The 281,283-nt window shown below is 43.1% G+C and overlaps 3 protein-coding genes and 1 pseudogene across 3 annotated transcripts; 1 reads left to right on the top strand and 3 right to left on the bottom strand.

Annotated features, from left to right (window-relative positions):
• Positions 1-77,099: 77,099 nt before the first annotated feature.
• On the bottom strand, positions 77,100-86,229 carry LOC139412599 (uncharacterized; the record flags this gene model as incomplete). The annotated part of the gene is made up of 3 exons (XM_071159302.1): positions 86,031-86,229; positions 78,682-78,793; positions 77,100-77,709 (listed from the first exon to the last, which is right to left on the bottom strand). Coding segments are annotated over exons 1-3 (921 nt in total), but the record flags the coding sequence as incomplete, so codon positions are not given.
• A 38,895-nt stretch (positions 86,230-125,124) lies between these two features.
• On the bottom strand, positions 125,125-129,156 carry LOC139413353 (class E basic helix-loop-helix protein 40-like). Its single transcript, XM_071160612.1, has 5 exons — positions 128,751-129,156; positions 128,558-128,621; positions 128,309-128,416; positions 127,434-127,557; positions 125,125-127,269 (listed from the first exon to the last, which is right to left on the bottom strand). Exons 1-5 carry the CDS (start codon positions 128,825-128,827, stop codon positions 126,413-126,415), a joined length of 1,230 nt encoding a protein of 409 aa, XP_071016713.1. The 5' UTR covers positions 128,828-129,156; the 3' UTR covers positions 125,125-126,412.
• Positions 129,157-135,716: 6,560 nt separating this feature from the next.
• On the bottom strand, positions 135,717-279,033 carry LOC139413352 (inositol 1,4,5-trisphosphate-gated calcium channel ITPR1-like). Its single transcript, XM_071160611.1, has 62 exons — positions 278,925-279,033; positions 274,018-274,131; positions 268,328-268,398; positions 248,665-248,780; positions 248,050-248,136; positions 243,550-243,708; positions 238,028-238,126; positions 236,909-236,992; positions 236,652-236,798; positions 235,331-235,426; positions 235,017-235,061; positions 234,864-234,893; positions 233,534-233,688; positions 227,483-227,582; positions 227,230-227,390; positions 226,801-226,942; positions 226,496-226,654; positions 226,185-226,357; positions 224,450-224,569; positions 224,052-224,246; positions 223,620-223,871; positions 223,361-223,502; positions 223,111-223,264; positions 222,710-222,900; positions 222,371-222,503; positions 222,083-222,137; positions 221,828-221,993; positions 221,444-221,608; positions 221,264-221,335; positions 220,985-221,122; positions 220,661-220,786; positions 220,347-220,547; positions 219,929-220,180; positions 219,605-219,730; positions 219,158-219,286; positions 217,637-217,757; positions 217,256-217,440; positions 211,806-211,954; positions 210,618-210,729; positions 209,835-209,870; positions 204,584-204,625; positions 201,960-202,007; positions 201,260-201,389; positions 198,390-198,577; positions 182,580-182,769; positions 182,008-182,282; positions 181,043-181,243; positions 180,594-180,704; positions 178,775-178,870; positions 178,529-178,666; positions 176,339-176,437; positions 175,521-175,713; positions 167,443-167,565; positions 162,530-162,705; positions 161,863-162,027; positions 161,588-161,777; positions 161,269-161,361; positions 159,455-159,603; positions 158,633-158,798; positions 149,827-149,987; positions 139,900-140,061; positions 135,717-138,132 (listed from the first exon to the last, which is right to left on the bottom strand). The coding sequence occupies exons 2-62, from the start codon at positions 274,107-274,109 to the stop codon at positions 138,043-138,045; spliced, it is 8,322 nt and encodes a 2,773-aa protein (XP_071016712.1). The 5' UTR covers positions 274,110-274,131; positions 278,925-279,033; the 3' UTR covers positions 135,717-138,042.
• LOC139413967 (uncharacterized) lies at positions 244,606-245,275 on the top strand (annotated as a pseudogene).
• Positions 279,034-281,283: the final 2,250 nt, after the last annotated feature.

Here is a 281,283-nt window from a genome sequence, read left to right as displayed (position 1 = left end):
GTGACACCCCCAATGATCAAGTAGACTAGAGATTAGACATGGGAGATAGCCTACAGTACACAGCAGTGGTGTCTACTGTGTTCTACCACCCCCAAATGAAACACCACACTGTCAATGAGGTGTGTTGAGACTTTGGTTGCTCTGTCTGCTGTCTTTGGATGCTGGTTGGAGAATACATTAGACCTATGAGAGGAAGGTATCAACAGTCCCCCTTCCTATTCATGTACTACAACACCGGTGGGTGAGTATCAATGATGTTCATAACCTTCATAAACACATTACAATGGGGATTTGTACAGGTCATGTGTGAGTGGCAGACAGCGCAAGTGGCTGAGTTTAACCATGAGGATTTTCAGGAAAAAGGGCATGCCGTCTGACAGTCATTCAGGACAGTGGCACACTCCTCATCACGTCATTCCATAATAAAGGAAACATTCTCCCATGTAGTTGCTGTTTCCCTTCCTTGCTGATGTTTGCTTATTTTCCCTGTGCCAGCCCACAGGAAGCCAGGCAAAGCCCACGGTTCCAATGTGCCATGGTGTGCTCTCCAGACGTCACTCTAGGACATAACTCATAACTCCCACATGCACACCACCCAGAAGTCATGGAAACTCACTCTCATATCGTTCACAAGAAAGATGAGTAGTCGAGATATCGCAACTTGAAACCACCTGTTTGCTTCCGACCAATTGGAGCCAAGAGAATTGACTCATACTGTTTCTAACCCTAACCTGGAGTCATGATGTATGACGCAGGTCCTTCAAGAGGATAATTGACAAAAGCTGTCTGAAAAGGGACTGTCAGAACAAGTGTTTGTACACTTCAGCTAATCTCAGGATGAGTGTCCACCACCTCACAGTAAGCTTTTTCACAATATCAATATCGCAATACTTTGATACACATTTTTCCATGGCAAAAAAGAAAACATGAAGCAGACTGAACTCTATGGTCCTTTGTAAGGTTCTGTATTCATTTTCTTAGTCAACCTTGTGTTCTGTTTCGTTGTGTTCTTGAACATAGCCCTGTTTCGTTGTGTTATTGAACGTAGCCCTGTCTCTCATTTTTGTTCATTGATTTCACCTGTGTTAGTTACACACCTGGTCTCATCAGCTCCTTATTTAGTTCAGTTCATTCTGTTTGTGCCTTTGTGAGGTATTGTTTGTTTTGACTCTACTAAGCCCTTTCCTAGCTCGTTTGTGAGAACCAGTTATAGCCTTCAGTCCTAGTTTTGATTCACCTGCCTGTTTGCCTACTTGTGTTTGACCATTGCCTGCCTGTGACCACGATTCCTGCCTTCTGCGAAATAAACACCTGCTACACTCCGCTTGTGAATCTACACCTTTTACACCTTTCATGCCACCTTCCATTAAAAACCTGCTTTATGTAAAATAGGGTGTCAACCAACATAAATTGTCCCCCCAACATAAGGATTTTTTCCCTCAATAAATAAAATCTGGTTAATGTTTTGTTTCCTTGCCGCAACACTCACGATACTCGCAATACTGGTATCGTGACAGCCCTACTCCCAGTACAAACGACCAAATAATGAGAATCTAATCCTTCCGGAAAACATCCCTTAGAACAACTCACCAGCATTTGTTTGCTTGGTGAATCAGCCTTTGATGTCGGGAGGGGAGTATGACTGGGTGGTGAGAGCTGCTTCAGGATAATTAACACCTCAGCACCAGAAGCTACAGTAGTTGGACAGGAGACAACATACATAGCTACGCGAGCACGCTCACACACACACACACACACACACACACACACACACACACACACACACACACACACACACACACACACACACACACACACACACACACACACACACACACACACAGTACCTGCCTGAGCGTTGTCTAGGTGACAGACAGCCAGAGACTTAGTGAAATTGTGTTGAGGAAGGGGAGAAGCCTTGGCTGCTATTAGAGGCCATTGTCTTGTCTGCCACAGTGCTGGAGGGACTATGGGACCTGCATGTCTGGGCTCCTCTGCGTAGACTACACCAACCCCTTAGAATGTCTCGAACACTTTTTCTTCTGCCTGTCACTGACATGCTGTTTCTAAAACACTGTGCGCCATCAGTTGTTACATGTAACTTAACTGCCTCGCCAACAGTTCTCTTAGTTTCTAAATCTTCACTGACACCAGAAATTCGATTCTTGAATGCTTTTGTTCTTTTTTTTTGCCAGGCCTGGTTCAAGTTTGGGGAGTGAATGATGTCATAGGAGATGTTCCTAGCAGAAAGTTCATTTCTAGGGCTGAGCGCTGAGAGACCCCTGGATGTTTTCAATAACTCCCTCATTCCCTGCAATAAACACACATGGCTGCTGCGCAATGCCAGGACTTAGCAAATGTAAACCCTCTGTTTGTGGTGCTATTAGGAGCGCTTAATGTATCTGCTGACCTGGTGATGAATTACCATCTCTCCCTGAGGAGGATTCAGTAATGAGATTGCTGAATCCTTTATGTGGTTTAAACACTAATTCCAGTGAAATCAAGAACATGTCTGACGCAATAAATGATTCACTTACCTACAGTACTCAGCATCGAATAGACATGATGGGCGACTAGAGATGACCAGACCCCACTGCCTTCCCCTATATGCCACTGGCTCCTGTGTATTGTTACACTGCAAGTGAGGGTGGATTTGACAGAAACAGCCAGCGGAGCATGTTCTCTTCCACAGGATGAAATCTGTGAGTAAAGACTCTCCTCAGTAAATTACAGGCATGGCACACCTCTTGATCAGGTTGAGAGGTCATCCTGTGATCTTCTGTAGGGGACATAGCTGATAAAGGATGGCTTGGAACTGTGGTCCCTCTAAACCCCACTGGTGGAAAACACATCCAGCTCAAATGTCATCCCACACAGACAGACAGAGATCCCAAGAGGGTCTGGATCCCAGGGGGGGTCTTCCAAGCCCAGCTCACCCAGTAGAGGTGTTAAACCACAGGTTCTATCTAGGGTTCCTGGGCTATAGGCTCCAGGTGAAAAACGAGTTAACCTACTAATGACTGACAGTGCTGTGTGCCATAGCCAACACCCTTTGAACGCAGTTGAGTTATGAACTGTTTAATAAAGTATAGATGCTTCCCAATGGGACTACCTACAATTCCCCTGAGACTGTCACTTAAGTTCATTGACATGTTTGAAGTAAGTATCAATTCAGCTACCACCCAGTTATTAAGACATACATCACAGCTTGATTTCAGATCCAGATGGATTTCTGGTCTACCCTGAACCCCCATGCTTTCTCCCTATATGCCCTATTGGCATTGTTATATATTTATTTAATGTATTTATTTCACCTTTATTTAACCAGGTAGGCAAGTTAAGAACGAGTTCTCATTTACAATTGCGACCTGGCCAAGATAAAGCAAAGCAGTTCGACACATACAACGACACAGAGTTACACATGGAGTAAAACAAACATACAGTCAATAATACAGTATAAACAAGTCTACATACGATGTGAGCAAATGAGGTGAGATAAGGGAGGTAAAGGCAAAAAAAAGGCCATGGTGGCAAAGTAAGTACAACATAGCAAGTAAAACACTGGAATGGTAGATTTGCAGTGGAAGAATGTGCAAAGTAGAAATAAAAAATATATATACAGTACAAGAGGTTTTACAAGGCAGTTCTGCCCTCAGCATCAAACATGCCTAATGCACCAGAATTACTACATCTTCGGACAAATGAACATGAATCACGCTCCACGTACAAAAGCCGTGTTCATCCACAATTATAAAAATACTTTCCTCGTAACATCAATGTGCCCTCATTTGTTTTGAACGAGGAAAACATTTTCCAACTATTGTCTTTGGAAAAAACTATGCAACCACAGTATAGTGTGAGGTAGTTCTGAGGACAATGTAGGTACTGTATATATCACAGTTGTGCACATGTCAAATCATTAAATAGGCCACAGACGGAATGCACCCAGAAACACGACTCACTTACTTCCAAGGGCGGATCCATTTCTATCTGTTCTCCTCGGGTCTATATTTACAGTGGATGGAGCAACTCTGCATGACAGGAGAAAAACGCCTCTCATTGGAAAAAACATAGCCTTTTCTCTAGAGAGAGATGTGTCCTCCTCCCAGGCTTGAGTAATTGTGTCTGATGTAGAGTAGGCCTATCCAGTGCTGACCGGAGCCAGTAGTTAAGCATTCTGGCCTGGTTTTCATAAGTAGAGGTTCAGATTTTGTTTTCTGCTTTGTGCTCCATGGCTGAAGGATTGGTCGTTCCTCAGAGAGCACCTCTCCCAGAACTCGACTCATGGTATCATCCCAGGACTGTGATGTCACTGGGACACCATCATAGTTTAACTCATTGGCCAATCAATGGTCGCCAAACACAGACATTAGAGCACTCTGTGTTGGTTTTCTGGTCTAATTAAAATAAACAGGAGCTGATTCTCTGGGGTTTAAACTTCCCACATGCTTTATCTTTCTACAGCTTAGAGGAATCACACACAAGTGTCCAACCAACACAGACAGGTCATTTGGATGTGATTTATGCTGGAGTTCATCATTTTGTTCTGGCAAGCACTGGCTATGCCTCTGCCAGAGAGCCCAGTGTGACAATAACTAAACTATGTAGTAAACTGAAACCTTTGTATAATTCACACGATCTTGTTATTTCATCCCCCTGTGATTTATTTAAAATGTTTTATTTGGCAGTGGTGTGGACATATTGCACGTCGCTTGACTTCACCAGTGAGACTCCAGTGAAACAGGGGACTCCACCACTGTGAGTGTCCTACAGCAACAGTAACTACAGTCACCTGAACTTACTACTCTCTGCATAGAACCCACCTGAGTTTATTGGTTGGCTTGTAAACATGCGGCGATAGGAAAATGACTCGGTGTGTGTGGGAGTAGGTAAGCACCAGCACACCAAGTAGAAAAGATGAAAGGGACATTTGCCATAATTATTGAAGGGGGTAAACATATGTAACAAATCTGATTGTCTAGTTACTCTTTAGCCCTGCTAAATTAGTTATACAAAGTCTTTCCGCAGAACTGTCCTCCATAAAAACAAAGCACTTAAAGGGACTAGTACAATGTTGAAGTCTTAATTAATATTGACTATCACGCTTCAGGTAAGACCCAGATGCAGACAACGTCGAAGTAACAACAGTTTAATAATTGAGCGGGGGCAGGAAAAAGACAGGTGAAGGGCAGGCAGAGGTCGGTAATCCAGATAGGTGTGGCAACGGTACAGGACGGCAGGCAGGCTTAGGGTCAGGGCAGGTAGAATGGTCAACGCCGGGAAAACTAGGAAACAGGAACAATCGAGGGGACAAGGGGCTGTGAGACACGGGTTTAACTCTGGACACATGAAAGGTAGGATATATACGAAGGGTCCGGGACAACAGAATATGAACAGCAGAGGGGCTAATGACTTTGGAGATGGGAAATGGGCCGATAAACTGAGGGATCTACCCAGAGGGGCAGATCGCGGGAGGACAAACATCTGGGCAGAACATATGCCGACCTCTTCTTCCTGCTTAGGGAAGAGCGGGGAACACTCAAAAGGTGATAGGCCCGTAGCAGAGCAGAGAAGGGTGTTGCGGGTGTATTCGATAGACACAAGCTGCTGGCTCCAGGAAGTGGGTTTGGCGGAGACCAGGCAAAGCGGAGTAGTCTCTATGGCCTGCTTGACTCATTCCGACTGGCTGTTGGTGTCAGATCTCCCCAAGGAGATGTGGGTGTGGAGTCAGGCGCAGGAGAAACAAGAAAAGGGCATTATATTCAACCAGCTCAAAAAATAACAGGACACCTCGACTACAGCAGTAGCCACGAAACCCCACTCAGACACAGTCCAGAGAAAAACACCTGCTAAACATGAACTAATGAAAAGGAAACCCAAACTCACTGACAGTCAAACGAAAACAATCCCGCACAAAACCCCAAAGGAAATGTCAAGATAATACCTCCCCTAATTAACCAAAATGAAACCAAGTGAAAAACAAAGCATACATAACCAAAAGAAAAGGAAAAAGGATCGGTGCCATCAGACGGGGGAAGACCCATGACAAAGTCCAGGGAGATGTGAAACCAGGGATGGTGAGGGACAGGCAGAGGTTGAAGGAGACCAGCCGGAGCTTGACATGGATGGCCTCAGGTTGCGGGGTAGTAGTCGTGGGGCTATAGCAGCGTGACAGCGCATCCGGCTTGATATTCTTGGATTAGAAGTTGAACCATGTGAACAGCAGGGTCCATCTAGCTTTCCTGGAATTGAGGCGCTTGGCGGTGCGGAGATACTCCAGGTTCTTGTGGTCGGTCCACATGATGAACGGGATGTTCCACCCCCTTCAGTGCCTCCATTCCTCCAACGCCATCTTCACTGCGAGAAGCTCACAATTCCTCACGTCGTAGTTCTTCTTCTTGGCGTTGAGGCGATGGGAGAAGAAGGCACAGAGATGTAGCTTGAGGTTCAGGGCAGAACCCTGGGACAGGACAGTCCCCACTCCGACATCCGAAGCATCGGCCTCCACCACGAACTGACGGGATGGGTCAGGATGAACCAAGCTGGGAGCTATGGTGAAGTGATGTTTGAGGTCCCGGAAAGCCCGGTCAGCAGCTGGAGACCACGTGAACGGAACCTTGGGCGAGGTGAGTGCCGACAGGGTAATGGGGAAGATGGGCGACACCTGGAGGGGGGTGGAGACAATCACAAAGACAGGTGAAACAGATCAGGGTGTGACAATTGAATAACACTGGAACCAAATTACCTTCAACAGCCTGGGAATTGGGGGTGACATCTCAATTAGGAGGTGAGAAATAATTATTTTATTTCACACAGCAGCCTTACAGCCAAGGGCCCAGCACTCAGGCATTAGAAGACAGAGGTCTGGATAGTGACACAGAGCCCAATACTCAGGTTTTGAAGATGGAGGTCAGGATACTGACACAGAGCCCAGTACTCAGGTTTAGAAGACGGAGGTCTGGATAGTGACACAGAGCCCAGGACTCAGGTTTAGAAGACAGAGGTCTGGATAGTTACACAGAGCCCAGTACTCAGGTTTAGAAGACGGAGAGCCCAGTACTGAGGCATTAGAAGACAGAGGTCAGGATAGTGACACAGAGTCCACTCAGGGCAGATAAGGGAGCTGGCGATAACACAGAGAGAAACGATAATATCTCATAACAAAAGACTAAGAGAGAGATGGCCTTAGTTTGTTAAGCATGCTTAGTATGTTAAGCATGCTTTGCATTGTTATTCTCCACATTGGTACTGTGAAAGGGAGAGGCATGGTAACTGGATTATTTGGTATTTGGCAGACCCCCCCCAACAGTGGCGGTCGGTGCCGTTTAAGATGAGGGAGGACAATATATTTTTTTTCATGAGCATGGCCTTATTTCTATTACAGCATATTGGATAACTGATATTTCTATTTTTTTTCACCCAGCTCAATGTATCAATAGGTTTAGCCCACTACATGATACTCAAATTTGCCCAATACCCATCATGAAGTTGTTACAACCTAACATATGAATGAAAACATAGAAGCACAAATGTTGAGTGAAAATGTTTAGGTGACCTACAGTGACACATGGACAAACAGTGACACATTCTTTCCTGCATCTAGTTGATCTAGGGTGTAATCATTAGTCCAGCAATTGCAAACGAGAGTAGGTTTATCCCCACTTCGTTCTGTTTGCTTCCGTTTCAGAAATATTTTTCAACAGAATCGGCGGAATGAATACTCCCTGATCACACATAAACACAGTTCACTTCATAGCAGCCACATTGTATTCCTACTCGCATCTATGCACTCTCCTCCTCTCACCTTTTCCCATCACTTGTGGACAATGCAAAACACATCAGCTGTATGTGACCAGGTGACAAAAAAACATATCATAACCGCTGCACACAGCCTAAATCGTTGTCACCATATTAGCTAAAGTAACGTCACATTCAATATAGTTAATATAACTAACGCGTTAGTAAATCTGTTGCAATCATGAAGTACAGTGTACAGTCAGTAAGCAGTTTAGCAGTTACACCGGTGTGCCCCGGCAATACATTTGTAAAACCAAATGCTTACCTTCACTTGGAAGAGTTTCAGTGTTGTGTTGGATAGTCATTGCCAGCTAGCTAACATAGCATCCCTCTGTTTGAGCTGGGTGTTTGAGTAGGCTAAACTAGTTAGCTGCATGTGCTAGCTAAGTAAGTGAAAGTGAAAGTAAAATATGTATTTATATATATATATATATACAGTGGGGCAAAAATGTATTTAGTCAGCCACCAATTGTGCAAGTTCTCCCACTTAAAAAGATGAGAGAGGCCTGTAATTTTCATCATATGTACACTTCAACTATGACAGACAAAATGAGAGAAAAAAATCCAGAAAATCACATTGTAGGATTTTTTATGAATTTATTTGCTAATTATGGTGGAAAATAAGAATTTGGTCACCTACAAACAAGCAAGATATCTGGCTCTCAAAGACCTGTAACTTCTTCTTTAAGAGACTCCTCTGTCCTCCACTTGTTATCAGTATAAAAGACACCTGTCCACAACCTCAAACAGTCACACTCCAAACTCCACTATGGCCAAGACCAAAGAGCTGTCAAAGGACACCAGAAACAAAATTGTAGACCTGCACCAGGCTGGGAAGACTGCATCTGCAATAGGTAAGCAGCTTGGTTTGAAGAAATCAACTGTGGGAGCAATTATTAGGAAATGGAAGACATACAAGACCACTGATAATCTCCCTCGATCTGGGGCTCCACGCAAGATCTCACCCCGTGGGGTCAAAATGATCACAAGAACGGTGAGCAAAAATCCCAGAACCACACGGGGAAACCTAGTGAATGACCTGCAGGGAGCTGGGACCAAAGTAACAAAGCCTACCATCAGTAACACACTACGCCGCCAGGGACTCAAATCCTGCAGTGCCAGACGTGTCCCCCTGCTTAAGCCAGTACATGTCCAGGCCCGTCTGAAGTTTGCTAGAGAGCATTTGGATGATCCAGAAGAAGATTGGGAGAATGTCACATGGTCAGATGAAAACAAAATATAACTTTTTGGTAAAAACTCAACTCGTCGTGTTTGGAGGACAAAGAATGCTGAGTTGCATCCAAAGAACACCATACCTACTGTGAAGCATGGGGGTGGAAAAATCATGCTTTGGGGCTGTTTTTCTGCAAAGGGACCAGGACTGATTGATCCGTGTAAAGGACAGAATGAATGGGGCCATGTATCGTGAGATTTTGAGTGAAAACCTCCTTCCATCAGCAAGGGTATTGAAGATGAAACGTGGCTGGGTCTTTCAGCATGACAATGATCCCAAACACACCGCCCGGGCAACGAAGGAGTGGCTTCGTAAGAAGCATTTCAAGGTCCTGGAGTGGCCTAGCCAGTCTCCAGATCTCGACCCCATATAAAATCTTTGGAGGGAGTTGAAAGTCCGTGTTGTCCAGCAACAGCCCCAAAACGTCACTGCTCTAGAAGAGATCTGCATGGAGGAATGAGCTGAAATACCAGCAACAGTGTATGAAAACCTTGTGAAGACTTACAGAAAACGTTTGACCTCTGTCATTGCCACCAAAGGGTATATAACAAAGTATTAAGATAAACTTTTGTTATTGACCAAATACTTATTTTCCACCATAATTTGCAAATAAATTCATAAAAAATCCTACAATGTGATTTTCTGGATTTATTTTTCTCATTTTGTCTGTCATAGTTGAAGTGTACCTATGATGAAAATTACAGGCCTCTCTCATCTTTTTAAATTGGAGAACTTGCACAATTGGTGGCTGACTAATTCCTTTTTTTGCCCCACTGTATATCTTGCTTTTCCTTGATTTTTGAAGAAATTAATTTGTTCAAAAATGTTTTGCCTTGTCAAAAACTTTTGCCTTTCTCTCGCTTTGAGTCAACTACTCACCACATGTTAGCTTCTAGTACTGAAAGCTTATGCTTTCAGTACTAGATTCATTCTCTGATCCTTTGATTGGGTTGAAAACATGTCAGTTCATGCTGCAAGAGCTCTGATAGGTTGGAGGACATCCTCTGGAGTGGGTGAGAACCATGAACCTCCTAGGTTTTGTACTGAGGTCAATATAACTAGAGGAGGATGGAATCTAGCTGTCCTCTGGCTACACCATGGTGCTACCCTACAGAGTGCTGTTGAGGCTACTGTAGACCTTCATTGCAAAACAGTGTGTTTTAATAAATTATTTTGTGATGTGAATATAGTTATAATAGTTTTATTTAAAACTGATAACTTTTTAAATGTTTCACAATTTACATTTTTATAGAACTCACTAAGGATGGTCCTTATCAGAGGAACATCCACTGCACCACAACCATGAGAAACTAACTAGGCTGGTGTATCAGTCTCTCCTCCCCATCCCTACCCACAAACACTAGCATACCATCATCAGGCCTGCATCTATTATTGCGTGCTTCTTGGTATGATGCCAGAAAAACAAACTGCCGGTACAGCTTACAGTTAGTTATGTGCAGTGAAGTAGGATAAGCAACATCAATACATTTATAGGAATCCTTCTATAAGGTGATATAAAAAAAAAACATATTTTGATACAGTGCAGTGCTGCCAAACCCTATCTTGTAAAACATATAATCACCCCAGTAACCACGACTACAATCCCTCTGCCTTCCTGTCTGGAGGCACATTTAAACCTTCACTCAAACTGACCCATCAGTCAGCGTTCAACATTACCACAACAACATCCATTCTCAATCAGTGCCATAGGAGTGGACATGACAACTCTGACCTCGAGTGACGTGAGTAGCATGACCCACCAACTGAATGATTGGCGTGACTTCTGTTTTCACTGTTGTCCTTCTCTCTTCCACACTCACATACTAACTCACTGATTGACTCACAAACTCTCTTGGACACCTGTGCGTACACGCACGCACGCACGCACGCACGCACGCACGCACGCACGCACGCACACACACACACACACACACACACACACACACACACACACACACACACACACACACACACACACACAGCTTAGTCATCACACACACAGTCATGCTTAGCATAAAAGAGTGGGCGACTATAGGCCCATTAGAGAGTAAAAGGTATATATTCCTGTGGTTTCCTGCTGTTGGTATTTGCATCACAAGCACCTTGACAACACAGGTGGTCTATTGACTGGGAAATGTAGGTAACACAAGACATCAGGAGATTATGTATAACTGACACCTTCACACAGAGATCTTTTCAAGTTTCTCTATGAGGAGATGCTAAGTGTAGCATTATATACTTCAGTCAGCCTGCCCTGAGGGCATGTCATCCAGGAGAGCTCTGGGGATCTGACCGCTTACACTAAGAATGGAATGTAGTGTTTCTCCACATCTAATCTATTGTGTTGTCTACAGTGACCCTGCGACCTACTGACAAAGGGACTGCCCCTCTGTGCTGCCATCACTCTGGGCCAACTACTCTACTTACCCTTATGGAACATCATAGAGAGTCCACTTCTCCTTTGCCCTCGTGACACAGCGTTTTCGTTTTGGAAAGAAATTGTGTTTATGAGTAGGGTAATGAAAATAGTGTTGGCTATTTGTACAGATTAGCTCAATTGTCAAGTATTATTTGCATACATATGTCAGTTTGATCCCTGAATCTGAATGTAAACACCTGACATATCTTCAAAGTCCAAGATAGAATCTTACTTCCCATACTTTCTAAAAGGAATTACGAACTTCTTGAAGTACTTGAAAACTTTGGACATGCCAGGCTTTGAGAGTGTGAGTTGAGGAGAAGCCATCGTTTGATCCAAACTGACAAGGAGCTTGGGGGGAAAAAATGAATAAAGCACAATAAGATTCTCAAGTCTTTCCCTGTCTCTCTCTTGAGAATGGGATAGCAAAAGGAATATCTAATAAAATGTTAAAACGGAGAGAAACAGATTGAACTTTAGATTGTAAATTATTAAGGCATCAGTGTAATTTGAGTCTGTATCGGCTTGTGCGTATGGTGTCTGTATGTCTGTGTGCGTGCGTGTGTGTTAAATGTGAATCTTGAATGCTGCTTCTCTCCAAAATGCTAGTACACATGAAAGAGCTCCTAGAGTGTTGTGAAAACGAACACACCACTGATGATCCCTTCAACTTCCGAACGCCGCCGGTCAAAATATCACTCCTGCTAACAACACACGGTAAGAAGAAACAAAACCCAGTGGAAGATCAAACCAGTAAAAGACCTCATCTTGGTTTAACAGTACTACTGGGAATGGAGAACTGGCTAGTGGACTCTCATAAGGCATGACAGACAAAATTATGGGGAAAGGCAGGGCGTAGGGGTGTGTCTCAATGGAGACCATACCATGTGGGTGAGAGGGGACCCCAGTGAGAATTGTTTGTCTAGAATAAGTAAGTAAGCATCTACAGTAGTTCTGGGTGAAGCCGAAGGCAAGGCAGGGGGGTGTCCATTTCATGTGCTTGCTAACATTTCTTATACCTTGTATTAGCACTGCTGAGCTTAGCCCAGCTCTAACTCTGAATTGTCCATAGCAACCGGTGATACTGCACAACCACTGTTGGCTATCTACCACGACAACAGAGAATGGTGCCGCATGGAGCAGAGCCATAAACCTGCTTACGTTTTCATTTTTCATTTTAGAAGGACCATAATTACAGAAGCAAATTAGGGAATGATTGATTTGGAATGCTTGCTCTGCGTGGCCAAACTATTAGACTACTGAGCTCTATTAGAAAGCAAATTTGAATTATTACCTGCCACCAAAATGGGAGACATGCTGTCCCTAAGGACCTTGGGATGCCGAGTCACTACAGAAGCCACTACATTCAGAGCCCAGAGTCCATCACATGATGCCAGAACGCACAGCAGTAAAATGTCTGGAGAGTCAATGCAATGATTGACATGGGAATTGCATTCCTATTTTGGAACCTCTGGACTGACAAGCTACAATACACATGTAATCATAGCTGGCATCTCTCACTGAAGGTTAAGGGCTACTGTTAGAGAGAGTATTCATATTGTATGAATAAATCTGTTCATTGCAGATGCTCTCAAATAAATCATCTACACACAATTGAACTTTAAATTAAAAGGTTAATGGTTTGTTGTTAACATTACATGATATGTTCACTTACTGAATTATGTTTTACTAGTCCAAAAAGAGCAATAACAAAAAACTACAAATTCACAGCAGAGGTAACCAATACAAAAAGAAAATCACACTTTTAGCACCTCAGCACAGCTCAGTGGAACTGTGGCTATACTCACTTCCTAATGGGAGATAATTCACGGTCCCTTGAGTTAAAGAGGTGATCTTTCTCTGCCTCAAACTGCCATTATTCATGGGCTGTCATCTTAGGAGCTGCCTAATATTCCCCTGACCATGAGCAGACATGTCTCAAAGGAGCCTGACTTTGTGTGTGTCTGTGTGTGTGTGTGTGTGTGTGTGTGTGTGTGTGTGTGTGTGTGTGTGTGTGTGTGTGTGTGTGTGTGTGTGTGTGTGTGTGTGTGTGTGTGTGTGTGTGTGTGAGATCAGGCACCTTAGATGGGTGCTGACTTGGATTCCGTTACAGCAGAGAAAACCTGTTGATATTAGAATGTACATAGTGCTGAACGTACTGTATGTGAAGTCCATTGAGTGTGGAGTACAGTTCATACCAGTTGGGCCATTTTAAATGTGTTTGCCCTGAGTCACATCATTACATAAGAATGAATTACATAACGTTTGTTTTGGTGAATCATTAGCTCGGAAGACATTTTAAAATGCTAAGAAAGAGCTGAATGGATAATGGACATTCTTTCCTGAACCCAAGTGCAAGTTTGGCATTAAAGATGAACAATGTTGTCTGGAAGAAAGGATACAAATTTGCGAACGTCAAAGCGAGTATCTACAGATCTACAGAATCGGAAACATCAGTAGACTATATAAAGGACGAGGCGCAGGGACCTCTGGCCACTCATTAGAATGTAGCACCTGTTCCCCAGAGCCATCGAGAATGGCAGTAGATGAGGGGTCAATCAACAACACAGCATTTGGCAGCATTAGAGGGTGACAGATAATCCCATCATTGTCCTGTACCAATGACCTGGCCACTGATCCACGACAGAAAATCACAGAGAGCTAGAGCCTGGGGATAGACCTGGTTGAGGTACTGTATTTCTGTGTCCCTTAGCGGCTTTTAATCTACTCTGATATGACATCTCATTAGCTATCTGGTTAGAAGGTATTCAGGGCAGTTACAGGTGGGCAGGCTTGTTGGGTACGCTGAGTGACGTCCCCTTTCATCTCAGGCCAGACCTGCAGCCGTTCCCTTTTATGTGACCAGTTTACTGGCGAAAAGGGGCTCCCATTCTGGGGGATTGAACAGCAAGGCTCCAGTGACAACATATATTGTATTTCTGTCTTGCCTGCCTCACCCAGTCTGAGATTATAGGTGTTCTTCTACCACAGGGTATCATTGGCGAGGCTGTGCGAGACAGATATGGAATTGATGTAGATTCCTAGTGTGTTTGCAATGCTTTCTGATGATATCAGTTATCTGAGCTGTGTGGCAACCTGGATTAAAAAGTATCAGTCACCTTTTCACTTTTCTTAAGTAATTTTTTGTTGATAGGCACGATATCACCTCCGCTTGTCCCTGAAGGGACACAGCTGTGAAATCAGTGCGAAAGGTAATCTATGCTAATTAATCTAATCATCTGATGGGTGACGACTCCATTAATCCCTGCCAGGAATAGTCCCTGCCAGGAATATGTCTCTATTAATAATAGGCTGTTTTTCCATATTGGTAAAATAAGTCCCCACAGAATATTTCCCACCTCTCAGTGTCCAGTATCACATTTCTTCTCTTACCTGGCAGAGATGCAGTACATTAAACCAGAGCTACGAGTTCCAAGACAGCTGTGGAAGGCTAAAAAAGATAAACCCTTTGTTTCCTCACATGCCTTGTGGCTTTGCCCAAAACAGAGGCATGGCCTCCAGCTCTATTGTGCTGCTCTATGGAAAGTAGCAGCACGCGGGCCCTGCCCACCTGAGGATCTCTCCTTTTGATCCATCTATTCCCTGTGTTTGAGGGGGGAAAAATCCACTTATTACTTAAAACCTTGCTGGATTGATTGCTTTCATTTTACTATGGCGACTCTTGCGGCATTCGTTTTTTCCCCGTTAACGTTACGACCACGGAAATATTTGTAATGGCCTGTCAATCACACTCTGGCATTGGCTGAAATGGGCTTGATGGAATACAATGGCTTTCCATCGCCCCTATAAGAACGCCAACGCTTGGTTGCAGATCACACTTACATCACATGAAAGAGAGGAAAAATAACTTTATTTTGGTAGGTGTTGAAATTTTGTGCAATTAAAAAAACAAAAAATTTTATGCAGTTGAAATGTTTACAAAATAGAAATGAAAGCAATTTCCGAAAAGGGAACACTCGGATTATTATGTCTGATCTTGCAAACAATATAAATTATGTATAGATAGGTGTAATCTCGAGCCCAACATTTTGATTTTAAATCGCATAGGTATCCTTCTCTTGACACACTTGTTGAAGTATGCAAGAGATGGTGAAAACAACAGTTATGAATAATTAATGAGGCAGTCTAGACAGCCGCCAATAGGATTGGAGGTTTTTGGTGGTTGCAGCTCTGTTCCACCCCTTTATATTAATTTATTAATTTATGCAAATACACATATACGCAAATGAGGTACATATACAGTCATTTTATTTATTTTATCACAAAGTATTAAAACAATAGCTGATATAGAAATATACACTACCGTTCAAATGTTTGTGGTCACTTAAAAATGTCCTTGTTTTCCATGAAAACATACATGAAATTAGTTGCAAAATGAATAGGAAATATAGTCAAGACGTTGACAAGTTTATAAATAATGATTTGTAAATGAAAAAATTGAATTGTGTCCTTCAAACTTTGCTTTCGTCAAAGAATCCTTCATTGCAGCAATTACAGCCTTGCTGACCTTTGGCATTCTAGTTGTCAATTTGTTGAGGTAATCTGAAGAGATTTCACCCCGTGCTTCCTGAAGCACCTCCCACAAGTTGCATTGGCCTGATGGGTACTTTTTATGTACCATACGGTCAAGCTGCTCCCACAACAGCTCAATAGGGTTGAGATCCGGTGACTATGATGGAGTGACAAGCACAGACATAATACCAGCTGACTGCTTCTTCCCTAAATAGTTCTTGCATAGTTTAGAGCTGTGCTTTGGGTCATTGTCCTGTTGTAGGAGGAAATTGGCTCCAATAAGCTCCGTCCACAGGGTATGGCATGGCGTTGCAAAATGGAGTGACAGCCTTCCTTCTTCAATATCCCTTTACCCTGTATAAATCTCCCACTTTACCACCCACCAAGGGACCCCCAGACCATCCCAAGAGACCCCCAGAACATCACATTGCCTTCACCATGCTTGACAGATGACGTCAAGCACTTCTCCAGCATCTTTTCATTTTTTCTGCTTCTCACAAATGTTCTTCTTTGTGATCCGAACATCTTGTCCATAACACTTTTTTCCAATCTTCCTCTGTCCAGTGTCTGTGTTATTTTGTCCATCTTAATCTATTATTTTTATTGGCCAGTCTGAGATATGGCTTTTTCTTTGCAACCCTGCCTAGAAGGCCAGCATCCCAAAGTCGCCGCTTCACTGTTGACTTTGAGACTGGTGTTTTGCGGGTACTATTTAATGAAGCTGCCAGTTGAGGACTTGTGAGGCATCTGTTTCTCAAACTAGACACTCTAATGTACTTTTCCTCTTGCTCTGTTGTGCACCGGGGCCTTTCACGTCTCTTTCTATTCTGGTTAGGGCCAGTTTGTGCTGTTCCATGAAGAGAGTAGTAGTACACAGCATTGTACAAGATCTTCAGTTTCTTGCCAATTTCTCTCATGGAATAGCCTTCATTTCTCAGAACAAGAATAGACTGACGAGTTTCAGAAGAAAGGTCTTTGTTTCTGGCCATTTTGAGCCTGTAATTGAACCCAGAAATGCTGACGCTCCAGATACTCAACTAGCTTAAAGAAGGACTGTTTTATTACTTCTTTAATCAGAACAACACATTCACACACACACACACACACACACACATATATACCCTCACACCCACTGTGACATGCTTTCCCACGCCCTGGGACCACACTGGGCAGGCTCATTACAGTGCTTTGTCAGTCACTTAAAGCCAGAGGACAGCTGTGGGCCAGCAGCTCAGTCACACTCATGGCCGAGCCCTATCCCAGCTACATGACTAATCACCAGGCCCCACACACCAACGAGGTGGCTATAAATAATGCCAGGGCCAGGCGTAAATTAAGTTACACCTCCACCTGTCAATTGGATGTGCAGATATTGATTGCTGTGCTTGTGTTTCCCCCTGTCAGCCACTGGATCCAAGGTCCCTGAGCCCAAACACTCTGGCCAGGCAGGCAGGCATTATTAGTGGAGCATCAGTCTGGCTCTGTCAGTCAGGGGCGTCAAACCAAACCACCAGAGAAGATGTGACCTCGCCACCCCTAGCTGTCTTGAGTGCTCCACATTAATGAACTGCTCTCAACAACGGCCTTGAGCTGTCCGTTGACCTGAGTGCCATCTTTTCAACCTCGAGAGTGATTCTAGCATTGACTAGATGACATTGATCAATGCAAATATGGGATATTCATTCAAACATTCATAAACACAGTAATACGCCTGTGGGCACCAAATCATTATCATGCATAACATGCACTGATAAACAAAGTATATTACATCTGGTGCTTTTTAAAGAGGTATACCTCCTCATGACCCATTTTCAAGTTGACATTGACCCAGATGTGTCCCATTCTGAATGACTGACTCTGACAATGTGATACAAAAAGGCAAAATACTTCACACATCCTTGTCACGCATCACCCAAGGGGCAGCAAGATTTTCAAAACAGTCTAAATGGAAACTCATTATTTGAATCATGTTATCACTAGCTGGCTTGCTTGGGCCTCCAGATATTGTAGCCCTTATTTGACATTGAAACGTTCCTGATTATTTTGCATACCTGAAGGATACGTTTTCCTGGAGCGCAGGACAACTTGTCTATTTTGGTTACTGTAGGACATTCTAAATAATAATGGACATCTTATATTAATAATGTCAGAGCCTTGGAAAGTTATGTGGAAGAGTCTATTCAACTGTAGAGGTCAACTCAAAGTGTGTCGCAAGTGTACACAATCCTTTGGACCATGGTTTGAGAATATTCCTCAATGTCTTGAAGACACACAGCTCGCCCCTCCCTGCTCCATCCCCTCTGGCCTTGTAATTACTTAGTCCTCCACAGATTGATTGACTGGCCCTGCCCTTCAGACTTCAAAGGAGCGCATCTTTCACAAGTTACAACAATTATCCTAACAAGAAAGTGAAGTACAGCTGTTGCAATATCATTTGAACTAAATCCCTCGAAAAAAGGTCAACTTCCTGAAGGACCGAAGGTTCACGGGGTTGTAACCTGTTTCTCCCGTTTTTTTTCTTTTGATATATCCAGTTGTTCACTTTTGACATGAGACCTATTGGAGGATAAAGGGACAGTTTAACAGCCATTTAATCAAAGGATCATCATCCTAATGTCTCTTTTTTGAAAGCAGTAATGATATACCACTAAACAGTGCTTTTCAAGTGGCTCCCCTGTAGCAGTGGAGCGAATAGCTGAATCCACATTCTAAGTTGTAAGCCCTCTGGTGAATGTGCCCTAGTCAAATCAAATCACATTTATTTGTCACATACACATGATTAGCAGATGTTAATGCGAGTGTAGCGAAATGCTTGTGCTTCTAGTTCCGACAATGCAGTAATAACCAACGAGTAATCTAATCTAACAATTCCAAAACTACTACCTTATACACACAAGTGTAAAGGGATAAAGAATATGTACATAAAGATATGAATGAGTGTTGGTACAGAACGGCATAGGCAAGATGCAGTAGATGGTATTGAGTACAGTATGAGTATGAGATGAGTAATGTAGGGTATGTAAACAAAGTGGCATAGTTTAAAGTGGCTAGTGATACATGTATTACATAAAGATGCAGTAGATGATATAGAGTACAGTATATACATGTGAGATGAATGTAGGGTATGTAAACATTATAATAAGTAGCATTGTTTAAAGTGGCTAGTGATATATTTTCCATCAATTTCCATCAATTCCCATTATTAAAGTGGCTGGAGTTGAGTCAGTGTGCTGGCAGCAGCTACTCAATGTTAGTGGTGGCTGTTTAACAGTCTGATGGCCTTGAGATAGAAGCTGTTTTTCAGTCTCTCGGTCCCTGCTTTGATGCACCTGTACCGACCTCGCCTTCTGGATGGTAGAAGGGTGAACAGGCAGTGGCTCGGGTGGTTGTTGTCCTTGATGATCTTTATGGCCTTCCTGTGACATCGGGTGGTGTAGGTGTCCTGGAGGGCAGGTAGTTTGCCCCCGGTGATGCATTGTGCAGACGTCACTACCCTCTGGAGAGCCTTACGGTTGTGGGCGGAGCAGTTGCCGTACCAGGCGGTGATACAGCCCGACAGGATGCTCTCGATTGTGCATCTGTAGAAGTTTGGGAGTGCTTTTGATGACAAGCCGAATTTCTTCAGCCTCCTGAGGTTGAAGAGGCACTGCTGCGCCTTCTTCACGATGCTGTCTGTGTGGGTGGACCAATTCAGTTGAGATCCATTTCTGTTTTCAGACAGCACTATGGCCAATGCAGTTTAGAGTACAGAGGTGTTGTGACTGGTCAAAATATTCCTCACAGATTTTACTATGGGGACAGATTGGATAATGGGAAAGTGGAGTTTTTAAATAGTAGAGGGTTCATACATACAGTGCATGGTGGTAAGTGTAGGCCCATTGGCATGTTGACTATATATGGTCTTTATCCAATAATATTATACCCCTGCATGTTTATGTTAGTGAAAATTAAATGTGTCAGGCCCCATGCCCCACTGGAAACTGTTGTCACTACAAGGCCCTATAAATTCTCCTTTATTAAAGTTGCATTACCACCACCGTAACCGATATGGTCACACTAAGATATACTTCCATCGTCAGCCTCTCACACACAACTGTAGTAAAATGGTACTACAGCACAATGAATGTGAGGGAGTAAAACACGACTTGTGATATATTTGAGGAGGAAACGTTCTGAGTGCACGCAGAGTGGAGGTCATGCCCTGTGACATCGCTCCAAAAACTCTCATCCAGAATTAGGCACTATGTGTTGAAAAGGACAGGAAACCACTTACTGCTTTCCCCAAATAGTTCAGAAATATTTAGCAATTCATCAGATCGTTGTTTATCTAAAACAATCCTAAACCTACTGTGCTTTAACTTATGACAGGCACATTACAGCACGGCTTAGTGAGGAGCTCATTCAAGTAGGTATGGTTACAGGATAATTAAAGGGACATTTCACTGCTGCTCCATTTCCCTATATACTGTACTCTATGTCCATTAATGTGTTATGAACATATCATAGGTGTCGTAAAAATGTTGAATTTCCTCACTACACGCAATTATGAGCGTTTCTGCATCTCTCCTTTAGAAACGGGCCAACAGAATGTTCTGGTTGTAAGCAAACCACAATATTCAGAATCCAGTGATTTCAGGACGTGGAGGACTTCCCCGTGGAGGTATATTCAACAGATGTGAGAAATATCAAAATGTCTGTGTTTGTAGCCAGCACATTCAGCCAGAGGATTTCGAAATGGAAATTAAGTCTCAACTGATGGGGTTGCCATGTCATCGAATGTTGAAAAGTGATGCTATTCCATACATTTTTTTCCCCTTCACTTCAAAGAGAAAGGCATCCAATCACTGCAGCAGAAAAGAGGACAAGCTGAGGTAAGGTAGCTAACATTTCCTAGCTAACAAGCTAGACAAAGGTCCCCCATGGAATGTTTCCTTGGGAACATCACGCAACATTTCTTAGAACGTTCTCAGAACGCAAGTGGGGTAACATCGCACCGGAACCCTTAAGGGACCTAATGGGAACATCACCGAATGTCCCCAGGACGTCCCCTGTTTGCTGGGTATGTTGGTCATAAGTAGCAAAAAATCTTTCAAAGTCTTGGTTGTAATTCACCTCCAAGGCTTGTATTAGTGTCAAGCCCAATTCACACAGCATCATATAAAAACATAGGGAATAGCATCTGTGGTAAAAACTCTGCCCTCGACAGAGCCAACTTAGGTGAAAGTCAGAGTATACTCACGCATTTAGCTCAAAGCTGGATTGATTTGTGAGTGTGTATTTGGGGGAATTTGTGGTTGTTCCTATAATCAAGTAGTTTCACAATTGCTGCCATGATGTTCTCATGCATGTAATTGATGTCGCTGATGTGTTGACAAAGGGAATTTACATCTTGGAAGATGTGAAATATGTTTATGGGTAGACTTATAGGGACAGTATGCTGTCCCACTGAAATCCCAATCATCAAGCACAGAAATTGCAAAATAGATATGATCCAAAGCGAGACACTCAAGTATCAACACTACATTTATTGAGGAGAGGAGGAAAACATCAAACAGTGCAGGAATGTATTTCTGCCTTAGCTTAGCACTCAGTGCTGTGTTTATTCTGCTTCTCTGTGTGACAGCATTCAGCATCAGTTTAGATGATGCAGAGCAGTGTCCACTGGCGCTCTCTTTAAAGCCAGCTTTAAGCAGAGTGAGAAGCTCCGTTATGTTTCACATTATCAGTGTATAATTTGACAAGGCTTTTAGTGGAGACATATGGTATCGGCCTATGCTGACAAAATAAATATATTGTCAGCTGACAATGATATGCTCTTACGATAAATGTAGTTATTAACAAAATTGAATGAGTTAAATAAAGATTACTATGAGTTGGAATGACAGGACTTATCCACTAAAAGCCCTAGTAGCATATGGTCTTGAGGAGGACAGGGCGATAAATAATGAGACAGTAGATTACAGACAAAAAGAATGATGGTAGATAGTGAGATAATTACAGGAAAGAGGCCACTGAATCAAAATGATACATAGGCGAGGAGACTTGATAACCCCTTGTTTCCCCAGAGGGCAGAGGAGAGAAGTGGAGTTACTTGGAATCGGGAGCACTATTATGTGCCTGTGTCTTCTCTTTTCTGTTTCAAGTAGAATACATTTTCTTTTACATTGTTTTACAAGAGTAATTTGATGCTTGTAGTAAAACTCAGAATCGCAATTTCACTTCCCGTCTAAATCCGGTTGATAGGAACGCATTTTATCCCTGCTTCCTAGAGGAATCAGAAACAGATGTACTGTATGAAAGTAGTCCTGTGGCGAACAAAAAAAACAGGGATGAGTGACGATATAATGCCTAAAACCCATAAATAAATACTTTGCGTTCAGATTCACCGAGGGTTGAACTGAAGAGGTACGGGACACTCAACAGGACAGGACTGACAACATTGTGTGATCAAGTGCAGAGGCCCAATCCCTCCAAGGCAACAGAAACTCAAAGGACCTTTATACAGTGAACTGCCAGGTCACGACGAGAGTTTAATGGAAAAACAAGCCAGCGATACAACGGGTCTTGGGTCTGTATCCACAAAACATCAGAACATTTGTTGTGAGTGAATAGAGACACTTCACTTCTTCTCTGAGTCAAAATAAAAACGATACATCTTTTTAGGCATTAGAGTCCCTGCTAGTCAGATATTTAGAAGACCTCATGAGCTGTCCTAACCAGGTGCCTTGATAACCGAAAAATGCAGTGAATCAGTGGTTCCTGCGCCACGTGCAATTGCTTTGGAGTTTTTCAAATACTGTTTTGATATATATGATCAATGCAACAGACCCATGCAACAGTAGGCTCTCTTGTGCTTTTGACAAGGATTTCACATGATACCTATTTCACATGATATGCCTAAATACTAGGCTAATAAATGAACACGTTCTTCTTTCGATTGTTAAATTACCTACATCATGTTATTTCAAGTTATCCCTTTGTGCGCAACATCACTTTGTTAAACAATGTGCCTACATTCGCATGCCTATAAGTTGGGCAATGGAAGGCATCTAGGACTTATGTTAACTTTGATTGTGTTAGATGAAAATGATAGACCTTTTAATCGTTGCATGCAAAGTTGTGTGCAACATTATTGGCAAGTTACTTAATGCCAACTGTGCCAAAGCGATTTAGAGTTGTTAAATGGGAGTGACAAGAGTGTAGATAAAACAGTAACGTTATAAAAAGTCCGCTTTTAAAAACCGTCAGAATTGGTTAATTTGGCATTCCTAAAATGACACAAGGCAAGATCCAGATGCAGACACAGGAGGCAGATGGTTTGAGCTCTGGTATTAATGATAATCCAAGAGATAGACAAAAGACAGGTCAGGGACAGGCAAGTGTTCATAGCCAGGGCAGAGTCCAAAACAGTACAGAGCAGGCAGAGTGGTCAGGGCTCAGAGTCAGGTCAGGCAAGGGTCAAAACCAGGAGGACTGGAGAAAAGAGAGACTGGGGAAAAACAAGAGCCGAGAGAAAACCGCTGGGTGACTTGGCAAACAAGACGAACTGGCACAGACAGACAGAAAACATAGGTATAAATACCCAGGGGATAAGTGGGGAAGATGGGACAGGTAAAGGACAGGTGAAACAGATCAGGGTGTGACAATTCCAACATATCAGGCAATAGTTAAAAGTAGGCAATGTGATCGTGTCAGGTGAAAATGACATCAAATGTTTTACTATTGCAAGATTTGATAAAGTCACATTCACCGTGGTGGTCTGAAACGTGCTATAGAGTTCACAGCTGGGTGATGCCTCATCGCGATTGGTTATTCCCCATAATTTGCAACAATTCCTTTGAGATACCTCAAACTGCCGTGATTACCAGATGAGATTAACTTTTATAAATTGATTTTACTCCTGGCCAGAGTTTGTATGGGCATTGTCTTAACATAATCCTAAAACCTACTCTGAGCTGGGAGTTTTGTTATTTTATTTTTTAAACAGGGTTTAACAGGATTCCTTTGAACTTTTCTGAGAAGCTTTGTGGTTACGGGCCCCGATCTGGCATTTAGATGAGAGTGTTTTTGTCAACCTAGTTTCACTGGGGAATAACCATACATTCAGCACAGCAGGAGTTGAAAGGCCAGCATTTAACACTAGAGGCTGTTTCTGGTTTACATTCCCTCAAAATGGGGCGGCATATACTGGATATCACCATTTAAAACCCATTGACCTTTGACTCCAGTCCTTAGTGTTAACCCCGTAGACCAGAGCTTGGCTGCTGTTAGTGTAAGCCATGGGAGTCAGAATGCACCATGACAGGGATTGGTCTCTGTTCCCCCGCCCCTCTAGTCCTGCTGCCTGCCTCCACTGGAGAGCTGTCATGCCCTAGGGTCTGGTTAATGCACACGCACACAGCCTGGTCTGCAAGCACCACACGGCACCTGCTCTTCACTTAAGTCTAAAGCAGGTTAATCAGACACATTCACATTAATTTCCTCAGAAAAACATCAGAGAGAGAGGGAGAGAGGGAGAGAGAGAGACCTACTGTAATGGTCCGGGCCTAAAACACACAAAAACAACCTTAGAACACAAAGCTTTTACTATCTCATCCTGGAATATACAACGTCTGAGGTCATCTGCCGTTGCTCTAAAGAACAGGAACCCAGACTTCATGACATAAATTGGAAATACAGACATTGTCATCCTGCAAGAAACATGATATAGAGCAGACCTTACCCACGCTATTAAATTTGTCAAAACAGGAACATTTTTACATCTGCTTAGAAATTAATAAGGAAATTATCTCAACAGAGAAATATGTCCTCGTGTGTGCTACCTAAATCCCCCCAATAGAATCCCCATACTTTTCTCTCCCAAATATGCCCACCTAGACACAACTATGACAAAAGAACCAACAGAAAAGGGTCACAACTCCTGCAGCTTTGTCGCACGCTGGGTCCGTACGTAGTCAATGGTAGGCTTCGAGGGGACTCCTATAGGAGGTACACCTACAGCTCATCCCTTGGCAGTAGTACTGTAGATTACTTTATCACTGACCTCAACCCAGAGTCTCTCAGAGCGTTCACAGTCATCCCACTAACACCCCTATCAAATCACAGGAAAATCACAGTCTACCTGAACAGAGCAATACTCAATGAGTGGCTTTTTACCAAATTAGCGTACAACAGACCATGTAGTCACCCTGTACACCCTAATTGACAAACAAACACACCAAAACAAAGGCAAAGTCTTCTCATGCTTTGTTGACTTCAAAACATTTTTGGAATCAATTTGGCATGAGGGTCTGCTTTACAAATGAATGGAAAGTGTTGTCTGGGAAAAACACAAGACATCATAAAATCCATGCACACAAACAAAAAGTATGAGGTTTAAATTAGCAAAAAACACACTAATTTCATTCCACAGGCCATGGGGCGAGACAGGGATGCAGCTTAAGCCCCAATCTCTTCAACAGATATAGCAACGATTTGGCGAGGGCACCCGGCCTCACCCTACTAGAATCTAAAGTCAAAAATCTACTGATTGCTGATGATCTGGTGCTTCTGTCCCAAACCAAGGAGGGCCTCCAGCAACACCTAGATCTTCTGCACAGATTCTGTTTGACCTGGGCCTTGACAGTAAATCTCAGTAAGACAAAAAAATTATGTTTTTCCAAAAAAGGTCCAGTTGCCAGGATTACAAATATAAATTCCATCTAGACACAGTTTCCCTAGAGCACACAAAAACCAATACATACCTCGGCCTAAACATCAGTGCCACATGTAACTTCCACAAAGCTGTGAACGATCTGAGAGACAAACCAAGAAGGGCCTTCTATGCCTTCAAAAGGAACATCAAATGTAACATACCAATTAGGATCTTGCAAAAATACTTGAATCAGTTATAGAGCCCATTGCCCTTTATGGTTGTGAGGTCTGGGGTCTGCTCACCAAACAAGAATTCACAAAAAGGGAAAACACCAAATTGAGACTCTGCATGCAGAATTCTGCAAAAAATATCCTCTGTGTACAATGTAAAACACCAAATAATGCATGCAGAGCTAATTATCAAAATCCAGAAAGAGCTGTTAAATTCTACAGTACAACCACCTAAAAGGGAACGATTCCCAAACCTTCCATAACAAACCAATCACCTACAGAGAGATGAACCTGTAGAATAGTGCCCTAGGCAAGCTGGTCCTGGGGCTCTGTTCACAAACACAAAAAGACCCCACAGAGCCCCAGGACAGCAACACAATTAGAGCCAACCAAATCACGAGAAAACAAAAAGATAATTAACAAAAAAACTGAGCAAACTACGATGCTATGTGGCCCTAAACAGAGAGTACACAGTGGCAGAATACCTGACCACTGTGACTGACCCAAAATTAAAGAAAGCTTTGACTATGTACAGACTCAGTGAGCATAGCCTTGCTACTGATAAAGGTTGCCGTAGGCAGACCAGGCTCTCAAGAGAAGACTGGCTATATACACACTTCCCATAAAATGAGGTGGGAACTGAGCTGCACTTCCTAACCTTCTGCCCCATGTATGACCATATTAGAGACACATATTTCCCTCAGATTACACAGACACACAAATTATTTGAAAACAAATCAAATTTTGATAAACTCCCATGTATATTGGGTGAAATACCACAGTGTGCAAACACAGCAGCAAAATGTGTGACCTGTTTTGTTTATCCATTTCACTTGCTTTCACAATGTAAACAATGTTTCCCATGCCAATAAAGCCCCTTGAATTGAACTGAATTGAATTAAGAGAGAGAGAGAGAGAGAGAGAGAGAGAGAGAGAGAGAGAGAGAGAGAGAGAGAGAGAGAGAGAGAATTGAATGACAGCGAGAAGGAAAGAGAGGGACAGTGTGATGAAAGTTATGCCCTCATTTTGCCCTCAGATATAAATACATAGGATTTCGTATGAGCCACCACTAAATAATAGATATTGCAATTATATAAGAATAAATCAATTGCAGTTCTCAAACAAATGGCAAAACTGGTGTGAAAAGCATGATGTCCTCTCTCGTTATTTGACCAAAGCGAGTGAGAAACTGGGAGGTCTAAGCGTTACCACTCAAACACTCAACAGGTTTCGTTGTGGTGGCCGTCTTAGCCCAACTCTACTGGCTTGTTAAATGGTGACTAACAGATCACCAGTCAGAGAGATGCTTGTGTTCTTTTTTTTCCACTTCTATGGGATTTCCCATGGTCCTTCCCTTCCTTTGGAGTCAGTCTGCCATGTAGAAATGTGAGCGGTGGGCGTGTTGGGGTACAGTCTCTTTAGAAGTGTCTTGATAACTGAGCTAAACTGTAGTCGCTCATCTTTAAACTGAAAAGACGGGAGATCCTATCTGAACCCAAACCTCCCTGCTTATCTCACAGGCGTGCACAGAAGGAAAAACAACAGCAAGCTTCAGCCAAGGCATGCAAGATCAACATATTTGTGAACTCTCCGCGTGCAATGTTCCGCTTCACACACTGTATGCTGTGGATAGGGGTTATGGTTCAAAATGCAGATGGTGGAGTTCACTAACACTTTCCCCATGCTTCCCTGGCTTGGCTGTAATTCAACACAATCCTAGTCTTTTATCGCAATGCTTTCAGTTCCATTTGACAAATAAGATAAATATGTTATAAACGGGACCTGCATTGGAGGACCAACAAGATTTCCAGCCCAATACAGAGTCTGGCAACAGCAGGTCCCTCTGCCTCTAATGCAATTCCTCTATGTTCTTTACGTGCTCTGAAGTCACATGGCCAGCAACGACTAGTCTATTTATTGGTTGTGATTTTTTTTTAAATGATTGAGTGTTCAGAATTATGTCCCCATGTGTGGCCACGAGAGAAGCCAACGGTACCGCAGGCCAAGCTGCGTTCTCCCTCAGAACCTCAGAATGACACTCAAATGAAACATAGGGGAAAGATGACAGGTTGACTTGGCCAGTGTTGAGTCCAAAAACCTCACCACCCCTGACATCAAACATTAACCATATACCAACCTCAGTAGAATAACAGAGTCGGTACTGCAATGCTGACAATCAAATTGGAGAGATAGATTAGCTTTAATGTCTTGTTACATACTGTAATTACTAATATCATTATTAAAACTACAAAAACGTATTTATGTTTTATAAGGATTTATAGTATATTAATAATGTTTTGTTAATTTGGACATACATTCATTGTGACATTGCATTCTAGGCAATAAGTTAAGTTTCATGATTTGATGTATTGGTACTGTTTGGCAAAGCAAAAAGCACAGGAAGCAATGCCAACAGTAAAACATTTATAACATTCTCTACTTTAAAAAATATATAAATATCTACACATGACTGACACGTTAGTAATAATTTTAGATTTGTATGTATGCCAACTTCTATTTTTCAAACAAATCAATCACTTATTGATATTGGCAGCTAGAAGGGTCTTTATGGTAAGACTTAATCAAAACATGCCCGTTACATGCCAGTTACAATTTTACTATGAAGTAGAGATGAAACAACTAGCCAAAGGTTAGTCATGACTATGTAGAATGCCAACAGACTGATACTTATGCAAAGGCACACTGAGTAACACAGACAGTTCTCTGATATACGTAAATTCAAGTTGAGGAACGGGTCTTTGCTATGTCCAACACAAGTAACTATACTGAATCCACACTGAATGTCTTTGCTCTGTATCCCCGTTTATGAGCTAACTTCTCTGAAGGGCCTTCTTAGGATAGCACAGAGTGAGGCAATGTCATAATAAAACAAGCCGACTGTGGTCGACCTCAGTAACTGCTCAACATTATGAGCCAATGTAAAGTCATTTTGAATGTGTCTAATTGGCTAGGTCACACACAGTTATTCGGAAAGTATTCAGACCCCTTCACTTTTACCACATGTTATTACTTTACAGCCTTATTCTAAAACATATTAAATCATCCCCCCCCACCCCCCCGCTCAACAATCTACACACAATACCCCATAATGACGAAGCAAAAATAGGTTTTTAGACATTTTTGCAAATGTATTACTTTTTTTTTTTTTAAATATCACATTTACATAAGTATTCAGACCCTTTACTCAGTAGTTTTTTGAAGCACCTCTGGCAGCGATTACAGCCACAAATCTTCTTGGGTATGACACTACAAGCTTGGCACACATGTATTTGGGGAGTTCATCCCATTCCTCTCTGCAGATCCTCTCAAGCTCTGTCAGGTTGGATGGGGAGCATTGCTGCACAGCTATTTTCAGGTCTCTCCAGAGATGTTTGATCAGGTTCAAGTCAGGGCTCTGACTGGGCCACTCAATGATATTCAGAGACTTGTCCTGTTGGAAGGTGAACCTTCGCCCCCAGTGTGAGGTCTTGAGTGCTCTGGAGCAGGTTTTCATCAAGGATCTATTTGTACTTTGCTATGTTAATATTTCCCTTGATCCTGACTAGTCTCCCAGTTCCTGCCGCTGAAAAACATCCCCACAGCATTATGCTGCCACCACCATGCTTCACTCTAAGGGAATGTGCCAGGTTTCCTCCAGACATGATGCTTGGCATTCAGGCCACATAGTTCAGTCTTGGTTTCATCAGACCAGAGAATATTGTTTCTCAACTCTAAGCGGGAATTCATGTGCCTTTTACTGAGGAGAGGCTTCCGTCTGGCCAATCTACCATAAAGGCCTGATTGGTGGAGTTCTGCAGAGATGGTTGTCCTTCTGGAAGGTTCTCCCATCTCCACCGAGGAACTGGAGCTCTGTCATAGTGACCATTGGGTTCTTGGTCACCTCTCGTACCAAGGCCCTTCTCCCCTGATTGCTCAAGTTGGCCTAGCGGCAGGCACTAGGAAGAGTCTTGGTGGTTCCAAACTTTTACCATTTAAGAATGATGGAGGCCACTGTGTTCTTGGGAAACTTGAATGATGCAGTCATTTGTTGGTACCCTTCCCCAGATCTGTGCCTTGACACAATCCTGTCTAGGAGCTCTTCAGACAATTCCTTTGATCTCATGGCTTGGTTTTTGCTCTGACATGCACTGTCAACTGTGGGACCTTATATAGACAGGTGTGTGCCTTTCCAAATCATGTCCAATCAATTGAATTTACCACAGGTGGAATCCAATCAAGTTGTAGAAACATCTTAAGGATGATCAACGGAAACTGGATGCACCTGAGCTCAATTTCAAGTCTCATAGCAAAAGGTCTGAATACTTACGTAACTAAGAATTTCTGTTTTCTACTTTTAATAGATTTGCAAAAATGTCTAAAAACCTGTTTTTGCATTGTCATCATGGGGTTTTGTGTGTAGATTAGTGAGGGGAAAAATTATGTAATCAATTTTAGAATAAGGCTGTAACGTAACAAAATGTGGAAAGTCAAGGGGTAAGAATACTTTCCAAATGCACTGCACAAACACCTGGATCCATGGAGACACTGAGGTGTATGGGTAGGAGCAGTGGTAGACGTCCCTACAGTGAGTGATTATACAATGTGTCTGGAGCTGACCACCCCCAATCCTGGCTGGTGTCACACAGCTGTACATGGACCCAGGAGGATTGAGGCAGGAGCAGCAGTGCTGTATTTGGAGTGCTGTACTAACACAATGACCAGCTGTGTTGCGTCCCACTGCACATTGACTACCAGACATGCCGTGTCTGAGTTCCCAGCCCTTTCATGACCTCATAGGGAATCCGTCTTATATTTATCTTCCTTAATGTGTCATTACATACCCCTCGTCTCACAAGAATGATGCTATGTCCGGGCCGAGGTGCTGAACTAGCTCAATGTACGGTGTGGGATCATTCGTAATATGACAGCTATTACATGGATTTGGATTCATGTGCATAATAAAACAACTTTGAATGTAACCTAGCAAAAACGTTCAGATCGTATGCTGTTAGTGTACTTGTGTGAGTGTCAAATCAAATCCAATCAAAGTTTATTTGTCACGGGCGCCGAATACAACAGGCGTAGGTAGACCTTTCAGTGAAATGCTTACGTACAGGCTCTAACTAATAGTGCAAAAAGGTGTTAGGTGAACAATAGCTAAGTAAAGAAATAAAACAACAGTAAAAATACAGGCTGTGTGTGTGTGTGTGTGTGTGTGTGTGTGTGTGTGTGTGTGTGTGTGTGTGTGTGACAACGCTGCTCAGCTCCAGGATGCATCCCTTTGGTCTGTATTGCTCCTCCTATAAGTCTGTGTTGTAAGATAGCAGGGAAGGGCTCATCCCCAGTGGGTTGCGTGTCCCCAGGGTGGGAGGTATTTACACCTATCATGCCCTGCTTATTACCTGCATGTCTACTCTGTGGAGGGCTCTCAGACAGCCTCTTCATCCCTGCTGATAGCCTGCATTAGAAAGCGGCAGCACTTCCATCATTTAAGCTTATCGCAATCATGCTACTAATTTTATAGTTGTCTCTCTTTGAGGGTAACCCGGCTCTTCCTTTGTAAAGCCTTATCTCTCCATTTCAAAACAAAAGCTAGACATTTGTAAAACAATGCCTGGCAGAAGCAGGGAGAGGCTGCCCGTGGCTGTGGGTCGAGCTATCAGTTCTCTGCTCAAGTTCTCTGCACGGAATACCAAGTGGCTGTTGGGAAAGTCTGTTGTCCCATGGAGGGGAATAGGGGTATTTGAGTTAGATCTGCTTGATTGCTTGTGGGCTATGTCTACACATCTTATGGCGTTTTGGTCCAAGGGGCTTTGATGACTCTATGACGTTCTTCTGAAACTATTTGTTATGCATGGACTCGTCTCACTATATATTGGCATGTCAATAAGCAATAAGACTGAAATGTATGATGTCTCACGTATTAGGTAACCAAAGATCCTGGAAATATACATTTCCTCTATTTTCAAAAGGTGATTGAAAACAGTGACATGTTCAGGGCTGGGATAATCTCTGGTTGTCCTCTGGAAAAATAAACCTGCTTAGGCAGGGATCCATGTATGATCCTGCAACTATAAATGTCCTCTATTTTATTACCATGGAAATACCAAATTATATTTTCTAGATTATTCCTGGGTTCTCATTTTCTCTGCGATAGTGGACCAGTGAAGCGTGTAGTCCGTGTGGACCCCAGGCCTGTACATCCAGATCCAGGCAGACAGCAACACCCTGCATGTGTCTGGTGAGGGGACTGGAGCTTATCACCACTGTGGGAAAGCTGGGAGTCGGAGTCCTCAAAGAGATCCCATCTCATCTGCCTTTTGTTTAAATGGCTTTACAGCTTTATCGGTGCATGGGTTGGGTGGAGTGCCCCAACCACACAGACCTTCTGTCCAGATGGGTCACGCACAAGGTTTAGGCTTCACATGACCTTAGATGGAAGTCCTGAATGTATAGCCGTCTTGTCCTTTGTGTCCCAGTGATTCTAACCACATTGCTGACCAGGACTGACAGGAGGTATGCCCAGACTTCAGCCTGGTTGCTAAAATGCAAACGTTTTTTGCTCATATAGAGGAGCCCTCGGACTTGATTTGATCAACTGAGGATTGACTTAAGTCATATGCTTTTCTATAGACAGTATTTAAATCACCGGGTTCATAAAATCACACTTAACATGACTAATACATTTCCAACATGACTGTTAACTTTCTATCTGTTCTAATCTGGGCATCCTAGATGACTGTTGTTTCTCCACACTCAAAAGGATGTACATTATCTGTTAAAAGCCTGAATTGGATCAGGTATCCATGCTAAATATGTGGGTTGTTTGACTGTAACTGGACCATGAGGTGAAAATAGAACCAGTAAAGGTGATATAAGCTCTATAATGCGTTGTGGAGACATCACTCCTCAAAGTAAGATTACTGATGAGGCAAAGGTTCTCTGCAGGGGAATATCACAGTGCTGACATGACTCTATGACCAAGTTTGCTAGCTGGGTGGCTATCAGCCTCTTGAGTTGCTGAAAAGAAACTGAAGCTTGATCCTGGAGATTACAACATAGCATAGCAACACATTTGTAGTTTTAAAAGCCGTAGATCTACAAACACACAAAAGGGAATGAAAAAAACATAGACTAATAAAGCAATGCAAATAAGTCAGTTTGGATGAACGTATCCACATTAATTCTTGCTAATTAAGTTATGGTTTATGTATCTGGAAGGGAGGTACTGTAGGAGGCCCTTCTTTAACCTCCCACATCAATAAAGCAAGTGTGTCTCACACTCATGACCCTGTCATAGAGCACACCCTACCCGGACACACCGTCTTAGAACAACAGGTCACATACACTGTTCTTCTGGGTCAATCCGTTTCATTTCTAAAGTCCAGTTGGGCAAAAACACTTGGGTCCACTTCATTGATCATTTGACTTACGACGGGCAGCTGCGATAACCCTGACCTGATAAATCTGGTTGTTCTCTGGAAAAAGCAACCCAGGGAAATTGTTTAGCTGTCTGTTCCCATCATTAATCAATGTGCTTAGGCAGGTCTCTGTGTATGATCTGACATGACATACCAAACACTCTCCCAGAGTTTACCCTCCCTATACTCGGCAGATCATTTCTAATCAATGTCAGTTTCCTAATAGACTGTCTCAGCACACTCCAGATGTGGGCACTGTCCTTTCTCCAACTGACAGCTAGCCAAGCTAACACCAGCTTTGTGGTAACCACTTCCTGGTTCGCAAAATAATCACAAAGTCAATGAGTTTAAAGGTATGACCTGTCACTGTGCATAATATAGGAGGTTTTTGTATGTTTCTCCCTCTTTGGTTCAATGAGAGATATTAACAGGTCATATGAAAGGTTCAAGAAAGCATTCCATGAACAGCCACAGAAAAATAGACTGACCTAGATCAGTTTCTGTTTTTAATTGCTAAACTATGCTTTGCCAGCCTCCCCCAGTTTGGCTCCAGTCAGTGCCACCCCAGTTATGTGCACAGTTATGAAACAGATTCCAAAGATCAGAAGTCAAGCTCTCAGTCACTTGTTTTAGTCTCCCATCCAATAAGGAGTAAAGAGGACAGACTTACGCGTATGTATTTTCTTAATCAACTTACTGGTGTGCAACTCGGATGCTCCTCCTGTATCTGGTTGCGCTAGATGTAATATATCCCTTATATCCCCATTTTCAACCCGCCATACTGAGAAAGAAACCGATGATCCCTTTACAACTTAACGCAGTGCTCCGCATCTGCCCGTAGGCCGTTATTGACAGGGTACCGCTTGTCCGGTGTACTGTAATGTGAGAGCTGGCGACTTGGCTCTGCTTGAAGTGCATCAGTGGCTGGCTATAACGGGCACTATCGCATCACTCCACAGAGGAGTACGTACAGGGAGAGACTGGGGAGACGCCGTGGAGGCCAGGGCGGCCGTGTGTGAAGGAGCAGCGGCCCACTGTCTGAAAGGCGATCAGGTTTCCCTACAACTTGTTGCCTGGTGCGAAATAAACGCTGGCATGTTGTGTGGAGACACCCGACACTCTGGCTGAAAGGGTCGCTCACCCAGAGTTCACTCTTAACCCTCCCTCTGAACCATAACTCCCCCCACCTTCAGAAGCTAGGCTTGTCCTGTGTGACCAGTCACTAGGGTACCGCATGCCCTCGTCAGCAGCCTCCATCAGTAGAAAGACACATGGGGATGGTGGTACATCACTGCCCTGCTAACAAGTTTGTGAGAGCAGCATGGAAAAAAGGAATCACTATCTGAAGCACAGTTGGAAGCGAAAGCAGTCAAAAAGCGAAGCAGTCAAAGAATATTCAACAAGTCCGTAAACAATTTCTTCCTGCAGACGGTGAACACTAGTCAAACTATTGACTCTGCCCCCCTACAGTGCAGCTCAAGGCCTAAGCCAGACTGCACGCGGAGGGCCCCTATTCTGTCTTCATTCATAATCCCAAGGTTACTGGTTCCCCAATGTTTGCCTCCGCTTGATCAATACAGTCTCAGGGAGATCCCTGCACAGCGCAGCCAGCAACAACCTTAGAAACTGCCTGCTGAACAGCACAAAGGGAATTTATCAATAAAGAAGCACAACCGCAATCAATATCTCCAACCCCCTGCATGGTAAAGCAAAGGCAAGGCCTCGTAGTGAAGGCTATCATTGGGCACGCAGAGGGAAGAGTGGTACCAGCGGAGCTAATTAGAGAGATTCGTCGGCCATCTTGTTAGCCCACATCCAGCTGTGGGAATAGCACTAATGAGACATACCGTACCAACAAAGACAGGGTTTTACTGCAACAAAGAGGAGCACTACTACTCGCCCACATTTTATGTGTTCATATAATCATTCTCAGATGCATAATTAACATCATTATTCCCCTCTGGTGCTGCGTATCGAACTACAAAAGCTGAAGCTGATCTGCTAGTGAGACTCAACATGCAAACACATGTTAAACATGAAGGCGCCAAAACATTGCAGAGAGGAGAGACTTTATGTACCATAAATCTAGTTCTGATATAGTGCTCACTGAGGAACGGCTTGGAATAGTTCAGTCCTTTACTATGTAAGAGGTAATAGTGTTCGATATTTTAAAAAAAACTCCCCTGGAGTAGCTAGCTCCCTATAACTTCTCTCCCTTCCGTATTAGCTTCAGTAATGACGGTCGTCAGGGCAGATGGCGCTCATAGCATGTCTGTTTTATCTTCATTAGAGGCAAAGGGCTGCAAGCTCCAAGGCACACTTTGACCCTTCTCTCTAGGGGCACATCGCTCGACAGCGGGGCAGACCTAATGTCAAGCTGAGAGTTATTCCTCCTTTCATGCCTTTTTATGCCCCCTCTTCTTTCTCTCTGTCCGTTTGCTTTGCTCTGTTCATGCCCACTTGAGTGAAGTGCGATTCATTGAATTTTTTTGTCAATGTTATTCCAGTCATATTGATTTAAAATACCATACATTTTATTCCTTGGATCAAATTGAATGAAGTCTGAGGAAGTTGTGTTTCCTGTAAAGACACAGAACTCAGTGTAGTAAAAAGGGAGAACTCAGATGATAAAACATGACAGTATAAAACTGTCAGCTAGAGCCCGAAGCTTACAAGCACTCTCTACAAATCCTGAGGTAGTGGACACGCATTTTCTAACCACAAACCTTTTACTATTTTGTTCTAAGACTTGAACTATACGACCACCTTCTTCAGTGCTCTCTAAGCCACCTCCTCTAGTCCTCGCTTGTAGATTAAGATCGCCATGACTGTGCTTTCTAACTGAGGCCTCTGCGATTGAAAACACCAGCCTCTCTGGGTTTCATAGGCTCAGCCGGGTAAACATTTACAAATGTGCACTCAATAACATCTGCTGGGGTTGGTGCTCCGCAGCAATCTGTTCAGCGGGGAGATAAAGCACATCATGAACTCCTGGGGACATGTAAAGCGCTCAGGTTCCACTGACTCAGTGGGAGGCTTGGAGTGCCATGAGCAACTCGTCCCAGGTGTAAGCTCTCGATGACGTAATGTAGCTGAATAAAACTCTGCAGAGCTCTTAAATTGTTTTGTTTAACAGAGAGATTAGTGGCGATAGACACTCAAATCCAAGCATAATACAGCACAACCGCAGGAACTCACATGGTTTCCTATAGGGGAAATGGAGACGTGAATACTGTATATTCCCGGACTCACACAGTACAGCATATTGTTCACAAAGTACATGGGCGGTTACATTTAAGGAACTACACCAAATCTCTGGCTGTACCAATATCTCAATCCCTTGGGAGGAAATGGGATTAACCAGGAAACTCATTGTGTAACAAAAGTGTTTTTATTGTACCACTGCTGATTTCTTAAAGGTGAAGAGACATGCAAATGGGAATCTGTCAAACCTGTCGAAATGATGGATGACCAATAGAAATATGTGGGCAGTAAATTCAGAGGAAATGGGGCATCTGTCAAACTTGACAAATCAAATTCTAGTCAAATTGATCAAATCAAATGTTATTGGTCGCAGACACATATTTGGCAGACGTTTTTGCGGGTGTCGCAAAATACTTGTAATTGTGGGTGTAGTAAAATGCTTGTTTAAATGATGTGTGACCAATAGAAAATATCTGGGCCTATTTGGGCAGTAAGGTAAGAGCACTGGGCTTGGTTTGGACAGAAAAGGCAGGTTGACGTTTATTGTCACGAGTAGTGTCCTGGAAAGATTTTCTCTTAGATAGGCCAGCTGCAAAGTCAAAATTGGCTATATTGTAAAAATTAATGAAAACAAAAAATGTGCTTCTTGGTCATAATTTAAGGTTAGGGTTAGGCATTCGTGTTAGCACTGTGGTTAAGGTTTAAGGACTTTGTGGCTGTGCCAGCTAGGGATCACTCTGCAGAGCTGCTTCCAGAACAAAATCCATCACAAAAAACACTAACCTGCGCAGAAAAGGCTTCCACTCTCCACTGTGAGATATTTCGGTACAAGTAATCTACGCTTTTAATCATTGGATAATATGCCTTTAATAGATGTAAATATGTAAATGTAATGAAGTACATGAAGAAGAAACAGTTATTTAATAACTATTTCACCACATGGTGATGCCACTGTATTCATGATACCGATAAATGCTGCCAAGGAGTCTCTAATCATACACAACTGCACGCAACTCAACATTTATTCCAGACATTTAAAAAAAGATAGAATCTTCTATTTTGGCATGAACACGAGACAGGTGCACACTTCTCAAACGTAGGTTGCTGTTAGACTTGTTATACAAAGGCGAGGGACCAGAACAGGTGTTACAATGTTCATATCCAGAACCAAATGTCTCAGAACATCAGTGTTCTCAACGAGTAGTAAGAGATCCATGCACATCTGCCGTTCAGCATATCACTGTGCACGGCCCGGACCCCCGACAGGTGTCAGTGCATGAATGGGAACGCCAACCCCTGCTAAACTTTCACACTAAAACCTCTTTCATACGCTTCCCTGGGAATCGCACTGTGTCCGTGTAAGGACTTATGTGAGCACAGCAGTGTCTGGTCCCTTGTTTTGCCTTGATGGAGTGAACATATGGAAATGTTGAGAGGAAGAGAAGCAGTTAATCCTGACAACAGCCAGCCAAGACACCTGCCAGGACATAAGATGTGCCCGCCTTAACCGCCTTAACTCCTGCATGACCAGTCCCTTCCCAGTAGAATCTCTGGCTTGCGTGAGAGGACGTCAAAAAGCAACAAGCAGCTGTGCTATCCTCTTCTAAAGATCACATCCTCTCTTGGAACAAGCTTGATATCAGTCAATCAATCAATCAATAAATCAAACGTGTTTCTACTAAAACGTTTTACATCAATAGTTGTCACAAAGTGCTTTACGGTAACCCGGCTTAGACCCTTCCACCTCAGACACATGCCTTCTACACATACTTTCGAGGATGCCGTCAGTTCTTTTGATTTATTTATCATTCTCATTTCCCCCCATAATCAAATTGGTTACGTTACATGTAAGGACACATGGCCTCTATATACTTAGGTTCCAATACCCACCCTGTCCCAGAGGCCTGCAGTGGAATCGCCATGTCCGTAACAATGTTTGACAATCTGCCAGTGTGTTAAACTGAAACGGCCAAGGAGCTGTGCTGGAGTCAAGGAGTGTTACTGTGAGGACAATGGGTTATGTCATTATGTTACACCAAAACCCCAAAGCTGCGTGAACAACACACAGCAGAGACTGAGTCATTACTGATCCCTAGCTGTGTGAGAGACAGGAAGAGAGAGACAGATTCATCTGGGAGTTCGGAGACTTCTCTCTGGGGGAGAGGAGAGATTCAGAGGGTAAACATCCCAGATGTTGCTGTCACTACATCCCACCCCCAAGTGGCCCCACCACTACCAAAATACACCATTGATTTGGTAATATAATATTATGGTGACTTGATTGGAAACGTAGATTTGTTGGTAAAAGGGAAAGGCTGTGCCTGAAAGAAAATGTGACGTACCTCAACTTAACATGTTAATAAGACAATACTAACATTTATAGTGCTCAGTTTCCCCTTTCTTCATCATTAGCATCATCATCATTGCGAAGCAACGAGAAAGTTCCTCCTAGTCCAAACAACAAGGAGAGTGGATAGTAAGGAATGGTGAACAGGACTGATGGGATCAGTGCACAACCACACACTACAAGACATCATTATCATCTCGACTGACTCATAGGTCACATCAGGGAACCACACACATCCTGCCCCTGGTTCTGTGTAATATCCAGGAGAGTGATGAGCAACACAGGACCCACAAGGAGGAAACCCTACCACTTCAAATACTAATTTCCCCTGGGTTGCACATAACAGGGGGGAGACAAGGGGAGAATAGGGGCAACTAATTCCAAGGTCTCCAACCCACCTCTACTCCTGGACAATGCACAGTAAAAACCTCCACACGACCTGATGGTTGAGCTCCTTTCCCACGGTGTAGAATCGGGGGGCCCTGCCCCAAAACCAAATAAAACAATGTGCAGGCCGGAGGTGTCCAGTGCGTTGCCCTCCATAAATAATGCCACTGTAAGTGAGCTGTGTGCCCTCCTGCAGCTGCTGCAGCCAGGGTTTATGAGATGTGGTGTGACATTGTACCCCAATTGAGCCATAATGAGCGCTCCCCCCTCTCTTTTTTAATGGATCAGGTAAGGGTGGGAACACTTTGTCTTTATCGGGAAGCGATAAAGTGTTAAGTTACAGTGCCATTAAACTGATAGATGGGGATACCAACGTGGACCACACCACTGCTGCCCAGCAAAAGAGTTTCAGTCAACCAACCTAAACTTGGACATAGGGGAAAATATGATCATCAATACAGATGGTTCAGATTGAAGGGTTTGTACACTGGCTGGGGTAGGAAGGGCCTTCCAAGGAGATTCGCCATCTCAGAAGGCCTCCACACAAAGTAGATGCAAGTGAACAGAAAATGATATAGTGTACATATATATATATATAAATATATATTTATACTTTTTAAAATGTTTTATTGTCACACACACTGGACAGGTGCAATGAAATGTGTTGTTTTACAGGGTCAGCCATAGTAGTACGGTTTACTGACCACAATGTTTACAGTACTGTATTAAACATCAGCTTGCATAAGACTAGAAAGACTCACAAGCATTACGCATATGATAGAACTGAGTAGACGTAATTCTAAAAAGAATGAATTGCTCAAACAGTGAGTAATCTATAAAAGTCATTGTTAGCGGAGACTCAGGGGTAATGCTTGGGCGTGTGTGAGAGGTGGGGAAATGGTTGTACGGCCTTGTAAGCCAGCACACATTTTTATCAGGACTGTGAGGTGGAACTTACACTGTCCCTTGGTTCCATAAAATTCACACAAGCAGTCTCCAACTGGTGGTATTGCATTACAGGGAACCCCATGAAAACAGGCTGGCTGTGCATTAACCAATGTCATATGTTTACTGAGCAATGGTCTGCACAGCACAGAGACGTGTTAAAACGCACTTCATGAGCCTGGCCCAGTGTTTTCTGGGTTATAGGGAGGCATAGAGGACAGATCCTGATGTGGTTCCGAAAAACCCTGTCTTGTCCCATTCAAAAGATAAAGGAGGCCTGTCAACAAAACGTCTTAATGATGTATTGGCATACTGTTGCTACTTGCAAACATGTTTTTCACAAGTGTTCAGTGTTGCCATGAGCAACCATGTCATTGTAGCATTGCTCATAACATTTATGAGATTCAAGTGCACATGGTGGAGGAGGAGGAGGAGGAGGAGGAGGAGGAGGAGGAGGAAATGCCTAATGACTTGCTGTTGACTCTAACAGCCATAGCTTTGGGGGGCAAAAGGCCACTGATCTGAATCACCCTCTGCTTTCTGTAGGACACAATGTAGAAATGTCACAGAATGGAAACCGTCCACTAATCATGCCCAAGATACACGATAGCTTTTCAAAAGAAACTGTTCGGCGTCTCGTCAAAGAACAGTAATTATGATGTCATTAAATGTTTTACAAATGGGCATGTCAGCAGCATATGGTATACAGGCACGTGTTTATGTGTTTAGAAATTATTGTTAGACCAATACCAGCTTGAATGCTTCACGAACAGTCCTAGATGTTAATGTTGGCTTGCAACGCTGAGGAATTTGTCAACAGAGAAGTGCATGCAGAACATATCCGAAAGGGTCTGTTCTGAATCAAAATTACTTTACAGTGTTGTGTCCAACTGAAAGAGGAAATCTTCACATTGACGGACAACAGACAAACCTTTGCTTTGATTAAGATAATGACATAGCTAAGATTGATTGACACAGTGCATGTTAATGTTGTGGTTTTAAACAGTCAAAGCTATTGGTATGCTATGGTTGCGTTTGGAAAATGCAAAAGGGAGGTTTTTCGATGGTCAGAATAAATTGCCATGTTGGAATATGCTTTGTTGATTATAGAGGTGGGCGGGAGGTGATTCTGCTCACTTCACCTCTGGACCTTGAGCTCTTTCATTTACTCCTCAGCCCTGTTCCACTCATGCCTCCTCCTCTCAGGCCTGGAGCAGCCTGATGAGACCCAGATAGGAGCCAGTGCGACATCTCAGACAGGGGAACCTCACAACCATGCAGGCCTCTATTCGTCCATCAGCAACTCTGCTCTCTCTCCCCTCCATCAGGTACAGCCTATTTGTGATTCTATAACAAGAAAGTATGAGAGAGAGAGAGAGAGAGAGAGAGAGAGAGAGAGAGAGAGAGAGAGAGAGAGAGAGAGAGAGAGAGAAAAAATATAGCCTTGCTATTGAGAGAGGCCGCCGTAGGCAGACCTGGCTCTCAAGTGAAGACAGGCTATATGCACACTGCCCATAAAATGAGGTGTAAACTGAGCTGCACTTCCTAACCTCCTGCAAAATGTATGATCATATGAGAGACACATATTTCCCTCAGATTACACAGTCCCACAAAGAATTCGAAAACAAATCCAGTTTTGATAAACTCCCATGTCTATTGGGTGAAATACCACAGTGTCCCATCACAGCAGCAATATGTGTGACCTGTAGCCACACGAAAAGGGCAACCAGTGAAGAACAAACACCATTGTAAATACAACCCATTTTTATGTTCATTTATTTTCCCTTTGGTACTTTAACTATTTGCACAGAGTTACAACACTGTACACCACATTTGGAAAGTATTCTCAGACCCCTTTACTTTCTCCAAATTTTGCTGTTACAGCCTTATTCTAAAATTGATTCAATTGTTTTTTCCCTCATCAATCTACACACAATACCCTATAATGACAAAGCAAAAACAGGTTTTCAATTTGCACATTTAGTACAAATAAAAACGGAAGTAATACATTTACATACAGTAAGTATTCAGACCCTTTACTCAGTACTTTGTTGAAGCACCTTTGACAGCGATCTTACGTATGATGGTACAAGCTTGGCACAACTGTATCTGGAGAGTTTCTCCCATTCTAATCTGCATATCCACTCAAGCTCTGTCAGGTTGAATGGGAAGCGTTGCTGCACAGCTATTTTCAGGTCTCTCCAGAGATGTTCGATCAGGTTCAAGTCTGGGCTCTGGCTGGGCCACTCAAGGACATTAAGAAACGTGTCCCCAAGCCACTCCTACATTGTCTTGGCTGTGTGCTTAGGGTCGTTGTCCTGTTGGAAGCTCTGGATCAGGTTTTCATCAAGAATCTCTCTGTACTTTGCTCCATTCATCTTTCCCTGGATCCTGACTAGTCTCCCAGTCTCTGCCTCTGAAAAACATCCCCACAGTATGATGCTGCCAACACCATGCTTCACCATAGGTATGGTGCCAGGTTTCCTCCAGACGTGAAGCTTGGCATTCAGGCCAAAGAGTTCAATCTTGGCTTCATCAGACCGGAGAATCTTGTTTCTCATGGTCTGAGAGTCTTTAGGTGACTTCAAGAGGGCTGTCATGTGCTTTTTTATTGAGGAACGACTTCCGTCAGGCCAGTCTGCCATAAAGGCCTGATGTTCATCTGGAAGGTTCTCCCATCTCCACAGAGGAACTATGGAGCTCTGTCAGAGTGACCATCAGGTTCTTGGTCACATCCCTGACCAAGGCCATTCTCCCCCGATTGCTCAGTTTGGCCAGGTCAGCCAGCTCTAGGAAGAGTCTTGGTGGTTCCAAACTTCTTCCATTTAAGAATGATGGAGGTCACTGTGTTCTTGGGACCTTCAATGATGCAGAAACGTTTTGATACCTTTCCCCAGATCTGTGTCTCGACACAATCCTGTCTCGGAGCTCTACGGACAATTCCTTCAACCTCGTGGCTTGGTTTTTGCTCTGACATGCACTGTCAACTATGGGACCTAATATAGACAGGTGTGTGCCTTTCCAAATAATGTCCAATCAATTGAATTTACCACAGGTGGACTCCAATCAAGTTGTAGAAACATCTCAAGGATAATGGATGGAAATAGGATGCACCTGAGCTTAATTTCGAGTCTCATAGCAAAGGGTCCGAATACCTATGTAAATAAGGTATTTCTGTTTTTATTTTTAATACATTTGCAAAAATTTCTAAAAAACCTTTTGTCGCTTGTCATTATGGGGTAGTGTGTGTAGATTGAGGAGGATTTTTTATTTATTTAATACATTTTAGAATAAGGCTGTAATGTAACAAAACGTGGAACAAGTCAAGGGGTCTGAAGACTTTCTGAATGAAGTGTATGCTTCTACACCTGCATTGCTTCCTGTTTGGGGTTTCTGAACAGCCCTTTGAGATATCAGCTGATGTACGAAGGGCAATATAAATACATTTGATTTTGATTTGATTTGAGGTAGCCATGATATGACATTTGAAATGTCACTATTCCTTTGGATCTGTGTAACGTTTACTGTTCATTTTGTATTGTTTATTTAATTTTTGTTTATTATCTATTTCACTTGCTTTGGCAACGTAAACATACAGTATGTTTCCTATGCCAATAATCGCTTTGAATTGAATTGAATTGAGAGAGAGACAGAGAGACAGAGAGACAGAGAGACAGTGAGACAGAGAGACAGACAGACAGACAGACAGACAGACAGACAGACAGAAAAAAAAGTATATAGTCAGCATATTTAATAAATGGATTCCATTCTCTAGTCACTGGAAGTTACCTGTCCTTTCACTGTGACTTCTCTATACTCTGTATGCATAGTTTGCGCATCCAGTTTGGCAGGAACTGTGCTGCTTAGGTCAGGACTAGAGCGGGACAGCTTTGAAAGCTCCAACATGTAAATGTCCACAGTGACAGGTTGGTAATCAAACACAAATTCCTCTCACCAAGTAGACCTCACACTTTGTTTCTTTCCCCTATAAGCATCGTTCTAGAGCAGTATCTGTTCCAGGTCAACCTTCCAGAATGTTCTGCTGTGGAATTCTGCTCTTCTATTGGACTCTTCTTCCTGTAATGACAGAATGTTTTGTGATGTTTATCATTGTCAGCAATGACCATTTTGTTCTCCAGCGGAAAATGTCTCTCCCTCTTCAATTTCCCTCTCCTCTGCTGCGCCTCAGAGTGACGGATAAGTGGGCAGATGAATAAAGGGGTTTGTTCAGGGCAGGTGGTGTCATAAAGAGAGTCTATTTGTGTACCTGGTGGAGTGTGAGTGTGACGAAGTCAGACAGCTGAGAGGCATACAGGTGGGGCTGAGGAGATGAAGTGTTCTGAGAACACGTCCTGGTATTCCCAGCGGCCTTACAAGTGTTAACCTGTTTAAAAGTCTTACTCACATCGGCCACAGAGAGCGAGATCACAAAGTCATCCGGAACAGCACTGGCTCTCATACTCAGTTTTGTTTGCCTTGAAGCGAGCATAGAAGGCATTCAGCTCATCTAGAAGATTTGCATCACTGGGCAACTCACGGCTGGGTTTCCCTTAGTAATCTGTAATACTCTGCAAACTGCCAAATTCATCGATCGACAGAGCTGGTGTAGTAGGATTTTCTCTTAGTCCTATATTAACCTTTTCCATGTTTGATGGCTTGTCTGCATTAGTAGCAGGCTTACTTGTAAGTGTCTATGTCCGTGCCCCGTTCCTTGAAAGCGATAGCACTAGCCTTTAGCCTGGCACGGATACTGCCTGTAATCCATGGCTTTTGGTCAGGGTATGTACATACGGTCACTGGTATGATTGATGACGACGTCCTCAATGCAGTTATTGATGAATCCCCTGACTGTTGTAGTAAACTCCTCAATGTTACCGGATGAATCCCTGGAAATGTTCCAGTCTGTGCTAGCGAAGCAGTTTTGTAGCTTAGAATCCACTCTGTTGGACCACTTCCATATTGAGTGCATCACTGGTACATCCTATTTGAATTTTTGCTTGAAAACAAGAAGATGTAGTCATGGTGATACGCTCGTCGATGTAATGATCATTACATCATAAACACCAAAAAAACAAGAAAGATAAACGGCACGTAAAGTTTTGTAGCGCTAACACAGCAACTGTACAAAAAACAAGATCCCACAAACTAAGATGGAAAAAAGGCTGCCTAAGTATGATCCCCAATCAGAGACAACGATAGACAGCTGCCTCTGATTGGGAACCATACCCGGCCAACAAAGAAATAGACAACATAGATTGCCCACCCTAGTCACACCCTGACCTAACCAAATAGAGAATTAAAAGGATCTCTAAGGTAGGGCGTGACACATGGTCCGATTAGCCGAAGGGAGGGCAAGGGAGGGTCTTGTATGCGTTTCTGTAGGCAGATTAAAAGTGGTCCATAGTGTTAGAGCCTCTTGTGGCGCAGGAGACGTGTTGGAAAAAGTGGGGTAAGAAGAGAAGCCTCTAGGTTTGGGTTTTCTTGTTGTTTATGGTCCTGTACAGCTCATTGTGTGCCTGCATAGTGCCATTCTTGTTTTGTGGCGGGATGTAGACAGCAGTGATGATTACTGATGAAAACTCTCTTGGTAGATAAAAAGGTCTGCAATTTACCATGAGATATTCTAGTTCAGGTGAGCAAAAGCTCACCAGTTGTCGTTTACAAAGAGGCACATACCTCCTAGGTCACGACGAAGCATGGAGAAACCCTTGAGTTTTACATCCATATCCCCCGTCAGCCAAGTTTCTGAAAATAATATTACAGCTTTTCACATCCCGTTGTTAGGAAAATCTCAAACGGAGCTCATCCATCTTGTTCTCAAGTGACTGGACATTTGCCAATGTAACTGAGGGGAGTGCTGGGCGATTTTCTATGCGTCTGAGTCTAACAAGGACTCCAGCCCTCCTTCCACTCCTTCCACCCTACTCCACTTGAACAGTGGACAGCTGAGTCGGAGTTGAAGTAGGAGCCAAAATCTAGGTCAAATTCGAAGTTAGCAGCTGTCGTAGTTCAAAGGTACTTGGTGGTCTTAGGTGAAAATGGTGTGAGCTTCCTGTATAAAAACGTAAGGATAAACTTGAAAAGTCACAGAAAATAGCAAAGTTGGGTTGGATCATGTAAGATGTCGACAATCCCGTCAGCGGCATCTTTTCAAAGCATGTGAGTGGTTACTGACTGAGATGTACAGTCGTGGCCAAAAGTTTGAGAATTACACAAATATACATTTCACAAAGTCTGCTGCCTCAGTTTGTATGATGGCAATTTGCATATACTCCAGAATGTTATGAAGAGTGATCAGATGAATTGCAAAGTCCCTCTTTGCCATGCAAATGAACTGAATACCAAAAAAACACTGCATTTCAGCCTTGCCACATAAGGCCCAGCTGACATCATGTCAGTGATTCTCTCGTTAACACAGGTGTGAGTGTTGACGAGGACAAGGCTGGAGATCACTCTGTCATGCTGATTGAGTTCAAATAACAGACTGGAAGCTTCAAAAGGAGGGTGGTGCTTGGAATCATTGTTCTTCCTCTGTCAACCATGGTTACCTGCAAGGAAACACATGCGGTCATCAATGCTTTGCACAAAAAGGGCTTCACAGGCAAGGATATTGCAGCCAGTAAGATTGCACCTAAATCAACCATTTATCAAGAACTTCAAGGAGAGCGGTTCAATTGTTGTGAAGAAGGCTTCAGGTGCCCAAGAAAGTCCAGCAAGTGTCAGGACTGTCTCCTAAAGTTGATTCAGCTGCGGGATCGGGGCATCACCAGTACAGAGCTTGCTCAGGAATGGCGCAGGCAGGTGTGAGTGCATCTGCACGCACAGTGATGCGAAGACTTTTGGAGGATGGCCTGGTGTCAAGAAGGGCAGCAAAGAAGCCACTTCTCTCCAGGAAAAACATCAGGGACAGACTAATACTCTGCAAAAGGTTCAGGGATTGGGGTAAAGTAATTTTCTCTGATGAATCCCCTTTCCGATTTTTTGGGGCATCCGGAAAAAAGCTTGTCCGGAGAAGACAAGGTGAGCGCTACCATCAGTCCTGTGTCATGCCAACAGTAAAGCATCCTGAGACCATTCATGTGTGGGGTTGCTTCTCAGCCAAGGGAGTGGGCTCACTCACACTTCTGCCTAAGAACACAGCCATGAATAAAGAATGGTACCAACACATCCTCCGAGAGTAACTTCTCCCAACCATCCAGGAACAGTTTGGTGACAAACAATGCCTTTTCCAGCATGATAGAGCACCTTGCCATAAGGCCAAAGTGATAACTAAGTGGCTCAGGGAACAAAACATCAATATTTTGGGTCCATGGCCAGGAAACTCCCCAGACCTTAATCCCATTGAGAACTTGTGGTCAATCCTCAACAGGCGGGTGAACAAACAAAAACCCACATATTCTGACAAACTCCAAGCATTGATTATGCAAGAATGGGCTGCCATCAGTCAGGATGTGGCCCAGAAGTTAACTGACAGCATGCCAGGGCGGAATGCAGAGGTCTTGAAAAAGAAGGGTCAACACTGCAAATATTGACTCTTTGCATCAACTTCATGTAATTGTCAATAAAAGCCTTTGACACTTGTGAAATGCTTGCAATTATACTTCAGTATTCCATAGTAACTTCTGACAAAAATATCTAAAGACACTGAAGCAGCAAACTTCGTGGAAATTAATATTTGTGTCATTCTCAAAACTTTTGGCCATGACTGTAGACTGGCCAGCAGCTCATCCCATCCTACTGATTCAAACCACCTCCCAGAACAGAAAGTTAGTACACCATTTTGGAGGAGCAGGCTTGCCAATCTGCTTGTTGGGAGCCATCCATCTATCACCTATTCAGAACCAGGAAAGGCAGAAAGAGCCTTACTCTCAGCCTCAAGTGAGATGGTCAAACTGAGCATAATAAGTATATTTGTATCGTTACATGCTATCAGACATTGCATTACATACTCACACGTATTGATACCCTCCTGGCTCAATCTCTGTGGTTCAGAGAAGAAGGCAAAGGGACCCTGGTTTGGGCCCCCCTTAGAACCAGTAGGTAGATGTAACACATTGACTTGTCCAGGGAGGACTTAAGTGTCTGGGGTCAGGCTTCCCAGGAGCTCCAGCCTACCCATGCTGTACCTCAAGACTGTCAGAAACCCTTTGTTCTCCCTTTGTTCTCCCTGATGTCCCCAATGTGCATTGTCCTGCCAGGCAGACACCAACTACTCTGCTCTTCACAAAGTTACTTCTCTCTGGGAAGAGGCAGAAAAACAACAACCTCTGCTTCGTCTGCTGCTCTTTTTTTTCTCACCACATGAAGACACAGCAGCCCATCATGCCATATTGATGAAAGGTTCCATCCAGACGGCATATAGATTTTCTCTGGCTCCTTTGAAGACTATCAGAATCTCTTGTTTTTTCAGAGACCTAGCTATCAGTAATAGAGAAAGATGAAAACATATTTCCCCCCGTGAGATTTCCATAGAGATCAGAGATATGTGCACTATTTTTCTCTGACTGAGTTGTGCTTTATAACCCTGATATGCTTTCACATGGTGAGGATGTCTCTCGGTCTTGCAGAGGAATACTGCATAAAATGATCAAACAGTGCTGTTTCAACTCTGATAGGAGTCTTGCAGTGAGCTGTCCAGTTGTCCAAACTCTGAAGTCTGAGGGAAAGGAAAGAATCGTAATTGTTTTATATTCTCCTACCGAGACTGACTGACAGCATAGTTCTCTCTGTCTCATCCTTCATCTTTGGCCAAGAAGAATATGTCTCAGGTCTCAGACTGGGTTAGAAACACAGAAAGGAATGTGTTGGGAGATGTTATGGAGCAGTGCAGATTCTGTAAAAGTTCTTCAGCTTGCAAACACATTTAACTGTAAAATGTAATAGGCATAGCAACCTTTCCACCGCTTTACAACCTCAACTTCTCTCCTCTTCTCCTCTCCTCTCTCCCTACTTCTCTCTCGCTCCCTACTTCTCTCTCTCCATTATTCATCTTCTATCCCTTCTATTCTAAACATAAGATGAGGCAGTCACTCTCCAGCTTATAAACCTCACTCTCTGGTTAAGCATCTCTCGCGGCAGACCACATGTTTATACCCTCACAACAGTCCATACTTATCCAATTCAGAGGATTGGTCTCTGGAGTCAATAACTTATCTGCGATCCCCATAGCGGGCTGAGTAAGGAGTGTGGATACTCCCCTCCCTCTTCCCTCTGTGACCACCAGACTTCCAGGTCACTTAACCCCAACCACAGCTCCACAAGCACTGGTCCACGCACGCAGGCACACACACACACACACACACACACACACACACACACACACACACACACACACACATACACACACACACACACACACACAGAGAGACTGAGAGGCAGTGCCTCACCAGCAACTTTACCCCATCTGTGAGAGACTAAATGCATCAAGCGGAAAATGGTATTGTAGCCAAATTATTATGCAGGTAAATAAATAGCAAGGAGACATTTTCACTCTTTCACCAGTACTCTTTTGTGCGTATTTTGTGTACGTCAAGAGGGACTAGAAAGATATTTAGCTTTTTCACTACATTTTTCATATTGAGGACAACCACAGGGAGGTCAGGGACAAGCCAGAGCTGAACGTATGAATGCATGGCACTTTACCAAATGATTATACAGTAAGAAGGCATATCAAAACAACAAAAATGTCCCAATTCCCACTTGCGTGTAAAGGCACAGAGTTATCAATCATTTATACTTTGCTGTCACTCTGGTGACAAGATCACTTGTGCTCCCTGCAGCTTCTGTCCCGGAGCACAGCGATCATAGACAGACACTCAGATATAATACTGCTCATAGTGAGCTCTTTCACAGAACAGTCCCATTAGGGACATACCGTACCGGGCAGGGAAGATGACTGTGTACTTGTCAGGAGTCCCCCCTTAGCATCTATGGTGAAAGCTGAAAGGTTCCTTCACATTGACGTGCCAGACCTCCTCCACCCTGAGGGCTCTCATCTGGCCTCCACATGGGCTCTTGGTTCATCACTCTCTGCATGCTTGAATCCTGTTGTGATGCAACAGTACGGGCCAAGTTAGGCGTCACCCTACTTCGCCCCGTTGTGTGAAAGCTACTATATAAAATATGTGAGTCTTTTATATGATGCCAGTAATTGCTGACCATGCTGCCAAAGTCTGAGAATCCATATGAAACTCCCTATTTAGACAGACAAAGACAATATTCTGTGACCATCTCTGTTTAGTCTAGAACAGTGGTGTACTAAAAAGACATATGAAGGGGTTTGGCGAGGGCACTGTTAGAGTCACCGACATGCATATTATAGATTTTTGGGGGGGTGGAACATGGTGCTCAGTCTTGAATGGGTTTGTTGGCGGACCTGAAAAGCTTTTTGCAGCTAGAAGCTTGTTCTCCTAGGGACTGGGGACTTTTATTGCAGATTCTTGTCAGCAGGTAAAGGTCAATACCCTGAACCCCCTGTTGCTGCAGTCTGGAGGCAAGAGACGGAAAGGCAATGAAACAGAGGGGTTTGTGGGTAGGAGACAGAGCACAGGCACGCAACTGTGACACAACACAGACACAGGGGAGAATCAGTGATCAACGAGAGGTATTTTCTCAAAATAAAGTCATACTTCCATCCACATGGCCAGCAAAACACTTCCACAACTGCATAGAGTAGGTGGGGCAAAATAACAAAAACATCTGATATAATCACCAAATGAAACAGTTTGACAAAGTCATAGATTTTATTTTGTATTGTTAATTTGTTAATTTGAAAAGTATTTCACTGGTCTTCATTGACTGCTTGTGCTTTCAACCATCTGTGTGTGTGTGTGTGTGTGTGTGTGTGTGTGTGTGTGTGTGTGTGTGTGTGTGTGTGTGTGTGTGTGTGTGTGTGTGTGTGTGTGTGTGTGCGTGCGTGCGTGCGTGCGCGTGTGTGTCCTCCACACTATGGGATCTTTTTTTAACGGGCCCAACTTAATCATGCTTGGCACCAGTTCCTCAGTATGAGAGAAATCCAATATTTTCTCTGCTCTGAGTTTAAGGCTTAATAAAGTAAAATTGCACTGCATGGCCCTCCAGACTAAAAAAAGCCTTACTGAAAACAGTTCCTGTTCAATGCTCCGCCCCAGAGTGTAATCACAGGTTACAGGGGACAAATAAAGCCATATTTCATACACCAATAGCTACAACTACATCCATATGCTTGGTTCACAGCGGTGCAGTGCTTTCAGAGTTTATATGCTCATCGGGCTCACTCCATGGTCCGTGAAAAAAGACTGTCTTCCCATAACAATCATTTAATAACATCATGAAATAGCATGCAAGATGATGAGAAAACTATATACATAAAACCAAGCCGAGCAGAGTAAGATTTCAATGATAATTGCCTGGCATGGAAATCAGCTCTTACAATCAGTTCATCTCTGTTCCAGGCTAACTTCAGATGTTGCTAAGATGTTGTTTGGTGCCGAGTAGATATAATTCTCTAAGCTGATCAAGTAAGAAAATAAGATTGATGTTTGGTCAATAATGTAAACAAATGATAAAATACTAACACATGGAAACAGCTGGTGTGATTGTCTGCAGAACATGGGTCCTTGACCTTTGGTGGCCATGTGACACATACTGAGTAAACAAAGGGAAGAGTCAGACAGACACGCATGCATAATTCAGTCAGAAGACACTGTCTTAATAGATCAGGCTCCTCTATCAACCCCACTCTGTAACAGAGTAGACTCCCATAAACCATAACCAAAATCAATACCATGGTTTCAGCGAATCTGGAAGGACGTCAACTCCAGGGAGAACTGACAAAAAAAAGAGGGAAATTCAATTAGATGTTTTAAGGTCATGGGAAGTGCATGCTGATTCATGGCATATCTTGTTCTAGTAAATACACCTTGGGAAATGTAGGCTATACTCCTTGGGAAATGTAGGCTATACTCCTTTGGAAATGTAGGCTATACTCCTTGGGAAATGTAGGCTTCAGCCATCCTGACGATGCTGGCGTCAGGAAGGAACCCATGGCTAAACCCACCAGGAGTTAGCTGAGAAATACAGATCAAACTTCAAAACACCCACACATGGAATCAAGGAATTGGGTGAAACCTCAAAAATGGGTCTGAAACCTTGAGTTTCCTGAGTTCCCATGTTATCAAGGAGTCCAGAGCACAGAGAGGTGACCAACAGTGCCAGGCTTCCATGAACTCAGGCGGCAGGATATGAGTGAGCATCACTGAGGAGAGGAAAGCCTGCTCCAGTTACTCCTCATGATTTATTTATACCTCGGCAGCTGTCCTGGTGCCTTATAGGGCCTACATGAACCCAGTCACAAACAAAGAGCCAACTACCTCTGTTCTGTAACATTACTCTGTGGTAATGAAAACACCCCATGCATTACCTCCAGATGAACAGGACAAGATGGGAGGGGCAGGTGGGTATCCAACCGGATCACATACTGGAACAGGAACAGGATACAGTATGGTGTATGTGCCCCAAGGTCAGATCACCCACGTTCCAACCACCAAGGTTGAAAACCTGATACAACTCTTATTGTATTTATTTATTGGCCCATCTTCTTCGGAGGAGGACAAATATAACTTTTTTTTTACAGATTTTTCTCTACATTCTACACACATTTCACATACATGGCAAATAAAATGTACACAGTAGTTACATAGCAAGAATATAGCTATTTGATATACTGTACATTACATCTGGATAGATAGTACTTAAACACATTATAGATCATGAGCTTTTAAACCCACCCCTCATCTATTCTCAGTCTATCCCACCTATCTTGATAACTGTCCTCTTATGATTTCCCTATACCATATATTTTTCACAACTGTGCTGTGATTTTTCACATACATTCTGAACCTTGCTAATCACATAGTATCTACATATTGTAAGTTAAAGACGAATATGAGTTTATTTTTTCAGGGATTTAGCATTATTATAGTGTTGATTGATTGACTATGGCTTTCCAAATCAAATCTTGCTTAGGGCCCAACCAAATCTTGCTTAGGTCCCCCAAAAGGTTAGGTCCTGTTCTGTTATAAATTCATACTGACCCTCACGACTTAGCTGAGAGTGCAGGTCCCTCATCTCCCTCATGGAGATGAGCCTCCCCTCTAACCCCCTACATACATAGGCAGGCACACACAGGAAAACACGCGCAGGCGCACACGCACACATTACAGAGCCTCACAGCAAAGGGACAAACCGTAAAGGGCAGGCAGCTCTAGTACTCAGCATTATGGATACGCTAGCTGGTCAGGCCCTAGGGTCTACTTACTCTCCATGCTACCATGTTCTGGTTACATCTCTCCCCATAATGGCCTGTGGAGACAATAGGCTATTGTTGTCAATGTGCCTCTTGCTGGACCCTCAGCAGTCTCACAGCACCCCCCCCCCCCCCCCACACGTCTATTACTCATCTCCCTGACAACCCAGCTTCACTCCCAGGGCTGACAGGGCTGACAGGGCTGAGGCCCTGAGATCAACCCCTGGGGAATTTATGGTTAGCTGTATTGTGAGGGCACGTGCCTGTCCGAGTTGTTTATGTGGAAACTTTAGACAAGGGGCTGAAGGTGGATCAACACGCAACCGTGTCACAACACCAGCCTTCTGTGAAACAGAAGTTGTTTTTCTGATTCGACAGGACAAAAAAAATTGCTGAAAAACTGACATTTATTCAGAGATCAGGCTGAGATGTGAAGGGTGCTACATAAAGAGATCATTGACAGGGGGAGGTGATGCTATTGACACTAATTAGTTAGGGAAGCTGCAGGATCAGGAGGGGTGGAGTGAAAGTCTGCAGGATTTCAAAGGCGTACCTCTGAAAGTGGAGGCAAGGAGGACTGAGGGAAAGCACTGCTCCATTATAACTACTGAAGAGGGGTATTTTTGGAACTAATTCCTTTACTGTCCCACGTATCTCTGTTTTATGTACAATGTGACTTATGGGCCTTTCTCTCTCTCTTTCTCTCTGAAATTGGCTTCCATGGCTACTTAACCCTGATAGATAATTTAGAAAAATGCTTCTGTTCTGACACAATTACCTTGATACAGAGAGTAACTCCGAGCCACTTACAGATTCCCTTCCTCTCTCTCCTCTAGTGAGCGGCAGGCTGTGGAGGTTTATGGGATATGCTCCAGTACAGTGAAAATAAAATGAGAGTGAGGTCAACCTTCAATGAAGGATGTCTGGTGGGAGCATGTGAATTTCAGCAGTGGAAAAAAAAGATGGCTGACTGAACATGCACCTTTGGACTAATTAGACAAGTCCAAACCTTCAAATTTACTCATTTCCCTGTTTTGCAATGATGGTTTTCTTTCTCATGCAATCATTAGTCTGCTGACATGTTTTCGACTGCAAAGGCCTATCGACACGCTCAATATAGCTCATCGGAGCTCGGCCCTTATGCGAATGCATAAACAGCACTGATATTTTCATAACCCAGCCTCTGTGAGGTAAGAGTCTATAACGGACAGCCTGGGCGGCTTGGCTCAACGGTTCACAGTGATAGCACTCTCGACAGCTGCTGCCAGTACAGTATGACATCGGCCCCAGACCCTGGTATCGTGGCAGAAGGACAGAGCCAAAAATGGACTGAAATACTCTCTTTACTTTCCCCCCTCTAGCCCACCCTAGCTCCACCCTTAAGTGGTTGAGGAGTGCCAACTTGCGAGCATTATGGTAGTGCCAACCTGTGACCTTTGAACACTTTAGGTTGTCTGACCCTTGAACCGCTGCCAAAGACATGCTGACGGGAGACACAATTGATTGAGAGAGAGAGAGAGAGAGAGAGAGAGAGAGAGAGAGAGAGAGAGAGAGAGAGAGAAGGAAGGAAGGAAGGAAGGAAGGAAGGAAGGAAGGAAGGAAGGAAGGAAGGAAGGAAGGAAGGAAGGAAGGAAGGAAGGAAGGAAGGAAGGAAGGAAGGAAGGAAGGAAGGAAAATAGAGGGAGAAAGTACAAATAGAAAGAGAGAGGGCGACACACAGAGTATCTCCGTGAGCCCTGAGGCTGTGTAGTAGAATCATAGAGACGCGGCGTGAGTCATCATTCCTGTCATCTTCATCACCACATCTAATGACATCCAGTCTGAATGAGAGGATGAGGGTGATTCTAACGATGATATGAACAAGATCGTCTAGTAGGCTAACGGTTTGAATGATATACTGCTCATTACAGAGCAACATGCCTCAGAATGAACATGCTTCTGTTGCGGGAGAGCGAGACTATAGAGAGAGATTTGCCTTCAATTCAAGCTCTCATTTCTTCCACAAAACAAATTCCGGTAACACCCATACAAAAAAAAAACACATGATGACAGAAAGATTAAATGCTCCTCTTTCAGCAGAAAGTGCAATCAGATGAATTGCTTATTAAAGAGGAGAATCCCTTTGAACTACGGAGGAAAAATAAAAATATAAATAATCAAAACTGACATGCAGTTTAATGATGCAGTCAATTGCCTCATTGATAATAAATAACACACACTATCCAGGTATCCTCCTATGGCCTCTAGTTAAGAGAAAAATCACTTTTGTAAACATACATTACTCACTAATATAGTTATAATTAGCTGTTGTACAACATGAGAACAAGAGTTCATGAACTAAAAAAACAACAGCATTTATGAAATCATTTAGCTTTGAAAACCCCTGCCTGTACATTCTCCCAACCTGACTTCCTGGTGTGCATGTGGAGGCCTATTCATCACGCAACTGCACATCTTCCAAGGCGAAGGTGCCTGTCCGTCATTCTGCTTGGCTGTGACAGTTATCAGGCTGTCATTGTTGAATGTAAAGTGGATCACCTGTTGTCTCCTGGCCTGGCCTCCCAGTATGGTAATCCCACCCTGTTGCCACTAAAATGACTGAGAGTCCTGGAGGATGGGGCTGCAGAGCCACGGTGGTAGCTAGGGACAAACCGTGAGTGATAGGCCATAGGAACAGGTGGTGGTGACAGTAATCAGGCCCCATGCAGCACACTGTCAGTGTGTCCAGTGGGCATAGTGTTAACACATTTACAGCTTCCCTGGGCAACATTTGGCCCATTTGAGAACCTGTGTAAAAGCTTGTGGTGACAGGTCACCTTGGCAGAGGGTGGCAGTGGCAGTGCATTCTGTCAGGTTACATGAGACAGTTTGTGGACAGACACATGAAGACACGGCCTCAGTCTCAAGATGCTGTCGGGGAGAGAATGGTGACAGGTGGTTTGGTTTGTATTGGTGATGGTAATTATTTCTGCCCTTTGGCAGTGGACACTGTCATCATGGAGGTGTTCCATTATCACAAAACTAATTGTTGGGGAGTGGGGGTATTGGCAATGAAGTACATTCGATAAATACAGAGCATTCAAATCAAAATCAAATCAAATATTTGTTACATGCGGCGAATACAACAGGTGTAGTAGACCTTAACGTGAAATGCTTAAAAAAAAAAAAAAAACATTATTTAACTAGGGGAGTCAGTTAAGGACAAATTCTTATTTACAATGACGGCCTACCCCGGCCAAACCCTAAACCGGCCGACGCTGGGCCAATTGTGCGCCGCCCTATGGCGCTTCCAATCATGGCTGGTAGTGATATAGCTTGGAATCTAACCAAGGTCTGTAGTGATGCCTCTAGCACTGAGATGCACTGCCTTAGACAGCTGTGCCACTCGGGAGCTCAAAATGCTTACTTATACTAAATATGTGACACTGAAACGCTACTGGTTTGAGACCAACTTTGTTCATTATGATCATGGCACAATGCTTTGAAAAATCTTTTAATATATGCATAAAACATAAAAGGTTCATTGACAACGAGACAAATGAAAACAGACACCTTCAAGCTCAAACACATAAAAGAGCCTCAGGCAAATGAACGAACCCTTTGATCTATTTAGGCAACGTCTTAATAAAGCAAATATTTGGGCTGCTTAAAGGGATACCTCCCCAGAGTCAGATGAACACGTGGATGCCATTGTTATGTCTCTGCATCCAGTATGAAGGAAGTTAGAGGTAGTTTTGCGTGCCAATGCTAACTAGCGTTAGCACAATGACTGGAAGTCGATGGTATGTGCTAAACTTCCATTATTGCACCAACGCTAGTTAGAAATTGCCCTATTGCTAGTTAGCAACTTCCTTCAAGCTACATGCAGAGACATAACAATGGTATCCATGAGTTCATCTGACTCTGGGGAAGTAGATAAAGGGCCTCATTGCCAAAATCCTGAAGTATCGCTTTAAACGTTGTTTCCCCTGGCAAAACTGTATCTTAGAATAGATCTGTATATGTAACCTATAGTCCTTTCAAAATCTCCAGTATCTATAAACATCTGAGTTTCTAAGATCACTCATTGAAACTCTCACATTACTGAATTCGATTGAGTACTAACACACATAATTCCATCCAGTTGAATTTATCCAGGAAAAATCTGCTAATTCAGGCAAAATAAACTCGTCACATTAACATGACACATGATAATTATTTGTGAAGCGTACATAAGACAAGGCAGCAAAGGCAAAACCACCTTATAAAAGCTTCCTCTGCCACGGAAGTTCAAATTGATTCATCATCATTATCATCATCATCATCATCATCAGGAGGACTTGAGTTTCCATAGACAAAGCTATCCAGATGATTTATTATTCTGTTGTGTCACTGGGGAGCCTCCAGCTCTTCGACATAGGAAAAACGACATTTGTGAGGTACAAAGAGCTAATGTATAAAAGCTACAGCACTCACCCTGCTAAAACTACACTGTTCTTTATTGTGCAAGTTCTCTCTGGGGCAGAGTGGAGACATTTCTCTGCTGTCAACTCAAAATGGAGGTAATAGCTTTCTGAGCTTAATGGACTGGAGGGAGGGGAAGGTTTGCATTTTGCCCCCTGCCAGACTCCCACCACTGTCATACTACTGAGTGAAGTGATCCTTTCTGAAAGCAAAGAGGCAAATTAACTTTGAATGTCTTTGTAAGAAGTCAAGTACATAGGGCCTCCCGGTTGGCGCTGTACTGCAGCGCAAGCTGTGCCACCAGAGACTCTGGGTTCGCGCCCAGGCTCTGTCGTAACCGGAGGTCTGTGGGGCGACCCGCAATTGGCCTAGTGTTGTCCGGGTTAGGGAGGGTTTGGCCGATAGGGCAGGCGGCTCTAGTACTCAGCATTATGGATACATTTGACAAGCGCCTCATCAACATAGCCCCCTTTTTCAATACTAAACTCACACAAGCAACACTGAGATATTAATAATAATGTATACGATGAGAAAAATAAAGTGATTATCATACCACTAAAGTAATATTCGTCCCTTTTCATTGTGACTGGGTTTGGTTTGGTCCTCAACTAACTCTCAGACTTGATATCCATCTACCCCTGGGGCAATTCTCCTCTAATGACAGTGCCGCTTGTCCAGTATATCAAAATTATGTGCAAAATATTGAACTGCCGAAGAGCGATATCATACATCAACAGGAGACATTAGTCTTCATAAGTTCAATTACGGAAACAATTACATGGTCACCCATGGCGCTATACTGCTATTGAAGATGGTTATATAACCAGCAGGCCCATGACCAAGTGTCCACATCTGTTACGGGTTTTCGCCTGTACAAAGATACAATGGACTAAACCAGAGCACACAATCACTATTAGCCCAGCAAACAATTCAGACTTCCATACACAGCACAGCCAGAAATTAGAGCATAATAGATGCATTAACTGTGTATTAACTGTGTATTATAGTGGGTCTATATTATAATGGGTTTAGCAACTGTCGTAAGGACATCAAGTCCCGGATCAGCTCAAAATCTATCAGTAGGAGCAGCAAGCACCGGAGCACAGGGACCCTACGGTCCAGCAGGCATCACTCAACTCTCAGCGAAATTAAAACAGCTATTCTGTTGTTGTTTTGTACCAAGGACCCAATGAACCTAAAAAAAGACAGTGTCATTCTTCACACTGTAATAACTCAGAAATAATCTACTCTGCCTGGAAAACAAAGCATCTTTCAAATATGAGCTGCACAGTCTCCCCCAGGGTACATACCTCTGCCCCACATACTTACACTTTCCCACTCTCAATCATCCTAGCTTCACCTCTAGCTTCACCTCTAGCTTCACCTCTACCCTGACATACATTCTCTGCCAAAGCAGAGCAGGAAGTTACAGTGCCGGTATATGGAACAGTTTAATTCCCTATGATGTTTTGTGTGACATCTCCACTTTCCCCTTGAGATGATATCAGGATGTGGATAATTCCTTCTCTCTAGATCTTTCAGTGGCCCCAGGACCAGAGAGAGCCCTCATAAATCTCTCCTCTTCAGAGATGACACACTATTGAAAGCATACTGTCTGAATCAGGTTAGATGGAGAACATTTCCAAAGAGGAGGCAATGGTGCAGACGCAAACTCTGTCCTGGACTCAATCTCTCTCACAAATATAGTACATTGACATCCTGACTAACATATCAGTCCGACTGTATGTGAGATAGGGTTTTTGAACATTTACCAGGGTCTGCTTTGTGATGTGTCACAGGGGTACTGTACTGTATCCTCACCAAACTGGGCTGTATCTGGCAGAAGCTTCGTACAAACAACTGGCAGAGACCAGACAGCAATCTGAATCGGACTAATATAAGGAAGTGGGACTAACTCAAGTGTAACCATTCTGCCATAATGATTTAGGTGCCTTCGATGGGAGATGCTATTGCTGGAAAGCAATAACGAAGCATCTAAGAGGTCCACTTCGCAGCACCTGATTTAACGATGCTCATGCATAATGGATATGTACTGTATGCACTACACAAGCCTTTTGAAGTCACCTGGCACAATGATTAACTGCACAGTGGATGTGTTTAAATGCAGGGATCCTTATGTTTATCTCTGCCAAGCCTGACTCATCCTCATTTACATGCGAGCAAAATTGCCACTTGAGCATGATGATCTTAAAGGGATACTTCGGTATTTTGGCAATGAGGCCCTTTATTTACTTCCCCAGAGTCAGATGACCTTGTGTATACCATTTTTATGTCTCTGTGGCCAGTATGAAGGAAGTAAGAGGTACCGCAATGTCTGGAAGTCTATGGGTATCTGCTAGCATGCTAATCCCCATAGACTTCCAGTCATTACTCCAATGCTAGTTAGCATTAGCTTCCAAACTACCTTTATTAACTACCTTCATACTGGAAACAGAGACATAAAAATGGTACCCACTAAGTAGATAAAGGGCCTCATTGACAAAATACCGAAGTATCCCTTCAAGGCTAAGGTCATCATGGAACCTTCGTAAGAGCATCTTTAAATTTCCGACCCATTTCCCAAAACCGTCTTTATTAAAGTTGCACTTCATAACCTAAACGCCTGCCTCAGACCACTCATTGAACAGCTAAGTGCGGTGCTAGATCACGTTTGCCCTCCCATGTCACTTTACACACAGGAAATCTGTGTGTAAAGCATAAGTCCACCAAATAAATAAACAAGTGAAGCAAGGATACCTTTCTTTTAAATGAAAACTAGAGATAACCAAATGATATAACAGCTAGATTATTAGGCTAAATATTGACATCACTTTCATGTTTCTACCATCTAGAAGGCGGAAACAGTACGGCTTTGTCACAACTTCCGCCGAAGTTGGATCCTCTCCTTGTTCAGGCGGCGTTCGGCGGTAGACGTCGCCGGTCTTCTAGCCATCATTGATCCACTTTTTATTTTCCATTTGTTTTGTCTTGTCTTCCCACACACCTGGTTTCAATCCCAGCATTACATGTTGTGTATTTAACCCTCTGTTCCCCCTATGTCCTTGTCCGGAATTGTTTATTGTAAGTGCTTGTGCACATTATGTCTGGTGTGCGACGGGTTTTGTACCCATTGTATTGATTGTTTTGTTTACGGTGATTTTTATTATTAAACTGCGCCGTTGTAACACAGTTTTTGCTCTCCTGCGCCTGACTTCTCTGCCGCCAGTACGCACCCCCTTACAGGCTTCATAATGTCTGTACACTCACCATCGTATACTGTACATGTACAGTATATTTATATTCCAGATTCTGACATTGCTCGTTGTAATATTTATATATTTATTTTTTCCTTTATTTTATTTGTTTGGATTTGCGTTAAAATACTTAAAAGTACTACTTAAGTAGTTTTTTTGAGTACCTGTACTCAAAAAAACTACTTAAGTAGTACTTTGAAGTATGTACTTTACTATTGATATTTTTAACTACTTTTACTTTTATTCACTACATTCCTAAAGACAATAATGCACTTTTTACTCCATACATTTTCCCTGGCACCCAAAAGTACTTGTTATATTTTGAATGCTTAGCAGGACAGGAAAATGGTCAAATTGACACACTTATCAAGAGAACATCTCTGGTCTTTCCTACTGCCTCTGATCTGGCGGACTCACTAAACACACCTTTTGTTTGTAAATTATGTCTGAGGGTTGGAGTGTGCCCCTGGCTATCCATAAATATATCAAAAACAAAACAATTGTGCCATCTGATTGGCTTAATATAAGTCATTTGAAATGACTCATACTTTTACTTTTTATACTTGAGTATATTTTTGCGATTGCATTTACTTTTGATGGTTAAGTATATTTCAGTTCACTTTTACACAAGTAGTATTTTACTGAGTGACTCTCATTGTAGTGTCTTAGCTCATAATACTTATTTATATAATAAGAAAGACTCTGAATACAAGGAATTGAACTGGAGCTTCACATTTACTAAAACGGGTTAGTACCAGAATAACATAGAACAACCTGCGCATGACCAAGGGTGCTCCATTCTTAAAGGGGACATCAGTAATTAACAGAACATAACACTCACTTTCTATTAAGGTATCTTTACTTTTACTCAAGTATGAAATTAGAGTACTTTTTCCACTACTGTTACTCACAAGATAATTCCTTTTGTGTGCTGCAAATTAAATGGAATAACAAATATATTAGCAATTATGTTTTGTGTATCGCTTGTAACGACACCCTCAAAATAGAAGAGATCGTTTACTCTGGTCCAGTGAACTTTATCCAGTCTACCCCATGCATACCCACTGGGCACAGATGTCAATTCAACGTCTATTCCACATTGGTTCAACGTAATTTCATTAAAATGAGACAACATATAGTCAACCAGTGTTTGCACAGTGGGTACGGACTAGGAAACTGAACAGAAAGTGAGACGACTACAGTTGATAGATCCTTACATTCCAGAGAACAGGATGTTTATTAGTTATTCTGATTGGCAGCAGAACCCGTGGTGAGATCCACCGGTGATTATCTATCCTTATCTGATCCTCCTAAACCTGAATCAGAGACTGAGAGAAAGAGCTGTCCAATCACTTACCTCACTCACATTATTCTGAATACCACATCAAACAAGCAAGGCATTCAGAGCATAATATCTTCCCTTCTCATTCACACACACACACACACACACACACACACACACAGTTTTTTTCTCTCTCTCTCTAATTCAGTAGAAATGAGGGAAGAGTACATTAGACCATGCAGTCAGTGTCAGTGTAAAAACAGTGCAACTATTTGTGAACATTAACACAGTTAAATGCAATAGGCAAAATAAACATGTGCTGACTGTCTGTGGTTACAAAGAAGACAAAACACTTTCAATGTCAATGTCCCTGTCAGACAGTCGCACAAAAGCAAAACACAACAATGTGAAAGACAGAGTCCTCCAGTGGTCAATCATCAAAGTCTGAACAAGAAATTAACTCTGCCGGGGATTCATGGCAAGCTGTTACACGGCTCAGCCTTGGGGGAGACAACTGCCACCCTCTTCTTCATCCATGAAGGTCTTGGCTCTCTGAAAATCAATAAAAGTTATTACAAGGTGGTCTGAATAATATGCATGATCTCTGCTGTCATTGTAGCAGTGACTTTTAACTGGCATTTTCCTCTGCAAACACCTACAGTCGTGGCCAAATATTTTGAGAATGAGACAAATATTAATTTCCACAAAATTTGCTGCTTCAGTGTCTTTAGATATTTTTGTCAGATTTAATATGGAATTCTGAAGTATAATTACAAGCTTTTCGTAAGTGTCAAAGGCTTTTATTGACAATTACATGAAGTTCATGCAAAGAGTCAATATTTGCAGTCTCTCGGTCCCAGCTTTGATGCACCTGTACTGACCTCGCCTTCTGGATGGTAGCAGAGTGAACAGGCAGTGGCTTGGGTGATTGTTGACCTTGATGATCTTGTTGGCCTCACTCACATTATTGTGAGTGCTACGGGGCGATAGTCATTCAGAACAGTTACCTTTACCTTCTTAGGTACATGAACAATGGTGGCCATATTGAAGCATGTGGGGACAGCAGACTGAGATAGGGAGCGATTGAATATGTCCGTAAACACACCAGCCAGCTGGTCTGCGCATGCTATGAGGACGAAGCTAGGGATGCCATCTGGGCCGGCAGCCTTGCGAGGGTTAACACGTTTAAATGTCTTACTCACGTCGGACAAGGAGAAGGAGATGGGTGGGGGGCGTAGTCCTTGGTAGCGGGCAGCGTCCTCAAAGCGGGCAAAGAAGGTGCTTATTTTGTCTGGAAGCAAGACGTCGGTGTCCGTGACGTGGCTGGTTTTCTTTTTGCAGTCGTGGCTGCCTGTAAGACCCTGCCACATACACTTGAATTCGGAACTTTACATACACCTTCGCCAAATACATTTAAACACAATTCCTGACATTTAATCCTAGTAAAAATTCTCTGTTTTAGGTCAGTTAGGATCACCCCTTTATTTTAAGAATGCGAAATCTTAGAATAATGGCGGACAGAATGATTTATTTCAGCTTTTATTTCTTTCATCACATGCCCAGAGTGTCAGAAGTTTACATACACTCAATTAGTATTTGGTAGCAATGCCTTTAAATGGTTTAACTTGGGTCAAATATTCCTGGTAGCCTTCCACAAGCTTCCCACAATAAGTTGGGTGAAATTTGGCCGATTCTCCTGGTGAAGCTGAATCCGGTTTGTAGGCCTCCTTGCTCGCACAGGCTTTTTCAGTTCTTCCCACAAATTTTCTATGGGATTGAGGTCAGGACTTTGTGTTGACCACTCCAATACCTTGACTTTGTTGTCCTTAATTAAGCCATTTTGCCACAACTTTGGAAGTATGCTTGGGGTCATTGTCCATTTGGAAGACCCATTTGCGACCAAGCTTTAACTTCCTGCCTGATGTCGCCTCAATATATCCACATAATTTTCCGACCTCATGATGCCATCTATTTTGTGAAGTGCACCAGTCCCTCCTGCATCAAATCACCCCCATGAACATAACCCCTGTGCTTCACGGTTGGGAAGGTGTTCTTCGGCTTGCAAGCCTTCCCCTTTTTCCTCCAAACATAACGATGGTCATTATGGCCAAACAGTTCCATTTTTGTTTCATCAGACCAGAGGACATTTCTCCAAAAAGTACGATCTTTGTCCCCATGTGCAGTTGCAAACCGTAGTCTGTCTTTTTTTATGGCGGTTTTGGAGCAGTGGCTTCTTCCTTGCTGAGCTGGCTTTCAGGTTATGTCGATATAGGACTTGTTTTACTGTGGACATAGATACTTTTGAACCTGTTTCCTCCAGCACATTCACAAGGTCCTTTGCTGATGTTCTGGGATTGATTTGTACTTTTGCACCAAAGTACGTTCATCTATAGGAGACGGAACGTGTCTCCTTCCTGAGCGGTAAGACAGCTGCGTAGTCCCATGGTGTTCATACTTGCGTACTATTGTTTGTACAGATTGACGTAGTACCTTCAGGCATTTGAAAACTGCTCCCAAGGATGAACCAGTCTTGTGGAGGTCTACAATTGTTTTCTGAGGTCTTGGCTGATTTATTTTGATTTTCCCATGATGTCAAGCAAAGAGGCACTGAGTTTGAAGGTAGGCCTTGAAATACATCCACAGGTAGACCTACAATTGACTCAAATTATATCAATTAGCCTATCCGAAGCTTTTAAAGCCATTTCATAATTTTCTGGAATTTTCCAAGTTGTTTAAAGGCACAGTCAACTTAGTGTATGTAACTTCTGATCTACTGGAATTGTGACACAGTGAATTATATGTGAAATAATATGTCTGTAAATGTTTGCTGGAAATATTACTTGTGTCATGCACAAAGTAGATGTCCTAACTGACTTGCCAAAACTATAGTTTGCTAACTTCTTGGTGACTGGGGGGCAGTATTGAGTAGCTTGGATTAATAAGTTGCCCAGAGTAAACTGCCTGCTACTCAGCCATAAAAGCTAGAATATGCATATAATTAGTATATCTGGATAGAAAACACTCCGAAGTTTCTAAAACTGTTTGAATGATGTCTGGGAGTATAATATAACTCAAATGGCAGGCGAAAACCTGAGAAAAAATCCAACCAGGAAGTGGGAAATGTGAGGTTGGTGTTTTTCAACTCATTCCCTATTGACGATACAGTGAGATATTGGTCATGTTGCACTTCCTAAGGCTTCCACTAGATGTCAACAGTCTTTAGAACCTTGTTTGATGCTTCTACTGTGAAGTGGGGCGAATGAGAGGGGATTGAGCCAGGTGTCTGGCAGATTGACACGAGCTTGTGATGCGCCATCATGTGAAAGTTAGCTTGCGTTCCATTGCTTTTCTACAGACAAAGGAATTCTCCGGTTGGAACAGTATTGAAGATTTATGATAAAAACATCCTAAAGATTGATTCTATACTTAGTTTGACATGTTTCTACGACCTGCACTATAACCTTTTGGACTTTTCGTCCGACCTTTTGGCTGGACTTGCACGCGCGTTTGGATTTGTTTACCAACCGCCCTAACAAAGGAAGGTATTTGCACATAAATGATTAACTTTATCGAACAAATCAAACATTTATTGTGGAACTGGAATTCCTGGGAGTGCATTCTGATGAAGATCATCAAAGGTAAGTGAATATTTATAATGCTATTTCTGACTAATGTTGGCTACACAACATGGCGGATATCTCTTTGGCTGTTTTGGTCTCTGAGCGCCGTACTCAGATTATTGCATGGTGTGCTTTTTCCTTAAAGTTTTTTTGAAATCTGACACAGCGGTTGCAGTGAAGAAGTTTATCTAAAATTCCATGTATAATAGTTGTATTTTTTATCAATGTTTATTACGAGTATTTCTGTCAATTGATGTGGCTCTCTGCAAAATCACTGCATGTTTGGAACTACTGAACATAACACGCCAATGTAAAATGAGATTTTTGGATATAAATATCCACTTTATCGAACAAAACATACATGTATTGTGTAACATGAAGTCCTATGAGTGTCATCTGATGAAGATCATCAAAGGTTAGTGATTAATTTGATCTATATTTTTGCTTTTTGTGACTCCTCTCTTTGGCTGGAAAAATGGCTGTGTTTTTCTATGACTTGGTGGTGACCTAACATAATCATTTTTGAAATTAGACACTGTGGCTGGATTAACGAGAATTGTATCTTTAAAATGGTGTAAAATACTTGTAAGCTTGAGGAATTTTAATTATGAGATTTTTGTTGTTTTGAATTTGGGGCCCTGCACTTTCACTGGCTGTTGGCGGGGTGGGACGCTACCGTCCCGAATATCCCAGAGAGGCTAACAAGAAATTTGTGGAGTGGTTGAAAAATGTGTTTTAATGCCTCCAACCCAAGTGTATGTTAACTTCCCGACTTCAACTGTATTTCTTGTGTCTGAGCCATTGAATTGCGACTCTACTGTGTCCCTATACTGACGTTTAGCTTGTTTGATTGCCTAACTCCACTGTTTGTGTTCGGCCATATTCCCGGTCATCTTGCCGTGGTTAAATGCAGTGGTTCACACTTTCAGTTTTGCGCGAATGCCGCCATCCATCCACGGTTTCTAGTTAGGGTAGGTTTTAATAGTCAGAGTGGGAACAACATCTCCTATGCACTTCCTTATAAACTCACTCACTGAATCAGCATATAAATCTAGATTATTCTCTGAGGCTACCCTGAACATGTCCCACTCAGCGTGATCAAAACAATCTTGAAGCGGGGATTCCGATTGGTCAGACCAGCACTGAATGGTCCTAGTCACGGGTACATCCTGCTTTGAGTTTCTGCCTATTGTAGGGGAGTTGCAAAATGTAGTCATGGTCAGATTTGCCGAAGGGAGAGCGGTGGATGGCCTTGTATGCGTCGCGGAAGATAGATTAGCAGCAATTCAGAGTTTTGCCAGCTCGGGTACTACAATCAATACGCTGATAGTATTTAGTTAGCCTTGTTCTCAAATTTGCTTTGTTTAAATTACCAGCTACAATAAATGCAGCCTCCGGATATATGGTTTCCAGTTTACATAGAATTCAGTGGTGTTCCTTGTTATAATTACACCATGAGTCGTTAATCATGAAACATACACCCCCGCCTTTCTTCTTCCCTGAGAGATGTTTATTCCTGTCAGTGCGACACACAAAGAATCCCGATGGCTGGACCGACTCAGAGAGCCATGTTTCCGTGAAGCAGAGTATGTTACAATCCTGGATGTCTCTCTGGAAGGCAACCCTAGCCCTAATTTTGTCTTCCTTGTTTTCTAGAGACTGGACATTAGCGAGTAAAATCCTTTTAAGCGGTGGGTGGTGTGCACACCTCCGTCTACCTCTCCTGCGACTACGTTGTTTTGGGGCAGCTTCTGGATACAGTTTGAATGCCTTGGGTGGTTCGAACAAAGGATCCGCTTCGGGAAAGTTGTATTCCTGGTCGTAGTGCTGGTAGGTTGACATCGCTCTGATATCGAATAGTTCTTCCCAGCTGTATGTAATGACACTTAAGATTTTCTGGACTAACAATGTTTAAAAAAAAAAAAAATACTGCATAGTTTCCAAAGGACTAGAAGTGAGGCGACCATCTCTGTTGGCGCCATCTTACAGTATGTTTCAAGCAGACCCCAATAGTCCTTGTACCAAAGAACACCAAGGTAACCTGTATAAATGACTATTGCCCCGTAGCACTCCCATCCGTAACTCACATCAACACCATCATCCCAGACACCCTGGACTAGAGGTCGATCGATTAATCGGAATGGTCAATTAATTAGGTTTAATTAGGTTTAATTTCAAGTTTTCATAACAATCGGAAATCGGTATTTTTGGGCGTCGATTTGCCGAAATGATTATTATTATTTTTTTACACCTTTATTTAATCTTTATTTAACTAGGCAAGTCAGTTAAGAACACATTCTTATGTTCAATGACGGCCTAGGAACGATGGGTTACCTGCCTCGTTCAGGGGCGGAAGACAGATTTTCACCTTATCAGCTCGGGGGATCCAATCTTGCTACCTTACAGTTAACTAGTCCAACACAATAATGACCTGCCTCTCTCTCGTTGCACTCCACAAGGAAACTGCCTGTTACGCAAATGCAGTAAGCCAAGGTAAGTTGCTAGCTAGAATTAAACTTATCTTATAAAAAACAATCAATCATAATCACTAGTTAACTACACATGGTTGATGATATTACTAGATATTATCTAACTTGTCCTGTGTTGCATATAATCTGACTGAGCATACAAGCATACAAGTATCTAAGTATCTGACTGAGCGGTGGTAGGCAGAAGCAAGCGCGTAAACATTCATTCAAACAGCACTTTAGTGCGTTTTGCCAGCAGCTCTTCGTTGTGCGTCAAGCATTGCGCTGTTTAGGACTTCAAACCTATCAACTCCCGAGATGAGGCTGGTGTGACCGAAGTGAAATGGCTGGCTAGTTAGCGCGCGCTAATAGCGTTTCAAACGTCACTTGCTCTGAGCCTTGTGGGGTGGTTTTCCCTTGCTCTGCATGGGTAACGCTTCGATGTGGTGGCTGTTGTCGTTGGGTTGCTGGTTCGAGCCCAGGGAGGAGCGAGGAGAGGGACGGAAGCTATACTGTTACACTGGCAATACTAAAGTGCCTATAAGAACATCCAATAGTCAAAGATTAATGAAATACAAATAGTATAGAAGGAAATAGTCCTATAATAACTACAACCTAAAACGTCTTACCTGGGAATATTGAAGACTCATGTTAAAAGGAACCAGCAGCTTTCATTTGTTCTCATGTTCTGAGCAAGGAACTGAAATGTTAGCTTTCTTACATAGCACATATTGCACTTTTACGTTCTTCTCTAACACTTTGTTTTTACATTATTTAAACCAAATTGAACATGTTTCATTATCTACTTGAGGCTAAATTGATTTTATTGATGTATTATATTAAGTTAAAATAAGTGTTAATTCAGTATTGTTGTAATTGTCATTATTACAATTAAAACTTTTTTTATTTATTAAATCGGCCTATTAATCGGTATTGGCTTTTTGGTCCTCCAATAATCGGTATCGGTATCGGCGTTGAAAAATCATAATCGGTCGACCTCTACCCTGGACCCACTCCAATTCGCATGCCCCAACAGATCTACAGATGATGTAGTCTCTATGGCACTCCACACATTCCCATTTGGACAAAAGGAACACCCACGTGAGAATGTTGTTCATTGACTACAGCTCAGCATTCAAAGCCATAGGGTCTTCCAAGCGCATCACTAAGCTAAGGACCCTCCCTCTGCAACTGGATCCTGGACTTCCTGACGGGACACCCCCATATGGTGAGGGTAGAAAACAACACATCCTCCACGCTGACCCTCAACACATGGGCCCCTCAGAGGTGCGTGCTTAGTCACCACCTGTACTCCCTGTATACCCACGACTGCATGGCCGCGCAGAACACAAATACCATCATTAAGTTTGCCAGTGACACAACGGTGGTAGGCCTAATCCCAGACAACGATTAGACAGCCTATTGGGAGGAGGTCAGAGACCTGGCAGTGTTGTGCCAGGACAACAACCTCTCCCTCAACATCAGCAAGACAAAGGAGCAGACCATGAACTACAGGAAACGGAGGGCCAAGCATGCTCCCATTCAAGTCGACGGGGAGCGGATTGAGAGCTTAAAGTTCCTTGGTGTCCACATATCTAAGGATCTATCATGGTCCAAACATACCAACATAGTCGTGAAGAGGGCATTATAACACCTCTTCCACATTAGGAGGCTGAAAAGATTTTGCATGGGCCCTCAGATCCTCAAAAAGTTGCACCAGTTGCATCATCAAATGTAACTTGACTGGTTGCATCACAGCCTGGTATGGCAGCTGCTTGGCATTTGAACGCAAGGCTCTTCAGAAGGCAGTGAGGACGGCCCAGTACATCACTGGGGCTGAGCTCCCTGCCATCCAGGACCTCTATACCAGGCGGTGTCAGAGGAAGGCCCTAAATAGTTCCCCAAAAAACATTGACTCCAGCCACCCAAGTCACAGACTTTTCTCTCTGTTACCGCACGGCAAGAGGTACCGAGTCTGGAACCAACAGAACCCTGACCAGATTTTGCCCCCAATAGTTAACCAAAAAGCTGCCTGAACGATCTGCTTTGACCCTTTTTGCACAACATTTTCTTGACTCTTCATTGCTACTGTTTACTATCTGTCACGTCATTTCTAGTTATATGTACATATATACCTCATATATACCTTATTGTACCCCTGCACATCGACTCGGGACTGACACCCCAAGTTATTATTACTCATTGTGTATCTGTTCTGACCTTTATTTCCTTTGTTTTGTCATTATTTAGTATGGTCAGGGCGTGAGTTGGGGTGGGCAGTCTATGTTTGTTTTTCTTTGATTTGGGTATTTCTATGTTTCGGCCTAGTATGGTTCTCAATCAGAGGCAGGTGTCATTAGTTGTCTCTGATTGAGAATCATACTTAGGTAGCCTGGGTTTCACTGTGTGTGTAACGGTTTTCTTGGTGAGAAGGAGAGTCGGACCAAAATGCAGCGTGTAGATTGCGATCCATGTTTATTCAATAAATGAAACACGCATCTAAATACAAACACTACAAAACAATAAACGTAACGAAAACCGAAACAGCCTATACTAGTGTAAACTAACACAGAATAAGGACATCAAGACACTAAGGACAATCACCCACGACAAACTCAAAGAATATGGCTGCCTAAATATGGTTCCCAATCAGAGACAACGATAAACACCTGCCTCTGATTGAGAACCACTCCAGACAGCCATAGACTTTTCTAGATAACCCCACTAGCTACAATCCCAATACATACACACCAAAACCCCAGGACAAAACACACCACAATACAAAAAACCCGATGCCACACCCTGGCCTGACCCAATACATGAAGAAAAACACAAAATACCTCGACCAGGGCGTGACAGAACCCCCCCCCTAAGGTGCAGATTCCCGAACGCACCTCCAAACAATAGGGAGGGTCCGGGTGGGCGTCTGTCCATGGTGGCGGCTCCGGCGCGGGACGTGGAACCCACTCAGTCAATGTCTTAGTCCCCTCTCCTCGCGTCCCTGGATAGTCCACCCTCGCCGCCGACCATGGCCTTGTAGTCCTCACCCAGAAACCCACTGGACTGAGGAGCAGATCGGGACTGAAAGACAGCTCGGGACTGAGGCAGCTCGGGACTGAGGGGAAGCTCGGGAGTGAGAGAAAGCTCGGGAGTGAGAGAAAGCTCGGGAGTGAGAGAAAGCTCGGGAGTGAGAGAAAGCTCGGGAGTGAGAGAAAGCTCAGGCAGGTAGGTAGATCTACCAGATCCTGGCTGGCTGGTGGTTTTAGCAGATCCTGGCTGACTGGCAGATCCTGGCTGACTGGCGGATCTGGCGGATCCTGGCCGACTGGCAGATCCTGGCCGACTGGCAGATCCTGGCCGACTGGCAGATCCCGGCTGACTGGCGGATCCGGAAAAGTCTGGTTGACTGGCAGATCCGGAAGAGCCTGGTTGACTGGCAGATCCGGAAGAGTCTGGTTGACTGGCAGATCCCGAAGAGTCTGGTTGACTGGCAGATCCGGAAGAGTCTGGTTGACTGGCAGATCCGGAAGAGTCTGGTTGACTGGCAGATCCGGAAGAGTCTGGTTGACTGGCAGATCCGGAAGAGTCTGGTTGACTGGCAGATCTGGAAGAGTCTGGCTGACTGGCAGATCTGGAAGAGTCTGGCTGACTGGCGGATCTGGAAGAGTCTGGCTGACTGGCGGATCTGGAAGAGTCTGGCTGACTGGCGGATCTGGAAGAGTCTGGCTGACTGGCGGATCTGGAAGAGTCTGGCTGACTGGCGGATCTGGAAGAGTCTGGCTGACTGGCGGATCTGGAAGAGTCTGGCTGACTGGCGGATCTGGAAGAGTCTGGCTGACTGGCGGATCTGGAAGAGTCTGACTGACTGGCGGATCTGGAAGAGTCTGGCTGACTGGCAGATCTGGAAGAGTCTGGCTGACTGGCGGATCCTGGCAGACTGAAAGATCTGGCTGCTCCATACTGTCTGGCGGCTCTGGCTGCTCCATGCTGACTGGCGGCTCTGGCTGCTCCATGTAGGCTGACAGCTCTGGCGGCTTCTTACAGACTGGCAGCTCTGGCGGCTCCGTGCAGAATGGCAGCTCCTTGCAGACTGACAGCTCTGTGCAGACTGGCAGCTCCTTGCAGACTGGCAGCTCCTTGCAGACTGGCAGCTCCTTGCAGACTGGCAGCTCCTTGCAGACTGGCAGCTCCGTGCAGACTGGCAGCTCATTGCAGACTGGCAGCTCGGGCTGCTTCATGCAGACTGACAGCTCAGGCTGCTCCATGCAGACTGACAGCTCTGGCTGCTCCATGCAGACTGACATCTCTGGCTGCTCCATGCAGACTGACAGCTCTGGCTGCTCCATGCAGACTGACAGCTCTGGCTGCTCCATGCAGACTGACAGCTCTGGCTGCTCCATGCAGACTGACAGCTCTGGCTGCTCCATGCAAGACTGACAGCTCTGGCTGCTTCATGCAGACTGACATCTCTGGCTGCTTCATGCAGACTGACAGCTCTGTCTGCTCCATGCAGACTGACAGCTCTGGCTGCTCCATGCAGGCTGGCAGCTCTGGCTTCTCCATGCAGGCTGACAGCTCTGGCTTCTCCATGCAGGCTGGCAGCTCTGGCTTCTCCATGCAGGCTGGCAGCTCTGGCTTCTCCATGCAGGCTGGCAGCTCTGGCTGCTTTATGCAGGCTGGCAGCTCTGGCTGCGCTGAACAGGCGGGAGACTCCAGCAGCGCAGGAGAGGAGAAAGGCTCTGGCTGCGCTAAACAAGCGGGAGACTCCGGCAGCGCAGGAGACGAGAAAGGCTCTGGCTGCGCTAAACAGGCGGGAGACTCCAGCAGCGCAGGAGAGGAGAAAGGCTCTGGCTGCGCTAAACAGGCGAGGCGCACTGAAGGCCTGGTGCGTGGTGCTGGAACTGGTGGTACTGAATCGAGGACACGCACAGGAAGCCTGGTGCGGGAGCTGCTTCCGGAGGACTGGAGCGTGGAGGTGGCACAGGATGGGCTAGACCGTGAAGGCGTACTGGAGATCTTGAGAGCAGTGTTGGCACAGGACGTGCAAGGCTAGGGATGTGCACAGGAGGCCTGGTGCGTGAGGCTGGCACCGACTTCACCAGCCGACTAACACGCACCTCAGGACGAGTATGGAGCGCTAACCCAGGTGCCATCAAATCCCCAACACGTTCCGTCGGGCGAATTCCATGCAAAAAGCACCAACACAGCAACTCCCTCATTTCTCTCTCCTCCAATTTCTCCATTAACTCCTTCACAGTCTCTGTTTCGCTCACCTCCAACACCGGCTCTGGTTCTGGTCTCCTCCTTGGCTCCTCACGATAAACAGGGAGAGTTGGCTCAGGTCTGACTCCTGACTCTGCCACACTCTCCCTGAGCCCCCCCCACAATACATTTTTGGGGCTGATCCTCAGGCTTCCATCCGCTACGCCGTGCTGCCTCCTCATATCTGCGCCTCTCAGCTTTCGCCGCCTCCAGTTCTTCCTTGGGGCGACGATATTCTCCAGGCTGAGCCCAGGGTCCTTTACCGTCCAGTTCTTCCTCCCATGTCCATTTCTCCAGGTGGTGCAGCCTCTCCAAATCAAATCAAATTTATTTATATAGCCCTTCGTACATCAGCTGATATCTCAAAGTGCTGTACAGAAACCCAGCCTAAAACCCCAAACAGCAAGCAATGCAGGTGTAGAAGCACGGTGGCTAGGAAAAACTCCCTAGAAAGGCCAAAACCTAGGAAGAAACCTAGAGAGGAACCAGGCTATGTGGGGTGGCCAGTCCTCTTCTGGCTGTGCCGGGTGAAGATTATAACAAAACATGGTCAAGATGTTCAAATGTTCATAAATGACCAGCATGGTCGAATAATAATAAGGCAGAACAGTTGAAACTGGAGCAGCAGCACAGTCAGGTGGACTGGGGACAGCAAGGAGTCATCATGTCAGGTATTCCTGGGGCATGGTCCTAGGGCTCAGGTCCTCCGAGAGAGAGAAAGAAAGAGAGAATTAGAGAGAGCATATGTGGGATGGCCAGTCCTCTTCTGGCTGTGCCGGGTGGAGATTATAACAGAACATGGCCAAGATGTTCAAATGTTCATAAATGACCAGCATGGTCGAATAATATTAAGGCAGAACAGTTGAAACTGGAGCAGCAGCACAGCCAGGTGGACTGGGGACAGCAAGGATTCATCATGTCAGGTAGTCCTGGGACATGGTCCTAGGGCTCAGGTCCTCCGAGAGAGAGAAAGAGAGAAGGAGAGAATTAGAGAACGCACACCTAGATTCACACAGGACACCGAATAGGACAGGAGAAGTACTCCAGATATAACAAACTGACCCTAGCCCCCCGACACATAAACTACTACTGCAGCATAAATACTGGAGGCTGAGACAGGAGGGGTCAGGAGACACTGTGGCCCATTCCGAGGACACCCCAATACAGGGCCAAACAGGAAGGATATAACCCCACCCACTTTGCCAAAGCACAGCCCCCACACCACTAGAGGGATATCTTCAACCACCAACTTACCATCCTGAGACAAGGCTGAGTATAGCACACAAAGACCCCTGCCACGGCACAACCCAAGGGGGGGGGGCGCCAACCCAGACAGGATGACCACATCAGTGACTCAACCCACTCAGGTGACGCACCCCCTCCAGGGACGGCATGAGAGAGCCCCAGTAAGCCAGTGACTCAGCCCCTGTAATAGGGTTAGAGGCAGAGAATCCCAGTGGAAAGAGGGGAACCGGCCAGGCAGAGACAGCAAGGTCGGTTCGTTGCTCCAGAGCCTTTCCGTTCACCCTCCCACTCCTGGGCCAGACTACACTCAATCATATGACCCACTGAAGAGATGAGTCTTCAGTAGAGACTTAAAGGTTGAGACCGAGTTTGCGTCTCTGACATGGGTAGGCAGACCGTTCCATAAAAATGGAGCTCTATAGGAGAAAGCCCTGCCTCCAGCTGTTTGCTTAGAAATTCTAGGGACAATTAGGAGGCCTGCGTCTTGTGACCGTAGCGTACGTGTAGGTATGTACGGCAGGACCAAATCAGAGAGATAGGTAGGAGCAAGCCCATGTAATGCTTTGTAGGTTAGCAGTAAAACCTTGAAATCAGCCCTTGCTTTGACAGGAAGCCAGTGTAGAGAGGCTAGCACTGGAGTAATATGATCAAATTTTTTGGTTCTAGTCAGGATTCTAGCAGCCGTATTTAGCACTAACTGAAGTTTATTTAGTGCTTTATCCGGGTAGCCGGAAAGTAGAACATTGCAGTAGTCTAACCTAGAAGTGACAAAGGCATGGATTAATTTTTCTGCATCATTTTTGGACAGAAAGTTTCTGATTTTTGCAATGTTACGTAGATGGAAAAAGCTGTCCTTGAAATGGTCTTGATATGTTCTTCAAAAGAGAGATCAGGGTCCAGAGTAACGCCGAGGTCCTTCACAGTTTTATTTGAGACGACTGTACAACCATTAAGATTAATTGTCAGATTCAACAGAAGATCTCTTTGTTTCTTGGGACCTAGAACAAGCATCTCTGTTTTGTCCGAGTTTAAAAGTAGAAAGTTTGCAGCCATCCACTTCCTTATGTCTGAAACACATTCTTCTAGCAAGGGCAATTTTGGGGCTTCACCATGTTTAATTGAAATGTACAGCTGTGTGTCATCCGCATAGCAGTGAAAGTTAACATTATGTTTTCGAATAACATCCCCAAGAGGTAAAATATATAGTGAAAACAATAGTGGTCCTAAAACGGAACCTTGAGGAACACCGAAATTTACAGTTGATTTGTCAGAGGACAAACTATTCACAGAGACAAACTGATATCTTTCCGACAGATAAGATCTAAACCAGGCCAGAACTTGTCCGTGTAGACCAATTTGGGTTTCCAATCTCTCCAAAAGAATGTGGTGATCGATGGTATCAAAAGCAGCACTAAGGTCTAGGAGCACGAGGACAGATGCAGAGCCTCGGTCCGATGCCATTAAAATGTAATTTACCACCTTCACAAGTGCCGTCTCAGTGCTATGATGGGGTCTAAAACCAGACTGAAGCATTTCGTATACATTGTTTGTCTTCAGGAAGGCAGTGAGTTGTTGCGCAACAGCCTTTTCTAAAATTTTTGAAAGGAATGGAAGATTCGATATAGGCCGATAGTTTTTTATATTTTCTGGGTCAAGGTTTGGCTTTTTCAAGAGAGGCTTTATTACTGCCACTTTTAGTGAGTTTGGTACACATCCGGTGGATAGAGAGCCGTTTATTATGTTCAACATAGGAGGGCCAAGCACAGGAAGCAGCTCTTTCAGTAGTTTAGTTGGAATAGGGTCCAGTATGCAGCTTGAAGGTTTAGAGGCCATGATTATTTTCATCATTGTGTCAAGAGATATAGTACTAAAACACTTGAGCGTCTCTCTTGATCCTAGGTCCTGGCAGAGTTGTGTAGACTCAGGACAACTGAGCTTTGAAGGAATATGCAGATTTAAGGAAGAGTCCGTAATTTGCTTTCTAATAATCATAATCTTTTCCTCAAAGAAGTTCATGAATTTATCACTGCTAAAGTGAAAGTCATCCTCTCTTGGGGAATGCTGCTTTTTAGTTAATAAAATGGTGGTCCGATAGTCCAGGATTATGAGGAAAAACATTAAGATCCACAACATTTATTCCATGGGACAAAACTAGGTCCAGCGTATGACTGTGACAGTGAGTGGGTCCAGAGACATGTTGGACAAAACCCACTGAGTCGATGATGGCTCCGAAAGCCTTTTGGAGTGGGTCTGTGGACTTTTCCATGTGAATATTAAAATCACCAAAGATTAGAATATTATCCGCTATGACTACAAGGTCCGATAGGAATTCAGGGAACTCAGTGAGGAACGCTGTATATGGCCCAGGAGGCCTGTAAACAGTAGCTATAAAAAGTGATTGAGTAGGCTGCATAGATTTCATGACTAGAAGCTCAAAAGACGAAAACGTCATTTTTTTTTTTGTAAATTGAAATTTGCTATCGTAAATGTTAGCAACACCTCCGCCTTTGCGGGATGCACGGGGGATATGGTCACTAGTGTAGCCAGGAGGTGAGGCCTCATTTAACACAGTAAATTCATCAGGCTTAAGCCATGTTTCAGTCAGGCCAATCACATCAAGATTATGATCAGTGATTAGTTCATTGACTATAATTGCCTTTGAAGTAAGGGATCTAACATTAAGTAGCCCTATTTTGAGATGTGAGGTATCATGATCTCTTTCAATAATGACAGGAATGGAGGTGGTCTTCATCCTAGTGAGATTGCTAAGGCGAACACCGCCATGTTAAGTTTTGCCCAACCTAGGTCGAGGCACAGACACGGTCTCAATGGTGATAGCTGAGCTGACTACACTGACTGTGCTAGTGGCAGACTCCACTATGCTGGCAGGCTGGCTAACAGCCTGCTGCCTGGCCTGCACCCTATTTCATTGCGGAGCTAGAGGAGTTAGAGCCCTGTCTATGTTGGTAGATAAAATGAGAGCACCCCTCCAGCTAGGATGGAGTCCGTCACTCCTCAGCAGGTCAGGCTTGGTCCTGTTTGTGGGTGAGTCCCAGAAAGAGGGCCAATTATCTACAAATTCTATCTTTTGGGAGGGGCAGAAAACAGTTTTCAACCAGCGATTGAGTTGTGAGACTCTGCTGTAGAGCTCATCACTCCCCCTAACTGGGAGGGGGCCAGAGACAATTACTCGATGCCGACACATCTTTCTAGCTGATTTACACGCAGAAGCTATGTTGCGCTTGGTGATCTCTGACTGTTTCATCCTAACATCGTTAGTGCCGTGGATAACAATATCTCTATACTCTCTACACTCGCCAGTTTTAGCTTTAGCCAGCACCATCTTCAGATTAGCCTTAACGTCGGTAGCCCTGCCCCCCGGTAAACAGTGTATGATCGCTGGATGATTCGTTTTAAGTCTAATACTGCGGGTAATGGAGTCGCCAATGACTAGAGTTTTCAATTTGTCAGAGCTAATGGTGGGAAGCTTCGGCGTCTCAGACCCCGTAACGGGAGGAGTAGAGACCAGAGAAGACTCGGCCTCTGACTCCGACCCGCTGCTTAACGGGGAAAACCGGTTGAAAGTTTCTGTCGGCTGAATGAGCGACACCGGTTGAGCGTTCCTACAGCATTTCCTTCCAGAAACCGTGAGAAAGTTGTCCGGCTCCCACTGCAGCTGCTGCTGCTGCTCCTGCTGCTGCTGCCTCTGTTGCCTCTCCTGTGGCTCCTGCCTGTTAACACGCTGCTTGGTCCGTTGGTGGTGGGTGATTCTGTAACGGTTTTCTTGGTGAGAAGGAGAGTCGGACCAAAATGCAGCGTGTAGATTGCGATCCATGTTTATTCAATAAATGAAACACGAATCTAAATACAAACACTACAAAACAATAAACGTAACGAAAACCGAAACAGCCTATACTAGTGTAAACTAACACAGAATAAGGACATCAAGACACTAAGGACAATCACCCACGACAAACTCAAAGAATATGGCTGCCTAAATATGGTTCCCAATCAGAGACAACGATAAACACCTGCCTCTGATTGAGAACCACTCCAGACAGCCATAGACTTTGCTAGATAACCCCACTAGCTACAATCCCAATACATACACACCAAAACCCCAGGACAAAACACACCACAATACAAAAAACCCGATGCCACACCCTGGCCTGACCCAATACATGAAGAAAAACACAAAATACCTTGACCAGGGCGTGACAGTGTGTTTGTGGGTGATTGTTCCTGTCTCTGTGTTTGTTGTCACCAGATAGGCTGTTTAGGTTTTCTCACGTTTATTGTTTTGTTAGTATATTCATGTATAGTTTCTTTATTAAAGAACCATGAATAATAACCACGCTATATTTTGGTCCGCCTCTCCTTCAACTCAAGAAAACCGTTACAGTGTATCTATAATTTCTCCTATTATTATGTTTTACTTTTCTATTATTCTATATTTTCTTTCTCTCTACATCGTTGGTAAGGGCCTGTAATTAAGCATTTCACTGTTCGCCCACACCTGTTATTTACGAAGCATGTGACAAATAAAACATGTGATTTTGATTGATTAATAAGAAAGACAATTAATCTACAGTCAAAGCTTGTCTGCTGTACCTACATCCACCATGTGTACCCCCACACATAGTCTGGAGCTGGTTACTAACACAACATGGCAACAGAGAGCTCCTAACAACAGGGAATCTAACTCCCCAGAGGTGAAGTAGTTTGAGATAGACAATAAGGGTTCCCCAGGACGACAGGCAGGCAGGCCAAGGCCGTGGGCGGATGGTGTGGTGGAGTGACAGAACAGGACAGGACAGGGGGTGGACGAGGTGCCTGGGAACTCTGCTCTGAGAGGATGACAGCTCTATAAGTAGGCTCCTGATAAACTACTCAGGAGTGACAATCTCCGGGCACCAGCCAGCGCACCGTCCGTCCTGCTCAGATAAACCCAGACAGGCCATCCATCAGCCCAGATGAGAGCTGGACCCAATGGCCTGAATGGACAGCCTCAATGGCCAACCACTGGAGGAATGCATGGAACCTCTCACTCTCAAGAGGCAGTAGCAGGGGGAACAAAAATGGCAGCGCACTCTTAGGAGAATCACCCATGCAGATTAGTGGAGAGTGGGGGTGTGAGATGAACCCTGTTATGTTAAGAGGACAAAGAGGAGGAATGCTGTGTCTCCGGGTGAAGGCTGAGGATGAGGATTGACAATGGCAGAGCCACAACAGGTCTCCTGTGAAAGAGACCACCACCAGCGCAGACAGCAGACAAACCACATGTCGTAATGAGAACGTGATAAGCCCTGATAAAACCGTTATGGTCACACTAAACATTCCACAGGTCAAGCCTACGAAACGACAACAGGCAAAACCAATTTCACACATTTGCCCTGTGTTCATAAACGTATGATACCATGCAACAGTGCTCATTCTGTAAATACCGTATCTCTGCTGTTGAAATGGGAAAGGCAGTAGGAACTGGTCTTAGGGAAGGGAAATACAACTTCTCTAAACAAATAATAGCTTCCTTCTCTAGGTTTACTCAACATTTGCCCATTGGAGGGGCACTAATTTTTCAATAATAATTTTTGATGCTATCCCCCTCTGGTTAGTTGGAGAATGAGGTTCAGAGTAGAGGAGTGAATTATTTCCCTCTGTCAGATGGAGCAGTCGGATTATATCATTTATTTTTCTAAGGGGGTAATTAAAATAGTTCCTTGGTAAAAATATCTCTATGCTTTGCATATTATCTATTGAATAATAGGCCTTCAATATGCAATGTAAACTATGTACAATCGGAAATGAATTCATTTGTTGACTTTACGTTGTAGTCATATTGATATGTTTACAGTGCTTGGTTAATGTTTCTGATACTGTACAATGCGGTGTGTTGGGGAGCTGCTGGTGCGTACAGTAACACTGTCCATCAGAGGTCCTGTAGCTGGCTTCTGCTCTGTGTCAATAGAGGACAGCACTTTGTTTACCCATTTATCCCCGGGGCTGAGGATAGAGAGCTGGGCCCTGTGTGGCCTGGCACTAGGTTCACACTCCTCCACAGAAATACATGTGTTGCCCTAAGGCTGTGTGTGCTTAATACCTAGACAATGGAATTCCTGTCATGCTCCATCACGGTTACTGTAGCCATTCTATTGAAAGACACTTAGACCGTGCACACACACACACCCCATAAACACTGACATCACCCTTGCTATGACAACCACTGGACAGGTCACATGTCTACAGTACACAGTTCAGTGCATTCAGAAACTATTCAGACCCCTTGACTTTTCCACATCTTGTTAAGTTACAGCCTAATTCTAAAATTAAAAGTTTTCCCTCATCAATCTACACACAATACCCCATAATGAAAAAGCAAAAACAGGTTTTTAAGTAGTATATATTTTTTCTTTTTCTGAGATCTCTTATATCAGCTCATGAAACATGGGACCGTCACTTTACATGTTGCATTTTTATTTTTGTTCAAAGAAACCACTACTAAAGGACATCAAAAAGAAGAAGAGACTTGCTTTGGCCAAGAAACACGAACAATGGACATTAGACCAGTGGAAATCTATCTTTTGGCCTGATGTGCAAGCAACTGTTGAAAAAGCATTCATCATGAAGCTGGTTGAGAGAATGTCAAGAGTGTGCAAAGCTGTCATCAAGGCAAAGGGTGGCTACTTTTAAGAGTCAAAATGTAAAACATATTTTGATTTGTTTAACACTTTTGTGGTTACTACATGATTCCATGTGTGTTATTAAATAGTTTTGATGAATGTCTTCACTATTATTCTACAAAGTAGAAAATTGTAAAAATAAAGAAAAACCTTAGAATGAGTAGTGTCCAAACTTCAGATATATATATATACACACACACATTTATATTTGATTAGATTTGTGTGCATTGTTGTGCACTGTTAGGAAGACAAGAATTTAGCTACAACCTCAATAACACCTGCTAAATGTGTGCATGCGACCAATATTGTTCTATTTTCTTTTATTCTATTTGATGTCAATCGTTACAGGTACAGTTACACAGCAAGACACACGTAACCCTTTGGGATGTAAGTAATCTACAAAAATTACTTTTGTGTGTACAGCACACACTTTCAGGTAGTAGAACATAATTTATCCTACATTTCAATTTATCCTACATTTCAATCTTGTTGAGGTAGTACTCTAATTATGCATTAACTGATGGAGGCAGTTGAATAGGCAATCCTTCACACAACACTATGACCACAGAATTAATGACTGGAAAGTGTGCTTTGGAAAAGTCTCAACTTAAACATGCCAAAGAAAAATTGCAGCTTGGAAACCTCTGCCATCACTTAAACGAATGGACCATTTAACCCACCCAAAACACGATGGAAAGCATGAATGTAAGTGTGAGGTGAGGGGAAAAGAACACACTCCAGGAAACTCAATATCGGTATGTTTAGAAAAGCTATGAGTTCACTGTCACTGAACACACCTCTCTTCCTTTGGTCAGAGCCAGACACAATATGACAGATTAAACGACCAGTGTGTGTACTCAGCGGGAGACAGGTGCTTGAGACTGTCGCCAAAGTAGTATTTTCCTATGCCGCTGTGGTCTGAGAAATGGAGGACAAAGACATGAAAAACAGCTGTTTCCCATCTGAAAACCTACAACTACTCGTTATTGAAATTCACAGAAAGCACCCCTTGGAGAAAGTGTAGCTCATAGGAGCATCACTACAACAGGTTGGCTGATGCCATTTCATTGATAGTGTTGCTGAGAATGTATTTTCTCCACTGGGAAATACAGTTTCAATGTCTAATTGCAATCATGCAACTGCAGGTATCTGTGGTAACAACGACTACATATGTAGTCAGCAAAGAGAAACATCTCTCTCTCAACATGAGAACACACATGCCTCATGATCGATTAATAAATCACTTTTATCTGGACTTGTAATGATTATCTTGGCTAGACACACAATGTGACTTGTGGCTAAGTGGAATATACAGTACAGTATGTGTGTAATTCATGTCTCTTTGGGGGGATTCAGACCTGAGTTATGTGCGCATAAAATTGAATTTTATGCACTTTTCTCTCTACCTGTATTCTGACCTTGAATTTAAGCATGGGGAAAATGCATGGCGTCAAGCCAGGTATTTGTTTGGGGTGGAGATCACAGAAATGGAAGCATGGCAGATGTGTCTTTTTTTATTTTTTATTTAACTAGGCAAGTCAGTTAAGAACAAATTCTTATTTACAAATTATTATCTACCCCTGCCAAACCCTAACCCGGGCGATGCTGGGCCAATTGTGCAACCGCCCTATGAAAATTCAAATCACGGCTGGTTGTGATACAGCCTGGAATCAAACCAGGGTCTGTAGTGATGCCTCTAGCACTGAGATGCAGTGCCTTAGACTGCTGCGCCACTCTTGGTCACTACAGTGTCTACAGATACGCTGCATTCTGACCTTAACTTAAGTCCCTCATAATTCCACCACCTTTACGCACGAGGAAACCATGAAAAAGCTTGAGCAACCTGTCGGTTCCGAGTGGAAAAACATCTCCTTTCTTGTTTCCCCCAAGTAACAACACCATTCTCCATGCACTGTCATTTATAAATTGATAAAAGCTAGGGAGGGAGTAAATCTATTCAGATAAGGGGATTGTAAATATAAATTACAATTACTTTAGATCTATTTTACCTTATGATCGCTGGACACAAGTGTGAAATCAGTCATATGGCACAAAACTGTAAAGCATATCAGCATGACAGGTATTACGCCCCTTTCCCACAGTGAAGTAGGAAATTATATTCAAAATGCAAGGCAAAGCTTATGTTAAATATAATTAGCCACTATCGTAGCTAACCAATGCTTAATTTAAGCTGCATCCTGCTGGAACAGGATCCGGCACCTCTCCGTTTTGGACTGTTTTGTTCTGGAACCTATTTGGCAAGATCCGGTAACTCTTGTGGCATGAAAATAAAAGCAATCAAAGTTCATTTTAGTTGCCTCTTTGTAAATTTTCCTGCCCCTACAAAAAAAAAATTCAGCCTGGGCCAAATATGTTTACTGTATCTCTCTCCCTCTCTGCTCTAATGGACATGAGCCTGCAACTCTCATCTCTCTAACGGTGCACTTCATCATTTATTCCCTTATAGAATCATAGCTGCTGCTGATAAAGTTAAATACATTTACCAAAGTTATAGAATTACTGCAGTCTGTTTAAAAATACATTAAATGATCCAGAATAGCCTACTACACCATGAGAAGACCCCCTATAAATTAACCTCAGAGGATCAAAAGCTTCATTAAAAAAATGCCTAGCTGTGGAATAGCCTACAGTCGGGAACGCGTGGCAAATCTGTCAGGTGAAAAAACAGCACCCAGACAAAACAGGCCTTTCGCAATATTTCAAATACAATCGAGGGAAAACACAGGTTGGAAAGCAATGACTTGAGAAGAAAATAGAAGACTATTCTGTAAGCTACCAAAATATTTGATCAACTTCCAAATATTGTTTTACAAAAGAGAGAGTGATAGGCTTTTGGCACGAGCGCATCGAAGATCACCTGCGAATGAGTGAGTCAGTTAAAAAAGCTTTTTTTGAACTATAATTTCCTCCTCATATTGCAGCCTACAAGATGTGTCTCCTCACACCTAGGCCTAGGCTATTGATGGATTCAAGACAAGGTCATTTTTATTGATCTCAGATTCTCAGTTTGTCAATGTCAAAGTAGCATACCATTTCAATCATTTGTGCGGCATTTAAAAAGATTCTGCCAAAGTCTCCAGAAAAATGACGTAGAATTGCATGAAATGCATTTTTAAAAGGCCAACATTATCCCGGACCCTAGCCTACTAAAAATGTTCCCCATGTGTGCAACCTCTGTAAGTACCTCTACTCTACTGTTGTATGCCACTACAAATATGTGATGATATGCATGCAATGCTTTATTATATACACGATTGTTCAAAAATTTGGGGTCACTTAGAAATGTCCTTTTTAGTCCATTAAAATAGCATCAAAATGATCAGAAAATCAGTGTAGACAATGTTAATGTTGTAAATGACTATTGTAGCTGGAAACGGCTGACTTTTAATGGAATATCTACATAGGCGTACAGAGGTCCATTATCAGCAACCATCACTCCTGTGTTCCAATGGCACATTTTGTTAGCTAGTCCAAGTTAATTTGTTTAAAAGCCTAATTGATCATTAGAAAACCCTTTTGCAATTATGTTGGCACAGCTGAAAACTGTGTGCTGATTAAAGAAGCAATAAAACTGGCCTTCTTTAGACTAGTTGAGTATCTGGAGCATCAGCATTTGTGGGTTTGATTACAGGCTCAAAATGGCCAGAAACAAAGATCTTTCTTCTGAAACTCATCAGTCTATTATTGTTCTGAGAAATTAAGGCTATTCCATGCGAGAAATTGCCAAGAAACTGAAGGTCTCGTACAACGCTGTGTACTACTCCCTTCACAGAACAGCGCAAACTGGCTCTAACCAGAATAGAAAGAGGAGTGGGAGGCTCCAGTACACAACTGAGCAAGAGGACATTAGAGTGTCTAGTTTGAGAAACAGACGCCTCACAAGTCCTCAGCTGGCAGCTTCATTAAATATTACCCGTAACCACCAGTCTCAACGTTAACAGTGAAGAGGCGGCTCCGGGATGCTGGCCTTCTAGGCAAAGTTCCTCTGTCCAGTGTCTGTGTTCTTTTGCCCATCTTACTCTTTTCTTTTTATTGGCCAGTCTGAGATATGGATTTTTCTTTGAAACTCTGCCTAGAAGTGACTATGCATAGATAATAACAGAGTAGCAACAGCATTGAAGAGGGGGAGGGGGGGGGGGGCAATGCAAATAGTCCTGGTAGCCATTTGATTAGATGTTCAGGAGTCTTATGGCTTGGGGGTAGAAGCTGTTTAGAAGACTCTTGGACCTAGACTTGGTGCTCCAGTACCGTTTGCCGTGTGGTAGCAGAGAGAACAGTCTATGACTAGGGTGGCTGGAGTCTTTGACAATTTTTAGGGCCTTCCTCTGACACCGCCTGGTATAGGTGGTCCTGGATGGCAGGTGACTTGTCCACGGTGATGTACTGGGCTGTACGCACTACCCTCTGTAGTGCCTTGCAGTCAGAGACCGAGCAGTTGCTATACCAGGCAGTGATGCAATCCGTCAGGATGCTCTCGATGGCACAGCTGTAGATCCTTTTGAGGATCTGAGGACCCATGCCAAATCTTTTCAGTCTCCTGAGGGGGAATAGGTTTTGTCGTACCCTCTTCACGACTGTCTTGGTGTGTTTGGACTATGTTAGTTTGTTGGTGATGTGGGTGACAAGGAACTTGAAGCTCTCAACCTGCTCCACTACAGCCCCGTTGATGAGAATGGGGCGTGTTCGGTCCTCCTTTTCCTGTAGTCCACAATAACCTCCTTTGTGTTGATCACGTTGAGGGAGAGGTTGGTGTCCTTGCACCACATGGTCAGGTCTCTGACCTCCCTAATGATGGTGTTGGAGTTGTGCCTGGCCGTGCAGTCATGAGTGAACAGGGAGTACAGGAGGGACTGAGCACGCACCCCTGAGGGGCCCCCCGTGTTGAGTGGATGTGTTGTTACCTACGCTTACCACCTGGGAGCGGCCCATCAGGAAGTCCAGGATCCAGTTGCAGAGGGAGGTGTTTAGTCCCAGGGTCCTTAGCTTAGTGATGAGCTTTGAGGGCACTATGGTGTTGAACGCTGCGCAGTAGTCAATTAATAGCATTCTCACATAGGTGGTCCTTTTGTCCAGGTGTGAAAGGGCAGTGTGGATTGCAGTACAGATCGCATCATCTGTGGATCTGTTGGGGAGGTATCCATATTGGAGTGGGTCTTGGGTTCCTGGGATAATGGTGTTGATGTGATCCATGACCAGCCTTTCAAACATTTCATGGCTACAGACATGAGTGCTACGGGTCGGTAGTCATTTAGGCAGGTTACCTTAGTGTTCTTGGGCACAGGGACTATGGTGGTCTGCTTGAAACATGTTGGTATTACAGACTCAGACAGGGAGAGGTTGAAAATGTCTGTGAAGGCATTTGCCAGTTAATCAAATCAAATCAAATCAAATTTTATTTGTCACATACACATGGTTAGCAGATGTTAATGCGAGTGTAGCGAAATGCTTGTGCTTCTAGTTCCGACAATGCAGTAATAACAAGTAATCTAACTAACAATTCCAAAACTACTGTCTTGTACACAGTGTAAGGGGATAAAGAATATGTACATAAGGATATATGAATGAGTGATGGTACAGAGCAGCATAGGCAAGATACAGTAGATGGTATCGAGTACAGTATGTACAAATGAGATGAGTATGTAAACAAAGTGGCATAGTTTAAAGTGGCTAGTGATACATGTATTACATAAGGATACAGTCGATGATATAGAGTACAGTATATACGTATGCATATGAGATGAATAATGTAGGGTAAGTAACATTATATAAGGTAGCATTGTTTAAAGTGGCTAGTGATATATTTACATCATTTCCCATCAATTCCCATTATTTAAGTGGCTGGAGTTGAGTCAGTGTCAGTGTGTTGGCAGCAGCCACTCAGTGTTAGTGGTGGCTGTTTAACAGTCTGATGGCCTTGAGATAGAAGCTGTTTTTCAGTCTCTCGGTCCCAGCTTTGATGCACCTGTACTGACCTCGCCTTCTGGATGATAGCGGGGTGAACAGGCAGTGGCTCGGGTGGTTGATGTCCTTGATGATCTTTATGGCCTTCCTGTGACATCGGGTGGTGTAGGTGTCCTGGAGGGCAGGTAGTTTGCCCCCGGTGATGCGTTGTGCAGACCTCACTACCCTCTGGAGAGCCTTACGGTTGAGGGCGGTGCAGTTGCCATACCAGGCGGTGATACAGCCCGCCAGGATGCTCTCGATTGTGCATCTGTAGAAGTTAGTGAGTGCTTTTGGTGACAAGCCGAATTTCTTCAGCCTCCTGAGGTTGAAGAGGCGCTGCTGCGCCTTCTTCACGATGCTGTCTGTGTGAGTGGACCAATTCAGTTTGTCTGTGATGTGTATGCCGAGGAACTTAAAACTTGCTACCCTCTCCACTACTGTTCCATCGATGTGGATAGGGGGGTGTTCCCTCTGCTGGTCAGCACATGCTCGGAGTACAGATCCTGGTAATCCGTCTGATCCTGCAGCCTTGTGAATGTTGACCTCTTTAAGGGTCTTTGGCAGTTGAATTACATTGATTCAGTGTGCATATGGGAGCCACACCAAGAGTTTGTTGCACACCTGCGTATGGTAAAATCTTTATACCAAATACTAAGAAGTGCTTAAATCGAAACAATTAAAAAAGGCATAGATTTCCTAAGTCTGAATCGGACCCTTATAGCAGAGAGCAAGCTCTACAATAGCCAAAGGATGCGACCTGGCATGGAAGGCCATTGAAATAATTGGAATATAAGGTGATTTGGTTGGAGCTCACTAATGTTTACAACCACCTGACTGATGAGGCTTTGGAAAAATCAAAGACTGGACCTGAACGGCTTGGCTCTGCAACCATATCAAGTTTTCCAGATCTTCCTGACCGGGGGGGAACAAGCCTCTCTGCCCTCGAGGGAACATTTGTCAGTTTAATTGAGGTGATTCCAGGCCTAAATCAAGAAGTCTCTCACAGGGAGATGAAGAGACTCAGAGTTTGGGGCCTCCCGAGTGGTGCCGCGGTTTAATGCACTGCGATGGGCTGGGCTGTGTCACAACCGGCCGTAATCGGGACAATTGTCCAGGTTAAGGGAGGGTTTTGCCGGGGGGGGCTTTACTTGACTTATCGTGCTATAGTGACTCCTTGTGGCGGGCCGGACGCCTGCATGCTGACCTCGGTCGTCAGTTGAACGATGTTTCCTCCGACACACTGGTGTGGCTGGCTTCCGGGTTAAGCAGTGGGGTGATAAGAAGCACGGTTTGGCAGGTCATGTTTCGGAGGATGCATGACCTGACCTGCTCCTCTCCCGTTGGGAGTTGCAGCGATGAGATAAGATCATAATATCACAAAATTGTGGAGAAAATGGGGGTAAAATTGCAACAACAACAAAAATGTTCATTTGAGAATTAGGCCTAATGAAACATTTACCACAAATGTTGGATTCTTCTGCTAATTGTGTCTAACAAAACAAGGCTTAGACCTAACTGTTTCTGAATGAGACAATAGGCTCGAAAATAATTTTGTGCTAGAGGGATGCATCATTGTTTGCACTACATTATTTTGGCACATCTTCCCACAGGCCTCCCTCTATTGTTAATTATTTTTCAACATTCCAGCCTCATCCCCACCATTTCTCCTGTCAGCTTATCTATTCACCAGCCCATTGTCACCCTGTAGCCACGGCGACTGGCAAAGAAAGAACGCATATGGCCATTTCAGATTCTTCTCACACGCTTACCTGATACAGCACCAAAACAATGACAGAGATTCCACAGCTTCTACAAGGAATGCTCAGAGCAGCAACTACTCTTATTGTAGTGGTCTACAGAAATTTTTTGGGAATGTCTTGTCCACTTCAAAGTGGACTCCTAAGAGCCCAATATCAGTAAGAGTGGAAGTGGGAATGGGTCTGAGTGGTCAACTCAGCCAAGACAGAGAGAGATGGTGTGGGAAGGAAGGAGGGTGGAGAGAGCATCCCCAGTAAAGAATGTGGCTGCATTGCCAATGTGTGAATGGAAGATGACCTGAGCTGGGATGACTGACCTAATGGATACTGATTTGACTAGCTGCATGCAAGCGCGTGCTCACACACACACACACACACACACACACACACACACACACACACACACACACACACACACACACACACACACACACACACACACACACACACACACACACACACACGATGACTGACTCATTATGTCATCAACATTCTTTATAGCAGGATAATGGAGCCAGTGGTTTATTTCCCCCTTCGGGGTTTCGTTGGATGATCTCCATCAGAAACACATACATCAAACATCTAGGGAAATTGGACGGTGAAATCAGAGCACTGAAGGTGCCTTGGCAGCCAACATAGGAGGAGATAGCAGCTAGGACCTGTAATTCAGGAGGTGTATTATAAAGCAAAACACTTTAAACATGAATTTACTGTGTGTGACTCATGATTTCCTCTGATCAAGAGATGGTCTCCAAGGAGCTCTAGTCAGAGGTGGACAACCTGATATTTGCATTTTTATTCGATAACTCTCTGGGTGGTTAGTTTGTGTTTATTTTCGTTTTCTATATGTGTAGGATGCAGAAAACGGATAACAAAAAAATAAGATTAACTCTCTTGGAATTAAGATTTTTTTTTAAATCAAATCAGCTATTCCAGAAAGGACACGAAAGTAAGTGTGGCAAACATCCAAGATTGACCACATCAGACTCAGCAGACGACCACTCAGATTTCAGCAGTTGAGACATCCATGACCCTGCATTATTATTCGGTCCAACACACCATGTATACACCAATGTTCAAAGAAGTACACTCCCCACATCAACTTTTCGTTAAATATACATAAATCCATGGTCCAATAAAATGGACTACAGTGAATCTGCTTTAAACGTAGACTCGCTGAGAAATACTCAATCTATATGTAAATATGAGGTACATTGAAGCTATGAAAAAGCAGGAAAATGCATTACCTTTCCCAGAGCCCCTGGAGCTAAAGTTATGAGTTTTAATGGAATTTGAGGGGCAGAGAGTCTCAGAAGCAGAGGAAGTGGAAGAGTAAATGCATGCACATAGGGAGATATCTGAAATAACTCTGGATAACAAAATGGCACTGAAAAGATTACACTTTTCTAAGTCCAAATGGAAGTATTGCATTTGGACATCTCAGCAGCTTTCTCACCATAATTGGTAAAAACAAAAAAGGAAAATGTCATTCCAATGAAGAAATTCAGAGTCAGCTCTTTTGAATCTCAAACTATGTTTTCAGTTAGTCACTAATAATACATATCCCCGCCATGTAAAACTAATGTAAGTCATGTATTAATTAGCCCATGCACTAGTCAGCACAATGTTTCAAATAGGAACCACATTAGGCCTGTCTGTTGCATGGTGAATGTGCATGCAACCCTATGCCTTTTATGGGGTGTAGAGCAGTAAAGAGGATGTGTGTGTGCCATGCGGCTCCATGTTAATCATGTGGCATTCCTCACATAGCAATTAGCCCCAAATTACGGTCCATGTCGGGACATGAATGAGGTGTTTGCAGATGCCTGTCAGGGTTGGGATTTGAAACATCTATTACCCCCAAAACTATAATTTAACAACTCTGGAACACATTATTTGCTACTCGTAAAACAGAGGCAATCCCTGCCTTTTGAATCCTGGCACAGATTACCTCATAATTAGAGCAGCCCCAAACAGAGATACAGTGCTTTTGAAAAGTATTCAGACCCCTTTACCTTTTCAAAATTTTGTTACGTTACAGCCTTATTCTAAAATGGATTGAATACATTTTTTCCCTCATCAATTTGCACACAATACCCCATAATGACAAGCTCAGGTGAATCATATTTCCATGGATCATCCTTAAGATGTTTACACAACTTGATTGGAGTCCACCTGTGGTAAATTCAATTGATTGGACATGATTTGGAAAGGCACACACCTGCCTATATAAGGTCCCACAGTTGACAGTGCATGTCAGAGCAAAAAACCAAGCCATGAGATCGGAGGAATTGTCCATAGAGCACAGAGACAGGATTGTGTCGAAGCACAGATCTGGGGTAGGGTACCAAAAAATGTTTGCAGCATTGAAGGTCCCCAAGAACACAGTGGCCTCCATCATTCTTAAATGGGAGAAGTTTGGAACCACCAAAACTCTTCCTAGAGATGGCTGCCAGACCAAACAGAGCAATCGGGGGAGACGGGTCTTGGTCAGGGAGGTGGTCAAGAACCCGATGGTCACTCTGACAGAGCTCCAGAGTTCCTCTGTGGAGATGAGAGAACCTTCCAGAAGGACAACCATCTCTGCAGCACTCAACCAATCAGGCCTTTTTGGTAGAGTGGCCAGACGGAGGCCACTCCGCAGTAAAAGGCACATGACAGCCCGCTTGGAGTTTGCCAAAAGGCTACTAAAGACTCTCAGACCATGAGAAACAATATTCTCTGGTCTGATGAAACCAAGTTTGAACTCTTTGGCCTGAATGCCAAGCATCACACCTGGAGGAAACCTGGCACCATCTCTACGGTGAAGCATGGTGGTGGCAGCATCATGCTGTGGTGATGTTTTTCAGCGGCAGGGACTGGGAGACTAGTCAGCATTGAGGGAAAGAGGAACAAAACAAAGTACAGAGAGATCCTTGATGAAAAGCTGCTCCAGAGCACGCAGGACCTTAGACTGGGGTGAAGGTTCACCTTCCAACAGGACAACAACCCTAAGCACACAGCCAAGACAACGCAGGACTGGCTTCGGAACATGTCTCTGAATGTTCTTGAGTGGCCCAGCCAAAGCCCGGACTTGTACCCGATCAAACATCTTTGGAGAGACCTGAAAATAGTTGTGCAGCAACGCTCCCTATCCAACCTGACAGAGCTTGAGAGGATCTGCAGAGAAGAATGAGAGAAAATCCTACAAATACAGGTGTTCCAAGCTTCTAGTGTCATACCCAAGAAGACTTGAAGCTTTAATCGCTGCCAAAGGTGCTTCAACACAGTACTGAATAAAGGTCTGAATACTGATGTAAATGTGATGTTTTTTAAATATATTTTTTTACACATTTGCATAAATCTCTAAAAACCTGTTATTGCTTTGTCATTATGGGTGTATTGTGTGTAGATTGATGAGGGGGAAATGATTTAATCCATTCTAGAATAAGGCTGTAACGTAACAAAATGTTGAAAAAGTCAACGGGCCTGAATACTTTCCGAATGCACTGTGGACTGATAACATTTCTGTCAAATGTAGCAAAGGTACGTACAGTGAGTAGCTAGCTGCCAACAAAGCAGTAACATTAACAGTGACTGTAAACAAACAAATATCTGGATCCACATGAAAAACAGTACCTTCACCAGTAATTGCTGTCTATAGTATTGTATGTGGTGGGATAAGTCAATAAAACCCTAAACATGAACTAGTTTCCCTTTCACAAAAGGAATTGTAGGAAAGAGCCAGCAAAATGTCTGGCCTATACGCTGCAGGGGCGTAGGCACCCAATCAGATTGAGCAAATTATTATTATTATTTCAGTTTTCATGCCCTACTTTTCAGTGTTACAAATGGGACATTTTTTGTCTTTTTACCTAAACACAGTAGTTGACTTGGGCAGGAGTAACGGCACCTAAAATGTTCTTCGGCTTGATTTCCTGCACCTCCTATAGAACAACTCAAAAGTATTGAGGAGTTCCTGCACCTAAATATAAACGGTACCAGCACCTAAAATGAGTACTGGGCACTGGCCTAAACATACATACACCATCAGATAGAATTCATAGCAAGCAGTAGGCAGGGGGTGGGAAAATGAAAAGGATATACTGTATGTTGACAATAATAATATATTTTATTTGGCAGATGCCTTTCAGGAAACTCAAGGACATCTTACATCAAATCTAAATTAATTTAGGCCTATGTGATAAATTTGAATTATGCTTGATTATTTACCAGGAAATAAAAATACAAATAAAAAATTAAATCAGCTTATCAATTTCTAAATAATGGGGTGTTCTGGCATGTGTCACTTCACACTGAGACCATGTGCAGTAAACAGTTGCTTTCACTGTGTAGGCTAGACTACACAGTGTAAGCTACTCACCGTTAGCTCGCTAGCTAAGACTCACTAGACAATTTGGCTAGCAAAAACAATTAAAATGGACAAACAAAGCTCAGTTACATTTTTTTAAGAGACCGTGTATAAAATAGGATGTTGGAGCATTTTGCAAGTTATTTGATATCAGTGAATTCACCATGGGCCTCCAGTCCCCTTCTGTATCAATCACTGATTGCATTGATCTAATGGAGGGCCTTAAAGACAGTTTCAGTACATTCAGAGACAACGATCAGCACTGTAATGCTGTTTTTAGTCAACACTTTTAGAACTTATGAAACCCGTTTCTCCACTTGGACTCAGACTCTTTCCCTCCCTCCGCTGAGACATGACCATCAGTCCAGTGAAATAACAAAACAAGTCATTTCAGTTTATGCTCCGATGTGCCTCGCAAGAAATAGGTTACAACTACTGACCTATCACCAGTTGTATCATATAGCCTAGCTTGAGACTTGAGTTTTAAAATATTAAGGACTCAATGTTATAACAAAGGGAAAGCCTACATGGATACAAATCTGACCTCTCTTATTATATGTAAGAATAGGCACATGCATTAAACAATATTTATTTCAGTCAATGTAAATAGCCTATAATTTTTGGAATTTCATTTAATTGGAAATATGACTTTTGACTGTTCTTCTACGCTCATGTACTATAGTTAGGCCCTATAGGCTATTGATTATTTAATTGATATCACACAATACATGGTAGGCAAACTTGATTTCTGACGCCCATTAGAGAATTGTACTCGGCTTGCATTTTGACTTGAAGTGATCTTGACTAAAAGGTTGGTGACCACCATTCTAGTCTATGTAGTCTGTGGCCTATTTTTATGTGTATAAGCATACTGTTAGCCTATAATTTAAGTTTCCTTTGATGTTCTTTAATATGCATCGTGTAACCTAATGCAAACCTGATCTACTTTGAATGGCATCCGAGCCAGTGATTAAAGGATCAGAACCTTTTTTATTTCAATTTCCGCCTAAAATGACATACCCAAATCTAACTGCCTGTAGCTCAGGACCTGAAGCAAGGATATGCATATTCTTGATACCATTTGAAAGGAAACACTTTGAACTTTGTGGAAATTTAAAATGAATGTAGTAGAATATAACACATTCGATCTGGTAAAAGATAATTCAAACAAAAAAACATGATTTTTTTTCATCATCTTTGAAATGCAAGAGAAAGGCCATAGTGTATTATTGCAGTGTAGGCGCAATTTAGATTTTGGCCACTAGATGGCAGAAGTGTCTGTACAAAGTTTCATATTGATCAAGCGAAGCGTTTCAATACTGGACAATATTTTGTATCAAGTCTGCCCAAAACTTCCGAATTGGTGAATTGATACATTTTCAAGTACATAACTACAGAGAACATACAAAAATTATATTGTAATACAACATTTAAGTTTACACACTCCCAGGAATGTCATGCATGATGGATTCTTAGCGTATACACTAACTTTCACACATCTAGATGGCCGGGCTGGGTTAAGGGCAGGTCTTTCATTCATATATTTAAGAAAATGCATTTCAAAAGAACAGAATGGCATATTTTGAATGTAAATATATTACTGTATTTTGAGTGTTTTGCAAGTGCACACGTTGGGGGGGGGGGGGGGGGCATGTAATTATAAGAGTTGCTTGGCAAGGATAGATGATTTGGAAACTGCAGGATATGCTCTTTCTGATTCTATATAGACATCAAAACGTCTTACCTGCTTGTGATTGTAGAAGAAATTGTTTTTAGGTTAACTTTCATTATATGTGTGACATTTTTTTCGATGTAGTTTAGGTGTAGTTTCGTTGGGTTGTCATCAGCTGCACAAGCCTGACAGGCATGGGGGGAAAAAGCACATTTCCTCTTTAAAAAAACTGCTTATAACACATATTCTGTTTGTGATATTAAGTGTGTTAGATAGATTTTTTTAGGAAAAGTCAAGGACTGGGGTGGTATAACTTCAAAAATGGCAGAGTAATTAAAAAAGTGAATTAGTTTTGAGTAAATATGAAGCCCTCGGCTCTCCTAGTGTTAAATACAATAGTTACGTTTGTGGTCGCCTAGCCAACTATCTCCTGGTCCCTGAGCCAGTGAGAGGTTGCCAAGTCTATTGTAATTAATAATGGTATACCAGGGCATTATGTTCTAGTCTAGTAGTCCTATGTTTTATTATGTGTAGGTCTACAATACTATTTTGTCAGTAAAATCAAATCAAATTGTATTTGTCACTTACACGTGTTTAGCAATGTTATTGTGGGTGTCACAAAATGCTTGAGTTTCTAGCTCCAATAGTGCAGTAATACCTAACAAGTAATATCTAACAATACATACAATCTAATGTAAAGGAATGCAATTAAGAATATATAAATATTTGGATGAGCAATGTCTGAGCGGCATAGACTAAGATACAGTAGAATAGGATGGAATACAGTATATACATGCTATATGAGTAATGCAAAATATGTAAGCATTATTAAAGTGACTAGTGTTCCAATTATTAAAGTGGCCAATGATTTCAAGTCTATGTATATAGGGCAGCAGCCTCTAATGTGCTAGTGATGGCTATTTAACAGTCTGATGGCCTTGAGATAGAAGCTGTTTTTCACTCTCTCGGTCCCAGCTTTGATGCACCTGTACTGACCTCGCCTTCTGGATGATAGCGGGGTGGAACAGGCAGTGGCTTGGGTGGTTGTTGTCCTTGATGATCTTTCTGGCCTTCCTGTGACAGCGGGTATTGTAGGTGTCCTGGAGGGCAGGTAGTTAGCACCCGGGGATGCATTGGGCAGACCGCACCACTCTCTGGAGAGCCCTGCGTTTGCGGGTGGTGCAGTTACCATACCAGGCGGCGATTCATCCCAACAGCATGCTCCCAATTGTGCATTTGTAAAAGTTTGTGAGGGTTTTAGGTGCCACGCCAAATTTCTTCAGTCTCCTGAGATTGAAGAGGCACGGTTGTGCCTTCTTCACCACACTGTCTGTGTGGGTGGACCATTTCAGTTTTTACGCCGAGGAACTTGAAGCTTTCCACCTTCTCCACTGCGGTCCCGTCGATGTAGATAATCCGAAATGCGAAATCACATGTCATGTGATTTGTTGTATGAGATCGATTACTGTAGTGTATAGGACAGGTAATGTTTTTATAATAATATTATGCCACTGATACACTTTTTTCACAAAAACAACTATGAATCCTCCAGTCAACACCCCCCCCCATAAAATACTATGTCTGCAGAGAAAAACTGAGGTTTTTCACACTGCACATCACTTCTTCCAAAATGTCACATTCTAAGAATTTTGAAGATTGATCAATCTTGATCAGTAGTTCATTAGAGGAAAGGTTAACTAATTTTCTTGTTCATTGAACCACCCTCCTCAATTTGTTTTCCTTTTAAGAAGTGACCTAAAAATGAACTTGTCATCAATTGTGAAGGTTGTAATGTTCCCCTCCCTAGGGAGGATTCCCTGCTGTCTCAGTGTGGTTTGGCTGTGTCAAACATGAGTCTGATGAAACATCCCACCTCCACTATTTGTCCAAATGAATTAAAAACATGACGAGTAGAGTCACACTGTTTCCATTACAGTGTGACACTGTTTCCATTTCCATTCCAGGTGACAGTGACAGTGAACGTAAACCCTCAAACATAGTGTGGGGCCTCAAACTTGTCATTTCATAGAGATTCGATGGACTGCACTATGTAATGTGAGCGTTGTGCAATTTATAGTGAGCTAGATATTTGCAAGTGAGTACCCACAAAAACAGAGAGAGAGAGAGAGAGAGTAATATGTGTTCATGACAGATAAAGGGAAAGTGATAGATGGATACTGTTGCTGTGGGAAGAAGAGACCGAGAGGGGGAATTGTCTGATGGTTTGTCCTCACAGTGGAGAATTCAGGTCCATGTGTTATCAAATTGAGACACCGTGTCTGTCTTGGTAAAATGAAATAAAAGCTTTTCTCACTAAAAAAGACGAAGAGACGATTCACAGGGAATTTGAGCACTTAGGTTCGATTTGTGAGACTGACCTCTCCTTTTCACAGCGTTGCACAGACTTGGAGTGAAATTAATCACAAGGCAAAATAAAAAGCTGTCTCATATAAGTGTCAAATTATATTGTACAGGGTACTTTGGGGAGAGGGAACTAAACTATGTCATGAGCCAGCAGACTTAGGCAATAACAATTATTTCTACTGAAAAAGCTGACAATTTACAGACAGTATGTCACACCCTGATCTGTTTCACCTGTCTTTATGCTTGTCTCCACCCCCCACCAAGTGTCTCCCATCTCCCCTCATTATCCCATGGGTATTTATACCTGTGTTCTCTGTTTGTCTGTTGCCAATTTGTTTTGTTCGTCAAGCCTACCAGCGTTTTCCCCTTGCGCCTGTCTTTCTATAGTTCCTGTGTTCTATTTTTCCCGGTTTTGACCATTCTGCCTGCCCTGACCCTGAGCCTGCCTGCCGTCCTGTACCTTGCCCCACCACACTAGATTATTGAACCCTGCCTGCCCTGACCCTGACTGCCTGCCTGCCTTTCTGTACCTTTTGGACTCTGATCTGGATTACTGACCTCTGCCTGCCTTGACCTGTCGTTTTGCCTTCCCCCTGATCTAGTAATACACTTTAGTTACATCAACACTGTCTGCATCTGGGTCTTCCCTAAAACGAGATACAGTAGACTTAACCCTGACATTCACTGGTGTATGAATTGACCAAAGCATTAAAAAAAAAATGTAACCTTTATTTAACCATTGACCAGAGCATACATTTTTTTTTAACCAGGCAAGTCAGTTAAGAAAAAATTATTATTTTCAATGACTGCCTAGGAACAGTGGGTTAACTGCCTGTTCAGGGGCAGAATGACAGATTTGTACCTTGTCAGCTCAGGGGTTTGAACTTGCAACCTTCTGGTTACTAGTCCAATGCTCCAATGCACTAACCACTAGGCTACCCTGCCGCCCTCATCTCCTGGTCATGTTCTAAGCTTTTAGGCCAAGTTTACAATTCATAAAGGACAGGAGGTGTGACTCACTTCCCTCTTATCCAAAACATGATTCACAGAAACCTGTGTAGTTAAACAAATATTCGCCTGTCTTATATAGATGAGGTTAAGTGAAAAAGCCTCTTAACCCTGCGTGTCTTCTCATTCAGAAGCATTGCATGATGAATTGCTCATGTTTTCTCATTATGTGGGGACATGAGAGCCATGGCAGGCAGCCCAATGCAGAGCTGATTTATACCAGGTCTGTTCTCTCGTTATAACAGAAGCCATCCGTCAGAGTTCTGCCCAATAACTACTATCTCTCCACTGGAACACATCGCCTGTGATAAAGTACCTGTAAACTCTGCCTGGTTCAGCCCACTTCTTGTCCTTCTAACCTAGAGACTTTTATCAATGGTTCCTTGCAGTTCAGGCGGTTTGTGGGCCTTTGCTGAGGAAAAGGAACGCATCATTTTCAACTGAACTTACCAATGGACGTCATTCACTGTGTTTGTTATAATCGTAAAGTTCATACACACATGTACCGTCGCAGGCAGTCACACACACACACACACACACACACACACACACACACACACACACACACACACACACACGGACCTCGTCACCAAACACCTGAATCCATCCACACATTAAGTACTGCTCACACGTCCAATAAAACCCAGCAGCTGTTCATTAAAAAGCAGTATTTAAGAAATGAGATTAATTAAGGGAGGTCTGTTAACAGACTGGACTACTCTAGGCTTCTCTCTAAGGGGTCTGTATTTTACAGCTGTGAGAACAGGACTCACTTTATTACCTCCTAGTTTGCCCTGCAACCCATTGCACTTGTCCTCTTATCCCCATTATTAGCTCTGGCAGTTTATGTCATTAATCTACCAGTCAAAAGTGTTGATACACCTACTCATTCAAGGGTTTTTCTTTAATTTGACTATTTTCTACATTGTATAATAATAGTGAAGAGATCAAAACTATGAAATAACACATTTGGACTAATGTAGTTATCAAAAAAGTGTTGAACAAATCAAAATATATTTTATGTTTGAGATTCTTCAAAGTACTGTAGCAACCCTTCGCCTTGATGACAGCTTTGCACAATCTTGGCATTCTGTCAACCAGCTTCATGACGTAGTCACCTGGAATACATTTCAATTAACAGGTGTGCCTTGTTAAAAGTTAATTTGTTGTAACTCTGGAAGACCCATAGTTTTTTATTTAAACTCCATTTAACTAGGCAAGTTCTTAATAGCAATTACGGCCTACCCCGGACAACGCTGGCCCATTGTGCGATGACCTACGGGACTCCCAATCACGGCCGGATGTAATACAGCCTGGAAAAAAAACAGGGACTGTAAGTGATGCCTCTTGCACTGAGATGCAGTGCCTTAGACCACTGCACCACTCGGGAGCCAGAGCCAGGAAATCCAGACAAATTACTCACCCACTGTATGAGTTACCTCTGCTGCAGAGGATACGTTCATTAGATTTAGCAGCCTCATAAATTGCAGCCCAAATAAATGCTTCACAGAGTTCAAGTAACAGACACATCTCAACATCAACTGTTCATTAGACCGGTAGAAATCTGTCCTTTGGTCTGATGAGTACAAATTAGAGATTTTTGGCTCCAACCGCCATGTCTTTGTGAGACACAGAGTAGGTGAACGGATGATCTCTGCATGTGTGGATCCCACCATGAAACATGAAGGAGGTGTGATGGTGTGGGGTGGTTTGCTGGTGACACTGTCGGTGATAAATTTAGAAAGCACACTTAACCAGCATGGTTACCACAGCATTCTGAAGCAATACGCCATCCCATGTGATTTGCGCTTAGTGGGACCATTATTTGTTTTTCAACAAGACAATGACCCAAAACACACCTCCAGGCTGTGTAGTGCTATTTGACCAAGAAGGAGAGTGATGGAGTGATGCATCAGATGACCTGGCCTTCACAATCCCCCGACCTCAACCCAATTGAGATGGTTAGGGGATGAGTTGGTCTGCAGAGTGAAGGAAAAGCAGCCAACAAGTGATCAGCATATGTGGGAACTCCTTCAAGACTGTTGGAAAAGCATTCCTCATGAAGCTGGTTGAGAGAATGCCAAGCGTGTGTAATAATGTCATCACGGCAACTGTGGCTACTTCGAAGAATCTGAAATACACTTTTTGGTTACTACATGATTCCATATGTTATATCATAGTTTTGATGTCTTCACTATTATTCTACAATGTAGAAAATAGTAAAAAAAAATAAAGAAAAATCCTTGAATGAGTAGGTTTGTCCAAACTTTTGACTGGTACTATATGACAGTGATTTTCTGCCATGAAAAGCTGAAAGATGTTAACAGTACATTATGAACTCCACAGGTTACTGTAGCCTTTCATTGAAATATGCAGCCACGTAACTGTCAGCTGAGACATGATGTTTAGGTTGTGTAGAGCCAATATGTGAGATTGCTTCACTTTTCTGGGAGATCCTGATTTCAGCTTGTACTCCAAGGATGACTTTTCCACGAAAATTAACTAGGAATGGAGATATTGTACACCAGATATTATAAGCTTGGTGTGACGAGAGGGTCAGATGTTGGAGACATCTTGCCTGCTGTGGTAAGAAGCCACAGCTGGAATGCATTAAAACACTGAACACAACCTCTGCTTAAGGCCTATGGAATTCAAGGTAAAACACGTTTTAGTAAGAAACACTTAACCTAAGACACCCAAGCTTCACTCATTGTGAGGTGAAAGCCCATGACTTTTATTTTTTACTTAACTAGGCAAGTCTGTTAAGAACACGTTCTTATTTACCATGACAACCTACACAACGGTATGCAAATTGTGCACCGCCCAATCACAGCTGGTTGTGATACATCCTGGAATCGAACCACGGTCTGTAGTGACATCTCTAGTACTGAGATGCAGTGCCATCTCTAGTACTGAGATGCAGTGCCTTAGACCGCTGTGCCACTCAGGAGCTCTTAAGGCTCACCTTAAAATCTAAATGTGTCTGCTGTACCTACATGAATAAATTGACCACAGACCACCTGTACGGTCTGTCTGACCAACAAATAAACATTTGGATCTTTAAGAGATGGAGTGTTGAAAATGTAGGGATCATGCTGATAGCCATTAAAGGAATCAGGTTGTGTCGATTATCCAGTGTGATCCAGAGACCACAATACCAAGGTTTTCAACTAAATGTCCACTGTGGGATGAGTGATCATAGCCTAGTGGTTAGAGTGTTGTGCCAGTACCCAAAAGGTTGCTGGATCAAATCCCTGAGCTGACAAGGTAAAAAAAAAAAAAAAAGTTGTTCTGCCCCTGAGCAAGGCAGTTAACCCAATGTTCCTGGGTGCTGTGGATGTTGATTAAGGCAGCCCCCCGTACCTCTCTGATTCAGAGGGTATGGGTTAAATGCGGAAGACACATTTCAGTTGTACAATGGACTAGGTTTCCCCCTGTCATGTCAATCAAGATGGCCCACAGAAAGCATGAGATTCATCCAACAGGCTACTCCAAAACATTGTGCTGGGGGGAAAAAAAACTCCAAAATGTGTTGTGTGTAAAGAAGTTGAGGACTAAAAATGTTTCTTAGGCTTAAGAAAAGTTCCAGAGGAGGAGGAGAAAGTAGGCTACGGTGCCATGACTTGTTCCCTCTCCTGTCAGCGTCCACAGCACTTTGCTTCCATCGTGTGGACAGAAATGAAATGACCATCAACATCAGCAGAGCCTTCTATCTGCTAATGCTTCCACTGTGCAGAGAAGTAAATATAATTTGTATTTTTTTATTCAACAGTGACCGAAAAAACTGCTTTACAAGTCATAACTTCTTATTAACACAAATTATTAACACAAATGAAAAATTCACATGGTTGGCAAAGGGCAAAGTCCTTCATTCCATATGGTGTCACTCGTCAAATGTCTGGGACAGCAAACAGATGAACAAAGAATGTGAGGTACTGAGGACACCCTCAAGCAAACTAGACGAGGTGCAGAGGACCTAGTACTGTACAAGCAGAAAAGCAGTGGTTGTTTGGTATTAAAAGCTCTTCGCATTGATTTGGGTGCAGTGAATCATCTATTCATGTCTATTCAAGGGACAGAATCAAATCTATAGTTTGTCATATGGTCATGATTTGAGAACATTTCCAGAAATTGTTGTCTTTTCGCAGTTAGTAACTGATGATGACTCCTTAATATATCAGCATGTCAAACTAAGAGAGGTGACATCTTGAGGCTTGCAGCATTTTCCTTGGATCAATAAGGCTTCATGAAATACATCATTATTCAAGCTAAAGCTTGGAGATGATAAGGCATCCATATTAAACATTCAGTCTCAGACTACAGATGAGGGAGGCTGATAGTGTTACTCCTCACAATGTCTATCTGCCATAATCTCCTCAACGAGTAACACTGGCTGGCTTTCTGATTAAATTAGATGACGCTCTGTGTGCTTGATATTCAAGATTAGGCTAACCCATGAGAGTGAGGCCCTCAAAAAAAAAACACTGAGAATATGTTCCTCCCGAAGAAAATGTTGAGGACTACTGTGTTTCTGGTTACCCTTTAAACCTCCTATTTACATCACAGACTAACACTTTCTCTTTCGCAATTTTCAAAATGTAAGCATATTTACAAAAGTGCATTAAATAACATGTGATTCTACAGAGTTCCATGGTGTCCCAAGACTAACACAAGTAAGTACATGACTTGGGTAAAAATCGATGTTTAGCATATATGTATGTGTGACTATCATCCTCTGGCATGGAAAGCTATTATTCTTCAGAAATTAAGAGATTTTGCAGAAGGCAATTACATCTCTACAGCCCCTCTTAAGATTGAGCTCATAGACTACAGCATTCCTCCACCGTCTTACTTTCCATTTGTCATGTAAACTGCAAGCATCTTTATGAAATGCATTATCATTTCCATTGACCAGCAAAACAATTAACTTACATTATAGCTTGTCATATAAGGGCATTCACACAAACAATGTGTTTTGGCAAAACCCATAAATGTACAATCAAACCGTATTAAGTTGACATACAATGGGGACAATGAACTGGACTAGATCCTGAATGAAGAGACAGGATTCCAATGCCTACAGGGTCAAACTGATATGATGGACTGTGAGGTCATGAGATTCCCTGAACCCTGTTTGTAGCTTTAAAACCAAAGGATGGACACAAACACGAAGAACGTCTCCACCGGAACAACAGGCATGATTAGCTAGTAGGGACTCCACTGTCCACCCTTACATCAAAGTATTGTGACAACTGAAAGACTAAGGAGTGGTTGGTGTTGTGGTAGTGGTGAACTGAAGACTACTGAAAACAGTGCTCAGGGTGCAGAAGGTTTATGCAAGTAATGGTCCTTCTAAACCATGCTAAGATGAAAAGGCATTTAAAGGTCCAATGCAGCCATTTTTATCTCAATATCAAATCATTTTTTGGGTAGCAATTAAGTACCTTAGTGATTGTTTTTAATTGAAATGGTCAAAAAGAGAAAAAAAATAGCTTCTTAGAGAAGAGCAATTTCTCATGCAAGAATTTTGCCAGGACTGTCTGGGAGTGGCGAGGGGAAAACTGAAAACTAGCTGTTTTTTTTGTCTCTTTTCTTATTGGTCTATTAACAAATGTTCCACAAGGTGATGTCACCAGGCAGGCCAAAACTCCCTCCAAAACAGACAAAAATTTCAATTTCAGACTTTTTCAAACAGCGCTTATACTAAAAGGGCATTTTTATTATTTTCACAATTTCACAGTATTGTTCCAAACCTCATAGTGTGTTTTTGACTACACTGGGCATTTAAGGACCTGGCAGAGCATTTCTCTCTTCAACCCCACATCAACCAGCCATCCCTAAAAGAAGCCCAAGATAAATGGTTAGCAAGTAATAGGCTAAACAAGTTCATTCCTGCAGACTTTATGGCCATTTCTTTTAATCTAGGGAAGATTTTAATTACACTGTTAAGATCACCATTATCCAGTTAGTTTAGAGAATATTCTATGTGCAATAAACCTCTCTGCAACATACAAATTAAGGATATATACACTGAGCATACAAAACATTAAGAACACCTGCAACTCAATATTAGGAAGGTGATCCTAGTGTTTGGTATACTCAGTGTAGGTTAACATGTCTGTTCTCATCATTATGACCCATATCCCAAATTTCTCCTGAACTGAGGGAAACGGAGCATCTTACAACTTTTCGCTAAGTTGCTGATTGTCAAGCACACTGGGAAGGTCCCTCTTGTTGCCAAGCACTAGAACCTGAGGAGAGAGAAGAGAAGAGGGGTCAGTGTGTGGAGACTGAAAGCAGGCTTTATGACGATCTCTCTCCGTAACTCAGATTTCTCAGCAGATCCAATCCCACTAGGCTGCATTTCCCTGGTACTGCAGATGCATCACACCTTATGGACAGATAATCTATAATATCGCTATTACATAACCTTCTTTGTTGGGGGAAAAAGACAACCCCTATTTGGCATTCTATCAGAGATGGCAATGGAGTCGGCTTGTCCAAACATTGTCTTGTAAATTAGCAAGCTGCTGGTCTGTGAACTGAAACGTAATAAAACATCTTGGCTGGGGTACAAATGAGCACTTAGTTCAATGCCACTCAGCCTGAGTCACTTAAACCATTAGTGGTTGTGATTGCTAATTAGGAGCGATGATTGAGGCGTCTGATTGGAGTAATTGGACCCTCCTGGGGGGGATGTAATGGCATGGTTTAAGTTCAACCACGATGGGCTGAACGTCAGGTCTGAAGAACTCAAAGAAGATTATAAAAGAGTGACAGTGACTGTCCACAGATTGGGATTGATATACCATATACCAAAAGAATTGGCTTACAGTGATGCCTTATAGCCAAGGTTTGTCCAACAGATTGTGTAGCTCATTCCTGGAGGCTTCTACCTTCTCGCGGCCTGTGGCGTCCACCATATAATTGGAGAAACAAGACAATGCTCAGACGCTGCTTTTTTCAAAATACTAAATCTAGATCCAACTGGACACAAACAATGTACAGAACTATGCAAATCATTAAAGAAGAAAAGGCATTCAATACAATTGCATTTTCTCGATGATCATCAAAGTCATAGGGAATGTATCCTAAAAATAAAACAATATCTCCTGAACCCAGTGTGATTGCTCAAGTAGGTCATGAGGAGATTTACGGAAGGCTCCTTGAAGTGATATAGTTCACTTGCCCATTCACCCTCAATGGCACAATCCATGTCTCAAATGTCTAGAGGCGTAAAAATCCTTCTTTAGCCTGTCTCCTCACGTTCATCTATAGTAAATGAAGTGGATTTAACATGTTACATCAATAAGGGATCAGAGTTTTCAACTGGAATCACCTGGTCAGCCTATGTCGTGGAAAGAGTAGGTGTTCTTAATGTTTTGTAGACTCAGTGTACTCATATTTAAAATGAAATCATAGTGCTCATGAGTGAGGTTGTCACTGAGGATATAGTTAAAGAAATCAGATGATCATGGTACACACTGAAGGTCGACGGTACCAAGGATCCTACTGGAAGTGAAAAATATATCCATTGTCACTTGTTACATGGATGAAAACAGTAACGTGCACCAATGGCAACTACAAAATATTATGATCACTTACAAACCTTGTATTTATCGAGTGAACAAAGGTTTGGCCTTGGCACAGAAAATATACTTAGTCAATGTTATGACGGCACTGATGTCATGTCAGGTAAAAAGGGGGGCATGCAGAAAATATTGCAGGACAAAGTAAACAGAGAAGTGCCATTTGTTATTCTTTAATGTCTGTGACTACCTACAAGTTCTTAAAGAGACCAACAGTGGCTACACTGTACACTGAAGAAACCTACTGTATCAAGGGTGGACCAGGCACCTGGCTACTGTGCCAGTGGTTGTTAAAAGTTATGACAGCATTGGCAAGTTCTTCTCTGGCATCGAATGCACACGTTCCTACAACACAGAAGTGAGACTAGAGGCTACATAGCTGCTGAAGGTCACCATGGTGCACAGTCTTCTCCATCTCCAAACAAATTACTCCAGGCAAAAATAGGCAACAGAAGGCCAGCAGGACGGAAGAGAAGAGATAAGAGTGTAAAAAACTGTTCTTCAGCATGTTGGATGCTGTCATTGGTGAAATGTCAGAAGGATTCAGCGAATGCAACACCCAACAAGTGGAGACCCTCTGTGCGTTAACCCAGACAGCCTTGGCTTTCTAAATGGAAAAATACTGAAACCACTGCTGGGTCTAAGCAAAACTTTTTGGTGGAACCTGAGTTTAGTGTCGCTCATCAATGTTTGCAGACTGAAATCGCTCGCTCTGACTCCAATGAGGACATCCACAGCCACATGCAAGAACTCATTTTCCATTTTGACAAATGTGTTCAGTCAGCACAGAAGAAGCATCAAGGAAGCTGCAACGGTAAGATTGAAACAATCTAGATGGTTGTTTTTTGTATCTTGCTTTACTGTGTAGGGTTCTGTCCATGGTGCTGATAGAGCGCAGCAGAGATTTCGTGCCATTGAACCTGTCACTTCTTGGTCAAAAGGATTTGACCTTTTATGTTTATTGTGGTATAGTGAGTGAAATGTAGACTTAAATATAATTTCAATGCAAGAACCCATAGAACGCCCCTAGGTACAGTATAGCTACATATCAGTATGTTTCATCATAGAAATAGATACATTCTATTATGGTTTTCTTGGTAGCCTCCTGGGAACGGTACATATTGGAAACATGTTTATGGTAGGCTGGCATTGCTTAATTGATTGCGTGGGTCGAATTTCATTCACAGAAATGTCATGTATTGTATAGGCGTATTTGTTTGGCAAGACAGCTGTGGCTGGCAGCATCTCACTGTAGTATGCTGTAGGCCATGTTTTGGGTATTTGGGCCTCCGTTCCCCTTTAATTTACTGCGTTAGTTTACTGTTAATGTAACTAGCCAAATATATAGTGCACAAAAATATAATCGCATCACGCAACCATTTCAAAGATTTTACAGAGTACCAGTTCATATAAGGAAATCAGTACATTTAAATAAATTAATTAGGCCCTAATCTATGGATTTCACATGTCTGTTGGTCACAGACACCTTCAAAAAAAGGTAGGGGCGTGGATAAGGAAACCAGTCTATAAAAACTATTGGTCGCAAATCCGGAGAAATTATGGACAATGTAAAAAAACAGTTTGTCACTGAATCCTGAGAAGTTACAGACCATGTAAAAAAAACTGCTGGTCACTAAATCCAGCTAGAAAGATCATGTAAAAATGGTTGGCTGGTATGCTCTCACCCATCTGAGCGGTGGGCTGTGAATGCCCTCACCCGCTGTATACTTCTAACTGATTGGTTTGGTTCTCTATAGTGCTGTCTGGTTAGAACATGATGTTGAGGCCCACCACTGTACTCTTGATTGTCACCACCACACACACACACACACACACACACACACACACGCACTACAATATACAGACAATACCAGTCAAAGTTTGGGACACACCATACTCACTTATTTTCTTTTTACCATTTTCTACATTGTAGTATAATAGTGAAGACATCAAAACTATGAAATAACACATTTAGAATCATGTAGTAAGGAAATAAATGTTAACCAAATCAAAATCTATTTTATATTTCAGATTCTTCGAAGTAGCCACCCTTTGCCTTGATGACATCTTTGCACACGCTTGACATTCTCTCAACCAGCTTCACCTGGAATGCTTTTCCAACAGTCTTGAAGGAGTTCCTACATATGCGGAGCACTTGTTGGCTGCTTTTCCTTCACTCTGCGGTCCAACTCATCCCAAACCATCCCAATTGGGTTGAGGTTGGGTGATTGTGGAGGCCAGGTCATCTGATGCAGCACTCCATCACTCTCCTTCTTGGTCAAATAGCTCTTACACAGCCTGGAGGTGTGTTGGGTCATTGTCCTGTTGAAAAACAAATGATATTCCCACTAAGCACAAACCAGATGGGATGGCATATCGCTGCAGAATGCTGTGGTAGTCATACCAGTTGTGTGCCTTGAATTATAAATAAATCACAGACAGTGTCACCAGCAAAGCACACCCACCTCCATGCTTCACGGTGGGAACCACACATGCGGAAAGATCATCTACTCACCTACTCTGCGTCTCACAAAGACATGGTGCTTAGAACCAAAAATCGTGTTTATGCATTCATAAATCAAGTCCTTCCTTGAGTTGGGCTCTGGTAGGTAACAACTGTTGAGCATCTGAGCTTATGGTTGATTATGGTGGAAAGGGGTTGAGTGTGTGTGTGTGTGTGTGTGTGTGTGTGTGTGTGTGTGTGTGTGTGTGTGTGTGTGTGTGTGTGTGTGTGTGTGTGTGTGTGTGTGTGTGTATCCCACATCTGCTACTAGGGGGTAAGGATGTAAAGGACAATATAAGATTAATCACAATAATTGTTTGCTAAAATAATTATTGCTTGACAAAAATGTAATGCAATGGCAATCCTGGTTATAGGTAACAATCCTTTGCATGAACTGTCAACATTATTACACATATTAATTGTTAATGATGGAATTTAAGATACGTGAGAATTTTGAATATATATAGTTTTTGAATATCTATATGTAAAGAAAATTGATTGGAAATGTTTTTCGTTGTTGATCTGCTTCTGTTCTTCTTTTCGAAGGATGTGTCCTGGCCTCTCAGGGGGCCTAGGGATCCGATGGAACAGGGGTGGCCTGCCGGTCACTGGGATGACAACCCAACTTGGGATAGGGAGGGGCTTTAGTGGGTGGAATAGTGGAGAACAATTGGAGGGTCACTTAGTAGCAATGCAAATATCATGGTATATCTAAACTTAGCAAAAAAAGAAACGTCCTCTCACTGTCTGTCATGAGAATTTTCAGCTTTGACCAATCCCCGAGGTTTGTAAGACCCTGGGTTTAATAATAATTAGGCAAAGACTCAGTTTTTGCAAAAGGTTGGCTCTTTATTCACGAGAACGTTCTAAAATCAAAAAATGCAAAGACATGTAATTTTGTAACTCTCCCTCCCCCTTTCTACTACTACGAAACTACTGACACACAAACAGTAGGGGGATTACACACACACAGACACACAAACAGTAGGTGGGATGTATCCTTCCCCACAGTTCTCATTCCTGTTTATCACTACCAAGCTGGCAGTTTCATCCCCCTGAGATTAGGGGAACCTTGACAGGACTCCCTTTCCTGTTGTAATAGTTTAATTGTTCTCTGTGTTTTCTTAGTCATACACACACTAATTTCTACTTGTCTCGACCAAACCTTATTAGACTGAAGTTTATCTTTCTAATTCATTATACATGTTACATAATCTAATAATTACTAATAGTTCCGTTTATCTAATTATTCATTATATATGTTATATAATCTAATAATTATGTTTCAGGGTGGAATTCTTTAGTCATTACCTTAAACATGTAAATTACCTTATCACTGTCAACTGTGTTTATTTTCAGCAAACTTAACATGTGTGTAAATATTCAACAACTGAGACATAAACTGAACAAGTTCCACAGACACGTGACCAACAGAAATGGAATAATGTGTCCGTGAACAAAGGGGGGTCAAAATCAAAAGTAACAGTCAGCATCTGGTGTGGCCACCAGCTAAATTAAGTACTGCAGTGCATCTCCTCCTCATGGACTGCACCAGATTTGCCAGTTCTTGCTGTGAGATGTTACCCCACTATTCCACCAAGGCACCTGCAAGTTCCCAGACATTTCTTGGGGAAATGGCCCTAGCCCTCACCCTCCGATCCAACAGGTCCCAGACGTGCTCAATAAGATTGAGATCCGGGTTCTTCGCTCAAACATAGAACGAGCAGTATGGCTGGTGGCATTGTCATGTTGGAGGGTCATGTCAGGATGAGCATGCAGGGAGGGTACCACATGAGGGAGTAGGATGTCTTCCCTGTAATGCACAGCATTGAGATTGCCTGCAATGACAACAAGCTCAGTCCGATAATGCTGTGACACCGCCGCAGACCATGACGGACCCTCCACCTCCAAATCGATCTCACTCCAGAGTACAGGCCTCTGTGTAACGCTCATTCCTTCGATGATAAACGTGTATCCAACCATCACCCCTGGTGAGACAAAACCCCACCTTGTCAGTGAAGAGCACTTTTTGCCATTCCTGTCTGGTTCAGCAATGGTGGGTTTGTGCCCATAGGCGACGTTGTTGCCCGTGATGTCTGGTGAGGACCTGCCTTTCAACAGGCCTACAAGCCCTCAGTCCAGCCTCTCTCAGCCTATTGCGGACAGTCTAAGCACTGATGGAGGGATTGAGCGTTCCTGGTGTAACCGCAGGTGCGATGTTCGGATGTACCAATCCTGTGCAGGTGTTGTTACACGTGGTCTGCCACTGCGATGACAATCAGCTGTCCATCCTGTCTCCCTGTAGTCCTGTCTTAGGCGTCTCACGGTACGGACATTGCAATTTATTGCCCTGGCCACATCTGTAGTCCTCATGCCTCCTTGAAGCATGCCTAAGGCATGTTCACGCAGATGAGCAGGGACCCTGGGCATCTTTCTTTTGGTGTTTTTCAGAGTCAGTCTTTTTAGTATCCTAAGTTTTCATAACTGTGACCTTAATTGCCTACCGTCTGTAAACTGTTAGTGTCTTAAAACCTCTTCAGTCTACCCCCTCCTTTTTCGAACATTCTGTTAAAAATCGTGCAACTTTTCAGCGTCCTGCTACTCATGCCAGGAATATAGTATATGCATATGATTAGTATGTGTGGATAGAAAACACTCTGAAGTTTCTAAAACTGGTTAAATTACAGCTGTGACTATAACAGATCGTTTGTTTCCTCAAAAAACGCAAGAAAAACTGCTCTCTGAAAGCTAAAAATAATTTCCATGCGTCACTTTCATGGGTTGTTAAAAGGGCACAAAGTTAATTATGGATCTGCATGCAATTCCTACAGATTCCACACGATGTCGCCATTGTCGTCATTTTCAAGGGACTTTTTTCTTGGTAAATCCAACTAACTGGATTCCATTTCTTCCGGTCTCCACCAGGATGTTTTGAACGTGCACATTGGCAGCCATTGATTTGAAAACGAGGAGCTATTGAATATACATCGCCCTGTAATCATTTTGATAGATTATAAACGTTTACTAATACCTAAAGTTGGATTACAAAAGTATTTCGAAGTGTTTTGTGAAAGTTTATCGTCGACTTTTTTAATTTTAAAAAATGACGCAGCGTTTAAAAACAATGTTTTTTTCTGAATGACACAGCTTCCATAGAAAGCTATTTTGGGTATATATGGACCGATTTAAACGAAAAAAAGACCCAATAGTGATGTTTATGGGGCATATAGGAGTGCCAAGAAAGAAGCTCGTCAAAGGTAATGAATGTTTTATATTTTATTTCTGCGTTTTGTGTAGCGCCGGCTAAGCTATATCTTTGTTTACATCGCATTCAGGCATTTTGGGGTGTTGCATGCTATCAGATAATAGCTTCTCATGCTTTCGCCGAAAAGCATTTTAAAAATCTGACTTGTTGGCTAGGTTCACAACGAGTGTAGCTTTAATTCAATACCCTGCATGTGAATTTTGATGAACGTTTGAGTTTTAACGAGTACATTTAGCATTTAGCGTAGCGCATTTGCATTTCCAGGTGTCTACTTGAGACATCTGCGTCTCAAGTAGGAGCAAGAAGTTAATGACCGTTCCACAGGTGCATGTTCGTTCATTGTTTATGGTTCATTGAACAAGCATGGGAAACAGTGTTTAAACCCTTTACAATGAAGATCTGTGAAGTTATTTGGATTTTTACGAATTATCTTTGAAAGACAGGATCCTGAAAAAGGGACGTTTTATTTTTGTTGAGTTTATATGAACACTCAATCACTATCGTACTTTTTAATCTAACATTTACAAATATACAGTATATACTGTATATGCAGTTAAAGTCAGAAGTTGACATACACCTTAGCCAAATACATTTAAACTCAGTTTTTTAAAATTCCTGACATTTAATCCTAGTAAAGATTCCCTGTCTTAGGTGAATTAGGATCACCACTTTATTTTAAGAACGCGAAATATCAGAATAATATTGATAAATTAGTTAATTAAACTCTCTAATTGGAGTAAACTAGTGTACAGCAGTCTGATGGCCTAGAGATAGAAGCTGTTTTTCAGTCTCTCGGTCAAAGCTTTGATGCACCTGTACTAAACTCACCCTCTGGATGGTAGCGGTGTGAACAGGCAGTGGCTCGGGTGGTTGTTGTCCTTGATTATATTTTTGGCCTTCCTGTGACATCGGGTGCTGTAGGTGTCATGGAGGGCAGGTAGCTTTCCCCTGGTGATGCGTGGTGTTGCGTTGCGATGTGTTCTCAATTGTGCATCTGTAAAAGTTTGTCAGGGTTTTGGGTGACAAGCCAAATTTCTTCAGCCTCCTGAGGTTGAAGAGTCGCTGTTGCACCTTCTTCACCACACTGTCTGTTTGGGTGGACCATTTCAGTTTGTCTGTGATGTGTACGCCGAGGAACATAGAACTTTCCACCTTCTCCACTGCTGTCCCTTTGATGTGGATAGTTGGGTGCTCCTTCTGCTGTTTCCTGGTCCACAATCATCTCTTTTGTTTTGTTGATGTTGAGTGAGAGGTTCTTTTCCTGACACCACACTCCGAGTGCCCTCACCTCCTCACTGTAAGCTGTCTCGTCATTGTTGGTAATCAAGCCTACTACTGTTGTGTCATTTGCAAACTTGATGATCGAGTTGGAGGCGTGCATGGCCCAGCAGTCATGGGTGAACAGGGGGTATAGGAGGGGGCTGAGCACGCACCCTTGTGGGGTTCCAGTGTTGAGGTCAGCGAAGTGGAGATATTGTTTGCTACCTTCACCACCTGGGGGCGGCCCATCAGAAATTCCAGGACCCAGAGTGGTGTTGAGACCCAGGGCCTCCAACTTGATAATGAGCTTGGAGGGTACTGTGGTGTTGAATGCTGAGCAGTAGTCAATGAACAGCATTCTTACATAGGCATTCCTCTTGTCCAGATGGGATAGGAAAGTGTGCAGTGTGATGGTGATTGCATCGTCTGTGGACCTGTTGGGGCGGTATGCAAACTGAAGTGGGTCAAGGGTGACCGGCAAGGTGGAGGTGATATGATCATTGAGTAGTCTCTCAAAGCACTTCATGATGACAGAAGTGAGTGCTCAGTTATCTTTGCCTTCTTGGGTACAGGAACAATGGTGGCCATCATGAAGCATGTGGGGACAGCAGACTGGGATAGGGGGCAATTGAATATGTCCATAAACACACCAGCCTTGCGAGGATTAACACGTTTAAATGTTTCACTCATGTCAGCCACAGAAAAGGAGAGCGGGGTGGGGGGCACAGTCCTTGTTAGTGGGCCATGACAGTGGCACTGTATTATCCTCAAAACGGGCAAAGAAGGTTTTTAGTTTGTCTGGAAGCAATGACCGTGACGTGGCTGGTTTTCTTTTTGTAGTCCTTGATTTCCTGTAGATACTGCCACATACGTCTCGTGTTTGAGCCGTTGAATTGTGACACTTTGCCCCTGTACGGGCACTTCGCTTGTTTGATTGCTTTGCGGAGGGAATAACTACACTGTTAATATTCAGCCATATTCCCAGACATCTTTCCATGATTGAATGCGGTGGTTCGCGCTTTCAGTTTTGTGTGAATTCTGCCATCCATCCACAGTTTCTGGTTAGGGTAGGTTTTAATAGTCACAGTGGGTACAACATTTCCAATGCACTTCCTTATAAGCTCACTCACTGAGTCAGCGTGTAGATCGATGTTGTTCTCTGAGGCTGACCGGAACATATCCTAGTCCGCGTGATCAAAACAATCTTGAAGCTTGGATTCCGATTGGTCAGACCAGCGTTGAACGGTTCTATTCACTCGTACATCCTGTTTGAGTTTTTGCCTATAAGACGGTAGGAGCAAGATGGTGTCATGGTCGGATTTGCCAAAGGGAGGGCAGGGGAGGGCTTTGTATGCATCGCGGAAGTTAGAGTAGCAGTGATCGAGTGTTGGACTGGACATTGGTGAGTATTATACTTGGGAGCAGTGGGCGATGTGCACGTCTATGTAGCCTGACCAGGAAGCCGCTCCGTCTGCCCCTTCTGCTGCGCCTTTGTTTTGGGTCGGCTTCTGGGATTAGTTCCATTGTCCTTGGTGATGGTCCAAACAGAGGATCTGCTTCGGGAAAGTCGTAATCCTGGTGGTAATGTTGGTAAATTGACGTCGCTGTTATATCCAATAGTTCTTCCCGGCTGTATGTAATAAGACTTAAGATTTCCTGGGGTAACAATGTAAGAAATAATACATGAAAAAACAAAATACTGCATAGTTTCCTAAGGACGGGAAGCGAGGCGATCATCGCTGTCGGCGCCATTTTTTGATGTAATGTATACTCTTTTAACTATAACCATTTTAAATTTGCATTAATTAACATGGTTTTTAATGAGAACCATAGGAATACAGTGGTAGCTATTCAAAAATGTCCAGCTCCTTGGCCAATTAAGCTGCAATACCAACTTTAAAACTTGAAATTCTCGGACACCTTTATGAATTATTTAAATTTGCATGAATTAGAATAACACCTCATGGATTAAATGCTACTGATAGAATTTAAGTAGCCTTGTTCTCAAATTTGCTTTGTTAAAATCCCAAGCTACTCTTTAACCATTACAGCTACAAACATTAAAACAACTTTAGCATTTTCAAAACTTTATAAACTATAACAATTCAAATTAGCATATAATAACCGACCAACAGTAAAAGTAACTCTTGAACCGTTGTTCAGGCTGTTCAGGCTATCATATCTATCTATTAATCAACCATTCTTTCTATCTCCCTAATTTTTCAACTATAACCAGTGACTACCATTACTACTGCAGAAGCGAGTCTGGGTCAATTACAGTTTTTCTCAGTCGCTTTGGTGCATTTTTCACATCATCCCTAACATGTGCAAAATAATAAGTGCATTTCTCAGAACAATTTTTACAAACTGCAATATACAATAGATATGTTTCTAAAGCTAGTCAGTCACTAAAAATCCTTAGTACATCTCTCAAAAGAAAATATTCATGCCAATGATCATGTCAGTGTCATCAGAATGATAAGTCATTGAGTCATTGTTCACGAACAAGGTCGTCAAAATGTTTAGGCATGTTGTCAATGTAACTGTGTACTTTGACAGTATTACCTGATGTAAACTTAGGTTACAGTTTGGATGACAGTTACTGTATTGAAAATGCACAAGGCTGCACTTCTATGGCATATATCAATTTCAACAGTAATATTTACATATTACTGTATGTGGGTTATTGATTGAAAGAGAATGGACAACCCAAGGGGCACAAAAGAAAAAAAACTAAATTGGAAAGAAACACAGGAAACCACCCCTAAGGCACAACTTTGCCCGCAGACGTTCCTGACGTTCCTGTCTGTTGGACCACATATTCTCATCCACATCACACCGGATATTTTCCCTTCCAACGCAACGTGGAAAGAATCTTTTGGAATGCCTTATCCATCCTCTGCAGGCGTCTAGTCTACTGTGATGTCCTCACATGCTGCATCCATTGCAGCCAGCAGGGTCATCTGTGTGTGTGGCTGACGATCGTACACCTTCCACCTCCATGCTGAAAATAACTCCTCAATTGGGTTAAGGAATGATGAATAAGGTGGGAGGAATTATATGAGCATCCTCGGGTGGGTCACAAACCATTGCCTTATGATGTTTGATCGATGGAAACTCACATTATCACAAATTACCACATACTTTGGCAAATCCTCTCTAAACAGACCCCTCTCATCATTAGGAATGAGAGCCCTGTAGAGAGTCTCTAGAAAGAGTAGATGCTGGGTGTTTTATGGCCCTATAAGGGGGATATGGGTTAGGACACCATGCTCCAAAATAGCAGCACACATGGTGATATTTCCTCCCCGTTGGCCTGGCAAATCCACAGTAGCTCTGTGACCGATGATATTCCGACCCCGCCTTCTGCATTTGGTCAGGTTGAAGCCAGCCTCATCCACGTATAGAAAGTTGTGAGAGGGTTCACTTGATTCCAACTCCATTATACGCTATATCCCAGAACACACAGTTGAATTTGTTTTGGTAAGGAAGAGTGACATAAAATGTACATATATTGCATGTTCCTTCCACAGCAATGGAAATGTGTGCAGTTTGTGCTTACTGTACTATGAATCACTATAAAATGTTGCTGTAAAGTAGTTACATAGATATATGTTTTACCTGTACATACTGGTACCGTAGCTCCTTAACTCTGTACTCATTCCTTTGGAATGGTACACGGTACAGCTGTTTCATACTCATCTGGTTTCTATGCAGCGTCCTGTCGATGGTTGAGATGCTAACCGTATGGATGTTTTCAAAGACATCGTTGTCTTCTATAATGGTCCTCTGTATTTCCCTGAGTCTCATCGCATTGTTTGCTCGGACCATGGTGCAAATAGCCTCCTCCTGTTGAGGTGTGAAAAGGCGTCCTCTGCCACCGGTTTGAGGTAATCTTGCAGTCCTATGTGGGGAAAAATGCAGTGATGCATCGCACACTTTCACATAGACAAAAACTATGCGAACACACATTTTACTGTAAACATACAGGTGGGTGCATGTAAGATGCAGTATGTATCTGTATAGAGTATATTTCTGTATGCTGTGAAATACAAGTGGACTACTGTAATATGAAGCATTGTAGGAAGTATACAGTATACTGCGTATATACAGTAACAGTGCACTGTACATTGGTGGACATACCTGTTCTCTCTTCAAAACGTTTGAACTATTGAGGACACGGTTGATCTCCCAATATTCAGCTGCACCCTTCGACCCGCCTCAGCCATTGTAAGGCCATGATTGACAACATGGTCTACAATAGTGGCCCTTATGTCATCAGATATGCGCCCATGTACTCTTCTGCCTCTTCCTCTGTTTTGCCTTCCACCACGCATCCTTGCTCCTCTTCTTCCTCCTCTTGGCTGTTGACCCTATTCGTTTCCTGATCCATCCATTATTGGAAAATTGCAACTCTGTGTTGTGGTCTGTCTATATACAGTATGCTTGCCAATTGATTCTTCATGAGATGCACCTTTGAGCAATTTAGACAACTGGTTGATTGTTGGTTGAACTAACACTTTACATTCCTTCATGAGTGAGGGTCAATTTCACCTGCACGATTCATCAATTCACGTTTTTGTTCAAAAGGTCTAATAGAAATGTGTAAAACTATGCTTGACAGTTTATGACAAATAGTTAAACAATTTAGCATGTAATGGCTTATGCAAGGAACTAATGCCTAGATGTTTTGAGGGGTAAGACTATTCAACAGAGAACCATCTACTATATTTTGATCAACATGACATGAGCAATTGATAATGTGGAAAAAAGCTGACACAATTTGTTCAAAGGAATAAGAAATTGCTTTAATGATGTGCACAAGTGACTAGATGATTTGGAATTTGTACAAGTAGTATCAAGAATTGAACTTTTGATCTAAGAAATGCACCACAGCGACTGAGAAAAACTGTACAGTCTCCAGAACTTCAGAGAGGATCCTAAAATTCCACACCAATAACCATACAGGTTAGATTATAGGGCAAAGCAGTGGGGTAGTGTACCCTCCCCAGCATGACCTCTATCCCACATAGGGGAGGTATCAGGAAATATCCAATGTAGTTTAGTATTTGATTTGTAATCTGTGTAAGATCTTGAATTGTATAGGACAATGTCTGGAGTTAATTGAGCAGGTGTGGATATACTGCAAGCTATCTTCCCAATCTGCTTCAGAAACGTCAGTGCCTAGCTCTTCCTCCCATTTTTTCCTTAATGGCATCTGAAAATCGTCATATAGATGGGATATCAGTTTGCCTGAGGTGGCACATTTTTATGCATCTGTCAAACATTGAAGGTTTAGCATTTCCAAATGTAGGAAGATGTTTTCTAACATAGTCTCTAATCTGTAGGTACCTGAAAAAGTTACTTCTGGGAAGATGATACAGTAACTTTCCCACAGCAAATCAAAGGAGGCAAAGGTCCCTTCTATATAGTATCTAGCAGCAAGACCAGTAAATTCTATGGTTGCTAGGTAGATAGATACGGTGTTCTATCTAACTCCAGACAGCTGTTCAGTTCGACATGCAAAAAGTCTGTCAACAGGAAGTAGGCTACGAGCTGTCATATGACCATAACGTCTGCATCTCAATAATATCTACCTCAGAGGTCTCAATCTACATTTTTACTTCTTATACTATTGAGACTCAAACAATATTACACTTAGGTCTTATTTTTCCCCAGAAGATGGCGCACCATTACAGTGATTTATATATATTTTTTTTTATCTGACTTCAAGGTTCAGGTATGTGAATGCTTTGAAATTCTCAGGGGAAGGCTACTGTCTGACCAGCCAGGGCCAGTGTAGTGTGGATAATTTGTCTTATAATACTTCAACAAAATGAAAACAATCATCCACACTACCCATAACCTGGTTGGTCAGACAGTAGCCTAACTAAACGAGAGGCTCTAATGCTGCTTTCATAATGTGGTAATTTCAAGTTGTGATGTAGTAAATATCAGTTGGATACTTTCAAATGCATTGAAATAATGTTTTGTTGTTGCATTTAACTGATGAAAATGCTGTTATTGAGGTAATTTGTTTAGTAGGTGACTTCGGAGGTCATCATGTGGGAGAAGTCAGAGCTCGAGGATGATAGATGAGTTTCCCACTAGTAATTCCTAGTTCGAGGGGCTTTCAAGTGGATTTTTCCCAATCCTATGTGGTATTATAAGACAAAAATACTGACATTAGCCTATTAGGCAATATATGCACTTAGACCTACACAGTTTTAAAGCGATTTCTTAATTGCTACATCCATTTTTGGACTTGTAAGTTAAACAGGTAGCCTATTTCACAATTCAGATGGACAACTACAGTATATGTGCACTGTAAGGTCATGCTGCCAATGCAGTTCGACAACAATTCTAATAGACAACAGCCTATAATGGGTAAAAACATTCATATAGATCAGGGGTAGGCTTTAAACCTGGGGTTCTGGAGGTACTCGCTATTTACACTCACTGGAGTATCTGACATAAGCTTTAAAAAAAGAGAACCTGCCGCGAGTACCAGTGGTGGCAAGTGCTGCAGGCTGCTAGTAAGCTTTCTTGACTTGGACATTCATTTTTTCCAACACATGGGCTGTCACGTTCTGACCTCTATTTCCTTTGTTTTGTATGTAGTTAGTATGGTCAGGGCGTGAGTTGGGTGGGCAGTCTATGTTTGTTTTTCTATGATTTGGGTATTTCTATGTTTCGGCCTAGCATGGTTCTCAATCAGAGGCAGGTGTCATTAGTTGTCTCTGATTGAGAATCATACTTAGGTAGCCTGGGTTTCACTGTGTGTTTGTGGGTGATTGTTCCTGTCACTGTGTTTGTTGTCACAGGATAGGACTGTTTTGCGTTTTCACATTTCTTGTTTTTGTTAGTTTGTTCATGTGAAGTTATTTATTAAAACATGAATCAAAACAACCACGCTGCGCTTTGGTCCGCCTCTTGTACAGACGAACGTCATTACAGAAACACCCACCCCAACAGGACCAAGCGGCGTGGTAACGGGCAACGGCAAGAGGAGCAGCAGGAGAAGCAACAGAGGCAGCAGCAACAGGAGCAGCAGCAGCAGCAGCAGCAGTGGGAGAGGCGGCACTATTTGGAGAAATGGACATGGGAGGAAGATTTGGATGGTAAAGGACCTTGGGCTCAGCCAGGAGAATATCGCCGCCCCAAGGAAGAACGGGAGGCGGCGAAAGCGGAGAGGCGCTGGTATGAGGAGGCAGCGCGGCGTCGTGGATGGAAGCCTGAGAGTCAGCCCCAAAAATTTCTTGGGGGGGGGGGGCTAACAGGGAGTATGGCTACGCCAGGTAGGAGACCTTAGCCAACTTCCTGTGGTTACCGGGGGGCTTAGAGAGACCGGGCAGGCACCGTGTTATGCTGTGGAGCGCACGGTGTCCCCAGTGCGGGTGCACAGCCCGGTGCGGTACATTCCAGCTCCGCTATCGGCCGGGCTAGAGTGGGCATCGAGCCAAGTGCCATGAAGCCGGCTCTACGCATCTGGTCTCCAGTGCGTCTCCTTGGGCCGGCTTACATGGCACCAGCCTTGCGCACGGTGTCCCCGGTTCGCCTGCATAGCCCAGTGCGGGCTATTCCACCTCGCCGCACTGGCAGGGCGACCGGGACCATTCAACCGGGTAAGGTTGGGCAGGCTCGGTGCTCAAGAGCTCCAGTGCGCCTGCACGGCCCGGTCTATCCGTCACCACCTCCACGCACCAGCCCTCCGGTGGCAGCCCCCCCATACCAGGCTGTCTCTCCGGCCCATCCTTACAGGGTCTCCCGCCTCTCCAGCGCTGCCGGAGTCTCCCGCCTCTCCGGCGCTACCAGAGCCTTCCTCCTGTCCAGCGCTGCCGGAGCCTCCGGCCTGTCCAGCGCTGCCGGAGCCTCCCGCCTGTCCGGCGCCTCTGCCGGAGCCTCCCGCCTGTCCGGCGCCTCTGCCGGAGCCTCCCGCCTGTCCGGCGCCTCTGCCGGAGCCTCCCGCCTGTCCGGCGCCTCTGCCGCAGCCTCCCGCCTGTCCGGCGCCTCTGCCGGAGCCTCCCGCCTGTCCGGCGCCGCTGCCGGAGCCTCCCGCCTGTCCGGCGCCGCTGCCGGAGCCTCCCGCCTGTCCGGCTCCGCTGCCGGAGCCCCTCTGTCCCGAGCAGCTGCCCCTCTGTCCCGAGCAGCTGCCCCTCTGTCCCGAGCAGCTGTCCCTCTGTCCCGAGCAGCTGCCCCACCTCTGTCCCGAGCTGCCCCTCTGTCCCAGACAGCCCCTCTGTCCAGTGGGGTCATTGAGAAGGGTGGCCATGGTGAGAAAGCCACGGAGGCGGACAATAAGGCGGACTAAGACAATGGTGAAGTGGGGTCCGCGTCCCGCGCCAGAGCCGCCACCGCGGACAGACGCCCACCCAGACCCTCCCCTATAGGTCAAGGTTTTGCGGCCGGAGTCCGCACCTTTGGGGGGGGGGGGGGGGGTACTGTCACGTTCTGACCTCTATTTCCTTTGTTTTGTATGTAGTTAGTATGGTCAGGGCGTGAGTTGGGTGGGCAGTCTATGTTTGTTTTTCTATGATTTGGGTATTTCTATGTTTCGGCCTAGTATGGTTCTCAATCAGAGGCAGGTGTCATTAGTTGTCTCTGATTGAGAATCATACTTAGGTAGCCTGGGTTTCACTGTGTGTTTGTGGGTGATTGTTCCTGTCACTGTGTTTGTTGTCACAGGATAGGACTGTTTTGCGTTTTCACATTTCTTGTTTTTGTTAGTTTGTTCATGTGAAGTTATTTATTAAAACATGAATCAAAACAACCACGCTGCGCTTTGGTCCGCCTCTCGTACAGACGAACGTCATTACATGGGCTAACCTTTGTATAACCAGCTGAATAAGAGTTTAAAAAAATATATATACATTCTACCAAATATTTTCATTTAAAAATGTTGATTATTCTTGCCATTATCATTCACCCAATGATAAGACAAGATGTGATTTTAAAAAACTGTAGGCTACAGGATTTGTGAGGTAAAGGCCTACAATAAGTATAGGCCTATTGGTTCTGTTGGTTGGCTCTTATTTTCTGATGAATAGGCTATATAAAATGTTATCAGGGAACTTTCACTAACTGATAAAACTTACAATCACTCAAAAATATTATTGAATATTAGCCTACAGATGTCTAATATGATGAAGACCATCAATCCACTATTTTGTCTATCAATCTATCAATCAATCCACATGTAAAAAAAAAATGTCAGGTAGTCATATAATACCCTATGTGTCTGATATTGCATCTCTTAATAAAAAAAGTAGTTTGTGTTTGGAACATGATACTGTTTAGTTGTTTACAGCAAACTGCTTGAATTCATTTTAGATAAAACTACACTAAATATATTCACATCACCAAATAATTTATTAAAACACACTGTTTTGCAATGAAGGTCTACAGTAGCTTCAACAGCACTCTTTAGGGTAGCACCATGTTGTAGCCGGAGGACAGCTAGCTTCCGTACTCTTCTGGGTAAATTGCCTTCAATACAAAATTATGACAACTTCCACATCAAAGGATCAGAGAATGATCTGGTACTGAAAGGATAAGCTACAGCTAGCTAGTATTGCAGTGCATAAAATGTGGTGAGTAGTTGACTCAAAGACAGAGAAAGACAATAGTTTAACAGTTTTTAACAAATTAATTTCTTAAAAAATGAAGGAGAAGCAAGAGAGAGAGCGAGAGATATTTAGTATTTTTTAAAACGTTCACTTACTTAGCTAGCTAGCTAGCTAGTTTAGCCTACTGAAACACCCGGCTCAAACAGAGGGATGCTATGTTACCTAGCTGCCTATGATGTGATCTTCCTGTCCGGATTGGCGCCCCCCCTTGGGGTGTCCTGTGGCGGAGATCATTGTGAGCTATACTTGGCCTTGTCTCGGGATGGTAATTTGGTGGCTGACGATATCCCTCTAGTGGTGTGGGGGCTGTGCTTTGGCAAAGTGGGTGGGGTTATATCCAGCCTGTTTGGTCCTGTCCGGGGTTATCGTCGGACGGGGCCACAGTGTCTCCCGACCCCTCCTGTCTCAGCCTCCAGTATTTATGCTGCAGTAGTTCATGTGTCGGGGGGCTAGGGTCAGTTTGTTATATCTGGAGTATTTCTCCTGTCTTATCCGGTGTCCTGTGTGAATTTAAGTATGCTCTCTCTAATTATCTTTTTCTCTCTTTCTTTCTTTATTTCTCTCTTTCTTTCTTTCTCTCTCTCGGAGGACCTGAGCCCGAGGACCATGCCTCAGGACTACCTGGGCTGATGACTCCTTGCTGTCCCCAGTCCACCTGGCCGTGCTTCTGCTCCAGTTCCAACTGTTCTGCCTGCGGCTATGGAACCCTGACCTGTTCATGCTACATGTCCCAGACCTGCTGTTTTCAACTCTCTAGAGACAGCAGGAGCGGGAGAGATGCTCTGAATAATCGGTTAAGAAAAGCTAACTGACATTTACTTCTGAGGTGCTGACATGTTGCACCCTCGACAACCACTGTGATTATTATTATTTGACCCTGCTGGTGGTCATCTATGAACATTTGAACATCTTGGCCATGTTCTGTTACAATCTCCACCCGGGCACAGCCAGAAGAGGACTGACCACCCCTCATAGCCTGGTTCCTCTCTAGGTTTCTTCCTAGGTTCTGGCCTTTCTAGGGAGTTTTTCCTAGCCACTGTGCTTCTACATTTGCATTGCTTGCTGTTTGGGGTTTTAGGCTGGGTTTCTGTACAGCACTTTGTGACATCAGCTAATGTAAGAAGGGCTTTATATATACATTTGATTGATTGACTAACCAACACAAACGCTGGAACTCTTCCAAGTCAAGGTAAGCTTTTGATTTTATTAATTTATTGCCACCGGGGTCCACTGGTGTAGCTGCTAAACTGCTTACTGAACTGCTTACTGACTGTACACTAACGTTACTGCATGATTGTATTGGGTTTACTAACGCATTTGTTCTATTAGCTATGTTGACTATGACGTTACTTTAGCTATTATGGTGACAATGATGTAGGCTGTGTGTAGTGGTTATGGTTTGTTTTGGAAAGGCTTGTTCACCTGGTCACATACAGCTAATGCATTAAATTCCACAAGCGAAAGGGAAAAGGTGAGAGGAGGAGAGCGCATAGATGCGAGAAGGAATACAACGTGGCTGCTATGAAAGTGAACATTGTTAACGTGTGATCAGTGGTGTATTCATTCCACCGATTCTATTGAAAAACGTTACTTAAATGGGAGCAAACGGAACGAAACAGGGATAAACATACCTGAATTTGTCCAATAGAAACTCTCATTTGCAACTGTTAGACAAATGATTACACCCTAGATGAGCTAAATGCAGGTAAGACTATGCAATGCGGTATTGAATGTGCCACTGTCTATCACCTTAAATTTGTATTTCGACCTGTGTGCAACTACGTTGTAAACTTCCATTCATGGGTTAGATTGTAGCAACTTCCTGATGGGAAATAGGGAAAATTCTAGTATCATGTAGCCTGGATCTATCAATGTTACATTGAACTGAGTGAATGGAGTATGAATAACAGTTATCCAATATGCGGTAATAGAAAAGGCCACGCTAATTAAATTGTTTTTTAATTGTCCTCCCTCATCTTATTGGCGCTGACCGCCACTGGATGAGAAGCCAGTTTGGGTTGCTTTGCTGTGCAACATGCTAAAGTGTTCTACCAAGATTCCGACCCAGACACTTATTTCCACAGGGGAAAAAAAACATCTTTATTAATATCTTTAAAAATGTATGTCAACAGTACTAGACAAAATATGTACAACAAGCAACCATCTGTTAGATCCTAAAATACAAATCCAAGTACCTCGTTCCATATAAAACTAACATTTTGCCTTAACGTTACATTCACTCTCCTCTCTTTGCCACAGACTCAATAATTAATACAAATACAGTTAGACATCTGCCATAATTGTTGTCTGCTATGAACAAGTAAAGGCAACAGCATAAACTTAGATCAGGACAGAATTTTGACCAGAAAGGAAATTAATAATGAGCATGATGCAAATCAGGTCTTAGCACAATGCTATGTACACATTCTCTTGGCATAGAGCAAAATGGGCAGCTAAAACTCTCTCCGTCTAGTCACAATGAAAATACACTCTGTAGGTCATGTATCAAAAATAGATATGTACAAGTAGTATAAACAAAATAAGTACAAGACATCACCTCACAAGAACTACTTGCACGAATGGTAGTGAGTTACAAACTCAAAACTAAAATCACTTCTGTATTTACATCATGAGTGACACAGAACAGGTCCGGTGACACCATCCTGACTTGTTTAAAGAATAAAAATCAATTTAGCTGCAAGGTACACTTGGTGGGTGAAGAGGGAGCAATGGATTTTGTGACTACCCTGGTCAACATAAACCAGAGACATATTTGGTAGCATTCTAGTCTAAAGGACGGTCTGTTGCAGTTTCAGTTTCATCCTCCAGTGACAGGTTTACAACACGTAGAAACTCAAGCAGCATCTACAGGGGTTTCGTTACAATTCTTACATTCATTACAGACTGATGTGTGCAAAGGGCAGGTCCGAATGGCTGGGGGCTGTGCTGTCTGCGCATCACATTCTGGGTTTAACTCTGAGATTAAACAGAAGTGCAGAGAAACCATCCCCACGGTAAGTCTCACCCTCAAACACTTTTGTCATGTCCTTGTGTAGACCATCTCTTTACAGTTACTCAGAACTTTGCAACAGGTCATATTTGAGCCTCTAAAGGGACTGAGCTTCAGTGCTGACTGGCTCCAAGGCTCCTCTCGGTGTATGGGTGCTAGCTTGGAGGGCGGTGGCTACTGTGTTTGTGTGTAACAGTTGCTGTTTGCTCTCAAAGGGAGAATGTGGGCTGAGGGGTGAAACAGCTGCTTGCTGGTGCTCTTGTCTTTGTTTTCCCATTCCCTGGATGCCTTCCAGCAGGCAATTCATTCAACACCAAATATTCATAGAGCAGGGTGCAAACAACAAAAGTGTATCAGTCTTTGGATTCCAAGTTCATGGGGGGGACTTGCTTTAAAGCTTGGAAGAGAGCTGGTGAATCCATAGGTGTCTGGTGGTGTGCCGGGGAACCTGGCCTGGGCGACATTACCAGGTTTTGGGGTAGTTTCTCTGGAGACAAGCTGGCTGCAGAGCCACTCATGCCTGGGTACAAAAGGGGCATGCCCCCTTGGTACCAGCACTTCTCCAGCATGGGCCATGCTGCAGCCATTTGGGGGATGAGGTAGAAGGGCATGCAGAGTGGGGTCTGGTGTTGGGAGAAGCTCATGTAGCTTCCGTGGCTGCTGACCACCTGTCCAGAGGAAGACTCATCCTCTGAGGAGTCAGCTCTTAACCTCTTGATCTGGGGCTCATCACCCTCCTGCTTGATGCCACCTCCTGCCATCCGCTCAGCCACATCATACTTGAGCTCCCCCTCCTTGCCGTAGCAGCTTGTGCGTTGGCCTTTGGGGTCCCGTTTCTCGTGTTCCCCTCCATAGCCACTGTCAGTGTCTGTGTCACTGCCACTCTGCTCCCCATGTCCGTGGGGGTATGTCCTTTGAATGACAGACACAAAGTTCTTGGCGTTACCCTCGTTGCCCTTAGGCGGATGACCAGCAGGCTTTTCCATGCTCTCTGCGGGTTTGTGGGTAGACTCTTCTGGCTGGGGCCTGGGTGGACCCTGGATCACCTCTGATGCTACTTTCTGGAGATGGCTGATCATGTGGGAGGGGATCAGGTGGTCTTTGCTGCTCTCCTGGTTAGCCAGGTACTGGAGGACCTCCTTAGCACAGACGTGGAAACCAAGGCGGAACATCTCCTCACTGTTCTCTGAGCTAACACTGCTCTGATCACCTGTGAGAAACAAAGTCATATCAGATATATTCAATAATACTACATTTTTGGCAATGAAACCACGTCTCGATGGTATGTCAATAACAAATAATACTATTGATCGGGGGGAATAAGGTGTAGCCCATAATAAAATGAAACAGTGTGTCTCACGGTGTCAAACTTACTGATTTGCATGCCATTCTGTAATGCAATGATTTTCTGCTGCTGCTGATCCAGGAGAGTGCTCAGGGCTTTCACATGCTTCAGGGTGAGTTCCAACACCACAGCTTTCTCCAAATGGCCCAGAGTCTAAAACAGGAAAACCTTCCATAAGCATGTTGATCTTTCTTATGTAACACTTTCAGCAGCTGAACAAAGGACAAACCACCACAGAGGGGAAGGCAGGGAATCCGCACACACCAACATTCAAACACAATGCAATAAATATAACTTAAAAGCATAGTTGATCAATGTATTATTTATGTAATATGTATTGTTTTTAAAGGCTTTGTGTCAATATGTGTAGGCAGTTAAATTAATTAATTATAATTAGCCAAACTTTGAGGTATGATAATATGAACAATTATTGATATAATAATAATAATAATAATAATAATACAACTCATTTACAAAAGGCAACAGTAAACACGTCATCCCCCACACATGATGCAGATTTCAGTTAATTACTATAGCTCCCGCCTTGGGCCAATCAATCAGTGTAATTTTGTAAATTACCGAACTCTATGGCAAAGAGCATAATTCACCCACGTTTAGTCAACATCGGCCCCGTGCTGTCTAAGATATCGCGTTTAACGTACGATCGAACGAACGGTCGGAGACAGATCAACAGTCCCGTCCCGATTTCATAGTGGGAGATAATTATGAGATGAAAAAAAAATCGAATAATAACTTTCCTTTGTCATATCAGGCAAAATGTTTGAATTAAATGTCAGACTTAATCAAGGCAATGATTTGACCAAACAAAGCAAACGTGAACCAGGTGGCGCTAGACCTTTTGCATTGCTATTACATAGTCAGTACACATGAACGTCGTACTCACTGCAAGTTTGAGATGTTCAGGCAATAAATCCTTCAGTTGGGCAATGCATTCATTGATTCTGTCACGTCTTTTCTTCTCAATCAATCGGTGGGGTAACTTGTATGACTCCTGCGGGGAAACGTGCATACATTTGTAAGTCAATGTGTAACATATATTCAATATGGAATAAGAACGAATATACTACCAAATATGAACATGTTGTTTTAAACTAAATGAACAAAATGTTTAAAGTAAAGAACTGTAGCATACCTTACTGTCTTCCCCGCGCTTCAAACCCCGTCGGGGTTTGTACACGTACATTGGGAAATCCATTCTATAGGACAATGAGAATAAAATATTGATAAGAAATCATGCTTAAAGTTATTTATTTATTTACACAACAATACCAGGTTGTTTTGCAATGTCATAGTGCATAAATTACCAGCTGGTTCTGGGGACTTACCCTTGCATGTCTGCCATCTCCAGCAACTGGTGTTTTGCCATACAAGGAGGAGGTTGTGCACTTGTAATCCTCTCCATGTTGCGTCTTTATTAAATCCAAATATTGGTCTTCAAAAAATACAACCCTAAAAATAGGCTTCTTCAGATCTGTTTCAATAGTCAGCAAATATTGTAATTTAAGAAAGATATATTTTTCTTCTTCTTCTTGCTATTGTTGTTATGTTCTTCTATTCAATAGTTAACACTTTTTCTATAAAGAATAATCTTTCAACAGGCTATTGCTTTGCAGACTGTCAATGTGATGGTGTCACTCTGAGATCTAAGCACAGCAATGGTTTAGAAGCTCTACTCCCTGATAAATGTGTGAGAGAGGGTTGGTTTGGTCTACGTGTTAAATAAACCCTGTGACGAGACAGTCTCTCCGTTGGATAGCTGACCTACCTCCGTCACATGAGCCTCACGTGTTGGACGGCGCTTCCAACCCATCCCCTTTCTGTGCGATCTGCACGAGAATAGCCCTCCCTCTTATTCTAGCGGGCTGGGTTTATGCTTCGTTGGCTGTGGAGTCACGTGTACCACCATGCTACAGCTACGCCACGAGACTTTAAAACAACTCGAGGCAGAACGTGCACGTCCACCATGTTTACTAGATAGAGAGTAGGGCAGAATTCCTTCCATACACATTAAAGCCCAATCGATTTGTTCTTTATGAAGGCTACTGGCATGTTGTACATTCTGTCAACTGTACTTTCATGTACAACTTCCATATGCAGAATAATGACATAGGCCTATACACTAAGTGTACAAAACATTAGGACCAAGGTTCCTCTTCCCATTACATATGCTGACCAGGTAAATCCAGGTTAAAGCTTTGATCCCTTATTGATGTCACTTTAAATCCATTTCAATCAGTGTAAATGAAACGGAGGAGACAGGTTAAAGAAGGATTTTTAAGCCTTGAGAGAATTGAGACAATGATTGTTTATGTGCACCACTCAGAGGGTGAATGGGCAAGACAACATATTTAAGTGCCTTTGAACAGGGTATGGTAGGTAGTAGGTGGTTTGTGTGTCAAGAACTGCAATGCTGCTGTTTTTTTTTCACGCTCAACAGTTTCCGTGTGTATCACGAATGGTCCACCACCCAAAGGACATCCAGCCGACTTGTCAAAACACTGTGAAGCATTGGAGTCAACATGGGTCTGGAACGCTTTCCACCTTGTAGAGTCCATGCCCCGACCAATTAAGTCTGTTCTGAGGGCAAAGGGGGGTGCAACTCTATATTAGGAAGATTTATAACTTATTATAGGACAGTGGGGAATTGGAAAGAGCATAGCCACAGGAAGTAGGGGTGCTGAGGCACCCCTGATAATTAGAAATACAAATAAATAACAAATAAATACAAATATGTGAACTAGGCCTTTATTGTGACTGAATGAGCGAACAAAAATACTATATATTTTTTTAACTTATTCTTTTTTTAAAACGTAAGGAAAGTAGGTCAGACCTTCTATGGCTAAATGTTATTACAATTGAGAAAACATCCACAGAAAGCAATTTGCAGGGAGGAACACACATTTCCATTCTGGTGTAGCCTCCTATTCAATTTGTGTGAGTGTGAGTGTGAAAATAAAAATCTATGTTTTGTTTACACTATTATGTTCAGCAGGTTTTCAATTGTAGGTTTTGATAAAGCCTATATACACGTAGGCCTATGGCCATGACAAAAATCCCCAATAAACTAAACCACCCAACCTAATAGTACAGTCAATAATGTATGTAGGCTATTACATAATAAACAATAATAAAACACCTAATGCCACGTGGGAGTAATTATTTGGTGGCACATTGCCTGTTTTATTTTCTCCAGGCTGATCTGTATTCTTGCATGTGCCAATAGGCTCAGAATTGACATGGTGTCCACACACTACCCATTTGCGTGTGCACGTGCACCTGCAGAGGGATGAGTCTTGATGCTGTAGATCGGTTTGTTGTTTCCGGCAGCACCAAGGTGTCACGTTGAGCTCCTCATGGCCATGTGTTTACTATGTAAACTAATGTTTACTACGGTGTGGAACAGTTTGTACTGAACTGTTTTTTTTTGTTCCACAAAAAGTTATTGAACAGAATGAGGTATGTTTGCTCCAGTTTGATGGGTGTGGCAAGGTATGGCTTAAAGCAATGAGTGACGTATTTAAAGAGCAGTGGCCATTCTGACAGCGTTTCCCAACCCACAACCTCACCGTTTTTTAACTGATCGTTCAGTACAGCATCTTTTCAATTCAATTGAATGTTCCAGATTGTAAAAAACTTACAGAACGAAGCCCTGATCCCTGCTGTCATTCTCTATGTCTCAGCTCTATAGTGTAAGTACTCATCATGGATATAACCGTTTTAGCATGAACATTGCCATTGAGGGCTTCCACCATTTTAAAGTAGTCAAAGTAGTCAACTGAGTGAGGATTCCTATGGGTGGTAGCCTCAGTAGCACTGCCCATGCTGTCACAGATGCTATAATAGAGTACCACAGTGTGAGTCATAATACCCATAAACCTAGCGGTCAAACAAGGAAATGGTTCCAATCTGTTTTCCACCATTCATTTCTCCCATAAGGGATTTTAGAAACACTTAAAATAAGGGATGTGTTTCGTGTAGGCTTACCCTGGCGTGACATTCTGCAATATATTTGCCTGTATTTGATTTGTATTTACCCCCCAAAAATGAAATGCTAATTAGCTGCTAATGATGATGATCTGGACGAGCCTGCCGAATTGAGGCAAAGGTAAGATTCTCTAGATTAACTATCAATTTTTATATTTGTATTTCTTTTTTAGGGGGTAGATCAGCTTTAATATTGCAGATTGTAGCTTCTAATGTTAGCTACATGTAGTAATGAATAAATTAACATTTCTTTAAATTCACAAGTCTGTGAACTGTCTTGCGCAAGTTTTAAATTGACACAAAACCTGTTTAGCAAAGGTGTCAGATAGAGACGACATGCAGGAGCTTGCAGGGATTTGTAGTCTTGTTGATGTCTACTTTGATGCCAATTATCATTTGAATCTGAGAGTAAATAGAGCCGAATATATTGATAAAAGTCAACCTTGTCCTAGAGAGATTTACATGGTTATCAAAACGTCACACCAGGGTACGCCCACATGAAACACAGCCCTTATTTTAAAGAGTTTCAAAAAATTCACTATGGGGAAAAATGAATGGTGGAGAAACGATTGGGCCATTTCCCTGTTTGGTTTTATGGGTATTATGACACCTCTACGGTGGGGCTCTATGGCACGGATATAAAGATGAGTCCTCTATTTTTATGAGATGAGCGTGCCTGTCTGCCTAGTGGCCACACAGCATACACACTTACAGTATGTCCCCAGCAATGACAACATATTTTCATGGACGTTAATTGTAAATAGCCTAGTAGGCTTAAACTGTAAGATGTGCACATGTCTGGACGATATACAGTGCATTCAGAAAAAAATATGAATTTTGTTACGCTACAGCCTAATTCTAAAATTGATTACATTGTTTTTTCCCCTCATCAATCTACACACAATACCAATTAATGACAGAGCAAAAACAGGTTTTTATAAATGTTTGCACATTTATTACAAATAAAAAAACTTAAATATCACATAAATAAGTATTCAGACCCTCAATACTTTTTTGAAGGACCTTTGGCAGCAATTACAGCCTTGAGTCTGCTTTGGCATGACACTACAAGCTTGACACACCTGTATTTGGGGAGCTTGCCCTATACACCATCACACCTCCTCCTCCGTGCTTCATCCATTCACCTACCGCGTCTCACAAAGACACGGCGGTTGGAACCAAAAATGTCAAATTTAGACTCATCAGACCGAAGGACAAATTTCCACCGGACTAATGTCCATTGCTTGTGTTTCTTGGCCCAAGAAAGTCTCTTCTTCTTATTAGTGTCTGTTAGTAGTGGTTTCATTGCAGCAATTTGACCATGAAGGTCTGATTCACGCAGTCTCGTCTGAACAGTTGATGTTGATATCTGTTACTTAAACTCTATGAAGCATTTATTTGGGCTGCAATTTCTGAGGTGCAGTTAACTCTAATGAACGTATCCTCTGCAGCAGAGGTAACTCCGGGTTTTCCTTTCCTGCGGCAGCCCTCATGAGAGCCAGTTTCAACATAGCGCTTGAGGGTTTTTGCGACTGCACTTGAAGAAACTTTCAAAGTTCTTGAAATGTTCTGGATTGACTTACCTTCACGTCTTCAAGTAATGATGGGCTGTCGTTGCTCTTTGCTTATTTGAGCTGTTCTTTCCATAATATGGACTTGGTCTTTCACCAAATAGGGCTATCTTCTGTATACCATCTCTACCTTGTCACAACACAACTGATTGGCTCAAATGCATTAAGAAGGAAGTAAATTCCACAAATTTACTTTAAAGGAAATTAGTAGGTGTGTCCAACCTTTTGACTGGTACTGTACGTCGAATTGACCTCTGTGCCCAGTGCGTTTCCAAGAGGTGTTGACTGTTCCTGACTTGAAAATCTGAGACAAAGTCTCAATATTGCTGTCCATCAATGATTCCCAACCAAATTTATTGAGCTTGAGCGATGAAAAAAAAGGATATATTTTGCCCTGAAAGTTGTGCAAAGTTGGTAGAATCTTATTCAAAATTATTCATAGCTGTAGTAGCTGCCAAAAGTGCTTTGACCAAGTAGGCTATTAACTCTGGGGTGTGAAGACATACGCAATCAAGACGTAGATCTAGAATTTTCTGTAATTTTTCTTTCACTTTGAAATTGTGGAGTAGATCGATAGGAACAAAAAACACATTTGATCTATTTTAAGATAACATTTAAGAACATTTTTAGGCAGCAAACTTTGCATTGTAGTCAGCAAACTGCAAGGAGTGTGTAAAGTTTCACTAAGCACTGTAAATATTGTAATAGACCATTGCCTATTTTAAATAGGCTGTTAGACTCCAAATTACAGACCTGGTCTGCTCCATTTTTCCCTGTGTCAAACCTTCTCAACCAGGATACAGTATTTGGAAAGTATTCAGACCGCTTGACTTTTTCCACATTTTGTTACTTTACAGCCTTGTTCTAAAATGGATAAAATACATTATTTTCCTTATCAATCTACACACAACACCCAATAATGAGAAAGTGAAAACAGTTTTTTCGAAATTTTTGCAAATGTATAAAATAAATACTATGCCTTATTTACATAACTATTCAGACCCTTTGCTATGAGATTCGAAATTGAGCTCAGGAGAATCCTGTTTTGGTTATTCATCCTTGATGTTTCTACAACTTGATTGGAGTCCACCTGTAGTAAATTCAATTGATCGGACATGATTTGGAAAGGCACACACCTGTTTATATAAGGTCCCAGAGTTGACAGTTCATGTCAGAGCAAAAACCAAGCCATGTGGTCGAAAGAATTGTCTGTAGAGATCCGAGATAGGATTTTGCCAGGCACAGATCAGGGAACGGTACCAAAACATTTCTGCAGCATTGAAGGTCCCCAAGAACACAATGGCCTCCATCATTCTTAAATGGAAGAAGTTTGGAACCAGCAAGACTCTTCCTAGAGCTGGACACCCTGCCCAAACTGAGCAATCGGGGAAGAAGGGCCTTGGTCACTCTGACAGAGCTCTAGAGTTCCTCTGTGGAGATGGGAGAACCTTACAGAAGAACAACCATCTCTACAGCACTCCATCAATCAGGCCTTTATGGTAGAGTGGACAGACGGAAGCCACTCCTCAGTAAAATGCAAATGACAGCCTGCTTGGAGTTTGCCAAAAGGCACCTAAAGTACTCTCAGACCATGATAAGCAAGATTCTCTGGTCTAATGAAACCAAGATTGAACTCTTTGGCCTGAAAGCCAAGTGTCACGTCTGGAGGAACCCTGGCACCATCCCTACAGTTAAGCATGGTGGTGGCTGCATCATGCTGTGGGGATGTTTTTCAGTGGCAGGAACTGGGAGACCAGTAAGTATCGAGGGAAAGATGAACAGAGAAAAGTACAGAGAGATCCTTGATGATAACCTTCTCTAGAGTGCTCATGTCCTCAGACTGGGGTGAAGGTTCCCCTTCCAACAGGTCAACAACTCTAAGCGCACAGCCAAGACAACGCAGGAGTGGCTTCGGGACAAGTCTCTGAATGTACTTGAGTGGCTCAACCAGAGCCCGGACTTGAACCCGATCGAATACATCTCTGGAGACATCTGAAAATAGCTGTGCAGCAACACTCCCCATCCAACCTGACAGAGCTTGAGAGGATCTGCAGAGAAGAATGGGAGAAAATCCTACAAATACAGGTGTTCCAAGCTTGTAGTGTCATACCCAAGAAGACTCGAGGCTGTAATTGATGCCAAACGTGCTTCAACAAAGCATTGAGAAAATGGTCTGAATACTTATATATATATTTCTTTTTTTTTTAAATACATTTGCAAACATTTCTAAAAACCTGTTTTTGCTTAGTCATAATGAACTATTGTGTTTAAATTGATTTAATCCATTTTAGGATGCGTAACAAAATGGGGAAAAAGTCAAGGAGTCTGAATACTTTCCCAAAGCACTGTAAATAAATATATAACCTATATAATTAGTCACAAGTTCAGTAACCCCTAGGTATGTGGGGAATCCTGCAGGGAAGTCCCCCAATTAAGCTAGACGCACCGTTTTAATTCCAGCCAATTACACACACTCCTTTTGTGACTGAGGTTGGCTATTCTGTAAACGTGTTTTTGTTTGAGTCTACAGACACGCACTAGTCCATTTATCTTTCGTTTAACATGCTCCGTTTCTCTGAATAGCTACATTTCACCCAGCCGAGGATGATTTGACTCTACAACACTTTCTCTTTTGATTTGTGCTCGTCTGTGCACCAGAGTGCCCGCATACAGATGCAGTTACAATTGACAATGTATATATATTTTTAAATTAAGAAAGAAAAAAAGGGGAAAACATTGTGTTCACACGTGTATTTGTTTGATTTACAACTGCACAGGACCAAGAAGAAGAAAAAAAAATCTAAACTGAAATTAATATTTTTCACAAAAATGGACAGGACTACATTATTCACAACTCTAATTAATTTGGTTAGAGGCAAGTGATTCTCGTTAATGTGTAATTTATCTCACCTGTGGTAAATTGCAGGTGCCTACAGGGTTAAAAGTAACCATACAACCAGTGTAGAAAAAACAGAACATTCTGCTCCATTGACCTCCCTTGAAAAAGTGCAAGGTTGCCAGTATTTGACTATACTGTGTATAAATGCCTCAATATTTGTGACAATACTTACAAAGAGTTGAATACAAATTAAGTAATATTTTCTATAACAAAAGCAGACACTGTAGAAGTAGGTGAAAAAAATAGGGGGGAAATGATGTTACCTCTGACCTTTGCAGCTGGATTTTGCAATGGACTACAAAACTGGAATACAGCTTTCCTTCAACATTTGATACAAAGTAACTGATTATCAAGCTAAAGTCAATACCTATTCAAGACACTGGCCAGATGTGTATATATGGACATATATTTACAAATTCAATAATGAGATCCACAATATTCATCTTAAAAATAAAATAAATTGTGAAAAAATTGAAGGCCGTTGGGCTCTCTGCTTACTACAAAGCTGACTTGCTAGTTGTCTAGAACATTTCAAAGTAGTTCCACCCACAGATAAAAAATAACCATGCAAATAAACCCATTACACTGCACCTTGAGGTTAAACAGAGTACACTGCCTATACAGAATTGAGTCACTGTAAAATGTATAGAATGCCTATAGGCCTCATGAATTAAAAGCAGACTTAGGCAGCATCTGTGATTTATCTCAACCACAACGTTTCCTATATAGTAGCCCATTAGCCTACTGTGTAGTGACAAGATTCAATGGTGGACATAAAGGAGAATTACATACTGTGTATTTTATTAAATAATTCTACATTATTTTACAATTCTGACAGTACTTAACTATTTTAAATTAGTCCTTTGAACATTAATTTCCAGTAACACCGCTTTAAATTCCATATTACCTTTCTGAAAACGTAGGTCCCTATACAACAACAATGGCTTAAGCGACAATGTAAAAAAAAAAACAGAAATGAATTGAAAGAAGTATTAAACAGTAGAATTGAGAACTCAGATGTGCTGAACGATAAAACAATGAAAAACACAATGACTTTGTCACAAGTAGTAAATCAGTAGCCAAATATATGTCTTAAAGGGACAAATGGCACACATGATAGGTGTAGAATTAAAACATGACAAACCTGGACGATAGATGCTAATAATATTTAGTGCAATAAAATGTGGAAAGATTAACAAATCATGACAGCTTGGTCATATTTGAAATTTGTTTGGATGAAATGTCCTAACACCTCCCACTATCCCAGTTAAATAAGAAAGCAAATATCATAAAATAGTACAACAAGGTAGGACACATTCTTATTTGCAGAAAGGAAGCCGAAAACAAGACCTATACTTGCTCTCAGACAATACTATATCTCTACTAAGCGTATTAAATACTTTTTATGAAACATTCTGAAAGAAATAAAACAAGTAAAATCAGAAAGCCCAGAACAATGCATGTAACTTGATCTGTCCAGCCAACTGCTATTCTACATGGAATAATTTCCATATGTGAAGCCTAACAACAGGTCCCTATTTAATTTGAAGCAAAATAATACAAAATAAAGCTCCCATTTGACCATGTTTTCTGTCCCTATTAAATAAGGCATGACTTAAAGAACAACTTAAATTCATACACCAAGGAGGTGGTTGCATATTTAAGTAGTGATATTGCACAAAATACAAAAATAAGACATTAAATACTGCTTGCTATACCAGTAGTATTAACAAAAAGATGTTTCTTTCCATGTCTCTCAGTGTCATCTTCACGTTGGACTACCTATTCCTGTGTCCGGTACAGCGCTGCTGTATTTCAAGTTCACCCAGTAAAGGCCATGTAATGAGAATTCACTTTCTACATAGAAAACATTTGGCACCAATCCCAAATGGCCTGGGGAAAAGATGGCGTGTCTGGGTGTGGTGAGTGTTCTTGTTTGAGTTATACCTTTGTGGGCTAACCTACACATCACAATTATATGACTAGCTATGTCAGTGTGTTCCCTATACTGTTACGCTTCGCACTCACACTCGGTAGCTACAGTATGAAGGCGGGAGTGACCACTAAGTGAAGATTCTGCACTCTGTTCTCTATGCAAACACAAAGCAGGAGTAGAAGTGGGTCTTCCTGGGTCTTGTGGCTAGGTTGGGGGCATCCTCAGCCTCACGCAGGTTGCTGGGGGTTGGCGTGTTGAGGATGCTGAGGATGGCCCAACAGTCCAATTCTCTGTTTCTGCTTCCTTTGCTCTGTCATCTAGAGGACAACACACGGGACAGGAGCTGGGTTATTGGCTCAACTCCAATTTTCTGTATCTGTACCTCCGCTGCTCTGTCACATCTACTGTCGGGTTAAAGGTTGTCGGTGTCTGACACTAGCCTCCAAATAAGCTGATGCTAAGTTTCTTTTTTCAGATAAAGTTCTAAAAAACTGTCCGTGCCTGCAAACGCTGCACAGCAACGAAGTGAAAGCTTTTGGGTTTAACGGGAGGGTTTCAGTGTTTCATCTGAAACGTATCCTTCTACCCTTTTAGAACGTCATCTTGTCTAACAACATGTACACCACAGTAAGCAAACAACCAGCAGTGAAACCCCAGTAAAATACATTTTTACATTCAAGTCAGGCTCATGAGTAATAATGCAAGATGTTGGCTTTCATGGCACTAGGGACAACATCCGTTTGAAATAAACTGAAGTATTAAAACAAAACAAAACAAGTGTCCTAAAAAAAGATTTTGCAATCTTAATATTGCAAACATACAATGGCAAAGGCCATACAAATACCCTCACAAACGCTGTTGGTCATGAGATGAGCGTTATAAAAGGAATTAATTATTAGATGTTGGGAAGTGCTAGAAAGAGCAGCATTAAAGTTTGTGAGAGTGCTGTGGGGGTGGCCACTGGTTAAACTCAGTTACAGTAGAATGTGACTCTTTATTTGTGCCACAGCAAACTAATTAAATCAATTTTCGTTGGAATTATGTAACAGATGGAGCTCTTGTCTGGGCCAGTTGCTTTTGAAACCATTTTCTTGTTTGTGCCACTTTTGAGTGCCATGGAGCATGCTTAAGACTCTTACAGGCAAGGGAGGGGACAGGAGGCACTGAAGGCAACTTCTGGGAAAATAAGACTGAAACAGTCCAATGTAAAAAAAAAAAAAAGCACAGTTTAGTCTGAATTTGTCTGTCAACTAAACTCCAAAAGTTAATTTTCATATTTTGGTCCATGTTTGTGTACGTGTGGAAAAAAACGTACAAAAGCCAAGTAGACATCAACCAATTCAGATCCGAACATGTATTTATGGAGATATTTAGTAATGAATAATCAAGAGAAAAGGGTTTTTGTGCCCTCATCCAAACCTTTTAGCCACACAACAACCATTTCCTTCTGTCTGGTTCAGTGTCTAGATAACACCCACTTCCTCATAGACACGTCTAATTTTATTGATAGACCAAAATACTACTTTGTTTACAAGAAACAGTATGCAGAGTTCGATGAAATGATTTATGACCAGTAACATTTTCTTGAACCGAACACAACTAATAAAGGTTGTATAATTAAATGATAGTCATTGCCATTATGATCATTGTCATTATAATAATATTTTTGATATGTTAATAGGAAATAAAAGGTGTTAAGATCATCATTATCATCTTGCCAATTTACTGTAATCTGACCATGGGCATATAAAGTCTACCAGATTAATGTACATAAATATAATTACTGCATTTAAAGAAGCTCTAGCTCTGACTAGGATGCCCACAATACAGTGTGAGCTAAGTCATTGTGGAACTAATCCTTGCTTAATGACGTAAATCAGATCAGGTTGAAGGCCACATGAGCTGCAGCATTGTGAGTCATTGCCTTCTGATTTTAGTAAGCTCTACACCTACAAGGCAAAGAGTTGCTATCAAACAGATCAAAGCTACACAAATGACATGGAAAAATATCGAAATAATGTAATATTTTCATCGCAATATCTATACAGACCACCATCTAGTCACAGGCAAAAGGGTCGACTCACCTGCTCTTTGAGCTCAGTCAGTTGTCCAGAGAGGTTGGAGACTAGCTTCATGGTAGACTCCAGTTTCTCCTGTAGGCTCCTGATTTCATTTTGCTCCCCGTCCGCATCGCTACAGACCAGAGACATGGCCCGCATCCGTGGAAACCAGTCAAGGTTGTGCTCCTGGTGACCAGAGGGAGAAGAGATGTTATTTAAGCATGACTAGAACATTTGTTGGAGCACAATACATTTAAATTCTGGTCTCTAATCATGATTATAAAATAATATATAGAACATATTTGGTAACACTTTCGTAACACTTCCATACACTTTGAAAAAGTAAACATTGTAAAGTGTTAGCATATATTTAATGTACTGCCCAGAATTGATCAAATAACCTATCATTTAAACATCAATCAAATCTCTTTACAATTTGTTTGCTCAGGGAAAAAAGGTATATTTTCATCACATTTTGTCATTAATTTAATGTATGCCGAACAAAAATATAAAACACAACATGCAACAATTTCAAAGATTTTACTGAGTTACAGTTCATATGAGGAAATCAGTCAATTGGAATAAATGCATTAGACAATAGTCTATGGATTTCACAAGACTGGGAATACAGATGTGCATCTGTTGTTCACATATACCTTTAAAAAATTGACCTCACATTAGGCCTCAGGATATTGTCACTGTATTTCTGTGCACTCAAATACACATCGATAAAATGCAATTGTGTCCGTTGTCTGTATGCCTGCCCATACCGAACCCCACCGCCACCACTCTGTTCACAAAGTTGACTCAGCAAACTGCTCGCACACATGACGCCATACGCGTGGTCTGCATTTGTGAGGCCGGTTGGACGTACTGCCAAATTATCTAAAATGACATTGGAGGCGGCTTATGGTAGAGAAATTAACATTCAATTCTCTGGCAACAGCTCTGGTTGACATTCCTGCAGTCAGCATGCCAATGGCATGCTCCCTCAAATCTGTGGCATTGTGTTGGACATTTTAGAGGGGCCTTTTATTGTCCTCAGCACAAGGGGGACCTGTGTAATGATAATGCTGTTGAAACAGCTTGTTGATCTGCCACACCTGTCAGGTGGATGGATTATGTTTACAAAGGAGAACTGCACACTAACAGGTATGTAACCAAATTTGTAAAAAATTGACGAGAAATGAGCTTTTTGTGCCTATGGAAAATTTGTGGGATCATTTCAGCTCATGAAACATGGGACCAACACCTTGCATTCATATTTTTGTTCAGTGTAATTACATTTCTGGTGAACACTTATTTCATCAAATTTCACCAATAACATGCTAACCCCCTTTGATTTTCTTTGACAAAGCCTTACACACTAGGGTAAGTCAGAATGACATCAAATATATTAGCTAGCTACGGCTCCACTTGGCAAACAGATGCCTCTTTGACTTGTGTTTCTCTCAATCCCTCTTTGTCTGTCTGTCTGTCTGTCTGTCTGTCTGTCTGTCTGTCTGTCTGTCTGTCTGTCTGTCTGTCTGTCTGTCTGTCTGTCTGTCTGTCTTTGTGCACTTATCAAGCCTATAATAAAATGTAATAGAATTAATGTTGGGGACTTTCCATACCAGGGAGTTCAAACTTACCGAGACAACTTCCTTTAAAAAAATGATGATCTAATTATACAATAACACAGTCAGGTTGGATGTGTGAGGGCCGAATAGAGGAACATTTACTCAGACTTAACTAGCAATATAAGGCTGAGTTCCCCATTTCATTAATGTGGTATATTGTTGCATGCAAACTTCCTCTTCGGTGGCAATGTGGAGTTTAACACAACACACACCTAAAGTGACAAAATGAGAATTGCTTGAATTTTCCAAATGCCACCACTGATTAGTTTCACATCTAAATAGTTGAGGTAAGAAAAACGTCTCAAGTCATCCACAGTGATTTGTAACAACTCTTTGCCTCTTTCCTCATTTGTAAAAAGTTTCCACGCACCTCCTTGGTGTGTAGCCTACAGTACACATCAAAACACTACAGCTATCAATCAGTCAATACCTCTCAATTAATTTCTTATGCTAATCTGCTCTAACCGAGTGGAATCGCATGACTAAACTGATGGCTTCTAAAAATAGAAAAGGGAAAACATACTGTAAAAGGCATGCCCAGCGCACCTAGTGCACAAACGTGTACGCGTGGAGAACACAGTAAGTGTGACGGCCAGTCACTTCAGAGCCTTGAGCCAGTGAAAGAGTCGCTGCGTTCATCCAGGCGAGCAGCAAAGGGCCACTCTGAGCACATTCTGTCACCCCTCCATCTCCTCCAGCACTTGGCCACTACATACCAATGTTATTGTGCACCGTTTGAACCTGCCCTCAAACAAACGGAGGCTGTGTGAATAGGTCTCTCTGGAAGTCCCATCAACAAAAACACACGTTGGTAGATGCACACCATTAAAAAAATTGGCACTCCTTTAGCTACATGTACATGCATGTGCACTCCCAGACCCTACAAAATAGCATTACAGTTAGCTTAACTTCAGACCGAACAGTAGATTGTGTGCTTGAACAGGAGCGTGCTGGGTAGCACCTGCACTGTCGCTGGTTGTGAGCACAGCTGCATGGCTGGAAAAGTCCCTGGGTTTCAGTGGTGTAGTCTGAGATGCGGGGGCGAGAGTGGCGGCTGCATGGGCCACAGGCTAGTCCTAGGTCAGACAAACAGCAGGACAGGGGAATCACACAGAGACTCATTCTGAGATGAGGAAAGAAGAGCTGTGTGCAAGCTCAACCCCACACCCCCCTGGCAGCACAATGCTGCTTTCCCACATGTGATCATGTACATGCGTACTCTGTATTGGACATCTACCTACTATAATAGACTAGAAATGCACCGACACAGTATACTAGATTGCTCTGCTAGTGTACTGCTGAACGTGGAAACAAATCCTTCAAGAAAAATAATGTATAGCTCAGACATAATGACATAAGTAAAATCGTGTCAACATTATTTGTCTGAAATCATTTTTTAATCAAAGTGCCAGGCTTAACTTGGATGAGAAAGGGGCAGAGGCGTGCAGTACGGCAAGATTGATCATCCTGCCCTTTGCTGTCTGTGTCAAGAGTCAGTTTGACAGCCCAGCCCCCCAAAACCCCTTTTCCTTTCTCAGTGTTTACAAGTGAAAACACTTCCAGTAAGTCTCAGACCGATGTCACCGCTGACATTAAATTAATCTTCACAGTAGCTCAATGGAAATGACAGAAATTCATTTTCCATTATTAAAACCACAAGGGCCATGACAGAGAAACAGGATGCTGTGTGGTTTTGACAGCAACAGAAACGTCACAGGCAAGCCACAGGCCACCTGACATACTGACAACCCACCACATCTACTACTCTTCCACACAAATTAAAGAAACAGATCACATTTCAAAATAGACCAAACAAACAAATAGAAACAATGTGCAAAACACAATGGGAAAACTCCTTCTCACTCCCCTTCTTCTGAAATGCCTCTAAAGCATTCTCTTATCAATGCGATTCAAAGTTCAAATCACGATGTGGATGCATCTCGGAGCAGCGAGCATGGGCCGCAATAATAATGAGGGCAACAGATTCTGGCGTACCCAAGTCAAGCAATATAAATGTAAGCCTTCAACCCGACACTTCAGCCAAGGCTTTCTGCAATTGACGTCAGTCCCAGTCATTGTCAGACTTGTCTGACTTCTATCTACACCCCCTGATCTCTTAAATCCCCTCTGTGCATATGAGGTGTCTTCACCACTTCAGACAGCATCATCATGAGACACTGTCATGCTTGTTAGGGTAACCAGGGGAGAAAGAAGGGGGAAATGTATCAATAGAACTATTATACCGTATTAAGCCTATTACACCAACATAGGGAGCCTTTTCCCCTACCATGTCAAATGAAGAAGAAAGATCTCCTGTGTTGAGTTGTGACATCATAAGAGGATAACTAATGTGACCGATTCCTCCACTCAAACATTTACTTTTTTTTATTAATCCATCCCCCTCTTCGGTGGTCAAAAATAACTTTCCTTTGTTACAGCTTTCTTGCGAACATACACACACATTTTGCATATACATTTTACATGCAATGCATTCAGAAAGTATTCAGACCCCTTGACTTTTTCCACATTTTGTTATGTTACAGCCTTATTCTAAAATTTACTAAATTGTTTGTTTTGTCTCATCAATCTACATACAATACAGAATAATGAGAAAGCAAAAACAGGTTTTTAGATTTCTTTGCTAATTCATGTCAAATAAAAAAACGAAATATCACATTTACATAAGTATTTAGACCCTTTGCTATGAGACTCGAAAATTAGCTAAGGTGCATCCTGTTTCCATTGATCATTCTTGAGATGTTTCTACAACTTGATATGAGTCCACCTGTGGTAAATTCAACTGATTCTGTATGATTTGTAAAGGCACACACCTGTCTATATAAGTCCCACAGTTGACAGTGCATGTCAGAGCATAAACCAAGCCATGAGGTGGAAGGAATTGTCCATAGAGCTCCAAGACAGGATTGTGTCGAGGCACAGATCTGGAGAAGGGTACCAAACAATTTCTGCAGCACTGAAGGTCCCCAAGAACATAGTGACCTCCATCATTTTTAAAATGGAAAAAGTTTGGAATCAACAAGACTCTTCCTAAACCTGGTCGCCCGGCCAAACTGAGCAATTGGGGAAGAAGGGCCTTGGTCTGGGAGGTGACCAAGAACCCGATGGTCACTCTGACAGAACTCCAGACGTCCTCTGTGGAGATGGGAGAACCTTCCAGGAGGACAACCATCTCTGCAGCACTCCACCAATCCGGCCTGTTTCCAGACAGAAGCCACATCTCAGTTAAAAGACACATGACAGCTCGCTTGGAATTTGCCAAAAGTCACCAAAAGGACTCTCAGACCATGAGAAACAAGATTCTCTGGTCTGATGAAACCAAGATTGAACTCTTTGGCCTGAATGCCAAGCGTCATGTCTGGAGGAAACCTGACATGGTGGTGGTAGCAGCAGCATACTGTGGCAATGTTTTTCAGTGACAGGGACTGGGAGACTAGTCAGGATCAAGGGAAAGACGAAAAGAGCAAAGTACAAAGAGATTGATGAAAACCTGCTTGAGAGCGCTCAGGACCTCAGACTGGGGCGAAGGTTCACCTTCCAACAGGACAACGACCCTAAGCACACAGCCAAGGCAACGCAGGAGTGGCTTCGGGACAAGTCTCTGAATGTCCTTGAGTGGCTCAGCCAGAGCCCAGACTTTAACCCGATCGAACATCTCCGGAGAGACCTGAAAATAGCTGTGCAGCGATGCTTCCCATCAAACCAGACAGAGCTTGAGAGGATGTGCAGAGGAGAATGGGAGAAACTACACAAATACAGTTGTGCCAAGCTTGTAGTGTGTCATACCCAAGAAGACTCAAAGCTTTAATCGATGTCTCTGAGCTCTACGGACAATTCCTTAGACCTGATCGCTTGGATTTTGCTCTGACATGCACTGTCAACTGTGGGACCTTATATAGACCTGTGTGTGCCGTTCCAAATCATGTCCAATCAATTGAATTTACCACAGCTGGACTCCAATCAAGTTGTAGAAACATCTCAAGGATGATCAATGGAAACAGGATGCACCTGAGCTCAATTTCGAGTCTCATAGCAAAAGGTCTGAATACTTTAAAAAAACATTTTTTAAATATATTTTTTATAAATGTGCAAAAATGTCAAAAAACCTGTTTTCGCTTCGTCATTGTGAGGTATTGTGTGAAGATTGATGAGGAACACTTTTTTTAAATCAATTTTAGAATCAGGCTGTAATAGACGCCTCACAAGTCCTAAACTGGCAGCTTCATTAAATAGTACCCACAAAACACCAGCCTAGAAGGCCAGCATCCTGGAGTCTCCTCTTCACTGTTGACGTTGAGACTGGTGTTTTGCAGGTAGTATTTAATAAAGCTGCCAGTTGAGGACTCGTGAGACATTTGTTTCCCAAACTAGACACTCTAATGCACTTGACCTCTTGCTTAGTTGGGCACCGGGGCCTCCCACCCCTCTTTCTGTTCTGTGAAGCGAGTAGTACACAGCATTGTACAAGATCTTCAGTTTCTTGGCAATTTCTCGCATGGAATAGCCTTCAATTCTCAGAACAAAAATAGACTGACGAGTTTCGGAAGAAAGGTCTTTGTTTCTGGCCATTTTGAGCCTGTAATCGAACCCAAAAATGCTGATGCTCCAGATACTCAACTAGTCTAAAGAAGGCCAGTTTTATTGCTTCTTTAATCCAGACAACAGTTTTCAGCTGTGCTAACATAATTGCAAAAGGGTTTTATAATGATCAATTAGCCTTTTAAAATTATAAACTTGGATTAGCTAACACACCGTGCCATTGGAACACAGGAGTGATGGTTGCTGATAATGGGCCTCTGACGCCTATGTAGATATTCCATTAAAAATCAGCCGTTTCCAGCTACAACAGTAATTTACATCATTAACAATGTCTACACTGTATTTCTGATCAATTTGGTGTTATTTTAATGGACAAAAATAATTTGCTTTCATTCAGCATATATACACATAGACACACATACATACAGTTGAAGTCGGAAGTTTACATACACTTAGGTCATTAAAACTTGTTTTTCAACCACTGCACAAATTTCTTGTTAACAAACTATAGCTTGGGCCTCCCGGGTGGTGTAGTGGTTAAGGGCGTTCTACTGCAGCGCCAGCTGTGCCACCAGAGACTCTGGGTTCGCGCCCAGGCTCTGTCGCAACAGGCCGTGACCGGGAGGTCCGTGGGGCAACGCTCAATTGGCCCAGCGTCGTCCGGGCTAGGGAGGGCTTGGCCGGTAGGGATATCCTTGACTCATCGCGCACCAGCGACTCTTGTGGCGGGCCGGGCGCAGTGCATGCTAACCAAGTGCCGGTGTTTCCTCCGACACATTGGTGCGGCTGGCTTCTGGGTTGGATGCGCGCTGTGTTAAGAAGCAGTGCGGCTTGGTTGGGTTGTGTATCGGAGGACGCATGACTTTCAACCTTCGTCTCTCCCGAGCCCGTACCGGAGTTGTAGCGATGAGATAATATAGTAGCTACTAAACAATTGGATACCACGAAATTGGGGAAAAAAAGGGGTAAAATTCAACAACAAAAAAACTAAAGTTATAGCTTTGGCAAGTTGGTTAGGACATCCACAAGTTGGTTAGGCATGACACAAGTCATTTTTCCAACAATTGTTTACACAGATTATTTCACTTATAATTCACTGTATCACAATTCCAGTGGGTCAAAGTTTACATACACTAAGTTGACTGTGGCTTTAAACAGCTTGGAGAATTCCAAAAAATGATGTCATGGCTTTAGAAGCTTCTGATAGGCTAATTGACATCATTTGAGTCAATTGGTGTACCTGTGGATGCATTTCAAGGCCTACCTTCAAACTCAGTGCCTCTTTGCTTGACATCATGGGAAAATCAAAAGAAATCAGCCAAGACCTCAGATTTTTTTTTTGTAGACATCCACAAGTCTGGTTCATTCTTATGAGCAATTTCCAAACGCCTGAAGGTACCACGTTCATCTGTACAAACAATAGTACGCAAGTATAAACACCATGGGGCCACACAGCTGTCATACCGCTCAGGAAGGAAACACATTCTGTCTCCTAGAGATGAACGTACTTTGATGTGAAAAGTGCAAATCAATTCCAGAATAACAGCAAAGGACCTTGTGAAGATGCTGGAGGAAACAGGTACAAAAGTATCGATATCCACAGTAAAACAAGTCCTATATCGACATAACCTGAAAGACTGCTCAGCAAGGAAGAAGCCACTGCTCCAAAACCGCCATAAAAAAAGCCACACTACGGTTTTGCTACTGCACATGTGGACAAAGATCGTACTTTTTGGAGAAATGTCCTCTGGTCTGATGAAACAAAAATAGAATTGTTTGGCCATAATGGCCATCGTTATGTTTGTTGGAAAAAGGGGGAGGCTTGCAAGCCGAAGAACACCATCCCAACCGTGAAGCACAGGGGTGGCAGCATGTTGTGGGGGTGCTTTGCTGCAGGAGGGCCTGGTGCATTTCACAAAATAGAATGATTCATGAGGACAGAAAATTACGTGGATATATTGAAGCAACATCTCAAGAGATTAGTCAGGAAGTTAAAGTTAGGTCACAAATGGGTCTTCCAATTGGACAATGACCCCAAGCATACTTCCACAGTTGTGGAAAAATGGCTTAAGGACAACAAAGTCAAGGTATTGGAGTAGCCATTACAAAGCCCTGACCTCAATCCTATAGAAAATGTGTGGGCAGAACTGAAAAAGCGTGTGCTACAAACCTGACTCAGTTACACCAGCTCTGTCAGGAGGAATGGAGTGGGAAGCTTGTGGAAGGCTACCCGAAACATTTGACCCAGGTTAAACAATTTAAAGGCAATGCTACCAAATACTAATTAAGTGTATGTAAACTTCTGACCCACTGGGAATGTGAAGAAATAAAAGCTGAAATAAAGAATTCTCTCTACTATTATGCTGACATTTCAAATTCTTAAAAGAATGTGGTGATCCTAACTGACCTAAGACAGGGACATTTTACTAAGATTAAATGTCAGGAATTGTGAAAAACTGAGTTTAAATGTATTTGACTAAGGCGTATGTAAACTTCCGACATTAACTGTATACCCACACATATACTGTACACACATACAAGCTATTAACTTAGTTCTTGGTAAAAGTGTTGCATGCAGACATGCATGAACCTCCTGATGCTGGAGAGCTAACATCTAAGCTGTGAATTCTCTAAACTCAGCTTCTTGCAGTAAATTACCATGTCTGAGCTCTGCAGAGAGCCGTGCTGCTGACACCTAATTTAGCTCCCAATCCAGAGCAGGAGGCCCCACATGATCAAACATGTTGCATGAGCCCAGTTGTGGTTGACTGTTCGAGTTGACGGGTCAGTGGATTCTAACACACCATGTGCCCTCTCTCAAGCAGAGGTCACTTTAAATCCTCCTTTGGACCACAATGTGTCCCCGACAAGCTCTGTTTGGCTCAGTAGGGTCCAAGGCTAAGAGGGGGTTAGTTAATCCCAAATCAGATGACTCCTCATAAGACCTCGCAGCACACCTCAAACCGAGAGACAGAACTGGGCCAAATAGTGCCTGAAAACTGTGTCAGAAGCCAACACCAGCACAACTGCATCAGGAAAGTTACCACTGTTGACAGCTATAATTCTCCATGAAATCACTAAAAAAGCAATGGATAGCCTACTGACATTGAAGAACAGAATTTGAACAAAACTCATCGGGCACCAACATATTTTTAAACAATTCTAAAGACACCAAGGAATGAACTACCTCCCGTGGAGTTCTTCAGTCTAAATGTCAATGTATGTGTTCGAGATGCCTCCATGCCGTTGGAAGAGTAGGTAATTAGGTCTTCAGTGCAATAACCTCAGGCCTGGTTGGCATCGGAGACACAGCAGACATTGTGGGAGGGAGGGGTTTCCCACACTGTTCAGCAGCTATCACGAGGCTACCTCCTGGCAGTAACCAGACAGGGGCGATATCGATGGACCAGAGGGTGTAACACGGTAAAACAGGGTGGAGGATGACTTTTAAAAAGTCGACAATGTATTGGTGCTTGTGGTTTTCTATTTCTGAAGATTTTTTTAGATGTATTCTCACCACGGGACAGATATATTTAACTGCATGCCAAAATGTCTTTCTTTATCTAGTATAGGAGCTGACCTGCATTCGCAGGAGACACATTTGATCAAAGCTCAGATATGTGAGCCTCTCTGATGAAGTCATGCAGAACTGCAAACTCCCTGTTCGAGATATATTTATGACCACATCCCTGCCTATTTTGATGTGTAAAATCATTCATGTGTAATCTCATTCGTAATAAGCTGGCTGGTACTATGCGTAGTAGTCTAGTCGTACCCTGATCATCTCAGCGACGTAGCTCTCTGGTCCTGTGTACTCTGTGGAGTCCTTCACCTTCACCAGCACTATGAAGAACAGGTAGTGCCACATGTTGTGCTCCACCTTGATGTGCTCTTCAAATGTCACTGTCTTGTTGTCAAACTTGTCCCTTTCCAGGCCTGCACACGAGGGGACATACAAAAAACAAATGGTCAAATAAGCAGACACAAATGCATGGCAGTTACTGCATTCTTCATCTGTAAACAAACAATGCATGTGTGGCAATAATGGGTCAATCATTATGAGTCTGGTGATTGTCATAACCTTAGTTGGAATGACTGACTGCACAACAATAGCACGGGGAAGTTGCGTCATTGGAGAAAAGAACACAATGCATTTCAGAGGGAGAATAGAATAGGCCAAGGGACTTAACACTCAACAGGTTCTCAATGTCTCACATAAGCTAGTTTTTTTTTACATTCCCCTTTGTCCTACGGGGCCACCTATACATACAATGTTTGCACACATGACTGTAGGTCGCTTTCTGCATAAAAGCGTCTGCTAAATGGGTGGTTCAAAATATCTTTGGTATCTCAGATTGTTCTGGCAATTTTCACATAGGATCTTCATCTGGAGGAAGGATGTTTGAAAAGCTTTTTACATTTGCATCACAAACCACTTGGAGAAAATCCTTATGAAAGTGTACATTTTAGGCCCCTTTCAGACCTATACATGGCTCCTGTAAGACCCTATGATCTGTAAAACACACATGATACAGACAAAGGCATAGTGTCAATATACTCATCATAGTGTGCCCTAAATTATGCATTATGTATCGTTTCTGATTTTTTTTTTTCTCACATTCATTTAATAAACATTAAAACATAATAATATCTCCAAACTACACTTTTAGATTTTGTTAATTTTAAGACACAGTGTTCGATTTTAACAAACCTAAAGCAACGGTCAGTTTTAGGGCAGGCAGTAGTGCTATAGGTCTGGGGGTGTTTCAGAAATATTCTTGTCATTTTCAATGCTGGAATTATGAGTGCAATAGCTGGTGGTGGCACAAAAGGGCTCTGTTTTGATGAATAAATAAATGATAGGTGTGACGAGGGCTTGGCCACTCACTGGCCAAATCAATCAATTCATGGCTTAAAGGAAAATATATTTTTTTAAATGTAACTTCATATTGATCATCCCCAGCACTACCCAAACATCAACATGTGTGCAAATGGTGAATTTCTATGTTTTGTAGTAAAAAAGATAAGATGAAGATAAGTGTTTCCAATGACATTATCAACCAATTAGTAGGCAATTAGTACGCAATGCCTACTCATAATTGGTTAAAATCACATGATGCACACCGATGATGTCCTTGGAAACACGTTTCTTCTATCTTTTTTTACTACAAAACATAGAAATGCGCCATTTTCACATGACCCATTTCAGGAAGCTAGGCGTATGTCGCACATCACTACTTCACAGGAGAGGCATTTGAATGTCTTTGCAGAAATGTCCTCGGTGAACTTCCTGTGAACTTTCTTGTGCATTAATAACAAACTTGTATTCCGTCAGTAAATACAAATAAAATTGTTAAATTATGAGCGTATTTGGTTTAGCCACGGAAAAAGACAGGAACCTTCCTGCAAGCCATGAATTGGCTAAGATAATGGATGGGCTGGACATGCCGGAAGATGACTTTGGATTGGTCTGCCATGTAGCGCGCTTCTGTCTATAACTTTAGCTGCTCAGTATGTGTTGATAATCCTTTCTACCACGGCTATCTTGAAAGATATAATGTTAGCCATCGAGAACTACAAAAGTTTTGGTACTTTTCTCAACAACATTGATGCCCTGAATTTAGCAGGTGCTATTGACAGATCAGTTGGAAAAAGTTGTGATGGGCTACTTTATGCACATGTCACAGTCAGTGTGAACCGGAGTGACTTGACACAAAGCTGGCAAACAAGATGAAGCTACAAACAAAATTAAGTTAAATGGTTCCCGTCTGATGTGAAGCGTTCATCCATGTAAGAGTCCAGCTACATTTTCAGAAATTATATGTTTCTAATTTTGGCAGAAAGTAATTTTCATTGCAAGTTAAAGCCTACTGTTCGCTAACTAGCAAACGTTAGCTTGCTGACTCGCTAGCTAACGTTACGCTACGTGTATGATCGGTGTAGTAATATTGTTCGAATCAAAAACCATTTACATTGCTAGTTGTAGCCTAATGTTAGCTAGCTAAAATTGAACCTAGTTGGTTAGCTTTAGCTACCTGCAGATTCATACCACAGAAACTGTATGGCAATACGTTTGTATTGGTAGCAGTATGAGTTGGGATTATGCCGATTCATTGTTTAGCGATGTCTAAACAAAAAACTCAACTTCGTCAGATGATTACATGACCCATCAAGTTAGCCAGGTGTGTCTGGGGGTGATTACAGCCATCTATTGTATTTCATGAACATGTCTTGACATTTCTTTCACATGACCCATTCATTTAGACAAGTGTGTCTGGGTAAGCGTCACCTAATAATTCTAAAATATTTTTAAAAAAAATATTTTTTGGACACTTAATGTTTTTGATATTGCTACTATGCAAATACACTACCGGTCAAAAGTTTTAGAACACCTACTCATTAAAGAGTTTTTCTTTTATTTGTACTCTTTTCTACATTGTAGAATAATAGTGAAGACATCAGCACTATGAAATAACACATATGGAATCACGTTGTAACTAAAAAAGTGTTAAACAAAGATTCTTCAAATAGCCACACTTGGTGACAGTTTGTACAATCTTGGAATTCTATCAGCTAGCTTTGCTTGGAATGCTTTTCCAACAGTCTTGAAGGAGTGCCCACATATGCTGAGCACTTGTTGGCTGCTTTTCCTTCACTCTGCGGCCCAAATCATCCCAAACATCTTATTTTGGTTGAAATAATCCACAGTCGGGGGATTGTGGAGGCCAGGTCATCTGATGCAGCACTCCATCACTCTCCTTCTTGGTAAAATAGCGCTTACACAGCCTGGATGTGTGTGGGGTCATTGTCCTGTTGAAAAACAAATGATAGTCCCACTAAGCCCAAACCAGATGGGATGGCGTATCGCTGCAGAATGCTGTGGTAGCCATGCTGGTTAAGTATGCCTTGAATTCTAAATAAATCACAGACAGTGTCACCATTAAAGCACCCCCACACCATTACACCTCCTACTCCATACTTTATGGTGGGAAATACATATGCAGAGATCATCCGTTCACCTACACCGCGTCTCACAAAGACACGGTGGTTGGAACCAAAAATCTCACATTTGGACTCCAGACCAAAGGACACATTTTCACAGGTTTAATGTCCATTGCTCGTATTTCTTGACCCAAGTAAGTCTCTTCTTCTTATTGGTGTCTTTTAGTAGTGGTTTCTTTGCAGCAATTCGACCATGAAGGACTGATTCACAGTCTCGTCTGAACAGTTGATATTGAGATGTGTCTGTTACTTGAACTCTGTGAAGCATTTATTTGGGCTGCATATTATGAGGCTGCTAACTTTAATGAATTTATCCTCTGCAGCCGAGGTAACTCTGGGTCTTCCATTCCTGTGGCAGCCTTCATGAGAGCCAGTTTCATCCTACCGCTTGATGGTTTTTGCGACTGCACTTTCAAAAACTTTCAAAGTTCTTGAAATTTTCCGTATTGACTGACCTTCATGCCTTAAAACTAATGATGGACTGTTGTTTCTATTTGCTTATTTGAGCTGTTCTTGCCATAATATGGACTTAGCCCTATTTGGTAAAAGACAATCTTCTTTATACCACCCCTACCTTGTCACAACACAACTGGTTGGCTCAAATGCATTAAGGAAATAAATTCCACAAATTAACTTTTAACAAGGCACACCTGTTTATTGAAATGTAGTCCAGGTGACTACCTCATGAAGCAAGTTGAGAGAATGGCAAGAGTGTGCAAAGCTGTCATCAAGGCAAAGGGTGGCTACTTTGAAGAATCTAAAATATATATGGATTTGTTTAACACTTTTTTGGTTACTACATGATTCCATGCGTGTTAATTTCATAGTTTTGATGTCTACAATGTAGAAAATGGTAAAAATAAAGAAAAACCTTTGAATGAGTAGGTGTTCTAAAACTTTTGACCGGTCGTGTATATAAGTTACCACTTCACTGTTCTGTTTATACCTTCTGTATCCTGTGGATGTGACAAATACACTTACAGTGCTTTGCGAAAGTATTCGGCCCCCTTGAACTTTGCGACCTTTTGCCACATTTCAGGCTTCAAACATAAAGATATAAAACTGTATTTTTTTGTGAAGAATCAACAGTAAGTGGGACACAATCATGAAGTGGAACGACATTTATTGGATATTTCAAACTTTTTTAACAAACAAAAACTGAAAAATTGGGCGTGCAAAATTATTCAGCCCCTTTACTTTCAGTGCAGCAAACTCTCTCCAGAAGTTCAGTGAGGATCTCTGAATGATCCAATGTTGACCTAAATGACTAATGATAATAAATACAATCCACCTGTGTGTAATCAAGTCTCCGTATAAATGCACCTGCACTGTGATAGTCTCAGAGGTCCGTTAAAAGCGCAGAGAGCATCATGAAGAACAAGGAACACACCAGGCAGGTCCGAGATACTGTTGTGAAGAAGTTTAAAGCCGGATTTGGATACAAAAATATTTCCCAAGCTTTAAACATCCCAAGGAGCACTGTGCAAGCGATAATATTGAAATGGAAGGAGTATCAGACCACTGCAAATCTACCAAGACCTGGCCGTCCCTCTAAACTTTCAGCTCATACAAGGAGAAGACTGATCAGAGATGCAGCCAAGAGGCCCATGATCACTCTGGATGAACTGCAGAGATCTACAGCTGAGGTGGGAGACTCTGTCCATAGGACAACAATCAGTCGTATATTGCACAAATCTGGCCTTTATGGAAGAGTGGCAAGAAGAAAGCCATTTCTTAAAGATATCCATACAAAGTGTTGTTTAAAGTTTGCCACAAGCCACCTGGGAGACACACCAAACATGTGGAAGAAGGTGCTCTGGTCAGATGAAACCAAAATTGAACATTTTGGCAACAATGCAAAACGTTATGTTTGGCGTAAAAGCAACACAGCTGAACACACCATCCCCACTGTCAAACATGGTGGTGGCAGCATCATGGTTTGGGCCTGCTTTTCTTCAGCAGGGACAGGGAAGATGGTTAAAATTGATGGGAAGATGGAGGGTGCCAAATACAGGACCATTCTGGAAGAAAACCTGATGGAGTCTGCAAAAGACCTGAGACTGGGACGGAGATTTGTCTTCCAACAAGACAATGATCCAAAACATAAAGCAAAATCTACAATGGAATGGTTCAAAAATAAACATATCCAGGTGTTAGAATGGCCAAGTCAAAGTCCAGACCTGAATCAAATCGAGAATCTGTGGAAAGAACTGAAAACTGCTGTTCACAAATGCTCTCCATCCAACCTCACTGAGCTCGAGCTGTTTTGCAAGGAGGAATGGGAAAAAATGTCAGTCTCTCGATGTGCAAAACTGATAGAGACATACCCCAAGCGACTTACAGCTGTAATCGCAGAAAAAGGTGGCACTACAAAGTATTAACTTAAGGGGGCTGAATAATTTTGCACGCCCAATTTTTCAGTTTTTGATTTGTTAAAAAAGTTTGAAATATCCAATAAATGTCGTTCCACTTCATGATTGTGTCCCACTTGTTGTTGATTCTTCACAAAAAAATACAGTTTTATATGTTTATGTTTGAAGCCTGAAATGAGGCAAAAGGTCGCAAAGTTCAAGTGGGCCGAATACTTTCGTAAGGCACTGTACATTGTATTTGATATAGTGAGTGTTTACCAGAGATAGTAAAGTGAAGAACAACATGACCTGCACCAAAGTCAGTTTAGGATATAGGCCAAGTACTAGATAGTGTATTTTTACCTTGAGTTTCCTTATTGTACGCTCCTGCTTTTACCACTTTTAGTCTTGAAATCTTTGGTTGTTTACTACAATACTCACTCTGTGTAGAACATGGCCTCACAGGTGAATCCTTAAAGAGATGAGTGGGGCCAAAGCTTAAGAGGGTGTGAAAGATGCTGAATGGGTGTAGACAAAGAAGAGCTCTCCAGTTGGCATACCAAAACATTCAAGGGCCAAAGTGGGGTTACAAGTTTATCAACTTTCGAAGCAGAATTACTTTTTCATTGTTCCTTAACTGTAGTGTATGATATACATTGGATAAAAACTATATAGCTTTTATCCAATGTAAAACAAAAACACTATTTCAAATTTTGCTACATAGGACCGAATCCAGGTGGTGAGTCACATATGTTGATGTTGGGGTGGTGCTGGAGATGATGAATATGAAGTTGAAAATGGTTTAAATGTCCCTTTAATACTGTATGCTGTTGTCTCAAGTTATGTAGGTTGTTGACGATATTTGCATTGTCATCAACTCCAATTCGGCTTGGGGTATGGAATATTCTCTTCCTAGTCCATTGTGGATTGATACGGTTTATTAAATAGCATAGACTACAGTAACGAGTAACAGCAACAGTAAAACAAAATCATCCAGTGTTTGCTGAATGTATTTTTTTTAAATAATTGAAAACAAAAACTAAAATGTACCCCTTTTTCTCCACAATTTTGTGGCATCCAATTGGTAGTTACAGTCTTGTCTCGTTGCTGCAACTCCCGTACCGACGAAAGTCAAGAGCCGTGCATCCTCCTCTTGACACAATGCCCACTTAACCCGGAAGCCAGCCGCACCAATGTGTCTGAGGAAACACCAAACACCTGGCAACCATGTCAGTGTGCACTGCGCCTGGCCCACCACAGGAGTCGCTAGTATGCGATGGGACAAAGACATCCCTGCTGACCAAACCCTCCCCTAACCCAGACAACGCTGGGCCAATTGTGCGCCCATGGGGATGGGTCTCCCAGTCGCGGCCCGGCTGTGACAGAGCCTGGACTCGAACCCAGAATCTCTAGTGACACAACTAGCACTGCGATGCAATGCACAATAGCCTACATAGATAAAAAAAAAGTCCACCTAATATTTTGCTGCTCCCAAACTTGATCTTTTAATCAAGCTTAGGTGATTAAGATTTATTTCAAAGCAGTCTCAAGAGCCAAACCCTTTATCGATAGTCTTGACTACTTGGCGAAAGCATTTGGCAGGATGAATAAAAAATGCCTTCATCGAGAGGGGAAGCTATGCTTGGTTTTTAATCAAATGAAAGAAACTGTTTCTATGTTGTTTCTAATGTATGTTTCTAAATACGAGGTTTACAACTCTTGTTTTTATGGGCACTGTGCATCACGGCTGGATTGGCTGCGCTTCCGCTGTCAAAAGCCATGCCATCACCAACCGTGTTACCTGCTAAAACCAGCTTTTCGTTGGTCTTAAATATCCCCACCAGTGCTGCCTGAAACTGGCACTTTGGCACACATTTTTAGGGACACATCTCAGATATTTCCAACCCTCACACCTCAGAACAAGTGAGCTCATATAAAACGGGGAAATTTTCAATCCTGGCACTAGGGAAATAGAAGAGGGTCGGCTTTAACAGGTCAATTGCAAATGAGTGTGCGTTTGACCATTGTGCTGGCTTAACGGAAGCCAAAAATAGAGCCCATATTGTTTGGAACAATATACTCTACAAGTACATGACATTTCCAGAGTGGGCTCTCTGCTAATTCTGAAGGTATGATCAATTTATGTTGTATGTTATGATCAATTATTGTTTGGCTGTGATTGGTTATTGACCTATAATGTCAATTTCTATGTATAAAATTAATCATATGATAAAAGTACCACTCTGGAAATATGACTTGTGTGAAGAGTATTTTGTTACAAACAATATGTCTAAAAATAAGCTAAATCAAAAAGGGTAGTTTTGAGATATTCATATTTTTTATGTTGAATAATTGAATGTGAAAATTTGTATTTCAGAATCTAGACATTCTCCATATTTGATAGAACACTATGAGGAGTATAATGTACCGAGATGTTTTATGTCTGTATCATGTACCGTTCACAGATACAAGGGTCTTACAGGAGGCATGTATGTATAGGTCTAAAAAGGCCCTAAGATGCCCAATTTCTTAATGATTTTCCCCCGAAAATGGTTTGTGATACAAATGTAAAAAGCTTGTTAAGAGATACAAAAATATATGCTCTCCTCCCGCTGGCTTGGAATCATCCTATAGTAACACCAACCTGTTACAATCATGCTTGCAATATCTAACATGGAATGGAAAATGTTTTAAAATGGATAGGCTACAGTAACTAAAGCTGCAGTAATAGCTTGTATATGGTGATGTGATCCAGTACATTGCCATTGCATTGCACAGCACACCAACATGGTCAAGAATCTGCATTGGCAACAGGAGGAAGTTACTCCTACACATCAGCCATGACTAACCATTCTGGTTCTGGGAAGAGAAGGCGTTCTGTTGTTTACACTGCTGAGATGTGCAAAACAGCCCCCATTCTGCCACAGGCCAGCTGTGAGGCATGCAACATTAACAGCCTCAGACAGGCTTAAAGTGCAGGTTGAGACCACTCATCTGCAATGTCTGTTCATCCTCCTCCAACGCTCGCTGCACTGCAAACCTTGTTCTGAAATTGCACTGCTTCCGACTCTTCAGACCACAAACACTAGTCATTCCAACCCAAGCTCAAAATGGTAGCTACCACCATGATAGCTTAGCAGACAGTCTCAGGCCGAGCGTCAGCCCACTGATCACTAGCATTGGACACAGGCCAGAAGAGCCAAGCCAGGTCCAGGTAGGGCCACTCACCGCAGATAAAGCATGTCGTCTTCAGGACTTCCTCTTTTTTTTGCTTTTCACTCCTGAGGTCGGCAAAGGTGTCGATGATGACTCCGAAGATGAGGTTGAGGACGATGATGATGACCAGGAAGAAGAAGAGCAGGTCATAGATCACCCTGCCAGCAAACAGAGGCTCCTACCAAAGACACAGAAGACAGAAAAAAAAAGTTTGATAACACATCTGAACATTACAAATAGTCAACTGTCAAAGACGACTGTGGCTAAGAAACACGACTACAGCAAAGTTGTCCCAATAATTGAGATTGTAATGAAGCTAAAATGTATTTGTTTCTTCCCAAGTCTGGAACTGTGGGACATGTAAATGTTTTGGTGTTGTTAGGGCTGTGACGATTATGGAACGATTACTTGTCCTGCAAATGGACACGGTTATTGTCATATTTGTCATTTTTGTTGAAAAATGTTTTGAACTTGTAATGCATCTTTGAAAACAAGCTACAAATACAACACAGCTTTGGTGACAACCCTGTCTCAAAAACGAATGTTTTTTACCGCTTGGAGGTTTTTGAAATTAAGCTTCTCCCCCCCACCGTGCCATTCTGCTCGTAAAACAAGGACCAACTTTACCCACTTTGTGTAAAAATAAAAAACTGCTATTGGGTAAACTAGTTTATCCACTTCAATATAAAGTTGAATCCCCACTTCTCCTAAAATGAATGTAATAAGACAATTAGTATTTTTAGTTCACGGTTATTGTCCATAATTGTCAGTAACACAATTATAAGATAAATGTACCAGCCTTAGGTGTTGTGTTCAACATGGGCATTTGCGTACCTCTTTGGATGGCTTCCGCAGGACGTCCCCCACACCACCTCCACTCCTCAGGCCGTGACTCAAGACAGTGACAATACACATGAGTAGAGAGTCACATGACCGCTCCTTGTCCTCGATCACTACTGCCGACGGTTGGGTGGCTATGGCAGCTACAGAGGGACATCGGGGACATGTATTGCACATAGTATATCCACAACAAATCCACAAACCCTTTTAATCGACATCCTCTAACTCAAATCCACATTTCTCATATACAAGACCTCATAGCTAATTCTGCCTTGAGGAGAAAACAATAACTCGTCCATTAGGAAAATGTTGTGCAAACAAAACATCTCACTCAATAGAAACTTCCACTGCCTGTCTCATCCCAGCACAGGAACCACAGACAATACCGATCTGACCCTTCCAAACTGTTCTCACAAAACAACAAGTCACCAGACAAGCATCATTAATTTGGATGGTGGTGATGGTGGCGGTGGCCTCCATGAGGTTTTAACCCAGAATCCCCAGAGCCTGACAAGGTTCATACAAGGTTGTCTGAGCACATTAAGGCAGCATGTAGGTCGTCTTTGATTTGGGAGATTTTTCTAAAGAAGTCTTACAGGGTCCGTTAGAATGCCTGGATCCCAACAAGCTGCCCCCTGCGCCCTCTCAGAGCGAACCCGTCAACCTGCCCTGGGCCTGATGGCAATTAACCCCTGACCTCTTCTCCCCTTCTTCTGGATCCTGGTCCTCCAGCAGCAGACGCACACGGCATGGCCTAAGTCCCTGTGTGCTTCCCCTAGCCCAGGGTTAGGTGTCTTGCTCAAGGGCACAGATAGATTTTTCACCCAGTAGGCTCAGGGATTCGAAATAGCAACCTTTTGGATACTGGCCCAGCACTCCTAACCGCTAGACTACCTGCCATTTATCTATATGCCAACTGTGCACAACAATGCGTAATTTATCATAACCATTACAGATAACAAATCCTAATTGCAAAATGTCCTCACATATATTGAGAAAAGAAAGGTGCAATTTAAGATACATTTATTGAAACCGTAATATCAACTGTTTATATTACACCGTGGAACACAATCATCAAAAAGGCAGTAGCCTCAGCCGTGCCGCTTGCTTGTAGCCTTATGTTAGGAATCAAAAGGACTACATAAAAGGTAGGTTAAGTAAGGGATCACGGCGCTTTGCAGTGGCAAAAGAAGTGATGCGAGATTTCTGCTGCTTGGCCCCCTTCTTTGTGCGTATTATATCTCATGGAGCTAGTTGTGCTGTGATAGGAGAGCTTGATATTGCATAGTTTGCATTGCACATGGGTCAAATCTCATCAGTTTGATCAAAATACTTTGAAACCTCACACCATTTGGCAGCCATGCTGATAGTGCCCACTTCTCGCTATGTGCTTGAAACAACCCCCCCACAGCCAATCAGAAGCATTTTCCATCAAATATTTTCCATTTATATTTTTCAATTTTAAATATTTAAAAAATCTTAAATAAATAAGTTGTAATGTGATAGTTAACCCCGCTCTATCTCAATGTAACACATTTAACTTTGACAAGAGTTATGAAATACATTTGACAAATAGTTCTACAATATTTGAAAAGAAAAAAGATTTCTGGTTAAAGATGGAGTTTTGATGTCATTCGGGTACTCATGCCTCTCCCTAAACCAGCCCTAATCTCATGACTGCCCGGCCGTACACATTTACGGCTCAGTGGAACTATGGGAAGCTTCTCCTCTGGAGGAGGGTAGACTTAGGGGTCTGTGAGGATGCAGAAGCCCGCGCACACACATTTTCCTTTCTCTTGAGCACATACCATCCACAACAGCTTCTGTGGAGCAGTTCTCCCCACTGTCCTTCCGACACACTTCTGCTGATAGGAACTCTCCCACCATACTGGCTCCACTCTCTGCCAAACAGGAAAACATAGGGTCAGGAGAAACTTTTGTGCCTTATTTGGCTCAGCATTGTTTATTGCAAACGAGGGACCATATTAGGCCTTACAGACTTAATTTACAGCAGGAAACCTGGTGCAAGTTTTAAATGTGACAATCAGGGTGGGGAGGATAGACTGAGGAAGCCATTCTGTTTGGGAACTTTAAGTGACATAGGGAGCGCCTGCTCTTTGACCTTACCAAGTGTTTTATTAGGTATCCTGTCAATGTTAAGGAGAAAGTCATCCTGGAAGAAGATGTAGCCCACGATGGAGAAGAGGTAGACCAGGATAAGAGCCAGCACGGCTGTCAGCAGGATGGAGCGGCCATTACGGGTTACACTCTTGATCACATTCAGCAGCGTCTCCTCCCTGTACACCAGGTCAAAGAGCTGCAGGAGAGACAAGAGAAAAACACAGCTTAGTGGGAAGCAGGGGGGCTGAGTGATTGAGTGAGTGAGTGAGTCCAGTTCTTACCAGCAGACTGTAGAAGAAGACATGGACGAAGACGCCCAGACTACAGATGATCAGGTAGAGGAGGTGGTAGAGGAACTCGACATCCATGATCATGGCCTTGTAGCCCCGCGTGAACGTCCCTCTGTTCCCCACGAAACTCATCAAGAAGATCATCTTATTGCCCACCTGAGGAACAGTGGAAAACATGGAGGGATTGAGCAACAACTTTGCCAGGTTAATTTAAAAGGTAAACACTGGCATGCAAAAACAAAGTAGGGATATTCAGAAACAACCAGGCATAGAAGACAAACACAACCAACTTAGAGAGACTGGCATAGATACAGGTCAACAAGAGGTGGACTTGAACACAGTGAAGTTGACATCGGTGACTTAAAAATATGTTGTGTAAAAGCATGAGTCATGCATCTATCCAACAGGTATTTATTCATTAGAAGACATGTCATTTAGTGTTTAGTTGGCCTGGTTGACAAGAGTGCCACAGCTCTGTGGAATCCCACAGTGACGCACTACACACCTCACCTCACATACGGGCGAGGTGAGGACACTGGACGGGGTGTTTGAGGGCACAGAGGCTACTGTAACCTAACGTGGCAGGCGTAAAAGCAAGGACCCAGTGACCAGAAACCCATCCAGTCACAGAGGCACACACACTTGCAGACACACTTACGTTGAAGGCCCCTAGGAGGAAGAGGGTTGGCTCCAGGCCCACAGAGAAGATGAGGCGGAGGATGGTTGAGGCGATGAGGACCCGGACGCCGTGGGGCTGGGGCAGGATGATGACAATGGCCAGGGACACCAGCATGGCGATCCACAGCAGAGCTGACAAGTGACCATCCAGGGTACCTGGAGAGAGGAGGTGGGAGAGAAGAGAGGCAAGAGTAGGGTTAAAAAGGAGGGAGGGATGGGACGTGGATAGTGTTGTCCATGTAAGATGCCTACTATAATATACCTACAGTAACACATAGGTTTACTGTAAATTACATCACTTTTAAAAGTAGATCCAGTTAAAGATCTGTTTACATTAAATGTTGATTCAAAAGAAAAAAGCAGCCAACACTACAAGCACTGGCTCATCCAATTGCTGTAATGATAGTATTAACGGGGCAAACAATAATATGTTCTTGGCCTCCAGTGAGGGATATCCCTCTGCAGTAATTTCACCTGTTGGACATGTTCAGACACATTCTTCTCCCCAGGGAGATGAGGCAGAGCTCTAAAGCGTTACAATACTAACAGTTACATAATACGGAAAGTGTGACATCAGATCGTTGTGGCTCAGTGAAGCTTCATAATGAGCTTACCTGGCACTAACTTGGTGGCTTAGTCCCAGCTCTGCTCTGTGCAACACAAGGACAAAGTCAGTCGAATAACTGTTTGTTTGTTTGTGTGTGTGTGTGTGTGTGTGTGTGTGTGTATACACATCTGTGCATGTGTGTGTGCGTGTGTTATGCTGAAAACAAGGTCAGTCGTCTTTGCCGTATTCACTTCCAGGACCCAGCCAGAGGCAAGTTTTGAGCTTCCTCCCACTCCCTCGCTGTCCGTGCCCCTCTCTTCTCCTCTCCTCTCCGTGGAGAGATCACATGACAGGTGCTCGTTACATAACTGGGTCCGCTAAAAATACCACTGGCTCCTGAGAAATTCATGAGGGATGGTCTGGGAGGGATCCCAGGCCTGCCGGCTGACAGCACGCCAGGGAGCGATACTCCGCCGCCACGGAGGGAGGAATGGACGTCACAGGCCTCCTCTCCAAACCCCATTCCTTTCTCTCCAAAAAGTCCAAAAGATTCCACTACCAGAGTAAAGCAGAATGAGAGCAGGATGCAGCCACTGCTCAACACCTCCTCTACACACATTGTCTGATATCTTGAAAGGCCAAACAGGCAGGTCTGTGGGAACAGACTTCAAAGCAGATTCTCAGAGTGGACACATGGTCAAAAGACAAGAGAGGAGTTTCATCTGTTAACATGGCTAAGTTAGGCTCAAGTATTCTCCCTCCCAACAGGCAGCTGCTATGCCAGCCATGCCACACTGACCCACCTCCAGAAGAGTGGAGAGGCACGAAGCATACAGCTCAACCAGGTGCTCTCCAGACAAACACTTCCCTGAGCAGACTGGGACAAGCAGCGCACTATGGAATGACTGCTAGGCTTTTTCTGACTTGTTTTATAGGAGAGTGCATCAGCTGAGCTCTGGGCAAGGCTCACCACTGTAAATGCACAGGGCCAATAGCAAAACTAGCATTGTTTAAAGTCGTAAAAGTCTACCAGGCCACTGAAGTTCACTTCTCTTTTACAAGCAGCTGGTTTGAACATTAACAACGAGCAGCATCAGAGCTGGCATACATCCGGAGAGACATTATTATGGACCAATTAACTGTATATGTGTTTAAGATTTACTACTGAGTAATAATGATTCAAGAGCCACGCTTCTATGCACATGATGGCTGGCTACATCGTTAATTAATTTGTTTTTAAACCTTTTTTTAACTAGGCAAGTCGGTTAAGAACAAATTCTTATTTACAATGACGGCCTACCCCGGCCAGACCCTAGCCCGGACGACGCTGGGCCAATTGTGCGCCACCCTATGGGACTCCCAATCACAGTTGTGATACAGCCTGGAATCGAACCAGGGTCTGTAGTGACCCCTCTAGCACTGAAATGCAGTGCCTTAGACCGCTGCGCCACTCGGGAGCCCACAAAAGTTAAATTATGTTAAGCCGAAATCATATCCGCCTGAGCTGATGTCCTGAGCTGAACCCTACAGTCTGATGCTAATCTCTTTGAAGACACTGGAAACCACATGAATGTATTCTAGCTCTAAGCTAAAAGCGTTTTTGCTTCTCTCTCTCTCTCTCTCTCTCTCTCTGAGGAAGTTCAAAACAAAAGGGACTGCGCCGCTTGACCCCAGACAGAACAATGTAAAGTTTATGCGAGTCACAATGTGGGTCTTCTCTCGGCAACTCTGCCCTGGAACAATAAAGGCCTTAATGACTGGGGCTGTGTTTTACACATCACCACAGACTAACAGAGAGAGAGAGAGAGAGAGAGAGAGAGAGAGAGAGAGAGAGAGAGAGAGAGAGAGAGAGAGATAGAGAGACAGAGAGAGAGAGCGAGAGAGCATTGCACAGGGGCAACAGTTTCCCCTTGCACACTGGCATACAGTGAAGGTAAAAGATAGGATTTAAAAGCTTGAAATCAATTCTAAGCCCCGCCTGGGCCAACTACAAGAGCAGCTCAATTATTCCATGTTCAACACCTAAGCCTAATGAGTGGCTATGCTCTTGCCTGACTATATGTTCCAAAAGAACTGATCCTATAAGATGGTAAGATCTCAATTACTTCTCATGTCCTTTCTCCTCGTCTCCTTCTCAGAAGGCGTTCTCATCCAAGGGATTTTGAGAAGGAGACAAAGTGAGAGGATGCGAGGATTATGCAATTGAGATCTTCTCATTGAGTATTACTTGTATTGTGTATTCATCGTTTTCTTTATCTTTATTTCCACAGATACAATGATGTTCAAGATCGATATATACGACCTGTACTGTATATACGACCTGTATAAAATATCTGTATATAAGACCTGTATATAAGACCTGTACTGTATATACAACCTGTAAATAACTGCATTCTTGTGTTTTTGTTTTTTTCTTCTGTCACATTTCATGTTTTATTTCTTATTTATACAACAGGTTGGTCTAATCCTGAATGCTGATTGGTTAAAAGCGCATTCCAGCCGGTGTCTATTCCACAAGATACCACAGGCTAAATCTATGACATTAAAATGCCTATTTACTCTGTTCCATCTGACTGCGCAATCAACTTTCTCATCAGCCCCAGCAGGGAAGTTATAAACTTGATCTACACAATAAAAAGCATCTAGACATTATCTCACATTTCTTTTAGATTAACAATTCGTTTTTAACAGCAGAGATGTATTAAACCTTACTGTCTGTCTCTCTGACATTTGCAACATTGTTTCAATATTCAAATTCGATCTCCAACTGTCCCCTAGTAATGAACGTGTAGGGGTCGGGTTGAGTGATAGAGGGAGGCAGCCTTTATCAGCCAGTCAAAATCATTAAATCAGCATCATTTTATGGATGTACACAAAGAAATGTCAATTGAAAAAAGGTAAAACAAAATGAAGTGTAGCTAGTTTGCAGTGTTTCCAGCTTCAGTTTGAAGTTATTGTGTTAGCTGTGTTGTTGGCTAGCTCCTTTGAACTACAGTGTCCTAACGAGAGAGCACATTTTCTATGCCAGGCGAAATCGTGCCTCATTAGCGCATTGTTATGGATGTATCCAAATAAATGTCTCTAGAAAACAGTCAAATGCAGCAACTGTTGTTGTTCTGTCTGCACTGTTTGATGTGACTGTAAGTTAGCCGTAGTTGGCAAGCTAGCAAGCAAGGGATAAAAATGTTGCCAGCCAGTATAGAAATGGAACATTTAGAATGAATGACTTGGTCAAGTCCATAGATACAGAACAAAAATACTTATCAACTGGGTCGCGTCTCTAGCAACCGAATCAATAGCACAAACGACCAGCCGGCTTGGGTAGCAACCCTAGATTTGTTTTGGGACTATATCTTGTGGAAGGATAATATAGTATGAATAAATTGATCTAAATATTTTTTTAATGAAAATATGTCAATAATTATTTTCATATGTTGGGCCGGTTTGCAGGCCCTCAACCATGTCTCGGTTTCGGGCATTATCCTACCCTCAAAACACTGGCTTCTCGGGCATTATCACTTAACTATATTACTACCTTTATTGCACATTATTGGGAAGGAGCTCGCAAGTTAAGCATTTTACTGTACTGGTTTACGCCTGCTGTGTTCTGTGCATGTGACAATAAAATGTGAAACTTGAGAGACAGATACATGGCAATGGATCCTGACTGAAGACTCGTCAGCATCAGAGTGAAGACAGGAGTCTGGTGACAGGTTAATTAAGTTAATGTGTGTGTGCGTGTGGGTGTGTGTTTAGCTCAAACCCCATATCAATAATCAGGCCAGGGCCTGATTCAGAGGACCTGACATTAATAAGTGATGCCAATGACACCTAAACCACAGGCATGAGACAGGAATCCAGCCTTGCATCACAGATCAGAGGTAAAGGTTACCTTCATAAATGTATGAAAGACATTGTGTGGAATAGGTAGCCACATAACCGTGATGCACTCATAATATAGCTTTACAAACACGCTTGCTTCAAACTGTTAGCTAAGTCATCCTGAGCATGACTAAATAAGCATAAATTACTGTTGAAATGTACAGTATTGTGAAATCACAATATTTTCAGAGAACAGTTTGAAAACAGTGGTGACCAAGTTTATGCTCAATTCACCTTCCCAAACAACTTGAGTTTGTGTGTAATGTGCGTTGTAATGTAGTTCCCTTGCTTTAATGGTCTGTGCTTGTCATTTGCTTCAATGTCCTGTTTGGTAACAGTCACACTTGTAGAATTAAACAGAGAACACATGCAGATATCAGCCATCGTTTGGCACAGATACCCTGCAGATTATTTAGCTGAGGGAGAGAGAAGGTAGGGGAGAAGGAGGAGAGAACTTCACTGACCTCCGCGGATTCCTTCCAGGGGGTAGAAGAAGGCCACCAGCAGGTTCATGAGCACGGCCAGGTTGAAGGAGATGCTGCTCCAGAAGGACATGTTACGAGAGCACCAATATAGAATGGGCTGGGCTGGAGAAGGGACGAAGAGGGCCAACACACTTGGTCAATACATAGTCATTGAGACCACCTCTACACCAGAAAACATTGCAATGCTACAACTACACCACCATCACAATACTGCTGCACTCGCCAAACTTAGACAAGATTCACAGAACACATCACAGGAGATGCACATACACGTACAGTATCTATAGTGCGTAAACACATTTGACAGAGCATTCATTGGAGGATTGTCCACTTACGCTCATTGAGATCATTCTGTTTAATGAAAAGCACTTTATAAATTATTAATATTATTATGCACGATGCAGAGGTTCTTAAAGGGATACTTCAGGAGTCAGGTGAACTCATGGATACCATGTTTAATGTCCCTGTATGCAGTTTTAAGGAAGTTGCTAACAAGCGCTAACACAACTGCTAACCAAATGTTAGTGCAATGACTGGAAGTCTATAATATCTATTAGTAGATACCCATAGAACTTCCAGTCATTGCACTAACACTAGTTAGCATTTGCTCACAAAACTACCTCCAACTTCCTTCATACTGGGCACAGAGACAAACATTTTATCTACAAGTTTATCTGACTATAGGGAAAATCCTGAAGTATCCCTTCAAAAATCACAAATCTCTAAATCTCAAATATAAGACATACCACTAGGTGTTAGAATTTTGTCTAGTATGACATTTTTGAAAGAGGGGGGGCAATTTTGTATTTGGTTACAGTTGTAGGAAGGTTACTGTTAACTGGTACCCAAACATCATGGGTGATTGGGTGATTCACTTGTCAGTTCACTTGTCGCAGCAAATAATACACCCCAGTGGCACGTCTTCACTTCACTGAAGTGTTTGCCTTTTTTGTGTCAGCTGAAGCATTCAACCCAGTAGGGCAGCATTTCTCAAACTCAGTCCTGGGGACCCCAAGGGGTACACATTTTGGTTTTTGCCCTTGCACTAGAGAGTTGATTCAAATAATCAAAGCGTGATGATGATAGTACTACATACAATGGATACATAAGCTTATACACACCAGAGCAGTGTTTCCATTTTCGTGTCTTTAGCCTGCTAGCCGCGGCCCGCTAGCTGTCTAGACCATATCGGCTGTTAGCTGAATAGGTCCAACTTAGGACAACTTCTTGGGCCACTATACCTATGTTGCCAATTGGACTGGTCCCCTTTACAACACAGAACCCTACTAATCCATCACGACTGGTCTACCGACGTAAACGCACGAGGCGGCGCCGCACGAGGAGGCTATAAACAGACTTCCCCCGTCGCGACGTCCCTCTGAGGCCCTTCTGCTAGCTTGCTTGCCCCGGCCCGCTAGCTGTCTGAATAGCCGTGTCTCCAACCAGCCTCACTACTCACTGGACCCTTATGATCACTCGGCTGCGCATGCCTCTCCTTAATGTCAATATGCCTTGTCCATTACTGTTCTGGTTAGTGATTATTGTCTTATTTCACTGTAGAGCCTCTAGCCCTGCTCAATATACAGTACCTTAGCCAACTCTTTAGTTCCACCTCCCACATATGCAATGACATCACCTGGTTTAAAGGATGTTTCTAGAGACAATATCTCTCTCATCATCAATCAATGCCTAGGCCTACCTCCACTGTATTCACATCCTACCATACCTTTGTCTGTACATTATGCCTTGAATCTATTCTATCGCTCCCAGAAACCTGCTTCTCTTACTCTTTGTTCCGGACGTACTAGACAACCAGTTCTTATAGCCTTATCCTACTCCTCCTCTGTTCCTCTGGTGATGTAGAGGTTAATCCAGGCCCTGCAGTGCCTAGCTCCACTCCTATTCCCCAGGTGCTCTCATTTGTTGACTTCTGTAACTGTAAAGCCTTGGTTTCATGCTAGTTAACATTAGAAGCCTCTTCCCTAAGTTTGTTTTATTCACTGCTTTAGCACACTCTGCCAACCCGGATGTCCTAGCCGTGTCTGAATCCTGGCTTAGGAAGACCACCAAAACCCCTGACATTTCCATCCCTAACTATAACATTTTCCGACAAGATAGAACTGCCAAAGGGGGCGGTGTTGCAATCTCCTGCAGAGATAGTGTGCAGAGTTCTGTCTTACTATCCAGGTCTGTACCCAAACAATTCGAGCTTCTACTTTTAAAAATCCACCTTTCCAGAAACAAGTCTCTCACTGTTGCCGCTTGCTATAGACCACCCTCTGCCCCAGCTGTGCTCTGGACACCATATGTGAACTGATTGCCCCCCCATCTATCTTCAGAGCTCGTGCTGCTAGGTGATCTAAACTGGGATATGCTTAAAACCCTGGCCATCCTACAATCTAAGCTTGATGTCCTCAATCTCATACAAATTATGAATGAACCTACCAGGTACAACCCCAAAGCCGTAAACACAGGCACCCTCATAGATATCATCCTAACCAACTTGCCATCCAAATACACCTCTGCTGTTTTCAACCAAGATCTCAGCGATCACTGCCTCATTGCCTGCATCCGTAATGGATCTGCGGTCAAATGACCATCCCTCATCACTGTCAAACGCTTCCTAAAACACTTCAGCGAGCAGGCCTTTCTAATCGACCTGGCCAGGAAGGATATTGACCTCATCCCATCAGTTGAGGATGCCTGGTTATTCTTCAAAAGTGCCATCCTAACCATCTTAAATAAGCATGCCCCATTCAAAAAAAATTGAACCAGGAATAGATATAGCCCTTGGTTCTCTCCAGACCTGACTGCCCTTGACCAGCACAAAAACATCCTGTGGCATTCTGCAATGGTATCGAATAGCCCCCATGATATGCAACTTTTCAGGGAAGTTAGGAACCAATATACACAGGCGGTTAGGAAAGCTAAGGCTAGCTTTTTCAAACAGAGGTTTGCATCCTATAGCACAAACTCAAAAACGTTCTGGGGCACTGTAAAGCCCATGGAGAATAAGAGCACCTACTCCCAGCTTCCCAATGCACTGAGGCTAGGAAACACTATCACCACCGATATTTTATTTAAATGTTATTTCACCATAATTTAACCAGGTATGCTAGTTGAGAACAGGTTCTCATTTGCAACTGCGACCTGGCCAAGATAAAGCAAAGCAGTGTGACACAGACAAGAACACAGAGTTACACATGGAGTAAACAATAAACAAGCCAACAACACAATAAACAAGTCAATGACACAGTAGAACAAATAAAGTATATGTACAGTGTGTGCAAAATCCACTATAATTGAGAATTTCAATAAGCATTTTTCTAAGGCTGGCCAGGCTTTCCACCTGGCTACCCCTACCCCGGTCAACAGCATTGCACCCCCCACAGCAACTCGCCCAAGCCTCCCCATTTCTCACTCACCCAAATCCAGATAGCTGATGTTCTGAAAGAGTTGCAAAATATGGACCCCTACAAATCAGCTGGGTTAGACAATCTGGACCCTCTCTTTATAAAATGATCTGCCGAAATTGTTGTAACCCCTATTACTAGCCTATTCAACCTCTAGTTCATATCGTCTGAGATTCCCAAAGATTGGAAAACAGCCGTGGTCATCCCCCTCTTCAAACATGGAGACACTCTAGACCCAAACTGCTACAAACCTATATCTATCCTACCCTGCCTTTCTAAGGTCTTCGAAAGTTAACAAACAGATTACAGAACATTTCGAATCCCACCGTACCTTCTCTGCTATGCAATCTGGTTTCAGAGCTGGTCATGGGTGCACCTCAGCCACGCTAAAGGTCCTAAACGATATCATAACCGCCATCGATAAGAGACAATACTGTGCAGCCGTATTCATCAACCTGGCCAAGGCTTTCAACTCTGTCAATCACCACAATCTTATCGGCAGACTCAACAGCCTTGGTTTCTCAAATGATTGCTTCGCCTGGTTCACCAACTACTGCTCTGATAGAGTTCAGTGTGTCAAATCGGAGGGCCTGTTGTCCGGACCTCTGGCAGTCTCTATGGGGGTGCCAGAGGGTTCAATTCTCGGGCCGACTCTCTTCTCTGTATACATCAATGATGTCGCTCTTGCTGCTGGTGATTCTCTGATCCACCTCTATGCAGACGACACTATTCTGTATACTTCTGGCCCTTCTTTGGACACTGTGTTAACTAACCTCCAGACGAGCTTCAATGCCATACAACTCTCCTTCCGTGTCCTCCAACTGCTCTTAAATGCAAGTAACACTAAATGCATGCTCTTCAACCGATCGCTGCCCGCAACTGCCCGCCCGTCCAGCATCACTACTCTGGATGGCTCTGACTTAGAATATGTGGACAACTACAAATCCCTAGGTGTCTGGTTAGACTCTAAACTCTCCTTCCAGACTCACATTAAGCAGCTCCAATCCAAAATTAAATCTAGAATCGGCTTCCTATTCCACAACAAAGCATCCTTCACTCATGCTGCCAAACATACCCTCTTAAAACTGACCATCCTACAGATCCTTGACTTTGGCGATGTCATTTACAACATAGCCTCCAACACTCCACTCAACAATTTGGATGCAGTCTATCACAGTGCCATCCGTTTTGTCACCAAAACCCCATATACTACCCACCACTGCAACCTGTATGCTCTCGTTGCCTGGCCCTCACTTCATACTCGTCGCCAAACCCACTGGCTCCAGGTCATCTACAAGTCTCTGCTAGGTAATGCCCAGCATAATCTCAGCTCACTGGTCACCATAGCAGCACCCATCCGTAGCACGAGCTCCAGCAGGTATATCTCACTGGTCACCCCAAAAGCCAATTCCTCCTTTGGCCTCCTTTACTTCCAGTTCTCTGATGCCAATGACTGGAACGAACTGCAAAAATCACTGAAGCTGGAGACACATATCTCCTTCAATAGCTTTAACCTGTTGAGTGTAGGGGGCAGTATTTTGATGTTTGGATGAAAAAACGTACCCAAATTAAACTGCCTATTTCTCAGGCCCAGAAGCTAGAATATGCATATAATAGTCAGATTAGGATAGAAAACCCTCTAAAGTTTCCAAAACTGTCAAAATATTGCCTGTCAGTTTAACATAACTGATATTGCAGGCGAAAACATGAGGAAAATCCAAATAGGAAGTGCCTCTTATTTTGAAAGCTCCCTGTTCCATTGCCATGCCAACCCTCCATTTAAAGGGATATCAACCAGATTCCTTTCCCTATGACTTCCACATGGTGTGAATAGTCTTTAGACATAGTTTCAGCCATTTATTCTGAAAAATGAGCGAGAACAATCACATTGCGTCAGTGGATGGCTGGGTGCCAGCAGAGTTTTGCATGCGCAACAGCTTGGAGCAGACATTTTCTCTCTCTCTCCTATTGAAAAAGCTATGGTCCGGTTGAAATATTATCGATTATTTATTGTAAAAACAACCTGAGGATTGATTATAAAAAACGTTTGACATGTTTCTACTAACTTTACGGATACTATTTGGAATTTTCGTCTGCCCCACCGTGACCGCTCGAGCCTGTAGATTTCTGAACAAAACGCGCCAACCAAATGGAGGTATTTTGGATATAAAAATAATCTTTATGGAACAAAAGGAACATTTATTGTGTAGCTGGGAGTCTTGCGAGTGCAAACATCCGAAGATCATCAAAGGTAAGCGATTCATTTTATTGCTTTTCTGACTTTCGTGACCAATCTACTTTGCTGCTAGCTGTTTGTAATGTTTTGTCTGCTGAGAGAAATGTCCTTACATAAACGATTGGTTTGCGCTTGTTTTTTTAAAATTTGACACGCCAGGTGAATTAACAACAAGCTAAGCTGTGTTTTGCTATATTGCACTTGTGATTTCATGAAAATTAAATATTTTTAGTAATTTAATTTGAATTTGGCGCTCTGCAATTCAGCGGATGTTGACGAAATGATCCCGCTAATGGGATGGGTGCACCAAGAAGTTTAAGCATCAGCTGTCAGAGCAGCTCACAGATCACTGCACCTGAACATAGCCCATCTGTAAATAGCCCATCCAACTACCTCATCCCCATACTGTATTTACCATTCATCTTCTGCACATCTACCATACCAGTGTTTAATTGCTATATTGTAATTACTTCGCCACCATGGCCTATTTATTGCCTTACCTCCCTTATCTTACCTCATTTGCACACACTGAATATAGACTTTTTCTACTGTATTATTGACTGTATGTTTGTTTATTCCACGTGCAACTCTGTGTAGTTTCATGTGTCGAACTGCTTTGCTTTATCTTGGCCAGGTCGCAGTTGTAAATGAGAACTTGTTCTCATCTAGCCTACCTGGTTAAATAAAGGTGAAATAAAAGAAAAATGTATCCAACTGAAGGTTAATTCTACATTAAACAAGAATTATGTCCAGGCTAAGGTTCACAATCGGTTTATTTTTAAATAGATAAGGGTAGGGTCAGATAGGAAATTTGCAAGGTTCAAATACACACTACACAACAAAGCAAAAACATAATTTAAATAATGGAAAGGGGGCTAAGCCAATTAGCAGGCTTATTTAGTGTACATAAATCCTATGGGGTGATTTTGGAGTGTGTTCAGTACATGATCCAGGGATTTGAACATCCAACTTGTACACTCATGACCACCAATCCCTTCCCCGGCCAACATAAGCAACGCTCGCCTCGCCTTCTGCCCACATGGTTTTTGATCAGAGGGTCGGACGGTTGCGCGGCGGCTGCTATTTTGGAGCCAGCTTCTTCATTTGAAAAGAGGAACTGAGGGTGGGGACTTTTATAAACACTACAGGGCTCACAGAGTGACAGACAGGCAGGCAGAAACACGCTCCCATTGACGAAACAAAGAGTGCAGTCATACAGCGTTCACAGCCTGAGAGGGGGGGGGGGGGGGGGGTGGAAGAATCAGGAACTGTGTGTCAATAGGGAGACGCCCTACTGAATGTGTAACATGGGGGATGTTTTGTGGGTGGACTTGGGATGAGGGCATCAACAATCACACCATGAGTTATTGTAGGACTGTTTTTTTTCTTCATTTTTTTAACCTCCCATGAGGCTTAGGGTGTTATACTGTTTGCAAACAGATTCTGAGAACGCTAATCTTATTTTAATAATTTATTCTCCCAATCTATTGAATCACTCTCTCCCCCAGTCCCTCTCATGGCATCTGGTTCCCATTCATCAAGTAGGCCTAATCTGGTCCTGTCCTCCACCACACTCTCCAGCAGTCCTATAGATGGCTCATGATAGATGGCTCACCTGATTGCTCTCAGTCTGTGCTGCCTGAATCCTTGTGGGCCTGGGGTCAGCAGTTGTGTCTGATGGTCTGCTGGATCCTGGACTGACTCTCCCTGGTCGAGACCCACCCAGACTGACCTCCAATCCCATTACACCCTATTCTCAGAGCAGCTCATCCTCTCGTCTAGATTTCTATTCACTCCCTATGAGACAGGGCCATGGCATGTACTCAGTCTAGTAAACAATTAAAATATATCCCATCTGATTGTGTGCGTGTGTGTTTCTGTGATAAGAAAGATGAATTCTCACCTGACATAAACAACAACCCATCATAAGTAACTGTATGTGAATGTATGGGCTGGGAACATAAACAAAAGTACAGTACTGTAGCTGTTTGTGAAAACAGTGGTATGTGTGTGGCGTGAACAGGAGTCAATCAAGAATTTCATAATTCTTTACGAGACGTTGCAGAAAGTCACACCCACATTCTCAACAATCCTCCCTCTGTCATGTAAACATTTCACTCCAACCTTACACTGTAAATATCTTAGCCTTTATCCACTTTATGTTAGGTGCTCTAACTTAACATACAACCTTTACATGCCCTCTCCCCTCCCTCCCTTCCATCCAGGGTTCAGGGTGGGTCTCTGGCCCACGGAGGGAGAACCCAACCCAGCCTGGGGGGGTCTCCTGAAGGGCCTGGAGGGGTCAGGGAGGGCTGAGGGCATGTAAAGCAGGTACCTAGTATAGAGAGGTAGGGAGAGGGACGCACAGGGAACCGTGTTTGCGTTACCAGTGGTTGGCTCTTGAGTACCTCGCAGCTTCTTCTGCCAGTTCATCTCGTTGAAGAGGTCTTCAGAGCGCAGGAAGAAGTCGTTGATCTTGCTGCCCTGCTCATCGCGCTCCGTGGTATAGTACACCCGCAGCTTGGACTCGTTGGTGAGGAACTCACAGATGTTGGGCACGGGGAAGACTATCTGCTCCATGGTGCGATCCAGCCGCACAATCTGGACAAAACCACATGCAGCCAACGCTGCCTGTCACAGACATTCTCTCTCAGGGGTGGACGGGCAACTCTAGGTCCTGGACTAGGTAGGCCCCAAACTATTTGGTTAGATAGTGGCATGTTGGTTACTATTATTCCCCTTGGAAAAATGGCTAAGACATATTTTAGCTACAGTAATGTTATACACCAGAAGAGGAGTAGAGAGTGTGTATAAGTGGCTGTGTGTATAAAAGCACTTTGCAACACTACACTAATTTGATAAGCTCTTCCAGGTTTGAGGTTTGTCAACAGACAGCATTCTTTCCCCTTGCTGAGCACACAGTGGAACAGGTGCAAACATAACAAAGCTGCTAGTCATTTTCATATGCTAACAAAATACTAACAGTATGAAAAGCAGGCCAAGAAAAATAACATGACTGTCACATGAGTAGGGTAATAAAAAGTCTAAACATATTTATGACAAAATGCATGTTGCAATCCACCATATTGAACACAGGGGTAATAAAAACAGAAAATGACATAGTAAAAACAGTGGAAAAAATGGAACTTTTCAGTGCAGGGAGAGGGCACCGGCAGGGGCAGAGCCACAATAGCTGACTCTCTTGAATCAGACTAAAATGACTGACCTCAATCTGAGCTGTGTGCTTGGCATAGAATTCCAGGGCTTCATCCCCCTCCCCATAGGTCTTCAACAAGGCCTGCAGCTCCTTGTTGTGGCGGGCCAACTGGAACAACATTGAATGAATGTACCAATGTCGTCAGGTGATGTACCACATTATAGTTGTGAATATTCATTGTACAGACATAAGTCCAAATTGACGATCAGGGTGTTCTAAGTCACCAACTTCATGTTTTTGTGTCTATTTTTCTTAATTTTATCTGGCAGGTGGCATGGAACGTGCTACGTGTGGGGACAGGTGACTAACACTGATCTCTGCCGTGTCTGACAGTACATGTGCTCCAAGTACAGGATGTAGACTCTGTTCAGCGTTCACCCACTAGCCAGCAGGGCATCATGCCTTGGGATCAACATTTTCATCTACATACAGTGCTTTCGGAAAGTATTCAGACCCCTTCCCTTTTTCCACATTTTGTTACATTACAGCCTTATTATAAAATTGATTAAATACACTGTAGCCTCCATCATTCTTAAATGGAAGAAGTATGGAACCACCAAGACTCTTCCTAGTGGGGGCCTTGTGAGTGGTGCAGCAGTCTAAGGCACTGCATTGCAGGGCTTGAGGCCTCAATACAGACCGGGTTCGATCCAAGGCTGTGTCACAGCCGGCCATGATTGGAAGACCCATGAGGCGGCACACAATTGGTCCAGCTTCGTCCGGGTTAGGGGAGAGTAGGCTGGCCGGGATTTCCTTGTCCCATCGCGACTCTAGCTACTCCTTGTGGCGAGCCGGGCGTCTGCAAGCTGACTTCGGTCGCCAGCTGGACGGTGTTTCCTCCGACACATTGGTGCTTCCGAGTTAAGCAGGCAGTGTGTCAAGAAGCAGTGCGGCTTGGCAGGGTCGTGTTTCGGAGAACGCATGGCTCTTGACCTTCGCCTATGACGAGTCCGTAGGGGAGTTGCAGCGATGGGACAAGACTAACTACCAATTGGATATCACGAAATTGTGAAGAAAAAGGGGTAAAAAATAATAAAATACTCTTCCTAGAGCTGGCCACCCAACCAAACATTGCAATCGGGGGTGAAAGGCCTTGGTCAAGGAGATGACCAAGAACCCGATGGTCACTCTGACTGAGCTCTAGCATTCCTCTGTTGAGATGGGAGAACCTTCCAGAAGGACAACCATCTCTGCAGCACTCCACCAATCAGGCCTTTATGGTAGAGTGGCCAGACGGAAGCCACTCCTCAGTAAAAGGCACATGACAGCCCGTTTGGAGTTCGCCAAAAGGCGACTAAAGACTCTCAGACCATGATAAACAAGATTCTCTGGTCTGATGAAACCAAGATTGAACTCTTTGGCCTGAATGCCAAGTGTCACATCTGGAGGAATTCTGGTACCATCCCTACGGTGAAGCATGGTGGTGGCAGCATCAGTGGCAGGGACTGGGAGACTAGTCAGGATCGAGGGAAATATAAACAGAGCAACGTACAGAGAGATCCTTGATGAAAACCTGCTCCAGTGTATTTAGGACCTCAGGATGGGGTGAAGATTCACCTTCCAACAGGACAACAACCCTAAGCACACAGGCAAGACAAGGACAAGGAGTGGCTTTTGGACAAGTCTCTGAATGTCCTTGAGTGGCCCAGCCAGAGCCCGGACTTAAACCCGATCGAACATCTCTGGAGACCTGAAAATAACTGTGCAGCAACGCTCCCCATCTAACCTGACAGAGCATGAGAGGCTCCCCAAATACAGGTGTGCCAAGCTTGTAGCGTCATACCCAAGAAGACTCAAGACTGTAATTGCTGCCAAAGGTGCTTCAACAAAATACTGAGTAAAGGATCTGAATACTGGCCTGAAAAACTGTTATTGCTTTGTCATTATGGGATATTTTGTGCAGATTGATGATAATTAAAACAAAAAATCTATTTTAGAATAAGACTAATATAACAAAATGTGGAAAATGTCAAGGGGTCTGAATACTTTCCGAATGAACTGTAACTGTCGGTGTTGTTCAACCACATAACTACATGAATAGACACAATCGTGTATAGAGCTGTATTGTGCCTCAGGGGGGTTAGGGTGGAAGCAAGGAGTAGTGCTCTGATGTAATTATGACTATAGGTTGTGTAGCTGTTACAGGGGTACTGTATGGGGGTGGACAATTGCATGCAGCCAGTAAGTGATCTACAGTACCTGATGAGCCAGGATGTAGATGTTATGGCCCACGTTTTGTGGAGAGGCTGCATGCTCTTCCTCGCCATCTTCATCTTCCTCAGCAGGCTCATTTGGCTCCACCTCCCCCTGCATGTAGGCCTTTTTTATCACCTCCACCTGCACATGAACGTCACAAACCAGACCGTCAGATAACTTCGCCTCAACATTGTCCTCTGTGCTGTGCTGCATGTGCATCTTGCAACCAATACTGTATATGCCACTTACCAGTTCTTTGGGCCTCATGTTGTATAGTATCCTCTCTGCGTTCTCACTGTCGTGGCGACTCTCCATGATGGCCAAGAGGAGCTTGGATGCATTATTCTGGAACAGAAAGAGAGCGGTGCAAGGGGGACAGAACATCAGGAGGATGGATAACATTCAGGTTGTCATGAGTGCTGAAGGTTAAAAAATGCATTGAAACAGAGAATTAAGCCTACTAGAAAGGCCTGGAGGGAAGCAAAAGTAATTCTGCTACATAAGAATAGTAATGCCCCCTTTACTGGCTCAAAAAGCCGACCAATCAGCCTGTTACCAACCCTTAGTAAACTTTGGGAAAAATTTAGTTTGACCAGATACAATGCTATTTTACAGTAAACAAATTGACAACAGACTTTAAGCACGCTTATAGGGAAGGACATTCAGCAACTTACACAAATGACTGATGATTGGGTGAGAGAAATTGTTGATTAAACGATTGTGGGGGCTGTTTTGTTAGACATCAGTGCGGCTTTTGACATCGATTATAGTCTGCTGCTGTAAAAACGTATGTGTTTTAAACCCCATGCTATATTGTGGATAAAGAGTTACCTGTCTAACAGAACACAGAGGGGGTTCTTTAATAGATGCCTCTCCAAAATAATCCAGGTAGAATCAGGAATTCCCCAGGGTAGCTGTGTAGGCCCCTTACTTTTTTCAATCTTTATTAATGACATGCCACTGGCTTTGAGTAAAGCGGATGCGGATGACTGAACACTATACAGGTCAGCTACTACAGCAACTGACACGTCTGCAACATTTAACAAAGAGCCGCAGTTAGTTTCAGAATTGGTGGCAACAAATAAGTTAGCCCTAAATATTTCAAAAACTAAAATCTTGTGATAAATACTGTGGAAATTGAGCAAGTTGAGGTGACTAAACTGCTTGGAGTAACAGTGGATTGTAAACTGTCATGGTCAAAACATGTTGATACAACAGCAGCTAAGATGGGGAGAAGTCTGTGCATTATAAAGCGCTACTCTGTCTTTTTAACAGCACTATCAACAAGGCAGGTCGTTCAGGCCCTAGTTTTGTCGCACCTGGACTACTGTTCAGTCAGGTGGTCAGGTGCCACAAAGAGGGACATAGGAAAATTGCAATTGGCTCAGAACAGGACAGCACAGCTGGCCCTTGGATGTACACAGAAAACTAACATTAATAATATGCATGTCAATCTCTCCTGGCTCAAAGTGGAGGAGAGATTGACTTCATTACTACTTGTATTTGTGAGGTATTGACATGTTGAATGAACCAAGCTGTCTGTTTGAACTACTTGCACACAGCTCGGACACCCATGCATAGCCCACAAGACACGCCACCAGAGGTCCCTTCTCAGTCCAGAACAGCCTATGGGAGGCGCACAGTACTACATATAGCCATGACTACATGAAACTCTATTCCACATCAAGTAACTCATGCAAACAGTAAAATTAGATTAAAAAAACAGATAAAAATACACTTTATGGATCAGCGGGGACTGTGAAGCAACACAAACAGACACATTCATTCACACACACAATAACATACGCACTATACACACACAAATGGATTTTGTGTTGGAGATACTGTATGTGGTAGGGGCTTGGGGCACACACTTAATGTGTTGTGAAATCTGTTGTAAATGTATTGTAATGATTTTAAAATTGTATAACTGCCTTAATTACTTGATTAGAAATTACCTTAATTACCTTGATTACAAATACAAAACAAAGAAATATGCCAAATGGATAATGAAGGAAAACATAACAGGGTGCAACATGACTACCAAACCGAGACAGGGTGTCCATACCTTAAGCTCCAGCACCAGGTCCATCCTCTTCTTGCCCAGGGGGTTGATGTCGTTGAGGATCAGAGCGATGATGATGTCGATACCGTTGCATTCATGAGTGGCGATGCAGTTCTGACAAAGAAACAGACAGGAAACTTTTTGCATTCCTCTCTGGGACTGATGTGACATTTACCAGAAAACAATATTACAAAAGGGTTTTGTTTAGTCTGACATGATCCTGCAAGGAAAGCCTTCTCTTAGCATGCAGCTGTGTACTGGGACCTAGCTGGGCTTGTAAAGAGAATGTAAAAGCCAAGTAAAGCACTGCCAAATAAGACCAACCCTGCAATTACTGAAATAGAACCATCAGTTATATGCAAACACTGGGTCATTTGACAACAATGTTTCATGATACTGCATGTGCACATATAAAACAAAGCGTGTGTGTGTGTGTGTGTGTGTATGCCCACCTGGTTCTCATGGCAGGGTCCCTGGCAGTACTCTGTGAGGCTCTCTACTGTCTGGTTGATGAGGCCAACGTTCTTCTCATTGATGTAGAGTCCCAGTAGCCCCAGGCCTCCCGTGGTGCTGCCACAGATACAGTCCAGGAACTGCAGTGTCTCACACACCAGATTATAGTTGTTCTTGTTGTTCTGACACCGTAGGAAGTTCTGGCGAGGAAAGTTACACACGACTAAAAGTTAGAAACACACTAATTCATATGTTCATTCTAAACATTGGCAATATGAACAATAAGCTCAGATACCTCTATGAACAAATGGGTTTATTCCACTGAAACTCAAAAGTACTGGCTTTTGAGTATAATATCATCAGAAATGACCAATTATCAATGTTTCATGTGCTGTGTTAAAAAAGCTACCTGTTACGGTTGCTTTCTGCCTAAGAGTTTAATTCAATGGCTGGTTTATCTAATGATGAGACACATCTTTAACTCGTGAGTCGAAACATGTCAGTGACATTAAATCCTGATAATTTTAGCCCACTGTGTGTTTGGCTCAGGATCAATCCAGCCAGGCCATATAACTACACAACTGATGACGAGCTACGGTGATTCAGCATCCAGCTATCTGTCAATAATGTGGAGCCTTGACCTTACTGCACAGAGGATGTTAGTTGGGGAAGTTCACTGTCAGTCTGAGGTATTGGACGTCCCCATTTCCAAACACAATCGTCCTCATAGTGAAACCAGACCAAGCGCTACCAGATATGGAAACAGTTGCATCATGTTGTTCCAACGGATGTCTATTTTCACCATATGGTTTCATTTCTGTATAAAGATCTGGTGATGGAAATTTACCAGCACTGAAACGGTAAGTGTGCCATGGGGCCTGAGCAATCATCGCAGCCCCCCTTTAATAGCTAAATTGTGTAATGTAAACCAGAGTAGTGCCCCCTGGTGGTGTGGCTGACCAACCTGCAGCTCCCTGTTGTGGTTCTCACACAGCAGCTGCATGAGTCGCAGGATGGGCTGCATGATGGTGATTATGACACTCATCTCCCCTTCCTGGTCGTCTGGAGTGCTGGCGGGGCCCTGACCCTCAGCGGCAGCCAGATGCTCCTCGGCCTCGGCCTCACGCCGGTACCTTGTGAACGCCTTCTTAGTGACCGTGGAGGCCTCCACCAGTTGCTCCTTGACCTCCTCCGTCACCACGGCAACCGCCACCGTAGACACCACTGCCACCTCCATCCCTGTAGAGAGAGGAACAGGAAAATTCAGAGACATACACACCGAAGGGCACCAGAGTACAACAGAGTAATACATGGGAGAGTCTCACTGCACATTGCACACAGGAGCAGGTGTAGCTGTCACAGAACGTGAGCTTCATCATTGGGTCCCAATTTGCACTGCAGTGTGAAACAGCTGTATGTGTTTGTGAATGACTGATGTATGATTTGTGCTGTGTTCTGAGTGCAGTAAATTCACTGGATTGACTGTCTCAGTAGACAGGAACAGGATGTTGTTCACACCAGGCCTGCTACCCTGACCTTTCTTTCCTTTAGCGGTGGGTGTGTCCTTGTCCGGGGGCTCCTCTTCTTTCTTTTTGCTGCCCAGGTCGCTGGTGTTGACGGTCACAGTGGCCTTGATCTCCTGCTGGGCCAGCTTCATCCTCTCATAGAACACCTTGAAGAACATCTCCGACTTGTTTTCCCCCGTCAGGCGCATGAAGAAGGATTTCTGGAGACGGACAAGAAGAACAAGTAAATGCGGATGTAAGAGGTTCTGTTTGAGTTCATTCTGTGTTTATATGGGAAGTGGTAGTGAGAGGGATTCATAGTGAGGTATTATGATAATGTTGTCAGATAATCTACATGTTTCCCATTGTAAGCAATACAAGGTAGACAGCTCAAAGGTCGGGTATATTTGTTGTTCCGTTTGTTGGCAGTTTGACCACGTCTCTCCGTCTGTCTGTCTGTCTGCTATGCACCCAGAGGCTCTCTCTCGCTGAAGCTCTGTTAAATAACCCTCAGCCCTCTGCCAAGGAAATAACCTGGAGTGCCTCCATGTGCTCACCTGTTTTCACACCATCTGCTCTCTGCCCAAAGGGCACAACTCTACTGGCACTGTGCAGGGCAGGCTGCACTGTACACAAAGTTATACAGCAAACACAGCCAGGTACACAGCAATCACAGGAAGTTTGTCAACTCAAACAAAGGTGGCTTTAACCAAATTCAGCATCAAGTACTTTTCACCAGAACAAAACTCTTCAAGTGAAAGTATAGGACTTTATGTTTACAGTCTAACGCTGCAAAACCTATAAAAACAAATAATTTTTTTTGCACACTAATTTGACAACTTTTTCTACCATGCATGGGACTTTGCTTTTTCCAGCTGCTATTATCCAGTCCCATTTTCCCTCCTTACATAAGGCTTGCAATCAGTTGAGTGGTTGAAGGGAGGGAGCCACTGCAAACAAACCTCAGCCCAAACACTGTTACATCAGATAACAAGGGGGGAAATGAAGGTAAAGAAGAGTTTTTCCTAGCCACCGTGCTTCTACACCTGCATTGCTTGCTGTTTGGGGTTTTAGGCTGGGTTTCTGTACAGCACTTTGAGATATCAGCTAATGTACGAAGGGCTATATAAATACATTTGATTTGATTTAGATGGAAAATCCTGCCCTACTTTTTAAGCACCCGAGTGGCACGAAGTGTGTGCTTGGTCTGAGAGGGAAGAGGGAGGGAGGGGAGACCAGAGGCGGGCAGGAGTTATCGCATGAATTCTGGGGCAGTTTGAAAACCTCTTACATAACCAGCATTCTTTCCAGGTTGAGACTCAACTCATTGAAGTCCCTCTGTCTGAGATAATGGAACATACAGTATACAGAAGTTGAAGGAAAACCAGAAAATGTTATAGTAAAACTGTGCATGCATTAAACAGTACTCATAGAATTCCACCAGTAACCATGACCCGAGAGTAAGCACAACGTTCAGATTAAGTTACCTGAAGTAGTTTCTACCCCTTTAAAATAACTTTCCAATAAACAACAAAACTGTAAAAAGGAACACGTGGTTAAGTCAATCTTGTTGACAAAACCATGGTCATTCATTGATAGTGATCAGAAATCAGCAGTGGTTATATAAGCAGGCAAACCTCCACCCATTACCATACAGAGGGGACAACTGTCAGAAAGCAACTTTATAACAACATTACCCAGTTCAAATGGGAAAACCCTCATGACTGTGACCATAAACAAGTAATTTCATCTCAAATCGCTTGGATGACAATAATTATGTCAACACCTGACTGCCTTATGACAATTTCCAAGAAAACAACAACAGCAGCAGCAGCAGCAGGAATAGAGCTGGCTAAGGAAAAACCCTGTCAGGGCAACTTGGCTGTTGCTCTGTGGCTCTATCTGCACAAATGTAGGAATTTGTCAGTTTGCTGACTAGTATTGCCTATCAGTTTCTAATTCTCTGCAACACTACTATCTTGAACAGGTTTCTAAACATATCTTGGGAAAATAACATTATGGAATGTCTGCAACACAACATAATACAATGAAATCATCAACAGTCCATATTATTGGGTCGTCACTCAATTGTCAAATTCGAGTCCCCGAGCAAAACCAGCTGAGAACCACTGGTCTAGATTATTATTATTTAGTTTCTTCTTGAGTGGATGGTCAGGGGACCAGAACATAATTACAAATCAATTGTAGACCGCAAATTAAACGCAAGAAGCCCAAACAAATATATTGTTTGACTAAAACAATTATTTAAAACCTTGCTTACATTTGTATACAACCATGTCGTGTCTCTCTATCATGAGTGGGAATACTTGGGAAGAGACTTCTCAAATTAAAATCACGTGGATGTGATTTCCTGGAATTTTTTTACAATCTTTTATATCAACACACATATGTGTGTATGTATGTATGTATGTATATATATATATATATATATATATATATATATATATATATATATATATATATATGTATATATGTGTGTTGATATATACATATACAGTGCCTTGCGAAAGTATTCGGCCCCCTTGAACTTTGCGACCTTTTGCCACATTTCAGGCTTCAAACATAAAGATATAAAACTGTTTTTTTTTGTGAAGAATCAACAACAAGTGGGACACAATCATGAAGTGGAACGACATTTATTGGATATTTCAAACTTTTTTAACAAATCAAAAACTGAAAAATTGGGCGTGCAAAATTATTCAGCCCCTTTACTTTCAGTGCAGCAAACTCTCTCCAGAAGTTCAGTGAGGATCTCTGAATGATCCAATGTTGACCTAAATGACTAATGATGATAAATACAATCCACCTGTGTGTAATCAAGTCTCCGTATAAATGCACCTGCACTGTGATAGTCTCAGAGGTCCGTTAAAAGCACAGAGAGCATCATGAAGAACAAGGAACACACCAGGCAGGTCCGAGATACTGTTGTGAAGAAGTTTAAAGCCGGATTTGGATACAAAAAGATTTCCCAAGCTTTAAACATCCCAAGGAGCACTGTGCAAGCAATAATATTGAAATGGAAGGAGTATCAGACCACTGCAAATCTACCAAGTCCTGGCCGTCCCTCTAAACTTTCAGCTCATACAAGGAGAAGACTGATCAGAGATGCAGCCAAGAGGCCCATGATCACTCTGGATGAACTGCAGAGATTTACAGCTAAGGTGGGAGACTCTGTCCATAGGACAACAATCAGTCGTATATTGCACAAATCTGGCCTTTATGGAAGAGTGGCAAGAAGAAAGCCATTTCTTAAAGATATCCATAAAAAGTGTTGTTTAAAGTTTGCCACAAGCCACCTGGGAGACACACCAAACATGTGGAAGAAGGTGCTCTGGTCAGATGAAACCAAAATTGAACTTTTTGGCAACAATGCAAAACGTTATGTTTGGCGTAAAAGCAACACAGCTGAACACACCATCCCCACTGTCAAACATGGTGGTGGCAGCATCATGGTTTGGGCCTGCTTTTCTTCAGCAGGGACAGGGAAGATGGTTCAAATTGATGGGAAGATGGATGGAGCCAAATACAGGACCATTCTGGAAGAAAACCTGATGGAGTCGGCAAAAGACCTGAGACTGGGATGGAGATTTGTCTTCCAACAAGACAATGATCCAAAACATAAAGCAAAATCTACAATGGAATGGTTCAAAAATAAACATATCCAGGTGTTAGAATGGCCAAGTCAAAGTCCAGACCTGAATCCAATCGAGAATCTGTGGAAAGAACTGAAAACTGCTGTTCACAAATGCTCTCCATCCAACCTCACTGAGCTCGAGCTGTTTTGCAAGGAGGAATGGGAAAAAATTTCAGTCTCTCGATGTGCAAAACTGATAGAGACATACCCCAAGCGACTTACAGCTGTAATCGCAGCAAAAGGTGGCGCTACAAAGTATTAACTTAAGGGGGCTGAATAATTTTGCACGCCCAATTTTTCCGTTTTTGATTTGTTAAAAAAGTTTGAAATATCCAATAAATGTCGTTCCACTTCATGATTGTGTCCCACTTGTTGTTGATTCTTCACAAAAAAAAACAGTTTTATATCTTTATGTTTGAAGCCTGAAATGTGGCAAAAGGTCGCAAAGTTCAAGGGGGCCGAATACTTTCGCAAGGCACTGTATATACACACACATATATATATACACACATATCTATATATATATATATACACACAGACATATATATATAGATTTTTTTTTTGGGGGGGGGGCTCTGAAAACTTTGTGGGCCACATAAAACCACCCGCCAGCCAGGAACCCTGGCCTAGGCATTAAGGTGCCATTTGCAGGTGATACTCAATAGCACTTGGACATTGCCAAGTGACATTTAATCCCCTCCCTCACACAACCACAGGACTGCGGCCCGCCTTTAACCATATGCATGACAGATTTCAAACAAGGATACAGTTCATGTGTACAAAACATTCCCATGGCACGAAGGCTGTGACCTTTCCTGCAGCAGGGAATGGGGAAAGAGTAGAACAATAACCTTTTCCTTTACCATCTGAAGCAGTGTGCAGCAGAGCCACACGCACGCACCTGTTGCATCTGCACTATAGCCCTCTAGAGTCTAATAACCAGCATGGCTGTGGTGGTAAGCTTATTTATCCCTGGGCATGCACCATCAACCTGGTGATTCATTCTTCCAGGAAACCACCAGCTTGTCCTCTGCAGCAGCTTAGATCCTGCCTGCAAGGCCCACTGGGTGCACTAAGCCCTATGTATCAAAAGCCCCCCAAGGCCCCTGTCGACCCTGGCGCTCACCGTCACGTACAGTAGGCTGAGTCCCGCCCCCAGGTCTCTCGCCACATAAAACAAGGTCATTATGCATTCCTATCTTTCTCTTTTTTATTTTCCTCCTCTTCACTGCTGTCCCGGCTCTTGGCATCAACAAGGGGCAGTTATGTAAGCTCTATTTATATCGCTGGCTCCCTCGCTCCCTTGCCTCCTCTCCTGAAGCTTCAGTGAGCAACATGGCTGAGGCTGTAATCATTGCAGGGCAACGTACCGTACCCACCCAGCTGGTAACCACGGTGATCCGCTCTGGGAGAGGAGCGTGCTGGGAGGGAGAATGCTGTGGTACTTCACTTCACTCTGAGTTCTACAGAGACCCGGTCATATATGAGGATAGAAAAACAAACAAATCAACCAACCAACCAACCAGTATCCAATCACAAACCCTGCCAGCCACTGCCATCAGCATGGTGGAACTGTAGGGGGGGAAATAAGGAGTGCTTGGAACACTGTATGGTAGTAATAAGCGAGATCATTGATTACTAATAAGAGAACAGTGCGTGAGTACACTGTGAAAAGTCTCAGGAAGGGAAATCCTAATAATATTTGTTAGTTAAAGTTTTTGAGGTGGAGAAAATAGCCTGATTGCTGAAGAGTGTTTTAGCTCAAGGTAAAAAAAAAATGTAAAAAAATGAAGGGCAGCAGAAACTGGGTTTATTGGCTTTCAAGGAGGTTGCTGAAAAGAGAGTGAGTCCGAGCCGGTGGCAATAAATGAAGTTGCACTGCAGGCTTCGGTGGACATCACCGTGCTGCGGCATGCCTATTGAGTAACAGCATTGACACCTGTTCCCCTCCATGACAGGGCAGGCCAGGGTTCACACAGGGAGATGGCCAGGTGGAGAAGCTGCCATAGTGGGCCTCTTCATCTGTTACATAAGACACACACAGTGTTTCCCCTATATTCCATTTAGCAATGACGGGCAGCCGCTGTTAAATAGTTGGTGCCATTCCCAAAAAATATGATTTATTTAAAACACATACAGTGCCTTGCGAAAGTATTCGGCCCCCTTGAACTTTGCGACCTTTTGCCACATTTCAGGCTTCAAACATAAAGATATAAAACTGTTTTTTTTTGTGACGAATCAACAACAAGTGGGACACAATCATGAAGTGGAACAACATTTATTGGATATTTCTAACTTTTTTAACAAATCAAAAACTGAAAAATTGGGCGTGCAAAATTATTCAGCCCCTTTACTTTCAGTGCAGCAAACTCTCTCCAGAAGTTCAGTGAGGATCTCTGAATGATCCAATGTTGACCTAAATGACTAATGATGATAAATACAATCCACCTGTGTGTAATCAAGTCGGTAGTAGGTGCCAGGCGCACCAGTTTGAGTGTGTCAAGAACTGCAATGTTGCTGGGTTTTTCACGCTCAACAGATTCCCGTGATAATAAAAAATAGTCCACCACCCAAAAGACATCCATCCAACTTGGCACAACTGTGGGAAGAATTAGTCAACATGGACCAGCATCCCTATGGAACGCTTTTGACATCTTGTAGAGTCCCGAACAAATTTAGTCTGTTCTGAGGGCAAAAGAGGGTGCAACTCAATATTAGGAAGGTGTTCATAATGTTATGTACACTCCGTGTATATTTGTATGATGTCAACATAATGACATTTTCATGCATTTGAGTAGAATGTCTTTAAAACCTTCTCTCAGTCGTCCACTAAAATAAATCCTCTATGGACACCTGGCAGAGGGGAAGAGGACGCAAGGAGGGCAAAATAAAATATACAAAGACACAATGAAAACAAACCTAAAAAAATATGCACCATAAACACAAAACAACTGGGAACTCCACACCACAAGTAGAACACTCCAAGCAACATCAGATTACGAGGACAACCGCACCACTCTGGCAAATGAAAAGACAGAAACACAAAGATCGTCAATTTGCAAAGAATCCCACCGCATAGGAATATACACATACATATACATAGTGCCTTCGAAAGTATTCAGAAGCCTTGCATTTTTCCACATTTTGTTACGTTACAGCCCCCCCCCCCCTCATCAATCTACACACCCCATAATGACATAACCATTTTTTTTTTTTTTTTTTTTTTTTTTACATTTTAGCAAATTTATTTAAAAAAATTAAAACTGAAACTATACATTTACAAAAGCATTCACACCCTTTACTCAGTACTTTGTTGAAGCTCCTTTGGCAGTGGTTATAGCCTTGAGTCTTCTTGGGTATGATGCTACTCTACCATAAAGGCCTGATTGGTGGAGCATGGTGATGGCAGGATATTGCTGTGGGGATATTTTTCAGCGGCAGGGACTGGGAGACTAGCTAGGATCGAGGGAAAGATGGTCGGAGCCAAGTACAGAGAGGTCCGTGATGAAAACCTGCTCCACAGTGCTCAGGACCTTAGAAGGTTCACCTTCCAACAGGACAACAACACTAAGCACACAGCTAAGGCAATGCTGAAGTCTCGGAATGTCCTTAAGTGGCCCAGCCAGAGCCCGGACTTGAACCCAATCAAACATCTCTGGACAGACCTGACAATAGCAGTGCAGTGATGCTCCCCATCCAACATGACAGAGCTTGAGAGGATCTGCAGAAAAGAATGGGAGAAACTTCCCAAATACAAGTGTGCCAAGCTTGTAGCGTCAGACCCAAGAAGACTCGAGGCTGTAATCACTGCCAAAGGTGCTTCATCAAAGTACTAAGTAAGGTTCTGAATACTTATGTAAATGTAATATCAGTAGATTTTATATACATTTGCAAAAAAAATTAAACCTGTTTTAACTTTGTCATTATGGTGTACTGTGTGTTGATTTATGCGGGGGAAAAAACTATTTCATCCATTTTAGAATAGGTCTATAACATCACAAAATGTGGAAAAAGTCAAGGGGTATGAATATTTTCCGAATGCAGTACAGGCAAAAGTTTGGACACACCTACTCATTCAAGGGATTATTTTTACAATTTTCTACACTGTAGAATAATAGCGAAGACATGAAAACTATGAAATAACACATATGGAATCATGTAGCAACCCAATTATGGCAAGAACAGCTCAAATAAGCAAAGAGAAACGACAGACATGAAGGTCAGTCAATACAGAACAACTCAAGAACTTTGAAAGTTTCTTCAAGTGCAGTCGTAGAGTCACCAGCCTCAAGAAATTGCAGCCCAAATAAATGCTTCATAGAGTTCAAGTAACAGACACATCACAACATCAACTGTTAAGAGGAGGCTGTGTAAATCAGGCCTTCATGGCGAATTGCTGCAAAGACACCACTACTAAAGGACACCAATAAGATGAGACTTGCTTGGGACAAGAAACACGAGCAATGGACATTAGACCAGTGGAAATCTGTTCTTTGGTCTAATGAGTCCAAATGTGAGATTTTTGGTTTCAACTGCCGTGTCTTTATGAGACACAGAGTAGGTGAATAGATGATCTCCGCATGTGTGGGTGTGATGGTGCTTTGCTGGTGACACTGTCTGTGATGTATTTAGAATTCAAGGCAAACTTAACCAGCATGGCTAACACAGCATTCTGCAGCGATACACCACCCCATCTGGTTTTGCTTAGTGGGACTATCATTTGTTTTTCAACAGGACAATGACCCCAAATGCTCCTCCAGGATGTGTAAGGGCTATTTCACCAAGGAGAGTGATGGAGTGCTGCATCACATGATCTGGCCTCCACAATCACCCGACCATTTGAGATGGTTTGGGATGAGTTGGACCGCAGAGTGAAGGAAAAGCAGCCAACAAGTGCTCAGCATATGTGGGAACTCCTTCAAGACGGATGGAAAAGCATTCCTCAAGAAGCAAGTTGAGAGAATGCCAAGAATGTGCAAAGCTGTCATCAAGGCAAAGGGTGGCTACTTTGAAGAATCTAAAACATTAAATATATTTGTTAAACATTTTTTTGATTACTACATGATTCCATATATGTTATTTCATAGTTTTGTTCTATTCTACAATGTAGAAAATAGTAAAACAAGAAAAACCCTTGAATGTGTAGGTGTGTCTAAACCTTTGACTGGTACTGCACATACATACATACATACATACATTACATACATTACATACACTACATAACCAAAAGTATGTGGACACCTGCTTGTCGAACATCTCATTCCAAATCATGGGCAGTATTATGTAGTTGGTCCCCCCTTTACTGCTAAAACAGCCTCCACTCTTTTGGGAAGGCTTTCCACTAGATGTTGGAAGATTGTGGCGGGGACTTGTTCCTTTCAGACACAAGAGCGTTAGTGAGGTCGGGCACTGATGTTGGGCGATTACACCTGGCTCGCAGTCGGCATTCCAATTCATCCCAAAGGTGTTTGATAGGGTTGCGGTCTGGGCTCTTTGAAGGCCAGACAAGTAATTCCACACTGATCTCGGCAAACCATTTCTGTATGGACCTCGCGCTGTGTATGGGGGCATTGTCATGCTGAAACAGGAAAGGGCCTTCCCCAAACTGTTGCCACAAAGTTGAATGCACAGAATAATCTATAATGTCATTGTATGCTGTAGGGTTAACCTTTCCCTTCACTGGAACTAAGAGGTCTAGCCATAACCATGAAAAACAGCCCCTGAACATTATTCATCCACCAAACTTTACAGTTGGCCCTATGCATTGGGGAAGGTCTGGCATCCGCCAAACCCAAATTCGTCCGTCGGACTGCCAGATGGTTAAGAGTTATTCATCACTCCAGAGAACGCGTTTCCACTGCTCCAGAGTCCAATGATGGCGAGCTTTACACCACTCCAGCCGACACTTGGCATTGCACATGCTGATCTTAGGCTTGTGTGCTGCTGCTCGGCCATGGAAACCGATTTCATGAAGCTGCCAACGAACAGTTCTTGTGCTGATGTCCTTGCCTAACAGAGTTCCTCTGTGGAGGTGGGAGAACTTTCCAGAAGGACAACCATCTCCGCAGCACTCCACCAATCAGGCCTTTATGGTAGAGTGGCCAGACGGAAGCCACTCTTCAGTAAAAGGCACATGACAGCCCGCTTGGAGTTTGCCAAAAGGCACCTAAAGGACTCTCAGAGCATGAGAAACAAGATTCTCTGGTCTGATGAAACCAAGATTGACCTCTTTCGCCTGATTGCCAAGCGTCATATCTGGAGGAAACCTGGCACCATACCTAAGAGGAAGCATGGTGGTGGCAGGCTCATGCTGGCGGGATGTTTTTCAGCGGCAGGTACTGGAAGACTAGTCAGGAACGAGGCAAAGATGAACGGAGCAAAGTACAGAGAGATCCTTGATGAAAACTTGCTTTTCCTTCACTCTGCGGTCCAACTCATCCCAAACCATTTCAATTGGGTTGAGGTCGGGTGATTGTGGAGTTCAGGTCATCTGGTCTTTAATCAAATAGTATACCTGTATACCACCCCTACCTTGTCACAATACAACTGATTGGCTCAAAATCATTAAGGAAATAAACTTTTAACAAGGCATACCTGTTAATTGAAATGCATTCCAACCTCATGAAGCTGGTTGAGAGAATGCCAAGAGTGTGCAAAACTGTCATCAAGGTGGCTACTTTGAAGAACATATATTTTGATTTGATTAACAACTTTTTGGTTACTACATGATTCCATATGTGTTATTTCATGATTTTGATGTCTTCACTATTATTCTACAATGTAGAAAATAATAATTATGAAGAAAAACCCTTGAATGAGTAGGTGCCCAAACTTTTGACTGGTACTGTATGTTAATGTGTTATTTCAGTTTTTTGTTGTTGTTGTTGTTGTCTGTTTTTGCATTGTCACTACCGGGTATTGTGTGTAGATTGATGAGGGGCGGGGGGAAACAATGTAGAATAAGGCTGTAACGTAACAAAATGTGGAAAAAGTCAAGGGGTCTGAATACTAAGTAAATATTTAACAGTGTTGCGTGCTCTGTCAGAGATAGGCTTAGTAGACAGGTTCACAGTGACCAGACAGCCCTGTGAAATGATAGGTCAGTCAGAAAGCAGAGTTCAATCATTATACTGTGTAATTGTTCTTCTAATTACAGGCAACCAAACATATCCTCAGAATACAGTCCAGAAATGAGATCACACATCCATTAGGCAATTAGTTAACCTCTTGAAGCTAGGGGGCACTATTTGTATGTTTGGAAAAATAATGTTCCCAAAGTAAATGGCCTATTTCTCAGGACCAGATGCTAGAATATGCATATAATTGACAGATTAGGATAGAAAACACAGTTCTGTTATACTCATTGTCTGTGAGTATAACAGAACTGATATTGCAGGCGAAACCCTGAGAAAAATCAAACCAGGAAGTGGCTTCTATTTTGAAAACTCTATGTTCCATAGCCTCCCTTTGCTCCATTTAAAGGGATATCAACCAGATTCCTTTTCCTATCGCTTCTTCAAGGTGTCAACAGTCTTCAGACATAGTTTCAGGCTTTTATTTTGAAAAATGAGCCAGAAAGATAGCATCGCGCTCACATGAGTTTTGCTCGCGCAACAGAGTTTGGACAGCTATTGTTTTTCCCTCTCCTACTGATAAAGACATTTGCGGTTGATATATTATCAATTATATATTTTAAAAACAACGTGAGGATTGATTCTAAAAAACGTTTGACATGTTTCTTTGGACATTACGGATATTATTTGGAATTTTCGTCTGCGTTGTCGTGACTGCTCTTTCCTGTGGATTTCTGAATTTAACGCGCCAAACAAACAGAGTTATTTTGGATATAAAAATAATCTTTATGGAACAAAAGGAACATTTGTTGTGTCACTGGGAGTCTCGTGAGTGAAAACATCCGAAGATCATCAAAGGTAAACGATTCATTTGATTGCTTTTCTGATTTTCGTTACCAAGCTACCTGATGCTAAGTGTACTTAATTTTTTGTCATGCGATCGATAAATTTACACAAACGCTTGGATTGCTTTCGCTGTAAAGCATAATTTCAAAATCTGACACGACAGGTGGATTAACAAAAGGCTAAGCTGTGTTTTGCAATATTGCACTTGTGATTTCATGAATATAAATATTTTTTGTAATATTATGTGAATGTGGCGCTATGCTATTCAGCGGTTGTTGATGACAATTATCGCACTAAAGGGATGGGTAGCGTCAAATTAAACCATCTGGTAGCATGCCCATGTACAGTAAATAAAATGACCCTTCACTCCTCAGTCAGCCTGCAAGCAGAGCAGTTACAGGCTGACTGAGCAGTTACAGCCAGCCTCCTTAGCCTGTAAGCAAAGCAGTTACAGTATGTGGCTCTGACAGAATGACTCAAAATGAGATGTCAGTTTCCAGCCTCCCGTCTCTCTCTGACATTTCTATTAATACATTTCTCTAGAAGGGATGGGTTTTCTAATAAGTTATGTTTTTTATATCCCTCTCACAAGACAAAGATGGAAATAGAACATAAAGCGGTTTGGCGTTTGAGCACTGATAATAACTGATAGTGAACCAGGAAGCTTGTTCAAGGCAATGTTCCATCATGCAAAGAACAAACAATTCAAGTTAAATTAAAGAGTCAAATACTGAACAATGACCTAATTTCAGGTTTTACAGAGGAGGAATGCAGTTTATCCCATGAAACATTACAATGACCTCACTATAGCCTGCAGGCTGTTCTGCCTACTGCCAGTGTAGTAGCCAATAGTGTGGGCCTCAGTATGGGCCAGAAAGCCTTCCAGACAGAGCAAACAGCTTTGCAATCTAATTGGCGCTTATCACTACTATTCGACCTATTTGGATTTCAACAAAAACAAAAAAATGTTTTACCTTAATTTAACCAGGTTAGTCTCTTTGAGATACAAATCTATTTTTTCAAGAGAGACCTGGATCAGTTCTGGAGCAGAGCCTTACATGGGACTATATGTCTCTGGACTGGAGTAGCCATAAATGGTGAGCATGTCCATACTGCAAGGACCTGACGCCGGAGATGAGAAGCAGGTACGGGGAGTCAAACATTTATTCAGGAACAGACATAGAAAACAACAGGAACAGCGTCAGCACACTTGTAAACAAGGACATATGACAATCCCGAAGCAGGGAACAGAGCTAGAAAATAGACAGATATAGGGAAGGAAATTACACAAGTAATTGAGTCCACGTGTGTCCAATGAGCGCTGATGCGCGTGGTGGGGAAAGGCAGGTGTGCGTACTGAAGGTGGCTTGAGTGAGTAATGTTGGGGAGTCTGGTGCCGTCGAGCGCCACAAGGAGGAAGAGCAGGACGCTTCTTCCATGTTTGATTTGATATCCCAGGAGAAAGCCAGAGAAAGGCATCAAGGAGTTAAAACATAATCTCACAGAACGCTTCATGCTCACAAAATGATGTGACTGACTACCCACAACATTTCTAAAAGGGGAGTCAAATGGATTACAAACAATGAAAGCCATAATTACAGCTGGGCCTGGAATCCCAATTACACAAGCCGTGTCAGTGACAGCCATCTTGTCAGAAATCAGAGTAAGCAGGAGCCTTCATAGGAAAGTCTTTCATTAGTATGGTGAGAACATAATCAGTGGGCATGTTAAGAGAGTTAATGTCCCCAGTGGTGGGAGCACACAGAGGAGAGGGCTGCAGAGAACCTGGCCCCTTTCCCCCAGCATGGCTGGCACACACAGCTCAGTGCTGCAGCTCTGCTCCCAACGCTGCCTTCACTTTGGCACTTCATACGACCCCTCCCTCCTCCCTTCCCTTCCTCCCTCTTTCCCAAAGCAAATCCCGTTGGCCTGGCGACGGCCCCAGATTATCACAAAAACAAACAAACAAACTGCATGGATAAATCTGTGGCATGTTTTTGTCCTGCTTTTCATTTGGGCAACAAGAGCCCTTCTGTCCTAGAAGAGGGGCAGCGGGCCCAGCATTATGCAACAGGAAGAAATGTGATGCGTCTGCTGATATGTTTTAGATTGACTCAGCACCATATGTGACCCCGCAACAAAGCTCACTTGTCCCCTGCAAAACAAGAAGGAAAAAAACAAACTGGCATTATGAAACAAGAAGCCCTGTTTGAAGTTGAGCAGGCTCCTTGGCTACAAAGCAGGAAGAATCACTTTCCCTGGCAGCTATCTGCAATGCTTTCCTGAAGGGAGGGCTTTTCCAAGGCCCCAGTGGGAGTGCAGGAAAGCATAATGGTGTTTAAGAGTGGGAGGAAATGAGATCATTGTGACAAAATTGTTCTATAAACGAATACGCTTTACCTAATAAAAAAAAAAGGCAGGCAGGATCAGCGATTGATTCCCTTACGACAGAAGTATCACACTGAGTAATTGCAGTAATTCCCCTGCTCAACTCTCACACTCGCCCACACTGCAGTGAGAAACTCTTCAGAATTAACACTCTCGCATGGGGTTGGCAACCACCAAACACACACGACACAGATGACTTTGCAAACACTAACCCAAACTTCAAAAGAAAGCATTGCCACAAAGCCAAAAGGAAGACACGCCCATGGCACACACTGCTGGCTGCTCTTAGCACAATAGAAAGCCGTCTTAGGCCTCACTGTCCCCTATCTGAGATATCTACTGCAGCCCTTATCCTCCACATACAACACCCTTTCAGCCAGTCACATTCTGTTAAAGGTCCCCAAAGCCCACGTATCCCTGGGTCGCTTGTCTTTTCAGTTTGCTGCAGCTAGCGACTGGAACGAGCTGCAACAAACACTCAATCTGGACAGTTTTATCTCAATCTCTTCATTCAAAGACTCAATCGTGGACACTCTTACTGACAGTTGTGGCTGCTTTGCGTGATGTATTGTTGTCTCTACCTTCTTGCCCTTTGTGCTGTTGTCTGTGCCCAACAATGCTTGTACCCTGTTTTATGTTGCTACCATGTTGTTGTCATGTTGTGTTACTACCATGTTGTTGTCATGTTGTGTTGCTACCATGCTGCGTTGTCATGTGTTGCTGCCATGCTGCGTTGTCATGTGTTGCTGCCATGCTATGTTGTCATCTTAGGTCTTTCTTTATGTGATGTTGTGTTGTCTCTCTTGTTGTGATGTGTGTTTTGTCCTATATTTTTATTTCATTTATTTGTATTTTGTGGATCTGTGTGAGTCTAGCCAGTGGGAAGGTGGAATACTACCTAGGGAATGGCTGTTCTACAGGTGTCTGCTCTGTCTGGAACATTGGGGCTCCCATGGCTGCTCCTCTTCCCTTGTTTTGACAGTACAGTGCTACCCAGTTAAAAGCCAAGTCTGAATGATTTGAGGCTCTCTGTATTAATGAGCCAGGGACATGCTGTGGTTATGTAACCTGAGAGTCATGTGAGTGCCTTTGAGTACACTGCCTGAGCTGTGTGAAGCCAAGCCAGGGTTCATCAGGTAGAACTACTATGCAAATACAAGCCCACGCACACACAAACGTGGGCGATAAGCAGGGAAATGTAATTGGCCTACAATCAGCAGCACACCCTCCCCCCACCATCCCCTGTTCCTCTCTCAATCTTGCTGTGAGGTTAGAGAAGTGAAGGACTGTGTTGCTATAGCAACCCCTGGCTGACTGGCTGAGAGGAGAGGAGGTGGTGACACCAAAGACAGTACATCATGAAGATAGGCTAAAACTACTTCTCCAATACAAATCCCGATCACACTTGTAGGTGATGCCAATGCGAAGTTGGCTAGCTGAGCTCCTCCTTCGATATAAAGTTATTTTTGATGAAAATGAAAACTTTCACTAGGTTGGAATAATAACATGTTCAACTACTTAAAACATTGGCTCGAATCTAGATTGTTCCTTATGGTTTAGAGAAAATGAACAACTAAAGAAGAATCATTCACTTTTCTCATTGACTTCTCAAACCCCAGACCCCAACCTGGTCTGTATGGTCTATTTCGCAAGCGTTTCCGGAAGTCTCTGGTTGTTCTGCCTCTGGGTTTAGAAACTCTGTGGTGACACATTGGGGAGCTACTCAGAGCCTGGACCTCTCCCACCAGACAGATCATTAGTTCAAGCTCTGCCTCCACTTCCTGCTCTCCTCCTCTGGGCCCAGTCTCTTTCCCTCTACCGCCTCTCTAGCATGTTCTATTCATATTACATTATGCACCTGGCACGGGTTCATTCTCACCTGGATGACCGTGTTACCGCCCTCCAGCAGGGCGATGGCTAATAGGATGCTCTCCTGGAAGATACGATCGCTGGTGGCGTTCATGATGAGGTCAATTACCAGGTCGGATGCTCCCTCTTTATCCAGGCGGCACTGGACCTCATGCAGGGTCAGCTCCCCTTGGGCCGCGGCCGCCCCTGAACTCACCACTGGGGAGGGACAGAGAGAGAGGCAGAAAGAGAGGGATAAGCAGAGAGGGACAAGGAGACAGGTAGAAATAGAGAGACAGGGAGAGAGGGACAGGGAAAGAGGGACGGGAGGAGTGGGACAGGGAGAGAGGGACAGGGAAAGAGGGACGGGAGGAGTAGGACAGGGAGAAAGGGCCAGGGAGAGAAGGGCAGGGAGAGCGAGACAGGGAGAGCGGGAGAGGGAGAGATGGCCAGGGAGAGAGGGCCAGGGAGAGAAGGGCAGGGAGAGAAGGGCAGGGAGAGCGAGACAGGGAGAGCGGGAGAGGGAGAGATGGCCAGGGAGAGAGGGCCAGGGAGAGAAGGGCAGGGAGAGCGAGACAGGGAGAGCGGGACAGGGAGAAAGGTACAGTGAGAGAAGGTCAGGGAGAGCGAGACAGGGAGAGTGGGACAGGTAGAAAGGTACAGTGAGAGAAGGGCAGTGAGAGCAAGACAGGGAGAGCGGGAGAGGGAGAGATGGCCAGGGAGAGAGGGCCAGGGAGAGAAGGGCAGGGAGAGAAGGGCAGGGAGAGCGAGACAGGGAGAGCGGGAGAGGGAGAGATGGCCAGGGAGAGAGGGCCAGGGAGAGAAGGGCAGGGAGAGCGAGACAGGGAGAGCGGGACAGGGAGAAAGGTACAGTGAGAGAAGGGCAGGGAGAGCGAGACAGGGAGAGTGGGACAGGGAGAAAGGTACAGCGAGAGAAGGGCAGTGAGAGCAAGACAGGGAGAGCGGGAGAGGGAGAGATGGCCAGGGAGAGAGGGCCAGGGAGAGAAGGGCAGGGAGAGAAGGGCAGGGAGAGCGAGACAGGGAGAGCGGGAGAGGGAGAGATGGCCAGGGAGAGAGGGCCAGGGAGAGAAGGGCAGGGAGAGCGAGACAGGGAGAGCGGGACAGGGAGAAAGGTACAGTGAGAGAAGGGCAGGGAGAGCGAGACAGGGAGAGTGGGACAGGGAGAAAGGTACAGTGAGAGAAGGGCAGTGAGAGCAAGACAGGGAGAGCGGGAGAGGGAGAGATGGCCAGGGAGAGAGGGCCAGGGAGAGTAGGGCAGGGAGAGAAGGGCAGGGAGAGCGAGACAGGGAGAGCGGGAGAGGGAGAGATGGCCAGGGAGAGAGGGCCAGGGAGAGAAGGGCAGGGAGAGCGAGACAGGGAGAGCGGGACAGGGAGAAAGGTACAGGGAGAGAGCCATCAAGAGCCTGAACAATGACATACAGTACACAGGAGAACTTTGTCACTCTAAATGAGAGTAAAACTACTATTCCACCACTCAATAGATTTTGGATTTATTTGGATCCCAATTAGCTGACGCCAATGGCTGACAGCTAGTCTTACTGGGGTCCCACACATAAAGAAAAAGACATTACAGACCAAATACTTTAGAATTGAATTACATCAAAAGGATTGTCAAATGGGCAGAATGAATAGATCCATCTGTCTCTTTCCTCTTCATTGATTCACTGCATCATTTGCTTATTATATAATGTAATGAAATTCATTTTGATGGACAACTAAACCAAAGACGGGATGCCACAACTATAGTGATCATCATTCAGTCCCTTGAAAATAGCTGTATTTCCTGGCTAAGACTAGCTAGCCTCATCCAGTCATGATGACTTCTCCAGCCACACGAGGAAGTCGACGTGTGATAATGTTACCCAGAGGGCCACTCTCTGGCTGTGGGAGCAGGTGTGTCCACACTCCACAGGACTTTCTAATCTAGAGCCCATATCTCTGGTCGCCTGGCAACAGCACGTCCTGGCTCAGCCAGAGGAGAGGGCTCGTATGCTGAGGGACAGACCCCGGGTCCAAAGGCTTAATGGAGGACAGGGGCAGGCAGGCATGATTAAAATGGGGCTGCAATGAATAGCAGCCGCTTACGGGCTCCTGACCTATTTTGTGTTTTTTTTTACACTTATCTTAACTTTATTTTGTACATGATGACTCCACCATCATTTCCTATGACCGAAAACTTCTGGAGATCAGAACAGCGCTCATTAATCTTGATTTGGATGACAATTTCTATGTCAACGATTTGGCAGCTCTGGACGTTCTGTACTGGACGACTGTACTCTGGACGACTGTACTCTCTACCGCACAGCAAGCGATACCGATGCACCGAGGCTGGAATCAACAGGACCCTGAACAGCTTCCAACCCCAAGTCAAGACTGCTAAATAGTGAACCAAATAGCTACCCAGACTATCTGCATTGACCGTTTTTGCACTAACTCTTCTGAATCATCACATATGCTGCTGCTACTGTTTATTATCTATCCTGTTGCCCTCAATAACCTCCTACCCCTGCACATAGACTTGGTACTGGTACCCCATGTATATAGCCAAGTTATTGTTACCCATTGTGTATTTATTCCTCGTGTTATAATTTTTTCCTATAATTTTTCTATTTTTCTCTCTGCATTGTTGGGAAGGGCCCGTAAGTAAGTATTTCACTGTTAGTCTATACTTGTTGTTGACAAAGCATGCAACAAATTACATTTGATTTGAGGCGGAGCGTGAACAGGAAGGAACTCATTCCTTTTCTCCAAGCATGGAGAAGAGACCAACCATGACTCATCACCCTGATTTGAAAACTTTAATACTCTGAGGTATTGAGATATTCAGCCAGTCCGTACCACCTTATCCAGAGAGACAGAGATACAGAGACAGACAGGTACCTGCTCGAGGTTTCCCTTCTGTTCCAGGGGGGACAGGACCATTGCTGAACGTCGTCACACTGTCTCGTCTGGCCCCAGGTTTGATGTTCCCATAGTAACGATTCACCAGAATCTGCCTCAGAGCTTCACCCTGGTGGAGAGAGGTGATGTCAGAGGATTGAGCCTAGTTCGTCATCATGAGATAAGGACTCCCAACATCAGTGTTATCAGCTTAGAATACCTCAACTCTGATTGGGACTGGCACCCTCATACAGTCAGTCTCAAGATATTAACCCTGCATTTTCAATCAGTGGAAACAGTGTGCTTCTTAGAAAATATTGTTTTCTTGCCTTTGTTTATAACCTTTGCCAGGTAAGAGGCAGAGCATGCTAAAAATCTGACCTCTGATCTCAACTCTGATTGAGCATCGCGCCTCATACAGTGTGTCTCAAAAGCAGTCTTCCAACTCATATACAGTACATATCATTTCCCTAATATTCCTCCTGAAACCCATTGACACCCACATCCAGTGGCCAGTTTGTTAGTGGGGGGGTGGGGGGGGGGTAACCCTGTGAGTAGGTGGGCATGCTGTGGAAGCAGAGTGGCTGCAGGCCAGGTCAGGTGCATCAGTGCATCAGGACAGCCAGCTGTGGTGGGCCAGAGAGAGCAGGTTGGCGAACTCCGGAACGGAGAGGATCAGACCGTACTGGACTGTACCTACCCTTCTCTGGTCCTCCAGTTGCTTCTGGGGCTGGTTGGGATCAAGCTCCTAAGGGTGAGGTGAGTTAGCAGAAAGTAAATCAAAGAAAAGTCCAAAAAAGGAAAATTAGGGGAAAACAAAAACAAAACAAGAGAGGGGTGTTAATACTGTGCACATTAGTCACCTTCCTTACATGCAGGGAACTGAGCCAAAGGATTTCATGCAGTTAACATAGGGAGGTGGGTGGTGTGTTGGGGTGGATGTGGGGTAGGAACATAATCATGCAAGGCTTCGTGAAAATAGTCTTAAGCACCGGTTAGAGAAGAAAATTGAATAACAAGGTGGCTTGCTGTTAGAAATAAAATAACATTTATTTACAACCATCCCATTAACTTCACATCTCATAATCACTTTAAACTTTTTTACGTTCACAACGCTAAAACAAGGTGTAAACTTTGCTGTTCAAACCTTTGATATTGGGTTATTTCAACCAACAAACTAGATGGCTCAGAGTGACTCCATTGTTACTTTGCAGTTGCAGCACAAATGAAACCATGTTAAATACACAAGGGAGCAACAGGCTGCAAGGGGCAGAAACGCAACTCAAACCATGAGAAAAAACCCATCCCTTTCCAGATGACATAACGGAGTCAGTGCAGTGTACTAGTAGTGGTACTGACACAGTGTAAACCCATGTTCCCATCTGCCATGGAAAAACACCCAGCACGCTGCTCCAAGATCCGGCAGAAAGAAGGTAAGGAAACTGTTCTTCACTCAAAAACCTACAGAGGGATGGAGGGATGAATGGAGGGAGGGAAACGGGACATACAGTGAGGGAAAAAAGTATTTGATCCCCTGCTGACTTTGTACGTTTGCCCACTGACAAAGATATGATCAGTCTATAATTTTAATGGTAGGTTTATTTGAACAGTAAGAGACAGAATAACAACAACAAAATCCAGAAAAACGCATGTCAAAAATGTTATAAATTGATTTGCATTTTAATGAGGGAAATAAGTATTTGACCCCCTCTCAATCTGAAAGATTTCTGTCTCCCAGGTGTCTTTTATACAGGTAACGAGCTGAGATTAGGAGCACACTCTTAAAGAGAGTGCTCCTAATCTCAGCTTGTTACCTGTATAAAAGACATAAATCCACAGAAGCAATCCATCAATCAGATTCCAAACTCTACACCATGGCCAAGTCCAAAGAGCTCTCCAAGGATGTCAGGGACAAGATTGTAGACCTACACAAGGCTGAAATGGGCTAAAAGACCATCGCCAAGCAGCTTGGTGAGAAGGTGACAACAGTTGGTGCGATTATTCTCAAATGGAAGAAACACAAAAGAACTGTCAATCTCCCTCGGCCTGGGGCTCCATGCAATATCTCACCCTGTGGTGTTGCAATGATCATGAGAAAGGTGAGGAATCAGCCCAGAACCACACGGGAGGATCTTGTCAATGATCTCAAGGCAGCTTGGACCATAGTCACCAAGAAAACAATTGGTAACACACTACGCCGTGAAGGACTGAAATGCTGCAGCGCCCGCAAGGTCCCCCTGCTCAAGAAAGCACATATAAATGCCCGTCTGAAGTTTGCCAATGAACATATGAATGATTCAGAGTGCAACTGGGTGAAAGTGTTGTGGTCAGATAGACCAAAATGGAGCTCTTTGGCATCAACTCAACTCGCCGTGTTTGGTGGAGGAGGAATGCTGCCTATGACCCCAAGAACACCATCTCCACCATCAAACATGGAGGTGGAAACATTATGCTTTGGGGGTGTTTTTCTGCTAAGGGGACAGGACAACTTCACCGCATCAAAGGGATGATGGACGGGGCCATGTACCGTCAAATCTTGGGTGAGAACCTCCTTCCCTCAGCCAGGGCATTGAAAATGGGTCGTGGATGGATATTCCAGCATGACAATGAACCCAAATACACGGCCAAGGCAACAAAGGAGTGGCTCAAGAAGAAGCACAATAAGGTCCTGGAGTGGCCTAGCCAGTCTCCAGACCTTAATCCCATAGAAAATCTGTGGAGGGAGCTGAAGGTTCGTCAGCCTCGAAACCTTAATAACTTGGAGAAGATCTGCAAAGAGGAGTGGGACAAAATCCCTCCTGAGATGTGTGCAAACCTGGTGGCCAACTACAAGAAACATCTGACCTCTGTGATTGCCAACAAGGGTTTTGCCACCAAGTACTAAGTCCTGTTTTGCAGAGGGGTCAAATATTTATTTCCCTCATTAAAATGCAAATCAATTTATAACATTTTTGACATGCGTTTTTCTGGATTTTTGTTGTTGTTATTCTGTCTCTCACTGTTCAAATAAACCTACCATTAAAATGATAGACTGATCATTTCTTTGTCAGTGGGCAAACGTACAAAATCAGCAGGGCATCAAATACTTTTTTCCCTCACTGTACATGGGTCGGTTCACAGCATAATTAAAAATCCACAAGGGGAAACATTTGCGTCTGTGTGTTTTGGTGAGTGGGCAGTGAAAAGGGAAAGGATTTGACTGTTTCCATCTTGATGAGCGGGGAGGATGGATGACTCAGATTATCTATATTCTACAATCACCCATATTAGAGTGCTAAGGCCCAGGCTGTGCTGAGGCCCAGGCAATATGGGTGTTGAACTCACATCTGCAGCAGGGACTTCAGGTTCAGCCGGCAGAGGGGCCAGCTGAATAGATAGACAGATAAGACAAATGGTCTGGGTTAGTCAAGGTCTGGGTTAGACCACAGTCCGTGGGCAAATTAACCTCAGGCAGCTCTCAGGTCACTTGCCTCACAGTGCAAACAGATCAATGCAAGGCCATGCCCGCTTCACCAAGGACCTCCTTGTATGTCTGGCTGGTTACAGTTGATCAGTTGGCCCATCATGTGCCCGACAGCAATAAAAGCGCATGACTCAAAGCCAGCCACGACGAAGGGCACAACAAACACGCCCTTATCTGACGTTTCTATGCTAAGTCTCTACTGTTATTAGAGCACGTGTCTGTGTTATATAATCAAACATCACTATTATACTCTCCCTGTGTTCATATGCCTGCATGGGGTTGCCCCTGCTTTCTCCCAGTTGCTTGCATTGCAAAATGAACACCTTGACGTAGGACAATGAATGGACTGTTTAGTTAATGTGAGCAGATTAGAAATTGCAGGTCCTAAAATGAAGGCCAAGGGCTTTAAGGGACAAACCAGACTTGCAGATATGGCTTTTAGTGGCATGATGGCGCTACAAGTAGGCCTATTAGTGAAACAGTGCATAATAATACAGGCAAATGGAAACAAAACATGTACGAATACATTTAAAAACCTAACACATTAGCTAATGCTGACTTGTTGATGTTGTTCATACTCAATGTTTGACAAAGTACCCCAAGAGAAAAGAGAGACATTTGATTTTCTGTGGGCTGACTGCTGAAATGAAACGCTTGCTTGAACACCAATGTTAAAAAGGACTTTTAGGAAGAGAGAGACAGACTGACGGATGTGATACATTTAAATGGTGCAAAGTGAAAAGGCAGAGACAGATACACAGACAGACCACAGTGCCTCAGTAACGCAGTCATGCTGACTCTGAGTAATTGTGAGACTAGACAAGAATCTCCCCTTATCAGGCCCCTGTTTACGTAAAACATCCATTTGCACAGGAAAAAGGATGATGCATGCAAACAAGGCTCAAAAGGTTTTAACCCTGATTCACTTGTCGAATTCAATTAAAGCACAACATCATAAAGCTACTTTTCAATGGGTTTACGATCCGTCAACATTTTCAGTGGTGGAGCATGACAATCATTATGGGCCTTATCTGCCCTTATTTGTCTTCCGTGAGTCCCAGCGATCTGAACGCTGGTGGTCGCCCATGCTTTTCCCATGGAACTGCTGGCATCAGCCCTGGACACAGCTATACCCATGACCGCCAACATTGGTCCCACTTGTACGTTTTCTCAGACTGTATGACGTAAACTATATTGTGGTATAGTGGGCTGAATCACTGCTCCACTGCGATACAGGGCCAAAGATAAGGTAATCTTAATGGAAGTTACAATCACATTTCAGCAGTGGAAAGATGAGACGACTCCCCCATGGAGTTTCCACTTGTCTCTGCACTTGTTTTCAGGGTGTGTCACATGGATCTGTAGTCAGAATCATGGAGGACAGAGAGATGATTTATTTTGTTCTTGTCTGACACCATTACATCAGTGGCGGGCCTGAAACAGTTAACACTCCCTTGCCCGCCCCAGCGCCGCCCAACACGAGGCGCTGCCAGTCTCTCAGTAAACAGCTCCGCCACACTTTTATTGCCAATTACTTCTGAAGGTCACATCAGTGGAGAGTGAATTTCAGGGGGGGGGGGGGGGGGGGGTATGCTAGCTCTTACATAACCGCTGCCTGAGAGCTGGCGGGAGCCCAAGTATCGTGCAGGACGAAGGCAGGCTGCAGGGACCCTGGGACAGAGCTGCATGGCCAGCAAAAGTGCCTATAGTTTTCCCTGTTGGAGAGGATCAGAGAAACAACCAAGGTTCCCTCAAATCACCTCACACACATTGCAGCAGCTCTGAGTATAGCTGAGGACAAGCAGGGAAACGCTGAGGCAGAGGACACCAGCACTGTGGGATGTAGAACGGCCATGAGAGGAGCGAACAGGGAGAGACTAAGAGGGAGGAAAAAGATTGGTAGAGAGATATAAATAGAGAGAGAGGGAGACAGAGAGTTTGCCAGGGATAATGAAACGATAGAGATCCACTGGCACGGGGACACACAGCGATGCGAGGGAGCAAGAGAGACACATGCGGAGACAAACAGACCGTCGTGCCCTCTCCTGCATAGAAATCATCTCTATTGCGTAACCCCCCCCCCCCAGGTCAGCACACAACATATCGCCAACCTAAAGCCATATTATCTCTGCTTTCTGCTGACCCCATTACATTATCCCACCCACCCTCGACACAAACACGCACACCGACTCAGGGTACTACAGTACCCTGTGCTTCTCAGATTAATAAGGAGAGTACTGTACTGCATGGCAGTGCCGCTGGCATACCGAGCAGCGCAGCAAGCTTAACACAGGGCTTACGGAACAGCTAACTGACAGACAGCTCAGTGCTGCTGCTGCTGTTTCTGCTGCAGAGGGGAAGTGTGGGCTTTGGATCAGCCTGGGGTATGGGACACTGCATCCCACTCCTAGGTCCATGCACGTGCCGGATGTGTGGGTGGGGTGTGTGTGTGTGTGTGTGTGTGTGTGTGTGTGTGTGTGTGTGTGTGTGTGTGTGTGTGTGTGTGTGTGTGTGTGTGTGTGTGTGTGTGTGTGTGTGTGTGTGTGTGTAAAGTATGTGTGTACATTCTTCAGACAGTAAAACGGGGAGGGGGCGTTGAGGCAACAAAGAAGCAGTCTATCTGTTCACTCCCATTTTAGGAGGGAGCGTCAGGGATTGTTTTTGGGAGGGGAAGCAGCTGGGGATTTCCAACACTGGATACCACATGGAGGGAGGGAAGGAGGAGTAGAGAGAGAGAGAAAATACACTCATGTGAGCATGTGATCTCCTGGCAGACATACAGCTTAGAGTGTAGGCTCTCCAACAGCCACTCAGTCTGATATCTATGTTTACCTTTCCTTCTTATCTCTCCCTCTCTTGTTTTCTTTCCTTTTTTCAGAAATGAAGATTCACACCCTAAAGTAACTCATTCCATTCTTGTGCTCATTTACAGGACAATAAATCAAGTGCTTGAAGTTGTGAGTAGAAAATGTTGTTGTGACCAAAAAGTTAAACTACAGTAATACTGCAACTTATACTAAATGATATCTTCCAAAGGTAAAAAACAAACAAACAATACAATCTATGGTTGAAAGCTGTGCTCTTATATGCCATACCCTCTCAATGTATGCTTTGGAATGGGGTGTACTGTAGTCTGGTGCTTTGCCATTGACAAGGGTAATATTAACTGTTGCGTAACATCCAGGAACTATAAACACTTCTAAGTAAGAAGTTAGACCCTCCCATATGGCACTGGTCCCAGCCTCTCTGAAAGTCCCTAAACAGACAGATACAGTACCAGATGAAAGGTTAAAAAAATGAAAAAAGGATATCTCCACTGTCTTTAAGGCAGACACAGACACAGAAACACAGACCTGAATGTACATATACAGTAGCAAGCACACCTGCACACACCAACCCCCTTACCCTCTATGGATGTTGGTATGCTCTGGTTTCCGCAACTGCATTTAAGGGATAGCTTCACGTGTATAAATACTCACACACCTGCTGTGGTAATGGTGGTGAGGAATTTAGGGGGAACCACCCTGTCCCTCTGACCACCATCCAAAGAGAGTCTGGGTATGATCATTATGGTCTGTGTGCACTGTTTCCAAAAATACCAGATTCCTAACATGCAATTCCAGTCTGAAAAAAACTGTATAAAGACCTGTGGATCTATGTACACAACAACCATAATTCAATTTCAAGCAGACGACTACAATCAGACCTGCGTTCAAATACATGGACTTCTGTATCTGGGCCGTTCCACCAATTGGATGCCTTTTGAGTAGTGTAACTTGGTAAATATATATATATATATATGTGATTTCACCTCATTTTTACATATCCTAATGTGTATATGTTAACCTTAATATAAAAAAGTGTTTTCCATCTCAAGAGGTTAAATAAAAATACTACTATAATAAGTGCCAAATAAAGTAACAGGGTTGACCGTAACTGGGTTGACAGTAACAGGGTTGACAATTTCATCATAAATCATCCATAAATCCCCTTGTGTCAGGGTGAATGGAAGCTTGTTGCGTACAACAGGGAAAGGCAGTTGAACGCAAACTGTACAGAAAAAAATAATTGTTAAAACATTTGTAGCCTGTCTACTGGTTGATGTGTTCTGCTCGACCCCACTCACTTTTCCACCTCAAAACACCAGAAAATTGCTCAAAATAGTAGAACCAGCTGCTCACCTGCTTCTACACTATGATTTGATTGTTCGATGTTGTGTTTCTTTTGTAAAAAAAAAAAAAAAAAGTACAAAAAAAGAAGAGTTTTCATCATATTAAAAGGAGAGTTCAGTTCATGTGACAGGGTTGACCTTAAAATGAGATAAAATGAATAACTAATCACATGAAATAAATAACCATCTTCAATATCTGAAGCTAAAGCAAGTTAAGTTAAAGCAACAAAATAACTAGGGCTTTACAATGATGGTGAAAACGTGGAGACATTTTGGGGTTAAGTGGGTTAAAGTCCTAGAAGTCACAGAGAGTGTTCAGAGGGACATGTCAAAATGTAGAATTTTGGCACTTTAGCAAATCTTTATTCATATTAACTATCAGATTTATTGAATTCTCCATGTGGTCTATATTAAAAGGGAACGTCATTTAATATAAAAGGCTTTTAAATTGCAATATTGGTGCGCAATTTCTACTTGAAATATCGAAGGCACTTTTTTCTTGGAACAAAGCATTTAAAATACTTTTTTGGTGTATTTCAGTATTCTCAAACACACAGCCCAAAACAAGCACTTTTATTGGAGTATTTGAATGGCTAAATGTAAAAACCAAATAGTCTGCCAAATTGTATTTGACAGTATTTTCGAATACTTGTTTCAAATACTATTTTCCGATACCTGGGTTAAATGCGTGGGTGTGAATTTGAGTCTGAGTATTTTGAACCCAGGTCTGACTACAATACAGACACATTGGAGTGTAGCAAGTTGGCAACACCAAAAAGTGCTTAGCATGCTAGTGGCACGGTAACACACACGGAAACAAGCAGCTACTCTGAAGTCAGAAGCACATAACAAGACAGAAAAACCACCAGCACAGGCACATCTATCTACACCACACGACTAGTACGAGACAGAAACCTAACGAAAGAAGGAAAATGATCAACCTCAGCCACATCCATCTCATCATCAAAGGCAATGTGCTGGAAGAGAAGAGTATACAGGCAGAGTTAGTAGAGCTGGGTTAGGAGGAGGGGTGGCAGCTGAAAACAGACAAACAGTAGGTAAGAAACCCCACACCATGTCAGTCAGTCAGTCAGTTAGTAAAAACACACAGGTTACTGCATTTCCAAGCAATGGATTGCCCTCGCTCAACAGAACAGAAAGCAGAGTGAACCAAGGTCATTAATCAGAGATTAGTACAGAGAGTCATTTACAGCCCATACAGTAAATGCTGTATTAGTGTTAATGGTGTATTAGAGTTAAAGTTCAATTACAGCATGCTGGTGCTGTTAAAGTATACTGGAACTGTCCCCAACCACCAAACATAGACAAGTCATTTTCAGATGGACACTAATCCATTGTGGTTTATGTGTGTGTCTGACTGTGCCAATAGGAAAAGCACTGAGGATACCATATATACACACCCTTGGCATCTTATTCCTCCAGAAGGGCAGCTGCTACTGTAGGTTTTAAACCAAACCAAAAGACTCATCCCAACCAACACAGACATAATGTACTACCAGTATCATCTGGGGGGAAGGCAGAGGGCAGCAGAGGAAAACTTAACCTCCAGCTTTGCTGTTAACTTCTGACCTTTGCACTGACCTCTGTAAAGAGCTACAGAATACCAGGCCTCTTAGAAAGCACTCAGTTTCCGCTCATGATAAAACCCAGTGTAGAGAGAACAAGGAAAGTATTGTGAGATGGTGGTGAAGACGGCCATTTACCTTCTCCCCATATCCACGGTCTTTGGTCATCATCTCCCTCAGAGTCTGCAGCACCTTGATACACAGCCGCTCCTCGTTCTCCTCCAGTAGCTGCTTGGTGTGTTTGATCAGCCTGGGCAGAAGACAGGGACAGGGACAGGGACAGAGACAGGGACAGGAGGAGAGGTGTATCACACATACTGCACTGTACAGAACTGCACTCCCCTCCCCCCAAAAAAACACTTCAGTGATAACAAACCCTGATTTCAGAGAGTCACCCCTATAGTATTTACTGTTAAGCTTGAGTAATTAAGAGATAATATTATGTTTGCTTGACATATCGTAATTGATTGGCTTAATTCATTATTGGTCATAAATGCTAGGGGTAGAGATTGACCTCACGTGGGTCTTAGAGGTGCTGTCAATCAGATCAGGTGCTGTGTGACTTGTATTCATTGATAGGAGTGTTTCAGTCCAAATGATCAATCATGTGTATGAACACTTCAATGAAAATCATTAGACCCAATTTCTTCCCGGCATACAAGCTTTCCTAAAGGTCCCATTGTATTCTACTGTACATATTACGGTTAGTACTGTACTGCATTACCTTTGAAATGTAAGTCATTGTTCTGAATCAGTGTGAACATGTGGTATCTCACGTGCTACTCCACACATTAATCCCCCCTGCCTGCGGCCCTTTACAGTAGGCTAACCCCTGAGCCGGCACCTGTTCAAAAAGCCCAGACGCCCGCCCTCATGCCCAGTAATCCAATCTCAGCCCTTATCAAACACAAGAGACACAGGAATGGCCTGGCCTGTGTAAGGCAGGGAGGGAGGGAGCCCTGTGTGAGGGAGACAGAGCTCCAGTAGGTTCAGGGCAGGACACGTGAAAACAAAGCCCTGGGTCACTACAGTAGCATGTTTGGAGCAGTGTCCCAACTCTAGTTACAGTACAGCAGGTACAGTATGAAAGAGCACAACACATTCCTCAACACTGAGACAGACTTCCCAGTTAAACCACAGCTAGATCAATTTCTAGTGGCTAAAACCTCAGTTGGTTTACAACTGCTGTGGAAAACAATGTCGCAATTTCTAAGAAGATTGCAGACTGTGGTTTATCACTGGACATGGCAAGAGGCATGTCCATTGTTAGTCAGCATGTCAAGGAGGTGGGTGGCTTGCAGTGGTTAGTGGGTACATGAGTCTTACTTGGAAATGAAGCCACCGCTTTCACACTTCCTGCGGGCATCTGTGTTCTCAGGAAAGAGTAGCTCTGGGCGATGCAACACATCCACCAGGACAGATAGCTCAGCCTGGACCAAAGGACGCAGACGGTCCTCTAGAGCCGACACTATGTCCTTAAACACAGAGCAATGCAGAAGACAGTTATGGTTAGAGAGGTAACAGAACAGAAATAGGACACAGACAGGGCACAGGCACACTCAGGGCATTGGCACACTGAGTGTTACACCAGTGGTAGGTCTAGATGAGGCCCAACCAAACTGTATGAGATTGGGGCCTGGATTCCAGCCCCTACATTTGAAGTCGTGACCAAACAAGATACAGGGAAGCTGACAAAACTGAAAAACACCATGGTGAACTTTGTGACCTTATTGTCTCAGACTGCACACTGGAAAAAAATTATAAAAGCAGAAGTAGACCACGGTTTACCAAAAACCTCGAAAACAGACCAGCCCAATCCAACTCCCCTCACCCCGCTCTATATCCCCATGAGTCAGAGTCATGATAAACTCCATGGAAATAAGAAAACTGTTACAGTTGCGTCACACTGTGTGTTGATGTAGACATTGTCTTGCGTAGGTGGGAGGGAAGGCGGGAGGGGTTCTGGTAGAGTTACTGTATACAGTGTGACGGGTACAAAGAAATTGCAACACACACACTAGATTAGCTTTCTGGGGGATTACAGGTCATTCCTTACTAACGCAGTTTCATTAATTCTGTTTCTGGGAACTGGTCAATTCATCACAGCCATTTTCAATTATTGCCATAGTTTTACAAGATGATTTAAGTCAAAACTGAAACTAGGCCACTTAGGAACATTCAACGTTGTCTTGGTAAGCAACTCTAGTGAATATTTGGCTTTGTGTTTTAGGTTATTGTCCTGGTGAAAGGGGAATTTCAAATAAAATAAAATTTTATTTGTCACATGGCAGAATACAACAGGTATTCCTTACTGTGAAATGCTTACTTACAAGCCCTTAACCAACAATGCAGTTCAAGAAATAGAGTTAAGAAAATATTTACTAAATAAACTAAAGTAACACAATAAAAAGTAGCACAAAATGACACACAAATAACGAGGCTATATACAGGGGGTACCGGTAGCGAGTCAATGTGTGGGGGTACAGATTAGTTGAGGTAGTTTGTACATGTAGGTAGGGGTAAAGTGACTATGCATAGATAATAAACAACGAGTATCAGTAGTGTAAAAATAAAGGAGGGGGGGTCAATGTAAATAGCCAGGGGTGGCATTTGATTAATTGTTCAGCAGTATTATTAGAAGCTGTTAAGGAGCCTTTTGGACCTAGACTTGGCGCTCTGGTACCGCTTGCCGTGCGGTAGCAGAGAGAACAGTCTATGACCTGGGTGACTGGAGTCTTTGACAATTTCTTGTACCTTCCTCTGACACCGCCTAATATCTAGGTCCTTGATGGCAGGAAGCTTGGCCCCAGTGATATACTGGGCCGTACGCACTACCCTCTGTAGCACCTTACGGTCGGATGCCAAGCAGTTGCCATACCAGGCGGTGATGCAACTGGTTAGGATGCTCTCGATGGTGCAGCTGTAGACATTTTTGAGGATCAGGGGACCCATGCCAAATCTTTTCAGTCTCCTGAGGGGGAAAATGTGTTGTCGTGCTCTCTTGTGTTTGGACCATGTTGGTGATGTGGACACCAAGGAACTTGAAACTCTCGACAGGTTCCACTACAGCCCCATCGATATGAATGGGGGTCTGTTCGGCCATCCATTTCCTGTAGTCCACAATCATCTCCTTTGTCTTGCTCACCCTGACGGAGAGGTTGTTGTCCTGGCACCACACTGCCAGGTCTCATCGTTGTCGGTGATCAGGCCTACCACTGTTGTGTCGTCAGCAAACTTAATGATGGTGTTTGAGTTGTGCCTGGCCACGCAGTCGTGGGTGAACAGGGAGTACAGGAGGGGACCAAGCATGCACCTGAGAGGCCCGGGTGTTGAGGATCAGCGTGGCAGATATGTTGTTGCCTAACCTTACCACCTTCACCACCTGGGGGCGGCCCTGCAGGAAGTCCAGGATCCAGTTGCAGAGGGAGAGGTTTAGTCCCAGGGTCCTTAGCTTAGTAATGAGCTTTGTGTGCACTATGGTGTTGAACACTGAGCTGTAGTCAATGAACAGCATTCTCACATACCGTAGGTGTTCCTTTTGTCCAGGTGAAAAAGGGCAGTGTGGAGTGCGATTGAGATTCCGTCATCTGTAGATCTGTTGGGGCAGTATAAAAATTGGTGTGGGTCTAGGGTTTCCAGGATGAAGGTGTTGATGTGAGCCATGACCAGCCTTTCAAAGCACTTCATGGCTACCGACGTGAGTGCTAGTCATTTAGGCAGGTTATCTTCGCATTCTTGGGCACAGGGACTATGGTGCTATAAACATGTGGGTATTACAGACTCGGTAAGGGAGACGTTGAAAATGTCAGTGAAGACACTTGCCAGTTGGTCCGCGCATGCTCTGAGTACATGCCCTGATAATCTGTCTGAATGGTCACCTGTTTAAAGGTCTTGCTTACATTGGCTACGGAGCGCATGATCACACAGTCGTCCGGGAACAGCTGGTGCTCTCATGCATGCTTCAGTTTTTGTTGCCTTGAAGTGAGCATAAAAGGCATTTAGCTCATCTGGTAGGCTCACGTCACTGTGCAGCTCACGGCTGAGTTTCCCTTTATAGTCCGTAATAGTTTGCAAGCCCTGCCACATCTGACGAGTGACAGAGCTGGTGTAGTAGGAGTCAATCTTAGTCCTGTATTGACGCTTTGCTTGTTTGATAGTTCATCTGAGGGCATAGCGGGATTGTTTATTCCAAAAAAAGGTCCCTACTCCTTGCCGATGACAACCATACCCATAACATGATGCATCCACCACCATGCTTGAAAATATGGAGTGCGGTATGCTGTGATGTGTTGTTTTGGATTTGCCCCAAACATAACGTTTTGTATTTAGGACATGAAGTTAATTTCTTTGCCACATTTTTTGCAATATTACTTTAGTGCCTTATTTCAAACAGGATACATGTTTTGGAATATGTTTATTCTGTACAGGCTTCCTTCTTTTCACTCTGTCATTTAGGTTAGTACTGTGGAGTAACTACAATTGTTGTTGATCCATCCTCAATTTTATCCTATCACATCCATTAAACTCTGTAACTGTTTTAAAGTCACCATTGGTGTGAGCAGTTTCCTTCCTATCCGGCAACTCAGTTACAGTGCCTTGCGAAAGTATTCGGCCCCCTTGAACTTTGCGACCTTTCGCCACATTTCAGGCTTCAAACATAAAGATATAAAACTGTATTTTTTTGTTAAGAATCAACAACAAGTGGGACACAATCATGAAGTGGAACGACATTTATTGGATATTTCAAACTTTTTTAACAAATCAAAAACTGAAAAATTGGGCGTGCAAAATTATTCAGCCCCCTTAAGTTAATACTTTGTAGCGCCACCTTTTGCTGCGATTACAGCTGTAAGTCGCTTGGGGTATGTCTCTATCAGTTTTGCACATCGAGAGACTGAAATTTTTTCCCATTCCTCCTTGCAAAACAGCTCGAGCTCAGTGAGGTTGGATGGAGAGCATTTGTGAACAGCAGTTTTCAGTTCTTTCCACAGATTCTCGATTGGATTCAGGTCTGGACTTTGACTTGGCCATTCTAACACCTGGATATGTTTATTTTTGAACCATTCCATTGTAGATTTTGCTTTATGTTTTGGATCATTGTCTTGTTGGAAGACAAATCTCCGTCCCAGTCTCAGGTCTTTTGCAGACTCCATCAGGTTTTCTTCCAGAATGGTCCTGTATTTGGCTCCATCCATCTTCCCATCAATTTTAACCATCTTCCCTGTCCCTGCTGAAGAAAAGCAGGCCCAAACCATGATGCTGCCACCACCATGTTTGACAGTGGGGATGGTGTGTTCAGCTGTGTTGCTTTTACGCCAAACATAACGTTTTGCATTGTTGCCAAAATGTTCAATTTTGGTTTCATCTGACCAGAGCACCTTCTTCCACATGTTTGGTGTGTCTCCCAGGTGGCTTGTGGCAAACTTTAAACGACACTTTTTATGGATATCTTTAAGAAATGGCTTTCTTCTTGCCACTCTTCCATAAAGGCCAGATTTGTGCAATATACGACTGATTGTTGTCCTATGGACAGAGTCTCCCACCTCAGCTGTAGATCTCTGCAGTTCATCCAGAGTGATCATGGGCCTCTTGGCTGCATCTCTGATCAGTCTTCTCCTTGTATGAGCTGAAAGTTTAGAGGGACGGCCAGGTCTTGGTAGATTTGCAGTGGTCTGATACTCCTTCCATTTCAATATTATCGCTTGCACAGTGCTCCTTGGGATGTTTAAAGCTTGGGAAATCTTTTTGTATCCAAATCCGGCTTTAAACTTCTTCACAACAGTATCTCGGACCTGCCTGGTGTGTTCCTTGTTCTTCATGATGCTCTCTGCGCTTTTAACGGACCTCTGAGACTATCACAGTTCAGGTGCATTTATACGGAGACTTGATTACACACAGGTGGATTGTATTTATCATCATTAGTCATTTAGGTCAACATTGGATCATTCAGAGATCCTCACTGAACTTCTGGAGAGAGTTTGCTGCACTGAAAGTAAAGGGGCTGAATAATTTTGCACGCCCAATTTTTCAGTTTTTGATTTGTTAAAAAAGTTTGAAATATCCAATAAATGTCGTTCCACTTCATGATTGTGTCCCACTTGTTGTTGATTCTTCACAAAAAATACAGATTTATATCTTTATGTTTGAAGCCTGAAATGTGGCAAAAGGTCGCAAAGTTCAAGGGGGCCGAATACTTTCGCAAGGCACTGTATGAAGGACACTTGTATCTTTGTAGTGACTGGGTGTATTGATACACCTTCCAAAGTGTAATTAATAACTTCACCATGCTCAAATGGATATTCAATGTCTGTTTGTTTTTTACCCATCTACCAATAGGTGCCCTTCTTTGCAAGGCATTGGAAAACTTCTCTGTTTTTTGTGGTTTAATCTGTGTTTGAAATGTACAGATAATTGTATGTGTAGGGTAAAGAGAGGTGGTATTCATCATGTTAAACACTATTATTACACACAGAGTGACTCCATGCAAATTATTGTGTGACTAGTTAAGCAAATTTTTCCGACTGAACTTTAGGCTTGCCATTACAAAGGGCTTGAATACATATTGACCGAAGACATTTCAGCTTTACATTTTTTATTCATTTGTAAAATGTTCTAAAAACATAATTCCACTTTGACATTATGGGATATTGTGTGTAGGCCAGTGACATACAATCTAAATGTAATCCATTTTAAATTGAGGCTGTAACATAACAAAATTTGGAAAAAGTCAAGGGGTGTGAATACTTTCTGAAGGCACTGTATTCCTGAATCCTCACCTGCAGCCTTTCTATGATGTTCCTGTAGCTAACGGACGCAGTGGCGTTGGAGTCCCTCCTGGGGGCGTTCTTGGCGGAGAGTCTCCAGCTCAAGATGGACTTGGTGACCACGTTGTTGGACTTGACAAACAGGTTGTTCACCTGGCTGTCCAGGTCCACTGGGATCGCGATGGCCCTGCTCTTGGCTGTGTGAAATGAAACAGTAGGACGCAAACTTAAGAGGGATGCTTGTTTTTTTTTTTACTTTTTAAAATATGTATTTTTTTCTTCTAGATGACAGATAAAATGAGCTCATTGGCTTGACTATAAAGAGATGTACTTCTTTGACTTTATCAAGATAGTGTTTGGGTAACAGGTGGAGGCCAATTGCAGGTATCTTACCCACGTCAGAGAGCACCTTGATACAGGCCTCAACGGAGGCCTTCTGAGTGGGGTTGAGCCAGTTGCAGTGGTATACCCTGAACACCCCCTGCAGGAGCTGTACAAACACCGGCTGACGAGTCTAAGAGAAAGCGTGAGAGAGAGAGAGAGAGAGACACAGACAGACAGACAGACAGACAGACAGACAGACAGACAGACAGACAGACAGACAGACAGACAGACAGACAGGAAGTAAAGACAGTAGATATGAGAGGAGAAAAGACATCAAAAGACAAGTCAGAAGCTGCACATTAAACAAAGCTAAAATCCCCAGCAGTGATCAACAAAGGCTTTTGTGGTTTGTCACAGACCATATATCTAGAACCCAGTTTCCCCAACGTGAGGGTGCCATCAGACACAAATTGAGTCATGTTCAGCAGGAAGAAATCAGAGAAAACCTTTGAAACCGAGAAAGCATTACCTGAACGTTTATTTACGTTTCAAAGCGTTTTCTCCTGTTTGCCCGTACAATTCTCAAACCTTGAACAGTATGTACTGTAAAGGTGCTATAACACACAGTATGTAAGAGGGTCTAACACTTCTAGTATGCCTGTTGGTTATCACCAGGATCAGCTCAGGTCCCAACTACTACTAGACCAATGTCTAATACATACAGTATCACCGCTACCACCAGGACCAAACAACACCCTGTGAACCAGCTGCACACAAACCTACGGTACAATATAATGTATACCTCAGTTATCTTTCCCAGAATGCTTGCCTGTCATGGGAGAGAAGGGAATGGATATCATTATGGCGGTTCACATCAACTGGTGTATTGAGTCTAATGGGATGTGGGAAGGTGGAGGAAATGGGTTGGAAAGCATGTGGAAATGACTATAAGAGAAACCTAATACAATCTAAACAAAAACATAGTTCCTTACAGGAATTGGTATTACTAGACAACTCCAGGAGGGATTGCAAAACCCTTAGAGTGAAGTGGACAAATCTTCTCCTACACATGTCATACATCCCAACCATTTATAGTAGGCCACAGAGTGATTTACCATTCGTTACGTGACATTTGCAATTATATCCCAGCAAACACATCCCAGTTATCTTGTGAAAACAAGCCTAAAGATCTGTGAAGGAACTGAGGGGAGGATTCTAAAGCATTTGCACACGCCATCTGTAGAGAATTCTTGGAAGGTGCTGCTGACTCAGTTCTGTGAAGACCAGTCATTGAGGAAGCGTCTGGCTGCTCTATGACTGCTGGTAAGGAACACACCCAGGGGATGGAAAACCAATTACAATGGGACTTTTACTCATACTTACATACACCTGACGTGCCAGCTATTTGAAGCAAAATGTCATATATTACATGTTAACTGTCAGTGTAGAGCCTTTGGGGATAATGTTTCTTACACACAGACGAGGAAGTTAACAGAAAATGATTGATGACCAGATTTCTCCCAACAGCGTAGAATATCCACCATTCAACTGCTTTTATTTAGTGTTATATGTTACGGTGGTCATGGTTACCTGCAGACTGGTGCTCTGGTCAGAGAAGGGCGAGCTGAAGAAGGTGGTGACGATGCTCATGACGGTCTCTGTCACATAACCCTCCAGAACCGTGTCTGCATGCTTCCTGTCACTGGTGTTGTTGCACACCTACAGACAGCAGACAACGGACAACCAAGGTCAATCTGACTCACTCACCAGACAGACGTGGGTAATGGGTGAGCATTCACTGGATCACATTTCCTGGATCCTCACAGGAAGGAGGATAGAATATTGTTACTCCACGCTGTGATCTCACAGTGCCTCTCAGCAGAACACTCCCAGGAGAGCATATAAGGCTAACTTTATTTTTGAGAGTCTCCCTGTAGAATGCTCAGCAGACTATCAACCAGGTCTCAGTAACATGTCACCAGCATGCCTGTTGACTAGCCATCAGATATGGAAGAGAGGTGATGTGTGTTTGTTTACCCTGCATATGTCCACCAGGAAGTTCTCAAAGAGCTTCCACATGTGGTTGCTGGTGTAGATCTCCTTCATCTCCACCTCTGTGTCCACGTAGCAGTGGTTCAGGAAGTTGATGTAGGCTATCTTCACCTGGAGAAAAAGTTAAGAATGAACAACTTCATAGGTGCCTAAGTACATAATTATCCCAAGAGCCCAGAATGGTCATTTAACTTGCTGCAAGAAGCAAATGTTCAAATGAGTCACATGAATACAACATGTACACCAGGCTCTTTACTTTTTCAGTAGACTACCAATGCATGCATTTTAGCTCTTCGGTCAATCACTCACCTCAGGGATGCAGTCCTCATGGGTGACCACCCTCACTATGTCATCCAAAGGCAGCAGAGAGTTACACTTAATCTCAGTGTAGACGTTTTTTCCCTCGGTGCAGACAGCCAGCAGCTCTACCAGGTGGATGTGGTACCTCAGAGCGCTGTTCTCATCCATACGATCCCGCTCCGACCGCATCATCGTGACCAGGGTCTGGAAGGACGCACGGTCGTTGTAGAACACCAGGACGTCCTCGCCCGAGTTCACCAGCTGAGCAGGAGGAAGACAGAGACTGTAGTTATCAGATGCTGCTGACACATGATATAGATTTGAACAAATTTCTGTTTGGGTAGTATTACAGGTTTATATTGCTAAAATGCATAATGTGTTACATTTGCATTAGAATCATGTGTGCACTGTAATTATGGTGTCCCACCTCAGCCATGACGATGTCCTGACACTTCTTGATGAACTTGTTTTCGGCTTTGACAATGGTTTGAAGGAATTTGAGGTACTGGACATGGCGGCCATGCGTCTCGGTGCAGTGGATAAAGTGCTGCACCACGCGCTCGTTGATCTCACTGCACAGCTGGAAGTTATTCATGAAAACGTGCTGCATGGTGACTGCCTCCAGAATCTAAAGAGAAGGTGAAATAGAAGCATCAAACTAGTGGACTTATTGGTATGGGAAGGATGGAGTATCACTGGTTCCTCCCAGCCCTAACCCTTTCCCCAGGAAAGTCCACTCACCCCTGGGTTGAGGAATAGGTTGATGTGCTTATGCAGCAGGATCTGGTTCTGCTGGTTCCCTGCACAGAAATTCTGGAGGAACTCATGAGCCAGCTTCATGATCTCCTGCATACGGACGTCCTCGCCCTGGAGTGTTCATCATAAGTACAGGCAGACACATATCCAAAGAGCTGCAGCTATCATTCAAACCTTCCACAAATTAAATAATTTACCAAGCTTATGTACTGTACAACTCTATGGCATAAATGCTCTACTGTTTTCTTCATTGCCTTTTGGTCAGGATGTGTTGAGAGTATAGGTCTGGCTCATCATATTCTCCAGTACCTTCTCATAGGGGATCTGCAGTAGCTCCAGCACCACACTGTGGGCCCCCATGTTCCTCAATAGTCTCTGTTGCTGCTTCTTACTCTTCTTCCCCGATGCTCCCTCCTGGACACACAGCTTACTGAGCCGCAGCAGGATCTGAACACAGGGGAAGAGAGAAGGGGCTCAGAGACTGTCTGCCTCATACATCTCTAATGACTGACAACATCTTAAAAGAGTGAAGGCAATGACTCCTTACACCACCAACTCAGAGATGAGAGAAAATTAAGAAGATGGTACCTCCTTCATAACCCTGTAGTTGTAACTGCTGTTGCTTTCCTCCTTCTTTTTGTCAGAGCCGCCTGAATCCCCCTGCACATGGACAGAGTTAGAATGAGAGCTTGTTCATATTAATGTGAAGCATTCCCCCCAAAAATCATTGAGATGTACAATAATCGTTGGGAAGTTTTGACCAAATACCTTCTTTTTATGGTCGGACTCTGAGGGTCCGTCCCCTCCGTCATCGTCCCCCTGCCTCTTGTACACCCACAGCTCCGACTTCTCCACGATGGAGCGCAGCTGGTCCAAGTCGGACTTGATCTGTTTGTAGTTGTCCACATCTTGACTGGTTACCAAGAGCTGGACCTAAGGGAAGAGGAAGCACTATAACTCAGTTTAGACTTAAGTTTAATCTCCACAGCAAGCTAGGCCTTTAATTGCCTTGTAATCAAATTACTTTAATGCTCATTCATATGATGCCTTTCTAACTAAAGATACGATTCTTGATGAGTGTGCGGAAAACTGATACAGTGGACCTGTGAGTTCTTGTGGCTGTGGCACCTGTGGGTTTGTTCAGAGGCCTACCTGTTTGAAAGCCATGAGGACTTCCTGTCTCTGGCTGAAGTGTCTGAAGAGCAGCTGGAGGGCCCCAGACACCAGAGGAGGGTAGTCATGCATGGTGAGGTGCAGTAGCACCCTCAGGAAGGTCCTCCCTCCATGGTCATCCAGGTCCAGAGGGGTGTTCTCCTCACTGCAGAGCAACACACCAGGCTCAGACACTGAGGACTGAGTATCCCAGTCTTAAAAACAGTCCTTTTGCTTTAAAATGAGAGGGTTTACCTTCCTCCAAAGATTGCCTCTGCCTGCTCTTCTATGTTCTCAAAATCTAGAGCCCCTAACAAAACAAATGAAGCATTTACATTCTTGTGAAACCCGTTTGAAGGCTATACATCACTTTAGAAACCATCGACTACACAAATGAACTTGAAAAATATCTGAATATAAAAATGTAATGCAAATACTAAGGGTGTAAGGACATGTGGCATCTGTTATGTCTGTAGTGTCTGTAGCTTGAGGGTAAAAGCAGTAAGAAAGAAAAGGCAAGGCTATGGTTCTCAGTATGCTGACCTGTCATATTATTTCCATCTTGACTAGCACTAGACAATGTATTATCACCCTGAGGGTTACTCTCATCAAACTCTCGCTTGAAGATGCAGAGCAGGCAGGAGATCCTGTAGTCCAGCCGCACATTCAGAATGAACTGGTGGGCAGGAACAGAGCACATCAGTTAGTTAAAACACCAGGCTTTGGAGCTCACCACTAAGAATAATCATACGGAGAAAAATAGGTCCTTCATCTAGATTTTGTACACATTTGTATATGATACTATGGGAAATCAAAGCCAAGATATTTGGAAACAACATCAGAAAATCTATATAAAAGACCAGATGACGGGGCAGACGTTACCTGCAGGATCTCGATGATCTTGAGCTTGGTGTCCATCACCATGATGTCCTCCCTCTCCGGCTCTGTCTGGGTCTTGACCACACCCTCCTCCGGCTGGTGGGTGGGGGTGATGGGGAGGAAGCCCCCCCCTCGAAGGACCACCTGGGTCATCAGCTCCCCCACCCCATGGATAGACTTCATCACATTACTGCCTGTGGGGACACACATACACACAAAAACACACACTCCTCAGAGTTGAACTGGGGTGCTTACTCACACACAACACATTAACCAAACCTAATTAACTCCCACATGATTCCTCATATAAGGGAAGGGTATTGAGAGCGAGAGAGTGCACCTCAATTACACTACATCAGTAACAGCCAATACCAATTGACAGACAAAAGAAGTCGGGTGTTCACCTTGTTTTTCCTCTCCCTTCTCCAGCTTGGTAATGGGGTAAATGGTGCTGACATGAACACAATCCAAGATGTTCAATAAGATCTTAGTCAGTCGCAGCAGGTCACTGAAGTTATAGAAGCCAAAGTAAATGAGGTTCCTTGCCAGGTTCACTACCTTTTAACAGAGAAAAGTGAAAATGGAAGTGAGATAATTCCCCATATTAAACATTCTCTCTGGTTGACACTTTGTGATGTTTCCAGAGAAAACTACCTCGAAGGTGAGCTTGTTTTTCTCTCTGTCGTCGAAAGGGATGTTCTGAGACACCACAGACATCAGGTAGTTCTCCACAAACTCCATGGTCAGGCAGAACCTTTCCTTGATCTCATCTCTGGTGGTCCCATCATTGTCGTAGCTTAGAAAGTGAGAGAACATTCTTGTGTAATGGTTCAGAGGTAGCCTATAGAGGAGCTCAGGTAATGCAGAATATCGCTGATAGGACCCTAATAACACGTTCATAAACCCCACTCACTTGTCAATGGCGATCTTGGAGGGGATCTCGGACCAGAGGCGTGCGTACTTGACTGGCGTGACCTGTTCCTGGGGGTCGCGGTCCACGTGCATGTGCAGCATCATGCGGCAGAAGGATGCCCTAAGGTCATAGGGCAGGTCCTCGTCAGACATGCAGCGCAGGATCAGGTCCACGTCTAGCTGGCCAGAGATCTTATTGATGGCCAGGTACTGACGGTCCAGACACATCCGCGCAAACAGATTCAGCTGGTACCTGCAGGGGGGAGAGGAGCATACTTTAACATCTGGTCGGGGTATTAGTCTGAAAGCAGGCTATGTACATAGACAATCAAACTGTTCCATATGCTTTTACATACTGTACATCCAAACATGTCATTGCACCCATAATCCAACCTTAAATCCTTCTGAACCCTGTAAGGCGCTAAACCCCGACCTGTAGTAGCTGACCACCTCCTGGTCCTCCTTCTGGCCCTCCTTGGCGTCCTGGGCCAACTCTCTGACACTCTTGCTCCTGATCTCCTTGCAGTTGTCCCTCCAGAAGAGCCACACCTCCTCCTCGTCCTCCTCCGTCTCTATGGGATTCTCCCCCATTGTTACAGCCTCAATCTCAAAGCGCGACAGAACTAGCCTGGTCGGCGGCAAATAAAACAGACAGTCAACATAGTGCAAAGTAACTGCAGAAAACAATGAATACTGAAACACACGTCGGTCTTTGTTTCCATAATCAATAGCATTACTAATAACACTATATTGGAGCCAATCTAATTAGAAAGCATCAGTATAATGTTTAAGCACGCACACACCCATGCTCATGTTTTTAGTGGGGTTTACTTAGTCTCGATGAGGATGTCTGCGTTGGATGGGTCCAGCACAGCGTTACAGATGAGCTCCTGAGTCACTGGGATGGACTTGTTCATGGACACACACAGATCAGACAGGTAGTCCAGAAACCTGTAGATGAGGGTCAAAGAGAAGGGGATGGTCAACATACAGGTCCAGCTGCCTAGGAGGAAGCATACACCACTGCACTGGATTTACACTCACGTTGGTGCTAAACTGAAGAACAGGGCTACCGCACACAGAGCTACCGTAGACAACCTTGGCCGAAGACAAGAATGACCTCCACAGAGTCAACAAACGAGCAAAAGGACAATATGGGAATAAGGTCGAATCATAATACACAGACGCCCGCCTCATGTGGCAGGGGCTACATTCCATTACTGATAACAAAGGAAGACCCAACCCTGCCCAACGATGCCTCTCTAGCAGACAAACTCAATGCACGCTTTGACAACAACATTGAGCCGGGTGTGAGAATTGGGTGATCTCACTCTCTGGGGCCGACGTGAGAAGGGTCTTTAATCAGGTCAACACCCGCAGGGCCGCTGATGGTACTCCAGGGTGCGCTCTAGGGGCATGCGCAGAACAGCTGGCAAGCATATTCACAGTTATTTTCAACTTCTTCTTGCCCCAGTCTGTAATTCCCATGTTTCAAAATGACCACAATCCTTCCTGTTCCTAAGAATTCTAAGGCTTCATGCCACAATGACTAATGCCCTGTAGCACTCACTTCTGTAATCATGAAGGGCTTTGAGAGGCTGGTTATGGCACACATTAACTTCATCATCTCAGCCACCCTAGACCCACTCCAATTTGCATACCACCCCAACAGATCCATAGATGACGCGATCTCAATTTGTCCACACCGCCCTCATCCACCTAGATAAGATCAATAACTATGTGAGATTGCTGTTCATTGACTACACACTATTGTCCCCTCAAAGCTCGTCACCAAGCTTAGGACTCTGGGTCTGAACACCTCCCTCTGCAACTGGAACCTGGACTTCCTGACGGGCCGACCCCAGGTGGTAAGTGTAGGCAACATCTCCTCCGCCACGCTGACCCTTAACACAGGGGCCCCACAGGGGTGTGTGCTTAGTCCCTTCCTATACTCCCTGTTCACCCACGAAAGTGTAGCTACGCATGATTCCAACACAATTATCAAGTTGACTGATAACACGAAGGTGGTAGTCTTGATATTCTTGTGTTTTTTTTCTAATAATACATTGTTATTGATGCTTGCATTGTTGGGTTTTGAAAGGCATGTGACATTAAAACTTGAAAACTACAACAGTGCACTAGTCTACAACAGTGCACTAGCCAGTATCCACAGTACAGGCTCCCAGAGTAGGCTTATTCAGGCTCTATGACCTGCTACAGCCCTGTGCTGCTGGAAACAGAAGGCTCCAGTCCCGACACAGTCCCCATCCCAGCTCCATCAGACCCCAATAAAAGCCCCCTTTATCCAGACCCTTGGATCAGCATGGTTCTCATGTCGCCAGCAGCACAAGACTGGAGCTCGACAGCACTAATGACAGCAATTACCTCCAGTGCCAGGGTCCAAAACAATCCCATCCTCTGATACCCTCATGCATACATTTGAATATATCTACATCTACTACATTCCCTGGCTGGTGCTGTACAAACAAACTTCCCCCCACAGACAACCTTCTGAATCAGGCCCATGGCATGCCCCCATCCTATCGCCCCGTCCTCTTGGTCTCACCTGGGCTCCCGGTTCTTCCTGACCAGGGTGACAAAGGTGTCGATCTCTGCGGCCGTGATGTGTTTTTCCAGAAGCTTGCGGTTGTTGTGGAGCAGGGCAGTTATCGTGTCCTCAGCCAGAACGTCGTAGCCTATCTGCTTCTGCATGAAGCGGAACTGCTTGGCTATGTACTCCTGTAGAGGGGGGGTCAGTGAGGGTCAGGACCATTCTAATGCACAACTAACAGGTTAAGTATATTTATCCTTTTAGCTAGCACATTTCTGCTGTGTGTCTGAGTTGATTGATGCAATCAACCAGTTCTGCCCACCGACCTGGTTCTTCCTGTAGTCTTGTTGAGAGTGTCGTAATACCCGGTAACAGAGCCTGCAGATGTGCCTGAAGGGGGCGTGGCGCTGGTCACCAAGCTCTTCCAATCGCAGCATAGGACCATCCCCACTGTCCGTGAATGGGGCTTGGAGAAGTTTGAAAATCTAAAGAGGGATATGGATTCCATATGTCATTTAAATTGTGACACTCAAATTGACAATGTGGAGAGGTCAACTTAACATTGACTCATTGTCATAGGTACCCGAAGCCCAAAGTAGATGATACTACCACGGAGTACAATGAGCTGTACCTGTTTGAGGATGTTCTGCTCCCTCATGAGTTTCTGTCTCTCTCTGTTGGGCTTGTTGACCATGATCTCCAGCACGTCCTGGCCAGTGTTGGGGATGTCACACACGAAGAAGACCAGGTCCTCCAGAAGCTTAGTGACAAACCTGGAGACCAGAGAGACAGGGCCAGGGAGGAATGAATGGTTCCACCAGGAACCCAAATAACACCCACTCCTACAGCCAGCATCTCTAGAGAGAGGAGCCACGGACAATAGCTAAAAGAGAAAAACTATGGAATACCCAGTGGACCTTAAAATGATGACACATCTCAACATGAAAAATAATACTTCTACCAAATGTTAAAAGGCCAACAGCAATTTCTAAAATGACTTTCGACCTACCAGATATTTACAACAATGTTGTACAACATCTGTTTCAAACACACACTTTACCTCCTCTCATTCTGTGTTATAGTGCCCTTCTCCAGTTTCCCAGCAATGGATGCCAACACTTTACTGGCATCGTTGGCCAAGTCTAAGTCTCTGACTTCCGCTGGGGGGACAGGCACTATGGCAAAGGCCTCTTTGTCTTCTTTAACCGCTGATGTGCCAATCTAAAAGAACGATGTGTAAAACATACTTTGAATAAATAGATTTTACAAGTCCGATCAAAGGTCACACACTAGTATCCTTCCCAGCCACTTACCCGTAACATGACAGGCTTCTCCTCCTCCTTGTCAATGGGGTTGTTGGTGCTGTGGACCCATGTGTTGGTGCAGAGGTGCCTGAGTCTCACAAAAGAGTTCCTGAGGGAACAGGACAGAGCAACTCAGAGGACCGCACCAACACAAAAAACAACAGTCCACTAAACTAGTCAACCTCTCTATGATAATTCTACTAAGAGGCCTTTATATGCAAAATTATGTTTGTGGATAGTAATTCTTCAGGTGATTATTTTTTCCGGTGTCAACCTTACAGTAGCCTTGAAAAGTGAACTTTGTTTAAACATTTATATTGTTTGCAGAACTATTTGGGATTACTAGGGAATACCAACCGTCTGTAATGCTCTTTCAACTTGGATGGGGGAAAAATGCTGTCTTATTAAACCAAGCCCTGTGAGGACAGAATGGGACGCTCAATAACGTACGTCACTCAATTTCTCAGAATCTGCTCTTTATGCAAAAGCTCAACTGTAGACAACCGTGCATGGTGACTCTGCATGGATATAGATGGCTGAGTCAGGACAGGATATTCTTCAAAGTAGCCACCTTTTGCCTTGATGACAGCTTTGTACACTCTTGGCATTCTCTCAACCAGCTTCATGAGGTAGTCCCCTGAAATGCATTTCAATTAACAGGCGTGCCTTGTTAATACTTAATTAGTGGAATTTTTTTCCTTCTTAACGCGTTTGAGCCAATCAGTTGTGTTGTGACAAGGTAGAATTGGTATACAGAAGATAGCCCTATTTGGTATAAGACCAAGTCCATATTATGGACTTACTTCATTACTATACTTGAAGACATGAAGGTCAGTCAATCCAGAATATTTCAAGAACTTTGAAAGTGCAGTCGCAAAACCATCACGTGCTATGATGAAACTGTCTCTCATGAGGACCACCACAGGAAAGGAAGACCCAGAGTTACCTCTGCTGCAGAGGATAAGTTCATTAGAGTTACTGACCTCAGAAATTGCAGTTCAAAAAAATGCTTCACAGTTCAAGTAACAGACAAATCTCAACATCAACTGTTCAGAGGAGACTGCGTGAATCAGGCTTTCATGGTTGATTTGCTGCAAAGAAAACACTACGAAAGGACACCAATAAAAATAAGAGACTTGATTGGGCCAAGAAACACGAGCAATTGACATTAGAGCGGTGGAAATCTGTCCTTTGGTCTGATGAGTCCAAATTTGAGATTTTTGTTTCCAACCGCTGTGTCTTTGTGAGACGCAGAGAAGATGAACGGTTGATCTCTGCATGTGTGGTTCCCACCGTGAAAAATGGAGGAGGAGGTGTGATGGTGTGGGGGTGCTTTGCTGGTGACACTGTCTGTGATTATTTAGAATTCAAGGCGCACTAACCAGCATGGCTACCACAGCATTCTGCAGCGATACGCCATCCCATCTGGTTTGCGCTTCGTGGGACTATCATTTGTTTTTCAACAGGACAATGACCCAACACACCTCCAGACTGTGTAAGGGCTATTTGACCAAGGAGGAGGAGAGTGATGGAGTGCTGCATCAGATGACCTGGCCTCCAGAATCACCCGACCTCAACCCAATTGAGATGGTTTGGGATGAGTTGGACCACAGATTGAAGGAAAAGCAGCTAACAAGTGCTCATCATATGTGGAAACTCCTCCAAAGCTGTTGAAAAAGCATTCCAGGTGAAGCTGGTTGAGAGAATGACAGCAGTGTGCAAATCTATCATCAAGGCAAAGAGTGGCTACTTTGATGAATCTCAAATATAACATTTATTTTGATTGGTTTAACCCTTTTTTGGCTCCTACATGATTCCATGTGTTATTTCATAGTTTTGATGTCGTCACTATTAGAAAATAATAAAAAATAAAGAAAAACCGTTGAATGAGTAGGTGTGTCCAAACTTTTGACTGGTCCTGTATATCAATTGGTTGTTCAAACCACCTAAAACCAACTTAGTTATTGATAATGGTAATAACGTTTAGAGTGGGCTCTCACCACTAGTGGGTGTGATGACTTTCTGTAACATCCTCAAGCAAGATGAATGAAAATCTAATTCCAAAATACAAATACTTTGATGTTTTGTGTGCCAAAACAGCAGTGTCAGCAAATCAGCTTCTTTGTTGTTCAACGCGATGTGCCATTCATAATGGCTGCTGTAGCTACTGCTACCTAGCATGAGGACAAAAAGGGCAGTTTTCTGGAAGAAAAAAATTGCAATATTTCAATCTTCCCAATGTATCGGTTTGGATAAAGGTAACATTTGGAGTACAGAGGCATATCCCTATATCTATATTTTTTATTTTTCTTTAACAAGGCAAGTCAGTTAAGAACAAATTCTTATTTACAATGTTTACATTGTAAACACAATTTAACCAACACCCATCTATTTTTGTGGCTAACTGGACCTACCAATTGGTTTTGAATTACTGAAACCAAACCATAAGAATTGAATAAAAAGTATTTTAATAAACATGAAAAAGGTGAACGTAAGAGACGCTCAACATTTTGGATAGGCTACATGTCATAGTAAACTGCATATGAACACTCTAAATAGGTCAGGAGGCAGACAGGGAGCCTAAAAAAGAAATGAATTATTTAGGCTATATTATTTCAATTATCTCAAGGCTATAGCCTACAAAGAAATACATTGTGAAGTATTTGCGAGTACGACACACTAGTCTGGTAGGAGTCAGGGTCATTAGGCGCTCAGCATTTAAACAACATTTCATTGTGTTAACTCATTTTAGTCTATAAATTGCACATATAGCCCTGTGACTTACTTAGAATGAAATACAAATTCAATGAAAAAAATGCCTTATTAGACTCAGTCTACAGTGCCTTTGAATTCATTTTTAGAAACAGCAGTTCGTCCAGAGTCTGTGGCTTAAGGCTCATTCTGACGCTGCACGGAGAGCAGACCAACAGCGGAAAATATCATCTCCAAGCTTGCAGAGCCACTGGAGATGCTAAACACCTTTTTGGCCACTCTTACCAGGCTGATATATATATACACACATACACATACATATACACACACTACCGGTCAAAAGTTTTATAACACATACTCATTCAAGGCTTTTCTTTATTTTTAATATTTTCTACATCGAAGAATAATAGTGAAGACATCAAAACTATGATTTTTTTTAAAGATTTTTCCCTGTTTATCAAAGGTGTTGGAAAAACTTGTCAATAAACTACTGACTGGCTCACAAGTCCTCAAAACACCCGTCTCAACGTCAACAGTGAAGAAGCGACTCCGGGATGCTGGCCTTCTAGGCAGAGTTGCAAAGAAAAAGCCATATCTCAGACTGGCCAATAAAAATTAAATATTAAGAAGGGCAAAAGAACACAGACACTAGACAGAGGAACTCTGCCTAGAAGGCAAGCATCCCGGAGTTTCCTCTTCACTGTTTATGTTGAGGCTGGTGTTTTGCGGGTACTATTTAATGAAGCTGCCAGTTGAGGACTTGTGAGGCATCTGTTTCTCAAACTAGACACTCTAATGAACTTGTCCTCTTGCTCAGTTGTGCACCGGGACCTCCCACTCCTCTTTCTATTCTGGTAGAGCCAGTTTGCGCTGTTCTGTGAAGGGAGTAGTACACAGCATTGTACCAGATCTTCAGTTTCTTGGCAATTTCTCGCATGGAATAGCCTTCAATTCTCAGAAAAAAAATAGACTGACGAGTTTCGGAAGAAAGGTCTTTGTTTCTGGCCATTTTGAGCCTGTAATCGAACGCACAAATGCTGTTGCTCCAGATACTCAACTAGTCTAAAGAAGGCCAGGCCTAAAGGTTTTTAGGCAAAATAACCCAATCAAAATGGAAAGCTTCTTGAAAGTTGGAATATGACCTATTGGGCCAAAATCAATTATGGCATATTGTATAGATAAAATATAGCGGCACACAAGTAGACTACAAATGCATATTGGGCCTGGCATGCCCTGAGCTCATGAAATTAGCGCTACTGGAGCGCTATTGGAGCGAAATTGGAGCAGGGGCAAGAAGGCCGACACTCCAGCCTTTGGGAATCTCGCTCCGTGCTCCAGTCAAATTGAGCACTCACCGCTCCTCGCTCACATACTCTGGTGTCCACCTTCTCTGGCCGTAGGCACAGACAGTACACCAGACACTGGCTGTATTCTTGGCCTGGTTGCGTAATGACCCATTAAGCTAACAGGCTTACCTTTGTGTAGACCATCCACCATGCTCACTCTAATGACTCATACCTAAAGCCCAGCCTGCCTACTCGTGTCCTGAAGAACATGGGTTATTTCAGGTAGGAAGGGAGGGGAGGAGGAGCCGAGATGGAGGGTGCAGCCAATAGTAGCCAGAAGGCAAGCACGCACCTGACAACGTTACACAATACAGTCTTTGACACATCAGTGAGAGGCGCTGGCCTTATCTGATGTGATGCTGGTGACAGAAACAACCACACTATTGTTATTTTAGCAAACACCGCCATTGCACATGATACAGTCAATAAGGGTGAAGAAGAAGGAACACAGCAAAGGTAAATATAGACATATGGTATGTCAGAAATCTACGCCCTGTTGCGCACATGAGAGAGCTAGTCATTTTACTCACACTAGTGTGTGTGTGTGTGTGTGTGTGTGTGTGTGTGTGTGTGTGTGTGTGTGTGTGTGTGTGTGTGTGTGTGTGTGTCAGTCAATAGAGTTTCAGACACTTGTAGAATCTATGTCAAGGTGCATTGAAGCTGTTCTGGCTCGTGGTGGCCCAATGTCCTATTAAGACACTTTATGTTGAGAAAACATGTGGTTCGAGGCTGGGTTTCTTTATAGCACTTTGTGACATCTGCTGATGTAAAAAGGGCTTTATAAATACATTGGATCGAGCACACCTTAATATCACATTGTCTGATGTCCATATTTGCGGTAATATATGGACAGAACCTGATCATTCCCATGTATTTGGAAGTAGCCGTCTGAAAGAGCAGTTTACTTCATGAGAAATATGACGGTGTGTTTTCTGTGTGGGAGCAGATGGATGGTTATTCAACATCTGGCTTCTGTGTTTAGTTAAAGGGACCGGGAGGTGGCTAGATCAAGACATGTTGCAACATCTTCTGGTTCTCCTGAACAAGCCTGCAGTGCTGCAGTCTGCCTCATCACCATGGTTTCCTGCTTCAAACCATACCGGGACTTTCCTGACTATTATTAGATAGTAGAAAACAAACTGGACTCCCTCCTACAAACACGCACACACAGAAAGTGGAATGAATGGCCAATGTCCGGTATCACCTCAGCAAGGTCAGAGTTCTGACTGATTTTGAGAAAACATAACAGCACATTCTTGTGGAAGATGGTGAGACATCTTAGAACTAAGGATCACTTTGAAAACAAAAGTTCTAAAATTGAATCATGTGCACCACTGAGCTATGCTGTCCCGCAAACCTTCTATTCACATCAAAGAACAAACAACTGAACATTTCTTTAGCTATCCCACAATAGCCCTGAAATGGTTCTCTCTGAAATTGTAAACGCTGCTCCTTGGTTTCTCAGACTAACTATGCTGCATGATTAGACACCCCTGAGGTCCCTTTTCCATCTCTATGCGTCACGGGTGGGTGCCCCATCCAGTCAACACGTGACTGTCAGCAGCAGCCTGTAACACGGCCCCTACAGGAGGAAATAGAGTCCTGCCCACTACTTCCCCTTGACCCCAAGTAACCCTGGACCACTCCCTAATAACCTGACGGTACAGGTTCACGTGGGGATAACATGGGGATAAAGAGGGCACCAGACAGATTTGCATCATGCGTCACCTGTGCTATTTAGACCAGGTTGTTTGAAGATGTGATGAAAGACAGATCACAGTGGCAAGTAGCCTAGTGGTTAGAGCGTTGGACTAGTAACCGAAAGGTTGTAAGATCGAATCCCCGAGCTGACAAGGTAAAAATCTGATGTTCTGCCCCTGAAAAAGGCAGTTAACTGTTCTTAGGCCATCATTGAAAACAATAATTTGTTCTTAACTGACTTGCCTAGTTAAATAAAGGTACAATTTAAAAAAATATCAGGGTGTGGTATTTGACTGTGTACCTGGGCACTAGGGAGTCCCCACCTCTCAGGGTGGTAGGGTCCAGCTCAAAGATGGAGGAGATGTCCATGCCATCAGGAACAGACACCAGTTGGTACATGACCCTTTCCTGGGGGGTTCGCAAACGCGCTCTCAGGGCCTCATGGTCCGAGTCCAACTGGAGGTACAGTATAAAGAGGACACTGTTAGTTCATATTGAAGTCCCTACACAGCAGTCCAGTTCATAATTTCAATATTACTGTGACTGTGTGTAACACAAATGAGGAATGAAGACATGTTTCCTCTAATCTGTTCCTAGTTAAGACTTATGCATGGCAACAATAACTTAAATCAATGGATCACATTAAGAAGTTAAAGCATTGCAACACTGTTCGGGTTGCTGCAGTCAGAGATGTTCTAATTTCCAGCTTTACAGTACAGTAAGGCAAGTTAATCATTATGCTGATATTGGGATAATTGACTAACCTAACTCCCACTTTTCCTCCATCCCCCAAGACAAATACACCAACCAACACATCTCTCCTTGAGTACTCATCAGTACCACTCAGATGAGGACTGAGCAAGAAGTTACGTTGAGATGGGAGTTACGCCAACTCAGAGACATTTTCCAATTTTACAAGAGCTAATGTGTTGTTGACGCATCCTGTCAAGTTGACTGATCTAAAGGCTAATTCAATTCAGAATGCATTTAGATGTATATGATATATAAATCTATAAATAAAAACATTTGCGGGATGTTCCCCAATGATGGAAGGAGCCCCCTCCCCCCAGTTTGGGAACCACTAATCTAGGCTAAGGGCTTATATAATAAGTGAGATTTTATGAATGCAATTCAATAAGAAGGAAACTGAATCAAACTATGGAAAGACAGACAGACCCTGGATTCTACCCCAGAAGATCATATTTCTTTGGCATATTCCCTCCATAGCCACACTCCACACAGAGTAATAGATGGTGTTCTACTGCCATCTATGGCTGAGCTCCAGTACCATACACAGATAATATGGTATGATGACATCCAGTGGAGATCTACTACAACTGCCAATGCCATTTCATTTGTAAACCTATTACAAGTGGACGCTCTCCTTTCAGAATATGCAGAAAAATCTTCAAAATGTGATGATAGAAAATGGTTTTCATAAGAACTACTCAAAACACACTACACACAAACAGTGGCTTGTATGGAGAGACCCGAATTAAGGAAGTCAGACCAAGATTTAGTTTGAGTTCTCTTCAAGAGGGTGAATTCGCTATTAAATCATGGTTAAAGAATCTCTCAATTCATCAATGAAGTATTTCAGAGGATGAAACACACCAGGACAGACACAGTACCTGGAAGTTAAAGGGAACAGAATCCACCACCTGGAAAGAAAAACAAGATCCAACACAGAGTTGAAAGTGTAGATCAGCGGTAGATAGGGCAAGTCAGAGCAAACACAGCTCAGACATGAAACACAGACATAGAGTAGTCTCTGGTTGACTTACTGAGGATCTGGGCTCAGGACATTCTTCCTTATAGTCGGGGTTCACCTGAAAAGATATCAAGAACCAGAATGGGATACTTAACTCCAACATGTGAGGAAGCAAGAGGCAATACATAGTCCTCTTATAAGTGAATAGAAAGTAGATCAGGTCCAACTAAATCAAGCCCCGTTGTTAAGACTTTCAGACCGCATGCTGAAGCACTGCAAGATGATGGTACACATTATAATCCCAGGTATTAATCAATTGAGCCATGCAAGTGGTTGGTTGGTAGACTATCGTGTAATATGACTACAGTCGGGTGTGAGAGGACTCACCTCAGCAGCCAGGTATGATCCTGTTGCAAGGTGTTTGAACCGGAACAGGCTGTTCCAGTAGCCAGCTCCGCCCCGACAAGGGTCATGGTGGACCACCTGATAAAAGAATGCAAAACCTGACAGCATGAGAAACAGCTGTCTGGACTGATAACACACGAGTAAAAACATCTTATAAGATGCAGGACGACCCACATGGTTTCACCTGGTTCTCTCCATCCCAGGGGCCTCATTTATCAATCATGTGTAGGCAAAAAAAACATGTGTTGAATGCGAGATAACTGATCTTGCTCTGTTTGACACAGGTTGCATTTCACAGAGAGCACATTTTTTTTTTGACAGGTGGGACCTATTTACAGAAAGTACAGATATCAGATATTGTTTTTTTGCAAAGACCCTCTGTTTATTGGCCACAGGCACACACCATCGCACAACAGTTTGCGGTCAAGAGTTTTTTTTTTGCAATTAATGGGTTCCCAGATACCAACGGAGCAATAAAAGCCCCATCCCAAAACGAGTTCAACTATGGAAAAGGCTTCATTCAACTCAATTAATGTGAAGGTGATAGGTTATGTGACGCACAAAAGACGCTGCTGAATGTGGTGGCAAGGTGGCCAGGTGCAACGCGCGGCTCATTCATTCTGCACAACAGCAATGTTGGCCTCTACGCCTATAGGAGAGAGCTGTTGAGGATGGATGGCTTATTGGTGAGTGTTGCCTACTCATTTGAAGTATATTTGCCATTGCTAAAGCAACTTGAATTATCCTAATGGGCCTCTCTGTTTGTTCAAATGTTTACTGGTCAAGCCACAACTGAGCGAGCCAAATAAAACCTTTTGGCTGTATTCAACCTCTGACACCAACACCTTTATTTCAGGTCTCGGAAAAGTTTTATGCTTCTTAGCTTTTTTTGGTTGCATATCATGGTACGGCGTTGTATATTTCCCACAGGCTTTAAAGGGATGATTTTGACCATATATGGTCAATTAGGGGCGTTTCGCAATGCAAATAGACAAGGTTGTGCACGAGCACTGAGGCTGAGAACAATATTGATTAATATCATTGGAGATCTCCTACCGGTGTGCGTATGATGCCCGTATGATGGTTTGATAAATCACACTTTCTTTGCAAACGGACATTCTAAATTCTGTTTCTAAGTAGCATTTTAGAATAGTTTCACCGCAAAATAGCTTTGGAACAACCTACAGAATGTCATGGCAATGCAAAGTTATCGTAAAAACCATATCCTTAAATATCAGCGTCATATGTGATTGTGTACCATGAATTTCACCATGTATCTAATATCTCATTGTCCTATGCTCACCTCCACTTCCCACAATGCCTTGCTGCTAGTGGCGGAGGTGGCGGACTGGCGTCCTGTAGTCCTGAGAAAGACGTACTCCTTCTTCTTGAAGTCGTCACATGTCAGGAACTTCTCCTGCTCTGCATGGAACAGCCGAACAACATCCCCCTGGCAACACAAACACAGACACTAGTCAGTAAAATGAGGGCAGGAGAGCCATCTACCCTGTTTGTGTTATCGTGTCCAATACATTTCAATAAACTAATCAGAGTACCTACCCCTTTAAGAATAGTCTCCTTGTTGTCACTCCATTTCATGAACAAAACTACTTTCCAACTTGTGTTGCAGTTTACAGAGTTCACCTGAAAAACAAAATGATAAGCATGTGTGAGTTGTGTCAGGAAATACTTGGTTTAATTCTCAGTTATACAGTTGGGATAGACTTTGATTCACATCATCAAGTTTGTCTTAAAAAAGTGACATCAAAACAAATGAGCCTGCACCTTTTTGTGCATGTGGGTTTGCAGGAATTGTACAGGCTTGCAGGAATGGAGAAGCTCTGTAAATATGCACTGTGTGTACAAAACATTGCGAACATCTGCTCGTTCCATGACAGATTAACCAGGTGAAGCCAGGTGAAAGCTATGATCCCTTATTGATGTCACTTGTTAAATCTACTTCCATCAGTGTAGATGATGGGGAGGAGACAGGTTAAAGAAGGATTTTTAAGCCTTGGACATGGATTGTGTATGTGTGCCATTCAGAGGGTAAATGGGCAAGACAAAAGATTTAAGTGCCTTTGAACGGAGTATGGTAGTAGGTGCCAGGAGCACCGGTTTGAGTGTCAAGAACTGTAACGCTGCTGGGTTTTTCAAACTCAACAGTTTCCTGTGTGTATGAAGAATGACCCACCACCCAAAGGATATCCAGCCAACTTGACATAACTGTGGGAAGCATGAGAGTCAAAATGGGCCAGCATCCCTGTGGAACGCTTTTGACATCTTGTAGAGTCCACACCCTGACGAATTAAGGCTGTTCTGAGGGCAAAAGGGGGTGCAACTGTAATTTGTCTTTATGGCTGTTGAGCTTTAAGAATGGTGTATGTACTAGCATAAACAACCATCACTTCATTAATTCAAGACAATATGGCCGTTTTACATTCCATTCTTCACATATAGCAAGGATGATTAGTACGCAACAAAAATAAAACAGGAACTAATGAATGCGTTTCCTCATCTTTGAGAGGACAGAATGAACAATAACAAAGCACAGTTCTCAGCATAGTTAAAACCTGCACTACTCAAGGAAGTGAAATGTGCAGGGACACCTTGGTTAATAAAACAATAGAGACTTTCCCAATATGGATTCTGTTCCACAAGATGAAACATGTACTCTACCTCATTGCATCCTGGGTTGTCGACCAGCTGATGGCTGCTGGCGTGAAGGGGCTGTCCAGCGTTCACAGGGTTAAGGACCACCTTGTCTCCAATCACCACCTAGACAGACCGGGGAGCAATCAATAGCATTATTATACACACACAGTATAATCAACTACACAGAATATCACGGCCACACATGCTCACACACAAACACACATGTACATACAGAGACATGGACACCGAGACACAACAAACAGAGAGACTGTTTATATTTTATATTTTTGAGAATATTTTACATGCACACTAATAATTCAATATTAAACTGATTATGGCAGTAGGCAGATTTGCAATAGTCATATAAACACCTTACTCTGCATATCCTAATTGGCGTGAGGTCAAATTCTAAGTAAGCATACCCTGCTTTTCTGAGCATTATTTTGAAATTATTAGGACATGTAAACACCTTCAGAATCTGCGTTCCAGCGGTGTATTTTAGCTGCGCATGTGCTCACACCAGCCGAGAGCCTCCTCCTTTTGCGCGAGTGAAGTGAGTTCAGAACAACTGAATGTATGCATCTTAGAGGTAGTAGTTTTCACTTACAAACTTTATATGTCCCAACTCAGAATCAAATATGTTCCCAAAAATAACATGTTCCCTGTGGTAGAACGTTAATATTGATTGCCGATATCCTGCATTTTCAGGTAGATGGATTTCAGATGCGTCCATGTAAAACAGGATTATTTAGGGAAATCGCTCTTCTCACAAAGCATGTAAACGTTTTAATCGAAACATTATATTAAATATGTATCCACAATAATCACTTTATTGTGTGCGTGTAACTGCCATCATTATCATACACTGCTCAAAAAAATAAAGGGAACACTTAAACAACACAATGTAACTCCAAGTCAATCACACTTCTGTGAAATCAAACTGTCCACTTAGGAAGCAACACTGATTGACAATACATTTCACATGCTGTTGTGCAAATGGAATAGACAACAGGTGGAAATTATAGGCAATTAGCAAGACACCACCAATAAAGGAGTGGTTCTGCAGGTGGTGACCACAGACCACTTCTCAGTTCCTATGCTTCCTGGCTGATGTTTTGGTCACTTTTGAATGCTGGCGGTGCTTTCACTCTAGTGGTAGCATGAGACGGAGTCTACAACCCACACAAGTGGCTCAGGTAGTGCAGCTCATCCAGGATGGCACATCAATGCGAGCTGTGGCAAGAAGGTTTGCTGTGTCTGTCAGCGTAGTGTCCAGAGCATGGAGGCGCTACCAGGAGACAGGCCAGTACATCAGGAGACGTGGAGGAGGCCGTAGGAGGGCAACAACCCAGCAGCAGGACCGCTACCTCCGCCTTTGTGCAAGGAGGAGCAGGAGGAGCACTGCCAGAGCTCTGCAAAATGACCTCCAGCAGAACACAAATGTGCATGTGTCTGCTCAAACGGTCAGAAACAGACTCCATGAGGGTGGTATGAGGGCCCGACGTCCTCAGGTGGGGGTTGTGCTTACAGCCCAACACCGTGCAGGACGTTTGGCATTTGCCAGAGAACACCAAGATTGGCAAATTCGCCACTGGCGCCCTGTGCTCTTCACAGATGAAAGCAGGTTCACACTGAGCACATGTGACAGACGTGACAGAGTCTGGAGACGCTGTGGAGAACGTTCTGCTGCCTGCAACATCCTCCAGCATGACCGGTTTGGCGGTGGGTCAGTCATGGTGTGGGGTGGCATTTCTTTGGGGGGCCGCACAGCCCTCCATGTGCTCGCCAGAGGTAGCCTGACTGCCATTAGGTACCGAGATGAGATCCTCAGACCCCTTGTGAGACCATATGCTGGAGCGGTGGGCCCTGGGTTCCTCCTAATGCAAGACAATGCTAGACCTCATGTGGCTGGAGTGTGTCAGCAGTTCCTGCAAGAGGAAAGCATTGATGCTATGGACTGGCCCGCCCGTTCCCCAGACCTGAATCCAATTGAGCACATCTGGGACATCATGTCTTGCTCCATCCACCAATGCCACGTTGCACCACAGACTGTCCAGGAGTTGGCGGATGCTTTAGTCCAGGTCTGGGAGAAGATCCCTCAGGAGACCATCCGCCACCTCATCAGGAGCATGCACAGGCATTGTAGGGAGGTCATACAGGCAGGTGGAGGCCACACACACTACTGAGCCTAATTTTGACTTGTTTTAAGGACATTACATCAAAGTTGGATCAGCCTGTAGTGTGGTTTTCCACTTTAATTTTGAGTGTGACTCCAAATCCAGACCTCCATGGGTTGATACATTTGATTTCCATTGATAATTTTTGTGTGATTTTGTTGTCAGCACATTCAACTATGTAAAGAAAAAAGTATTTAATAAGAATATTTCATTCATTCAGATCTAGGATGTGTTATTTTAGTGTTCCCTTTATTTTTTTGAGCAGTGTATATATGATCATGTAGAAAACCACTGATAGCACTTGTACATACATCAGTGTTCTCCAGTGTGCTGATCTACAGAGGCCCCAGCAGAGCTGCTATACACTACAGCTCAGGCACACGCACACAGGGAGGGGTCAGATTAGTTTAGAGCAGAGGAAAGGTACCCTTCAAGATAACCAGAAGCTCTCGACTTCTGGCAACTGTTGATTGCACAATGAAAGAGAACAGCTGTCACGCCCTGACCTTAAATATCTCTGTTTTCTATATATTTTGGTTAGGTCAGCGTGTGACTAGGGTGGGCACTCTAGGTTTTTGTATGTCTAGGGTTTTTTGTATGTCTAGGGTTTTTGTATGTCTAGGGGTTTTGTATGTCTATGTTGGCCTGATATGGTTCCCAATCAGAGACAGCTGTTTATCGTTGTCTCTGATTGGGGATCATATTTAGGCAGGCCTTTTTCCCAATTTCTGGTGTGGGATCTTGACTATGTGTAGTTGCCTGTCAGCACGCTATTGTATAGCTTCACGTTTCGTTGGTTATTTTGTTAGTTTGTTCGGTGTTCATGATTTTAATAAAGAGAATGTACGCATACCACGCTGCGTCTCCTTCATACGACAAACGTGACAGAAGATCCCACCCAAAATGGACCAAGCAGCGTGTACAGGAGGAGTGGACTTGGGTGGAGATTCTGGAGGGAAAAGGACCCTGGACGCAGGCCGGGGAGTATCGCCGACCTAAGGAGGAGATAGAGACAGCGAAAGCGGAACGGCGACGATACGAGGATATAGCTCAACGTAGCAAGCGCGAGAGGCAACCCCAATAATTTTTTTGGGGGGGCACATGGAGCGAACCGGAGCCAGTCGGATGAGGAGCTCGACACAAGATTCCGGAGAGAGGTGCTAGCATTGAGAGTGCTGCAGAGCGGGCATGCTGAGGTGTCCGGTGTCACCTGTACCGGTCCCACTCATCAGGTCTCCAGTGCGCCTCTACAGTCCAGTACGTCCTGTGCCTCCTCTCCACACTCGCCCTGAGGTGCATGTGATCAACCCGGTGCCACCTATACCGGTCCCACGCATCAGATCTCCAGTGCGCCTCCACAGTCCAGTACGTCCTGTGCCTCCTCTCCTCACTCGCCCTGAGGTGCGTGTCATCAGCCCGGTGCCACCTGTACCGGACCCACGCATCAGGTCTCCATTGCGCATCCACAGTCCAGTATGTCCAGTGCCTCTTCCCAGCACTCACCCTGAAGTGCATGTCATCAGCCCGGTGCCACCGGTACCGGTCCCATGCATCAGGTCTCCAGTGCGCATCCACAGTCCAGTACGTCCTGTGCCTCTTCCCAGCACTCGCCCTGAGGTGCGTGTCATCAGCCTGGTGCCACCGGTACCGGTCCCACGCATCAGGCCTCCAGTGCACCTCCACAGGCCGTAGCTTCCGGCGACGGTTCCCAGTCCGTAGCTTCCGGCGACGGTTCCCAGTCCGGAGCTTCCGGGGTCGGTTCCCAGTCCGGAGCTTCCGGGGTCGGTTCCCAGTCCGGAGCTTCCGGGGTCGGTTCCCAGTCCGGAGCTTCCGGAGACGGTTCCCAGTCCGGAACCTCCAACGACGGGCCACAGTCCGGAACCTCCAACGACGAACTGCAGTCCAGATCCTCCAGCGGTGGTTCCCAGTTCTGAGCCTCCGGCGATGATCCACGGTCCGGTTCCTCCGACAACGATCCACGGTCTGGTTCCACAGAAGCGGAGAGATCAGTGTAGGGAGTGGGGACTGCGTCCAGAACCGGAGCCGCCACCGAAGGTAGATGCCCGGACCCTCCCCTATAGATTCATATTTGTGGCCGGGGGAGGGGGGGGGAGGGGAGACCTGTCACGCCCTGACCTTAGATATCTCTGTTTTCTATATATTTTGGTTAGGTCAGTGTGTGACTAGGGTGGGTACGTTTTTGTATGTCTCGGGTTTTTTGTATGTCTAGGGTTTTTGTATGTCTATGTTGGCCTGATATGGTTCCCAATCAGAGACAGCTGTTTATCATTGTCTCTGATTGGGGATCATATTTAGGCAGGCCTTTTTCCCACTATCTGGTGTGGGATCTTGACTATGTGTAGTTGCATGTCAGCACTCTATTGTATAGCTTCACACTTTGTTTGTTATTTTGTTAGTTTGTTCGGTGTTCATTATTTTAATAAAGAGAATGTATGCATACAACGCTACGCCTTGGTCTCCTTCGTATGACGAACGTGACAACAGCTGTGGTCTTATAACAGCCAGGTGAAATCCTGCTGCCGCACAGGATGTCCTGCCACACAGGTCTGAGATGTCTGAGCACTACCACCGCATAATTAATTCCTGTCAACATCCACTATCCTCTTAATGTATATAACTAGTGCTTGGTGCTATCTAACACCAGGCAAATAATGATAACACATTGGTTGACTTGTTCACATCAGACCATGTTGGCTACCAAGCACTAGGTGGCCACAGTGGACCATCTCATCAGCACAGGAATCATTCTGCCAGAAATACCCTAATGGCTAAAGCTAATGAACTTACCTACGGTAGCCTACTTGCAATTGCACTAGTACACACCCTGAATCCATCACAATGTCAAAATAGGTAATGATATATTAATGTATTCGTACAACTTGTCAATTCTATACACCCCTGATTCTATTTATAAAGCAGGTAAGCTTAAGTAGCATCAGGCGTTAACAGAGGAGTGCTGTCCGAGAGATCCCTGTGTTAATGATTTTTGCTGTGGCCACTGAAGCCAGGAGCTTTAAGAATCTTGTGTGCCAGACTCACCATGTGAACTTTCAGTGAGATCTTTACATGTTAAGCTCTTAATCACTCTTAATCTAGACGCCTACTGACAATACAACTTTGACCAGCTAGCCTGAATGTTAAAATGCTAGGCATATCCACCAATTAAATTGAAACCTGAAGAGAACAATACCGATAGCTATGAATCAGAACAATCAATGAGCATCACGTCTTGCTCTTGAGAATAAAGGCTGTTGTCTAGGCTTTATCATTGTTCTATAGAGAGACATGACAAGACTTCCTATCTGACCTTTGACCCACACTACAGCCAACCCGGGGCTAGACACTCACACTGTCTCCCAGGGAGCGCAGTTTGTAGAAGGGCTGAATGTAAAACCAGGAGCCCTCGTTGCCTGCAGAGTCCAGCGTCACCCTCATAGCATTCTTCTCCAACAGGGCAGGGAGTCGCTTATTCACCGTCAGGTACTTATTACTTTTCAAGTGCAACAGCTGAAACAGTGGTAAACAACAGACACAGTTATAAACTCATCCATGCATGTAAACATAATAAATGTACAGATGCATGTCACAGTCTGAGTCTATCATGGAGTGTATCTACAAGGAAAGTTGGAGTTAGATATCAAATATTGGCACAGTGGCCATTCGTAGATATCCCCAAAGAAACATAAAGGTTTAAACACCGTTTCCCATGCTTGTTCAATGAACCATAAACAATTAATGAACATGCACCTGTGGAATGGTCGTTAAGACACTAACAGCTTACAGACGATAGGTGATTAAGGTCACAGTTATGAAAACTTAGGACATTAAAGAGGCCTTTCTACTGACTCTGAAAAATAACAAAAGAAAGATGCCCAGGGTCCCTGCTCATCTGCATGAATGTGCCTTAGGCATGCTGCAAGGAGGCATGAGGACTGTAGATGTGGCCAGGGCAATAAATTGCAATGTCCGTACTGTGAGAGTCCTAAGACAGCGCTACAGGGTGACAGGACGGACAGCTGATCATCGCAGACTATGTGTAACAACACCTGCACAGGATCGGTGCATCCGAACATCACATCTGCGGGACAGGTACAGGATGGCAACAACAACTGCCAGAGTTACACCAGGAACGCACAGTCCATCCATCAGTGCTCAGACTGTCTGCAATAGGCTGAAAGAGGCTGGACTGAAGGCTTGTAGGCCTGTTGTAGTAAGGCAGGTCCTCACCAGAGATCACCGGCAACAGCGTCGTCTATGGGCACAAACCCACCATTGCCGGACCAGACAGGACTGGCAAAAGGTGCTCTTCACTGACGAGTTGCGGTTTTGTCTCACCAGGGGTGATGGTCGGATTAACGTTTATCGTCGAAGGAATCAGCGTTACACCGAGGCCTGTACTCTGGAATGAGATCGACTTATTTCTCTGCCATTATTTCTACTTTTAAACTCGGACAACTTGTTCTAGGTCCCAAGAAACAAAGAGATCTGTTGAATCTGACAATAAATCTTGATGGTTGTACAGTCGTCTCAAATAAAACTGTGAAGGACCTTACTCTGGACCATGATCTCTCTTTTGACAAACATATCAAGACTGTTTCAAGGACAGCTTTTTTACATCTACGTAATATTGCAAAAATCAGAAACTTTCTGTCCAAAAATGATGCAGAAAAATGTATCCATGCTTTTGTTACGTCTAGGTTAGACAACTGAAGAAAAATAAAAAGAAGAAAGAATCCTGACTAGAACCCCAAAATTTGATCATATTACTCCAGTGCTAGCCTCCCTACACTGGCTTCCTGTTAAGGCAAGGGCTTATTTCAAGGTTTTACTGCTAACCTACAAAGCATTACATGGGCTTGCTTCTACCTATCTTTCTGATTTGGTCCTGCCCTACATACCTACACGTACGCTACGGTCACAAGACGCAGGCCTCCTAATTCTCCCTAGAATTTCTAAGCAAACAGTTGGAGGCAGGGCTTTCTCCAAATAAGCTACATTTTTATGGAATGGTCTGCCTACCCATGTGAGAGACACAGACTCAGTCTCAACCTTTAAGTCTTTACTGAAGACTCATCTCTTCAGTGGGTCATATGATTGAGTGTTGTCTGGCCCAGGAGTGTGAAGGTGAACGGAAAGGCTCTGGAGCAACGAACTGCCCTTGCTGTCTCTGCCTGGCCGGTTCTCCTCTCTCCTCTCTCCACTCTGCCTCTAACCCTATTACAGGGGCTGAGTCACTGGCTTACTGGTGCTCTTTCATGCCGTCCCTAGGAGGGGTGCGTCACTTGAGTGGGTTGATTCACTGATGTGATCTTCCTGTCTGGGTTGGCGCCCCCCGCCTTGTGATTATTATTATTTGACCATGCTGGTCATTTATGAACATTTGAACATCTTGGCCATGTTCTGTTATAATCTCCAACCGGCACAGCCAGAAGAGGAATGGCCACCCCTCATAGCCTGGTTCCTCTCTAGGTTTTGGCCTTTCTAGGGAGTTTTTCCTAGCCACCATGCTTCTACACATGCACTGCTTGCTGTTTGGGGTTTTAGGCTGGGTTTCTGTACAGCACTTTGAGATATCAGCTGATGTACGAAGGGCTAAATAAATACATTTGATTTGATTTGATTGGAGGTGGAGGGTCAGTCATGGTCTGGGGTAGTGTGTCACAGCATCATCGGACTGAGCTTGTTGTCATTGCAGGCAATCTCAATGCTGTGCTTTTCAGGGAAGACATTATCCTCCCTCATGTGGTACCCTTCCTGCAGGTTCATTCTGACATGACCCTCCAGCATGACAATGTCACCAGCCATACTGCTCGTTCTGTGCGTGATTTCCTGCAAGACAGGAATGTCAGTGTCCTGCCATGGCCAGTGAAGAACCCGGATCTCAATCCCATTGAGCACGTCTGGGACCTGTTGGATTGGAGGGTGAGGGCTAGTGCCATTCCCCACATAAATGTCCGGGAACTTGCAGGTGCCTTGGTGGAAGAGCGGGGTAACATCTCACAGCAAGAACTGGCAAATCTGGTACAGTCCATGAGGAGGAGATGCACTGCAGTAATTAATGCAGCTGGTGGCCACACCAAATACTGATTGTTACTTTTGATTTTGACCCCCCTTTTTTTCAGGGACACATTATTCAATTTCTGTTAGTCGCATGTCTGTGGAACTTGTTCAGTTTATGTCTCAGTTGTTGAATCTTGCTATGTTCATACAAATATTTACGCATGTTAAGTTTGCTGAAATTAAATGCAGTTGACAGAGAAGAGGACGTTTATTTTGTTGCTGAGTTTATTTCTCATGGACCTTCATTGATCCATAATTTCAACCAATAAATAAATCAGGCATGTTTACTCTATTGACCTCAACCAGCCTCACCGCCTCAAGCAGGTATTCTACATCTGCATTGCTTGCTGTTTGGGGTTTTAGGCTGGGTTTCTGTATAGCACTTTGTGACATCGGCTGATGTAAAAAGGGCTTTATAAATACATTTGATTGGTACTGTGAGACTAGACCTTAACCAACCTTTCTGATTGTGGTTGTTTGTTTTGAGGGAGAAAGCAGCGACTGAAAAAACTAGTAGTTCAAAATGTCTCAGACAATTACAGATATATGCGTTTACAATGCATTCTCTCAAGTGTTGAGCTACCCACTTACTAGTGTAGTAAGACTGTGTTAAATATAAAACACTGGCAGAGGAGCACGGCTGTACCCTACTGCCCTCAATACCTTTCCTGTCATCACACCACTAAAACACATAAACCCCATAGGCCTACTGTACAACTTCCTCAAATACAGTTCTGAAAGTATGAGCACCATTTTTCCGGAGATAGCTGTCCTAAAATATATGCAGGTGTTTTGCCTTTTTAGATGATAGATATCGCTAATACAATGGGTCTGTCACTTGACAGGGGAGAGTTGGGTAAGTTGAGCCATTTTTACATTCGGCATCACTCCTTCAAGGAAAAATGTTTGTTCTTTCTAACAAAGATATCTACATATATTTCAGGATGTTGTGTATCCCCCCCAAAAATCTGAATTTATGTGAACATTACAGTTTTCAACACAATTGCTTTTTTGTATATTATGAATTTTAAGCATCTTTTAACACAGGCTTAACACCTAACTTTTAACATATTCCAGGCCCTGTTCTTACCTCATATCTCAGCTATAATGCCTTGCATTACACCTGGGAAGAAAACACTTCAATTTGCTGAACTTCCATTGGCTCAACTTACCCCAAGGCAAACATTTTGACTATGTTAGCCTCCACAGCTACAACGATACACTTCCATGCTAGGTTTAGGAACTCATACTGAAGCTTATAGAGACCCCAACTGATAAATAGAAACATTTAAATAAATATCTACTTTGGTTTAGATACAAGCATCATTAAACCTCTAACACAATGCATTCATTTGACTTGGTGAAAATACATATTTGGGACCAAACTTGCTTTCCACTTTTTCCATGTGGTTTCTTCCTTCACAGACTCCACAAAATTACAACCTCTTCCTAAATATTTTATCAAATTACTGGTTTTCTGTATGGTTTCCTAGAAACAAGGGCCCTCAACTTAACCCACTCTCCCCTACTATAGAGCACATCTACTTCTAGTGGTCCATTAGACCGGTTTCCCTGTGACCTGATAATCTCACTTCTGTGTCGTAAACTTTCACTGGTCAAATATGCAGAGGATGATAAGGCCTGGATGATAATTGTCTGCATTAATGGAGGAGCTGTATTGCCTTTCTTCTCCAGGCTCTTCACTAACCTTAATGACACTGTCACGGTATGGCTATACCAAACTCAATCTCCTTGTTACCACGTTACCCTTACTCTTCCTGGTCATACCTGAATGACATTTCCGTATTGGATTACAGTTCCTAGCAGCTTTCGGTTCTCAGATTCATTCTGTTTCTTCTCCAGATCAGCAGCATGCTGAAACATAGGGATAAAATATTATGTCAGACAATACAATAGCCACAAACGAAAGAGAAAACTCAACAGACCGATTGTCGGTCTGCACAGTTCGGGGCCGGATGTTCGCTGTTCATTCGCTTGCTGTCTACGCTGTGTGTTTAAATAGGACCACCCACCGTTGGTGATTGCCGTCATTTTCACTTGTTTCTACATGTAGAATCGGTTTGCACTTGGTATGCAAATTACGGCCAGTACTCTGTTCAGAGGTGCGAAGTACTCTTGGGCCAGAGACGCTCAACAATCCTACCGGTCTGTCCATGCCTTTAGATTTAGTGCTCCAAAAACACATTAAGAATAAGATGCAGTACTTTATGAAATACCGATCTGGCTTTATGGCGTGTAATAAAAGTGGAGAGTGTCTCACTTGTAATGATTTTCTCGACCTCAACAACACGGCAACACATGCAGATTAGAACCAGAAAGCAGAATGGGAAGCAGTTGTGTTAGAGAACAATGAATAGAAACCAGTGGGATGAGGGTACTCACGTGGAGTTTGTTCAGTAGTACTGTGTCAGTGGTGCTGTTTCCCCCTGGTTTTGCTGCCTTCCAGAACTGTTTCTGTGCAGAGTACCTGTTCATGGGGCACAGCTTGAAAAGGCAGTCTGGAAAGAAGAACAGAGAAGGAGAGTCAGAGAAAAGATGTGCTGATTTATCATCAAATCCATAACATTGAGTGCATGATGAATAAAGTGGTGGGAATATTTACCAAAAGGGCATGGAGGAGTAATTGGTTGTCAGTATAACAACATGAATATCTCTAAATCAATACAACAGGATGATGGTGAGTCCTGACAGAAAACCCTAGTTCCTCCTCCAGTCCCCGAGGCTGGCTACCGGCAAGGCACAATGGGGGACCTGATTATCTGTGACAGGTGTACAAAATTGCCGTTCCAGTGAGCGCCAAGCGCCACCACAAAACTTGTCCAACGAACGCCACAGTACAGGCATTAGCTGTCATGGGGATGCATGGTGGGGGAGAGGGAAGAGCGGGATGGATAAGCACAGGAGGAGGTGAAGAGAAGAGAGCCAGGGACAATAGGAGAGAGGGTTAGGTAAATGAGCGAGGGAGAGGAAGTGGGTTTATGGACTGAAGAAGACCATGTTAGGGGAATTAGGATAGGAGGACAGAATTGGGAGGAGTGTAAGCAAATGACACACAGTATGAAGGAAGGGTTGTGTTTTTTTCTTTTTTTAACAACAGTTGGCAAACTGTGCAGGAAATGGCAGGGTACAGTGTGACACAACCCACGGTGCAAACATTGAGGAACAGACAGGAATCAACATAAAACAGGCCATTGAAATGCTTAAACAATGCTGCTTTAGATCAAATAAATTGAAGTTTACACAGCAGGCCCACTGTACATTTTTTTATTTTTTTTAATAATATAATACTATATATAATACTTAGTACAGAATTGTCACAGTCACATTAAATACAGCATACTCTGCCAGACTGTGATGATCCAATGATAAAAGAGTCAACAGGTGACATTCTTCAAATACCATCGCCTTCTCCTTTCATCCATGTTATCACAGCTCTCTGAGAAGTGTATGAATACAATCAGAGACAGTCTATCACTGACAGGAATGAGTTGTCCTAGCAGCGGGTAATATTTCCTAGAGAAACATACCTAAGTGTCAGACATGTCACACAAGCAATTACTGTTGCAATGTACCAATCCCACATCAGAGAGGAAGAAGTGAGGTTTAAAACGCTGGGTTAAAGCTCCATGGAAACCAGTCCTTTTAAATAGCTTAACAGGGCTATTAATACTCAACAGGGATCTTAGGATTTAGCCAGGTACACTTTCCCTCTGTTCAGTGCTCAGGCACGCGGAGTCTTGCATGGAGTCTCAGTCCTGTTGCTGTGGCTACCTGGAGGAGTGATGAGGCCTGTGAGAGGCTGGAGAGGTGGGGTAAAGACGAGTACACTGCTACATCGCAAACCAACCTTGCCCCAAGCCCCATGAGGAAACTTAGGCAAATAAGGTTGAAACATGCTGATGCCATTGCACTTGGTCATGTCATCACTTGAGGTCATCGCTTGAATTGCCCTCAATAGACTCTGCTATAATTCAAATGCAAAGCCTGTAAAACACTGCGAGAGAATGCTATCCTCTCACTGTGCAGGGGGATCTGTAGCCATGGCTGATAGGACTTTCAGAACCGCACAAGAGCTACATTGTTCTACATCCATATCCATTACTGACCAATCTCAGAGTAATTTCTCTGGAATCCCAATAACTCTGGAACCGAAATTTGCAATAGATGCCCACAATACACTAGATCTTCAGTTCCAGAAGGAACTTCTGACATTGCCTTTAAGAAAGTAGTTCACTACCAGCACAGTATTAATTTCATGCATTCAATGTAGGCTGAATTTTGTGTTCTGGGCCCAGTTTCCCAAAATCATTTTAAGGCTAAATTAATTTTTAGAACCTAATTTTTTGAATCTCCAAACTGTCTTTGAAATGGTTACAAACAAGCAAAGAATAAAAAGATGAATGAAAACAGATGTCTGCAAATAATTAATAATAATTTTCCCCTCAATATATTTCATAATGTGTAACAACATGTGGGCAATGATGTGCCAAATCTGTGATTTAGTGCATCATTATAGGGTAAGCATTAGAATAAGCAGCAAAGTTTGCAGCCAGCCAAATAGGCAATAATATCTTTCTAAGAGCTGATCCGTCTCCAGTATTGTAGAATAATTCTAATGTTAAGGTAAGATTTGAATGAAGAAAAGCTGATCCGAGATCAGCCCTGCATGTCTTTCGATTTTATCAGTATCAACACATGCTCCAACAACTCACTTATTGAAAATTCATCACATGTGATGTGAGTTGTTTGGTCGTTATAAGAACGATGCATCTTTAAAATTAACTGTGACGTCACATCTCTGCGTTGGCTCCGTGCTGCTTGTTGCTACCTGCCAAACTTATTTTTTAAAACTTTTAATAACCGTTTAATTAAAATTATGCATTTAACCCATTACCAACGTTTAACTTTTTTCCTCTATGAACTTTATAATTTTTTTTCTACTTTTTCCACCCAGGATGCTTTATCTGGACATGTTTCTACAGGATCTCCACCAGCCGAAAAGCTAAGTAGTAACATTAACTCTATGCCGTATAATTTCAGTCGCTGTACTCATAATCTACAGGAGAACTATCGCCTCATGGTGAGGATAGCCGAGTTGCAAGCCCAGCTTCATATGCAAGGGCAATTTAAGTGTAGGAAAGGATGAAACAGCATTTGTCACCAGTAAGTACAGGTAGTAGTATAAATCCCCCCCGACCCGCACAGTCCCCGCAGCTGGACAATTTTTTCAAGGCTTCTGGTAAGAAATGCTGTCGGCATGCTCAACCGGTGTCGCTAATTCAGACAACATAAACTTTAAAACAGGTTCTCCTCATTAAGCAACGAGTCAGAGTCAGATGCCGAGCCTTCTAAGGTCTCTCCTCCACCCGTTACAATGGGGTCTGAGCCACCGAAGCCTCCTACCATTAGCTCTGACAAATTTAAAATCCTTGTCATTGGCTACTCCATTACCCGTAATATTAGATTTAAAAATAATAATCCAGCGATCAAACACTGTTTACCAGGGGGCAGGGCTACAGACGTAAAGGCTAATCTGAAGAGGGTATTGGCTAAGGCTAAAACTGGCGAATTTAGAAAGTATAGGGATATTGATATCCATAGTTATTGTTTACGGGCCTCCTGAGCCGTATACAGCATTCGTCACTGAGTTCCCTGAATTCCTATTGGACCTTGTAGTCATGGCAGATAATATTCACATTTTGGTGACTTCAATATCCACATGGAAAAGTCCACAGACCCACTCCGAAAGGCTTTCGGCTCAGTTTATTTTGGTCATCGACTCAGTTGGTTTTGTCCAACATGTCTCCAGACCCACGCATTGCCACAGTCATACCCTAGATCTAATTAAGGTCCTGTGTAACAAGTATTGTGGATCTAAATGTTTTCCTCATAATCCTGGACTATCGGACCACCATCTTATTACATTTCCAATCGCAACATATAATCTGATCAGACCCCAACCAAGGATCATCAAAAGCCGCGCTATAAATTCTCGGACAACCCAAAGATTCCTAGATGTCCTTCCAGACCCCCTCCACCTACCCAAGGACATCAGAGTATAAAAATCGGTTACCACCTAATTGGGGATCTAAATTTAACCTTTCGTAATACCCTAGATGCAGTCTCACCCCTAAAAAAATATATATTTGTCACAAGAAATGAGCTCCCTGGTATACAGAAAATACTACGTTTTCAGAAAATTGGAACGGAAAGACAGAACCATAAAATAGCTTGGAAAGTCAGTACCGTACAATATTAAAGAGCCCTCAATGCTGCTCGATCAGCCTATTTTTCCAACCTAATCGAGGAGAATTTATTTTTCGATACTGTCGCAAAACTAAGTAAAAATCAGCATTCCCCAAGAGAGGATGGCTTTCACTTCAGCAGTGATGAATTAAACTCAAGCATTTCGCTACACTCGCATTAACATCTGCTAACCATGTGTGTGTGACCAGTAAAATTTGATTTAATTTGTTTGTTTCGTTGTTCCTCAAGGTTCCGTTTTAGAACCACTATTGTTTTCACTATATATATTCTACCTATTGGTGATGTCATTCGGAAGCACAATGTCAACATTGCCTACCCTGAAAGCATGTGTGTCAGACATAAGGAAGTGGATGGCAACAAATGTTTTGACTTTTAAACTCAAACAAAACAGAGATGCTAATTCTAGGTCCCAAGAAACAAAGAGATCTGCTGTTGGATCTGACAATTAATCTTGATGGTTGTATAGTCGTCTCAAATAAAACTGTGAAGGACCTCTGCATTACTCTGGACCCTGATCTCTCTTTTGGCGAACATATCATGAATACTTCAAGGGCAGCTTTTTTCCATCTTCGTAAAGTCTTTACTGAAAACTCATCTCTTCAGTAGGTCCAATGATTAAGTGTAGTCTGGCCCAGGGGTACGAAGGTGAACGACAAGGCACTGGAGCAACAAACCGCCCTTGCAGTCTCTGCCTGGCCGGCTCCCCTCACTTCACTGGGATTATCTGCCTCTAACCATATTACGGGGGCTGAGTCACTGGCTTACTAGTGCTCACTAGTGCTCTTCCATGCCGTCCCCAGGAGGTGTGCGTCAATTGAATGGGTTGAGTCACTGACGTGATCTTCCTGTCCGGTTTTGCGCCCCCTCTGGTTCATGTGGTGTCGGAGATGTTTGTGGGCTATACTCCGCCTTGTCTCAGGGTAGTAAGTTGGTGGTCTGTTGATATCCCTCTAGTGGTGTGGGGCGGTTCTTTGGCAAACTGGGTGGGGTTATATCCTGCCTGGTTGGCCCTGTCCAGGGGTATTGTTGGACAGGGAAACCGTGTCGCCCGCCCCCCCCCCAAAACTCCAACATCTATGCTGCAATAGTCTATGTGCAGGGGGGCTAGGGTCAGTCTATTATATCTGGTGTAATTCTCCTGTTTTATCTGGTGTCCTGTGTGAATTTAAGTATGCTCCCTCTAATTCTCCCTCTCTCCCTGCCCTCCCTCAGGACCTGAGCTCTAGGACCATGCCTCAGGACTAATTGGCCTGATGATTCCTGGATGTCCACAGTCAACCTGGTCTCCACCCGGCACAGTTAGAAAAGGACTGGCCACCCCTCAGAGCCTGGTTACTCTCTAGGTTTCTTCCTAAGCTCCTGCCTTTCTAGGGAGTTTTTCCTAGCCACCGTTCTACATCTGCATTGCTTGCTTTTTGGGGTTTTAGGCTGGGTTTCTGTTTAAGCACTTTATGACACCTGCTGATGTAAAAAGGGCTTTAAAAATACATTTGATTTAAAACCCTCGCCCATATCTATCGGGAAACCAGGCCCAGAGCTAGTATGGCAGGAAACAAACTGCTGCTTAACAGGCGTTTATTTCGTGTTTTGGAGAAATGACAGCTTCAAAAGTTCTTAAGCACTCCAGGAACAACTGTACTTTGGTAATAGACTATTTCCCAATTTTATTAAGTGACTGGCTTCAATATAATATTACTGAGCCTGCAAGAGCAGTGAAAAAAATTAGCTAGCCAGCTAAAACTGGTACAGCTAGCTAGCTAACTAATGCTATCTGCTGAATCAGACTTTCATCTTTCCACATTTGTTTGGACACTTGTAGGTCATCAGGCTTAAAAAACAACATCAGTAGGCCTATACCTAGCGGTCTTTAAGTGTTTTGTATATTTTCACTAAACTAAAGTTCAGCTATTTCTTTAAATCAAATCAAATTTTATTTGTCACATACACATGGTTAGCAGATGTTAATGCGAGCGTAGTGAAATGCTTGTGCTTCTAGTTCCGACAATGCAGTTATAACCAATGAGTAATCTAACCTAACAATTCCACAACTACTACCTTATACACACACGTGTAAAAGGATAAAGAATATGTACATAAAGATATATGAATGAGTGATGGTACAGAACGGCGGCATAGGCAAGATGCAGTAGATGGTATCGAGTACAGTATATACATATACATATGAGATGAGTAATGTAGGATATGTAAACATTATATTAAGTGGCATTGTTTAAAGTGGCTAGTGATACATTTTTTACATCAATTTCCATTATTAAAGTGAGCTGGAGTTGAGTCAGTACGTTGGCAGCAGCCACTCAATGTTAGTGGTTGCTGTTTAACAGTCTGATGGCCTTGAGATAGAAGCTGTTTTTCAGTCTCTCGGTCCCTGCTTTAATGCACCTGTACTGACCTCGCCTTCTGGATGATAGCGGTGTGAACAGGCAGTGGCTCGGGTGGTTGTTGTCCTTGATGATCTTTATGGCCTTCCTGTGACATCGGGTGGTGTAGGTGTCCTAGAGGGCAGGTAGTTTTCCCCCGGTGATGCGTTGTGCAGACCTCACTACCCTCTGGAGAGCCTTGCGGTTGTGCGCGGAGCAGTTGCCGTACCAGGCGGTGATACAGCCCAACAGGATGCTCTCGATTGTGCATCTGTAGAAGTTTGTGAGTGCTTTTGGTGACAAGCCAAATTTCTTCAGCCTCCTGAGGTTGAAGAGGCGCTGCTGCACCTTCTTCACAACGCTGTCTGTGTGGGTGGACCAATTCAGTTTGTCCGTGATGTGTACGCAGAGGAACTTAAAACTTACTACCCTCTCCACGACTGTCCCGTCAATGTGGATAGGGGGGTGCTCCCTCTGCTTTTTCCTGAAGTCCACGATCATCTCCTTTGTTTTGTTGACGTTGAGTGTGAGATTATTTTCCTGACACCACACTCCGAGGGACCTCACCTCCTCCTTGTAGGCCGTCTCGTCGTTGTCGGTAAATCAAGCCTACTACTGTAGTGTAATCCGCAAACTTGATGATTGAGTTGGAGGCGTGCATAGCCACGCAGTCGTGGGTGAACAGGGAGGACAGGAGCGGGCTCAGAACGCACCCTTGTCACTTCATTTAGCTAGCTAGATAGGTAGAACAAACTGAATGGAACTGTCAAGCAGCCGTGCAGCGAGTGTGTGAGTGACCAGCTGCCTGCAAAGTGGGGTGCCCATTTTCTCAGGCGCATGATGAATTGATTGAAGCAGTGTACTGTTAGGTAGCATGCCTTCATGTGGAGAACCTATAGAATGCGGAATCACATTTTTGTTCATGACATGTAAGGTATAGAGCAGGGCTTTGCTTATAAATTCACAAGATAATGCCCCTGATATTTTGCTATTTCAAAAAGAGATATGGTACATCAAGTTAGCCATGTTTATGGAAGTTCTCATTCCACTGGCCAATGATGACAGTTTCAAGAAGGATGAGCTCACTCTACAAACACTAGGACTGTCCTTCAAAGATCATTTGTAAAAATCCAAATAACTTCACAGATCTTCATTTTAAAGGGTTAAAACACTGTTTCCCACGCTTGTTCAATGAACCATAAAAATTTAGTGAACATGCACCTGTGGAACAGTCGTTAAGACACAAACAGCTTACAGACGGTAGGCAATTAAGGTCACAGTGATGAAAACTTAGGACACTAAAGAGGCCTTTCTACTGACTCTGAAAAACACCAAAAGAAAGATGCCCAGGGTCCCTGCTCATCTGCGGGAACGTGCCTTAGGCATGCTGCAAGAAGGCATGAGGACTGCAGATGTGGCCAGGGCAATAAATTGCAATGTCCTTACTGTGAGACGCCTAAGACAGCACTACAGGGAGACAGGATGGACAGCTGATCATCCTCGCAATGGCAGACCACGTGTAACAACACCTGCACAGGATCGGTACATCTGAACATCACACCGGCGGGACAGGTACAGGATGGCAACAACAACTGTCCAAGTTACACCAGGAACGCACAATCCCTCCATCAGTGCTCAGACTGTCCGCAATAGGCTGAGAGAGGCTGGACTGAGAGCTTGTAGGCCTGTGTAAGGCAGGTCCTCACCAGACATCACCGGCAACAACGTTGCCTATGGGCACAAGCCCACTGTCACTGAACCAGACAGGACTCGCAAAGGTGCTCTTCACTGATGAGCCGCGGTGGGGTGATGGTGATTTGGTCAGGGGTGATGGTCGGATTTTCATTTATCGTTGAAGGAATGAGCATTACACCGAGGCCTGTACTCTGGAGCGGGATCGATTTGGTGTTAGATGGTCAGTCATGGTCTGGGGCGGTGTGTCACAGCATCATCAGACTGAGCTTGTTGTCATTGCAGGCAATCTCAAGGCTGTGCGTTACAGGGAAGACATCCTCCTCCCTCATGTGGTACCCTTCCTGCAGGCTAATCCTGACATAACCCTCCAGCATGACAATGTCACGAGCAATACTGCTCGTTCTGTGCGTGATTTCCTGCAAGACCGGAATGTCAGTGTTCTGCCATGGCCAGAAAAGAGCCCGGATCTCAATCCCATTGAGCACATCTGGGACCTGTTGGATCGGAAGGTGAGGGCTAGGGCCATTAACCCCAGAAATGTCCGGGAACTTGCAGGTGCCTTGGTGGAAGAGCAGGGTAACATCTCACAGCAAGAACTGGCAAATCTGGTACAGTCCATGAAGAGGAGATGCACTGCAGTACTTAATGCAGCTGGTGGCCACACCAGATACCGACTGTTACTTTTGATATTGAACCCCCCCTTTTTTTCAGGGACACATTATTCAATTTCTGTTAGTCACATGTCTGTGGAACTTGTTCAGTTTATGTCTCAGTTGTTGAATCTTGTTATGTTCATACTAATATGTATGCATGTTAAGTTTGCTGAAAATAAATGCAGTTGACAGTGAGAGAACGTTTCTTTTTTTGCTGAGTTTAGTATCACAGTTGAGTATTGATCAATCTCCAACCAAGCACAGAATGCTGCTCCCTGAGTGAGTATGTTTCTGTATGTCAGAGAGTTAAGGTCTGGTTTGGTTCCAGGAAATCAGCATATGGTTTTCCTTCTGTACTGTGGCATGAACACACTTTGCACTTGTCTTGCTAAAATGAACTGCCTGGTCTTGCATCTAATCAAACACCATGACAGGGCTGGACATGGTGGGAAAAGTCAAGGGGGGTTAACCCTTGCAGGACCTTGTGCTCTATTTCTGACTATGAGAAAAAATATTAACATTTAGGACATATGTTTAGCAGGGAGGACAGGATCAAGACAACTAAAAAGTTCCTAGGTAGCCTAGTCTCTAATTAAGTGCATCTGAGATTTGCTCTCTTTCCTAAAAGCAGAACTCTTCCTTCCTCTTCATTTTTCGCCAGTTAGACAACATTGCCAAATAAGGCAGGGAGGTCAGTGGGAAAAGGAGCTGGAGATAGGAATGGACCCTGCTGCCAATGTCTACCAATACTCAGTATACAGTATAACCGCCCTACAGTATAACCGCCCAATACAACATCAGTCCAGATAACTTTAGTCACTCCCATTGCTGCAACTAAGGTTCATCCATTCGAGCCTAGATGACTAAATAAACGAATGTCCAGTAGTGGTCATGTCTACTATAGCTATTTGGGGAACCGAAACAACAGTTGTGCAAACCACAACAAAAACAGCTCACCATCTTCACAATGCAAGCCATTTAGCAGAAACACAATTCGAAATGTGGCTAAAGACGTCATGTAGGACTATTCTCAATCAAAACTGAGAATGGTAAGGCCAGAAAATAAATAACAGCGGCACGAAAACATACAGTTGAAGTCGGAGGTTTACATACACTTTGGTTGGAGTCATTAAAACTCGTTTTTCAACCACTCCACAAATGTGCTGTTAACAAACTATAGTTTGGGCAAGTCAGTTTGGGTATCTACTTTGTGCATGACACAAGTAATTTTCCAAAAATTGTTTACAGACAGATTATTTCACTTATAATTCACTGTATCACAATTCCTGTGGGTCAGAAGTTTACATACACTAAGTTGACTGTGCCTTTAAACAGCTTGGAAAATTCCATAAAATTATGTCATGGCTTTAGAAGCTTTTGATAGGCTAATTCACATAATTTAGTCAATTGGAGGTGTTCCTGTGGATGTATTTCAAGTCCTACCTTCAAACTCAGTGCCTCTTTGCTTGACATCATGGGAAAATCAAAAGAAATCAGCCAAGACCTCAGAAAAAAAATTGTAGACCTCCACAAGTCTGGTTCATCCTGGGGAGCAATTTCCAAATGCCTGAAGGTACCACGTTCATCTGTACAAACAATAGTAAGCAAGTATTAACACCATGGGACCATGCAGCCGTCATACCGCTCAGGAAGGAGACTCGTTCTGTTTTCTAGAGATTAACTTACTGTGGTAAGAAAAGTGCAAATCAATCCCAGAATAACAGCAAAGGACATTGTGAAGATGCTGGAGGAAGAGGTACAAAAGTATCTACATCCACAGTAAAACAAGTCCTATATCGACATAACCTGAAAGGCCGCTCAGCAAGGAAGAAGCCACTGCTCCAAAACCGCCATAAAAAAGCCAGACTACGGTTTGCAACTGCACATGGGGACAAAGATCGTACTTTTTGGAAAAATGTCCTCTGGTCTGATGAAACCAAAATAGAACTGTTTCGCCATAATGACTATCGTTATGTTTGGAGGAAAAAGGGGGGGGCCTGCAACCCGAAGAACACCATCCCAACCGTGAAGCACAGGGGTGGCAGCATCATGTTGTGGGGCTGCTTTGCTGCACAAAATTGATGGCATCATGAGGTAGGAAAATTATGTGGATATATTGAAGCAACATCTCAAAACATCAGTCAGGAAGTTAAAGCTTGGTCGCAAATGGGTCTTCCAAATGGACAATGGTCCCAAGCATACTTCCAAAGTTGTGGCAAAATGGCTTAAGGACAACACAGTCAAGGTATTGGAGTGGCCACCACAAAGCCCTGACCTCAATCCTATAGAAGATTTGTGGGCAGAACTGAAAAAGCGTGTGCAAGCAAGGTGACCTACAAACCTGACTCATTTACACCACCTCTGTCAGGAGGAATGGGCCAAAATTCACCCAACTCATTGTGGGAAGCTTGTGGAAGGCTACCCAAAACGTTTGACCCAAGTTAAACAATTTAAAGGCAATGCTACCAAATACTAATTGAGTGTATGTAAACTTCTGACACTCTGGGATTGTGATTAAAGAAATAAAAGCTGAAATAAATCATTCTCTCTCTATTATTCTGACATTTCACATTCTTAAAATAAAGTGGTGATCCTAACTGACCTAAGACAGGGAATTTTTTACTAGGATTAAATGTCAGGAATTGTGAAAAATTGAGTTTAAATGGATTTGGCTAAGGTGTATGTAAACTTCTGACTTCAACTGTATAGTAAGACTCTACAAAGACAACTAAAAGGTACTCTGCTACTAGCTATTGATTCCTCTTTTATCTCAATACTAAGCAGTGACATATCTGGGTGAGTCCTGTTAGAGGCCTGAAACCTGATGCATGGATGGTTCAATCTCTAGCAGGAGTCTGGACGGCTGCTTCAGAGGAAGGAATTGACACTGTCCATCAAATTATCTTGAGCTCCTGCACTAAAAAAAACACAAAAACATCCATACGGCAAAACATACAACTGACATCAAACTAACCAGAGGCAATAAATTGACTCTTTACCATCTTCCATTGTGCTACAGTGCAGGTGATCTTCGATATCCGGATGAAGAGTGCAATATAGAGTGTATTCGGAAAGTATTCAGACCTCTTAACTTTCACATTTTGTTAAGTTTTTCCCCTCAATCTACCCACAGTAGTCCATAATGACAAAGCAAAAAGTGTTTTTTTAGCAACATTTTGAAAATAAGAAAATGAAATATTACATTTACATAAGTATTCAGACCCCTTACTCAGTACTTTGTTGAAGTACCTTTGGCATCGATTATAGCCTCCAGTCTTCTTAGGTATGACACTACAAGCTTGGCACACCTGTATTTGGGGAGTTTCTCCCATTCTTCTCTGCAGATCCTCTCAAGCTCTTTCAGGTTGGATGGGGAGCGTCGCTGCATAGTTATTTTCAGGTCTCTCCAGAGATGTTAGATCAGGTCTGAGCTATGGCTGGGTCACTCAAGGACATTCAGAGATTGTTCCTGAAGCAACTCCTGCGTTGTCTTGACTGTGTGCTTAGGATTGTTCATTCAGAGACATGTCCTGTTGGAAGGTGAACCTTTGCCCCAGTCTGAGGTCCTGAGCGCTCTGGAGCAGATTTTCATAAAGGATCCCTCTGTACTTTGCTCCGTTCACCTTTCCCTCGATCCTGACTAGACTCCCAGTCCCTGCCGCTGAAAAACAACACCACAGCATAATGCTGCCACCACCATGCTTCACCGTAGGGATGGTGCCAGGTTTGTTTCCTCCAGATGTGACACATGGCATTCAGGCCAAAGAGTTCAATTTTCGTTTCATCAGACCCGAGAATTTAGTTTATCATGGTCTGAGAGTCCTTTAGGTGCCTTTTTGCAATTGCCAAGCGGTCTGTCGTGCCTTTTACTGAGGAGTAGCTTCCGTCTGGCCAGTCTACCATAAAGGCCTGATTGGTGGAGTGCTTCAGAGATGGTTGTCCTTCTGGAAGCCTCTCATCTCCACAGAGGAACTTTGGAGCTCTGTCAGAGTGACCATCAGGTTCATGGTCACCTCCCTGTCCAAGGCCCTTCTCCCCCGATTGCTCAGTCTGGCTGAGCAGCCAGCTCTAGGAAGAAGCCACTGTGTTCATGGGGACCAAAGCTCCAAAAATGTTTTAGTAACCTTCCCCAGATCTGTGCATCGACACAATCCTGTCTCGGGGGTCAAACGACAATTCCTTTGACCTCATGGCTTGGTTTTTTTCTCTGACATGCACTGTCAACTGTGGGACCTTATAAGGACAGGTGTGTGCCTTTCCAAATCATGTCCAATCAATTCAATTTACAACAGGTGGACTCAAATCAAGTTTTAGAAACATCAAGTATGATCAATAGAAACAGGATGCACTTTAGCTAATTTTTTAGTCTCATAGCAAAGGGTCTGAATACTTATGTAGATAAGGTATCTATTTTTATTTTGAATACATTTGCAAAAAAAAAAATGTGTTTTGTCATTACGGGGTGCTGTGTATAGATTTATGAGGTAAACATTTTTTAATCCATTTTAGAATAAGGCTGTAACGTACCAAAATTTTGAAAAAGTAATGTGGTTTGCATACTTTCCAAATGCACTGTACAAGAGTAGCTGTGGTGTGTTTCATTACACACCACCTCTTAATTTTGTCACCATTGAACCTGAAGGTTGACATAAACTGTGACTCGCTTCAGGAAACTAAGCATATGTCGAGCATCACTACTTTACAGGAGAGGCATTTCAACGTAGACACATCGGTACGTTTCTAACGCAGCTATTTTCAAAAGATTTTGCAAAGTGTTGCTAATGCTCTCCACTTTCTGGTGGACCGTGTTTTAAAATCAGTGGAATGCCCGATGGAAGCAGATGGAGAGAATTCTGGCGTTTTATTGCAAATAATGCCGAGGGAGTCAAAAAGAGAACACACAGAAGAAGGCTTTGTATAAAATACCTGTCTCTGGATTATATCTTCAAACTAAGGGTAACCATGTCATCCATGACAGAGAGGGGGAAGTGTTCATCCATGTATACGGACGGGTAAGAGAGTCTAGCTTGCTAAATTTTCAGATACTATAAGTTTCTAATTTTGTCAGAAAGGCATTTTCATTGTAAGTTAAAGCGTATTGTTAGCTAACTAGCTAACGTTAGCTGGCTTGCTCGCTAGCTAACGTTACGTGTATGATCTTTGTAGTAATATTATTTGTATCTCAGAGACATTTGCATTGCTAGTTATAGCCTGATGTTAACTAGCTAGCTAACATTGAACCTAGCTAATTGGTTAGCTTTAGCTACCAGCAGATTCATGAAGGGTAGGAACATTATGAGTTGGGATTATGAATCATTGTTCAGGTAGCTAGCTAGCTCCATGTCCAAACAAAAGACTCCACTATGCAAGTAACCATTTCACTGTACCATTTATACCTTCTGTATCCTGTGCATGTGACAAATAAACTTTGATATAGTGTGTGTTTACCAGAGACGGTAATGTGAAGAGCAACATGACCTGCACCAAAGTCAAATTAGGATATAACGTTAGGCCAACGAGACAGTGTACAAGTTCTAAAATTCTATGTTAGAATGGCCTGCTTTTATTTCATCAAACTCACAACAATAAGCCACTTTCTGTAATTAGCTCACCATTAACTTGTAAATAATGATCTTGTTTTGAGTTTATTTTCCTGTAATAGCGAATACAAATTAGCTAAAGTTAAGATGTTGTCAGCTATATACGGTCATTATTTGAATTGGCTAGCCAGCTAATTCAGCGTTATCTAGCTAGCTAACAAGCTAGAAACGAACCAAAACATTGTTTAAAAAGTTGCTTTTAGTTGCCTGATTTGCTAGATTGACATTTTTAAACGGATGGGTTTCTGACCACCAGGCTGTTGATGTCATGCAGCCTGTCGTTTTTGTGTTTATACATGTTCATAGCGACAATGACAAGTTTGATGTAGGACAGCAATAGAATGTTCACTGCGACAACTATCTACATACATGTCGATAGACGCAGTATAAACCAGCCTTTAGTCTTGAAATCTATATAAAGTAAAGTGGGGCTCATAATTTTCAGGAATAAAAAGGTCAATTAAATTTACATGACCTTGATTCGAGTAAATGTAACTCACATTGGCCATCACGTCAATTCACTCAAAAAATAATTTACTAAAGGTCTGCTCTGGAGGCCTGCCAAGGCCTTGTGCTCATTTGAAAAGGGCTCCATTAGAGACCGAGACAGTATGCAGCCAGCGCCTCCAGGAGCCCATCAGCAGGAGTCTCACAACCACTCCCAGATGGCCCTCCCTGCTGATGCCAGAATCATTCTGCTGCACTGACCTTGAGATGCAGGGAGGCTTCTACTGTAAACACTCCAGGTGCTTTACTGTCTGACACATCACTGATCAGTCTTAAAGTCCCAATAACATCTAGCCTGTATGGTTTTGAGTTAGTGGGGGGGGAAAGTAACAGTTCGAGAATAAGTCTGAGAATAAAGCTCAAAACAGAACATTGGTATAATTTCCAACCAATCATACAAATTCATAGCTTCTCCAAAATAACCTAATGTAGTTTTCATCAAAGTGCTATAAATGAGAGTGTAGTCTATTATCTTATTATGTAGGCTGACAGTATACAATAAATTATGAAATTCAGCATTTGCATTACGCACAAGCCTATGTGTTCAACATGAGCTAAAAAAAGAGCAATTTTGTAGCATAACTTCATCCACCGTTGAAATCTCCATCTGGGAAAGGTCAATATACAATTTCTATGGCAATCAGATTGGCACAGTGCCAGTTCAAACAGCCATGGCAATTTATGATGAACCCCACGAGTCCCAATGTACTTTCACTTCACTAATCACAGTAATTTTTCCGAGTCCTCCGACTATTTGATGCTGTTGAATGACTAAACCTATACTTTGGATTTGATATGTTAAAGCAATAGAAAGTGAATTCCGAAACATCCAAGTATTAAATGTGGTAGGGTTTAAAACAGCAGTGTCAAAATACACTCGTAGATGTATCAACGTGTTTTATTTCAGGACAGTGTTGTTGTTCATGAATTAAGATGCCTTTCACTGGAACTAAGCTCTAGTTCCAGTGAAAGCAAAGTTAACTAAATAACAAACAAACTTTTTTTGCTGCTGCCTCAGCCTATCAAAATCCCAATAACAGAAAGCTGGGAATAAGGGTTTGCATTGGAACCAAGACACCAGGGGTTGCTTTTGGCTATCACAAATGGGCCTCAAAACCACCAAACAGTTTGCGACTTCACAGACAACATTACTGAGAGCAAAACTCAGGCAAAACCAAACCCTGGAAACACATTGGAGTCTAACACCCAGTTGGATGCATCATCCGCACTACTGCATCAATCTATATTAACTGAGTGCTCGCTCACCTGTTGATGGAAATGTGGAAATGGACAGTGAAGTCTATCAGACCTGTCATGAAAGATGTATGAAGATCAATCTGATCTAATGCAAGAACCCCTGGGCTGTGTTCATTAATGTCAAACATTGATCAAAAGCATGACTCATAACTTGTAGTAGAAGAATCCCGAATGCCTTGAGAAACTGCCAGAAAATAGTACATTTTACTCACACACAATCCTGTTTCAGACTTCTAGACAGTCTCTGAACACTTAGCTCTGAGAGATGTCCTAGCGTAATCCACACTGCTTACATTTGCAGGAAATGGACTGCATCTGGCTAGTTCTACTCGTCAGCCTCAATAACTATAAGAAACATGGCACTCCGCCATCAATCGCTTTACAGAATGCTTTACAGTCCAAAGACATTTGATACATTTGCACAAAGCTTAATTCTTAAATGCTGCCACTGCCAGATAAAATAATATAGATGAAAATTCTCATTAGGTTTTAGTGGTGAAAGAACAAAGGGCATCAGAGTTAAACATACTTTCCCCTCAGAGTTAACACAGGGTACAGGCCTCTCACTAGGTGACACATTGTGGTGTACTAACTGTACTGTAATGTAGCCTAGTGCCACATTTCAGTCAGGGGCTGAGGGGTGGCAGGTGAACGCAAGGTTAATTATCTTCATTACAGCTTCATTTACACAAAGACACCAGTTCACATTTCATAACAAAGGAGCAGGGGTCACATCTCCATGTCTCAAAATACCTTTTATATCTCCTCAGTGTCAACTACTGCTGATCTAATGGTTACACGGAGCACAAACCACTTGGTTAAACATACAGTACTTAGTTATAATCCCCATGTAATGACGATGGCCTCAGAGAAGAGAATCTAAACAGCTTTTTCCAGCTGACATCATGTCCAGTGTAATGTTATCAGACAACAGGGGACACTCACTTTTACCAGCAAGTCACCCGTGCAACTAGAGTGAAAAAAAACCTCTAGATCACCTTTACTCCACGCACAGAAACACATACAAAGCTCTCCATTTGGCAGATTTGACCATAACTATCATCCTGATTCCTACTTACAAGCAAAAACTCAAGCTGGAAGTACCAGTGCTCAATACGGAAGTTGTCCGAAAACTCAAATATAAAGTGCCAGTGCTCAATACAGAAGTGGTCTGACGAAGCAGATTATACACTACATGACTGTTTCGATAGCACAGACGGGAATATGTTCCTGGATTCATCCTATAATATTGAGGAGTTTACCACATCAGTCACCGGCTTCATTAATAAGCGCATCGATGAAGTCGTCCCCACATTGACCTTACATACATATCCCAACCAGAAGCCATGGATTACAGGCAACATCCACACAGAACTAAAGGTAGGAGCTGCTGTGTTCAAGGAGCGGGAAACTAATCTGGACGATTATAAGGAATCCCGCTATGAACTCTGATGACCCATCAAACTGTCAAAACATCAATACAGGACAAAGATCGAATCCTACTGTGCCGGCTCTGACGCTCAGCATATTTTGCAGGGCTTGCAAACTATCACGGATTACACAGGGAAACCCAGACGTGAGCTGCACAGCGACGCGAGCCTACCAGACGAGTTAAATTCCTTCTATACCCACTTCGGGGCAAGCAACACTGAACTATGCATGAGAGCACCAGCTGTTTCGGAGGACTATGTGATCTCACTCTCTGTACCCAACATGAGTAAGACCTTTAAACAGGTTAACATTCACAAGGGCGCGGGACCAGACGGATTACCAGGACGCGTACCCAAAATATGCGTTGACGAGCTGGCAACATTTTCAACTTCTCCTTGACCCAGTCTGTAATACCTACGTTTAAAGCAGACCACCACAGTGTGTCCAAGATCACCAAAATACCCTGTTTAAATTACTATTGCCCTGTAGCACATCTGTAGCCATGAAATGCTTTGAAAGGCTGGTCATGGCTAACATTAACAACACCATCCCAGACACCCTGGACCCACTCCAATTCGCATATTGCCCCAACAAATCCACTCCACACTATTGCACTCCATACTGCCCTTTCCCACTTGGACAAGAGGAACACCTACTGTGAGAATGCTGTTCATTGACTATTGCAGCATCCAATACCAAAGCTCATCACTAAGCTCAGGACCCTGGGACTAAACACCTCCCTCTGCAACTGGATCCTGAACTTCCTGACAGGCCATCCCCAGGTGGTGAGGATAGGCAACAACACATCCATCATGCTGACCCTAAACACGGGGACCCCTCTGGGGTGCGTGCTTTATCCCATCCTATACTCCCTGTTCACCCATGACTGTGTGGCCATGGACAACTCCAACACCATCATTAGGTTTGCTTAAGACACAAGGTTGGTTGGCCTGAGCACCGATGATGATGAGACAGCATATAAGGAGGTCAGTGACCTGGCAGTGTGGTGCCAGGAGCTGATCGTGGACTGCAGGAATGGGGCCAAGGACGCCCCCATCCACTTCAACAGGGATGCAATCGAGGGGGCAGAGAGGTCCAAGTTCCTCGGTGTCCACATCACTAAAGAATGATCATGGTCCACTCACCCCAACACAGTTGTGAAGAAGTCACGACAATACCTCTTCCCCCTCAGGACGCTGAAAAGATTTGGCATGGGCCCTCAGATCCCCAAAAAGTTATACAGCTGCACAGTTAATCCCTTTAATTGATTTGACAACATCCGGTGAAATGGCAGAGCGCCAAATTCAAATTCAAATTCACAAGTGCAATACACCAAATTAAAGCTTTACTTCTTGTTAGTCTAGCCACCATGTCAGATTTCAAAAAGGCTTTACAGCGACAGCAAACCATGCTATTATCTGAGGACAACACCCCATCAAACAAACACAAACAATCATATTTCAACCCGCCAGGCGCGAATAATACATTATGGCCTTTCTCTTGCATTTCAAAGATGATGGTACATTTTTTCAAAGATGATGGTACACAAAACAAATACAAAATAACTGCTTTTTTATTCTTGAATAATCTTTAACCAGATGTATTGTGTTATATTCTACTACATTCCTTTCACATTTCCATAAACTTCAAAGTGTTTCATTTCAAATGGTACCAAGAATATGCATATCCTTGCTTCAGGGCCTGAGCTACAGGCAATTAGATTTGGTATGTCATTTTAGACTAAAATTGGGAAAAAAAGGGGCTAATTCTTAAGAGGTCAAATAGCTACCTGAACTATCAGCATCAACCCCTTTTGCACTAACTCTTTTGATTCATCACATATGTTGCTCCTACTGTTTAAAATCTATCCTGTTGCCTATTCACTTTATCCTTACCTATATGTACATATTATCTACCTCAGTTACCCCGTACCCCTGCACATCGACTCTGTACTGGTACCCTGTGTATATAGCCAAGTTATCGTTACTCATTGTATATTTATTGCCTGTGTTTATATTTTGCTATTATAAAATTACGGAAGGGCCCGTAAGTAAGCATTTCATTGTTAGTTTACACCTGTTGTTTACAAAGCATGTGACAAATAAAAGTATTATTTGATTTGGACTGAGAGAGCAAGCTATAGTGAAAAAAAGGTCACATGAAGCGATGCCTTAACTCCTTGCTGATTGTTTGAGCAAACAATATTGGTTGAGTGCTTGCACTTGAACAGCAGACTGAACAGAGTGATAGTCCTTACCTCGAAATTTCTTGGGTGGGTTGTTAAGGTCGCCTGTGTCTGGCTGTACCACACAGCGGTCATCCACAAGCCTGGGGACAGGAGGAGCAATGACAGCTGTCAAACACTCAGAATATTAATTTCTCTGACTGCACATCCATCTAGCCTCCAAAAACAGACAAACAATAACATCAGCTACAATTTTCCTCCTCAGCAGTGGATGCTACTGATGCACGTGCATACACAGTACAAATAATGATGTTGAGTCGCTCAATACTTTAAAGGGATTTTTAAATACTTTAAAGGAAATTTGAAGACGAAACAATAACAAAGCTGGGCACCCCACTGCTGTTTTGGGAAAAGGCTGAGGGATGGGACAGGAGAAATGTTACCACATTGAAATTCTTAAGACAGAGCTATGGATGCTGAGTTGACTTTCATTTCAGTATACATGACAGCTAAAAGCTGAATTGCATGCACACCAAGAAATCAAAGTGAACCAATAAATGTCTTAGGTAGCTAATCCAGCAAGTTCAGACGTCTGATGGATGGGTCATGGAGGGTTGTTCAAGCACTTTGGATCGTGAACGGAGCAGCGTAGAGGAAACATCGATGGAGGAGGAAGCATCTCAGTCACAGCCAGGTGGTTAAAGACAGATAGGGCCGCAGCCTCAGCAGCGCACCTCGCCGTGCCCAACAGCCACTCTGTGCTCAAACAGCACCACCATTAGTGCAGCACCCACTTGAGTGATGCCACTGCTGCCACTGGCGCACAGGCTCATCAATATTTGGTAACAAACGCAAGGATTGACTGGAGGCTAGGACTGACCATCCATGGACTGATCATGCATGACATTAAAATGACAGTTTGAACCATGTTTTAAGACTATATAGTGTTTGTTTAGGCCTACATTTACATTGTTTACAAACATTGGAGTAAAACAAGCTTGTATTTTGGGGTTCTGCTGGGGTATATTCTTTAAGAATCAATGGGTATACATAATTTAGAATTGCAAAAAATGGATGTAGCAACTGCAGATTGCCCCTTTAGTCTCCATCTTCATTATTACACCCGTCTCTTTCACTCCTAAGCATGACTGTCATTTTGATCCAGGCTATCCTGCATGTGTCACCAATCAGCATCACAGTGCATAATACCACTATTTAATTGTATCAACAAAAGGAATATTGGTCAAGAATTGTAGAGGGCAGATTGCTGTGGGAGCTGCCCATCAAACTCAGTATGCCCAATTTTGGCTAAGCAGAGCAGAGGCATCCAGCTGCCCTCTCTGGAGGCTGCACATTGTGAGAAACTATAAGGACATAAAGGCCTGAGACCAAACTGCCTAAACAGTGGATGTGAGCTGTGTTTCACCCGCTACCTGCTGTAAGGGCATTCACAGCAATGCTAAGCCAGTCTGCTCACTCAGACCTAAGCCAAACCTTCTGAGCTAAAAATAAACAGAGCAAGAACAGCTTCGGCAGAGATTCCTGGCTTAAATGTATATATATATTTGAGGGGTTATTATGAAAATAAATACTTGGTTTGGGAGAAGCTGGTGAAATATCAAAAGGATTGGGGCTTTGCCTGTGAATAAACCTTTTAGGGTGTTAAACCTTTTAGGGCGGTTTCAAGAGCATTTTTCCCCCTTATTATTACAAATAATAGTTCTTAATACACGCCTATTCACACTTGACTCCTAAACATCTAAAACCATTGTGCCTTATGAACCAACACAGCTGAATTAATATTGGAGGAACTTGGAATCTGAACACCTGAACATCTGGGATTGGCATTCCTCGAACACTCTCTGTTTGATTCCTATGTTGGTGCAGCAATGCAAGTATCAGAATTAGGCCTCGTTCTTGGAGAATTCTGCTGAAGCATTTACACTATTAGGATCTAGCATTTTAATAACATTTGTTGCTCTCATACCTGTGTAGTTATGCTGTAATTACACTAGTCACAACATTGTATTGACATGTTACATGGGCTAATATGTTGTAACTAATAATAATAATAACGAAGTTGGGTGCTTTTTCTTTATTACACAAGAGGCATATACTACCTGGGAAATAGCAAGACACGCTCAACTCCCTTATTTTGCAATTACAATGCAATTAGTAAAATAATATGTAACTACAACGTTACTGTAGTAATTAGTGTAACTACACAGTTATAAGACCGATGAAAATCCTTTTCATAATAGCTCAGTCAGATTTACTACTGGCTGCAAAACACAGGATGCTTAGCAGGTAGTCTGAAATATAAATATGACACCTCGATGGGGTTCTGGATCCAGTCCAGGCAGCATTTTCCTTTTATAGCCCATGCAGTGTGTAGGCTATGTATCGTACTGTAGGACATTCTTATGTTTAGATTTTTTTTAAATACACTGTAAGCATCTCCCCAAGGGGAATGAATGGGGTTAGGATAGTTGTACTTGTTTTACATATCAAATTACTAATATTTTGTTAATGTATCACATGGATGAACTGCATTGTGCCGATAATGGGAAGATTCAGGCCTATCTGCATTAATGACTCCTGCAAGATGTCATTCAACTGGATTTGTATGCAGAGATCGTTTTGATTGCTCGTCCTGATACTTTGTGCAAATTCTTTGGGGACCTTCTGGATTATGTGTGTATTGTTTTGTATTGCGAGGGATGGCTGCACTGCTGCAGCCAGAAACAAAAGCATTCCGTTGCATCTGTGATAACATCTGCAAATCTGTGTATGAAGCCAATAAACTTTGATTTGAGCCTGTAAAGAGGTGTCATGGCGGATATGTAAAATCACCAGAGGGCTTCAGTCTTGCTTTGTGTTCCAGGATGCAGCCAGCCAAGGAAAGATTATAGGCCCCTGGTACAGTAGCAAACAGAACAGTCCTCTCTAAATCAGCAGCAGACCAGGTGGCTCATTATACAGCTGTCTCTCAGTGGTCAGTATGATACACAGAGACAACCAACAGCATCACAGCCTCCTGTACACTGCCTGCTGTTGCTATATAAAAAAAGTGATTACCAGTGCAACGTTGGCAACTTGACAAACGAGCACTGTCAAGTAGGGCATTGACAGTCATGGAATTTTGGAAGACAGTAATTGTCCAGCCAAATGACCGCGGTCAACGTAAGAACCATTTTTAGACCCAGATTTTCTCCTCTCCTCCGCTCCTGACCATGTGTGCTGCCATAGAAATAGAATGAATATAACGGGCGTCCCCATTCAAGTCAATGGTGGCATAATGGGTGGACATTGCGAGAGTACCGGAATTGTCTCACATCAGACAGGATCACTAAAAATAAGTTATTTATTCAACTCTAAATGTGCATGGAAATGTGCTAGCTAGTGTCTGCATGCTGGCTGAACCAGTCTCAAATCAATCCATATGAAAACGGCAGTTCACACATTCAATGCTTAATGCACCCTCTAGCTAGCTAGCGTAGTGAAATTCTATCTAATAGCACAAATTAGCTTTCCTGATAAGGCAGTTTGTTTTGCCATTATTAATGTGCAGAGTTCGGCAGCACAGCTGACCGCTCTAGCTGAAACATTATCGTGTTGGCCAAATGTTACAAAGTAGCAAGTAAGATACATGCTGATTTCTAAGAATAGTCCCAAAACTTTGGTGTCATCATACAAGTTCATCAACAAGCTTGCAAACTAGCAGAGGTGGAAAAAGTACCCAGAAAAAAAAGTAAATATACCTTATTAGAAAATAACTCAAGTAAAAGTGAAAGTTGCCCAGTACAATACTACTTGAGTAAAAGTTTTAAAGTATTTGGTTTTAAATATACTTAAGAATCAAAAGTAAAAGTGTAAATCATTTCAAATTCCTTATATTAGGCACCATTTTTTTGTTTTTAAAATCTGATTCAACTTAACTGACATTACAAAAATTATATTCCATTGCATGAGCCACATCAGTTAACATCATTTAAATGTATATTCTACATTATCATGGAAATTATTGCATCACAATACCAGGCAGCCATTGCCAGTGTACCCATGGCTAAAAGGTGCTGTGAAAGATGCAAGTTTGTGTTCTCGGAAGTAGCCTATGGCAACTACTCGTCTCCTCCATTGCAAAACTACTGAATCTTAGGAGTCAATTCCTAGCTTGACACCCGGAAATGGGAGTCGACGGGCAAGGAATCGAGGAATCTATCCTTTTGGTTTCAACTCCCCACCACTAGTGTCTAGGCAACTAAGACGTGTTTGCTACAACACCTTGCTGGTTTGAGCAAGGAGCAAGAAGGGTTCATTATGCTGTTAAGAGTCAATGTTACGGCAGAAACGGACTCAAGGGCCAGATAGTGACGAGGTATGATTAAGACTGCTAAACGAGGAGGCTAAGAGTAGAAAGGGCAATACAGATGCCATGTTCATTTTCACTGAGGGAAAAGAACAACAAAATGGCAGGAGCAGAAAATGGAGGAGGAACAGGAGGCAGTCAAGCTGCTCTGACGCCAGAGAACTAGAGGCTGAAATAATTTATAACCTTCCAGAAGTGTTGTCAAGTCCATCAGCCTTTTGTGAATCCAGTCACGGTTCAGTCAATGATCTCCCTCAACCCTCACTTTGGCCGTGATGAAAGTTGAGGTGCAAAAATGCTCTCTGATTCTCTTTGATAAATGGGTATCAGCACTTGGAGGAAGAACTGAAGTTTACATTTTATCAATTTTACAGTTCATTGCATAAGCTCTCAATATTTAAATTCAAACACAGGAAGCAAAATAATTGAAGCCACTTAGGCCCATCATTTCAGGTTTTACTAATGGTACAACTTGGGAGAAAGAGGAGAGCCAACACATCCCATAAACCTCCCACAATATGACATCACCTGCATCGTGTCCCATTGACACTATCCCATTCAGTATAACATGTTTCTCGTTCAACCCCATCCCTCTCTTCCCTGACACTCATATTTCCTATAGTTTTCCCTTTTTCCTTCATCTCACTCTCTTATTTGCTAATAACACCCTCACTTCTCTTTTTCCCCATTTCCACTGCTATCCTGCATCAGCTGGACTCCAAAAGTACGTGACCACTCTCTGCCTCTCACACTCCAGTTCCAAACACTCTCTGCCTCTCACACTCCAGTTCCAAACACTCTCTGCCTCTCACACTCCAGTTCCAAACACTCTCTGCCTCTCACACTCCAGTTCCAAACACTCTCTGCCTTGCCATTTATCAAAGTGTGTTCTAAGGGCATAGAACAGTATCACCTCAATGACAAGAATTCTGTAATCTTGCTGTTCTTATTATACACTTCACCACCACGATGTTTCTTCCATAAGAATGGAATTAGCACGGATTTATTCTGCTAATAACATTGGGGGAGCAAACATAATTAAACTTGTGAAGTAAAAGCCATGACTCAGACTAAGCAATGAACTAAATCCCTCCATTATTCTACGTTATCACCTTGGCTGCAGATCCAGCTGTCTCCCTGGCTTCAAACACCAATAAGGTTCATATTTCCACTGGTACCTGGATCTGTCTGTGTATTTGCATGCGTACATGTGCACAGACTGGTGTCTGATCTTGGCTGTGTACTGTACTGTGACAGACATGAGTCTATGGGCATGCATCTATTCAATTAAAGATCATGTTTTTCATGAATATCAGTGGGGTTTCAATGAGAATTCAAGTTGAGAGGGATGGGATTCATATGCAGCTGTAAAACAGTAGGCAGACAGACATACCCTAAAGTGCTGATAAATCCACTGGTCGAGCCCTCCGCATAGAGGGAGCAGATGTCGCCTATGTGGAGGAAACTGGACATCTTGTCCGACATGTTGCCTCACCCAGGACCGTGCCTGGAAAAGATGGAACAGACAAGAGTTAGCATGACAAATAAACCACACAGATGTACAGTCATTTACACTGATAAATACTGCATATTTAATTGTATATTATGTATTAAATAACCTATACCGCTATTACCGTGTAATTACAACATTGCTACTATAGTAACTACTGTGTAGTTACATAGGTATAATGGCAACATAAGGTAGTGTTGCCAAACATGTGTGCGAATGGATATGTATTGGATTTGTACAGTGTGGAGAATGGGAAGTAAGCATTGCATGCATGCCAAGATATGGCCCATGTTTACATATTAAACAATCAAACAAACAGTTTGGTGCATGCTGTGTGTATTTGTGTGTCGACATAGGCGAACGAAGGGTGTCAACTAGAGGTCAACAGAGTAATCGGTATGGCCGATTAATTAGGGCCGATTTCAAGTTTTCATAACAATCGGAAATCGGTATTTTTGGGCGCCGATTTGCCGATTTTTTATTTTATTATTATTTTATTTTTATTTTTTTATACCTTTATTTAACTAGGCAAGTCGGCTAAGAACACGTTCTTATTTTCAATGACGGCCTAGGAACGGTGGGTTTAACTGCCTTGTTCAGGGGCAGAACGACAGATTTTCACCTTGTCAGCTCGGGCGATCCACTCTTGCAACCTTACAGTTAACTAGTCCAACGCAATAACGACCTGCCTCTCTCTCATTGCACTCCACAAGGAGACTGCCTGTTACGCGAATGCAGTAAGCCAAGGTAAGTTGCTAGCTTGCATTAAACTTATCTTATAAAATCGATAATCAATCATAATCACTAGTTAACTACACATGGATGATGATATTACTGGATATTATCTAGCGTGTCCTGCGTTACATATAATCTGACTGAGCATACAAGTATCTAAGTATCTGACTGAGCGGTGGTAGACAGAAGCAGGCGCGTAAACATTCATGCAAACAGCACTTTTGTGCGTTTTTCCAGCAGCTCTTCGTTGTGCGTCAAGCATTGCGCTGTTTATGACTTCAAGCCTATCAACTCCCGAGATGAGGCTGGTCTAACCGAAGTGAAATGGCTAGCTAGTTAGCGCGCGCTAATAGCGTTTCAAACGTCACTCGCTCTGAGCCTTCTAGTAGTTGTTCCCCTTGCTCTGCATGGGTAACGCTGCTTCGATGGTGGCTGTTGTCGTTGTGTTGCTGGTTCGAGCCCAGGGAGGAGCGAGGAGAGGGGTGGAAGCTATACTGTTACACCGGCAATACTAAAGTGCCTCTAAGAACATCCAATAGTCAAAGGTTAATGAAAAACAAATGGTATAGAGAGAAATAGTCCTATAATTCCTATAATAACTACAACCTAAAACTTCTTACCTGGGAATATTGAAGACTCATGTTAAAAGGAACCACAGGCTTTCATATGTTCTCATGTTCTGAGCAAGGAACTGAAACGTTAGCTTTCTTACATAGCACATATTGCACTTTTACTTTCTTCTCCAACACTTTGTTTTTGCATTATTTAAACCAAATTGAACATGTTTCATTATTTACTTGAGGCTAAATTGATTTTATTGATCTATTATATTAAGTTAAAATAAGTGTTCATTCAGTATTGTTGTAATTGTCATTATTACAAATAAATAAATAAAAATCGTCGGTTTTTTGGTCCTCCAATAATCGGTATAGGCATTGAAAAATCATAATCGGTCGACCTCTAGTGTCAACACAGCCAAATCTCTCACACACAATACAGTACAGAGCAAGAATTGAATAAGGGTCGTTCCATTTGAATTCAATCACTTTCTGACAGCACCCCATTTGATTCCAGCAAAACCTTCCATAATTGATTGCCCATGGTAGACGTGGTCAGAAAGTAATCTTTTGGACCTGAATGCCAAAGCATTCAGGAGATGGAGGTGCTCAAAGTTGACCCTAACATGAGACATCAATGTCTACATCACTGAAAAATATAAATGGTTGAGATGTATATTATTTGAAAGCTCACAAAAAGGGTTGGTAAACGATTTCATAATTTCTATATTAAAAAAATATATTTTACGTCAATTACTCAAAACACGTGAATAACAATATTGTTCATGTTCATATACACTGAGTGGACAAAACAAAAAGGAACATATTCCTAATATTGAGTTTCACCCCCTTTTGCCCTCTGGACAGTCTCAATTCGTTGGGCATGGACACTACAAGGTGTCGAAAGCATTCCACAGGGATGTTGGCCAATGTTGACTCCAATGCTTCCAACAGTTGTGTCAAGTTGGCTGGATGTCCTTTGGGTGGTGGACCATTCTTGACACACGAGAAACTGATGAGTGTGAAAATCCCAGCAGCGTTGCAGTTCTTGACACACACAAATTGGGGCGCCTGGCACCTACCAACATACCCCGTTCAAAACCAATTCAATCTTGTCTTTCCCATTCACCCTCTGAATGGCACACATACACAATCCATGCCTCAATTGTCTCAAAGCTTAAAAATCCTTATTTAACCTGTATCCCCCCTTCTACACGGATTGAAGTGGATTTAACAGATGACATCAATACGGGATCATAGCTTTCATCTGGATGAATCTGGTCACTCAATGTCATGGAAAGAGCAGGTGTCTTTAATGTTTTGTACGCTCAGTGTATGTAGATCAGACTCGATTTTACATCGTCTGAGGTGTTTGTGATGTGCACACCATCGGTTGAGACACAGTATACTATTGAATACAGGGTGGGTGTCATGTGGCTTATAACTGTACTAAAATGTAAATACAATTAAAATGTAAACTTTCAAGTGCTACCACAAAGCTGGTTGGAGCTCCACACATGATAGAATGTTGACTTGAGTGGGAATATCTATTGTTTTAAATTAAACTGTCAATCTTCCATAGGAAACCTATTGAAATCATAGAAATATAGATAATAGAACAGACATTCCTATGGAAGTCAGCCATCTTTCTGGTAGTAATTGGAAGTTGCAATTTCAATTCAATTTAAATTTAAATAGAGTACCAGCTAAATTGCAGTGGTCTGAAGGGATAGGTCCATTCTCAGAATTCTGTTTCTATGATTGAAATGACACGCACCCTGTATTCAAGAGCATGCATGGCTGGCACAACACAAACACCTCAGATGATGTAAAATAGGGTCTAAGCTACAACATGTGAAAATGAGATGAATTTGAGTTTACCATTTTTTTTTTATATTTGACGTGATGAAGACATGGATGTCTCATTGTGGGGTAGGGTATGTAAAATGGGTCAACTTTAGGTACCTCTATCTCCTGATTGTTTGGGTATTCTGGTCCAAAATGTAACTTTCAGACCACTTCTACAATTTCTACATGTATGTAAGGTTTCGTTCAAATCAAAAGAGGTGCAGTCAAAAAGTGATTGAAATCATTATGGAAACAGTGTGTAACAATGAATGCGGCCCTGAGAAAAACTGGTCAGAGCACAGGGCCAAAGTCACTGCATACTGATTGCAGTGACACTGTACCACTTCTGTTGAGAACCTCTGAGTGACAGTTAAGAATTCGATGCTACATTCAAATTAACAAACCTGAACACAAAAACATATTGGATTAAATGCATTAAAAGGTGACATTTGTTATACTATGCACTACAAGACACCATATAAACTCCGAACTAGAGCTGGTGTAATCTAAATTGTCTTTGCATTCATTATCTGTTTAACATTTACATATCCCTGGGCTTTTGCATGGGACGATAGTCCATTACAGTAGTAATTTAGGACAGAGGTCCTCTTGTACATCACATTTGTTTTAGGTCAATTTGACTTGATCATAAATTGTTTCAAATGATAGTGTTCAACAACCAACACAGCTCATGCAGATAGCTGCGAAGTGAGTGATAGCCCACAGAGGCTATGTGAACGAAAACTCAAAGAAAATATAAGCCTATTTTAAAACTCTACATTCACAAGCATACTCATCTTTATGGAACACATTGACAAACCTACAACTCTAATTCCCAGAAGTGTCCAAATGGAAATGTCTGTAGACCTATCCATTAGTAATAATAATTCCTGTCCAAATCCCCAGTGAAAAACACTTGTTTGTAAACAGGCAGCGCACCTCATCATCAACACCCCCAATTTAAACCTCATCCAAACAGCAAATACTATAGCCATCTACAATGTGGCAATAGGTCTATCTGACTCCATCAGAAACAACCATCTGACAATTATATTTTACTGTTGCATGGCTTGTTTACTACGCTGTCATTGATGTAGGCAACAATTGCTTGAGATAGGCTTCTGAATCATCAGGATGAAACAAAATGAATCAATACAGATAAAAGTTAGACTAATCCTACATTTACACTAACACTAACCCCAAACATTAGATTTGTTTGACAATGACTATATTGATACATTGTAATTACAATGTTAGGCTACGTTGCCAGTCTTTGCCTGCTTGCTAGGATACATGGTTACATCCTGAGTGAAGCTGTCAAATGCAACGGAGTCGCATAAACCACACATTTACCGCTTGGTTACATTGTGTCAGTATTGCCCACAGCTGCCATGTCACTTTGAGTCTAAAACACTCTGAAATTTTGACGTCTTAAATTTCAGGTTTAATTCTACTATACAGGCCCATTTTGGTGAACTTGAAATGCAATGCAATAAAAACGCTAGAAGCCGTAGCCTACTAACGTTATGTCGAGGTAGGCTAGCCACAACTTATGGGTTAGCCGTACTGTACTTCCTTGACAATTGACGTTTGATGAGGATGCTCCTCGCAAAACTAAGCTACAGGATGAGGATGTGCATAGGACTTTACCTTCACAAAAGGAAGAATGCGACGAAAATAGAAGAGATTCAGGAAGGATCAGCAAACGTGAATTTCTACTGCGCTGTCCTCGTTTAATTCCATGATAGCCGGCTGACACTCCAGTGAGAACACCACGTCTCTGACAGCTGAATTTGTCCTCAGCGGCAATCCCCTTCTTACCTCCTCCACATGCACTTTGAAGAAACGCCCCTTTCGCTATATATATATATATATATATATATATACTGTATATATATTTGGACACACCTACTCATTCATTTTTCTTTATTTTTTACAATTTTCCACATTGTAGAAATCACTGAAAACATCAAAACTATAAAACAAGACATATGGAATCATGTCATAACCAAAAAAGTGTTAAACAAATCAAAATATATTTTAGATTTTAGATTTAGATAGAGCTTTGCACACTGTTGGCATTCTCTCAACCAGCTTCACCTGGAATGCTTTTCCAACAGTCTTGAAGGAGTTCCCACATATGCTGAGCACTTGTTGGCTGCTTTTCCTTCACGCTGCGGTCCAACTCATCCCAATCCATCTTGATTGGGTTGAGGTAGGTTGATTGTGGAGGCCAGTTCATCTGATGCAGCACTCCATCACTCATTCTTGGTCAAATAGCCCTTACACAGCCTGTACAGTAGGTGTGTTGGTTCATTGTCCTGTTAAAAAAACAAATTATATTCCCACTAAGCATAAACCAGATGGGATGGCAAAATGCTTAGGTAGCCATACTGGTTAAAACCTCTTAGGACTAGGCCCCTTTTTTCACGCCTGACTGACGTGCCCAAAGTAATCTGACTGTTGCTCAGGCCCTGAAGCCAGGATATGCATATAACTGGAAAGAAAACACTTTGAAGTTTGTAGAAATGTTAAAATAATGTAGGAGACTATAACACAATATATATGGTAGGAGAAAATCCAAAGAAAAACCAACCAGAATATTTGGGGGGAGAGACTATGCTCTTACAATGGAAAGTATAGGGGCATACTTAATTGTAGCTCCCGGGATGCAATTCCTATGGCGTCCACAGGGTGTCAGCAGTCTATGTTCAAAGTTTCAGGCTTGTAACTTCCGAAACGAATAAGAAATATTTGTTTTAGTACAGGGACACATTCTTGGAAATTTGTGTTTGGGCGCGCCATGAAGACAAGATGCACCTGCTAATATTGGTTTCCTATTGAACATACTTCTTTCCATAAGAAATATTATAGTTTGATTACATTTTAGGGTATCTGAGGAGTAAATAGAAACGTATTTTGACTTGTTGAAACAAAGTCTAGGGGTAGATTTTTGGATGAATTTTTTCTGCATTTTAAAAAAGAGGATTAACCAAATCGATGGCAATAAAAAAACATACTTTTTGGGATATAAAGAAGGATTTGATCTAACAAAACAAAAGTAAGTGAATATTTAATCGCTATTTGTGAATTTATGAAACCTGTGCCGGTGGAATAATTGTCCTCAGAAAATCGCATGGCATGTTTTCTATGTAATAGCTACTGTAAATCAGACAGTGCATTTAGATTAACAAGAATGTAAGCTTTCAACCAATATAAAACTATTCTACGTACCTAAATGTTTAATATCCATAATTTGTATGTTTATTTATTGAATTGCGCGCCTTCCAGTTTCACCGGAAGTTGTCCCGCTAGGGGGCCGCCAATCCCTGAGAGGTTTTAAGTGTGCCTTGAATTCTAAATAAATCACAGGCAGTGTCACCAGCAAAGCACCCCCACAGCATCACACCTCCTCCTCCATGCATCACAGTGGGAACTACACATGCGGAGTTAATCACCTACTCTGCGTGCCATAAAGACACAGTGGTTGGAAACAAAAATCTAAAATTCAGATTTCCACCGGTCTAATGTCCATTGATCGTGTTTCTTAGCCCAAGCAAGTATCATCTTCTTATTGGTGTCCTTTAGTAGTGGTTTCTTTGTAGCAATTCAACCATGAAGGCCTGATTCATGCAGTCTCCTCTGAAAAGTTGATGTTGAGATGTGTCTGTTACTTGAACTCTGTGAAGCATTTATTTGGGCTGCAATTTCTGAGGCTGGTAACACTAATGAACTTATCCTCTGCAGCAGAGGTAACTCTGGGTCTTCCTTTCCTGTGGCAGTCCACACGAGAGCCAGTTTCATCATAGCTCTTAATAGTTTTTGCGACTGCACTTGAAGAAACTTTCAAAGTTCTTGAAATGTTCTGTATTGACTGACCTTCATGTCTTAAAGTAATGATGGACTGTTGTTTCTCTTTGCTTATTTGAGCTGTTCCATAACATGGACTTGGTCTTTTACCAAATAGGGCTATATTCTGTATACCAACCCTACCTTGTCACAACACAAC

The sequence above is a fragment of the Oncorhynchus clarkii genome, chromosome 7 (assembly GCF_045791955.1).
Source record: "Oncorhynchus clarkii lewisi isolate Uvic-CL-2024 chromosome 7, UVic_Ocla_1.0, whole genome shotgun sequence".
NCBI lineage: Eukaryota > Metazoa > Chordata > Actinopteri > Salmoniformes > Salmonidae > Oncorhynchus > Oncorhynchus clarkii.
This window is presented reverse-complemented; position numbering and strand designations above follow the sequence as displayed.

Bases quoted from the DNA above. Each gene is read 5' to 3' on its own strand.
- LOC139413353 (XM_071160612.1), bottom strand. From the start codon at position 128,827: ATGGAGAGGATTACAAGTGCACAACCTCCTCCTTGTATGGCAAAACAC. The intron at 128,417-128,557 runs GTATGCTACAGT...GTTTCCCCGCAG, and splicing joins AGCGCGGGGAAGACAGTAAG to GAGTCATACAAGTTACCCCA. The intron at 127,270-127,433 runs GTAAGTTTGACA...TGTTTCTCACAG, and splicing joins ACAGAATGGCATGCAAATCA to GTGATCAGAGCAGTGTTAGC.
- LOC139413352 (XM_071160611.1), bottom strand. From the start codon at position 274,109: ATGTCGGACAAGATGTCCAGTTTCCTCCACATAGGCGACATCTGCTCC. The intron at 222,138-222,370 runs GTCAGCATACTG...TTGTTTTGTTAG, and splicing joins AGATGGAAATAATATGACAG to GGGCTCTAGATTTTGAGAAC. The intron at 221,994-222,082 runs GTAAACCCTCTC...GTTGCTCTGCAG, and splicing joins GAGGCAATCTTTGGAGGAAG to TGAGGAGAACACCCCTCTGG.